Raw genomic sequence first — 288,358 nt, forward strand, 5'->3', positions numbered from 1 at the left:
ACATAATGTCTAGAAATATTTGAAAAGACAAATCTATAACATTTAGAAATTAAAATCTAATAATTGAAATCAAATTTTGATTGATTTTTCCAGATAAGGACAATTTGATGTAAACAGACCTTTACTAAAAGAAATTCTGAAGAATGTACCTCAGGCCAGGTGCAGTAGTGCGTGCCTATAATCCCAGTGGCTTGGGAGGCGGAGGCAGGAGGATTGTGAGTTCAAACACAGCCTCAGCAACTTAGAAGCCCTAAGCAACTCAGTGAGTTGAAATAAAATACAAAATAGGGCTGGGGATGTGGCTCAGTGGTTGAGTACCCCTGAGTTCAATCCCCGGTACCAAGAAAAAAAATGTACCTCAGGAAAAAAGGGGAGATTCCTGGTGGAAAGTATGAGATGAAAGAAAATATGAACAAAACTAAAGGCAAATGTATTGGTAAATTGAAATTAAGGTTAACTGTTGGAGAAATTATGTTGACAAGGTTAAAAATAACAGTATAAAGTTGGGAGGGGATAAATTAAGTTTGTTGAAATATAAATACTTTTTCCTCTTTTCCCCACACCAATGCTGAATTATTTTCTTTATATTCTGATTAAAATTTTTGATATAAACTTCTCTTTCATATGTGGTCTGTTTGGGTTTTGTTTTGTACATTTTGATATAGGGAAGGAAAAAAGAAAGTATCCTGTAGGTCTTTGTATGTTGTCCTCATACTTCAGAGACCTTAACTTTGTAAATAATGAAGACAGAGCTTTCTGCAGTTTTCCACAATAAGAATGACATTTACAGGCTTGGAATGTAGCTCAAGTGGTAGCGTGCTCGCCTGGCATGTGTGAGGCATTGGGTTCGATCCTCAGCACCACATAAACAAAAATAAAATAAAGATATTGTGTCCATCTAAAACTAAAAAATAAATATTAAAAAAAAAGAGGTTGGGGTTGTAGCTCAGTGGCAGAGCACTTGTCTAGCATGTGTGAGGCACTGGGTTCGATTCTCAGCATACATATAAGTAAAAAATAAAATAAAGGTCCATTGACATTGAAAAAAATATTGAAAAAAAAAAAAAAGAATGACATTCATGATGTTGGTTGGACCTGCCTGTCAGTTTATTCCTTTCAGAACCGTGGACAGATCCACACATGCTGAGAGGTAGGGAGCTAGAGTTCTTAGCTGGATACAATGGGACACCATGGTCCAAGGTTTAAAATAAACCCTAATAGTCTTGGAATTGTGATTTCAAATGTAGTAAATAATTAGTCTCAAATACTGCATTCTCTCCACCACACTGCTACCCCACAAACTCCTTGGCTATTGATTTCATGATCACAAAAATAGAAGGATCTTTTTTTTTTTTTTTAAGACAAAGAAGGCAGCTTCAAGCTAGTCTTGGCATGATTATAGTGAACTAAGAGGAAGAGATCTAGAAAAAAAAAAAAAAACTGGAACCTAGTTCTGTGGCCTAACTCTTAATAACTGTGTTACTTTGGTCAAGTTACATAATCTCCATTAACCTCATTTCCTCATTTTCTTGAACAAGTTACTTTCATTTTCTAGATTTCATTTATTTATTATGGATAATATCATCCTTTTTGCAGGGGATACCAGGGATTGAATTTAGAGGTACTCGACCCCTGAGCCACATCCCTAGCCCTATTTTGTATTTTTATTTAGAGACAGGATCTCACTGAGTTGCTTAGCACCTTGCTTTTGCTGAGGCTAGCTTTGAACTCGTGATCCTCCTGCCTCGGTCTCCTGAGCCACTAGGATTAAAGGCGTGCGCCACCGCACCTGTCCAAAAAAATCATTCTTCTTTAATGATTGTGGTCAATATTGAACCAAAAAATAACTCAAGTATTTAACTCAAGTATTCAGTGCCTGGAATGTAGCAAGTATCCTTTTAGTGCAGCCATTATGATTATTATCCTTGTTGCTTTGTTATTTTCCATGTAATACCATCAGAAAATTTCCTTTTTATAGATTGCATACAGAATCTCTAAGACTTGAAGTACCAGCACTTCTTTTCTATGATTTGCTGCGATTGTGAAATTTCTCTGGCAAGCCCAGCCAAACTTTCACACAAGTTTCCAGTATCTTACCCACAGGTTTCCTTTGATTCCAAATACTAGTCCTGTTTGGGACATCACTTCTGGAGTCCTGATATGTTTATACTTAGTGTTTTAGGAAAAATTATTTCAAAATAAAGTTTATTTTATTGAGGATGAGAGTTTAGAAAATTCCAGTTCAGGAAGCAAGGCAGAACAATTACTTTCTTAGCAGGAAGAGAATAATATGCTAACTGCAACAGTTAAAATGTTTGCTTTTTGCCATTGATTATAACTGTGTTTTTATTAGTCAAAGGCCTTATGTAGTACCGCCTTCCCCAAAAAAATTTCTTTAAAAGCCTCTGCAATATAATACCTCTAGATAATGCCATCCTTCCAGTCAAATGAAAGCAGAGCAGAGCAGACAGAAATTCATTCATGAAAAGCTCAAGTTTCCCAGCTGCTTTGAGAGGCTGAAGCAGGAGGATCACAAGTTCAGACCCAATCTCATCAAGTTGTCGAAATCCTGTCTAAAAATTAAAAAACAAAAAGGGCTGGCTAGGGATGTGGCTCAATGGTTAAGCGTTCCTGGGTTCAATCCCTGGTATGAAACAACAACAATAAAACCCAAACAAACAAACAAATAAAACCCTTCAAATTTCAAGCGCTATATGATTAAATTTAACTGTGAGAAGATAATTAGACAGAATGCAACATATATCTTGCATGCAAACCCTGACATTTTCGCTTAACGTTTATAGGTCCCAGAGAATTTTTATAAGAGATGTGATGAACATATATTTGGTCTGTTAGATACTATTGCCAAAGATCTCATAGATGCCCATAGGTACTCTGAAAGAGTCTGTAAGAAAGTTAATAAAGTTATTTCCAGAAACTAAGTTCAAAATTTAGTAGCATAAACAACTAAGCATTTGATAGAAATCCTGGCTACCTTTTGCCATTTAGTGTAAGTATTGGGTGAGTGTATCTAGGCATCTTCAATTTTAGGACTGGAAGGAATCTTAGAACTCACCATAACCAACTACACTCATTCACAAATAAAATTTAAAAATGAGTACCTTGAACTTTCTAACACCCTGCACTGATGTTTTCAGTATATGTTGCTATCAGTTATTTCAAAACATTATTTCTAATTCTACATCTAGTCTATTGCAATAACATTTGGTATATGTAATTTTTGTGACACTTTCATACATGTGAACTCACTTGATCCTTATGAGCCTGTATAGTTGTCAGACAGGAATTTATTATGTTTTTACTAATAAATAAATAAAGACTAAAAATGTTAAACAAAATGTCCAAGGTGAGAGTAGTGAACTCCTGGACACATAAATCTCTGACCTTTCTATTGGCCTCTCTCCCCCTCTGTTAAACATATGAAAAAACATCAAGTTGATGGTATTTTTATATTCTGGCAATGAACCAACTAAATTGAAGGACAATATTTAGACAATCTTATGTCAGAATTTTAAAACTTTATTCTGTACTGTTGGTACCCTAAGTATGGATGTATGTATGTATTTGTTTGTTTTGGTAGAGGCATGAAAGACAATGCTTTGAGAGATTAAATAATAATACCTACTATAATTCCTCCAATTAATAAGCTGCCAACACTTATTAAAAATGTATATATTGAGGTTATATATGGAAGGGGTGGAGGAATGCCTAAAGGGAGAAAATAAGTAGGAAGTCTTTTTTTTTTTTTTTTTAAAGAGAGAGTGAGAGGGCTGGGGATGTGGCTCAAGCGGTAGCGCGCTCGCCTGGCATGCGTGCGGCCCGGGTTCTATCCTCAGCACCACATACCAACAAAGATGTTGTGTCCGCCGAGAACTAAAAAATAAAAAATATTAAAAATTCTCTCTCTCTCTCTCTCTCTCTCTCTCTCTCTCTCCTCTCTCACTCTCTCTTTAAAAAAAAAAAGAGAGAATTTTTAATATTTATTTTTTAGTATTTGGCGGACACAACATCTTGGTTTGTATGTGGTGCTGAGGATCGAACCTGGGCCGCACGCATGCCAGGCAGGCGCGCTACCGCTTGAGTCACATCCCCAGCCCCAAGAAGTCTTTATCCTTGAGATAAAATGATAAAAAGGTCCATTAGAGGAAAAGGACAAGTGGGCTGGGAATATACAGGAACATCTGGGAAAACTGCCAGGATGTGGTGCCTGACTTTCATAGAGGAGAAGGAGAGAAGAAAGGAAACTCAGAGGTTAACTGACTGAAGGAAGCAGATATTTAAAGGTACTGAAGTATGGTATGGGGAATATGAGTCACAGGTCCATTGACTAGTTTCTCAGGATTCCCTAGAGTTTTTATTTATTTATTTTTTTTAAATGACCAAAATTTTCTGCTTCTGGAGATTTGATTCAGTAGACCTGGAAGGGACCCTGGGTACTGGTGCTTATCAAAGTCTTCCATGGGATTTGGCATGAATCTGGATTCTGGTTTCTAGAATCTAGAATGCAATATAATGTAGGCCAAATTAGTTACGTTGAAGAGGAAAACTGTATCTGGAAAATGCCCTAGAGAATGCCCTAGTTAAGAGAAATAAATAATGTCCATTCTATTTGAAAGTAGAGATTGCTGCTAACCCTTGAGAAATGGTAAGAGGGTGAGAAAGAGCAAAGGTGCAGAAGTGGAAAGAACCAGGGCATGACCAAAGGACAGTGAGGAGTGTGGCCTGGCAAGAGCATGTTCCTGGGAAGGTGGATTGGATCTGAAGAGGGTGAGGAGCCCAGGAATAAATTATTTCTGGGCAATAGTCACTTAAATCTTTGAATAAGGCCAAGTTATGAAAAAAATATCTATCAAGATGTTTACAGTGACTGAAAGACTAAATACCAGAATATTTAACTCAGCCCACCTGGAAATTTCTTAACTTAAGTATGAGCAAATGGAGATAAACACCTCACTTACTTACCTTCTCCTGATGACACCATCTACCAGTTAGGAAGTGGTAAAACCAGGACTACAGGGCTAGAACAGCTCTTGAAACTACAAACATAGTTTCAGGGACAGAGAAATTCAGAGGCTGTGACTTTGAGACTGGGAAAGATTAAGTATCTGGGTCTGGAGAATCAGCATTCCTTAGTATTATATATAAAATAATATTTAAAATGTGAAATCGATGACAGGTCCATGATATGATTTACCAAATAAAACACAAAATAACACTGAGAATAGGATAGTTTTAAGAAAACTAGAATAGAGGCTGGAGTTGTAGCTCAGTGGTTGAGTGCTGCTTAGCACGTGTGAGATTCTGAGTTCAATTCCCAACACGCACACACACACACACACACACACACACGCCTATATTAAGCAAGAAAATGAATTAAAAGGCAAGCAAATTGAGAAGGAAGAAGTTAACTATCTATTGAAGATGATATGGATACATAGCTATACAAAAGAATTCACTAAAATTACAACTAATAAGCAGGTTTAGCAAATTGGGAGGATATAAGATCAAAATACAAAAATTGATTGCATTTCTTTTTAAAAATATAAATATTTTAGTTGTTGATGGACCTTTATTTTATATATATATGGTGTTGAGAAATGAACGCAGTGGCTCACACATGCTAGACAAGCGCTCTACCACTGAGCCACAACCCCAGCCCCCCCAAATTGATTGTATTTATATACTATCAATGAATGAACCAAAATGTTATTTTAAAAGGTCAATTTGTAAAAGTATCAAAATGAAAGAAGTTGAGAGTCCAGAAATAACCCTCATTAAAAATACACACACACATTGGGGCTGGGAATGTGGCTCAAGTGGTAGCCTGCTCGCCTGGCATGCGTGCGGCTCGGGTTCGATCCTCAGCACCACATACAAACAAAGATGTTGTGTCCGCCGATAACTAAAAAATAAATATTAAAATTCTCTCTTTAAAAAAAATACACACACACACATACATACATATATATTAGTTGTAGTTGGACATAATGCCTTTATTTTATTCAATAATTTTTATGTGGTTCTGGGGATCGAACCTAGTACCTTGCATATACTAGGCGAGTTGAGCCACAACCCCAGCCCCAATCACCCTCATTTTTATGGCTACTTTTCCTTTTTCATAGAGATGAAACCCAGGGGCCCTTTGCCACTGAGCTACATCCCCAGCCATTTTTATTTTCATTTTGAGACAGGGTCTTGCTAAGTTTTTTAAGCTGGCCTCAATTTCCAATCCTCCTGCCTTAGCCTCCTGGGTTGCTGGGATTACAGGGTTGCATCACCTCTGCTATCAAAAGCACAAATGAAAAAAAAAAAAAAAAAAAAGAAAGAAAGAAAGAAAAGAAAAGAAAAGAAGGAAAAATTGAACAATATAAAAATTAAAAACTACACTACAGTGAGATTCCACTTCCTACCCACTAAAATGGCCATAATAGAAAAGATAAGAAGGAGGATTCCTGAGGATGTGGAAGAATGCAAACACTCTTCACTGCTGCTGGGAATGGACAGTGGTGTAACCTACAGCTCTTGGTATGTCTTCAAGTGAGTTGGTCCTGTGGGAGGGATCTATAGCTTGAAGTCCAAGAGGGCCAGTCACCATGGACAGGGACAGAATCAAAAGGGCCTTCTTTCTATTCTTTTTTCTTTCCCTCCACCATCCCAGCAGTCATTGCCTAATTTATAGCTACTGTTATTGATAAATCTGTCATTTGGAGACTTTGAGATAATAGAAAATTTTTTTAAAAACTGTTCTGAGGTAGGGAACTGTATCATTGTAGGCTTTTTTTTTTTTTTACTTATTTATATTTATTTATTTGTTTATTTATTTATTTATTTTAGGGAAATAAACTCACATTCTAGTATTCTTAGATTAAAGTATCACAATTATTAATATTTGAAAATCTGGGAGTGGAGGAGCAAATATCAGTGAAGTCATGTGATAGGTAGAATAACAGTTTCTGAAAGATGCCCATGTCCTAATCTCTGAAAATGTCACCAATATGGCAAAAAGGAATTTTGAGATATGATTAAACTAAAGTTTTTGAGATGGGAATATTATCCTGGACCATATAAACACGTCCAATGTAATCACAATGGTCCTTATAAATGAAATAAGTAGGCAGAAGTGTCAGAGAAAGTGATGTGACAGCAAAATAAGAGGTGAACGTGATGTGATTGCTAATGTGGAAGACAGAGGAAGGCGCGACAAGCCAAGGAGTGCAGATGGCCTTTAGAAGTTGGCAAAGATGAGGAAATGGATTTTCCTTTACAGCCTCATAAAGAACGTTGACCTGCTGATACTGTAATGTTAGCTCAGAGACATCCATTTCATAATTCTGACCTTCAGAAATGTAAAATAATAACTGTGTGTATTTTAAATCTCTTCTTTTGGTAGTTTGTTATAGCAGCAGTAGCAGATGACTACCAGTTATGACTGGAGCTCTTGGAAGCTTCAATTGGAAGGTCAGGGGAGCATATGCTGAAGACCTCAGCCTATAGCACCATTGGGGGGTTCTCAACAGCATGTTGGGAGATTGCTATCATTCCCTAGAACCTCTGAGAAAGCTCTTAGTGTTCATCTCAGTCTGCAAAGGAAAGCAGGTAATTCCAAAGCCTAGTAGAGAAGCTACTAAGAATCTCACATCTGCCTACTCTTCTACCTGTAACCACCAGGTAGATAGAGATCTTTTCCCCTTTCTCTGCTCTATATCTCATGCAAATACCTTTCATTGGAAAACTTGAACAGGGAAGGGGAGGAGCTATATTTTGTGTCTTTTTTTTCTGCAGAGAAGAAGGCTACCAATTGATAAGATAAAATTCTGCAATATTGGTTAATATTATGAAGTATAGGTGAACTGACTGACCCTTGATTGAAAAGCAAAGGTTTCAAAAGCTGATATAAGCCAGTGATATATTTAAAAGATTCATTTAAATCTAGCAAATGTTTTGGTAGCTTTGATATGTCAATGATTGTGAAAAGAGGAAGTCCATGGTTTGTGCAATTTTTTAAAATTCATTTTATTTATCTATTTATTCATTTATTGGTACCAGAGATTGAACTCAGGGGCACTGGCCCACTGAGCCACATCCCCAGCCCTATTTTGTATTTTTATTTATTTATTTAGAGACAGAGTCTCAATGAGTTTCTTAGCACTTTGCTTTTGCTAAGGCTGGCTTTGAAGTTGCAATCCTCCTGCCTCAGACTCCCAAGCCGCTGGGATTACAGGCATGAGCCACTGTGACCGGCTGGTTTGTGCAATTTATCTCAGTATTAATGAAGACTACTAGAAGCCCACTAATACAGCCAGAACTACCCATATGAATTGGAAAAAGCTGTGTTGTGCTATTTTCTAGAGACTTACAGAATGCAGTTTATAGTGACCTGGTATAACAATTTCTAGTTAAGCCAGAAGATTGAAGTGATTTCAGAGTTTAGGGATAAAACTTCAGTGAGATATAGAAAAATAGACAGTGTTTTACCATGTTAATTAACCAATCCCATAAGTAGTTTTTAATCTAAGTTATTTCTTTTCTTGTTTGCCTCTCTCTTTCTGAGGATTGAATCCAGAGGTGCTCTAATAATGAACTATGTCCCCAGCCCCAACTTTTAAACTTTTATTTAGTTGTAGATGGACACAATACCTTTATTTTATTTATGTATTTTTGTATGGTGCTGAGGATTGAACCTAGTGCCTCACACGTGATAGGCAAATGCTCTACTGCTGACCTACAACTGCAGCCCCTTTTTTAAATTTTATTTTTATTTTTATGTTTTTAGTTGTTGATGGACCTTTATTTTATTTGCTTGTTTATATGTGCTGCTGGGGATCAAACGGTGCCTCACACATATGAAGCAAGCACTCTATTGTTGAGCTACAACTCCAACCTCCAACTGAGACAGGGTCTTGCTAAATTGCCAGCTGGCCTTAAACTTGCAATCATTCTGCCTCAGCTTCCCAAGACACTGGGATTATAAGCATGGGCCACCATGCCTAACCTGTAAGTAATTTCTTAGAAGTGCTCAAAGAGAGATGAATATGATTTCAAAATTGAATTTTGTAAACACAGAGGTGGCTGCAAAGGGAAACAACAAACCCCAGCATCCCAGAGTCATCAAGTTACCCTCAGCCAAGAAACTCAGCAACAATTGCATTCAAAGGGAAAAGAGGCCATCTGAGGGGGGCAATCAGAGCTGTATCACAGAATGAATATAGATAATATCCCAAACACAGTCCCTGAGGTTAACGGAGAAACAGGATAAGAAGTTTGGTTGCAGACATTAACCACAAAGATCCAAAGGTATTTCAAAGTTTACTTTTGGCCTGGAGGGATTGGAGATGGGGAAGTGCTGAAGCTCTGTAGAGGGCAACATAGCCATCCTGTTCCTCTGGAGAAAACAGAAGTCTCAGATCAGACATCACAGGTCTGATATTTTCCAACACATACTTCAGGCTTCTGAAGGAGAAAATTCTCATCAGAAAATTCTCATCTGAAATTAGCTTTCAAAGATGGAGCAACTACATAAGCTTGAGTAGGAAAGAACACCAATCCAGAGACTAGGACCGCAAAGCTGAGTACTAAGCACGAGCTAAGAGCATTTAGAGGTTCAGGGGAAAAGGAGACGTGGATCTCCTGGGTTGGCATACTGTAGCGCAAACCAGGTTTGCAGGGATTAAATGTTAAATATTTATGGACGAGGAATGAGCGCGAGCAAACGAGGAGAGCAAGGCCAGCTCAGTCAGAGCGGAGGACCGGAACCTCTACTCAGCCCGGAGACAGCGGCCACAGAGCGGCGCCAATGCAGGGGCTGTGGGCGAGCGGTGGGATCGTGGCAAATGCGACAGTCCAGGAACTTGAGGAAAACTACTTTTCCTACGCTGATTGCATCATATTTGGGTTCTCATCAACTGTTTTCTAGCACTAGAATCCATTGACCTCTCTTCTTCCTTTAGATCCTTTCTTGAATTTGTCTGTCTGCCCCCCACCCCCGCCCCGCGCCTCTTTTTGAGGGAATGTCCTCCTATTGAGAAGTGGCAATCTCCAGTAAATTAAATCGCGAACGCTGTCTCTCGAATTTCCCCTGATTTCTCAGTGACCAGTGTCCTACTCTTCGCATACTCAGCAGGAAGAAGAAGGGCCTAGTCAAATACCTTCTTCTCCTTCTCTTAGGAAGGCAAGGAAGGATTCTGACACTTCCAGAACCTAGGAAGAAACATCTCAGCCCGGAGAATGCAGACTTCTGGAAGAGTCTCGAGTCCATGTTTGTCGGGAGGTGGGGTAGGGGTGCTCTGCAAAGGGAGGGGCCACCAGGTGGGAGTTAGAGTAGGAGGTCCTAGGGATACCGGAAAGTGGAAAGAAAGGAGGAGAGAAACATCTCAGCAGCCGCAAAGAGCAAGATCTGGAAGTGGCGTTGGTTTCTTCCATGCATAGCGCAGACCGCAGTGCTTAATCGAATTTCGTTCAACTGATAGGCATTTAATATTCTCTACTTGCCAGCCACTATGCTGCACTGCGCAGATACAGAGCTCAGGGAACTCTCTTCCTCAGAGTGACTGATCTGTCAACACCCAGTTGGGACCGCAACCTTTGGAAGCGCCTTGGCCCTTTGCGGGCGGGGTCAGTCCCTCGCTGCCGAGCCAGAGAGCAGCTGCGGTGCCTTCAGACTTCAGCAATCGCCTGCTCCCTCACTGCTGGCCTGGGGCAAGGCCACAATGCTAAGAGCAGGCAAGGGTCCCTGCTCCCCATTATCCCCCAGCTCTGTCTTGCTTGGGCACAAGCGTCTGCCACAGCCAAGTCCCAAGATCCAACAACCCGTGAAATCTCAAGGTAGATTTGATTTTCTATGTCAGAGACAAACTGAACTGTCCAGGAAAATACATTTGTAAATGCTTCACAGCTCGTAATGAGGATCATTCTCAGGGTGGAAAACGAGCAAAGTCAGTGTGGAATCCATTTTGATAACCATCATCATCAAACCCCCCAAACCCCAGAATCATTCATTTTAGCAAAAAACATCTGGAAATGTATGTTGCCACACCTCCAGCTCCTTAAATTATCTTTCTCAAATGAACTGGGTTGGAGGAAGATCAATGCTGTGGTTTCTATGACTTTGGAGCACTTGGAAAAGTTTAAGAGGCTTGGATTATAAGCACCTAACTTATATGCACCTAAACCTAAATCCAGATGCTGCAGCCATTTATATTTAATTCTAAAATGATGGGAAAATCCTTTATTGAGGAAATGCTTCCAGATTCTTAAGTAATAAAACAAGAAGAAAGGGCAGAATTCAAATGCAGCAGCTGAGACAGAAAAATCCAAGAAACAGTCACATGCATAACAATCTAGATATGACACAAATGCTAGAACATGCCAAGAAAACAGCAGCAATGCAAGAAATGATTCAAAAAATAAAGCAGAATTTTGATAACAGGTTGAATGTTTCCTATGTGGACAAATGCTTTAGAGGCCTGAACAATGAACATGATGTTGATTCCTCTCCTTCCTTGCTGAGCCTTGACTCCTCTGGTGAAGGTGATCTGCCTTCCCACACAGAACCTAGAAGCACATTAAACAACCCATGTCCCACAACAGTTCCTCAGTTCCCTAAAGCTCAGCAACTAACAGCAACAGGGTAGGATCCCTCCACCCCTGGCACCCCTCACTAAAGTTTCACTGCACCAAATAAAGGACCTGGGATGGGGGGAATAAAGAACATATTGCAACAGATAATTGAAAACTCACAGGTAATATACAATGTGTAGGCTCTTCTTTTCTACAAGAGCCACAGCACACTGAGAATAGAGAATCCTGAATTTGTGGCACAGTGGCAGAATTTAGATGTTTTTTTCTGCCCTGGCACACTTCAGTGAAGTCCATTTTCCTTAGTTACAGGAGCCACCAGGCTCATCTCAGTGTTATGACTGTCCTGGATTGGGAAACACTGATGGCTCTACAGAGTGACACATCTAGCTGTGCAATTACCAATAGCACAAGACCGCAGCAGGCATCATAGTAATCATTTTTCCAACAAATTCTGCAAACCTCTGTCAGATGGAGCAAATCCACAGCAGCAACCAACTCACAGATCAATTACAGTAGCAAATGAACATTTTCCAAAATGGGCCCTTGAACTCTGAGGCAACTAGAAGTTCTAAGAGCAAGAGGAGTTGGTGATTAATATTTAGTTAGTGATTAATATTTAGGAACACTTTTTGTTCTTGAAAAAATTAATTTTTTTTATTATAGCTCCTTAAGATGTCTGCTGCATTTTGAGTTTTGAAACATTTCCTGCTAAAAACAAACCCAACAATATATTCTAAGGTGAGGTGCAACTAGTGGAGTGTTTATTTGGTTTTGTTTACGGTGAGAAGAAACAGTTTTTACTCAAGGTGGTTATTTCCTTTTCTTTTTTGATGGTGCTAGGGATTGAACCCAGGGCTTTGTGCATTTGAGGTAAGCACTTGGTCAACTGAACTGTATCCCCAGCCCAAAGTGGTTATTTTCATCAAGCACTTCCCTTCTGCATTTGTTTTTTTGTTTTGTTTTGTACCAGGGATTGAACTCAGGGGCACTCAACCACTGAGCCACATCCCCAGCCCTATTTTGTATTTTATTTAGAGATAGGGTCTCACTGACTTGGTTAGCACCTCAAAGTTGCTGAGGCTGGCTTTGAACTTGTGATCCTCCTGCCTCAGCCTCCAGAACCACTGGGATTCCAGGTGTGCACCACAGCACCTGACTCTTCCACATTGGTTGAAAAAAAATTACAAATACTAAATTTCACATTTTGATAAACAGAATTTCTTCTACAGCTCACCAGTTTGTTTACTCTCAATTACAACCTTATCAGTAATTTATTAAACTCTAATTTATTAGAGTAAATTTGAATAATTCATTAGAAGCAAATTATTTACATTCTGCCTGTACTACAATGTTGCATATTAGGACATTGGAAATATTTTTGGTAAGCAATGTTTTTATATTTATACCCCACATTGGCAGGTTCTGCTTTATTTGTATTCTGCATAGCATGTGTTTTTGTGACTGTGCTTTCTAGAAATACACATTTCAAGAAGATATCTCTTGCTGATTTTATAGTTTCTTACTTTTTAAAATTTTTTTATTAGTTATTGATGGATCTTTTTAAATTTATTTGTTTATATGTAGTGCTGAGAATTGAACCCAGTGCCTCACCCATGCTAGGCAATCACTCTACCACTGAGCCACAACCACATCCCCAGTTTCTTACATATTTGATAAATGTCACGCAGTAAACATCCTGCTTAAGTATTGTCCTTGACAATATAGTAAAAAATCTGTTGGTTATTATTTTTTCTATTATACAGAAAACCAACATTGCACTGTCTCTACATTTATGGATTGATTGGTTCTCCCTAAAGGAGGTTTATATCCTGCAAGGAAAGTGCATTTGGCAAGACTTTTTCTCTTCTCCAGTAGAGCATCTGAGATGTAGTTTGATTTGTAATTTAGCAATGTCACTTTCATGGAAAGTGTCATATGATGCTCCACTTCCTTTTATATTTTATGCATAGATACAACTGTATCCTGAATGTATCAACTTATTTTCCATACACAGACAATATATTAATTTTAAATTGGAAAAAAATTAAAAATGCGGCTGGAATGGAGCTTGAAAGCTTGGACACTCCCAGTGTAGAGGGTATGTGTGGGAGGTGAAAGTGACCACAACACTCTGATGGACCAGGAGATCTTTATTGCAGCAGTGCAAAAGAGGAGAAAAAAGAGAGAAAGAGAGAAAGAACAGGGAAAGAGGGAAGAAATGGGGGTGGAGGTGGGGGAGAGCAAAGAGAGAGAGGAGAGGAGAGAGGGAGAGGAAGAGTGAAAGCAAGAGAGGGCCCCCCCCTCGCAAGAGGGAATTTTTATAACCAAAATCTAATGGGGTCTCTGGGTCTGCAAGCTGCCTTGTTGGCAGACAATGATTGGACCATACAGTAGTTGCTAAGGGTGTCATCTTCTGCCTTCAGGCAGACAGGGCAGGGGTCAGATGTGGGTTTCCTTGCACAAGATGAGTGGGGGTCGAGTGTTCAGCCTTGAGTGGAGTGTTCAGCCTTGAGGCAAACAGGTGATAAAGGACCAGACAGAGGGGGGTTGGGGTGCGTGGGTCATCCTGCAGCTAACATTTGTTCAGCCTGCCCTGCAGACAACATAATTCAGCCTGTCCTGCACCTAACAGGAGGGGTCACTTTTGGTCCCCAGTCACTTCACTAAGGAGTGGCGCCAAGGGACAGAAGACTGATCAGAGGTCGAAGGTTGGTGGAAGGAAAGGTCCAGTGGTGGGGAAAGGGCGCAGCGGATTTCAAAGTCCCTGGGATTTAAGCTCTCCCGGAAGAGCCTGAAGTGCCTACACGAGGAGTGCGGGAGGTCAGCGCTTCTGTCGTGGTATATGACTCCGCAACTTGGGGAGACTCTTTGACCCTGGACCATGCTATTTGCAGGATTTGGTGGGTAACCTCAGTGAAGGGCGGAGTCTTCCAAAACAGGATGACAGGTGGGAGGGGGAGCAGACGTAGTTGTGAAGATTCTTTTTTCAGGTGTTTCTATTTTAGCAGGTTGATCAGTTTTCTCTACTACTACAGCCCCTCTATCAGCTGGGACTCTCCGCCTTCTTTCATAGACCAGAAAGTTTCATTTGTTTTCCATATTTTTCCACTTGTGGGAATTTCTCATCATTGGGATTCATCCATCTCCCTTAGGATTTGGATTTCAGCTCCCCTGACAGTAAGGATTTAACAATATCTCAAGATGCCCAGTTAGTCATCTTGAATTCACAGAGTTCTGAGAACTCTCCCCCTCCCCGCTCAGACGGGGGTCTCCTTACTTTGCCCTGGAACCCCTGGGCTGGCTTCAGCTTCCAGAGTGGCTGGGACTACAGGCAGTGGGTTCTCATTGCCTTGGATCAGAAGTATGTCAGGGGCAATCTGCATAGTAAAAACAGAACTAGAATGGTGAAGTCAGATAAATTGAACAAAAGTCTCAACTGGTCCTCCCTTCAGTCATTAAGTCTTGGACATGTCAAGATGTAAATTAGATGCTTAGATGTAAATTATCTAAGCATGGGGCCGGGGATGTGGCTCAAGCGGTAGCGCGCTCGCCTGGCATGCGTGCTGCCTGGGTTCGATCCTGATCCTCAGCACCACATACAAACAAAGATGTTGTGTCCGCGGAAAACTAAAAAATATATATATAAATAAATAAATAAATAAATAAATAAATAATCTAAGCATTAATTGTGGTATGCATAAAATGAATGTAATCAAGTTACCATCTACATTGGAGTTTTTAGGAAAACTCAGTTTGACACTTTACGTTTAATAACCTTCTTTTCACCTCATCAATCATTGTTAACTTCTGTTGCTTCCTAAGAATCTCAAAACCGAATTTATTCTTCTGCCAGTCATTTATGAAGTAAGTATGTGCCAGGTGATGTTCAAGTTTTAAGAAAAAAAAATGTGAATGAGGCATGAAACACATAATTTCAAAACAGAGACGTCAGATAGAGGCACCTTCTCCAGGAGCTCATAGTATTAGTGAGACAAGCAACATAAAAAATAGCCTTGCAGTGTGATGAGGGTCACAGCCATGTTTAGGTGGTATAGGTGTGTTGGGGAGGAAGCCAGCCTAGAGCCTCAGGCTCAGAGGAACTATGCATAGCAAGGTTCTCAGCGTTGGCACTAAAAGGTACTTGAGGGGCTGGGAATGCAGCTCAAGTAGTAGCGCACTCACCTGGCAAGCATGAGGCACTGGGTTCATCCTCAGCACCACATAATAATAAAATAAAGATATTATGTCCACCTAAAGCTAAAAAAAGACACTTGGTGTTTTGGGCCTCATGATTTTTTTTTTTTTTTTAAATGAAGGTTGTCTGGTGAATTGTAGCATGTGTAGCAATATCCCTGGGCTCTGCCCACTAGATCCCCATAATACCACCACCTGCCCAATTGTGAGAAACAGACCAGATATTGCCACACATCCTGGTTGGAGGTGCTATGTATTTGAGAGGACTGTGCAGAGATTAGCTGAGAGATCATGCAGAGTCAAAGTCAAATTCCCACAGAGGAAGGTGAGTCTCACTGAGAGGATGGAAGGCATCTTAATGTCATGTCCCACAGTGATAAATTCACCTTTAATGTAGTTTTTTTTTTTGTATCTTAATTTTATTATTTATTTTAATGTGTGTTAGAAAAATATCAGTACTTAATTCAGAATGAATTACATAATTTTTTCCTTTTAGATATTCATTTGGGAAAAGTGGGATTTGCAGAAGATAGTGAATGAAAGAAACTAAAAATAAATGCAACTCATTGTATATACAATTCCTGGTAATTTTGTAACCATCATGTTGATTCACTCTATACCTCAAACTCTGTTTCTATTTGTTTAGACCAAGCCTGGAGAAGGGCAGATTTGGGGTGGGGTGCAGATGTAGAGCAAGTCAAGTCCCCTCCTAATGGGCAGAGCCTCCATTCCTGCTGTGGAATACCTAATGCTTCAAAGAAGGGGTTCTTTCTAGTCCCTTTTTCTCCCCAGTCTCAGCCCCTTTTTAGACTTCACCAGACTTCAAAACTGAGGAATTGTTAGAAAATGTTCTTAGCCATGGGAAGCTGGAGAACACAGGATGAAAGTGCAGGGAAGAGGTGTGTGCAGATGAGTTTACCAGAGAGTGGGTGCCCAGATCCTGGAGATGGCAGCTGCCTGCAGGAGCTTTAATTTTCCTAAACACTGGTTTGCTCATGTACTGGATAACTTTTCATTCCATCTTCCTACTTCCTGTCCTTGCTATGGGCACCTTGGAAGCATTGCAAAGTCAATGTGGGTGAGAAACATTAATCCTCTTTCATTTTAGGGGATAAGAAAGGGTAGACATAACAGGAAGGGTCAACCTATTCGTTGGTACGAGTAAGTATGAGACACAACTTAGGATACGTTACCCACAAGTCACATTTTCATAGACACTGGTTTCCCATCTATTAGAGGCTAAACATTTGAAAGAGTTATTTCTATACATAATTTTCACAAATAAAGTTATTAGGGTCCTACAAAAACATAGATTAACACAAAAGTTAAACAACATTTATCAAGTGGGCAAAGACCAAAGGATGCCTTATTGTGTTGGTTAAAGTGAGGTAATCAGACACCATTGTGGGTACTGGTAGGGGAGTAAACTGATATAACATCGACTAGAAGTAATTGGGTACCAGGTGAAATTGGGCACATCTGTAATCTCAGTTACTGGGGAGAAAGGAGGTAGAAGGATCACAGTTCCAGGTCTCTGAAACTTAGCAAGGAAACCCTGCCTCAAAAAAAAAAAAAAAAAAAGAAAGGCTGGGGATGTGGCTTAGTGGTAAAAGTACTCTGAGTTCAATCCCCAGTACTGGAGGAGAATAAAATATAATAAAATAAAAAAACAGAAAAAGCAATTGGGCATTTTTCATAAAAATTTAAATGCAAAAGTATTTAATTCAGCGATTTAACTCTTAGGAGTATACCATGCAGATATAGATTCTGAACAAAAATACTAGCTGTGGCATTTTTTTCAGTTTTAAAAAGATTTTATTGTGAAAATAACATTAAAACATAAATGTGAAAGAGCACAACTTAGTTAAGTGTACATACAAGTAACGACTTTAATTGAGAAATTAACATTGCTGGCAGCCCAGCTGTCTCTACCCTAGTAATCTCATCCCTCCCAATTAACTACTACCCTGATCTTTTTTTTTTTTTTTTGGTACTGGAAATTGAACTCAGAGTACATTCAACCACTGAGTCACATCCCCAGTCCTATTTTGTATTTTATTTAGAGACAGGGTCTCACTGAGTTGCTTAGTGCCTTGCTAAATTGCTGAGGCAGATTTTGAAATCACAATTCTTCTGTCTCTGCTCCCAAGCCACTAGGATTATAGGCCTGCGCCACTGCTCCTGGCTCACTACCCTGAATTTTAAGGTCATATTCTCTTACTGGATTTTTGTTTTTTTCACCTGAATTTAGACAACCCTAAACAGTAAAACAATGTGTGTATGTGTACATAAACTTTTTATTGTTTCTGAATAGTACACAGAAGGAATCACACTGTGTGCATTCTTTTGAATCTGGCTTTTTTGCTGAAAGATATATTTTAAAGATATATCCATGATGGAGGTATAATTATAGATCAACTGTATATATTATTTAAGAACAAAAATTTCAAAAAGTATAAATACTTGGACTGGGTTGTGGCTCAGTGGTAGAGCACTCGCCTGACACGTGTGAAACACTGGGTTCAATCCTCAGCACCACAAAAAGATAAATAAATAAAATAAAGGTATTGTTTCCATCTACAACTAAAAATTTTTTAAAAAAAATATATAAATACTTACCCACAGGATCAGGTTAAATAAATTATGACACATTTACATAATGGAATATTATATAACAGTGGAAAATGATGCCAATACTTAGGTACTAAACTGGTAAGAGCCTCAAATTCTGTTGCTAAATAAAAAGTAATACATGAAGGCTGGGGTTGTGGCTTAGTGGCAGAGCACTTGCCTTGCACATGTTAGGGACTGGGTTCGGTCCTCAGCACCACATAAAAATAAACAAAATTATTGTGTCTATGTAAAACTAAAAAAAAATTTTTTAAAGAGAGAATTTTTTTTTAATAATTATTTTTTAGCTATTGGCGGACACAACATCTTTGTATGTGGTGCTGAGGATCGAACCCGGGCCACACGCATGCAGGCGAGCGCGCTACCACTTGAGCCACATCCCCAGCCCCTAAAAAAATTTTTTAAGAGTAGTGCATGAACTGTATATTATACTCTATCATTTATATGAAAGGAAACATCTAATCAATATAAATTTATTTGTTTATATATGTTTGTAATAATACCAGAATATTTTTACAAAATACTCAGAGTACTTGCTTTTTGGAGCGGAAATGGCAGCTAGAGAATGAGAGTAGGAAGAAAATTTACTCCTCATTGTATCTATTTACATTTTTTAAAATTTGCATATGAACTATTACAGATTCAAAATGAGGCCAGTGAACTGACTTGCCCACAGTGGCACAGCTAACCAAAAAATAAAAAAAAAAAAACCCAGTTACTAGGATTTTAAGCTGCAGATATTTATGCAACTGCAAAGTCAAGGACAGAGCCAGTGAATGGTCTCATACTCCTTAACCTAGTAAAGCCTTATGAGCACACTCCTAGGACTCTGAATATTGGTCTCTTCTTTCTTTCTTCCCACTACTTCTTTCCATCTGTGATAGAAGATTTCTGCTGGGCTGAGACCTGGATGTGTTTTCAGCATGACCCACCATACATTCCCACTAGAACCCTATATCATAAGCTTTGGTTGACAATTATACAGTAATTTTACATTTGGACAAAGTTCTTCTGCACCAAAGATACAACAATGATAGGAAAAAAATATAAAGAGTAAACTCAGGGGCTGGAGTTGTGGCTCAGTGGTAGAGTGCTCTCCCAAGTGTTACTGCTATTTTACCGGTGACGAGTCCTTGCTTCCCCAATGTTGAAGCATAACACCAGAGAAGCACGCCGAGGCAAGGTCAGAGTGGAAAGTAGAGGCTTTACTAAAGGACAGCAGAAAAGACTTCTCTGGGAGGAGGAAGGGGACCCAAGAGGTGGAATCCATGGAAGGGCAGTGTTTCCCCTTTTTATAGCTAAGATCTTCATTCAGCTTTCCCACATTCCTGTCCTTTGTTCTGTTATCTTTCAGTGATGGAATGTAGGTGGGAAGGCCCAAAGGGTGGGGCACAGGTGGGCCAAAGGGGTAATCTGGGCAGGAAGGACTTTTGGATTAGCACCTCCATCTTTGCTGGGAGCTGTTTCATTAACTTTTCTTTGGGAGGGGCTCTGGGCCTTGGAGACAGTAACATTCCAAGAGTTGTTCAGCTTTTCCTGGACTCCATTCTCAACATGGCCTTCATTTTCGATTTTATTCAATATTAGACCCGATTACCTAACTACACTAATGACCTATCTTTAAATATGGCTTCACTGGCACATGTGAGGCACTGAGTTCCATCCTCAGCACCACAAAAAAGAAAATAAATAAAATAAAGGTATCATGTCCATCTCCAACTAAATATATGTATGTATATATAAATAATATGTATAAAATATATGTGTGTGTGAGAGTGTATATATATATATATATATATATATTTATATATATATATATATATATATATATATATATATAAAATTTAAAAAATGTAAAAGAGTAAACTCATAGATGAGTTCAGGGATAAAATAATCACCAAGATTATTAATTTGGATGTGCCAAGATCCAGACAGTGAAGAAAGCTGTGAGAGGAGCTGACACTTCTGTGGGCTGCACTTCAGGCGCTGTCTTGAAGCCAGGCCCTACCCTGAAAGAAATTGCCACTAACCACTTCCTGGGGCTGTGGCTTTGGCTTCCTGAGAAGCTCCAGGATAAGGCAGATGAGAGAATTCAAGAAAGGCTTGTAGATAAGGGAACTCACTCAAGCCTAGTAACTAGCAGATCATCTAGGTCACCTGCAGAAATCAACATCAAATGGATTAAAAACACAAATGTACCAAGTGAAACTCCAACAGAATTATTTTCCATTGTTGGAGAAACAAACAAACAATGACAAAACAATCCTGAGTCTTAACTCAGGTTGCTTTGAAAAGTACCATAGACTGGGTGGCTTAAAAAACAGTCATTTATTTATTTCAGTTCTGAAGGTAGGAAGTCCAAGATTAAGGTGTCAGCAGATGCAGGTCCTTGTGAGGGCCCCTTCCTAGGTGCCCTCTTGGTTGTTCTCCTGTGGCAGAGGGTGCGGGGAAGAAGTGCTCTGCTCCCTCTTCCTCTTCTTATAAGAACACAAATCTCATCATGCCTCCCCATGACCACATCCTAACTCCAATTACCTCCAAAGGTCCACCTCTAAAGATCATCACATGGTGGGTTACGGGTTTAGCATATGAATTTTGGGAGAACATAAACATCCAGTCTATACACCCTACAAATAAATAAAAAATAATACATGAAATCAGTGGAAAACTAGAAAAGCATCTGAACAAGCAAGTGAAAGAGGAAGAAAATGAATGCTAGATTATCTGAATTGTTGCATGGCATCACGGGTAATCAGAGAAATACAAGTTAACACAGCCAAGGGAAACAATTGACAGTTGAAAGATCCTGTCAAAAATTAAACAACTGGTGAAAAACCAGCCTCTACCTCAGAGTAAAGCCTGTCCAAGGAAGGGGATGTGACCCTTGTCCTTGGAAAGACCCACAGAGCACTCCTAGGCACATTCCCACCCTGCTGAGTTGTTTATCTACAAATAACAGGAGAGATCTGCTGCACCAGGTGTCCCTGACTCAGTCAGGCTAGGTGAGGACCCATAGCAACCCCCTAACAACCACCACTCAGCATGAGACAGGGAAAATACCTGGGATGCCAGATGACCCTCCCAGTAGTTTATGGTGGTTGATAACATGTTGGGAAACCATGTAGTTCAGCAGTACTCCCTTTGTGGCTTAAAACAATCAGTTCAAAGGAACCTCCCTCTTGTACTAACCAATCACCCTTACCCAACTTGTTCCTGCCAGTGAATGTGCTAATCATGTTTTAGAGTTGTTTTATGATTTTCCCACAGTGTGTGATGATTTGCTAAAAGATGATATGATGTATGTGAAGTCCCTGCCTTCCCCAAGAGTGTATAAAACTGCTGCAAACCCTGGGCTTGGGGCTTCTCTTCCTCACCAGTTGCTGTGTGCACGTGGAGGACCGAGCTAGCTCTCAATAAACACCTCTTTGCTGCTTACATCGATCTTGGTCTCTGGTGGTCTTTTGGGGGTCCCGAATTCGAGCATAACACTGGTGAGCACAAGGGCAAATGTAGAACCCTGGTGTATTCCTGGGGAGTATAGAGAAGTGCAGGTAATGTTAGTGTTATATATTTGTGCAGCTGCTGTACAGGTCAGATTGAAGCCAGATTTAAAGTCAGGTAGTCAGTGTTGTTAGGTCGGGTCTAATATTGAGTGAAATCTAAAATGGAGGCCATGCTGAGAATGACTCAGGGAAAACACCGGACAACTCATGGAATGTTAATGAAGTCCCGAAGAGGCCCTAAGCCAAAGTCCACCTCAAAGAAGTGTTAATGAACAGCCCCCAGCAAACTTAAAGATAGCCCATCACAAAGAAGTGTCCCACCCCTCAGGCCTTCCAACCTACATTCCATCACCAAAACTATAAAAAGGGGAGACAATAGCCCTTCCACGGATTCCACCTCTTGGGTCCCCTTCTTCCTCCAGGAGAAGTCTTTTCTTCTGTCCTTTAATAAATTTCTAATCTCTACTCTGACCTTGCCTCTGCGTGCTTCTTTGGTGTTATTCTTCAACATCGGGGAAGCAAGAACTTGTCACTGGTCAACAGCGGTAACAAGATCCGGTAGACAAGAGACATTTTTTTTTCTTGGTAAGAGACAGCATTTATTTAGTAGTAATATGAAAACAAAAGCAATAACAAAAATGATAGTTGAGATGTAAAGAACAGAAAAATACGTCACTGGATCAGGGGAAACAGCTGAAGTCATATAACTGGGGAAACCCAGGGAAGCTTTTCAGGGTCCTAACTGGGAAGTCCCAGGAGGACAGAACACCTTCTTCAAGGGTGATACTCCAAAGTCTTATACCCAGTGGGGTTCCTTAAATACAAGTTAAAACAAAGAAAGCTTCTTTCTATAACCTGCAGGACCTACATATTCTCTTAAGGATACGTCATTCTCCCAAGGACTAGCCAGATCCCTGAGGGATGGAGTGTCAGCCTTGAGATAAGTGAATGACTCAAAGTTCTCTGGAATAAGCCCAACCCAGGGAGAAGTCAGCATCATTTAATTGTACCATCCAAATGTGCAAAGGTCATCGCAGGCACGTGGACAGGGAGGATCTTTAATATTTAACCCTTTAAACTGAAGGAAGTTCGGCTTTCCTAAGGGAATTTCCACACACAAAAACCTACAACCCACTTTGTTCTCGTGGTCACATAGTTTAGAGGCCCACTCTAATAGGTCCATTTTTTTTTTTTTTTTTTTTTTTAGAGAGAGAGAGAGACAGAGAGAATTTTTAATATTTATTTTTTAGTTTTTGGCGGACACAACATCTTTGTATGTGGAGGGCCCATTGAAAACTAAAAAAAATATTTTTAAAAAATATATCTATATCTTTGTAAAACAAGAACAAAGGTCAGGCAATTGGGGTAGATAGATGAATCATGTCAGGTCTGGAAGACTGAAGCTTGTTCAAAGAGAAATAGAATGTCGATACCTTCAGGACACATCCCCCTCACTCAAGGCCAAAGTCACCCACTTCTGGGGTATTGGAATGTTAATACCTTCCAGACAGTTCCCCCACCCCTAACCAACAACCAAAAAGTCACCTGCCTCTGGGGAGATTGTTCCTTCCAGCAGGGAATTATTAATGGGTGTTCCCTGGGTGGCTTCCCCTGAATTGCCCCTCTCTCACTTCCTGCCCCGCCCCCTGAATGGCATGGGCAGGATAAAAGGAGGGGCCTTTAGAAGTAGGAAACCTGGAAATTATAAAAAGGACAAGATTCACCCCCCTCCCATGAGCACCCAGCTCTGGCCCCCCCTTCTCTGTGAACTCTATGTTACTACATATTAAATAAATAAAACTTCAGCCTTTCCTGGGTGTTCAATCTTCACATCTGGGGAAGGGAACTCATTGTCACGGGTAACCAGTGGTAACATGTGTTTGGGGGGGTAGTAGAAAAGCATCCCCTTTACTGGGTCCTGTTCACTGGTACTTCTTGTTCCACAGGGTTAAGGAAGACTTTAAGGAAAGAGAGGTTGTTAGGAAAAATCCAGGTGTAGTTGCTTTGCATGTTTCGGTGGGTAGAAGGGATGAAGTGAAGTGTGAAGGCCACTCACAACCTCCATTTTTGCCTCAAACTATGTCCTGGAACCCTGGGGTGGAGAAAGTGATACTGCCAGTTCTGCTCCCTCACATATTGAAGTTTGAACATTAGAGAAGCATGCCAAGGCAAGCATATAAAGCAAAATTATTAAAAAAGGGGTAATATAGACTTCTCCTGGGAGGGAGAAGGGGGCCATAGCTGGTATCCTGGTAATCCAGGAAGCAAGGTGTTCTGCCCTTTTTATATGTCCTAGGCTTCTTTTGTTCTCCAGCTTTCCTCTCCTTTTCTCTCTCTTTCCTAGGAATGCTCAGTGGGATGACCAAAAGTTGGGAAACAGGAAGGTTGGAGCTGGGGCAGGTTCCATAAGGGTGGAGGAAGGGCTGTGAAGGAATTAACATTTCAATCCCTTAGGGGACAGTCTTCAAATTCCCGGACTCACTCAAAATTGGCCTCCTTAATCTGACCTGACTCGATTTACCTACTTATACTGACTGCCTGTCTAATTCTGCCTTCAAAAGTGCCACTTTCATTGCTTCTTTTTGGGATTATTGACAGCTACATAGTGATAGAGAACCACAAACAAGAAGAGCAACACATGGACTGGGGATGTGGCTCAAGTGGTAACGCGCTTGCCTGGCATGCGCGGGGCGCTGGGTTTGATCCTCAGCACCACATACAAACAAAGATGTTGTGTCCGCCGATAACTGAAAAATAAATATTAAAAAAAAAAAGAGCAACACACCCAGTATGTTGGCCAAGATGGCGAGCTGTATATCTGTGATCATCCTGAGGAGAAAGGGAGGGACTGAGCCTGCAGCCAGCATACTCCTGGTACTCTCTAGGACAGGTCCTGGCCCCCGTGAGGGGATTCTATTTTAGAGTTTTATGGTTGGGGCTGTGTGATGTGGTGCAAATTTATAATCCTAGTGATTTAGGAGGCTGAGGCAGAAGAATCACAAGTTTGAGGCCAGTCTCAGCAACTTAGTGAGACCCTCAGCAATTGTGTGAGACCTATCTCAAAATGAAAAATAAAAAGGGGGGCTGGGGATGTGGCTCAAGCGGTAGTGCACTCGCCTGGCATGCGTGAGGCCCGGGTTCGATCCTCAGTTCCACATACAAACAAAGATGTTGTGTCCGCCGAAAACTAAAAAATAAATATTAAACAAAAAATTCTCTCTCTCACACACACACACTCTCTCTCTTTAAAAAAAAAAAAAAAAAAGAAAAGAAAAATAAAAAGGGCTGGGAATGCAGCTCAGTGGTAAAGCACCCATTTCCCAGTACCAAAAAGAAAAAAGAAAATCCCAAACCAAAACAAACTGAAAAACCAGTCTCTATCTCAGAGCAAAGCCTGTCCAAGGAAGGGGGCGTGGCCCCTGTCCTTGGAAAGACCCACAGAGCACTCCTAGGCACATACCCTTGTTTATCTACAAATAACAGGAGAGATCTGCTGCGCCAGGTGTCCCTGACTCAGTCAGGCTAGGTGGGAACCCTTAGCAACCCCCTAGCAGCCACCAATCAGCATGAGACAGGGAAATACCTGGGATGCCAGATGACCCTCCCAGTAGTTTATGGTGGTTGATAACATGTTGGGAAACCGTGTAGTTCAGCACTACTGCCCTCATGGCTTAAACCAATCAGTTCAAAGGAATCCCCCTCTTGTACTAACCAATCACTCCTACCCAACTTGTTCCTGCCAGTGAATGTGTTATTCATGTTTTAGAGTTGTTTTATGATTTTCCCGAGGTGTATGATGATTTCCTAAGAGATGCTATGATGTATGTGAAGTCCCTGCCTACCCCAAAGAGTAAATAAAACTGCTGCAAACTTTGGGCTTGGGACCTCTCAGTGTCACTGAAAAACCAGCCTCTACCTCAGAGCAAAGCCTGTCCAAGGAAGGGACATGACCTTTGTCCTTGGAAAGACCCACAGAGCACTCCTAGGCAAATTCCCACCCTGCTAAGTTGTTTATCTACAAATAACAGGAGAGATCTGCAGGCCAGGTGTCCCTGACTCAGTCAGGCTAGGTGGAGACCCATAGCAATCCCCTAGCAGCCACCAATCAGCATCAGACAGGGAAATACCTGGGATGCCAGATGACCCTCCCAGTAGATTATGGTGGTTGATAACATGTTGGGAAACCTTGTAGTTCAGCACTACTGCCCTCTTGATTTAAGCCAGTCAGTTCAAAGGAATCCCCCTCTTGTAGTAACCAATCACCCCTACCCAACTTGTTCCTGCCAGTGAATGTGCTAATCATGTTTTAGAATTGTTATTTGATTTTCTCGCTGTGTATGATGATTTGCTAAGAGATGCTATGATGTATGTGAAGTCCCTGCCTTCTCCAAAGAATGTATAAAACTGCTGCAAACCCTGGGCTCGGGGGCTCTCAGTTGCTGTGTGCACGTGGAGTACTGTGAAAGCTCGAAATAAACACCTCTTTGCTGTTTATGTGGATCTTGGTCTCTGGTGGTCTTTTGGGGGTCCTGAATTCCAGCATAACATCACCAGTTGCTGTGTGCACGTGGAGTACCGAGAAAGCTCGAAATAAACACCTCTTTGCTGCTTACATTGATCTTGGTCTCTGGTGGTCTTTTGGGTGTGCTGAATTGGAGCATAACAAAACAAAAGCCCCAAATAAATATATAACAAACAAAAATCCCAAAGTATTACAGTTGGATAAGTATCCCCTGCAAGGCTCATATATTAAAGGTCCCTCAGGCAGGGTTATTGGTAGGTGGTAAACTTTTAGGGCATGGGGCCTAGTGGAAAATCTTTAGCTCACTGGGGAACATGTCCCCTCCTCTGCATCTCTCTTTGCTCCCTGGTCATGAGGAAAGTGAGTAGTTTTGCTATGTCATGTGTTCCTACCATTCATTATGTACTGCCTCACCACAGGACCAAAGGCAATGAGTCCCAATGATCATGGACTAGAACCTACAAAACAGAGTCAAAATAAACCTTCTCTCTCTCTCTTTACATTCTCTTTTTATAGGTTAATAATCGTGAGTATTTGTTATAGTGATGGAAAGATGATTAACACAGATATACATGGTAATATATTGTAGAAACAAACTAGTGAAGCCAGATTTAAAAATAGGTAGTCAGTGTAGTTAGGTAAATCAGGTCTAATATCCAGTAAGATCCAAAATGGAGGCCATGTTGAGAATGAAGTCCGGGAAAAGCAGGACAATTCATGTTAATGTCCCCAAGGCCCAGAGCCCATCCCAAAGAAGTGTTAATGAAACAGCTCCCAGCAAACTTGAAGATGCTGACCCAAAAGTCCTTCCTGCCCAGGTTATTCCTTTGGTCCACCTGTGCCCCACCCTTGACAGAACAAAGGACAGGAATGTGACAGGAATGCGGGAAGGCTAAAGAAGGCCTTAGCTATAAAAAGGGGAGACAACCGCCCTTTCCACGGATTCCACCTCTTGGGTCCCCTTCTTCTCTGGGAGAAGTCTTTTCTGCTGTCCTTTAATAAACTTCTACTTTTCACTCTGACCTTGCCTCCTCACGCTTCTCTGGTGTTATACTTCAACATTGGGGAAGCAAGGACTCATCACGGGTAAAGAGCGGTAACACTAAGTGATGATAAATAAGAAAATGGTAAATAAGATGTTTTATGAGAATAATCTATGGCAATCTGAAGCCCTGAATTAGACTTACACATAGTTTACAGATAGATCCTAAAAACATTGTCAAAGAGATGAAATAGTCCAGTGTCACAAAGTTAATAAGTAATGGAGTTGGGTCTAGAACAAGGTTAGCCATCCTAGTTCTGCTTGTCATAGCAAAATGTTGTCAACAGCCCAAGTGAATGTCAGTTGGGATCAGGTGAAATAAACCAAGAAGCATCCATGCAATGCAATATTATTCCCAAGAAACAATAAATCTAATCTTTATGCTGATTGCAAAAATATGGCTATTTTTAAAACGTATGGAAAAAGATGGAAAGAACTACCTTAGAAAATTAATCTAGGCCTGAGTCAGGACCGGCTATACCTGGTCCCACCCTCAGTGCTGAGGTTCTAGAGACAGGATCAACCCCAAATCAGCCTCTGATCATGTATCCTCATGGGACAAGGCCCTTCTGCAGGGGTAAGCACAATGAAGTCGTAGAGATGACATGGCTGGGTAATGGCCAAGCCCAAATCAATATTTTTGAGCACTGGCTGCCAAGCATCTTTTAAACTGCCCCTTTACCTCTACCCAGGTTTCCAGCTGCGCTCACCTTTCAAATATTAAGGAAATTTTTTCCATCCTGTAAACCAGTAACATCAACTACAAAGATTTAGGAAAAATACTACTTTTAAGTATACATTTATTTATTATTTCAGGAAATAAATTGCAACTTTAAAGTCACAAAAGTCAATGCAGTGCAGAGCAATGGCAGAAGGTAGACTTTCCAGCTCCTTCTCCCATTGACAAGGAATGTTTGTATAAAGGGAAGAGACCATAAGCTTGGGGTATGAGCAGTGAGGTTAGGTGGTAATGGGCAGGACCAATATCTATTCTTATGCAGATATGGGAGGTGTGTGTCTGAGGAAGATACTTCTGGATTCATGGAGTTTATGTTTCAGAGCACAACTGCAGGAACCAAATGTTCAAGGAGAATCACATCAATGATGATTGCTATGGTGGGGATGGTGAGCTAAGGAGACAGCTCTGGGAAGGTCAATGAGGGGGCTTGACGCCCCTCCAAACTCTGACCCTGCTGATGGTCTCCAGAATGCCTCTTTCTTTCCCTGACAATAGGCTCTGTGACCTCATCCGCTTTACCCCATTAGGGTGAGGGGCTCAGATATATGTGCTGCACATGGCACATGTATATCTGTACCACCACAACCGCCCATTACTGGAAGGTTCCATCTCCTGCAGGCCTGATCTCCACAAGCTCCATGTCCTATAACTGATTCTCCCCAAGCCACTGATAGGTCAGGTAATCTCTGCAAGGTGGAGATCAGAGAGGTGGTGGATCATGCATATTTAGGGGGTCTGAAAAGGGTAAGAGAAAATTTAGGGAGTTTGGTTTCCTTCCTGTAGACCATTTGTGCAGGAATCATGTGGCCACCCTGGGACTGGATAGGAGAATTTGGTAGCAGGGATGGAGCACAAAACCTAGACACCGGCTTGGATGCAGGGATCTGGGATAATCTACTCCAGTTCTGGTTCTGGGCAGAGGTGAGATGCTCCAGGTCTGAGAGGAGGAAAGGCAGCTTCTGATTCTGACCCAGAGTCAGGCTCCTAAAAGGTTGTGAGGTGGAGCTAGAGAATGGGGAAGGAGAAAGTCTTCCCTGCACAGCCTGGTTTTCAAGGCCATGCTGAGGTCAAGGCCAACTCCCCTTCCAGATAGGCCTTCTGGTGTTCCATCACGTCATTCACCAGCTTCCTGCTACTGCGCTTGCGCTAGGATCTGTCTGTAGCACAGATCCTCATTCTCGAAGTTGAAGGCGCCATTCAGGTCCCAATTCTCCGCCTGAAATCACCTGAAGAGGGTGAGAACCAGGTAGTCCCAGGTCAACCCTATTTACCCTCCTGCCCAAGACAGCCTGTGATTGGCCAAAGGCGATGTCAGTTACAACTCGGATTGGAAATAAAACCCACCGAATAAAATAAAAATCCTGCAGGCTCATCCCAGGTGTGAGGTGTCTTGTGGGTGACTGCCTCCCCAGAGAGTCCTACCAGTCGGTGGGGGCATGGGTAGATGTGCCTATCCCCCTCGTTGGCCGAGCTTTCTGGTTGTGGGAGCCGCGCTGAGTCCGCAGGTTCCCTCCGTACTTCTACGTGGCTCTTGAAGCGTGGTGTGTTTCTGACCCAGTACTCCTGCTCCTATTATACTGGGCATCCTGGAGGGACCACCAAGACGCCGAGGTTTTGAAATAACTTATGGAGTGGGAGCTGAGGGATCCGCAGCTGCTGAAACCCCGCAGGGGGAAAGTATTCAGCTTTTCAACATTAAATGTGATTTTTAAAAAATATATATTTTAGTTGTAGATGGACACAATACCTTTATTTTATTTTTCTATAGTGCTGAGGATGGAACCCAGTACCCTCTGCATGCGAGGCAAGCATTCTATCACTGAGCTACAACCCCAGAGCATTAAATGTGATGTTAATCAAGTTTTTCATACAGGCCTTTCTCCCCTCCCCCAACAGTTCTGTGTGCCCACCTTCCCCCCACTCCCACCCCCATGCTGGGGATTGAACCCAGGGCCTTGTGCATGCGTGGCAAGCACTCTACCAAATGAATTACATCCCCAGCCCTCCCCACAGTTTTTAGTGCATTATAATTATAATGGTGGGATTTGTTGTCACTTATTCATACATGCATGTGATATTAACAACATAATTAGTTCAATATAATTCCTGGTATTTCCCCTTTCCCTCTGCTCCCTCTCCCTGCTCCCTTTCCTCTATTCTATTGATCTCCCTTCCATTTTCATGAAATTCTCCTGTCTCACCTTTATTTTCCTTTTTCCTCTCCAACTTCTACATGAGAGAAAAACCTATGTTAATAGTTGGGAGTTTGCTTTATTTTGTTTAACATTGTTCTCAAGTTCCATCCATTTCCATGCAAATGACATAATTTCACTCTTCTTTATGGCTGAATAAAAATCCATTGTGTATACATACCACATTTTCTTTATCCATTCATCCATTGACAGATACTCAGGCTGGTTCCATAGTTGGGCTATTGTGAACTCTGCTATTAAACATGGGTATGCGTGTATCACTGTAGTAAGATTATTTTAATTCTTTAGGATAAATACTGAGGAGTGGTACAGCTGGGTTATATGAAAGTTCCATTCCTTGTCTTTGGAGGAACTTCCATACTGATTTCTATAGTGGTTGTACTAATTTACAACCCTACCAACAGTATAAAAGTGTTCCTTTTTCTCTATATTCTCTCCAGCAGTAATTGTTGTTCATATTCTTTTCTTAAAAATTTTTATTTCTAGTTGTAGACAGACACAATACCACATTTTATTTATTTTCATGTGGGGCTGATGTTTGAATCCAGTGCCTTACACACACTAGGCGCTAGGTGAGCGTTCTACCACTGAGCCACCACCCCAGCCTATAATTTTATTCTTGATGACTGCCATTCCAATTAGAGTGAAATGAAATCTCAGTGTAGTTTTGGTTTGCATTTTCCATAAGTCCTAACAATATATTCATATATTTGTTGGCCATTTGTCATATAGGCCTTTCTGAAGTTGTCATTTATTCCTCATCTGCTAAGAGATTTTTGTCAAGAATGGATGTTAGATTTTATCAAATTTTTTTCCACCTTTATTGAGATTATTATATGTCTTTTCCATGTTAGGTTGCTAATATGATGAATTATTGCCCTGGTTCCTTTGAAACAGAACAATTTCCTTCTGATTTACAACACAAGTCTCCAAAAGGCTCAGAATGGACAGTGTCAGGTACTTTCAGAAGAAAAAAAGTCACCATAATAAGGATTGTTTGGAAGATTTAATAAACAGCTTGATTCTTAGTCCCTATTCCCACTCTAAGCCAATGGGTGGGTAACAGTCCTTTCTTCCCTACAGCACAAGGAATCAAATCTGAAGATATTAAGAAAACAAAAAAAGTCCATAAATTGGGAACACCCAGCACTATTTGAGGCATGAATACCATACAGGGAAATTATAGTTACCATATGCATATTGGGTTCTGAATACCCTAATCCCAATGTTGAAATCCTGAAGGATAAAAATTCTTGTCTAAAATCCAGAAAGATCAAAATCTCAAAAATATAATTCTGAAAAAATAATAAAAAATTTGACTTTTTTTATACTTTGAAAGAACATTTGAGAAACAAAAACAATAGATTCCTTTAAGACTACCTTTCATATTAAAATAAGCAATATCATACATCAATACTCAGAGAAAAAATAGTTATATGGATGTAACATTTATTAGCCCCAAACTGTACTCATAAACAAATAGATCAAAAAGTGAGATATAAATATGTATCATTATCATTGGTAAGCACGTGAAACCAGCTTTATAGCTGTGGTCATCTGAAATACAATGGGTGATGGACGACCTAAGTCTTCTGAGGAAATAAATCAAAACCTGCTGAGTCAACACCATAACACATGCAATCACACAGAACTGAGATCTTGAGAAATTTTATCTTTCACAAATGCAGTTGTAAAAAAAAAAAAAAAAAAAAAAAGACAACTCTTCATTTACTGAGGTACTGAGGAAGTTTCAAAGTTTGTAGTACACACAAAACATTTAAAAGCCAAAATATTGATACTGTATTTTCCTGGCATCAAATTTGCAAAAACTTCATAAGGCAAATTAGAATTCTCTAAAGTCTTTTTTTCCTAAAAATCTTACTACAATTTATACCTCCAGTATTTGAAATCATGTTATGATGAAATATATATTACAAATTATAATATAATGCTGACAATTAAAAAAAAAATGAGAAAACACTTAACAAATTCCCCAAACTAAGCTAAAAGGAAAATAGTTGGAAAACACCAAAACAAACACACAAATAAAAGACTCTAAAACTAAATTTAAAAGAAAATTCAGCACATGAAAAAAGTATATTACAGGGAGAAATTATGAGCAACTGCATACAAGTTATTGTAAAAGTTAGCTAACTTTCATGATCATTAACTTATTAACTATATTTTAAAGTCTTATATAGTGATAAATAGCTGCTTTTTCTTTTCAAATTTGTTTTGCAGTTCTGGGTTAAATTCCCAGGGCCTTGTATAGGCTAGGTAACACACATGCTCTACTACTGAGTTACATTCCCAGCTCTGATTCCCCATCACCCCACTTTTTACTTGTAGGGCATGACTCACCTTAGACAAGGCTCACATTCATTTCCTACATGGCATTACTCTTTTTGGAATTCTTTCATGATTCAATTACATCAACATGAGTGTTCCTTATTAAATGTTCCCATCTGCTGTGCCATGCTTCTACATTGTTTTGGGTACATGATAATTCATACCCCATTCACTCACATACAGATCATTAATTTGGAGGAAACAATCATGGTGATCGAACAGCAGAACCACTGTATCAAATGTCTTCTTATTCTTCCTTGTACATAAATCATTTTCAAACCAGTCATTAAGTTCACAGACTTCTTAGGGGAAATACAATTTTAGTTCATTAGAATCTTCTGGAATTTCATCAGCTGGAAGGAACACCAGCAGACAAATGATCCATTTGTGTGTGTGTGTGGCTGGGAATTGAACCCAGGGCCTTGTGCATGTGAGGCGAACATTCTACCAACTGAGCTATATCTCTAGTCCATGATACTTTTTCTGTTTTTGGTGGTGCTGGGGATTGAAGCCAGGGCCTGTGCATGCAAGAAAAGTACTCTACTGACTGAGCTATATCCTCAGCCCCTGTGATACATTTTTAAATTGAATTTTTTTATTAGCTACACATTTAAATTGAATTTTTGTCATTGCCCATATCGAATGACCAATCTACATACTCCAATTTTCCAACAAATGGGTTGGGTTGATTGAAAAAAAACAAACTTTATCTATACTACTTTAAAATCTGCTTTTAGAAGCCTTGATTGCCTCTCATTCCAAATCTGTCATTATGGCTTATGCATTCAATTGAAATTTAGTTTCTTTTGCAAAGTCCATTAAGTCATCAAGTAAGATTATAAAGTACCTCTCTTTTCCTAGCCATTAATACATAAATGTGCCAAAAAGTTCTAGAATTTTTGGATTCAATAGGGGTATAAAAATATTTATTTAATAAAACAAAAACAAAACCAAAAAAGCAGACAGGAGCCAGGCACTGAGGTGCATGCCTATAATCCATCACTAGGGAGGATGAAGCTGAAGGATCACAAGTTCTAGGCCGGTCTGGGCAACTTAGTGATACCCTGTTTCAAAACAAAAAATAAAAAGGGCTGAGGATGTAACTCAGTGATAGAGTGTCCCTAGGTTTAATCCCCAGTGCCTAAACAAAAACAAAAATGAAAATAAAAGGAAAAAAACAATGGGGACAGTTTTCAGAGCGCCATCCGTATGTCAAAGTGAAGGAACTTCTATATCACCAAAGTCTGGTTCAGACAGAGGTCACTGAACTTGTTTTTTTTTTTTTAGTGGTATTGGGTATTGAACCCAGGAGTGCTTTACCACTGAGCTACATTCTTACTCCCCCCTTTTAGCCCCAAGAAGGGCTTTCAGGCTAGGCATGATGGTGTATACCTGTATCCGTAGCTACTTGGGAGGCTTAGGAAAAAGGATTACATATTTGAGGCCAGCCTCTGTAATTTAGTGAGGCCCTGATTCAAAATTAAAAAAAATAAGATGTAGCTCAGTGGTAGAGCCCCATTGGATTCAATCCTCAAAATGAAACAAACAAAATGAAAAGCCTCTCAAAGTTCTCCCTGCTTACCTACTCTGGATATGTTTCATCATCTGACATCAGAAAACACTCAAAACAATCTTGAGCTCAGAACTGAAATGAGACTCACTTGGGGAGCCAGGGAAGGTGAGACAAAGATGCCAAGGGTCCAGATATGCAGGTCATGTACTTTCAGGCTACATGTTTTTGTTGGCTGTCATAACTGATTCAAGTAGTCACAATTCCAGAAATGAACTGTCAAATAATAACTCAGAAACATTTCATTACTTGTATACTGTTTAGAATATTGTATGTAAATAATTCTCAGACACATGAAGGAGTCAGTGGAGAAACAAAGTCAGGGGCAAAGGCAAGTGGTAGATTATATTTGTGGTCCCCAGGGAATGAATGAACCTCCCAGTATTCATATTCTGACACAGCCCCTTCCATGTTGAATTGGCCACATGGCTTGCTTTGGCCAAGGGGATATTAGATTATTGGGTCTTCCAGGTTACCTACCAGCCACTAGCTAAATGCAGCCATGACTCTAGCTGATTCCATCCATATGGAACAGAATTACTGTTAAGATCTTTCAGAATTCCTAATGAAGATTCATTGCTATATTAGGCCATGATATTATGAAGTGATTTTTTGAAAAAAATTTTTTAGTTGTAATTGGACACAATACCTTTATTTATTTTTATGTGGTGAAGATTGAATCCAGCGCCTCGCACATGCTAGGCGAGCACTCTACCGCTGAGCCACAACTCCAGCCCCTGAAGTGATTTTTCATGCAACAATAGAGAGGTGCAACAAAGGGTTTATAAGAGAAAGGGAAGAAACAAAACTGCATTCTAGGAATAGTAAATTTGTGTATTTGGGGGGTAACATGACTACCTGGAAGCTATTAAAGAGGTTAGTCTGGGAATTCTGTCTTGAGTAGGCTCTCTAGGGTTCTCTTAGAAAGCATTTTAGTTTTTTACCAATTCTCAAGAAAAATTTGAGAGTTTACCTATGGGTATACTTGTGTACTATCTGCTAGTATCCTTCTGTTAGTACCCTTGGCCTTATTATTTCAAGTTTGTACCATTTCCCTGATCAGAATTTTGTAGATTACTCAGAGATAAGGAAAAGACCAACCCTGAGTAGGCAAGAAAGACATGAATACTCCCTCACTGCTATCTTTTCACCCTTGCTTAAATAAAAACAGCAGCAGCAACATAGATATTCTGTCTACCTCTTTAGTCAACAGTCAGGGCCATCTAAATATGGAATGCTCCAAGGAATTCAGATTCTTGCAGGAAACTGTGAAACACAAGTCCCAAACACAGTATTGCCCTGAGCAAGGAGTGATGGGGCAATGGAGTCAAGGCTCTGGAAAGGAGAACTGCTTAATGGGATTAAGTGGTCTATAGAATTTGGGATCTCCCTACAGTATGCTGGGAGTACAAACATTGGAAGGATAAAGGAGAGGTCAGATGTTGATCAAGAAATACAGACAGAAATAGAGGAAAATGGAACTGGGAATTAAAATACCCAGAGAACAGAATCATTCAAAGTGAAAAAGAATTAAACTTTATTTATCTGGAAGATGGGATGAATCCGTCGCTGGTTATTGGAACCTGAGGTTGAGCTTGCTCTTTAGGAAGGTGGGTTGGAATGGGATGAGCTGTGTTTTGCAAGGGCTGTGGTGGTCTAGAATCTGGGGAGATCAGCAGAATTAGTTTTCTAAGACTGGCACCCCTTACATCAACCCGTACCACCTATGTGTCCTCTATATCCTCCATTTTTTTTGGTGGTGCTGGGGATTGAATCCAGGGCCTTGTGCTTGCGAGGCAAGTACTCTACCAACTAAGCTATATCCCTAGCCCCATAGCCCCTATTTTTGTGTACCACCTCTCACCTGCCTGGTTCCCCAGCTGAGCCTCAGGCCGGTCTCCCCAGAGCAGATGCTTGGGGTCATTGAGGAACCTCTGGCTGCGCTGGCATGTCAGGCAGGTCTGTATTGTCCAACGTTGTCCCCTGCGGCCTGGGGTAAAGGTGGGAAAAAGGAAAAGTGCCCAGGTTCCTCCTTTTGCCTCCAAGTTTTTCCAGTAGGAATCCTATTCCCTACTCCCACTTTTTTTTATTTATTTATTTATTTATTTATTTATTTATTTTTTTTTATTGGTCGTTCATAACATTACATAGTTCTTAATACATCATATTACACGGTTTGATTCAAGTGGATTATGAACTCCCGCTTTTACCCCGTATACAAATTGCTGTATCACATCAGTTACCCTTCCATTGATTGACATATTGCCTTTCTAGTGTCTGATGTATTCTGCTGTCTGTCCTATTGTCTACTATCCCCCCTCCCCTCCCCTCCCCTCCCCTCCCCTACTCCCACTTTGAATGTAAATTTCATGGCATCAGGCCTCAGCACCAATCAATTTCTTGGAATTTTAAGACAAAAACTAAATTCCTTAACAGGATAAAGATATGGATTGTTTCCCTCAACTCTTGCTCCTGTGAACTCAAATTCCAGCCTCCCCAACTCTGATTTCCTTGACAGTACCACAAATTCTCAAGTCTGGAAATTCTCATCCATGCTTAGAATTTCTCTCTCTAGCTCCCTTTATTTATCATGTACCTCATCACCACTGGCATAAATAATTCAGCATTCTACTTTACCCTCCTCTCAATTAAAGCATTTTTCTCCCCTACATTCTTTTGTTTCTATTTTAGTCTATCTCTCCAGGGTGTAATTTGAATATAGTACTTGACATATTTTAGCAAATAAGGTCTTTTTTTTTTTTTGGCAGGGGTGGGGGGTGGAGTACCAGGGGTTGAATTCAGGAGCACTCAACCACTGAGTCACATCTCCAGCTCTTTTTGTATTTTATTTAGAGACAAGGTATCACTGAGTTGCTTAGGGCTTCTAAGTTGCTGAGACGACTTTGAATTTGCGATCCTCCTGCCTCAGCCTCCCCCAGCAGCGGGGATTACAGGCCTGCGCCACTGCGATTGGCAGAAAAGAAATATTTCTTGAGTGAACGAATGAAAGGTGCTACCACACAGTATCTGTTATTGTGCCTCGGTGAGATTGCCTCTTAAGGCATAATTTTTCTTCTACCCAAATAGGAATAAAAGCCAAGCCCAGACTTTAGTTTGTCCCAGGGATATTAGAAATTTAATCTATACGGGGCGCAGTGGTGCACAGCTGTAATCCCAGCGGCTCCGGAGGCGGAGGCAGAGGCTGCAGGATAGCGAGTTCAAAGCCAGCCTCAGCAATTTAGAGAGGCGCTAAGCAACTCAGTGAGACCTTGTCTCTAAATAAAATACAAAAATAGGGCTGGGGATGTGACTCAGTGACCGAGTGTCCCCGAGGTCAATCCTCGGTACAAAAAGCAAACAAAGAAAAAACCTTTATTTCAGACCTAGAGAAAGCTGGCTCCAGCATATCCAAAGCCCTACCCATCTAAGGTGAGGATGGAGCGGTTTGGCCCCGCCCTCCCCTCTTCCCGTGCTCCGCAACCACCCCATTTTGCCAGGAGCACTCACGTCTCTGGCGCTGGGTGCTGGTGAGGCCAGGGATGAGGAGGGAGGAGCAGCCGCGACATAGGGTCCTTTTCACCGAGGGGTCCCTGGGGGCGGAGGGGGAAAGGTCGTCTGAATGCCCGCGCTCCCTCGCCTTTCCTTCTCGGTCCCGCCCACCGCCCAGACCCGCGCCGTCTCACTGTCGCAGGACTAGTCGCTTCGCAATGGTCTTTTCCGTGTGGCAGTAAAACCTCGCCAGCGCCTGGTTCTCGGGGTCCTGCGCAAGGACACAGTGGGCGGCCTGGGGGAAGGCAGCGGTCACTCCAGGGCCCGGCGCACCAGAATCCCTTCCCCACGCGGCACTTGCTCACTCACCTGGTACAAGAAGCTGAGTCTCTGGAAGGCCTCGCGGTCCTTCACTGGTCCCGCCATCCGGGCGCCCCAGCAACAAGCGGACCGCTCGCAGGCCCCGCCCCTTGCGCCCGCGCAAGGCCTTCTGGGAGGTGTAGTGCCCAGGCCCGCAGCCTTAGGTTTGGGAACCTGTTCTCTGCCAATCCAGCACAGGATCCATTTATGACTTTTGAGTTCCTTTCAATGTTCCTTAAAACGATCTACTTAGTAGAGACTGGAGCGGCAAATGGGCAGGAGAGGATCTTTTTATTATTTTAGTTGTAGATGGACACAATACCTTTATTTTTATGTGGTGCTGATGATAGAACCCAGTGCCTCACACGGGCTATGCAAGTGCTCGACCACTGAGCTACAACCCTAGCCCAGGAGAGGTTCTTAAAAGTGGGAAATATTTTCAGGAGATAAATCTGGTTTCCTCATGCAGACAGATTGGGGAAATGGTTATGTGCAACTTATACCTTCTGCTCTACTAAGTCAAAGGCAGTTTCCTGGAAAATCTACAGAGTGAAGGAATAGAGGCTTACATTAAAAACAACAAAAAATTGGTGTCCTCAGAGGTCAAAGTGGAAAGGGTCATGAGGGTGGCAGGATAAGGAAGGAGGGCTCCTGGCCCTCAGCACAGCCTGGTTCCACTTTTACACTTACCAATGAAACACTTGTTACAGTGCTGGACATGTAGCAGGTGATCCCTACTTGCTCAGTGAATAGTTTTAAATTCCTTGTTGTATGTACAGCAAACTGCCAACAGTATCCTCTGCCCAGACTGCAGCCTACTTTCTCCACAGAGACATCAACTTCACACTCCTCTGACCTCTTTCTGCCTCCCATTTGTTGTCTGGCATCCTGTGTTTATCACCGATACCCAGTTAATGACAACTAGTTTCTGAGGTCAAAAGCAGAGGAATTAAAACTGGAGGTACAAAACATGATTGAACACTAAGATAGAGAGGGCAGTATAAGTCAGGAGAGGGTGATATCCTGCTCCCTTCTCAGAAAAAGGAAATTGGCTAAAACCTCCTCTAGGTGAAGTTTAGCAAGGGTCCTCAGATTTGAATGAGGAATGTATTTAAAATGTTGAGATCCCCAGGTCCAACCAGACATTGATCAAACACTGCAGGCAAGACCCAGGAACATGCATTGTTCACACCCAGTGATTTTACAATAAACATAAGGCCATGCCCAAATTAGCACTCGACACAGAGATCACTTCAGTGGATCCTTTGTTCCATATTATTTTTACCAACCAAAGTATCTTGCCACAAAGAACCACAGTCAAGGCACAAAGGTAAGAGGAGGAAAGTGGACAGAGTCCTGTTGAGGTGGTAAGAGGAACTGAAATGCCCTCAGTAAAATGCAGCTTCTTGTGTCAGTCTTCTGTGAAGATTACCCAAGCAGCAGATATCCAAGATGTTTTAGTTTGGTTTGGCATGCATCTCTTTACCTTTTTTTGACAACATATATACCCTATAGGTTGTTTATTTTGGCCTAACATTAAAATGATTTACATTCAAAAAGGGGAATGGCAAAGGGTGAAGGATGGCAACAAACAAGCAAAAGGCTGTTGTGAACACTAGTTCCAGGCCAATGCACAGGCAAAAAGGAAGCTGCCTATCCAGCCCTTTCCTAAATGTACCCTGTCTTCAGGGTGAGAAAGACTCCCTTATCTTTCTTCCTTTCTGGCTTGGACACCTGAGCCAGGTGACAAGGCTAACGACTTGGGAATAGTTATTCAGTAACATTCTTTAAGGCCAGGGCTTTGGATAGATATACTTTTCTCTTTTCTCTAATACCTGACTCTCTGCTCTCCAAGTTCTTTTGGGAAAAGTGTAAGTGTAGCTGTGTCTTACACAATCTCTTCCCCTTGCCTCTGAAGAGGAACAGGCAGTGCAACTTCTTGGAGACCACCGACTGTGAGGAGGCAGGCAAACAGCCAGCAGAAGGCCAAGGTAGGGACAAAGGTTCTCCTTTATTCCCATCCTTTCCTTTTCTCCACATTCCTACCTCTGGCCAATCCTACTCACAATGGCAACCTTACCCTGGGAATAGAACACCGAAGAAACTTCCCTCTCCTTCATTGGTTTCTAGGAATCTGTTGCTTTAGTCCTCTTACCTGATCTTCTTTGTAATCTACTTTGATGTCCAAACTCTGCCTTCAGAAAAATTCAACTTCTAGACCCATGACAGCAATGGTCATTCATCTTTTTTCAATCTAGACGTACACCAACCCCTGTGATTTTCCTCAAAAAACAAGTCTATTCTGGGTCAAAGAAGTCCCTAAGGGTTTCTGTTTTCTCCTCCTACTTAAGCAAGTTAGACTCTCCCATAGACTTTTTGTTTCTGGAAGTCTCTCCTTCCTTCCCAACCTTTCCTTGTGCAATAGAAAACCTGATGGATGTCAGGGAGACATTCTCCTGGCAACCAGCTCCCCACGGTGAGGAGGGAGACATACCCGTGCTCCATCATGCAGCCCAGTCCTACCTACTCCTCCACACAAACCATCCCGGAGGCCAGAATGTTTCTCCAAGATGACTCAGGACTGGAACCAGGTAGACACCAAGACGTTCCAGCAGGACACAAGAAGGAAGGCCCATAGCTTTTGACCCTGCCTCACCCCAGTTAATCCCACATCTCAACCTGTCACTCCCAATCTGTTGGGGGCCTTATGGTAAGTGGTGCAGCATTCTTCCGACCAGCCCGGATGCCTGGGTAGAAGAGGGGCCAAAGTTTCTCAGTAAACGTATCAGTAAAGGTGTAGATATGAGAGCGGTCTGTGACGTTGTAAAATGATAGCGTGCCAGCCTCGTAGTCTAGGAATATGCCTACCCGCTTGGGTTTTACCTTGATGTGCAAAGGGGTAAAAGGTGTGGTGGTGGCTGCATACTTGTCCCCATTCCACAGCCGCACACGCCAGTAGCCAGTCTCAGGGAGTGGAGTCAGCTCGCCCTTTCGGCTCACAGAGTCCCGGCACACACCCACTGCCCAGTGGGTCTTGTCCCCCACCTCCACCTCCCAGTAGTGTCGACCTGAGGTGAAACCTTCAGTAGCCAGGACGCAAGGGTAGAAGGTGAAACGCTGTGGCGTGTCAGGGAGATCTCGGAGTCTTGTCTCCACAAACTTGACGCTTTTACGATCTTCTGACAGGACTAGGTTAGGATGAGCAGTCTCAGGGTCCAGGGTCACATCCGCTGGCGGGAGAAGCCAGAGTGGGGAGCTAGATGAGGATGGGAATAGCTAAACACCCCTGCCTCACTTTTTCAGCCTGCCTGTATATACAGAGCCTGGTCCCTTAAAGGTTCTCAGAACACCATGAGTTGGTTAACATTCTCAATTCATAGTGTCACCAAAGGAAAAGGAGGCAACAAAGGCTTCACTTTTCACCCTTATCCTAAAATAAACAGATAATGATCTCTTGACTCTGAAAGAAAAGTCTCTATGGGGATAGGTTCCTGTCCTTGTCTTTTCCTCATCTGATTTCTTCATTTGTCTCACTATATGGAAAAGTGCAAGGTGTGGTATGAGGGCCAGAATAGAAAGTGGAAGAAGAATCCAGAGCAAGTCAGCAGTATGGTCTAGGTTAGCATGTATCTGTTTTCTTGGAATGGTTCTGCTTTATGACTATTTTTCCTGCATAAATATTATGCTATTCCTGTTCATGCTCAGCATTGCCCCAGCTGAGACGGTAAATTCTATGGCCACTTCATCTGATGTCTTGGGTAAATTATTTAACCTTTCTGGGTCCCTATTTAGAAAAATGTAGATTTAGAAGTAGACGACATCTATGGCTTCCTTTCACTCAGAGTTCTGTGACTCAGGGTGAGACCGAAAGCCAACTAAAGGGGTGGAGGTAGGAGTGGGCACGAAATAATTGAAGCCCATATAAGGTAGGATTTAAAGACTTTTCTCTTGGGCTGGGGATGTGGCTCAAGCAGTAGCGCGCTCGCCTGGCATGCGTGCGGCCTGGGTTCGATCCTCAGCACCACATACAAAGATGTTGTTTCCACTGAGAACTAAAAAATAAATATTAAAAAAATTCTCTCTCTCTAAAAAAAAAAAAAAAAATTCTCTCTTTAAAAAAAAAAAAAAAAAGATTGGGAGCAACTCACCAATTAGCTGTTTAAGGATTTTCCTTAGGGCAAAGTATTGTCGGGGGAAATTGCTGAAGTTCTTTTCCAGCTCTATGGATACTGAAGTCACCTCCATGGTCTTCACCTTCTCACATCTAGGACAGATAGAAAGATAGGGGGAGAAAGGGCAGGGTCAGGGGATACCAGTCAAGTGAATATTCAGATGTCTTTAGGGAGAAACTAAAATTCTCCATCTTCCCACTTTCTATCTTCTCCCTGAAAACAACTGCTTTCTTGTGTTATCGGTGGAGAGCCATCTGCTCTCCTACACTGATACTTATCTTGAGAATAAACCTCTAAACTTACTTTTCTCTCTCTCTCTCTCTGTACTTGGAATCCAACCCAGGGCCTTAGGCACTCTACCACTATTTAACATCCCCAGCCCTTTTTGTATTTTATTTTGAGACTAAAGTTACTCAGGTTGGCCTTGAATTTACAATCCTCCTGCTTCAAGTAGCTGGGATTAATAGGCATGCCTCATGGTGCCCAGCATGGGGTATTCTTAGTATAAGATGATTATCATGCAAATGATAATCATCCTTCTTGCTTTCCCATCCCCTTTCTCCTGCCCTCTTGTTTTGACACAATTCCATCCACAGGTACAAGCAGAATATGGTTCTACATTATCATTGTCCTTACCAACCAAGTCCTGATGTTTAAAGGGGAAAAAGTAAGGAATTATTACTTTTAATGATTTGTTCTCTACCTGGCTTCATGGCTGCAATGAACCTCTCCCATGTCCTATCCAGATACTGCATGATTTTTCCCATCCTTACTACCCCAAATCATTATAATACCTTTAGTCTCTAAGCCAAGACCTAACTTACTCAGAAAGATATAAGAATCACTTACTTTTCCAGGGTACTTTTGACATCCTAGAGGAAATGAGAAAAGAAAGCAAGATTGGTCCTGGCATTCAAGCGTCCTGAAGGCAAAAGGTCCCCCCCCCCTTATCCCCAAAGTTCTAGATCTATAGAATAGGCACAGTGCAAACTGATAGTTATAATGCAAGGGTTAGAGTTCCAGAGGGATCTGAATACATCTCTCTTAAAATAATCTCCACTTTCAATTGTTGGTCATCCGGAAGCTTGGTAATTTATATCACTTCCAAATGGTTTCTTGTATGTTTGTCTTTACTCCTCAAGGACACTGGGAGCTCCCTGCAAGGTATACATATTGTGTCTCTCTTTACTCTGTTCCCCAAGTACCAATCACATACCTCAGTCTCCTCGAGAATCAGTACAGATAGTTCCAGATTGGTGGCATAGAACAAATCACACTTTCCCATTGTGGTTTGGTATTCCCTATCTGGCACGGGTTAATAAACAATAAGTGTGTGCCAACCCTGATTTGAGAATACTTGGGGTCCAGAAGACAAAGAAGACAAATTTCTGCCCTACAAGGATTTCCCAATTTAATGCAGAACATACATACATGAAAGGACGGCAATCAATACCAAGCAATACATAACATGCAGATAAACAACATACAATGAAGCTTCACTGATTCAAATGCTGGTATCCTGGTCTCTTAAGAAATATGTACCCTATAGCCTTACTAACATTATGCATCTTTTGAAGAGAACAAAACTATTTCAAACATTTAGAGGCATCATTAACATATCAAAAGCATTGTTATTATTTATACATATTTTCAAGTATCCTTTAAACTAACTTTCTTTTTAGCACTAGGTAAATCAAGTATTAGGATGAAAAAAGTAATGGAAACTATATTTACAAAATTTTTAATGCATAGTTTTTTACTACGTAGACTAGACTCCTCTCAAGGGTGATTTTTTTTTTCCTCTGGGACAAATTAAACACAAGGGCTGAGGATATAGCTCAGTTGGTAGAGTGCTTGCCTCTCACGCACAAGGCCCTGGGTTTAATGCCCAGCACCACAAAAATCAAAACAAAAACAAAAACAAAACAAAAAAAAATAAAAACAAAAACAAAACAAAACAAAAAAATAAAACAAAAACAAAAACAAAACAAAAAAATAAAAACAAAAACAAAAAACCCAAAAACAAATTAAGCACATAATTGTTGATGAGACATAAGAACACAAAAATGATTAGAAGGGGATGAGAAAAATCAGAGAAGCTTGCTGTAGAAAAAGATCCTCTGTGTAAGTCTGGAAGAAAGAATTGGACTTGGGGAAGTAGAGCAAGGGAGTGAGCACCCTTGGCTGACAGACTGGCCTGTGCAAAACTATACTGTGTTCCACCTGAGGGGCTATGCAGGGGCAAAGGTCGAACCTTAAGCATCTCGAAGCCTGACTGTAAGCACTTGCCCTCCACCTCCGCAGCCAAATGGGCCAGGTCCCGGCGCATGTCCCCAAGGTGAGCAGCATTTTCTCGAAGTCTTTGTAGAATGTCCTGTTCCTCCTCCTCTAGTCTTGAAAGCAATACCTGCTGTTCTTCATCCAGCCGCCTATGAAGCTCTTCAAACTCCTTTAAGATCTGCTGTCGACGACTCTCCACTAGTCTCTGAGGAAAGAGGATATTGTATTAGCAGGATCAGTGGGCTTGGGGGTAGCTTCTCCATGATCCACCAGGTACATGAATTTACAAAGAGTTCCAGTGTCATTGGAAATAAGTTAACAGGACACATTTTCTCTCTACTGAAATCTATAAAGAATGGTGCCATCACCCACTGATGACTTGATAGTGGAGTCCAGTGGGAAACTGATTTAATTATTTTTGCAGAACTGAGATTGAGCCCAGGGCACTTTGCTACTGAGCTACATCCCAGCCTTTTTACTTATTTATTTATTTATTTTTTTTAAAGAGAGAGGGAGAGAGAGGGAGAGAGGGAGAGAGGGAGAGAGGGAGAGAGAGAATTTTTAAAAATATCTATTTATTTTTTCTTAGTTCTTGGCAGACACAACATCTTTGTTTGTATGTGGTGCTGAGGATCGAACCCGGGCCGCACGCACGACAGGCGAGCGCGCTACCGCTTGAGCCACATCCCCAGCCCCTCAGCCTTTTTATTTTTAGACAACTCTTGCTAGTTGTCTAGGCTGACCTTGAATTTGCCAATCCTCTTGCCTCAGCCTCCTTAGTCACTGGGATTACAGGCATGCCATTACCATACCCAGCCTATTGAGAGATTACTAACTCTCCTTCCCATTATCTAAGAAAATTAAGTTTGTCAGTAAATAAACTTCTCAAAAGTTAATTTTCATGTTTTAATAAAATATATTGAAGATATAAGAAATCAATAATATAACATCTACTATTTATGAATACTAGAGATATTTCTGCTATTCCCAACTCTGAAGTTTATATAATCTGTTAACAAAGAGAAAGTAAAAATACTAGAAAATTAAGATAAGACTGTCATCATGTGTATATGGTAAGATATCTACTTGATAAAAAACAGAGAACTGGAAAACTATCACAAACTGTATGAGTTTAGTGGGTTGTTACAAAGCATATATGCAGATTTTAGAACTGAACCTGTTAAATAGTTTCAAGTTATTTCTGAGAATTGGTAGTTTTCATCCCAGAAACAGGTTATGGATGTTTTTTAGTAAATCAGTTGCTTGAAATTTGGAATATGCCTTCTGTTTGCCACCACATACATTTAAACCTCTAACACTCTTAGATTTGATAATGTAAGACTCCAACATCAGCCTTATCACTAAGGATTTCAGTGCATCCTCTCTCTTGTTCCTCCCTGAAATAAGAAATGATCTCCCCAATGGAGGATTCATGTGACCGATGAGGAGGCATCAACCCAAGAGGGAAAAGTAGAAGTAAGGCAGTGGATAAGGACTGAATGGCAGGACTAAGGGCAAAGACAGGGTGAGAATGTAAAGCTTAGGCTGGCCTTACGAGCCTGGCATTTCTGCACTGCAAGCTAGTTCCCAATGGAGGCTGACTAGTTCTAGTTCCAGGGCCACTTGCCGCTTCACTCTCTACTGCTGCATTCTCAAGTGCACACTAGAACAGAATATATTCTCATGTTTGCCATGGAGTAAGATACAGCCTGTGTGCCAGCATGTTTAGGGGTGCTATATAGGCAAAAGTTTAAAATTCCTAACAGTGGTAAATAGGAAGAAAGAAAAGATCCCCCGGCTCTTTAGATGGACAGAATGCCTTTATTTTATTTGTTTATTTATATGTGGTGCCGAGTATCGAACCCAGTGTCTCATACATGCTAGGCTAACACTCTACCACTGAGCCTCAGCCCCAGTCCCAGATTTCCCCTCTTTAAAACCCACCATCCCTTCTCTTTTTTCACTCTGTATTTGTAGGACAGTGGTTCTTAACAAGGGTGTCATGTCCCTCTAAGGATATTATTCCTCCAATGTGTGACAGACAATCCTACATGGTAAACTGTCTTGCATCATTTTTCTTTTTGGTACTGGGGATTGAACCCAAGGCCACTTAATCACTGAGTCACATCCCCAACCCTTATTATTCTGAGATAGGGTCTTGCTAAGTTGCTAAGGGCCTCACTAAGTTGCTGAGGCTGGCCTTGAACTTGCAATCCTCCTGATTTAGCCTTCCAAATCACTGGGATTATACGTGTGTGCCACCACACCCAGCTTCCTTCATCATTTTCTATGTTCTGCTGGATATTAAACATGTAGGTATGGACTTGAATGTCATTTTATGTAAACACACAGAGGAATTCTTACATGGTTTAAATATACCAGAATTTCCTGGGAATAACTAAACAAACTCATTAGGACTAGATCTTATTTTCTTAGAGCAATAACTAAACAAACTCATTAGGACTAGATCTTATTAGAGCTTTAGCAAAAGTCATTCTTTTGAAAAATCATGTCACCAAGAGCTGTTTGTGGAATGTGAGTCACATTACCACACATCTGCCTCAGTTTGAACAAGTATTTATTGTATTGTTTATGTCGCATGTAGGTGCAAGCTGACAACTATGCTATAGTGTCTTTCAGAGTTGTCATACCCAAATGTTATACATCATATTTTATTATAAATATGTCTATGGTATATCATATTACATTAGGATATAATAGTCTCTTTAAAATTATGTAGATAGATTAGTTCATCTATACTTTTCATTTTAGCATAGTTAATTACAAACTTGTTTTTTGCTGTACTGGGGATTCCTATACTCTCAACCTCTACCAACTATTTTTTTTTTTAATATTTATTTTTTTAGCTGTAGTTGTACTCACTCCCTCCCTCCCTTCCTCCCTTCATTTTTATGTGGTGGAGATGAGGGAAAGGGAAGAACACGAATTCTAATGGTCACAAAAAGAATATTTTCTGTGGTAGTTTAAGTGTTGACGAGGATATGGGGAAAAAGGCACACTCATACACTGCTGGTGGAACTGCAAATTGGTGCAGCCAATCTGGAAAGCACTATGGAGATTTCTTGGAAAACTTGGAATGGAACCACCATTTGACCCAGCTATCCCATTCCTTGTTCTAAACCCAAAGGACTTAAAAACACATACTACAGGGACCCAGCCATATTAATGTTTATAGTGGCACAATTCACAATAAGTAAATTGTGGAACCAACCCAGATGCCCTTCAGTAGATGAATGGATAGGAAACTTTGATATATCTATATATGTACACAATGAAACATTACTCAGCATTAAAAGAGAATAAAATTATGGCATTTGCAGATAAATGGATGAAGTTGGAGAATATAATGCTAAGTGAAATAAGCCAGTCCCCCCTAAAAAAGGCCAAATGTTTTCTTTGATATGAAGATGCTGACTCATAATGGTGATTGGTGGGAGGGAGCATGAGAGAAATGGAGGAACTTTAGATAGGGCAAAGGGGAGGGAGGGGAAGGGAGGGGACAAGAGGGTAGGAATAATGGTGGAATGAGCTAGACATCATTACTCTAAGTACATGTATGAAGTCACGAATGTTGTGAAAATACTTTGTGAGTAATCAGTGACTTAAAAAGAGTTTTATTTTTGTGATAAAAATTTGTTCAAGTTTTTAAAAACCTGAATGTTTGTTTTGGTAAAATATATGAAGCACTAAATAATAATAATTGCTTTCTGTTGAAATATTATCATTCATTATTAAATAATTAGTGTTTTTACTTTAAAACCCATGTTTAATTTCTGGTGATCCCTGAATTTCCACTCTAAATACTTATTACTTCTTCAGGAAACCTTTAACAAAGTTAGATTTCTATGCTGTCTTCCTCCCCTCCCCACCCATGTTCTGGTACTGAGGTTGATTGAGCTCAAGGGTGCTCTACAACTGAATTACATTCTAGCCCCTTTTATTTTGAGACAGGGTCTTAAGACCTAGGCTGGCCTTGAACTTGTGATCCTTCTGCCTTAGCCTCTCTAGTAGCTGAGATTATAAGGTGTGTGCCACTGTGCCTTACCTATATTATTGTCTTATGAACTTGCAGCTGTGCTTTTTGTGCTATGTCATTATTTATTTTCTCCACCTGACTTTAAACTCAGGAGGACAGGGACTGTGTTTTTGTTCATCATTATTTTATAATGTCAAATATAGGCCTTGGCCTATACCAGGAGCTAAATAAATACTTACTGATTTACAAAGAACTAGTGTCCCTGATTTTGCCACTTAATGGATACATGATGTTGGACTAGAAAAAGCCTCTTTTTCTCTAGTGTAAACTGGGGGTAATAATCTTTACCTTACAGAGTATCTAAAATTACCCATGTTAAAAATGGCCTTAGGATCTTCTTCTTCTATTTGTCATCTAACTTTTCTATATCCCAATGTCTCAAGTGTGGCCTGAACTCTTAGACTTCCAACTTGGGAAGAACCCTAAGATTTTTTTAAAAAAGTATTTATTTCTTAGTTGTAGTTGGACACAATACCTTTTATGTAGTGCTGAGGGCCTTGCACGTGCTAGGCAAGCACTTTACCGTTGAGCCATAACCCCAGCCCAGAACCCTAAGATTTAGTATGACCTTATAAATTTGGAAAGCCATGGACTTCCAATGAATTAATGCACAGAACTAATATTAGTTACATTTGTTACTACTCATTATTTACCATCCAATAGAAGAAATAACTTAGACATCAAAATGCCATTCTACAAATAAGATAATGCTATGAAAAAGATGCAAAATTGTATAAAATTTAATAAAACTAATTTCTGAAGAGCCATGAAAGTCCTAATAGGAAGTAGCTTTTATTCTAACTGAAGGATGGACAGGATTCTTCTATAGGTGAAGGATGGGGAGGGGAAGGACATTCTAGGAATAAACCTGCATTTTCTACCTTACTTGAGTTACTTGAATGTGGTCCAGATGTCACCAGGCAGTTTTAGGAGCTGTTAGTCAGCTCCTTTTAACCTTCTCCCTTGTGAATCTTCCAAATTCTTCTCTCCTCAAAGAAAGTCCTATCCCTACCTTCTTAGCAATCTCTTTCGCTTAATGAAAAAAAGGAGATAAACAGACAAGAACTCCCTCAATTTACCAGATTAGATATCTTGTTTTATCCTTCATTGCTTACATTCTTTTCCTCAATTCTTAATTCATGACAAGTAATTTAAGTACAGTATTTAGTGACAATAAAGTGTAATAAATTATCATCATTTTTGAGAGAACAGCATTTTTCTAATATACTGGAACCAGTGGATTAAACAATGTGTAGTTAATTCCCTCATTTACAAATACTTTGTAAAACAACATGAATGGGATTGCCTGTCTTTACCTTGAGTTCTCCAGGCTTCTTCTCCTCAGAGGACTTGCATCGAGTGATCTCCTGTAGCTTCTGCTCCAGGGGCTCTAGGCACTTCTGTAGTTTTTCCTGAGGGTTAGGGAGGAAGTGGGAGAGATAACATTTGGGGTTGGTTGGTATATCCACTGCTCAAGAGGTTAACCCATTTTTTAAAAAATTTCTTCTTCTTCTTTTTTTTGTATGTGCTGGGGATCAAACTCAAGTTCTTGCACACACTAGGTAAGTGCTCTACCACTGGGCCATATCCCCAGCTCCAACATTTGTTTTAAACCATTTGTTTGCTTTCTATCAGTTTTACCATCTCTTGATCCAACTCTCTTTGTAGACAACAATTTGAGATGTCAACTTCTTGGAGATCCCTCCTCCTGCTACAGCTTAGCCCTAATTCATCCTGCTTACCCAACTTCCTCCCACTGAATCAGATATAGTTGTCTAGCTCTCATCAATTCTGTGTCCTTCCCTATCCATTTTCTTATGGACAACTAACTGCCTATTATTGCTGGGGATCAAAAGTAGGGCCTTGTGCATATTAAACACACACTCTACCACTGAACTACATCCCCAGCCCCAAGCAATCTCCAGATTGCTGAGAATGTAGGTTTGTTCCTGGGATGTCCTTTTCCACCCCATCTTTTGTACCCTGATACCCTTCTTTAAATCTATCCTCCTATCTAAATCTACCCACTTAATTATTATTATTACTTGATTATTATACATATACATATATAGTAATATATTATAAATTACCTTAATTCTCTTGCTTCCAGATTTCATTAATATAATTAAGTATGTGATGAAGACACTAAAATCTTTAGTTTCTATTTCTCAAACATTTACCCTGTGTCCCAGCAGTAAGTCTGACAAGGCGCCACGTTACCCATTATCTGGGGAAGATGCAAACAACACACTAGAGTTCAACTTTGTATCAGTCTAAAGTAATGTTACCTATTCCCAATACCGATGGGAAAACAAGTATCCCGAGCAGCGAGGCAGAATGAAGAAACCAGAATACTTTTCAGTTCTTCCCAATCTGATCTTTGCCACAGGTTTCACTCACTTATGAAAAATATGATATACTCCAAGGACACACATACCAAATATTCATCCATGACTCTTCATGCAGAGGACAACTGATCAGATGTACTGTGTACCCCCATTTATGTAGCTACGAGAGGAACTACATAATGAGGACCAGATGTAGTCTTGTCCTCAGGAACTTAAGTTCCTCTACCCAAAGAGTATGCCATTCTCTGCTGCTCCTCCCTTCTTTCCCACATTGGTATCAGGTGTCTGGTGGCCCACCTTATATTCCTGTGTAGCATCGTCCAATGGCACGACAGTGTGGGCCCGGTGGGTATGGGAAATTGCACATATCAAACATACGGCCTCCTGGTCCTCATAGCAGAAGAGGCTGAGGGCCTCGTGGTGCTGGGGGCAGAGGCTCTCATCCCGGATCTTCCGCTTGACAGCTTGGAGCTGCTTGGCAATTTCCACCATACTGCCTAGTTGGCGATTAGGCCGAAGACTGCGGTAACGGGATGTCTTCCGACAGACAGGACAAGGGAAGTCCCTCTCTAGGTCCTCCCACCAGCGGGTGATGCAAGCTTTGCAGAAGTTATGCCCACATTCAATGATGACAGGCTCCTTCAGATACTCCAGGCACACAGAGCAGCTTGCCTCAACTTGTAAGTTCTCCAGAGCTGCAGCTGTGGAGGCTGCAGAGGCCCCGGCCTCTAACAGGCTTGTCTCTGCCATTATTTAACTTGGGGATGGGTACGGAGACAGAGAAAGGAAAAATATTAGTTGGAGGATGAATTTTTTTTTTTTTGCATCTCTGGATTGATATTTATCCCCAGGTTAAACCTTAACTCTAGATTTAACCCCAACTTGGTATTTTCCATCTTCTCTTCCACTATATACAATCTCTTTTTCTCCATTTCTCAATTTGATGACTCTCAGTCTTTGACCTAAGTTTTACTTTTTCCCCCTCTTCAGCAAACTGACACACAACTCCCATCTCTCTTCTCTTTTATTTCTGTTTCCTCTTGTTAGAAACATGAGTTTCCTTGAACTCTAGCCCAGCATACTTCTGGTCCAGTCTCACCCTACTTGTGTCTTAGAAACAGTAGTTCCAGATCATTGCATCTTAGTTTGAGATTTTATCCTAACAAACAGAAGAGGAGCATAGGAATGAAAAAGTGCCACATAAGTCGAGATATTAAGATTTCTTAAATTAGGTATATTCTAAAGTTTAGTGTCACATAAGAGTTAAGAGTTCACTGGAGCTTTAGCTTGATTCTCTGTCATTCCTGTTTCAAAGGGTAATAAACTGAATGCGTTAGGCAAAGGTAACAATCTCCTCTTTTAAGGAATGTTTGAAATTATTCTTCCTTTTACCAGGACTAGCCTAGAGGAAGAAGTGTGTCCTCTTCTTGGAATGAAATCTTTCATTTCTACTTGTGTGTATTTGAATATCTGGAACTGCTGAAAAGTGATAAATGTATAGCAACTCTATTAAAGAACACACCACTGAGCCTAGGGCAATAACTTCTTTGAAGAAAGAACTTTGGAGTCTATTCAAAATATTCAGTGGTGACTTCAAAATAGCTACTGATAACTAATTCCTTGGACATACTGTATCTGCAACTAATAGCCTTTGGAGCGTTGGAATTAAAAGAAAAGTAACGAGACAATCAAATCGCCTTCAGGTGAAGTCTCAGTGTTGGAAATGCATCAGGATAATTTATAAAACAGAAAACTAGTCCCCCACTCCATCTCTAAAACATCAACACTTTTATACATGGAGTAAGCTGATTTCTCTAGTCCTGTAACCCCTCTGCCCTCCACACCACACCCAAGAGACCCACCAAAGGAAAGAAATTTGGTAGGTTTATGCACAGACAGAGAAGTGACTACGTAATGAGTTGGATTAACAATTATTGTTTCTGTATAATGACGTGGGAAGTGTTTAATTTGGAGTTGGAGCTGGTAAATTATTTGGGCCATAATTTCTGCCCTCAATATCAAGAGAGAAGTTGGGCTGGATGATTTTTCTCCACTCATTAGAATCCAACTTTGACTAGTCTGCTCCTTCCCCAGTCTTCTTGACATTAGGTGGCCTCCTGACCTGGATGAATTGATTCTATGCACATTTAGAGACCAGGATGGATCCAGACTGGCAAAGTGGTGGGAAAGAGAAATAAGGAATGCATTAGGGAAGAATAGACGACTTGGAACTGGGGGAATACAGTGGAGAGGACAGCGAGTGTTAGGCCCTGGGTGCCTCTGGGTTGGTCTTTCCTATTCCTCATGTCTCAGGAGAAGGACAAACTTCAGGGACGTCCTCATTTTGTTTCTATTACTGTTCAGGTTCCACCTTGTGACCCTCACATGAGGGTGGTCCACAACTCTGTCCCACCCCCATCTCCGTGGTCTCCGGCCATATCTGGGGCGGGGAAATTGGAGAGGTGAAAGAGGAAACGTCGTGGTTGTCGGGGAGGGAGGGGTGCGTGTCCAGGTGAGAAAGAGGTGTGACGTGAAGGTGGGATGCCAGCCGCTCTGACGCAGCCGAGACCCGCGGTGACGGCGTCAGTTTCACCCGGGGAGACTAGCGGCAACGGGACGGGGGAACAGCGGGGTAGCCAAGCAACGCCGGACGCGCTGACGTCGCCGGGGCGGCAAAACGTCCGCCCGGGCCCTAGGCGGGCGGAGGCAGCTGTGGTTACGTGCGGGGGGCCGGTGACGCAGTTGCCGGGCGCTGGGACGCGGCGTGCAGAGCCGGCAGGTGTGGGCAGGCACCCGGCCTAAGCGCGGCAACGGGACAGCACCTACCTTCCCGGCTTCGGGTCCGGGAGTACGGGGCGCGGAGCCGCCGGAGAGCTGCCTCCCTCCTTCCTCCTCCCCTCGCCCCCGCCCCGCGGCGCGACACACAATACTCGCCGGAAGCGGAAGCGGCGCTGCGCGGAGACTCGTGTCAGTGGAAGCCCGGGTATCTGCGGGCTAACGCGCGAGGGCCTAGCAGTGCCTGCGGAAGAGGAAGGAGCGGGGCCGGAGTTGAGGGCCAGCAGGAGTCGTCAAGGGTGAGAAGGTACCCGGAGCTGCAGGTAGCTGAAATGCCGGCGTCCAGATGACCTGAGGACTCCTCCGGAGATAGAGGACCGCGCATGCGCGTGATGGAAAGCTGAAGCCCATTGCTCGCTGGGCGCCGTACCGCCCAGGTTGGCGGAGCTGTTCTGTCCAGGTTGCGGGCCTGGACTCTGGCCAAGCGATGCTGATCCTGGTGAGGCTGGAAGTCGTCGAGGCCCAGATTGTGGGCTTTCGGCCACACTTTTCCTCTCTTCGGGTCAGTCTGGGGAAAGGATGGTTATTTAAGGCGGTGGCCAATTGCGTGGCGGACCTGCGGTCTCAGCTGGCACGTCACTTCCGACTAGTTGAGATTTAGCCTTTTAATGTTTAAGGAGCAGGTAGGCTCTTCCCATGGCAGGCTTCCGATGCCCCTTGTTGCCCCTTCTTGGCGAGCTTTATCGAAATTGACTGCCTCTTCTGGGATGGAAGCTACTAGAGCGGATATCGCGACTCTGCTGCTCACCTTTATATCCTTAGCTTCTCGCTCGGTGTCCAACCGCCCCAGGCGCTCAGTAAAACTTAACCGGGTGAGCGCCAAGGCCCATTCTTTCCAATTTTAGGGCTAAGTTCTTCCATAATAGCAGACGATACTTGCGAGGGAGACACAAGACTTTTGCATCATGGTTTCTCTGCTTTGCTCTCCCGCGGCTGGATCTTCGAAGATCTGATTTTGGAAGAAGTGAGGCAAGGGGAAGTCTGCTGGTTGAGGTAGGTGGAGTTGGGGAGGAGTTAATGCTGGGAGGGGTGTGACAATGCTGGTAGCAAAGGTAGTTTGCCTCTTCTGCCTTCCATAGCAGCAAGCAGAATGTTTGAAAGAGATAAGCAAATGTTAGTGTTTAGGGAAAAAGTGGTTCTATTTGTTCCTGTGTAAGTTTTGTGATTCTGCTTTCATCAAACACCGTGTTGTTTTTAACCTCCTGTCAGAAACTGTTATTGCAGAAAACATCATCACATTTCCAAGGTGTAAAGATTTTAGCATCACACATGCTAATTACAACAGGCCTATTTTTTTCTGACCTTTTCTTCTTCTTGCTCTCCCTTGGCTTCTGTCTCTGTGTCTGTCTCTGGTAGCTAACAACTTGAAGATTAAACTCGAGAAAAATACATTTATTAACTTTTTTTCTGCGTTGCTAGTTTGGCTACTAGGGATTATAACAGCAGTACATAAACACCTGAATTCATAGGTAAGGCAGTTTGAAAGACATTAATTGGGCAGTCAGTCTTGACTTAGGTTTGACTTGGAGGGGTTGTGAGGCAGCTGAGATTTGAGTTCTGGTTTTGATATGTTAATTTGTAACATTTAAATTTGTAAGCCCTTCTTTCTGGCTTCCTGTTCATAGGGGACCAGGAATGTTTAAGGAAATTACCAGAGGTTGTGCATTCCTAAAGACTATTAAGAATGTGCTTGACTGGAGACAGATTATTAAAGGAATTTTATACTGAATATGGAAGGAAAAAGGGGAGAATGTTTTGGTAAAATTAAAAAAATTATGAAGATTATGTAGTATGATATAGAACAGAGGTTGGCAAATTTTTCCTATAAAGAGAATGTCTTTTTTGTCCTTTCATCCCATACTCAACTATCTTTATAATGTAAAAACATCATTAGATAATATGAATAAAATATAATATGATGAAATGAATGAGCTTGGCTGTGTTTCAATAAAACTTTGTAGATGCTGAAATTTGAATTTTATATAATTTTCATGTGTCACAAGACATTTTCTTTTTCACTCCTTAAAAATATAAAAATGATTTTTAGCTTCCAGGCCATACAAAGGCAGATAGTGGACCATAGTGATCCACTGAATAATAGTGAAGAATTCTATATTTTTCAAGAGAGAATAATTGGGAAAGAAGGTAAACATGGTGCTGTGATCTGTTATTTCCATCTGTCTCTTTACTTACATACAAAATAATAAAAGAATTTTGAGATTCTACCACGAATTTGTTTTGTCCTTTGGATTTGTAACAGTACCAAGATACAAGTATATTCTTTCAATAAAGAAGGGTATTCCTTCTTTAAAAAGGGATTTTAGTTCAGGAAAACTGGAATAACACACTGAGTCTTAATGCTGATTTATACCAAGAGATTTCTAACACAGGAATAGACAAAAATGAACTATATTAATGAGATGAAAGGTAACTTTTAAAAATTAAATATATGGTGTAAATATTGTTTTTATATCAGGAAAGGACAACAGAAGAGATGAAGCCATTGGATTTTTTTATAGAAAGATACATGAGTTGTGAGGGTAAATAACTGGCTAAGGTGGAAAAGGTGAGGTGGAAAAGGTGAGATGGAGGTGGGTAGGGTTTAACTATCCAGACTTTGAGATTCTTATTCAGGAAAAGGCAAAGCATCTCATGTCCCCCTACCATTTTGTTCTGTTATGCTCGAATTTGGGACCCCCTAAAGACCACCAGAGACCAAGATCGATGTAAGCAGCAAAGAGGTGTTTATTGGGAACTAGCTCCATCCTCCGTGCATACAGCAACGGGTGACGCTGAGAGGCCCCAGCCCAGGGTTTGCAGCAGTTTTATACACTCTTTGGGGGAAAGCAGGGACTTCACATACATCATAGCATCTCTTAGGAAATCATCACACACTGCGGGAAAACCATAAAACAACTCTAAAACATGATTAGTACATTCACTGGTGGGAACAAGGTGGGTAAGGGTGATTGGTAAGTACAAGAGGGGGATTCCTTTGAATTGATTGGTTTAAGCCATGAGGGGAGTACTGCTGAACTACGTGGTTTCCCAACATGTTATCAACCACCATAATCTACTGGGAGGGTCATCTGGCATCCCAGGTATTTTCCCTGTTTCATGCTGATTGGTGGCTGCTAGGGGGTTGCTATGGGTCCCCACCTAGCCTGAGTCAAGGCTACCTGCCACAGGCAGATCTCTCCTGTATATATGTGCCTAGGAGTGCTCTGTGGATCTTTCCAAGGACAAGGGTCACGCCCCCTTCCTTGGACAGGCTTTGCTCATCATTCAGTTTTGTGTATGCATCTATTTATATATAAACCAGTATATTATGAGACAGATTAATCCCCTCTTGTCTGTGGTTTCACTTTCTGTTTTTCATTTATCTGTGGGCAAATGTGGTCTGAAATTATTACATGGAAAATTCTAGAAATAATGTTTCAAATTGTGTACCATTCTGAATAGTGTGATGAAATTTCATGTTGTCTTGTTCCCAGGGAATGTGAATTATCCATATGACATGTATACTGCATGGACTACCCACCCCATTAGTCACTTACTATCACCTCAGTTATCAGATTAACAGAGGAGTGTGACATTGTAAAAGTTATATGTAAGTAATCCTTGCTTTACTTAATAATGGCCACAAAGTGCTTCATTTAAATGAAAATGGAAGTTCTCAACTTACTAAGAAACAAAAGAAGCAAGATCCAATGCTTAGGTTGCTAACATTCATAGTAAGATGGAATCCTCTGAATTTTTTTTTTTTATAAATTTGTTGTTGTTGTTGGAGATGGACACAATACCTTTGCTTTATTTATTTATTTTTACGTGGTGTTGAGGATTAAACCCAGTGCTTCACAGTTGCCAGGCAAGCGCTTTACCACTGAGCCATAATCCCAGCCCCTCCTGAACTTTTTTTTTAATATTTATTTTTTAGTTTTAAGTGGACACAATATCTTTATTTTACATTTATGTGGTGTTGAGGATTGAACCCAGTGCCCCACACTTGCCAGGCAAGCGCTTTACCACGGAGCCACAACCCTAGCCCCTCCTGAACTTTTGAAGAAGCAAAATTCTTGCTAGTTTTACTTTTGCATCTCAATCTGTAAAATTTCAGCCACATCGTGTGTTTAGTGCTTAATTACCGTGGAAAAGGCATTAGATTTGTGATGGAAGACATGAATGGGAAACGTGATTAAAGGCAATGTGTTCAGTCAGAGCACTGATCTTATATGAACTTGAGCAAGGGGATCCCCTGAAAGGAGTGATATCATGGGGTTTTATCCACTGGGGGTCTTGGAGCATATGGAATATATCCCGTCCCCTAATAAGGAGAGGGCAACTGTCATCTGTTTACCTGCAGGGGAGCTAGTGATGATATTGATGATATTTTCATATTAAAATGTATTCATTTATTATTTTTTCAAACTTTTCTTGGTAGATAAGAATTTACTTAGTTTCCTATTGATTGTTACTTCATTTTCATTTCTGCTTTAGTTTTTTTTTTCTATTTTCTTTTTGTTGCTACAGCAGTGTTACAATAAAAATTCCCCTGAACATATGTCCTTAATGTGTGTTGGATTTATTTCTGTGAGAAAGATTCTTATTGGAATGTATTACATATTTCTAGTTGTACATGTTGCCATATTGCTTTTTCAGAAGGCTGTTCACTTTTACATTTCCTGACAGTAGTGTATGAGCCTGGCCCCTTCCCACCTCCCCAGCCAAGATAGGTATTATCTGTATTTTGTTGTTGTTGTTTGCTTGTTTGATATTGATGTCTATGTTTTTATTTTTTCTACAGCTAGTAAAGAGAAGTCTTAGTTGCTTGAATTGCATTTTCTCTTTAGTAATTAAAAATTTAATTTTTAGTTGTAGATGGACACAACAATACTTTTATTTTATTTATTTATGTGGTGCTGAGGATCGAACCCAGTGCCCCACGCATGCCAGGCAAGAGCTCTACCACTGTGAGGATGGCCTTAGGCCTGAGCCTAAGCAACTCCATTCTAAAATTTATTTTTAAAAACTCCAGTTTGAAACCTCTAGTCTTACTAGGCATGCCTAATGGAGTCCTCCAGTGTGGCCTTCTGGCACAAACAAGTCACTTTTCACCCTGATAAACTCAATAGTGAAGCCTCTGGTAGGCTGTCTAAGAGGGAAATGTGAAAAGATCAGGGTGGGGATGACAAGACCAGATGTTTTAACCCCAGGGTAAATGATATCACTGAGAAATCCCATGGCATCTGATAAAGGATTGAAAGGAGGGGGTCAAATGCCCCCAAATTTGGTATAAATAATAGAGCAAATGAACAGACATTTAGCCAGCTGATAATGATGCCCTCATGCTGAGAGCCTGACTAGGACCTGGACTGACATCCCAACACTTTTCATCATTTGCTGATCCTCTGCGTTTTCCTCACCGCTCTCAAACTCTACAGCCACATCTTGACCCTGGTGAGAGCAGTCAGCTCCACCCCAGGAGAAGCCTACCTTAATTCCTGATCTAGTCACCATGGTCTAAGTGAGTGTGTATCTTCTGGACTTAAAGCCTAAGGCTTAAGACTTTTGTTCTGACACTTGAACTTAGCATGCAGAGGGAAAGTCTGTCATTAGCCTGTCATGATTAAGTGTGTTTGCAGTGCTTAAAATTAATCTAGAATTGTTTGCTGTGAATTAATTAATCTAGAATTGTTTGCTATGAATTGATTATGTCTGTTGCAGTGCCTAGCATTAAGGATTGTCGTTTTCTTTTTTTTTTTTAAAGGAAGAAAGCAACTTTGACATTCTCACTTTAAAAAATCTCCATGTGATTCCTAGGTGCAGCAAAGTTGAAAACAGCTGCCTTTGGAGTTCTAGAGCAAGAACATTAAAGTCAATATTGCTGACAGCATACCAGCCCAGACCTTCCTATTATAAAACCATCACAGGTCAGAGAGTAGCCTGTTATTTGGAATTAAGTTATAACAACTGAACCTATGTAGCAGCTAATAAACATGGGTCATGATAACTCTATTTTACAGAGTAATCTTGTTGCCATGTTTTGCTTATTTTCCACATATTCACATGTGGAATTTTTTTGGAGATACCTTGGTCATACTACCTTAGTATAATACATCTGAGGTTAATCCATATAGTGGCATGCATCATTAGTTCATTCCTTCTTTTTGCTAGTATAGTGTTTATCCATTTACCAGTTGAAGGGCATTTGAGTGGCTTCCAGTTTGGGACTTGCTTTGGTTTGGGTATGGTGTGAGTGTCCTTCAGGGTATATCGTGATTGAAACCTTGGTCCCTTGGGTGGTGTTTTTGGGAAGTGATACAACCTTTGGGAGGTAGAGCCTAGTGGGCAGGCCTTAGGTTATAGCCAGGAGGTGGCTGGATAGGTAGTTCTTGTGGGACTTTGAGAGGATTGGAAAAGCCTGAATTTGGCTCTCCCACCTTCTGCTTCCTGGCTCAAGATATAACCTTGCTCCTGCTGGTGCTTCTGTTGTTGCTCTTTGCCATAATGTGGCACAGCCAAGGGATGGCCTTTGCCACAGAGCCTGTGCTGTTTTTTTTTTTTTTTTTTTAATTTTGACATTAAACCTCTGTAATTGTGAACTAAATAAACCTTTCTTCACAAGTAGCTTGTATTAGGTATTTCAGTATAGTGTTGAAAGGCTGACTAATACAGGGCTGTTTTGAATAAAGCCATTAATACTGACTTAGGTTTTTGGGTGAATGTTAATTTTTAAAAAGTTATCTTAAATGCCTAGGTGTGGGATTACTGAGTTTGATAAGCTTCATAAGAAATTGCTGTACTGTCACTGTGCCTGTAATGTTTTGCATTCCTACCAGCAACATATAACAGTATATCTGTGCCACAGTTTGGGATAGTCATTTTCTTGCCTTTTTTTCTGCTTTAATACGTGATTATTTAGCATTCATATATCTTTTTTGATGAATGCTGAGGTATTTTGTCTTTAAAATTTTTTTGTTTTTGTTTTTGAGTTTTGAGAGTGCTTTATAGATTCTAGGTATGAGTCCTTTATTGGACAGATGTTTTGCAGATACTTTGTCCAAGGTGTAGTATGCTTTTTTTTTTTTTTTTTTGGTACCAGGGATTGAACCCAAGGGCATGCTGCCACTGAGCCCCATCTGCAGCTCTGTTTTGTATTTATTTAGAGACACAATCTCACTAAGTTGCTTAGTGCCTCGCCATTACTGAAGCTGGCTTTGAACTTGTGATCTCTTGTGATCGTCTCAGCCTATGGGGCTGCTGGGATTATAGTTGTGTGCCCAGCTTTATTCTTTTTATAGTATCTTTTGAAGAGGCAGACATTTTTAATTATGATGAACTGCAGCTTATTTTTTCCTTCTAATATTTAACAAATCTTTAATCCTGAATTATAAACAATTTCTCATGAATTTTGTAGTTTTAGGTTTACATTTAGGTCTATAATGCATTCTGAGCTATCTGTTTACCTGGCATATTGCAGAAGGGCTCTGTTGAGGTTCATTTTATTTTTATTTTTTGCATACCTACAGTTGCTTTAGCACCATGTGATAAAGACTATCCTTTCTCCATATGTGGGTTAAAAAAAAAAAAAAATCTCTGTTCCATCAATGCTTTTGCTACTAGCACAATGTCTAGAATACTGCAGATTTAAAATAAATGTTTAAATTAATATATGTCCCCCAACTTTTTATATTTTCAATGATGTTTCCCCTATTTTATTTTTTAAAAAATATTTATCTTTTTTTAGGTGTAGTTGGACACAATGCCTTCATTTTATTTATATATTTTTATGTGGTGCTGAGGATCAAACCCAGGGCCTCACACATGCTAGGCCTATAGCTGAGCTACAACCCAGCCCTTGTTTCTCCTATTTTAATTCCTTTACCTTTCCATAGAAATTGTGAAATCTGCTTATTAATTTCTAAAAGAAATCCTAAGGGACTTATGTGTATCTATAAAAAATGCTGGGAACCTGTAAATCAATTTAGAGAGAATTGTCAGCTAAATAATTAAGCCTTCCAATATATGAACATAGTATACCTCATCATTTATGTAGGCTTTCCTTGAAATTTTTCCCATGATTTTTTTTAATATTGTTAGTCTATGGATGCTACCCATATTTTATTTATTTATAAGTATTTTGTGAAAAAGTGGTATATTTTTGATGCTATTGTAAATCGTTCTTTAAATATTTTAAATTGTTCATTGCCAGGATGTAGAAATGCAGTTGCATCTTGTAAATTGACCTTAGTTCTGTAATCTTGCTTATTCCAGTAGCTTTTTGAATAGTTTCTTTGAGATTGCTAGGTAGGTACTCATGTTTCCTGCAAATAGGAACCAGTCTTATTTTTTCTTTTCTTATCTGGATGCTGTTTTTTTTTCCTTGCCTTTTTGCACTAACTTTTTCCTTCAATACAACATAAATGGTATGAGCAGGCACCCTTGCCTTATTCCTGACCTTGAGAGGAAACTTTAGACTTGTAGTGTTAAGTGTGATATAAGCTATTGATTTTTTGTAGATGTCTTTCTATCAATTTTAGCAAGTTTTTTTCTGTTTCTAGTTTGCTCAGAGTTTTATCATGAGTAAATATTGAATTTCATCAAATTTTCATAATGCATCAATTGATATGATAATTTTTCTTTTGATTTATTAATTGTGAATTATATTGATTGAACTGCTTTGATTTTGAAGGATAAATCCTACTGAAGTATGAGGAATTGTTTTCATAATTTCTGGGCTCTGCTCGATAGGTTTTTGTTGAGAATCCTTGGCTTCTGTGGTTTATTTTTAATTTTTTTTGTGATGTCTTGCATCAGAATAATGCTGACCTCATGAAATTAGTTGGGAAATATTCCCTTGCCCTCATCCCCATTCTGTTTTCTGGAAGAGATTGTGTAGAATTGGTATTATTTTTTGTTTAAATGTTAGAATTCTTGGAAAGCCTTTTATCTTTTGTTTCTTAGATGAGAAATAGCTATGTGGTACTCTCCCTTTTTTGCTCTGACAGCATTTCCCCTCCTTCAGTTCTGTATCTTCTGTGACCTCCTTTCCTGTCTCCCATCTTTCTCCTGAGTACCCTCTGGAGGTTTGTGGAGGAAAACCTGCAAGCGGGTATGAACTACCATTTTACCTATTGCTCCTAGGAGTTCTTTTTTTCATGTTATCCTTTAGCAGTTCATAAAGAATTTTAGCTAAATACTTCTGATCCACTTGTATGGTGGCCCCATTTTCCATTGTGCTCTGCCTCCTGTGAGTGGATACTCACATCCTGTCTCTTTTAGGTTTGAGGCTACTTGGGTAGCTTTCTGAGATTTTAAGAAAAATTTTTATTATTATTTTTTTCAATTGTTTGGCTTTTTATTGTCATCAGGACAGTTAGCAGTGTTACCAGCTTTCTACATCTGCAGTGGAAGCCAGAAATGAAAACCAATTTGTTTTGGTGTCCTATCATAGATAGTTGTGATGTTTCTCAGTACAGGGCTTAAATTTCATAGAAATGAGTATTTCCTGAGCTTGATAAGTGTCTTCACATTCAAGACATGGTATCAGTGTAGAGTTCTTTAATAGTGCTGCCAGCCTTCTTTTTTATTATTCCTTGTAGTACCTGGATTGAACCCAGGGCACTGTCCCACTGAGCTACACTGCCATCCCTTTTATTTTTTTATTTTGAGACAGGGTCTTGCTAAGTTGCTGAGGCTGGCCTCAATTGTGCAATTCTTCTGGCTCAGCCTCCTGAGTAGCCGGAATTACAGATGTGGGCCACTGTGCCCAGTGCTGCCAGCTTCTTGACTGATATGTATTATGTGTTTTATTTATGTACCCTGAAACTTTACTCATGAGTCATAAATTGCTTGGATAAGGCAGTTCTTTTAAGATTTCTTGCAAGATCTTTGCCTCATTTTTACTGCTAAATTCTGTAGTCTTTGGCTAGATAATTCTTATTCCTAAATAGTCATGTGGCTGAACTGAACTAGACAGTCTCCAGATGAAGGGATTTTCAGATATGGTTTGCCAACTTTTCCTAAACCTTGGGTAGAGATGTGCCTGCCTGTTGCTACTTATACCATTGTAATGACATCTTGTCTCTAAATTTTGTTTTCTAATCCCAAAGAGTCAACTGAGACACATTTCCAAGCTAGTCTTTTCTTTCTACCACATCAGTGTTGTGGTATGATCTCTAAATTGCTGAGAAGTTGTATGGTTTAGTTTTTAGTAGCCCTGGGATTATGGTATCATGTTTGAAACATGAGTTTTTATGTTAAATTCACTAAGAATTCCTTGGCGAAAATCAGTGGTGGGTTGGAGCAACATTGGCAGTACTTTAAACTATTCTAGAGAGAAAAGGCACTGCAGAGCCAGAGATCTGGGACAGAAGGCAGTGAGATAGTTGTGGGAAAAAATAGAGATGGGTTGTACCTGGTTTAGCATACCTACCAAAAAAAAAAAAAAGCCTCAGTTCCCAGTTCTCAAAATTGGTCCCAGTTAAATCAGGGGTTTGATGATTAGCTGCCTTCAGTATTTGCAGTCCTTTATATGATTAATTTATCCTTGACAACTTAGTTTGTATCTTTCCTGTTTTAGCTAATGAATGATTCTGGGATGTGGGAGTCATCCAGGGAGGTATACTATCCCATTTACTAATTACTAGCTTTTTGTATTCTAATTGATTTTCCTACCTTAGTCTTGCCAGCCCTTATTCCATCTTCTGTATTGCTTAAAAAAAAAAAAAAAAGTACTAAAACAGAAATAAGACTCTGTAATTGCTGCTTAAATCAAGGTCCTTCATCATTTAGTTTAAGAGATGCTGCTTCCTTTGCCATGGTGAAGGCCCAATATTACCATATTATATTCATTCCTGTTGAATCCAGATTCACCCTTAGATTTTTTTCATTATACTGTGTTCTAAGCAATCACTGTTAATTAGAGTGGGCTTGTGAAATGGAACCCTGGCTTGGGTTTCTAAGGGGGCAGAAAATACATTTAAAGGTGAATTAAGACCCCTGCCCATCCTGGACATTCTTTGATCACTGATCTTAGTGGTTCTGATCTGGTTGAATATCAGAATTGCTGGTGGGTTACAAAACACTCAGGCATCTCCATAGACCTGCACTCATACATGTTAGGCATTTCAATCCAAGAATTGCTTATTTAGCAAGTCTTACCAGAGATGCTCACAAACATCCTGGGATTTCTTGTCTCTATTTTTTTTTTGGTAGAGGGGCACTCAACCACTGAGGCACATCCCCAGCCCTATTTGTATTTTATTTAGAGACAGGGTCTCACTGAGTTGCTTAGCACCTAGTTTTTTGCTGAGGCTGGCTTTGAACTCGTGATCCTCCTGCCTCAGCCTCCTGAGCCACTGGGATTATAGGCATGCATCACAGTGCCTGGCCTCATCTCTGATCTTATTATTAAAAGTGTAATCAGCAGATCAGCAGCAGCAGCACCAGCCTTGTCATATAGAATTTTAGGCTTGACTTAAAACTGTCTGCAGGTTATGGTAACATCCAGGTCATTCTTGTGCACAGGAAGATCTGGGACTCCCTGGTCTGTGTGTCTTCTAGATGCAGAGCCAGAACTGTGCATTGTGCTCTTGGAATGTGGTTTGATCAGATCACTTACACTGGGTCTCAAGGTCTCAGTCCTTGTGCCCTTTCTCTCAAGTAACCATCATTCCCTTGGTGATCTCATCATATAATTTCTATGATGTCATCTCCCAATCTATTTTTTCTGCCCATACAGTTCTCCTAAATGTGTCTAGACTCATTTATCCCATTATCAACCTGCATTTTTTTTTTAATGGTACTGGAAACTGAATCCAGTGGTACTTTGCCAATAAGCTACATCTCAAGTCCTTTTAATTTTTATTTTGAGACAAGGTCTTTCTAAATTGCCCAGGCTGGCTTTGAACTTGGGATCTTACTGCCTTAGCAGGAGTTACAGGTATGCACCACTGTGCCTGGCTCTCACTTGGATTTCTTGTGCACATCTCAGGTCACATCCCCTGCACTAAGTGTCTGCCATGTCCCCTATTCTTTTTTTTTTTTTTTTTTTAAAGAGAGAGTGAGAGAGGAGAGAGAGGGGAGAGAGAGAGAGAGAGAATTTTTAATATTTATTTTTTAGTTCTCGGCGGACACAACATCTTTGTTGGTATGTGGTGCTGAGGATCGAACCCGGGCCGCACGCATGCCAGGCGAGCGCGCTACCGCTTGAGCCACATCCCCAGCCCATGTCCCCTATTCTTATATGTCACTTCCAGAGTCTTTCTCTTATCATTGGCAGCTCCATCTCTTTATATATTCTGATATTGTGGGTGTTCTCCTTGACTCCCTTTTTCTCTTACTCCAGATTTAATCCATTAGGAAATTCCATAAAGTCCATCTCCAGGGTGGATCCAGAATCCAGTCACTATTCCCATTGTTCACACTCCACGTAAAGGGACCCATATAGCCATCCTGGAGCATAGCACCAGTTCCTACATTTTTCCCTATAGCCTTGCTAGCATTTGTTTCAATTTCTATACTCAGCTTAACTTCCAGAGTGAATCTTTGAAAAGAGAAGATGCACCCTGTTCATCTTTACTCAAAACTGCCTCATTCAAAAGTAGGAATTCTGACATCCCTCAGATCTGTAGCATCTGGCCATATCTCTGCCCTCTCAATGACTTTTCTCAGAATGTCCCAGATTCCTTGCTATCCCCACAACACAGAGAGGATCCTACCCTAGTACATTTGCATTAAAAATATCCCTAAAAAACTTACTCTGGACATCCTCATCACAAATTCTTTCATGTCTTTTAAATCTTCCAAAGTTCTATTCCATAAGGCCCACACCGACTGATCTGGTAAAACCCTCATTGTATCTGTCCCTACATACCCACACTCTGGATCACTTTCCTGTAGTACTTACCACCTCCTATATGAACATTGTTGCTGAGGGCCATTGCCAAGTAGGAATGACACATCGAAATTTCCTTGCCAGCATACCCCATGTTAAATGGACTTGCCTTGGAAATCCGCTGTGACCTTGCATGTGTGTTTGAGAAAGGTGACCCTGCTCAAGGACGAGGGTGGATCCAAGTTTAAGGTGTATCCTGCAGGTTTGAGGAAGTATCCCGCTCCTTGGGTTTAGGGTGTTCCCGGTTTAAGATAATCTGGGTTTAAGGAAGTTCCAGGTTTAAGGTTATTGCTGCTGGGAATAGGGCGTTCCTGCTGCCTGAGTTCCCGTTGAGTTCTCCTGGAATTAAGAAAGTATTTTTGGGACGTGAATTGTGCGGCAGAACAGGGATTTCCCGAGAACGTGTTTGTGTAGAGGCCGGTGTGAGTTCGGGAATAAAGAATTGCTGTTTGAATCTACAAAGGTGTGGTGGCTTGTGATTTTGTGCCCAGCCAAGACATTGCTACATTGTACTTCATTACTCTGCTTGGAGGGTATCAGCTACCTCTTCCTATTAGAAGATATATTTTATCAGGTGGGAGTTTTAGCCTGTTTTTCATTCACTGATATATACTAGATGCAAACATTGTGTATCATGTAGCCAATGCTCAAATATAGTCATACTTTGGAGATACTGTGGGTTCTGTTCCAGACCATTGTGGTAAGGAGAATATTGTAATAAAGCAAATTTTTTTGGTTTCTTAGTACATTTAAAAGTTGTGTTTACATTATGATCTAGTAAGTGTGCAATACCATTATATCTGAAAAAACAAGGTATGTATTTTTAAAATACTTCAACACTAAAAATGGCTAACAATCACCTGAGCCCTTGTTGAGTTGTAATCTTTTCCTGGTGGAGAGTCTTGCCTTGATATTGATGGCTGCTGTCTGGGTTGGTGGTTGCTAAAGATTGGGATATCTTGGGCCATTAAAAAAATCAATGAAGTTTTCTGTATCAGTTGATTTTTTTTTTTTTTAAAGAGAAAGAGAATTTTTTAACATTTATTTTTTAGTTTTCAGCAGACACAACATCTTTTTTTGGTATGTGGTGCTGAGGTTCGAACCTGCGCCGCACGGCATGCCAGGCGAGCGCGCTACCGCTTGAGCCACATCCCCAGCCCTCAGTTGATTCTTTTATAAAACATTTTCCTGGCATGCGTGCGGCCCCGGTTTGATCCTCAGCACCACATACCAACAAAGATGTTGTGTCCGCCGAGAACTAAAAAATAAATATATAAAAAAAAAACAAAACATTTTCCTGTAGCATGTGATGCCGTTTGATGGCATTTACCCATAGTAGAACTTCTTTAAAAATTGAAGTCTGTTCTCTCAAACCTTGCCATTGCTTTATCAACTCAGTTTTTGCAGTATTCTAAATTCTTTGTGACATTTCAACAATATTCACAATATCTTCACGGGGACTAGATCTAGCAATCATTCTTTGCTTATTCATGAGAAAGAAAGAGTGTGGTGGTGCATACCTATAATCCAGCTACACAGTGGACTGGGACAGAAGCCTCAACAACTTAGTGATAGTCTCAAAATAAAAAATAATCTGGGCACAGTGGCACATGTCTATAATTCCAGTGAGTGGGGAGACTGAGGAAGAAGAATTGCAAGTTTGAGGTCAGCTTCAGCAACTTAGTGGGACCCTGTCTCAAAACAAGAAATAAAATGGGCTGGGGATGTAGCTCAGTGGCAGGGCACCCCTGGGTTCATTCTCCAGTATTGGGGGAGGAGTGTGGTGGGAGGAAGGAACTCCTAATCTATTCAGATTTTATCATGAAATTTCAGTAGTTTAGTAATGTCTCCAGGCCCTGCTTCTAATTCTTGCCATTTCTACCACATCTGCAGTTGCTTCCTCCATTTAGGTGTTTAACCCCACAAAATCTTCCAGCAGGGTCAGAATCAGCTTCTTCCAAACCCCTTCCAAACTCCTGTTGCTACCTTCCCCTATAACTCACCATTGTTCTTAATGACATCTGCTATGGTGAATCCTTTCCAGAAAATTTTCAATTTTCAGATACATCAGAGGAATTGCTGTCTTTGGCAGCTATATCCTTATTAAATGTACTTAATAAATAATAAGACTGAAAGTCAAAATGACTCCTTGATCCATGGGCTACAGAATGGATATTGAGCTAGTAGGCCTGAAAACAAGTCTCATTGTGTCCCGTCCGGCAGGACACATCAACGTGGGCAGCGAACCTAGATGGGGAGGAATGAAGGGACAAGAGACACGAAAGGTGACAGCAAGACAAAAGTTCTGATCAAGCTGCAAACTTTTATTGTTCACACAGGGGTATTTATATGCTGGGGATGGGGAAGCTCTCTAATCAGCAATTGCTGGGTGGGTATTCATATGCTGGGGATGGGGAAGGTCTCCGCAATTGCTAGATGTGGGTGGGTATTCATATGCTGGAGATGGGGAAGGTCTCCGCAATTGCTGGATGTGGGTGGTAAAACTGCCAGTTGCAAGATGTCTGATGATCCTGATAACCGCAGGATGTTCCAGGGAGATAGGTAGCTGCAGGATGCCTTCCGGGCAGGATGTCTCCCAGGGGGCTGTCAGGCTAATCTTTGAAGGAGAATGTCCTTCTAGTTAGTCCCCTACATCATTGTACATTCCCACCAGAGTTCTAAGGTGACCAGGTACATTGCTAATGAGCAGTAATATTTTAAAAGGAATCTTTCCTGAACAAATAAGTCTGAACAGTGAGCTCAAAATATTAAGTAAACCATGTTGTAAACAGGCTTATTTCCATTTATAAAGTACGTGCAAAATAGACTAGTGTAATTCTTAAGGGCCCTAGAATATCCAGAATGGCAAATAAACATTGCGTTCAAAGTCCCCGGCTGTTTTAGCCCTTAACAAGAGAGTTGTCCTATTCTTTGAAGCTAGAATTGACTTCTGTAGCTATCTATCAAAAGTTCTAGATGGCATCTTTCAGGGCTGTTTTGTCTACACTTAAAATCTGTTGTAATATAGCTGCCTTCATTAATCCTCTTAGATCTTCTGGATAACTTCAGATTTCTGCAGCACTCTCTCAGCCATCAGATTTTTTTTTTTTTTTTTTTGAAAGCAGGGATTGAACCCATGTTGTGTTTAACTTCTGAGCCACATCACCAGCCCATTTTATTTTTAAAGACAGGGTCTCTAAGTTGCTTAGGGCCTCACTGAGTTGCTGTCTTTAAACTTGAGATCTTCCTGTTTCAGTCTCCAGAACCACTGGGATTACAGGCGTAGGCCACCACGCCCTGCTTCAGACTCAGAATTGAAGAGAATTAGGGCCTTGCTCTGCATTAGGCTTTGGCTCAAGGGAATGTATTGGCTAATTTTGATCTTCTGTCTGGACCATGAGAACTTTCTCCATCTCAGCAGTAAGGCTGTTTCACTTCTCTTACCATTTGTGTTCAGTGGAGTAGCACTTTTAATTTCCTTCAAGAACTTTTCTTTTTTACTCACAACATAGCTAAAACCCAGATTTTGGCTTCACTCATTGTTCCATGTGTGTTCCTCATTAAGTTTTTTGATTTCTAGCTTTTGATTTAAGTGAGAGGCCTAGCAACTCTTCCTTTCACTTGAACACTTAGAAAGTATTGTAGGGATTATTAATTTGCTTAATTTCAATATTGTTATATCCCAGGGAATAGGAAGGCCCTGAGAGAGGAAGACAGGGGGAATGATGAGCCAGTGGAGCAGTCAGAACACAACATGTGTTAAGTTTGCCATCTTGTGGTGGTGGTTTGTGGTACTCCCAAACAAAATAATAACAGCAATGATCACTGATCGCAGGTCACTGTAAGAAGAGAGAGGATAAAAAAAGGTTGAAATATTGCCAAATTACCAAAATGTGACAGACATGAAATGAGCACATACTGTTAAAAAAAAATGTCCCCAGTAGACTTGTTATTCACAGGGTTATGGCAAGCTTTCAGTTTGTAAATACTCAATATTTGCAGAGGGCAGAGCAAAGCACAATAAAGTGAGACATGCCTGTATTGGTGAAACGAGTGATCAGTGTACAGTACCTCCATTTTCTAGTAACTTTATTAATTGCCCCTCAGACCCAGTGTTATCCTATGACAGCTGCAGTACAACATTCTCTCATAATGATGTTCTCAGTGACATCAGGGCTGCCTACCCTTTCTCCCATACCATACCTTCTGCATTCTACAGCACACAAGTATATTTCTCTAAGATAATCCTTGACTTAATGGGTCTTGTTTTCCAATCAAAAATCAAAATTAGATTCTGCTTTATAAATCCATGTATTAGTATTTGAGCCAGCATTAGGACTTTTTTTTTTTTTATTTTTTTTAGAGAGAGAATTTTAAATATTTATTTTCTAGTTTTCGGTGGACACAACACCTTTGTTTGTATGTGGTGCAGAGGATCGAGCCCGGGCCGCACGCATGCCAGGCGAGCACGCTACCGCTTGAGCCACATCCCCAGCCCAGCATTAGGATTATTAGAGCAAAGGACAGGGAGAGGGATGGGAGAATAAAGCAGAAGAATTACAAGAGGAATCTAACAAGAAACTATCTCTGGTAGTTCCAGAATCTGGTTCTTTAAAAAAGATTGGGGAAAACAGCCTTGGAAAGAGGGCAAAGAGCTGGACAGGCCCGAAAATTGGTTTCCTAAGACTGTAGAGACTTCTGTGTATAGTGACAGACAAAACACCTCGTACTGTCAAGGTTGGGGGCACCCAGGGGAAATGAGGCCAGGACTTGTACACAAGAATAAGAATAATCTATAGAAACTAAGAAACAAGCACATAAAAAAGTTTGGGGCTAAGAGACTCAGATCTGAGCCTAAGTTGACCTGGCCACACAAAACCCTCACTACCTGTTGTCTTAGATATAGGACAATACCTGGGCTGTACCTGTGATCAAGATCCTTGTGTGACCAAGTTCTACTGAATGGACAAGGGCAACCAAGAAGTGAAGATGACTCAGCTGAAAAGTGAATACACCCAAACCCACAGTGGGCTGAGCACCAACTGGGCACCAGCCCCATCCATACTGGGCTCCTCACAGCTTTTTTTTTTTTTTTTTTTTTAATCTATCTGCAATAGACTTAGTACAGTAAATGTGGATTCTGGAAGGTTTTTAGGTTTTATTCCCTTACCCAAGTTTTTGAAGACAAATTTTATGTCCAGATTCTTATTTTCAGTAGGGAAGTAAGAAATTGCAGTTAAGTGCTACAAAACATTAAGACAGGATGGGACATCTTGCCTTCTCTCTGCTGAAATAGAAAAGTTGGTCAGGAAAGACAACACAAGTCAGTGTGGGGAAGGGGTTTGGGTCTTCTTATTTTCTCACATTTTGCTGATAAGAACAAAGACCCCATAGACATATGCACATGCCAGTTGCAGAAGAAGAAGTCAGGAGCTCTTGAAGTCACATTGGTATATATCTGTTGAACCAATCTTGGATCCCTAAGTCCCACACAAGGCAGCTGTCTCATACTGTATAAGAAAATAATGAACAAATTCAGATCAGTCACTGTACTTGATGACATTCTGAACTGCCCACTATACATAATATGTTCAAATCCAGAGTTCCATACATAGTACTGTTCCCTCTGGCCTACCCTCTCTTCAATTTCAGGCCCTTTGGTGTTTCACTATTAGAAACCTTAAGAGATATATCAGAGTCCTAAGCATTGTCCCTTCCAGAGACAGTGACTCATGACTGACACACAGCCCACAGGACACATGACTCAAGGAGGAATTATGGGGTGGGCAAGCTCCTCCATGGATTCCTGTCTATACTGTCACAAGGTCTCAGGGATCACTCACCTGCATAATTAAAAGGCAGTTGTGTGTAGCTTCCTTTCCTTCCACCTGTGAGAAGACATCCTGGGAGAGGCCAGGAAGAGGCAGGGCCATGAGGCCACAGAGGAACCCTCTAATTCTGGGCCCAGGGAAGTTTGTAGAACTGTGTCTTCCGATGCAGGGTAAGATCAAGAAACACAAAAGAAGGAGGACCAACTGCACTCTTGGAAGTCTGTCTTATAGGCCCTTCACCTCTGATCTGCAACTGCTGGGCATCAAGTTCCCTTGGCCACAGTCACCATGGTGATAAATTGGTCCTTGATTTTTCACATGTAATTTACAGAGTGTTCTGCAAACAGAACGCCAAGCCTGGTAAGCATGTGTGTGGATGGTTCTTCCCATTAATGAGGCAGGGTAAACTTCCATCTGGGGATTAGAATCCCCCAGTGGGACAAAAAAATTTAGACAACTACTTGTACCCCATCCTGACCTGTTAACTTCCTCCACATCAAAACAGGGATCACAGCTCCAGTGACCACAGATCCTAGGCGAACCAGGCCAACAAAATTCCCATGATAGAGATGATGGACTGAGGGGGTGGCTTTGGGAATAGAATGGAAGGGAAGGTGAAGGACCCTGAATGGATCCTGCTTTCACTGACAACAGATTCTGTTCCCTTCCTAATTCCATCTCAGCGTGGGGGTTAGGGCAGTCCCTTATGCTGCACATGGCAGGTGTATCTCTGCTCCTTCCAGATGGCATCACCACAGCTACCCACTTCTATCCCCCTGCAGGCCAGTCTCTGCAATCTTCATGTCCTTGGTCTGCTTCTCCCTATTCAGCCAGGTGAGGGTGATTTCCTTAGGGTAGGTCAGAGCCCAGCATCTCAGGGTGACATCATGGTCAGAAATTGAGTGATGGGTCATATGTGCTTTTGAGGGAGGTCTGAGAAGAATCCAGAAATTCAGACACTTTGCATTTCTTCCCATTGATTACTGAAGCAGTACTCGCCTGACCACCCTGGGGTGGGAGAAGGAGTACAAAACAGTCACCAGTTTGTACTTAAGGTTTTTAGATGTTTTATTCCATGGAAAGTTCAACATTTCAGTTGGGACAACCCAAGGTAAGAGGTTTCAGGTCTTTGAGAGGGACTTTTGGTGACTTGGATAAAGGTGGAGTGACTCAGAAAAGCTGGAGTCAGAGTTCCAAAAACATTCAGGGTTAGTGGGTGTAGTGGTGCACACCTGTAATCCCAGTGGTTTGGGAGGCTGAGATAGGATTTCGAGTTCAAAGCCAGCCTTAGCAACTATGAGGCGCCAAGCAACTCAGTGGAGACCCTGTCTCTAAATAAAATACAAAATAGGGCTGGGGATGTGGCTCAGTGGTTGAGTGTCCCTGAGTTCAATCCCTGGTACAAAACAAAAGCATTTGGGATTGCCTCCGCCCCATGATCCTGTTTGCTGCCAGAATTAAAGGGAACTGCTGATGAGTTATCTCAGGGATTGTGTTCCCCTCCAACCCTAAAAAGGGAGACTGCCTCCGTTAATTCTCAGAGAAAGTTGGGCCCTCAGAGTAGCTCTCTGATATAGCATTCGGAAACTCAGGCGAACTCCTCTAGTGTGAACCAGAGGGTGGGCGGTATAGTAGCATAGGTTCCATTTTCCACTCCTTGTGAGAGGTCAGCAAAGAGATCCAGGAGGTGACCTGCTGCCCCTAGTACCTGTACACATAGCATCTCCTTCCTGTCGTTTAGGTAGAGCCCCTCCATGCCTGTAACTTCTAGATAGGCCCTTTATCTTTGTGCTGGGTGATCAGAGCCACATTGTTTGCTGCAGTCCAGGAGCGCAGGTCCTTGTTCAGGGAGATATAATCTGTGCCATTGTAGGCAGTCTTGTAAGTACCGCTGGGGTGTAGCAGCCAAGCATAGACCGGATGGTGTGGAACCCTAGCCAGGATCTAGCAATCAGCTGCACTGGTCTGGGGGGGGGGGTCCCTCACACTTAGCCCCGTCCCCTGGAAGAAAGATGGGAGATGACTGGTTAGGGCCTTTCGCGCCAAACCCACTGGAAATCTCAGACAAATCTCACAGACTTGGGTCGTTCCTAAGATTGGGAGGTCCAGGAGGATGGAGGCAGGTTGTGACTTACGATCTGGGTCCGGGATCACTCACCGGCCTCATTCCGATCATAGTAGCCCAGAAAGTCCCGCAAATTCACTCACAAAATTTGTGCATTGGGTCTGCCGGTCCCAATATTCTGGCCCTTCCGCTTGGTCCGAGGGCACCTCTCTGGGACTCGCGAGTCATTGTGGGTCATCCAAGTAGCCGAAAGCCCTGAAATCGGGCTCCCTGTGACCAGGTGGGGTCATGGCAGTGCAGAAATACCTCAGCGGGCGGGAGCTTGGGGGCGGGGAGGGGCTGAGACCTGTCACCATGGTCCCGATGGTCCTCCGTCCTCCCCTAGGTAGCGGGACTCCGAGTCCCAGGTTGATGGGAGAGCAGGAGGAGGCATGGACGCTCATGAGACCGAAAGGGGCAATGAGATCAGAAAGGCCAGACTCTGAGACTGGAGAAGAGGAGGCGGGGCTGGGCTCAGAACAAGGAGTTGACGAGGTAGAGGAGAGGACTGGGCTGGAGGTGGCTGAGACACTGCCCTACTCTGCAGAGTGGTCCTTTCATTCCTCCTGAGAAGAGATCATTTCCCTCCTGACTCCGCACTCTACTCTCTAGGTCCTGGTCAGAACCAGCATCCCCGAGGGCAGCAGGAAGAAGGTTCCGGGCTTCATGGCCTCATTAGAGACTTTGTAACCTGGAGCCGCGGCAAAACCGATTGACTTCTCCAGGTTGCCATAACAAAACTCAGTAGAATGAATGGTTTAGATAACAAAAATTCTTTTTTTTTTTTAAATTTTTATTTATTTATTTTTTATCACACTTCTGGAAATTCATGGCCCTAGATCAAGGGGCAGGATGATTTGCTTCTCAGTGATACTCTTTTTTCTTGGCTTGCAGAATTTATTGTAAGGATCCCTTCTGCTCCAGTTACAATAAAATATTCCACATGTTCATCTGAGACCTTATCACAATGGTCTGTGATGTCCGTTTTTAAATCGATCTTTTGCTCATGATTACATATGATGATAGAGGCTTTGCCTATAGCTTTCCTCTTGTCTTTTTGGACCTTCACCAGAACTGTCTTAAACATCTATATTACTACCAACAACACCTTCAAGCCAATCATGTACTGCAAATTCTTCCAGCCTCAACCCAGTTCCAAAGTCTCATCTACAATTTTTGGCATGTGGTAAAATAACATTCCACACTGGTTCCAAAATCCATCTTAGTTTACCTAGACTGCTATAACAAAAGACCACAGACTGGGTAGCTCAAACAACAAAAAAATATTTTTTTCAGAGTTCTGGAGAAGGAAAGTCCAAGATCAAGGTTCTGGCTGGTTTGCTTTCTGGCCAGGGCTTTCTTCCTCAACAAGTAGATGGCCACCTTCTCACTATGTTTTTGTCTAGTCTTGTGTCAATGGAAGGGGAGGGGGAAAGAGAGAGGATAAAGGGGAGGAAGAGAGGAGAGGAAGATCTCTTTTTTTTCCCTACTCTTATAAAGCACCTGTCTTATTGGTTTAGGGCTCCACCATTTTTTGTTGTTGTTGTTGTTGTCTGTTCTTCCTTTCCCCTCACCAGCCTCCTTATTGTGGGTTAGCTTCCACATATCAGAGAAAACATTTGACGTTTGGTTTTTTTGGGACTGGTTTACTTCACTTAGCATGAGAGTCTCCAGTTTCATCCACTTGCCGGCTAATGTCATAAGATCATTATTCTTATGGCTGAGTAATACTATATTGTGTATATATACATTATCCATTCATCTATTGAAGGCCACCTAGGTTTGTTTCATAGCTTAGTTATTGTGAGTGGTGCTATAAACATTGATGTGGTTCCATTCCAAGTTTTCTGAGGAATCTCAGAAAATTCCAGAGTGGCTGCATCACCCTTCTGTCCCACCAGCAATGCATGAGTGTACCTTTCCCCCCACATCCTCGCCAACATTTATCATTACTTGAATTCCTTATAGTTGCCATTCTGACTGGAATGAGGTAGATTCTCAGTGTAATTTTAATTTGCATTTCTCTAATTGCTAGAGAAGTTGAACATTTTTTTTCATATATTTTTTGACCATTCATATTTCTTCTGTGAAGTGTCTGTTCAGTTCCTTTGCCCATTTGTTTATTGAATTTTTTTTATGTTGTTTGACTTCTTTATATATCCTGGAAATTAATGCTTATCTGAGATGCAGGTGACAATGATGTTCTCCCATTCAATAGGCTTTTTCTTCATGCTGTTGATTTTTTTTCTTTGCTGTGAAGATGGATTTTAGTTTGATGCCATCCCATTTATTGACTTTTTTTTTTTTAAGTTGTAGTTGGACACAATATCTTTATTTTATTTATTTATTTTTATGTGGTGCTGAGGATCAAGCACTCTACTGCTAAGCTACAACCCAGCCTCTGATTCTTGATTTTACTTCTTGGGCTTTAGGAGTCTTATTAAGGAAGTCAGTTCATGAGCTGGAATGCTAGAGGGTCATGACTACCTTTTCTTCTGGTATGTGCATGGTTTCTGGTCTAATACCTAGGTCTATGATCCATTTTAAGCTTGATTTTGGAAACAGGAGTATTTTAGATGTCTCTTATCCTATTAAGCTACTCCCTACATGCTGGAGAATGATCAGACAAAAACCATTCTTATTAGTAGAAGTCATGATGATATTTGCATAATTAACACTTTATGCTTCTACCTTTCCTAGAAGCAATTTGTTGTAATAATTCCTCCTTCAAATTGGGTGTCACTCTACTTTATATACAAACAGAGATATGAAAAATTGTGCTCTATATGTGTAATAAGAATTGTAATACATTCTGCTGTCATGTATTTAAAAAAATAAAATCAATTAAAAAAACCAACAATTTCTTTTATCCCAAATCCTCACTTAATATTGTAGGCACAGAGTATAAGAAAATTTGGGATGTTCTGCAGTAGATAAGCGATAACAGTAATGTTATTCTCGAATATACTATCTAGATATTCTTTCCTGTACACTGAAATGTTCAGTGGTCATACTGCATTAGTTGACATTAAATGCATATATTGTGCTATAAGTCCATCTAAATTTTCTTTTAGATATTTTTAAATATTCTCAGAGAAAACACCTGTTATACATTGATTTAGGGGTACTGACCTAAAAGAACATTAACTCCATTTTTAAGTTTAGATTATTAAGCTTACCAAAGGAAAAGAATAGGAGGAAAAAAATCACAACACATTTATTTCCTTTTTTCTTTTGTGGTGCTGGGGATTGAACCCAGGAACTTATGCATGCAGGGCAAGCACTCTACCAACTGATCTATATCCTCAGTCCTAAAAGTCTCTGAAAGTATTAAAACTTCTGTTGGAAAGAAAAGAAAGGGAAAAACAAGAACAAGGAGAAATGAAAGCTTAGGAAGGGGGGTGTGGGCAGGGCATCAATGGATCTCTTTTATTTGGCAGCAAAAAAGTTCATTTGTAATTTGTTAAGTTTTTTTGTGCATCTGCATTCTGACCAGAAGGTTTGAAGTTTTTCTGAAGCACACGAGCATCTGCATGTTCTATCCTCTTATAGAATTTCTTCTGTCTCAATAATCTCAAAGCCAAACTTCCCCCTGGAGTCAATTTCTGACTCATTGCTCATCTGGATGTGCAGATAGATGTTGTCAAAAATGCCTTTTTTCCACAGATGTTTAAGACATGGTTTAATATTCCCAGTCTTTAATAAGGTGCAAGACATTCTAGTGTTATGATGTTAAGTCCCTTCTGATTCTGAGAATGATCCACCCTGCAGCATACTGCACCTACAGCAATATCATTGAAACAGGCAAGTTTTGCTAGTTCCTCGACCTCCAGCTCATCCTTGTAGAACTTGTCATTGTAGCTAACTGGAAAAATGACCTGGTTTTTTTTTTTTTTTTTTTTTTTTTTAAAGATAGAGAGAGAGAGAGAGAGAGAGAGAGAGAGAGAGAGAGAGAGAGAGAGAGAGGGAGAATTTTAATATTTATTTTTTAGTTTTTGGCAGACACAACATCTTTGTTTGTATGTGGTGCTGAGGATCAAACCGGGGCCGCACGCATGCCAGGCGAGCGCGCTACCACTTGAGCCACATCCCCAGCCCTGGTTCAATCTCTTCAGCTGTTCAAAATGGCGTGGTGTTCAATCCCCTAGCTCCATCCCATTACTTTTCATCTTCCCGCATCTGCTAACGCTGGTTACTAGGGTTATCAAAGCCGGTGGTTTAGGGATCTCCCTTGAGTTTTTGTTTTTATTTATTTTTTCTGTGCTGGGGATTGAATCTGGGTCCTCATGAACCTTAGAGAAATGCTCTACCACTGAGCTACATCTCCAGTCCTCCCTTGTAGCCTTTATGTCTCATATTTCTCTAAATGGAGCCTCCGCCTATTTGTTAATTATGTTTCAGGTTTTTGTAGCCATACCTGTCACTGATTCCTTCTGTTTTCTGTGCTGGTAAGTTGTGATTCTGTCTACCTGTTTCTCTAATTCTGGGGATAACCATTCCCCCTGTGACCTTTCTTGTCTAGGAAGAGTTGTTGATTCCAGTTTGTTTAGCTTTTTATTCATTGGTAGAATAGAGTATTGACTGGAGGATCTGTACTCGTACCAGAGATTGGCAGACTTTTAGGATGGTCTGAGGACTGAGCCTAAACAACTCCATTTTAAAAACTCCAGTTTGACCTGCAGTCTCACCAGGCAACACCCACAGATCCCTCCAGTATGGCCTCAAACAAGTTACTTCCCCTCACCCTGATAAAGAGAGTGAAGCCTCTGGCAGGCTGTGCTCACCTGATGATAAGATGGAATGGCTAGAAGATCAGGGTGGAGACCACCAGACCAGATGTTTCTGACCCTAGGGTAAATGATGTCACTGAGAAATCTGGTGGTAGCTGATAAGGATTGAAAGGGGGGTCAAAAGCCCCCAAATTTAGTATAAATGATAGAGCAAATGAACAGAGATTCAGCCAGCCAAAACAAGGATGCACTTGAGCTGGAGAGCCTGATGAGGACCTGTCATCCATCACTTGTTCCTGAGCCTCTGCGTGATCCTCACAGCTCTCAAACTCTGTGGCCTTGTCTGGACCTTGGTGAGAGTTGCAACTCCTCCTTACGACCACCTCCTCAACTGGTCATCCACTCCACGCCAGGAAAAGCCTGCCTTGGTTCTGGATCTGGTCACCTCGGTCTGAGTGAGTGTGCATCTGCTGGACTTAAAGCCTAAGGCTTAAGACTTTTGAACTTAGCATGCAGAAGAAATGTGTGTCATTAGCCTATCATGATTAAGTGTGCTTTGCAGTGCTTAGAATTAATCTAGAATTGTTTGCTGTGAATTCATTATGTCTATTGCAGTGCCTAGCATTAAGGATTGTCATTTTCTTGATTAAGAACCTATAGAGTGGGCTGGGGATGTGGCTCAGCGGTAGCGCGCTCGCCTGGCATGCGTGTGGCCCAGGTTCGATCCTCAGCACCACATACAAACAAAGATGTTGTGTCCGCTGAAAACTAAAAAATAAAATATTTAAAAAAAAAAAAAAAAGAACCTATAGAGTGAAATTGTATTGAGTAATTTGAGTGAATAAAGCAATGGAAGGAGCAGAAGCATGTGGACATTCTTTATTTCTCCCCTTGACTGCATACATCACAATTTTGCCCCCTCGTGAAACAGATGAAGTTTCCTTTTGATCTATTTGGTCTTGTATCAGGGTGATATTAACCCCATTAAATTATTTGGGAACTATTTTTTCCTCCTCTATTTTTTTGAGGAGTTTGTGTAAGATTGGTGTTTATTCTTAGAGCAGTGATTGAATTTACCAGTGAGCCATCTGAGCCTGGAATTTTCTTTGTGGAATATTTTTACATTATGTTTTTTGTTTGTTGTTTGTTTATGTATGTGTGTGTGTGCTGGAGACTAAACTTAGGGCTTTTCACATGCTAGGCAAGCATTCTACTTCAGTGCTATGTCCCTAGCCCCTGGTATGGATGCATGTGTCACGCACACACACTATAGATATCCTTATGTATATACATATAAATAAATATATACATGTATATACATATATATTATATGTATTTGGTACTGGGAATTGGACCTAGGGCCACTTAACCACTGAGTGACATCCCCAGTTCTTTTTTTTATTTGAAGACAGGGTTTCTCCAAGTTACTTAGGGCCATGCTAAGTTGCTGAGGCTGGCCTTGAATTTACAATCCTCCTGGTTTAGCCTCCCAAGTAGCTGGGATTACAAGTGTGCACCATTGTGCCTGGCCCCCTGGAATATTTGAAATTATGAATTTAATTTACATGTATGGGTTCACATTTCTTATTTTGTCTTGATTCAATTTGTCCAGTTGTGCCTTTAAAAGTATTTATTCATTTTGTGTCATTATCAAATTGACTTCTTGGCATAACTTGTGTATTGTAGTTTCATCATTATTTGTATAAATTTCCCTCAAAAGACTGCTTCAGTTGCATCTCTCACATTTGGTTACATTTTTTTTTAGAGAAAGAGAGAGAGAGAGAGAGAGAGAGAGAGAGAGAGAATTTTTTTAATATTTATTTTTTAGTTTTTGGCAGACACAACATCTTTGTTATGTGGTGCTGAGGATCGAACTCCAGCCGCAAGCATGCCAGGCGAGCGCGCTACCGCTTGAGCCACATCCCCAGCCCTAGATTACATTTTTAAAAATATTTTTTAATTATAGTTGGACACAATACTTTTATTTATTTATTTTTAATTTTTTTTTGAGAGAGATAATTTTTCAATATTTATTTTTTAGTTATCAGCGGACACAACATCTTTGTTGGTATGTGGTGCTGAGCATCGAACCCGGGCGCACGCATGCCAGGGGAGCGTGCTACCGCTTGAGCCACATCCCCAGCCCTTATTTATTTATTTACTTGTATGTGATGCTCAGGATCAAACCCAGTGCCTCACACGTGCTAGGTAAGTGCTCTACCACTGAGCTGCAACCCTAGCCTCTTGGATTACGTTTTAAGTTAAAAATTCTGATTTCTGTTGTGATTTCTTCTTTAACTCATGGATGTTTTAGAAGTACACTGATTGATTTCCAAATATTTGAGGATTTTCCAGCTATCTTAATGTTATAGATTCTTAACTGTGTTTAGAGAATATACTCTATAAATTCAATTTCTTTAAATTTACTGAGACTTGTCTTAAAGTCAGGAAATGGTTGGTTTTGGAGAATGCTCCATATACACTTAAGAGAATGTCTGTGCTAATCTTGTATGTGGTTACTTAAAAAATGTCAAGTCCAATCAGCCTACAGTGGGGTTTCAATATTCTATATATTTATTTACTATTAATTTTTACTTGTTCTGTTAATGAGAGAGAAGTATTGATCATCAAATATAATTGTGACTATTCCCATTTCCTTTTTATATCTTCTAAATTATGCTTCATCTATTTTCTGTAATATATTTATAGTCATTTCTCCCTTCTGAGACAGGTATTTTTAGGCATTTTCATCATGCTGTGAATACACAGTGTACTTATGCAGGACTAGGTGGTATGGCTTACCACATACCTGGCCGGATGGCATAGCCTTCTACTCCTAGGCTACAAACCTTTGCAACATGTGACTATACTTAATATTGTAGGCAATTGTAACACAATGTAATCATTTGTATATCTAAATGTATCTAAATAAAGTAAAAACGGGTATTCCTGTATAGGGCACTTATGATGAATGGAACTTACAAAATTGGAAATTGTTCTGGGTGAGTCAATGAGTGAGCAATGAGTGAATGTGGAGCCCTAGGACTTTATGTACACCACTGCAGACTTCATGAATACTCTATGCTTATGGTACAATAAATTCATTTACATTATTTTCTTCAATTATAAATTAACATTAGCATACTTTTTTCTCTATAAACTTTCTAATTAAAAAAAAATTTTCCTCTTGAAATAAAAGCTTGTTTATCTTAAAACACACATTGTGTTGTAACTATACAAAAATATTTTTTTCTATTTTTAATAATTTTTTTACTTATTAAGCTTGTTTATGTATTTATTTATTTATTTATTTATTTATTTATTAGTGCTAGGGATTGAACCCAGGGCCTTGTGCATGGGAGGCAAGCACTCTACCAACTGAGCTATATCCCCAGCCTACTTATTAAGTTTTGTTGTTGTTGTTAAAACTAAGACATAGCCTACCATGGTGGTGCATGCCTGTAATCCTAGTGGCTCAGGAGGCTGAGACGGGAGGATTGAGAGTTCAAAGCTAGCCTCAGCAACTTAGTGAGGGACTAAGCAACTCAGTGAGTGAGACCCTGTCTCTAAATAAAATACGAAATAGGGCTGGGATGTAGCTCAGTGGTTGAGTGCCCCTTAGTTCAATTCCCAGTAACAAAACAAAACAAAACAAACAAACTAAAAAACCCACCACCAACAGCAAAAACACCTAAGACACAAACATACACATTTATCATGGGTCAACACTGAGGATCATAAATATCGTTGTCTTCTGCCTCCACATTTTGTCCCACTGGAAGATCTGCAGGGGCATAAAGCTGTCATATCCTATAATAGTGCCTTCTTCTGGAATCTTTTCTGAAGGACCAATCAGAGGGTATTTTTATAGTTAGTTTTTTTTTTTTTTTAAATAAGCTTAAGGAGTATACCCTAAAGTAAGGCTAAAAATTATAGTAAGTACATAAACAAGTAACAGTTGTTTATTATCATTATCAAGTAGCATGTACTGTACATAACTGCATGTGCTATATTCTTATACTATGGGTATGTTTACACCAGCATCACCACAAACCTGAAAGTAAAATGTTGCATGATATTACAAGGGCTTCCTGTCAGTAGGCCATAGGAATTTTTCAGTTTCATTATAATCTGAGGGATCTACCATGGTACATAAAACATCTTTATGTGGTGAATGAATGCATTTTAAACACTTTATTATTGTACAGTAAATAATATGCCTACTTTTTATTTTGTGATGCTAGTATTGGAGTTTTAAATTTTTTATTTTGTAATATTTTCGTGAATCCTCTGATAAGTTGCCCATTTGGTTCATCTTTTTGAAGAATCATTGGGTTTCATTGATGCTCTGTATCATTTCTTTATTCTCTATTTCACTTACTTTCACGGCAACACCCCTCCTCATTTAGTTTGCTTGCTTCCTTTTTTTGCATCTCTCTCTTCTTTTGAATTGAACCCAGGAGCTATACCCCCAGCCCTTTTCATTTTTTTATTTTGAGATAGTGTCTGGCTAGATTGTTGAGATTGGCCCTGAATTTGGCCTCCTCCTATCTCTGCTTTCCAAGTTGCTAATTTGCTGAATTAACCACCAGTATGCTTGGTTACTTTGCTCTTTTTTCCTTCTTTTGGAGTTAAACCCAGGGGCACTCAGATCACTAAGTCACATCCCCAGCCCTGTTTTGTATTTTATTTAGAGACAGGGTCTCACTGAGTTGCTTGGTGCCTCACTTTTTGCTGAGACTGGCTTTGAACTTGCAATCCTCCTGCCTCAGCCTCCCGAGCTGCTGGGATGGCAGGTGCGGGTCATCAATGGCATTCTTTTTTTTCTTCTTAATGGAAAATTAGATTATTAACTTGAGATCTTTATTTTTTTCTTTTTTTAAAAATATTTATTTTTTATTTATTTATTTATTTTTTTTCAGGTTTCTAAAATAATTTTTATTTTTTAAAAGTAAATTGTACATTACAGGGGGAAAAAAAAACACAAGCAAAGAACAAAGTCATCCAGTCGTAGTTGGACACAATACCTTTATTTTTGTTTATTTATTTTTATGTGGTGCTGAGGATCGAACCCAGGGCCTTGTATGTGCTAGGTGAGTACTCTGCCCTTGAGCCAACCCCAGCCCTCTTTATTTCTTTTTAACATAGGTATTACAGTTATATATTTCCCTCTAAGTGCTCCTTCATTTGCATCTCTGTAGTTTTGGTGTGTTGTCTCTCCATTTTCACTAATCTGAAAGTGTTTTCTAATTTTGATTTTATTTTTCTTTGATTCAGTAATTATCCTGTAATGTTTTGTTTCCATTAATGTGTTGAGTTTCTCAAATTTCCTTCAGTTAGTAATTGATTCCTAAAATTTTATTCCATTTTGGTCAGAGGACATAATTGAAACATTTTAAAAAAATTATTTTATTTATTTATTTTTTTATGCGGTGCTGAGGATTGAACCCAGTGCCTCACATGTGCTAGGCAAGTGCTCTACCACTGAGTTACAATACCAGCCATTGAAACTTTCTGTTCCTTTAAACTTATTAGTATTTGTCTTGTGGCCTGACATTTGGTGTGTATCCTGAAGAATGTTCCATATGCATTTGAGAAAAAAAAGTGTATTTTGCTCTTGAGAGGAATGTTTATGGATATCCATTTGATTGGGATAGTTTATGGTGGTGTTCAGATATTCTTTGTTGATCACTTGCTTAACATATTCGTTAGTGAAAGTGGAGTCCTGAAGTCTTCAACTAAGATTATTGTGTGTATATTTCTTTGTTTTTTTAAGTTTCATCTTTATGTCATTTGGTGTTTGGGTGTTAGATGTATATATGCTTCTAATTATTGTTTATGATGGACTGACACTTTTATTACTGATTAATCTAATTAATAAAATAAAGTCTATTTTGTTGATCATTAGTGTAGCCACTCCAGATTTCTTATGGTTGCTATTAATATATATCTCTTTTTCACTGTTTTTTTTTTTTTTCCCTTTAGTACTCAGGATTGAACCCCCAGGGGTGATTTACCACTGAGCAAAAAGCCCTTTTTAAATTTAATTTGAGACAGGGTCTCAATAAGTTGCTGAGGATGGCCTCAAACTCCTGCTTCTGCTTCCAGAGTTGCTGGATCACAAGAGGGCACCATAGCCATTACTTTCCATCTTTTTTTATCTATGTATACCTGTGAATCGTAAGTGTGTCTACTGTAGACAGTGTGTAGTTTAATCTTATTTATCTAGTGTGACAATCTCTGTCTTTTGATTTGCTTATTTATTCCATTTCCATTTAATGTTAATGAACTTTGTCTGTAATTTACTTTGTCTCATGTCTTTTCTCCCTCTTCCTTTACTGATTCTGCATGTATTAAGTGGATATTTGCTACTATAATATGTTAATTCTAATTATTTTTCATTATAGTTTTCTTCATGGTTACTCTTGGACTTACTCTATACAATTTGTCTACCAAAAACTACTTCAAAATTCATACTTAATTTCAGTGAGATATGAAGATGTTATTCTCTATTTCTTCTTTGTTGTGCTGATATTTTTAAACATCATATCAAATTACGTCATAAAACTGACAATATATTGTAAGAATTGCTTTATGCAAATTTTGGAAAGTTTCTATTTCTTTGTCTCCAAGGTCATTGATCTTTTATTCTTCAGTACAGTCTACCATGAATCTCACCTCACATTTTGTACATTTGACATCTCAGATGCTTTTATCTTTGGAATTTTGATTGTGATCTTTTATGTGTCTCATGAACATTTGGAATAAATTTATGAACACTGTCTTAATGTCATTGTCTGCTTATTCTAATATCTGTGTGAAGCCCAGTGTTTTCCTGGCAGCTGGATGTCAGGGCTGCCCTCTCTTCCCCCACTCTACTTCCCACACCCTGCACTCCACAACACATGAGTACATTTGTCTCTTCACTAAACAAGATGCTAGGATCATAGGCCCTATATTTCAAGCAATAAATGTCTAAATTAGATTCTGCTTTATAAATCCACAAGTTTGGATTGGAGCAATCACTAGGATTACTAGAACTAAGGGCAGGGAAAAGGGACAGGTGATTAGAAAAAACAAAAACTTAACAGGAATCTATCTATGATGAGAAATTATAAAGTCCCTCTTTTCTGCTAATCCCCAAAATCTGGTTCATTTAAGAAGGTTAGGAAGTGGATGGGAAGTACAATACAAGGAACACTTCTAAAAGGAGGGCAAGAGCTGTATAAATCTGAAAATTCATCTCTTGATGTCACAAATTTCCTGTGTGCAAGGGCTGGCTGAACCTTGTAAGGGTAACATTATAGTTTGGATCTGAAATTTCCTTCAAAAGTTCATGTTAAAGCCTGGTTCCCAGCATGTGGTTCTATTGGAAGATGGTGGGAAAAATATGAGGTGGAGCCTTGTGCGAGGTTTCAGTTATTGGGGTTGTGCCCTCAAAGGATGTCATGTGGCCATGGTTTCTTCTCTCTTTTGTTCCTCTGCTAGGTGCTGCCACCATGACATGCTGCTTTGCCAAAGGTCTAAAAGCAATGGGGACAATTGATCATGGACTGAAATCTCAAACTATTAGCCAAAAATCCTTTCCTCTTGTAAGGTGATTATCTTGGGTATTTTTTTTTTTTTTTTTACAGTAATGGAAAACTGACTTAGACAATGAGAGGACAAACAAGAGGGACTAGATGCTTAGGGATAGGCTGGTATCCACATTTTCTCACATTATACTCCTTGGGACACAGACATGTAAGTTTTTAGGGGCCAGTTGCAGAAAGAGAATTTAGGAGCTTCCCGAAATCTCAATGTTGGGGGCACTTGAACAAATCTTGTATTTCTCAGTCCCATACAAGGCAGCTATCTCACACTAAAAAAAAAAAAAAAAAAAAAAAAAAAAAAATCAAAACCAAATTCATATCATTCACCGTAAGTGGTGACACTCTGAATAGCCCACCATATACTAAAAATGTACAAATCCAGAGAATCCCCATAAACTAGGAGTCTTCCCTTGCCCTCCCTCCTCTTCCACTTCAAGCCCTCCATGGTCTCACCTTTCAAGCCAGGAGAAATACATCAGAAGCGTGGGAACTGTCACTGCCTGGGGCAGTGCAAAAAGGGCCCATAACAGTTGTGGCTAAAACAGGAATTATGGGGTTGGGTGATCTTCCCCATGGGCTCCTGTCTACACTGTCCCCAACGGTCTCAGAGATCAATTCCCTGCATACTTAACAGGCGGCCTGAGTGTAGCTACCTCCTTCTCCACCTGGGGGAAGAAAACATCCTGTGAGAAGCCAGGGTTGATCATGAGTCATGAGGTTCTAAAGGAATTAGCAAATCCTGAACCCTGGGGCAATTTCTAGAATTATGACTTCAGATCAGGAGCAGGATCAGGAGCCATGAGGAAAGACGAGGTAAAGAGATGAGGAAACTGTCTTCCTGGAAGGTACCTCATCAGGGACCTTCCTCTGTTACCTGCTACTGCTGGGAATCAGATTCCCATCATCACCATCACCAGGGTGATAAACTTTTCTTTTACATTCATATGCTTTAATAAGAGGCTCCAGGGGCTGGGGTTGTGGCTCAGGGGTAGGGCACTTGCCTTGCATGCAGGAGGCACTGAGTTCAATCCCCAACACCACATAAAAAAACTAAATAAACAAAATAAAGGTATTGTGTCCATCTACAACTAAAAATAGAGAAAAAAAAAGAGGCCTCAGGCAAACAAGGCCTCAGGGTGGATAAGAACATGTGTGTGGATGGTACTTCCTATTAACACAGGACACCTTTCTACCTACATTTGAAATCCCCTCATGGGACAAGAACTCTGACCCCACTCCTTCCCTACCTGCATTCTTTTTCTTCCACATAATAGTACTGACCACAGTTTCAGTGACCACAACTCCAAGGAGAACTGGGCCAGTGATGATTCCCATGGTGGGGATGATGGACTGGGCAGACTGCTCTGGGAAAGGAAGGAAAGCTGAGGGGCCCTATTATGGTTTGGATAGTGTTTGTCCTCCTGGGTTCATTGGAAGTTTGGTTCCCAGTATGGTAGTGTTGTGGTGGTGGGATCTTTAGGAAGTAGTGCCTATTGGGAGGTCCTTAGGTCACTGAGGGTCTGCTCTCATAGGACCTTTAGTTCTCTAGAGGACAAATTACTAAAAGAATCTCTCTCCTTTCTATGGCTTCTAGTCTTGCCATGTGATTTCTCTCTCTTGTACTAACTCCTACCATTCTGGTGCCATCTGCTATGAGGTTGTCACCAGAACCCAACTTATGCTGGTGCCATGCCTGTGAATCTCCAGAATAAACTTCTTTACTTTATTAAATACCCATCTTCAGGTATTTCACTGTAGGAAAATTGACCTATTCATGCCCTGATGTCTAGCTGTCATCCCTGATTCTGCTGAGGGTCTCCAGAATGGCTCCTGTTTGCCCCAATGACAGATCTGTGCCCTCATCCCCCTCCTTACCCCATCTCAGAGTGAGGGCTCAGACAGCCCATGATAGTGCACATGGCATGTGTATCTCTGCTCCTCTCCAGCAGGTACCTTCACAGCTGCCCACTTCTGGAAGTTTCCATCCCCTGCAGGTCCCCACAAGCTCCATGTCTTGCATCTGGTCCTCCCCACTGCAGCCAGGTCAGGGTGATCTTCCTAGGATAGAAGCCAAGGGCCCATACCTCAGGATGACTTCATTGTCAGAGATGGGGTGGTAGGTCACATGTGTCTTTGGGGGCATTGTAGAAATATCAGGAAATTAAAACATTTTGCATTATCTCCCTTGGGCTACTGAAGAAGAATTCTTCTGATCATCCTAATAAGTGATGGGACAATTAAGATGGGAAAGAGTGTAAAACCTAGCCACTAGCCAGTCCTCAGTTATCTGGGATAATATTCCCATTCTTTGGACAGTTCTAGAAGCAGGGTGAGACAGCCCAGGATGAGGTGCCAAGTTTGTGAGAGGGACCTAGAGTTGTGACCTGAGTGAAGTTCCAGGGATTGGAAAAACTGGAGTCAGACCTCCAAAGACACTGCTTTGGGGGCAGAGAACAAAGCATGAGAGAAGTCCCTCTGTAATGCCTAAGGTTGCTGCCAGAGTCAAAGGGAACTGCTGGTCAGTTATTTCTGGGACTGTCCAATCCAGGAGAGTGTGAAGGAAAGGTAGAAGGGCCTAGGCAGCCAGAGCAAGATGACAAGTGAGGAAGGAGATCAGGGTAGGGCCAAAACAAAGGAGCATGGAGAGGGTCTTCTGATGAGGTCAACTTCCTGGTTAAGGAAAGTGGACACAAGCAGGGGACCCAATTAGACAGATACTTCCTTACTCCTCCTTCCAAGTGGGGGGTCCAATAGAAAACCTAAAACAGACACGAGGACAGAGGGGGCATCAATCAATAATATTGAGGAGAACGTGGACAGGGAAGGAGATAAGGACAGGAGGAAATTTCAGAGACCATAAAAAGATCAGACCCCCCCCCCCCAAACACACACCTGGTTCCCAGCTCTGAGGCCCTTTCGCTTTGAGAAGTCTCTGTAGCTTTTGTAATAAACTCGCTGCTTGCTTGCTATCTCTGTGTTCTGTTCGTCAATTCTTTGCTGAATTAGACAACGAACCCAGCACCCCTAGATGGTAACAACTGGACCCTTAAGTCATCTCCGAGAGTAATACTCTCTAGTACAGTATTCGGAAACCCAGGCGGATTCCATCCTTTCTGGATTCAGGGGAGAGCGATATTCTAGCATTGGCCCAATTTTACTCCCCTTCTGGGGGGAAGGCAGGCAGTGACATCGGCAGATCATGGAGATACCCTCAGCCCCATGGTACCTGCGCACTGTAGCTTCTCCTTACCGTACTGCAGGTATCTGCGGAGCCACTCCACGCACTCCTCCTAGAGGTAGGCCCTACAGCGATAATCCTCACTGGATGCCTCCCATTAGCGCTGGGTAATCTGAGCCGCTGTGTCCGCGCAGTCCAGGAGCGCAGGTCCTCTTTCAGCTCATTGTAATCCACCAAAGTAGGCGTCCTGACAGTACCCGCGGAGGAGGCGCAGGTGCCGCCCCAGGATGCAGCCACGGAGAGTCTGGTAGGTATGAGCTCCTGGCACCGCCACTCTTGTCGGTCCGGCCCCACGGACTTTCCCCGCGTGACACTGAGGGGCGGTGATTGATCAGAGCCTTTTCCCAACGAAATCGAAAACCCAACTGGAGTGAATCCCTGGGGCTTTCCCCAGGTCTACGTGACCCGCGAGTCCCGCAGCCTTAGGGTGAAGCTGGGCCATTCCGACCCGTTCATGGAGAATGAGGGTGTCTCGTGTCCTTCGCTCTGGGCCCGGGTCACTTACCTGTGTCGCTCTGGTCTAGCCGAGCAGGTTGTTTAGAATCACTCAGAAAGGCTTGTGCACTGCGCTTGACGATCCATGTGTTCCGGTCCCAGTACTCAGGTCCCACCTGCTCCATCCACGGCACCCGCGGCTCTGCCCTGGGATTCACCACGTCGCTAGCGAAGTGGCCAAATATTTAAGTCATCCACGTAGTGGATGGAGATGTACCAGGCCTCCCCGCCGCAGGGCCAGGACACAGCCACGGGAAGTGGAGTGGGAGAAGAAGGGAGTGGTGGGAGCCTGAAGACAGGCAGCAGCTGAGATGCTCCTCCCGGCACTGGACCCGGGGATCCCACGTTAGTCGGATAGGAAGGGCGGGCGCTGGAGCCCGTGGGACTAAAAAGGGGGCGGAAGGATAAGGCGACCAGGCAGCAGGGAATGAGGTGGGAGGATCAAGACAAGGAGCGGTGCGGGTGGGGAGGGTCTGGATCTCCGTGCAACCGCTACCAAGGCAAGATTTCCCCGGGTCAAGTGTCCCGGCTGGACTGTGCCCTCGCCCCTCCCCTAACAGAGGCCATTTCCCTTTAGACCTTGAACTCACCAGGTCTCGGTTAAGGCCAGGGTCTGAGAGAGCAGCAGGAGGAGGGTTTGCAGAGCCGGGACCCCCATCCTTGGGGTCTGGAGGATCTGAGTCTCTGCGGGTCTGTGGGAACTCTATAACCCAGAACCGCAGCGATGCCGATTGGCTTCTCTGGAAACCCAACACGCAATGGGAGCGAGAACTGGGACCGCGTCATGCGTGTCCAGGCAGAGGGACTAGAAACGGGTTTGGGAAAGGAGAAGTGAAACTCCTGGAGGTCGGGAATCCCCAGTGTATGGCTTCTCTAACCCCGCCACCGTTCTAGGATTAGAGAGTGGTTAGAAATTAGTGTGGATTCCCAAAATAATTGTTTACGTGGACATATTAAAGGTTAAAATCACTCTTAAAAATGTGACTCATTTAGAATATTACTAATAGCATGTTAACATATAATATTTTTAAGGAGAAATAACTATTTCCCAAAAGAAAACAACCACAGTGAGAAAAGTGACCTTTTTGCATTTTACAGTTTTGCAATTCTTTTTTTTTTTTTTTTGTATTTATCTCATTGGAAAATTCTAGACTTTCATATCTTTGGCATTTAACCTGTTATTTTGGTTGAAAAATAGAAAAAATGCAGCCTCACACAAATATGTAGGAGGAATGTTTTTTCATAGCGTTTTAGATAACTGGATATTTACCATTAATACTACACTGAAATGACACAGTGTTAGCTTCTTAAAAGTTCTATGAAACAATATCATTGAATAGTTCCTATTGTGTTGCTTTATAGTACATGGGTTTTTCTTGCATGTTGAATGAACCTTGTGCCCATAATGCATCATATTCTTTAAATTCATGCATGGTTTGATTCAGTGTTGATACATTAAAGTACAATTTATAAAAAAACACATGTTAATATTATTGCAGATTTCAACAGAAAAATGTTTTAAGTATTGGGAAGCTGCCAAGTTTATGGTTGTGGATTCAGGTTCTCCAAGATTCTAATTTCTTCTTGAGAGCTTACATTTTATCACTGGCAAAAAAAAATACTATCAATGGATTATTTTAGAGGGAACTGCTTAGGTTATTTTTAACAATGTTGGCCAAATATTTAAGTCTAAGTAATCATAATTTGTCATGCACTTTTTTAAAAGTAGGAATGTTATTCTGTAAAAAAGGGGGCTACTACAGCTTAAAAAAAATCCTCTTGTCACTGGGTGTGGTGGCATAAGCCTGTAATCCCAGCGGATCCTGAGGCTGAGGTGCCTCAGCAACTTAGCCAGGACCTAAGCAACTCAGCAAGAACTTGTTTCAAAATAAAATATATTAAAACAATTGTTGACCAAACACCTTACTTTGGAATGCAGTATTTATGTGTATTTCCCATTTAATCACATAAGATATTGTAAAAATATAAACTCTGGAATGGAGACTTAATAAGATCAATAATTTTTTTTTTAAAGAGAGAGTGAGAGAGGAGAGAGAGAGAGAGAGAGAGAGAGAGAGAGAGAGAGAGAGAGAATTTTTAATATTTATTTTTTAGTTCTCAGTGGAAACAACATCTTTGTTGGTATGTGGTGCTGAGGATCGAACCCGGGCCGCACGCATGCCAGGCGAGCGCGCTACCGCTTGAGCCACATCCCCAGCCCCAAGATAAATAATTTTTAATACTCCAACCAGGACATGTTCAAGTGAAAACTTCTTTTTTTCTTCTGTAACTAAGAGGTGGTAAAGAATATAATAACTACTATTGATGTTTGGTACCATAGCTTCCATTCTTGCTATGTTCTTTTTTCATGAAAATAATGTCTTAGTAATGCTGTAAAAATAGTTTTGACTTTCCAGGTCCTGTGAAAGGATCTGAGCACCTCTGAGGATTTCACACATCACATGTTGAGAACCAGGGTTTTGAGTAAACCTTGGAGAGTTTGCAGCTGACTCTATCCTCTTTGCCTCTTCTTCATTTCCAGAATTCCTCTCCCTGACCTTGACTCCCTGCCTTCCAAAACTTAGCTAGTACTGTGCTCTGGACTCTTCTACAAGAGAACAGCTCCCTGGAAATGTCATGCTAAAGAGCATGACAGTGTAGGAACAGGACTGGAGGGACATGTGAGTTTCCTCTTTGGAATTATGAACGGTTTGTATGTGAAAGTATCAAGTAGATGATTCAGTCATGGTGCATTTTGGTTTTGGGTATCCATGTACACCCCTAGTTCTTGGCTCTTTCATTTTAAATGGATCCATGTAGCACCAAGAACAGTGACATTCACTCATCAGACTGTTATAATAAAAATGGTATGGACAGGGTGACTTATAAATGACAGAAATTTCTTTCTCACTGTTCTGGAACCTGGAATTCCAGTTCAAGGGTTGGCCAACTCCATGTTTAGTGAGGGCAACTTCCTCATAGAAAACCATCTCCTCATTGTGTCCTCATATGGCAAAAAGGGGCACAAAAGCTTTCTGGGGTCTGCTTAATGAATGTCCTAATCTCTTTGTGACCTAATTACCTCCCAAACACCCAATTTCCAAATACTTTCTCATTTGGTATTAGATTTCAACATATGAAACTGGAGGTACATAAACATGGGGTCTATAATGCTGATACTGTCAATGGAACATTTTTGATTTTTTTTTAGCTAGCTTTTGTGTTGCTGTGACCGATACCCAACAAGAACAACTTAGAAGAGAAAAATTTATTTGGAATTTATGGTTTCAGATGGCTCTAGATGGCTGATAGCATTGCTCTGGGCCCAAGATGAGGCAGCATATCATGATATAAGTGCCCGGTGGAGGGAAGCTGCTCAGCGCATGGTGGGGGTCAGGAAGCAGAAAGAGTGATGGATGAAGGGACCCTTGGGAAGTAGCACCCTTCCAGGGCACACCCCCAGTGACCCACCTCCTCCAGTTGTGCCCCACCTGCCTACAGTTACTGCCTAGCCATTTAAACTAGGGTGAACTGATGGTTACTGCTCTCATAATCTAATAATGTTACCTTTGAATATTCTTACATTACCATAAACTTTTGGGGGATACCTCATATCCAAACCATAACAGTGATGGCAAAATAATTTTATATCTGCACTGTTCAACATAGTAGCCACTAGTTATATGTGGCTTTTGAATTCTTGGGATGTGGCTACTGCCCCAAACAGATGAATTTTTAATTTCATGCAATTAATTCTCTAAATAAATAATTCCCCTTTGGAATGGGAACAGTTTGTATGTGAAAGTATCAGGAAGATGATTTAGTCATGGTGCATTTTGGTTTTGGGTATCCATGTACTAAATTTGATGCAATTTATATGAGAAATAATATTGACCCCCACTCCACAGTGTAGCTAGCAGTTACCATTTTGAGTTCAGTGTCTAGAGTATATATAGAATATGGAAACCATGGATTTTTCTGTGTGACTATGAGATATCTCTAAAATACACCATGCCTAAGAAAGTTGAATGTGTATTTTAAAAATTAGAAAGTACAGACTATCTATAACATAATTTATCACCCCCAGTCATAAATTTTCAAATATGCCCATCTCTAGAACGTAATTCTTGTCTGATTTCATTGGTATGCTCAGCATCATTGTTATTTTTAATGGACATAAGGAGGCATATAAGTTTACTCTTAGGCAGAAGAAAATAGGTATTGAAGGCAACATATATAAAGTATCCTGCAGTTCCTGTAGGCATATTTAAAAAAAAAAATGTCAACAGAAGATCTAGACCTTGGAACAGCACCTTAGAATTTGCTGTGGTTTAGATACGACTTGACTGTGTCCCCCAAGGGTTTATGTATTGAAATTCAATCCCTGTTGAGAGGTCTTGAGAAGGTGAGAGCTTTGGGTGGAGTCTCCAGGATTAAATACAGGTGGGTACAGAGAGAGAGGGGGAGAGAGAGAGGGAGGGAGGGGGAGATAAAGAGATAAAGATGGGGCTGGATATTGCAGGAAGGACACACACACATGTGCTTCCTGTCTTTCCTCTTGTCAAGCTCTGCTCCACCTTGGCATCCGGTTGATAGAAGAGCAATTTCTAGATGGGCCCCTTGGCATTGGCACCTCCGGAACTGTGAGTCCAAGGCTCTCCAGAAGTGTCTTTATCTCAACCTTGATGTACATTCTCCGGAACGGCCCTCTCTGCCCCACTCATTTCACAGCTCTGTTTTCTTCAGAGCTGTTCCAAAAGGTTCTGAGGGCAGAACAGCGGCTGGCTTCCGGGTGCAGCCACAGGGCTGAGCACTGAAGACTAGAGCTACTTTTTTCTAGTCTCACCTGGGTCTGCGTAGGGTCTTTTTGGGCTCCCAGCAGCTATACAGGGCTCTCCACACCAGAGGGCGCTGCCACCCAGTGTCTGATTCTGAAGTCCCAATTGCTATCCAAAATACAAAGTATGTTTACTTCCCGTAAAGTGACCTCTACCTCAGGGCACATCTGTGCCTTCAAGACCATAAAGGACAGTTTCCCAGAACTGGAGTGGATCCCACGAATGTACCGGGTGCCCTCAGTCTCCTGGAAAAACCCTGGACTATTGAGTCCTTGTTCTCTTGCTGCTTCCAGGATGAAGGGGTCCCATTCAGGTAATCAGCCCTGGATTCTCCAACCCTAGGATGGAGCAGAGGTCAGAAAGGACCCTGGAGTTTTAGCTTAAAGAGGAGGGAGGCTCCTGGAGAAGGGAAAACAGAAGAATCTGTATATTAAAGAAATGGTGGCCAAAGGGGAAGGAAAGGAATCTAATCGAAAAGGGACATGGGAAAGGCTCGTCTAGTGAACGGCTGTGTGGGAGGGATAGATGCATTTGATATGAGGTTAAGGGGCTTCTGGCTGAGGCTGGAGGACATCCTCGTTTTTTAAAACCAGGATGATGATTACACAGATGTTAGTTCTATCAATCAGTAGGTAGATTTCTGTACTTGCAGGTGTAGTATAATTCAAACACACATGAGAGAAATGGGTAAGGAAAAGTGACTAAGGGAGGGAAAGTGACTAAGGGAATTCTCCCTCTTCTAGAACCAGCCTCCTCCCCCACCCCCCACCCCCACAAAATATGGTAGTGGCAGGCAGAATCAAGGAGGTGAGGGGACAGCCAGGTCTGTGCCCCATGGCAAAGTGTCCAGACCTGATCTCTGATTCTGGGATTGCCAGGGTCCCACTCATTTTGCTACAATGTCATGGGCTTTCCAAGTCCAGCCCCAGGTAACCTGAATAAGCCTTGGTTACCTGGATATCTTAAGTCAGTGGGAGCTGCCATAGAAACCTGGGGCTGTGGGCTGAGAGTTGGCAACACTTCTGGTGGCCACAGAGATGGTATCCCTGAGGGTAAAGAGTAGGTGTGGTAGAAGCTGAAGATGATATTGAGGTACAACGAGATCTGTGATTGGTGGAAGCCCAGGCATCTGCCCAACATCTCCTCTGGAACCCGAGGGTTTTCTATCAACCTCCCCAGACATCCAGTGCCCAGGTCTCCAACCACCAACCCCATGGACATCAATGGTGGACCCTTCTTCAAGTCTATAGCCCTGAGACTCCAGGACACAGAAGTCCTGCCTCTTTTCCCTTTTGGGACCTAAGCAGATGGTCTGTTACATTCCTCACACCCTTGCCACCTCCATTTTTCTAAATGAATGGTCCTGTGGTTCTGATTTTTAGTTCCTGCCTTGTGGCTTCAGAGTTTTTTTTTTTTTTTTTGCCTGGGGAAGCCCCCAAGGTCTCCATTGGCTGCAGCTGGGACAGTGCTGGGAGATTGTCGCGACCCCTTGCCCGCAAGGAAGACGCAACTCGGGAATCTTCTCTCAGCAGTTTATTCAGGTCCTTGATACTTTTTCTTCTTTCAGCAGTTTATTCAGGCCTTTGTATTGACATGTCTTTTAGCTTCTACTGCTACTCCTACTACTACTTCTACTGCTACTCCTACTGCCACTACTTCTACTGCTACTCCTACTGCCACTACTACTACTGCTACTACTACTGCCACTACTTCTACTGCTACTCCTACTGCCACTACTACTACTCCCGTGTGCCCCAGCCTTAATAAAGCAGATAAAGCCCCAATGCACAACTGCCACGTGGACTTTTCCCATAGGGTGCCAAGTCACAGCATGCCAACTCATTCTGATAAGGAGTTGTTTGTCACAGACTACAGGGGAAACCAGCGCCATCTTGTAATGGCGGCCACAGTTCACAGAAACGGCTCACCACAGGAGATTGAAAGTAGCAGTGAATTCTGGAGTTGCAGCTGGGGTGAGGAGGACCTCAGTGTGTCAGCATCCCGTGACCTGGCCAGCAGCCCCCTTAACCCTCCTGATTACAAATCCAAGAATTCCCTTACCTTTTCTCTCCTAAGATTCAAGGAGTTTTGGTCCTTGGATTTATTCATCCTTATCAAGTGTCTGAATATTTATTATGTGCCTGGCACTATATCAGGCTCCTGGGATATATCAAACCAAACTCCAGCAACGATGGCTACCCTTATGGGGCTTACATTCTGATGGAGAACACAAACCATAAATAATAATAACTGAAGTGAAATATAGGAGTATCAGAAAGTAGAATGATTTAGAGAAAAAGAACAAGGTAGGGAAGATGAAAGAGATGGCTGTAATTTTTATTGCTTATTCTCATTGTAGGCTTTACTGAGAGGAGACATTTGAGCTCAGTTCTGAAGTGGGAGGGTCAGGGAGCTTGTCATTTTGGGGACAAAGAATGTTCTAGGATCACTGTCTGTACATCCTGGCCTACTGGGGAATGCATTGAGCTTGAAACATGAATGGAGGTCGGTAGACTTAGGGAAGGACTTTCTGTTGGTGATTCTGGGCACAGAATTTGTGGATCTCAAAACTAATTTCTATTTGTACACCATGAAGGCTTTCTAAAGTCCTGGAATTTGGGGAGGATCAAGTAACTGGTGTGTGTGGGAAGGTTGAAAGTGGAGGGAACAAGCTGAGGTGGATTCCTGCTCCCAACTCTATTTATGTGCTCTTCTTCTCTTGTACCAAAAATTTGAGGTGTGAGCCTGACATGTTCAGCAAATTGTAGAGACCCTGGATCTAGAAGACAGTCACCACCTGTCAGGATCTAAAATTAAGGACTTTCTAACCCTTAGATACTCAAAGCAACCATATCCAGGAAAACAAGTATGGATACAATGTAAAATATTTATCATTAATCAAGTATGTAATATTTATGTAGCTAGTTATTCTTTTTTTATATAAAGGAGTTACCATCTACCATAATTTCCTTCAAGACAGTTAGTTTTATTTTTTTGGTATCGGGGATTGAACTCAGTGGCACTCAACCACTGAGTCACAACCTCAACCCTATTTTGTATTTTATTTAGAGACAGGGTCTCACTGAGTTGCTTAGCACCTTGCCATTGCTGAGTCTGACCTTGAACTCTGTCTTAGCCTCTTGAGCCATTGGGATTACAGGCATTCACCACTGTGCCTGGCTTGCCTATTTTTTGATTAGGTTATTTGACTTTTTTGGTGTTAAGTTTTTTTGAATAATATATATATATATATAAAATTCTATTCTATTCTAATTCTATGTATTTATATATAATTATATTCTATATAATTATATATATTCTGGCTATTAATCTCCTGTCAGAAGAGTAGGTGGCAAAGGTTTTCTGCCATTCTTTAGGCTCTCTGTGCATGCTCTTGTTGTTTCTTTTGTTGGGTAGAAGCTTTTTAAATTTGAAACCATCCAACTTATTGATTCTTAGTTTTATTACTTGAGCTTTAGGAGTCTTATTAAGGAATTCAATGACTGTGCCAATATGTTGGAGAATTGACCCTATGTTTTCTTCTAGCAGTTGCAGTGTTTCTGTTTGCTGAAGGCAATGGGTCTTCATCAAAAGACTTCTAGAACTGATAAATAAATTCAGCAAAGTAGCAGTATACAAGATCAAATACAAAAATTAATAGCTTTTCTATATTCCAATAATGAATCTGCTGAGAAAGAAATCTAGAAAACAATTCTATTCACAATAACATTAAACAAACAAATAAACAAAAACTTGGGAATAACTCTAACCAATGAGGTGAAAAACCTGTACAGTGAAAATTATAGAACACTGGGATAAGGTAGTATGTAGCCCACCTCCATGTGCACATGCACAAAGAGGACCCCCAAACATCCAGGAAACTCCTACCTTTCCTCTCCCAGACTGGGTTAAAGGGGGTCTGATCCATCAATTTCTTTATCCTTAACAAATGTTTGAGTATCTATTATGTGCCTGGCACTATTCCAGGCTCCTGGGATACCTCAAACCAAACCCAGGTAAAAATTGCTGTCCTCAAGGAGTTTACCATCAAATGGAAGAAGACACAAATCATAAACAACAAACTAACTGAAGTACAAGAAGGAGTGCCAGAAACTAGAATTTTACAGAGAAAAGGAACAAGGTAGGGAAGAGAGGGAGATGATTGTAATTTTTCATAATTATCCTCAGCACAGGCCTTACTGAGCCATGACATCTGAACTCAGCCCTGAAAAGGGAGGATTAGGAAGACTGTGGATTTGGGGAAGCAGAGTGTTCTAAAATTATGAGCTGGATATCCTGAGCTCTACTGGAGGAATATACTCAGGCTGCAACAGAAATAGAGGTGGGTAGACTTCAGGAAGGACTTCTTGTTGGTGCTTATGGGCACAAAGTTTGTGGAGCTCATGATTACTTCTCTTAATTGCCTCATGAAGACTTCCTGAAGTCCTGGAGTTTGTGAGAGACTGAAGTCTCTGGTGTGAGGAGGAATGTTGGGAGAGGAAGGAGCAAGTTGAAGTAGGGTCCCACCCCTAACTCTGTCTCTGTGCTCATTCTCTCTTGTGTCCAGAGTTTGAGATGTGAGTCTGAGCTGTTCAGCATGTTCCAGAGTCTGTGGCCCTAGAGGAGATTAGCCACCTGGCTAAAATTAAGGACTTTCTACCTCCTGCCCCCAATTCTTAAAACAATAGTATCCAGAAAGGATAAGTATGAGAACAATGTAAAATATTTCCTCAATAACTAAATATGTAGTATTCGTGTTGCTATTCCTTTCTGTATGAATGAATTACCATATAGTATCATTCCCTTACAGGACTTCATTCCAAATTACTCATGGTGAAGGACTGCTAACAAGGAATTCTGTCAGCTTTTACTTATCTTAAAGAGAATATATTTCTCCCTTCTTTCCCCCTTTTTGTTTATTATGATATTTTTGTGAAATGTGCTAATTTGGATATAAAATTACATGAATATTGGTAATTGTTTAGAATCATGGAACTGTCACCACAACCAAGATGTTCACTTCTTTACCCTTGCCATAGAAAGTTTCCTCATGCCCCTGTGCTTGATCCTTCCTTCACCCTAGTCTTGTGTGACCACTGATCTCCTTTTGATTATTTTAGAATTTTATATGCATACAATCATATGCAATGTAGTCTTTTTAATAACAATTATTTTTAAGCTTCATCCATGTTATTTGTATTAATATTTCATTTTTGTTACTAAATATTACTGAAATCCTAGTTTATCAATTGGTATATATACTGAAAAGTTGGTAAACAGGTGTGTCATTACCAGTTTGGGTCTATTATAAATAAAGCCACTATGAATATTTGAGTACAAGTCTGTGCAGACATGCTTTCTTTTTGGATAACACCTAAGAATGGGATTGCTGGGCCATAGGCAAGTGTATATATATTTAATTATATCAGTAATTATGATAATAATTTTGTTTTATAAATGGGGTGTAATATTTTTTCCATTTCTTTCAGTAACACATGAGATTTCCAACTGCTGCACAGCCTCTTAATATGTGGTATTATTATAAGTATTTTTTTTTGTGTGTTTTCATACATGTACTTAGGGAATGATGTCCATCTCATTCCACCATATTTCCTACCCCCATACCCCGTCCTTTCCCTGCCTCCTTTTTTCCCTATCTGAAGTTCATCTATTCTTCCCCCCACCCCCGTCCCCATTATGAATCAGCATCCTTATATCAGAGAAGGTATTTGGCATTTAGTTTTTTGGGATTGGCTTACTTCACTTAGCATTATATTCTAAAACTCCATCCATTTACCTGCAAATGCCATGATTTTATTTTCTTTTAATGCTGAGTAATATTTCATATATCCCATATATACTATATTTTCTTTATTCATTCATCTACTGAAGGGCATCTAGGTTGGATCCACAATTTAGCTAATGCGAATTGTGCTGCTATGAACATTAATGTGGCTGTGTCCCTGTAGTATGCTGTTTTTAAGTCCTTATAAACTGAGGAGTGGGATAGCTGGGTCAAATGATGGTTTCATTTCCAGTTTTCTAAGGAATCTCCACACTGCTTTCCAGATTGGTTGCACCAATTTGCAACCCCACCTGTAATGTATGAATGTGCCTTTTTCCCCACATCCTCGTCAACACTTATTGTTTGTATTCCTAATAGCTACCATTTTGACTGGAGTGAGATGAAATCTTAGAGTAGTTTTGATTTGCATTTCTCTTTTTTTTAATATGTCTTTTTTAAGAGAGAGTGAGAGAGAGAGGGAGAGAGAGAGAGAATTTTTTTAATATTTATTTTTTAGTATTTGGCGGACACAACATCTTTGTATGTGGTGCTGAGGATTGAACCCGGGCCACACGCATGCCAGGCGAGCACGCTACCGCTTGAGCCACATCCCCAGCCCTGATTTGCATTTCTCTAGTTGCTAAAGATTTTTTTCATATATCATCTTCTGAGAAATGTTGGTTCAGTTCTTTGGCCCATTTATTGATTGGATTATTTGTTTTTTTGTGTGATGTTAAGATTTTTGAATTCTTTATATATCCTAGAGATTAGTGCTCTATCTGATGTGCATGTGGTAAAAATTTGCTCCCATTCTGTAGTCCTTCTATTCACTTCACTGATTGTTTCTTTTGCTGAGAAGAAGCTTTTTAGTTTGAATCCATCCCATTTATTGATACTTGATTTTAATTCTTGCGCTATAGAAATCTTATTAAGGAAGTTGGGGCCTAATCTGACATAATGAAGATTGGGGTCTACTTTTTCTTCTAATAGGTCCTTGATCCACTTACAGTTGAGTTTTGTGCATGGTGAGAGATAGGGGTTTAATTTCATTTTGTTGTATATGGATTTCCAGTTTTCCCAGCACCATTTGTTGAAGAGGTTATCTTTTCTCCAGTATATGTCTTTTGGTGCTTTTGTCTAATATAAGATAATGGTATTTTTGTGGATTTATCTCTGAGTCCTCTATTCTGTACCATTCGTTTACCAGTCTATTTTTGTGCCAATACTATGTAGTTTTTGTTATTATAGCTCTGTAGTATAGTTTAAGGTCTGGTATAGTGATGCCACCTGCTTCACTCTTCTTGCTAAAGATTGCTTTAGCTATTCTGGGTCTTTTATTTTTCTAGATGAATTTCTTGACTGACAAGCATTTTTAGTGTTGTCCTTTCTAGTTGATGTGAGGTGGTATCTCATTGTAGTTTTAATATGCATTTCTTTGATGACAAGTGAGGATGAGCATCTTTTCAAGTACTTATTAGTGACTTCTCCTGGGAACTGTTCTTCACATATTGTGTCCAGGAAGGAAAGTGTTGTTTGTCTTGTCATTAAGTTGTAAATCTTCATCTCCTCCTTCTCCTCCTACTTCTCTATGTCGTCATCATTGTCTTCTTCTTCTCCTTCTCCTCCTCCTCCTCCTCCTCCTTCTTTACTGGGGACTGAACACTGGAGCACTCTATCACTGAGTTACATTCCTAGTCCTTTTTGAGATGGGTTCTTGCTAAATTGCCCTGGGTGACCTGGAAACTGATATCCTCTTAACATTGTACATAGGAAAGTCTGGGAGTCTCTGGTCTATGTTTTTCTAGGCATACTGGGACTTCAGGGCTCAGTCCTTGTACCCTCTCTTTTCTATAGCCATTGCTCCCTGGGTGCCCTCATCAGTTCTCAAGGTTTTAAATATCATTATAAGATGTGACTTCCCAAATTTATCTCTCCAGTCCCCAAATTTCTCTAAATGTCTCCAGTCTTGTCTTTCCCATTGTCAACCTGGCCATCGTACCTGAATTTTTAGTGGAAATCTCACCTTAACATATCCTGAGTATCTGTCACATCCCCTCCTCAGGTATGCCTTTATAAGCATCTACACCATTTCCACTGATTGCAATTACATCTTTCTAATTACACAGTCATATATTTTTGATGTTATTCTTTACTTTTCTTTCTCATACCCAAGATTTAATGCATTAGGAAATATGTAAAGTCCATCTTCAAAAATGTGTGTAGAGTCCAATCACTACCATTTCCTCTGGTCACTTCCAAGGTGACATAACTGACATGTCCATTATGGAGGACTGTAGGAGTTCCCTGCACTTTACCCCACTGCCTTGTTAACCTATTTTAATTCTTTTCTCAGCATAGCAGCCAGAGTAATTCTTTGAAAACAGAAGTTGTACTATTTTCTCTTTTTGCTCAAAACTGCCCCACTCAAAGAACCTTTCCAACAACCTCTACAACCTCCAGACTTACTGGAACTGGCTGGGGCTCTGAGCTCCTCTTAATGACTCTGCTCAGGAGATCACAGATTCCTTGGTCCCCAGAACACACAGACAGGATCCTGCCTTGTGCATTTGCACTGAAGGTTCCTTCTGACTAGAATACACTTCCTCCAAACATCCTCATGACAAATTTCTTCATGTTCTTCAAATCTTTATTCAGAGGTCATCTTCCCAATGAGGCACATGCTGACCATCCTAGAAAAACAGCCATTTTGCCTGCCCCCAACTCTCACACTCTGGATCACCTTCCTCATAATACTTGCCACCTCCTAACATGAACCATGTTGTTATTATTATTATTATTATTATTATTTGCTATTTAGAGTGTGTCCTCTGCCTCTTTCTCCTAGAACACTTGCCCTATAAAGCTGGCAATTTTGACCTTTTAGACTTCTCTGATGTATCCTAGAAGCAAAAATTGTGTATTCTATTGATAGTACTCAATAGATGTCAGTGAGTGATCACTGTAGAGTACCTCTCTCTTCTAGAAACACTATCTTTTTTTTGTTTTCATTCACATATTTATTCCATAGTCAAAATAAACCATAATTTAAAGCCATAAGAGATAAAGTAGAATTTGTGGCACAGATGCATTAACAAGACAGATACCAGTCTAAAGTGCAACACTAAACAAGTGTTCTCTGTTCCCGTGATGGAGTACACAACAATTACACATAAAATTTCACTAAAGATCTGGGATGAGGCATATAACCATTTGAAATAAACTGTTAAAGGAATACAGGCAGGCTGCAAATAATTGCTATTAACATTTTGCTGTAAGATGGAAATATTCCCAAGGTGACTACTGACTCAAACCCCTCATTTCATGCACCTGGCCTTAGAGTCTGTCTTCCATTCTCAGTCACGCCTAAATCCAGAATGGTTTTTGCGTTCCATGCATAAGAAATGCAATCCCAAATCCCAGAGGATCTCAGCACAGATTTATGTTAATGAGCCTGTGTGCAACCTTCATCCAGAACCTCCAGGGAAATCAGGAGTTCCAAAACACAGTGCAGTGTGTGTCTTTAAATAATAGTTTTAACTGTCAGATGAGCCTGACATCTGACAGGCCATATGCATTTCATAAGCAAACCAAAATACTGTCTTCATATCTTTCTCGTTTTTATTTTTTGAAAAAATATTAAGTAAATCATTCAAGTCAGAAGGTGGTGGTGGTGGGGGGAAGAAACAATGAAATTTCAAAGGGTTTATGCCAAAACAAAACAAAACAAAACAAAACAAAAAAACCCAAAAAACAAAAAACCAATCATCTGTAGCCTAACTTCTTTGTTTTTTGGGCTGTGAAGCCATATAGAGGGCAATCAGGCAGTAGATGGTCCCTCCCACAGTCAGGCCCATGGTGGTTTGGTAAAGCATTTGGTCAGGAAGGCCTTGTTTAAGGTGAATGGGCACACCATCAGATTTCTGGAAAAACTTCTGTAGCTCTGGAACCTTGTTTTTCCTCACATAATCATAACCAGTGGGACTAGAGGTCAGTTTAGTCGGTGTGGCAAATATGATAGGTGGTGCTTCTGTGGAAACCACTGGCCTTAATCCCTGTGGGCTATAGGCTTCCGAAGCCCATGCTCCAGTTGATTTCTGTGTGAATCCACTAAATTTGTAATACATGATGCTTGGTGTCTAGCTTCCTGTAGCTGCTGCCTGCGCGACTGTCCCAGAGAAAGCTAGAGACGCTACCTTTATTAATGTAAATGCAGGACAAATGATGCTCTGAAGCATCTGCAGCACAAAGTCCTTTCACACTCAGGTCATGGTCACTTGGGCTTAGAAATTCTGCACTCTCTGACCTGACTTATGGTTCCTATTTGCCAAGCAAATAAAAATCTATATTAGACTCTACTATATAAATCCAGGAGTAATAATTTGAACCAGAGATTTATATAGTAAAAATAAAAATCTATATTAGACTTTACTATATAAATCCAGGAGTATTAATTTGATTCATAGAGCTAAGGGCAGGGAGAGGACATAGGTGAGTAGAGGAGACAAAAACCTAACAGGAATTTATCTAATATTAGAAATCATGGGATCCTTCCTCTCCACTATTCTCTAAATCTGGCTCCTTTAACAATATTGGAGAAGCCGGGCTTGATGGTGCATGCCTGTAATCCAAGCGACTTGGGAGCCTGAAGTGGGAGGATCATAAATTTGAGAGCAGCCTCAGTAACTCAGCAAAGCTCTAAGCAACTTAGGGAGACCCTGTCTTAAAATAAAAAATAAAAAGGGCTAAGGATGTAACTCAGGGATTAAGCACCCCTGGGTTCAATTCTTGGTACCAAATATATTGGAGAAATGCTTAAAAATACAATCCAAGAAATAACCTTAGCATGAGGACAAGAGCTGGACATGTCTGAAAATTAATTGCTGGATACCACAGAGAACCCTGTGTGCAGGGACTAGCCTAGGCATTGTGTGACGATGACAGGAAAATAGTTCCTGCTGCTGTCAGAGACAGGGACACAGAGAGGAGGATGAGGCCAGAACTCATATACAAGAATAAGAACAGATATGTTCTATAAATGAATTAAGAAACTAAAAAGGATATGGACTGAAGTTTGGACTCAGGCCAGAGCCTAGGCTCGTACAGCCTCAGAATTCTCCTGTTGCCCATGATCTTGGAGAAAGGACAAAGTCTTTTCAACGTCTGAGTCCTTGTGATCACAGGTTCTGGTGGGGCATGGTTCCTCTAAATGTACAAAGATATAAAGCAGGTAAGATGACCCAGATGAAGAGTGACCACATCCAAGCACAGGATGAATTGCCCACAGACTGATCACTGCCCTGTCCACACTTGGCTATTCACAGCCTTCTCTTGTTCCCACCTGCAACACACTCAGCACAGCAACAACAGATTCTGGAAGGTTTCAGTTTATATTTTCTCTTTCAAATTTTAGAAATCTTCCTTTAATTTATTAACTCAGTAATAACATATGTTAGCAAGAATTTGAAATATAAATCCATAACCAGATTCTTATTTTTATTAGGAAAGTAAGAAGTTGAAGCTCAGTGTAGCATAAAGTTAAGACAGCCCTGTTTTTGCTGGAACAGGAAGGTTGATAAGGAAGAGACCACATGTCAGTGTGAAAAGGGGTCTCAGTGTTCAAGAATGGGCTGGTCTCCCCATTTCTTCACACTATGCTTAGAGGAACACAGACTTACGGACATAGTCTGATGTCAGTTGAGAAAGAGAAGCCAGGAGCCATCTCTCCCAGTAGAGATGGCGGGGAGACCTGAACAAATCTTATATTATTGGGTTCCACACAAGGTGACTGTCTCACACTATTAAAGAAAATAATCATGAACAAATTCAGATTAGTCATTGTAAGTGGTGAGTACTTTGAACATCCTCCCACCCCCAACATTCAACGTGTTTAAATCCTGAGTCCCTCACTCCTCTCCTGACTTCAGGCCTTCCAGGATCTCACCTTTATAAGCTGAGAGGGATTTGTCAGAATGCTGGGAACTGTGCCTGTCTGGAGTAGGATAAAACAGGACCTGGTCAGAGTCAATAGGAGATGTGGCTACAGGAGGAATTATGGGGTGCTTGAGCTCCCACATTAGCTCCCCTTTATTCTTCCAAGTGTCTCAGGGATCACCCTTCTCCATACTTACAGGTGGCCTTAGAGTAGCTCCCTCCTTTTCTACCTCTGAGAAGAAAACATCCTGTGAGAAGGAAGGACCAGAACTAGAGGAATCTTCTAATTCTGGACCCCACCCCAGAGAAATTTCCAGAAGTATGACTATAGACCTAGGGAAGGATCAGAAGACATGAAGAAAGGAGACATTCAGGGAGAAGATCAAATGCCTTCCTGGAAGTCTGTCCTCATCAGGGAACTTCTCCTCTGACCTCTATCACCAAATCATCAGGGTGATAAATCTGTCCTTTATTTTCCATGTGCTTTATAACAGAATATCAGCAAATAGGGCTCCAGGCTGGGAAAGCATGGGTGTGTGGATTCTACTTCCCATTAACCTCCCAGTGGAACAAGGACTCAGACCATAACCTTCCCCACCTGAGCTCTTCTTCCACATCTTGATAGTTACCACAGCTCCAATGACCATAGCTCCAAGAAAAACCAGGCCAACAATTCCCATGATGAAGATGGTGGGCTGAGGATGTGGCTTTAGGAAGGTAAGAGACTGGAAGATGTGGTGCCCTGATCCCCACTTCTCAGTCCTGACCCTGCTGAGAAACTACAGAACAGCTCCTGGTTTCCTGACGACAGGCGGGATATTGAGAGCCACAGCCGAAGGGGCCCCAGCAAACTTCCAGCTGATTGGCTCACCGTGGCCCCAGCAAACTTCCAGCTGCCAGCTGATTGGCCCCTCTGCGGTGATGCTCATTGGGCTGTTTCCCCGCCCTTTCAGACCATGGAGCTGCTCATTAGGGGACTCTTGGCTCTGCCCACGTGACCCAGCCAATCGGCCTCAAGAGCAGGAGGTGTGGGGGTTGAGAGGCTCGCTGAAAGCCGGTGGTGGCAGTTGGGCTCTGAGGGAATTCCTGAGGAGCTCCTGTGGTGCAGGATGTGTTCTAAAAATAAAGTTCGTTTCTGCTTGACAAGTGGCTGGTGAATTATGCCCAGCCAGACTGCAGCATTCATTAGCCCAATGTCTCCCCCTATGGCATCATGGGCAAATACCTGGTATTCTACTCCTTTGATACCTAGTTTTGTTAAACCCTCCTCCTATGGGGCAATTCCTTTTAAAATGTCCTGTTTGTTCACAATTGTAGCTTCTTCTAGTGTAGAGAAAATATGTATGTCATGTGTAGTTTTATCTGCTAAATCATTGCCCAAACTAAGGGCTCCAGGCAATCCTGTATGTGCCCTGATATGTCCTATAAAGAATGGATCTTTTCTGTCCCAGATTAGACTTTGTATAGTGGAAAGCAAAGAGAAAACAGTAGAGGAAGGGGAAATCCTACCAGTATCTTCAAGGGATACTATAGCATTAACTATATACTGAGTATTGGAAAATAAATTAAATAAAGAATCTTTAAACATCACAAAAGCTTGTAATACTGCATTAAGCTCTACCTTTTGAGCTGATTATTTGGGTACTAAAAATGTACACGTTTGACCAGGTGTAACTACACCAATGAGCATCACTGCAGAGGAGCCAATCAGCTGGCAGCTGGAAGTTTCCTGAGGCCACTTCGGCTGTGGCTCTCAACAGCCCAGCACCCTCATCCCCTTACTCCATCTCAGGGTGAGGGGCTCATGATGCACAAGGCACATGTATCTGTTCTCCTCTCCAGAAGGCTTTACCACAGCTGCCCACTTCTGAAACTTTTCATCCCCTGTAGGCCTGGGCTCCACAAGCTCCATGTCCTGAGTTTGTCCTCCCTATCCCACTGCCAGATCAGGGTGATCTCTTTAGGGTAGAAGACCAGGGCCCAGGACCTCAGGGTGACATCTCCTTCATGGGTAGGGTGGTGAGTCACCTGTGTCTTTGTGGGGGAGTCTGAGAGGAAGAAGAGGAAAATTCAGACAAATCTGTATTACCTCTCCTGGGCCACTGAAGCAGCCCTAAAACCTAGAACCAGCCTGGACCCATGCTTCTGGAGTAATCTGTTCCTTGGAAAATTCTATAATGAATTTGGGACAGTCCACAGCAAGATGCTCTAAGCACCTGAGAGCTTAGGAGTTCCGACCTCGATGGATTAAGAGAGAATAATAAAAACTTGAGTCAAACCTCCAAAGACACCAGCTTGGGGCAGAGAACCAAGCCCAACAGGAAGACTGTGAAGCCCTGTGAAGCCCTGTGAAGCCCAAGGCTGAGGCCAGAGTCAAAGAGAACTGTTGGTTATAGTTATTTCAGGGTCCTGTTTCCCCTCCAACCACGAAGAGCCTATCTTAGTTTTCTTGAGAGAAGGGCAGGCCTCAGAATCACTGTTTAGCACAGCATCTGGAAAACTAAGAGGGCTCCTTCCTCCAGAAAGTGGGAAGTGTCTATTCGTGGGTGCTATTTTCTTGCAGAGAGATCTAGAAACAGTTGAGGCCACACCCCGCAGCTCTTAGTACCTGCTCATTGCAGCTTGTTCTTCCCAAACTTTCTGCTGTGCCATCCACACACGGGGTCTCCAGGAAAGCCTTGCGCGTTTGGCCACATCTGCCGCTTCCCACTTGGGCCAGGTGGTTTGAGCAGGGGTGTCTGCTGCAACCCAGGAGCTCAGGGCGATGTAATCTGTGCCATCCTAGGCGTCCTGATCATACCGGGCGGAAGAGGCGCTCGTCTGACCAAAGAGCACAGCCTGACCTTCTCTGAAGGTTTTGAGAGCCTGGCCCCGCCCCCTCAGTCAGTTCTGCCCACTTAACCCCACCCCACCAGGCCCAACTGCAGGGATTTCTACCTAAACTGAAAATGAAACTGGCTAAGAGTCCTCAGAGGCCTTTTCCGGGTCTAGGGTCACTTCGAGGTGTTCCTCGGACCTGGGCATTCGGGATGACTCAGGCCCGCGGTCACTTAGCACCCTCGCTGTGGTTGTAGTATCTGAGCGTGGCGCGCAGGTCCACTCGGAAATTCTGTTTTGTCCTTGGCGATCCGTGTCTCCCGATCCCAGTACCCCGGCCCCGTGTGATCCCCCCAAGGCGCCCGTGGCTCCTTCCTCCCACTAACGGTGTCGCTGTAGAAGCGTACTAACTGCATGTAGTCCACGGGAGACGAAGCGGGGCTCCCCGCGGCCAGGCCGGGACACCACGGGCGTAGAAATACCTCAGGGAGTGGGAGCCTGGGGAAGGGAAGCCACTGAGGCGCGGCGCGGCAACCCGGGATGCAGGTTGATGGCTCAGGGAGAGTAGGAAGGGGTGAAGGGGTTCGTGCGACAGAAAAAGGGGCCAGGGGACGCGAGTCAGGGGAGGGACCAGGGCGGGGCCGAAGTGTGGAGCGACAGGCTTAGAATAAGCGAGGAAAGGACTGGAGCGGAGGTGGGGATTGTCACCTGCGGAGGCTGAAACGCGGCTTCCCGAGTCCTGCGCCTCGGCTGGGCGGTCCCCTCACTCCTGCGTAAAGGTTGTTTCCCTCCTGATCCCGCATTCACCTGCCCAGGTCTCAGTCAGGCCCCCAGCCCCGGAGAGTAGCAGGAACACGGTACTGGACCCCAACCTCCGGATTTGGGGACTATCTTAATCCAGCCTGGAGGGTGAGGATTTCAGAACTGAGAGCCACGGAGATGCTGATTGGCTTCTCTTGGAACAATACATCTGGGGAGTGAGAACTGGAGCCGCGCCCAGAGTGTCCAGGCAGAAGAACCTGACTCAGGTTGGGACAGGGAAAAGTGAAACTCCGGCAAGATGAGAATGAGAACCAGAGACTTTGCCCTGATTGCTCTCCTATTGCACCGAGAGCTGTTTGTCATATCATTTCCTGGATTCCTAGCCCAGGGAGTAAATCAGTGGTTTTCAAATATTTTGGTTTCTGGATCTCTGTACACTCTTAGAAATTAGTTGTAGGGAAAAAAAAAAAAAAAAAAAAGAAAGAAAAAGAAATTACTTGTAGACCTCAAAGATGATTATGTTTATGTGAATTATACCTATTGATATTTGACATTAAAATTACAATCATTTAAAAAGATATTTGATTCATTTTGAATATCAATAACTAATTTCATATTAACAAAATAATAGTTTTAAAGAGAAATAGTTATTCTTCAAAATAAAAGGATATAATAAGAGAAGTGGATCTTTTAACTTTTACAATTAAAATTGTTTTTATCAGTGCATTTTAGTTATACATAATATTGGGTTCATTTTGACACAATCATACATGCTTAGAATACAGTTTGGTCCATTTTAGTCACCGGTATTTACTCTTTTTCTCTCCTCTCCTTCTGTTCCCCTTCCTCTACTGCTCTTCCTTATATTCATTTAATGTTTTTTTAAATTGGTGCTTTATACATACACATAAAGCTGAAATTCAGTGTGGTATATTCATATATGGTAAAAGCATAATTTGGTCAATTTCATTCCACACTTTCTCTTTTTTTCATCCCTTCCCCTGTAGCACCTTCCTCTACTCCATTAAATTCATTTCTATATTCATGGTATCTCCCCTCTTAAAAAAAACATTTTTAATTGGTGCATTATAGCTGCACATAGTGGTGGGGCTTGTTGTTATATATAAATATATGCAAACAATATAACAAAATAATTTGGCCAATATAATTCCCCAGTGTTTCTCCTTTCCCTTCCCTCCTCTTTCCCTTTGGTCCTTTTCCTTTATTCTACTGATCCCCCTTTGATTTTCATGAGACCCACTTCTTTTCTTTTTCCTCTCTAGCTTCCACGTGAGAGAAAACTTGTGATTCTTGACCTTCTGAGTTTGCCTTTTTCACCTAACATAGTGATCTCCAGTTCCATCCATTTTCCTGCAAATGACATAATTCCATGTTTCTTTGTGGCTGAATAAAAGTCCACTGGGTGTATATGCCATATTTTCTTTATCCATTCTTCTGTTGACGGTTAACTAGGCTGGTTTCATAGTTTGATTATTGTGAATTGTGCTTCCATAAACATGGGTATGCATGTATTGGTATAGTATGATGACTTCAATTCTTTAGAAATGGTATAGATGGGTCATATATGGTGTCTCCATTCCTAGTCTTTTGAGGAAATTCTGTACTGATTTTCATGGTGGTTGTACTAATTTGCAATCCCACCAACAGCGTTAAAGTGTTTCCCCTTCATCCTCTCCAGCATTTATTATTGTTTGTATTCTTTTTTTTTTTTGAGAGAGTGAGAGAGGAGAGAGAGAGAATTTTTAATATTTATTTTTTAGTTCTCGGCGGACACATCTTTGTTGGTATGTGCTGCTGAGGATCGAACCCGGGCCGCACGCATTCCAGGTGAATGTGCTACCGCTTGAGCCACATCCCCAGGCCCTTGTTTGTATTCTTGATGGCTGCCATTCTAACAACTGAGATGAAATCTCAGTGTAGGTTTGATTTGCATTTCCCTAATTGCTAATTATGTTGAACATTTTAGGGGCCTTATTAAGAAAGTTGTTGCCTGTGCATTTTTTGGAGTGTTGATCCTGTTTTCTTCTATGGGTTGCAGAGTTTCTGGTCTAATTCCAAGGGTTCTAATTGATTTTGCCAATATTTGCTGTTTTTGTTACTATAGCTCTGTAGTATAATCTGAAGTCAAGTATTATGATGCCTCTAGCATTACTTATTTGGCTTAGAATTACATTGGCTATTCTGGGTCTTTTATGCTTCCAAATGAATTTTAGGACTTTTTTTTTTCTAGTTCTGTGATGCCATTGGTATTTTGATGGGGGTAGCATTGAATCTATATATTGCTTTTTGTAGCATGCCCATTTTAACAATATGAATTCTGCCTATCTGTGGGAGGCCAACCTTACAGGTGACTGAGTTACACTCCCCAGTCACAGAAATGGGTATGTCTTGCTACAGCCCCATGGGTGAAGCTATGCTCACCTGTTCCTTTGTAATATAACCCCTTGCCCTGTTTAGGATAGAATCTTCCATGGAAGTGCTTTGGGTGTGTCCCCTCCTCTTACTGTCCTTGGGTGTGGCCTACCCAGGTGTCAGTCAACCTGCTGACAGTGGACATCATGAAGATAGACTCAGCCCCTGAAACCTGATCCCTTGCCTCATTTGAATAGCTTCTCCTCAATAAAAGGGGTCAGCGCGTGCTCTCGCTCTCTCTCTCTTTCTGAAGACCCTTAAGGTCAGAGGAGCTGTCACAGCCACCCCAAAGAAAAAGGTATTTGTGTCTCTTGTGTGGTTATTTCGTGCAGCCCAGTTAGCCCCGTTTAACTAGAGTGACCCCTGAGCCTTTTAGTCATGAGAACAGAAACCTGGCACCTATCCATGAACATGGGAGGTCTCTCCATATTCTGAGGTCTTCTTCAATTTCTTTCTTCAGTGTTCTGTAGTATTCATTGTAGAGGTCTTTCACTTTCTTGGTTAGACTATTCCTATGTATGTATGTATGTATATATCTATTTTTGAGTTCATGAGATTGTTTTCCTGATTTCTTTCTCAGAAGATTTATTGTTGGGGCTGGGGATGTGGCTCAAGCGGTAGCGCACTCGCCTGGCATGCGTGCGGCCCGGGTTCGATCCTCAGCACCACATACAAACAAAGATGTTGTGTCTGCCGATAACTAAAAAATAAATATTAAAATAATTCTCTCTCTCTCACTCTCTCTTAAAAAAAAAGATTTATTGTTTCTACATAGAAAAACTATTGATTTTTGTATGTTGATTTTGTGTGTTGATTTCGTTTGTTTTGTTACTGGAGATTGAATTCAAGGGCACTTAGCCATTGAGCCACATCCCCAGCCCTTCTTTATTTTTTATTTTGAGACAGGGTTTCACTAAATTTTATAGGGTCTCACTAAAAAAACCTATGAAACTTAGTGAGGCTGAGCTGAACTCAACTAAGCTGAGGCTGGTGTTGATTCTTCTACCTCAGCCTCACAAGTCACTGGGATTATAGGCATGTGCCACAATACCTGGCTGTATGTTGATCTTGTAAACTGATACTTTGCTGAATTTATTAGGTCTAGAAGTCTTTTTGTGCAGCTTTTTGTAACTTCTAAGTACAGGATCATATCTTTTGTAGTGACAATATGACTTCTTTTTTCCCTATTTTTACCCCTTGTATATCTTTCTCTTGCCTAATTGCTCTGGTTAGAATTTCTAGCACTATATTAAAGAGGAGTTATGAGAGTAGACATACTTGTCTTGTTCCAGATTTTAAAGGAAATGCTTTCAGTTTTCCTCCATTTACTATCTTGTTGGCTTTAGTTTTCTGTATATTGCCTTTATGATGTAGAGGTAGGTTTATGCCTAGCTTCTCAGTGTTTTAATCATGAATGGGTGCTGAATTTTGTCAAAGGCTTCCTCTGTATCTGTTGAGATTACTGTGATTTTTGTCCTTAATTCTAGTTATCTAGTCAACAACATTTATTGATTTGTGTGTGTTAAACTTTGCTTGCATCTCAGATAAACCAACTTGGTCTTGATGTACAATATTTTAAATATGTTGTTGAATAAGATTTACTAATATTTTATTAAAAAATTTTACAGCTGAGAGTGGTAGCCCATGCCTGTAATCCCAGCAGTGCAAGGAGGCTGAGACAGGAGGATCATGAGTTCAAAGCCAGCCTCAGTGAAAACGAGGTGCTAAGCAACTCAGTGAGATCCTGTACTGAAATAAAATAGGGCTGGGGGTGTGGCTCAGTGGTTGAGTGTCCCTGAGTTCAGTCCTCAGTACCAAAAAGAAAAGAAATTTTACATCTGAATTCATCAAGGATATTGGTTTGTAATTTTCTTTTCTGTGTCCTTTTTGGTTTTGGTATGTGTGATACTGGCTTCAATTTGGAAGTGTTCCATCCCTTTCTATTTCATGGAATAATTTAAGAAGCATTGACATTAGTTCTTCTTTAAGAGTCTGGGCCTTTTTAGGGCACAGCTGAGAATACATCTGGTCCTGAGTGTTTCTTTTCTTTTTTCTTTTTTTGTACCTGGGATTGAACTCAGAGGCACTTGACCACTGAGGCCTATTTTGTATTTTATTTAGAGACAGGGCCTCACTGAATTGCTTGGTACCTTGTTTTGCTGAGACTGGCTTTGAACTTGCCTGTTTCAGCCTCTGAGCTGCTGGGGTTAAAGGCATTTGCCATTGCGCCTGGCCTGGGTTTTTCTTTAGTGGTAGACTTTTTATTATGGCTTCTATCTCATTGCTAGTTTTTGGTCCACTTAGGGTTTCTATATCTTCTTAATTCAATTTTGGCAGGTCATAGGTGTCTAGAAATGTATCCATTTCTTCTAGGCTTCTGTGGTGTTTGTGAGAATTTCTCCTTTTTCATCTCTAATTTTATGAATTTGTGTCCTCTTTGTTTTTCTTTTGGTTAATTTGGCTAAGGGCTTATCAATATGGTTTATCTTTTCAAAGAACCGACTCTTTTTTAATTGGTCCTTTGTACTGTATTTTATTCTCAATTTCATTGATTTCAATCCAGAACTGGTTTTGGAATTGGCTTGTTCTTCTTTTTCAAGAGCAATTAGATACATTAGATTATGTATATGGAATCTTTTTGGTTTTCTTATGTATGCATTCATAGTTATAAAATTTCCTCTTAGAACTGCCTTCATAGTGTCTCAGAGGTTCTGGTATGCTTTTTTTTTCTTTATAATTGCTTGCTATGTTATATCATTATTTTTATTTGATTTATAATTTCTCCCCTAATTTCTTCTATTTCCTATCCATCATTCAAAAGTATATTATTCAATTTCCATGTATTTATATGGTTTCTATAGGTTTTTTGTTGTTGATTTCTAATTTCATTTCATTATGATCTGATAAATTATCAGAAATTATATTATTTTTTTATATTTGCTAAGAGTTGCTTTGTGGCCTACAATATTTTGTAGATGGTTCCATGAGCTGCTGAGAAGAAAGTGTATTCAGTAGTTGTTAAATGAAATATTCTATAGATTTCTGTTAAGTTCATTTGATTTATAACATTTTTCAAGTCAAGAGTCTTTACTGAGTTTGTGTCTGATGACCTGTCTCTTGGTGAGAGAGCTGTGTTGAAATCGCCCATGTTACTGTACTGGAGTCTATTTGAGGCTTTGATTTGAGTAATGTCTCTTTTTTTTTTTGTAATTAGTTGCACCAACATTTGTGCAAGAGATAGATAGATATTTACTATCATTATATCTTCTTGTTAGGGTTTTCCCTTTATCAGTATGAAGCAATCTGCTTTTTCTCTTCTGATTGATTGTGGCTTGAATTTTGCTTTGTTGGATATAAGAGTAGCTACTCCTGCTTTGTTTGTTTTGGTTCCATTCACATAGTTTATCAGTTTCCAACCTTTCATTTTCATCCTGTGATTATATTTGCCTATAAAGTGAATCTTTTGAAAACAACATATAGTTGGGTCTTTTTTAAAAAATTCATTCTGCCAGCCTATGTCTTTTTTTTTGGTATGGGGGATTGAACCCAGGGGCACTTAACCACTGAACCACATCCCCAGCCCTTTTTTGTATATTATTTAGAGACAGGGCCTTGCCGAGTTGCTTCAGACCTTGCTAAATTGCTGAGGCTAGCTTTGAATTTGATAATTTTTATAATAATTATTTTTAATTCTTAATCTGATAATTTATCCACTTAAATATTTTGGGGATAAGTTCCTACGAACTATCAGAGGTGTTGTGTTACCTTATTTTTTCATATTTCTTGTATTTCTGTATTGGGTTTTATGCACCCATTGGGATAGATTTCTCTTCTCTTCTTATATGTGGGCCTTTTTAGAGCATAGCCTTCTCTTACCAAAATGTCTTATGTGTGGGCCTTTTTAGGGCATAGCCTTCTCTTACCAAAATGTCCTAGTTTGAGTCCTCCTCATAGGTGCGGTATCTGCAACATTTGTATTAATTATCTGTTTTTGTTGTTACAGTGAAGGTCATGAGTGGAACCTGAGGTGCTAGCCCATCCTTAGCCCTTCCTCCTTGGGGTCTGGTTGTTAGTTTGGGTTTTTATCTTTTCTAGTTTTTGTATTAATATATGGCTTAAGTTTTAGTGCCATTAGTTTATATATGGAGCGAAGCATACTGTTTTTTGGCTGTTTTGTTCAACAGCAGAGTCTCTACATTGCAAACTTGTAGTGTCCCTGAAGGTTCCCAGCATTTAACAAAATAGGAGGAAACAAACACTAGCAAAAACTGATGCATACAATATAAGCATTAATATAAATAACTGGTTCTTAATATGACACCTGCAATGTTAATTACCATAAAAAATAGGAATCATGGAGCCTAAAATTGCCACTAGCAAAATCAATAGGTAACCATGAACTAGATCTGGCATTAAAGCAAACAGTAGGTACCAGCTATGTTTTCCTCAGCAGTAATAATTGCAGTAGCATGAATAGTGGGGACAGGAGTTATATAAACCAATTAGTTCTAAAATATGGGTAAAAATATAGTTCATTAAGGAGAAAGAAAATGTGATAGGAAGGTAGAAGAGAGTTTATAATTTCAAAAGAGTGTGCAGAGAGACTAGAGGAGATGCAGTGGGTGATGGTTATAAGGAAGGAGGAGAAAAATAGGAAAGACAATAAAAGACAAAAGTAATAGGAGAGAGAAAGAGAGAATAAGAGAATTTCACCATTAGCAGAAGAGGCAAAATGAGAAACAAACAAAACCAAAACCAAAATAAACAAAGCCCGAACCCTAACCCTCAAAAGACAAGGCAAGGAAAAATAACTATATTAAAAATGCTAAAAATGAGTAAAGAAACAAATATGTATATATGCCCATGAACCAATCTGCACTGCAAGAAAACACACACACACACACACACACACACACACACAGAAAGAGAGAGAGAGAAAGAGAGAGAGAGAGAGAGAGAGAGAGAGAGAGAGAGAGAGAGAGAGAGAGAGAAAGGGAGAGAAAGAAGATTCTTAATGAAAAATGAAGGAATCATCTCTTCTGAAGTGGTCAAGATTGGAATGGATGATGATTGCCTATGCCTAACTGTCCTTCTTTATGTACAAAGAGAGGAGTGGGAGAGAGACAGAGAAGGAGCAAGAGTGAATGCCAGTGAGGGCTAGGAGTTTTTAACCCCTTCCTCATTTTGTATTGCTCACCAAGCTGCCAGTTGGAATGACCTAAAACTCAAGCTGGTTGAAACAGCTGTCAGGTTTCCCTTCTCACCAGTATAAGGCAACATGAAATGAAAAGTTTTGTGGATTCAAGTCTTGTCTAAAAGACCAGATCAATGCACTCCCAGGATGGGGATGTGCAAAGTTCTGTGAGGGAAGTTTTGGTGACTGGGGCTTAAGTCTAATCAGGCCTTAAGGGCTTTGTTGGTAATGTTTGTTCTGGAGAGATTAGATCAACCCACCCTTAAGACCTGGCAGTTACCAACCTCTGTCTGGAGTCTGGATCTTAGGAGCTCCCCATAAATTCTACTCATGGGGCAGGGGAACCAATCCTTTACACACTATGCTGCCCATGGAGACAGCCTTCCCAGGGTTAGCCCCTGAATGTATTCACCACTGCCTGTTCAGATTCCTAACCTGCTTCAGTGGGTCATGTGAGCTGCCAGACTCAAAGGAAAAGTGAATTGGCTCCCCTTTATTTTTCTGACTTGAATCTCCCTGGTTACAATCTTCTTTGTGACTGTTTCACTCGTGTTCTTCTAGATATGCCCTGGGCCACATGGTAAGCATAGGCAATGTTTGCTAAGATCTCCCAGGCTCTTCAGCAGAACTGCAGTATGGCCACCTCAATATGACTCCTGCCTCAGGTCTCCACTGCCATTGAGAAATACAGAGCACTTTTCAAACACCAGTTCACAGTGCAGGCTCTGGATCAACTGAGTTCAAATTGCTTTTTTTGAGCTCAGGTTTTTCCATGCCAAATCTATTTGTTATATTTCTCTCTGTGTTCTCCCTCCCTTCTGTGGTGAACCAGCGCTGCTACTGCTGCCTCTGCCAGAACCAGTTTGGCTGCAATGTACTCTTTCTCCTTTGTTCAATATACCCAAAGTTCTGAGTCTTTAAGACTCTCTGACTGTCCAATATTAAATTTTAGTGAAATCCCTCTTCCACCCACCTCACTGAGAAGCAGTATTCCTCTGGTTGAATCCCAAGTCATAGAGCAGGTAGGAATGCAGTTTTCCTGTAAGCCACCATCTTGAATACATCTTTGATTTAGTCTCTTAATGTTATTCTAGATTTCTTGAATATTCTAGTCATGATCTCTTAACAACTTTTTTTAAATTGTTGGCTTTATTTTCAAGATCATGTACTTGGGAAGAATGAAATCATGTCCACTGAAGAAAATGGATGGAACTTGAGAACATTGTGTTAAATAAAATAAGCCAAACTGAGAAAATCAAGGGTTATGTGTTTGCTCTTGTATGTGGAAGCTAGAGAAGAAGAAGGAAAAGGTAGGTGGTGGGGGAGAATCTCATGAAAATCAAATGGCTCTAATGTCAATTTTGATCTTATAGGTAATATTTTTCACACTGAATCAATAGATGTTGTTATTATTATTCATTATTATAATGAAATTACACCTTAGAGTGCCACACCCTATACACAATGTATAACCTCTGCTGTTCCCAGTATCAGTATAGTAAAGAAAAAGGGCCAGGGGAGGAGAAGTGGGGATGGAATGGGGAAGTACTGGGGAATTATGTTATAGTATTGAGTGTATAGTAGTCAAATTATGTTATACTATTGTGTGTATGTAAGAATATATAACAATGAATCTCACTGTTATGTACAATTCTAATGCACAATAAAAATATGTAAAAATTAAAAAGGCAAAAAAAAGATTATGTATTTTTTCTTTGAGGTCTGAAAATCTGTCTTCTATTGTTGTAGGGACAAACAAGGCAAGGCACCAAAGACAGCAGGAAACAGTTTTATTGGGCTGCAGCCAGGTTCAGAGGGTACAGCCTTTGCTGTAATCAATCTATCCCCTGAACCCTGAGTTCAGTGTTTTATACCCATCATATAAGGGGAGGGGCTCAAAAGTTCACAGTCTGCAGAAGTTCACATAAAAGCAGCTTTTTCTTTCACTGTTCTGGGCAAGTTAACTCTTCAAGGACAACACCTGAGAAGGGGAGAGCCTCTTTTCCCCTTTCTTTCCTCCCCCTGCCAGCTATTACCATGGAGCCCATTTGTAACTTATCTTAAAAATGTAGGCATCCCTGTGAAGCTCAGCTCAAGGCCAGAGGCCTTGTTTGCACATTTCTTCAAAGTACTATACTGGATAAGTTTGTGAAAAACTAGTAAGGGGGTGTTCAGCACCTGGAGTGCTGGTATCTTCTCGGCCAGTGGCCAAGTAAACAGGGCGACATGAAAATAGGAAGTTTATCTACATTGTACTCTTTTGCTGACAGTCCTAAAATCAGCCATGGTGAAGAGGGCTTTTCTGTGGAGAAAGGGGGTGCCACTTCACTATTATCTAGCCTATCAATGATGCTTTCAACTGAATTTTTAATTTGATTTATTGAGCATTTCATTTTGAGGATTTCTGTTTGGTTCTTTTTCAGAATCTCTCTCTTAATTGAAATGAACTTTTGCTTCCTGTAGTTTCTTAGTTCATTCCTTACGTGCTGTTTTAGCTCTTTGAACATTTTAACTATGAGCTTTCTGAATTCTTTCTCCAATATTTCCTCCATTGTGTTGTCAATGTGATCAGTTGTTGAAGTGTTGTGGGCTGTTTGGGGTGGGTTTGTTTCTTTGATTTTTTGCTTGTCTATCCATCTAATGGGATGATTATCTCTTCTTCTTTTATGAAAGGGACTATTTAGTGAGCTACTTTGTTTTAAGTTACTCAGACTGGGTGACTATCCAACTTTTGATACTCCCTTTAAGATTCTAAACTCTTCTAACTGCAATCACTTCAAAGCAAAGTATTGTAATAATAAACTTTAGGGAAAAAAAAAGTTGTTGAAAATGTTCTCCGAAGTTCCTCTAATCAGGGTATAAGATTGCAGTAATGTTCTGGAATAAGTTGAGAAATTAGTTATTAAAGATAGTAAAATTTACTATTACTCTATATCAGGATTTTAAAGGGGAGAGAGAAAAATTGGGCAAAGGAAAAAAAAAGAGAAAAGAAAATAATACAAGCCAAGATAAAAAGAAGAAAAGGATGTCGTGTGTGTGTGGGGGGGATTAAGGCAAAAGCAGGTAATACAAGAAGAAAAAAGAGAGACTAAGGGGAACAAGTTTAATCTTGAACTAGGAAAACAGAAGATAGAATGATTCTAGTTAATGATTTAAAACATTAGAAGAAATACAATCAAATGGGTTTTGAACTGCAAAATTGAATAATAATAATATCTATTGATTCAGTATGAAAAGTATTATCTATAAGATCAAAATTGACATTAGAGCTATTTATGATTATCCTTGTGAAGGGGGGGAGCTTTCTAATTGAGTCTTTCTGATTTGATTTCATTAGAATGTGGGAACTTTAGAAGATGGCCACTACTCCTTAGCTTTACCTCTACATTTCCCTGGGTATGGAGGTAGAACATACCAGTTCCCCTCTGGTACAATTTTCAGAGGCACCTTCTGATCTTTGGTGTGTCTGAGTACCTAGTAGCTTACACAGATGGTCCCTTTAGTGGGTGCAGTCTTGTGTACCCTCTTGAAGAAAAGCTCCACGTATCTAGTGTTGTTAAATCCAGTATTAGCTTTCCCATGTGTATTTTGGAGTGTGTGGGGTGTGGCACTCTAAGGTAGAATTATTGTAGTCTGGTTGATGTGGTGCTGAGTATTCCATGTGGGGGGTGTATGTCTGCTATCCCACCTGGAGTGCACAGATCACAAGTGAGTGGACTTGTGGGTGGTGTACATCCCTTTGTGGGGTGCACTGTCCTTGTGCATGCATGAGGTTCACTGCTGGGTGCATGGAGTCATCCTCAGGAATTGTCTTCTGTGGGTCCATGTGTCTGAATGAGAATTGAGTTAACTGGCAACTCTGAGACTCATAGCTGTGGATTTTCCTAGAGGTGATTGGGCATAGAAACTACTTCTCTGGTTGCTATGATTTTCTCACCGACCAATTCTTGTTTGGCAGCCAGGGGTCCTGAGTCTGCATGCTTGTGGCTGCTGTGCTACATCTGCTAGCTGTTTCTGTTGGGTGCAGGGGCACAGGATGAAGGGCTTAGAGCTATCACTGACTGCCGTGAGATGCTGAGCCCTTGCTTCCCCCGACAGGGTCTTCTTGAAAGTAGCATGAAGCTTGGTGGCTGTCTGCAACTGTAGGGCCTATGAATTCAGGCTCTCTATGGCACAGAAGCCTCCACTCTGGCTGCTGCATATCACTGGGGTTTTACCTGTCACTGTGTTCACCTGAGCTCTTGCAGAGGCTATGAGCAGCAGTAGGTTGGGGTTAGCACCCTCCAGGAGTGATTTACTCTTGGGTCACTTATCCCACTCTTCTTGTCCATGAAGAGGAGGAGAGGGTTTCAGTAACCTTCAGCTAGCAGTGATCCCTCTACAAGTTCCTCCTAGAGGGATTACTGAGGAAACCCATTTTAGATGCATTCCCTCTGGTTTTATTATTTTATTTTATTTTTTTACTTTTGGAAGGTAGGAAAAAAAATGTATTGATTTAATTTCTTCTAGGGTGACGGCTAGCTGTGAACTCTCCCTGGGCTGAACTGTGTGATCTCCTTCTCTGTCTTTTCTGTTTCTGCCTAGTTTTAACTTGGTGTCTCTCTCTCTCTTTCTCTCTCTCTTTTTCCAGCTGCTGTTACAGATGTTAGCTCATAGGCTTTTCCTCTTTCTTTTCATTACCCCTCCCCCATGACATCATTTGGTTAGAGTTCAGGGTCAAGGAATTTTGTCCTTATTTTCTTCTCAGTAACCAAATTCCAAGTCCCTCCAAGTCTCAAGCTGTTCAATATTGAGCTTTAGATAGCCTGCTCTGTCACCTATCTCTCTAGTCAGCTGTTCTTTCTTTGCTTTGTTTCTGGGCTATGATGGTCCAGCGTTGCTACCTAGGTTTGCTTCACTATCTTCCTCCTTCTTTCACCAGTATGTACAGTTTCTCTTTTATAATTTTGAATGTCTTTTTTGTTAAACCCATTTCATTAGAAAACTGATAAATTTTCATATCTGCAGTATGTAGCCTGTTATTTTGTTTGAATAAAGAAAACTGCAGCCTCTCACAAATGTGGAAGGAATACTTTTAAGAATGTTTTTAGATAATTGTGGTTATTTATCATGGATACAACACTAAATGACACAAGTATTAGCTTCTTAAAGGTTCTTTGCAATGTGAAACCTAGAACAATATCATTGAGTAGTTCACATTCTGTCACATTAAAATCAACAGTTATATCTTGCACATTGACTGGATTTTGTGCTCATATATATTTTTTAAAGTTATAAGTTCTTTGATCAAGTTAAATAGATCTTCCAGTGTTGACACAAATAATCACCAATTGTCAAAGCAAGCAAACGAACAACCCCCCTCCCCCAACATTTGTGTTGATATTGCCATAGATTCCAGCAAAAAAGGTTGTATTGGGAAACTGTCAAGTTTATGGTAGTGGATTTAAGTTCTTCAAATTCAAATTTTATCTTAAGAACTTAAATTTTATCGTAGGTGAGTGGTGCATTATCTCAAAGGAATGACTCAGGTCACTTTTGAGAATGTTAGTCAAATATTTAAGTGTAAGTAATTATAGTTTTCCATATTATTTTATGTAGGAATGATATTCCATAAAAATGGGACTTGGGGAATTGGGGAGATAGCTCAGTGGTAAAGCACTTGCCTAGTATGGATGAGGCTCTGGGTTCAATCCCCATCACCACATTAAAAAGAAAAAAAAAGATTAAAAAAATGGGACTAGTTCTGCTCAAAAGTTTGAGTATTCTACTTTGGAATGTAGTAGAGTGTTTTATGTATAATTTCCATTTAATCACATATGTTAAAAATGTAGACTTTGAGATGTAGATTTAATAAAGTTAATAATTTTAATGCCTTATCCTGGACATGCTTAATTTAACTGGCTTTATTTTCTTTCTGCAGTTATGATGTGGTAAAGAATAAAATAACTGATGGGATAGGGATATAGGTCAGTTGGTAGAGTGCTTGCCTTGCATGCACAAGGCCCTGGGTCCCTAGCACCACAAAAAAAACAAAAACAAAAACAAAACAAAACAAAACAAAACCCCCCAAAACAAAACAAGAACTACTATTGTGGTTTGGTACCATAGCTTCCATTCTTGCTAATTTTTACTTTAGTGCAAACAATATCTTGTAATATTATAAAAATACTTTGGATGTTATGGGCCATATAAAAGGATCTGAGTACTTGCAAGGATTCCATAGACCACACTTTGAGAACCGGTATTCTGAGGAGGACTTGGAGAGTTCCCCATTCCTTTTGTCTCTTCATTTCCATAATTTCTCCCCTCGAATTTGATTTTCTCCCTCCCCAAACTGCTAATAGTTTGCCCTGGGCTCTTGTAGAAGAGAACCAACTCCTGAAAATTTGATGTCACAGTATCTTTAGTCTGGGAACAGCTGGAGTGACATGTGTTTTCCCCTTGGAATTAGGAACAATTTGCACCTAAAGGCATTAGGTAGACTTTCACTTATGGTTCATTTTTGTTTTAAATGTCTGCATATCAGGCAAAATCTATTGCAATATGTGGACAAAATAATATTGGTTCTTTCATATTAAATGGTCCTAGTGCACTTGACTTGAGGCCTACCATAGCATTAGAGGAGGGATGTTAGTCCATCAGGAACTTTTGACACAATTATGTTTCTTCCATCTTCCTGCAAAGCTGGCTTTGAATAAAAACAATTTCTTTACCCATTCTGAATCAGAGTAAATTTTGGGGCCACACCCTGACTGAAATGGGAATACATTTCTTCTGCTGAGAGAAGGAAGCTGGCAGTCTCCACAGAAGGTGGGAACAGAGATGCCCACTCAGGCCTGTGTATCTATAGGATCACTAAATCTGAACAGGCACATTTACTGCCTGTGTCACTTCCCTGCCACTTTCTTTAAAAATTAGGCTAATTTTCAGGGATTTGGGGGATAGAACTTTTGAAACAATTTTCTTCCATCTTCCTTCCAGGTTGACTTTGAATAAAACCTATTTTCTACCAATTTGACTTCTAATGTTCCTGGAGCGGAGAACATTATGATGTAGCCTCTTTATTCCTAGTTGGTATTAGAGCTGTCCAATAACAACTTGACTCTTATATTTCTGGAACAGCAAGCATTATGGTCTAACAACCTCTTCCTCCCCAGGTGGGATTTTTTGCTGCCTAGTAACTGCCTGGTATGTGTGTGTGTGTGTGTGTGTGTGTGTGTGTGTGTTAATGGAGATAAAATTAGAGATAGAAATAGAGATGGAGATAGGGAAGGAGAGAGCAATAAAGGGGAAGGAGATATATTTCTGTCTTACTACTTTATAGAGCACTAATTTTATTTGATCAAGGCGCCATCATTTTTTATTTCCTTTCTCCCTCCCTCCCTTTTTCCTTCCCTCCCTCCCTCTCCACTCTTAAGACCATATTTAGCTGCAATCATCTCTCAAAGACACTATCTCCAAACGCAGTTACATTGAGGGTTAGAACTTCAACATACAAATTTCCCATGACCTGGGGGGAGGGATGGGTTATACAAGGATTTGGCCTGGCCCCCCAAAGTTGCTCTTGTGGCATGCAAAATACATTTACCAATCTAATAACCTTCGGTATTTGAGTTCTCTAGAGCAACAGAATCAACAGGAAGTATAATTATAAAAGGGTATTTACTAGATTGGATTATACAACCAGAAGCTGTATTGTTCCCAATGACCATCTATAGGGTGGAGAGCTGGGAGATTCAGTAGCTACACAGTCTGAGAGGCTGAAGCCCCAGAACAAGAGGGATCAATGGTGCTACCCTAGTGATTTCTGGAGAATCACTGTCAGAGTCCACTTTGGAAGAGTGAAGAAGTGAGAATCCGATATCCTCAGATGACTGCAGCAGCAATCAAGAACTCGTTCAAGAAGTATAGAGCTTGCATTTGCTGTTGCTTCTTTGTTCTTCCAAATTTTATTCCATCCAAGACATCATTCTATTGGTCAGTGCAGACCCACACTTAGGGAGGGTCTTCATTTTAGTTGGCTATCCCACATGCCAATCATTCCTAGACACACCCTCATGTCACACACATAATCCCCTTAATTCTCAGCATCCTTAGTCCAATTAATTTGACAATTCAAATTAATCATGACACCTCCCATCTTATCTTATTCTAGCATTTTTTGTATATTTTCTCTCTTTGAACATTATTCTAATGTTCATGTCCATAATCTCATCTAAATGTTATTTAAATTACACATGGGTCAGATACACAGCACAATTCATCCCAAAACAAATCCCTCTCAAACTATGATCCTATAAAACAAGACAAGTTATATGTGTTATAGTTAAAGCTTCGTTCCAGGGTTTCATAAACTGACTTCCAGACCACTCATGTATAATTGAATCAAGCCTTTATTGAAGCACACTGGTGGTGGCTGACCAGAACATAAAACTGTTCCCCTGATCAGCATCGAACAATCGCAAGGGCACTCCTTATAAGCCTGAAAACCACAAAAAGGATGTTGGGGGGGGGGTCTAGCCAATGCAAACAAGCCAGGTTACAGAAGTGGGACAGTGCAGTCAAGCAGCGGGAAGCCTAACCAATCACAGTTAGCCCAGTCACCCCAGTTATAGAAACAGAGCCCCGTTCCCTAGTTACAGAAACAATACCCCATTAGGTAGTTTTGTGTTCTTAAAGGTTTCTATAGCAAAAGGAAAAGAACATCTTACCCCAGTCATGACTCTTCTACTTGGCATGGTTGTTTTACAGGATGAAGTCATAAAACAAAATGGAGTCACATTTGCTCCTACTGTCACATATGCTTTCAAAGTACAGTGGTGAATTGGACACAGGATGGACATTCCAAAAGGAAGAAGCTCCAAGGAAAAGAGGAGTGATGAGACTAGTGGTTGCTCTAGGTCTTATTGTCTCAGAAACGACTTCAAATTTATAGTAACACTTTTAGTGAGATATGGTGTTTTATCAATTAGAGGATGAAAATTTGAGAGCTCACCGTTTCAAAGGTCTCAGTCCATAGATGGCTGACTACATTCCTTGGGGCCTTAGGTGAAGCAGAACATCATGGTGGAAGGATGTGGTGGAGAAAAGCAGATCAGCACATAGCCACCAAGAAGGAGGGAGAGAGAGAGAGAGAGACACCTAGGCAGAGATAGCACTTCACTCAACCAGGTCAAAATATATACCCCAAAATTATGTCCCCAGGGATCTTCCTCCTCCAGCCACACCCTACCTGCTTACATTTACCACCCAGTTAACCCCTACCAGGGGATTAATGCACTGATAATGTTAAGGTTCACATAACCTAATCATTTCACCTGTAAATTCTCATGTATTTTCTCACACATGAGCCTTTGAGGGACACCTTAATAACTAAACTATAATATATGGAATTCTATTCTTTATAGCTGTATTTTTTCATGCTGTTGATGTTATATATAAACGTATATCTGAATATGTTATAAACTTAAAAATATAGTGTTAGAATTTCTTTGTGTAATTTTGAAAGGTTTCTATTTCTTTGTCTTTAAATTCACTGATTTTTTATTCTCCAGGCAGCATCTACCATTAATCCCACCTCACATCCAGTGTATTTTACATCTCAGACACTTTCATCTTTGGAAGTTTGTGATCTTTTATGCTTCCCCTCCTCCTCCTCCTCCTCCTCCTCCTCCTTCCTCCTCCTCTTCCTTCTTCCTCCTCATCCTCCTTCTTCTTCCTCCCCTGCCCCCCCCAGTAGGGATCAACCCAGGCCCTTGAGCATGCTAGGCAAGCACTGTAACCTAGATGATCTTATTTTATTTTGAGACAGGGTCTTGCTAAGTTTCTCAGGCTGCATTTGAACTTGCAATCCTTTTCCCTCAGGCTTCTCGGTAACTGGGATTACAATCATGTGCTCCATGCCTTTTTTTTTGTTGTTGTTGTTCTTTTTTGTCTCTTATGTAACCTTCAGAACATAAGTAATTCATTTTAAATAACTGTCTTAATCTTAAGTTAGTCTGGATTGTTTTCTCTGCTGTATGCATTGCATATTCTTGTTTTCATTGCATACGTGGTAATTTTTTAGTTGATGCCACCATGTTATTTACTGATAGTGTCACAGACCTTTTTGAATACTCTGTCCAATGTCCAGAAAACTACGAGGCTTTCCAGCATGGACAGTGGAAATAGACACACATTTTCTTGTCCAGTGTATCCCTTGGTGCCATTGTTTCCTCTGGCGCTTCTGGCTAATCTTTTCCCATCCAAGGGGATGGTGTTCTTATGAGTGGGTGCTGAAGAACTGAGGACGTAAGAGGTGCCCTCTAGACCTCCCTACGTTCTCTATGTGCCTTCATCTTGCATATTCTGCTCTTGTAGCCTGTGCAAATACAGGTATCTGTCCCCTTAACTCTCTGAGGATTATGGGCTGTGTAGGGCTCCTCCTCCCAGTACTGTGTCCTGGGAACTTCATCCAGGAAGGAAGATGGACAACTGAAGGCCTCGCCTCTTTCATTCCTTTTCTCTCAGAGATTGCAATCTCTGTCATACTTGTCCAATGTCTTAATGTCTTTCTATATTTCATGTGTTTTTTTGAATTTCTAGTTTTTCTTAGTCCATTATGACTCAAAGCAAATGTTGATGAATTGAATTTTTAAAACAACTGTTATGATTTTTACTTTCTAATAACTGAATTTTGTGTCTTTGAAAAACAGAATGGCATGGGTGCTTTCCTACTTCTGCAGGCATTTTGGAGGTTGTTATTTTTTTTTATTCATAATACTGGTTATGATGTGTTATTTTCGGTTTCTTAATTCACATATGGACGTCTATGAGCCTCTTTCTACTGATTTTCAATCCTGTTGTCATTTTTTACTTGTACTTACACTTTTCTGCTCCTGGCTTCTCATTTCCTTTTGTAATGAATTGTGTAAATTTTTTGACACATTGGTTACATTTGGATTCCTATAGAAATCTTTATTCCCTTCCTCAAATTTTGAGTCAATACCAACCCAGGAACACTTATAAAACAAAATTATGGTTTAAAGTTATTTGACCCCAAATGGTAAGGCCAATGAGGACAACAAACTGATAGGAGTTCGGTATGGCAATTATAAATTTTCAAAAACAGATGTATTTCTTCCTTTCTTTTTATTTTTTATTTTTTGACTTAAGGAAAATTTCCTAAGAATACTCTTGTTTGGGGGAAAGAAACAGATTTACTTTATTTTATTTATTTTTTTAGTTGTTGATAGACCTTTATTTTATTTATTTATATAGGGTGCTGAGAATTGAACCCAGTGCCTCACACATGCCAGGCAAGTGCGCTACTGCTAAGCCCCAGCCCCAGCCCCCAGATTTTCATTTCTTGCTCAGAGGACATAATCTTTTGTTTCTCAGACTTAATGAAATGCAAGAGTGTCTCCTATCATACTGCCTATTCAAACTATCTCTGAGGATGATTACCTGTGTGCTTGTTAAAATTGAACGTTGAGTGTTTCCAAAGCCCATGTGTTAAAGGACTGGTCTCTGGGTGATGCTACAGGGAGATGGTACATGCCTTGAGAGGTGGGGCTGAGCAGGAGGACCTTAAGACATTGGGGGTGGGAGGGTGCCCTTGAAGGACATTGTTGAACACCTGCCCCCTTCTTATTCTTCCTTATCTCCTGGGGAGGAGGTGAGTGGTTTGGGTCTGTCAGGTTGTTGTCTCACTACAGGTGTGAAGTGGCAGGGCCAATTATGGACTTCATCCTCCAAAACTGAGCCATAATAAACCTTTATTCTTCTTCTCCTTTTTTCCCCTTTCCTTTTGGGTACTGGGGATTGAACCAGGGCACTCGACCACTGAACCATATTCCCAGCCTTATTTTGTATTTTATTTAGAGCCAGGGTCTCACTGAATGGCTTAAGTGCCTTGCTTTTGCTGAGGCTGAATTTGAATTCATGATCCTCCTGCCTCAGGCTCTTGAGCCACTGGGATTACAGGTGTGTGCCACTGTGCCCAGCTAAACCTTTCTTCTTTATAAGAGAATTACCTCAGGTGTTTGGTTACAGTGAAAGAAACAAACATAATAATATGCCTTGAGTCTAAGAAAAAAGCTAATTTTTTTCCAGATTTGATAAATGCCTTCAGGAAAATAGAAATTTTTCTCCATGAATTCCTGCCCACATCTATATTTTTGAGCTACAGAATTGCCATCTAACTTAAACTTCTCTACTTTTGGATGCTTCTTAATTTTTAAGTCTTCTTTTTAGCTGATTTTAGTGGAACAGGCAACCTTTAAACCACATTAGTGAAAATGGAATCATCAAACTACTGATTCCTTCTTGCTATTGGTCTGACACCAGGGCAAATGCTGGAACACTATTCTGTCTACAGCAATGCTACTCAAATGTGTACTAAGTGCACTAGCTCTGGTCTGTGAAATATTTGTTACCAATCCACAACAAGACACAAACAGGAAGTGAGGATGAGCAAGGACACCTCTAACCTCACCTTGTCCCAGACTGATACCTGTCAAGCAAAAGATGCATATTTGCATCAAGCCCTTGGGTCTGCTGAAATCAGTTTGATCATCAGCTATTGGTATAGCAGTTTGAACGTCTCAGCTCAACTCTCCACTAAGGGTCTGACTCTTCTCAACACATGTGACTCTGATTATAGTGTCACAAATATTTGGTTTTCTTATTTCCTCTTTCTCATTAGGAAGTGCTGTAAAGTCTATCTTCAAAATGTGTGTACCATCTGAACAATTCCACTATTTCTCCTGCTCATACTCCAGGTGAAGCGACTGACATCTCCAACATAGGACTGACTAATTCCCCACAGTTTCCTGCTGCCTCGATAGTCCTCCTGTCTCAATTCTGTTTCCCCTTTGAAAAGATGCACCATGTCTGTCTTTGCTCAAAACTACCTCACTCAATGCAAAATTTCTTCTGTCAATCTCAGGTCTTTGGTGACTGGCCATGAATCAGAGCTCCTTTCAGTGACCCTGCTCAGGAAATCCCAGATTATTACTCTCCACAGAACACACCCACAGGACCCTTCCCTGGTACATTTACACTGGAGCTTCCTCCTGCCTAGTAAGATCTTCCTCCAAACATCCTCATGACAAGGAATTCATGACAAATTCCTTCATACCCTGCAAATATTTCCTCAAAGGTCACTTGCTAAAAATCCCATGCTGAGCACCCTGTTAAAATAGCCATCTTCCATGTCCCCACACACCCACTCTGACACCTTCCCTGCAGCACTTACCACTTAATGTGAACCCTACCTTTATTTACTGTGCTTAAAGTGCATCTCTTTCCTCTTTCCTATAGAACACAGGCTCCAAAAGTTTGTCTTGTTTTCACTTCCCTGATGTATCCTAGGTGCAAACTCTGTGTCATCTATTCAGTATTCAACAAATCAGAGCTGAATGAATGATCAGTGTCAGCCCCTCCCTCTTCTAGAGACACTGTCTTTATTAATGGAGCCTCAGATCAAATGCTGCTGTGGCATCTGCAGCACAAGGGCTTCTCACACTGAGATCAGTACTATTTGGACTTTTCTCACAAATGCTGCCCTTCCTCCCTCCACACCAGCCCTCCTGCACTCCACAGCTGTTAAGGATATTTGGATCTTCAGAAAAGATGATCCTTCACTAAAGGGTCATATTTTCCAACTAACCATCAATTAGTCTCTGTTTTATCAGTTCAAGAATCTGTAATGGATCAAGTGCTAGGATTAGTAGAGCTAAGGTCAGTGAACCTGCTGACTAGAGAAGAGGGAATTTATCTAAGATGAGAAATCATGAGATCCTTCCTCTCTGCGATTCCACAATCTGGTTCCTTTAAAAATACTGGAGAAATGATGGAAAATATATTCCAGGAAACTGCCCTTGGTTTTGTGGGACAACGACAGGAAAGAGGACTCCTGCTGCTGTCAAAGATGATACACCCAGAGGAGAACAAGACCAGAACTAATACTTAATAACAAGAACAGGGATAATTCTCTGTAGAAACCAAGAAACAAAAAAAGGTGGGAGCAGAAGGTCAGACTCAGTTCTCAATCTATGTTAACCTGGGCACGTGATGCCCATGGTCCTGGAGACACGACCAGCCCTGGTGATGCTTGAATCCCTGTCATTGCAGGTCCTGGTGGGATGAGGTTTAACTGAAGGACAGTACTAAGGATCAGGGAAGATGATCCAGCTGACGAGGGACCACACCAGAGACCAGGATGGACTGAGCACAGACAGAGTGACACCTTGTCTATCCTCAGCTCCTTTTATTCTTCTTCTATCCCCACCTGCAGCAGACTCAGCATAGCAAACATGTGCTTTCTGGAAAGTTTCAGATTTTATTTTCTTTAAGAAAGTTTAGGAATCTTCCTTTCATTTTGCCGGGGTCCTGCCCTAGCGGGGTCCAGGGAGTCCTGAAGGAGGAGTGGCGTCGGCGAAAAGATGAGACAGGAGTCATTCCGTTGGAGCAATCTCCAGAGAGAGAGCTAATGCAGCTTTCTCTGGGTCATCTTTTATTACAATTTTTCTCATCATTATAGATTCAGAATACGTCATTGATTATATAATTTAAAACTTTGCCAAGACATGACATTTCCTTAACCATGATTGGGGATACAAAAATGTAACATTAATTTACATTTTTCCAGGATATGTCCTTCAGTTATATAATTATTAAAAGTACAGAATCATTAATAAAATACGTCACTAATTTACATTTTTCAGATTTTCCCAAGATTTACTATTTTCCCCAAGATATGCTATTTTCTTATTAACTAATGCCAAACTACGTAACCAGACTCTAAGTTTCCTAACCAATCATAAGCCTAAAGTACACTTGTACTTTATTTCTAATCTAAAATTCCCATCTAAGAAAGTCCCCTTAAATCTTTTTTTTTTTTAATATTTATTTTTAGTTTTTGGCGGACACAACATCTTTGTTTGCATGTGGTGCTGAGGATCGAACCCGGGCCGCACACATGCCAGGCGAGCCCGCTACCGCTTGAGCCACATCCCCAGCCCCCCCTTAAATCTTATATTTAAAACATCCTAAAGTTTATAAATCATTCTTAAAACATATCAGAAACCTATACAACTAAAAACTTAAGAATTTCTAAACTTATGAATCTAAATAAAATAATATTTCTAACATTATTCTAAAACTGTGTCTTATAAAGCTATTTTAACTAATTCCTAAATTTATTCTCATAAAACTGGTTGAGCTGCTTTCTCAAAGAGTTTCTTTGTTTCTCAGTCAAGGTGCACTAGTTCTCATATCTTTATAATCTTTCTCAATAGAAAGTAAGTTCTAAACATCAATCCACTTTCCACCAATATTAACTATGCTCATCATATATCCCTATGTAAAGTAAGAAAGGGTTTATAAAAAGAGAAGAATATATCTTTATTTGTTTTAACTTTCCTAAGTGTATAATATAACTTTCCTTAATCAAAAATGAGACTGCATGTGGTGAACTTTGTAAAATAAGCATACTGATTAGGTTTTCTAAGAGGCCGGAAATATGGGCTTGGGTTCTAGTTGATATAATCAATGTGGTGCCTAAAATTCTCATGACCTTTCAAAGGATGATTGTTGTCCATTATCAGGTTTGTCCACAATGTACTGAGATAGAAGAACAGCCTTCTACTTTGTCCTTGATATGCTGAGGGGTAGTAGAACAGCCTCCAAGGCATGAACTACCTGTTATGTTCTAGCCATCTGAAATTTAATTTGTTTGGCATTTAACATACACATGCCTCCTGTCAGAAACATAAGCATGAAAATGCAAAGTCCCAATTACATAAAAAAGGGTCTCATGGTTTCGGTTTCCCACCAACCAGCGTGGCTTTGCCAGCATTCATTCTCACTGTGACCCTGTCAAGACAGTGGGAGAGCAGCTTTGCCAGCACTTTTTCTCACTGTGACCCTGTCAAGACAATGAGTGGGATCGCCTTCACCATCATTTAATTAACATCTCATCACAAATTTCCAATACAAATCAATATCCAGATTCTGTTTTTTCAACAGGGAAGGAAGAAGCTACAGCCCAGGGAAATATAAAGCTAAATCAAGAATGGAGGCTTGCCGGGTCCGATGGTGTATACCTGTAATCCCAGTGGCTTGGGATGCTGAGGCAGGAGGATCACCTGTTCAAAGCCAGCCTCAGCAAAAGTAATGCAGAAGTAACTCAGTGAGACCCTGTCTCTAAATAGAATTAGGGCCTGTGGATGTGGCTCAGTGGTCAAGTGCCCCTGAGTTCAATTTAGAACCTTGCCCTCCAAAAAAAAAAAAAAAAAAAAAAAAAAAAAGGAATGAGATGTCCCAGCCCCACTGTGTGGGGAGGGGTCTTGGTGCTTAGGGATGGGTTCTTCTTTCCATTTCCTCACATTATGATGATAGAAACACAGACACATAGACACAATTAGATGCCAGCTACACAAAGAGAAGTGGGGACCTCTTGAGCAGTAGGGGCCAAGACTAAACTGAAGAAATCAGTCCCACAGAAGGCAGCTCACACTGTAAAAAAAAAGTATCATGAATGGATTCAGATCACTCATTGTAATGCAGACGCTCTGAACAACCCATTAAACACTCAAAACGTCAAAAATTCCCAGGAGAGTCCTTGTAACCCAGGAATCTCCCAATTCCCCAACCTCTGTCTCTTCAGGCCCTCCAGGGTCTCACCTTTTTGAGCAGTAAGAGGCATTTCAGAGATCTGGGCACTGTCACTACCTGAGCAGAACAAAAATAGAACCCGGTCAGAGCCCATAGGACATGGGATAATGGAGGAATTATGGGATGGATCAGCTCCCCCCTCATTTACCTCTACACTACCCCCAAGGTCTCAGGGATCACTGTTCTTCATACTTACAGGCAGCTGGAACATAGATTCTTTTTATTTCTCCTGGGGGAAGAAAACGTACTGTGAGGGAACAGGTTGAAGACTCATCTTAGAGGAATCCCCTAGTCCTAGACTCCAGAAAAGTGTTCATAACTGTGACTACAGATGTAGGGAAGGATCAGGAAAGGATGTGTGTAGGGATTGAACCAATTGCTCTCCTGCAGATCTGCCCTTGGCAAGGAAATTCCTCTCTTGCCTTTAAATGCTAGGAATCAGGTCCCCATCACCAGAAAAAACCAAGAGGGTAAATTTGTTCTTTATTTTTTATGTGCTTTACAAAGGGTAAACAGGGTCCAGGCTGGATGAGCATGTGTGTAGATATTACTTCCCATTAACAAGTCAGGGCACACTGCTCCCAGATACTTGAAACCACCAATGGGACAAAAATTCAAACTCTGCATTTTCCCTACCTATGATTTTCTTCTTCCACAGGAAAAAAGTGACCACAGCTCCAGTGACAGCAACTCCAAGGAGGACCAGGCCAGCAACAATTCCCATGCTAGGGATAGTGGGCTGAAGGGGTGGCTCTGGGAAGGGAAGGGAAGTTAGTTGAGGGGCCCTGATCCCCAGCTCTCAGCCCTGACCCTGCTGAGAGTCTCCAGAAAGCCTCCTGCTTTCCTGACAACAGGTTCTGTGCCCTCATCCCCTTCTTACCCCATCTCAGGGTGAGGGGCTCAGGCAGCCCCTCATGGTGCACATGGCATGTGTATCTCTGCTCCTCTCCAGCAGGCACCACCACAGCTGCCCATTTCTGGAAGTTTCCATCCCCTGTAGGCCTGGTCTCCACAAGTTCCATATCCTGGGTCTGGTCCTCTCCATCTCGCTGCCAAGTTAGGGTGATCTCCTTCGGGTAGAAGCCCATTGCCCAGCACCTCAGAGTGATGTCTCCTTCAGAGCTAGTGTGGTGAGTCACATGTGTCTTTGGGGGGTCTGAGAAGAACAGGGAAATTCAGACATTTTTGCATTATCTCTCCTGGGCCACCAGCCAGAGAATGAAAGACACAATTGGGTGGGGGAGGGAGTACAAAACCTATACACAAGTCTGGATTCAGGCTTCTGGCATAATCTTCTATTCCTTGCAACTAGTTCTAGAAAGTTCTAGAATCAGGTTGAAACAACCTAGTGTAAGAGGCTACAGATCCCTGAGAAAGAATTCGTATTCTGATCTGGATGTTGCTCAGAGATGTGGAAAAGCTGGAGTCAGACCTTCAAGGACACTGGGCTGGAGTGGACCTGACAGTCTGTCCTTGATGGCAAGACTGCTACCAGAGAACTGTGGTCAGTTATTTGCTGTCTTTCTCACCAGCCAGGGAGAGACAGACTGGATTCCTTATTTGTCCTCAGAGAAAGCCGCCTTCAGTTCCTCTGTAGTGCAGCACCTGGGAATCCAAGCCCACTCAGTTCCCTCTGGAGGAGGAGCTGGGAAGTGTTCTAGCATGGGTGCCATTCTCCCCACCTTGTGGGAAGTGGGCCAACAGATCTGCAGGAGCTCACGCAGGTAACCTACTGCCCCTCATACCTAAGCGCTGCAGAGTGTCCTTCCCGTTCTCCAGATATCTGAGGAGCCACTCCACACAGGTGCCCTCCAGGTAGGCCCTGCGGCGCTCTGCAGCACCTGTGGCCTCCCACTTTTGCTGGGTGATCTGAGCCGCAGCATCTGCAGCGGTCCAGGAGCTCAGGTCGTCATTCAGGGTGATGTAATCCGCGCCGTCGTAGGCGTACTGAAGGAACCCTCGGAGGAGGCGCCCGTCTGTCCCCACCTCGCAGCCATAGATCCTCTGGAGTGTGTGAGAGCCTGTCCCCGCCGGGCGGTCAGCCGCGTCCCCGCCCCGCCCACCCCGTGGGATTTTCCCTCTAAACTGAAACCGAAATCAAGTCACAGTCCCCGAAGGAGCTTTCTCGGTCGAGGGTCTTCCGGTCCCTCAGACTTGGGGGCAACCTCGGACGAGGGAATCATTGACGACTGGGAACCAGCCTTGAGGGACAGGAGGGGTGTGATATCCGTTAAGGGCCCCGGGTCACTCACCGCTGTCGCTCTGGTTGTAGTAGCCGCGCAGGGTGTTCAAGCACATTCGGTGATTCTGTGCAGAGTTCTCGGAAATCCGTGTGTTTTGCTCCCAATACTCCGGACCCTCCAGCCCCATCCACGGCGCCCGCGGCTCCTGTCTGGGATTCTTCGCGTCGCTGTCAAAGCGCATGAACTGGGTGTCGTCCACGTAGCCCACGGAGATGAAGCGGGACTCCCCGCGGCCCGGCCGGGACTCGAGGGTTTCCATATACCTCAAGGAGTGGGAGCCTGGAGGCGAGAGCGGCTGAGACCCGGTCCACCTTCCTCCAGGCGCCAGACCCAGGTCCCAGGTTGACAACACCTGGAGGAGAGGAGGGAGCTCCAAAGACGCAAAGGGGGTGGTGTGATGCGGAAGGGCAGGACTTAGGGGCCAGAGTGGGGGGTCAGGACGTGCCTCACTAAGGCGGGGAAGGTCTGGGCTGGGAGCAGTGGGGACGCAGTTTCCCCAGCTCCTGCTCGCTCACCGGAGGGTCCTCTGCCCCCCCCCCCCCCCCCGTGCAGAGGCCATTTCCTTCCCCCTCTCCCCCACACCCATCCCCCTCCCCCCACCCGCGCACTCACTCGCCCAGGTCTCGGTCAGTACCAAGGCCCCCAAGAGCAGAAGAAGCCGCTTTGGGAGCACTACCACCCCCATCCTGCAGTTTGGAAATTCTGCGTCCTGGCTGCTGGATGGGGGACTTTAAAACCGAATCGCCGTTATGAGGTTGCCTTCTCTAGGAGGAAGACACGCCAAGGGAGTGAGAACGGTGTCCAGGCAGAATCACCTGACTCAAGTTGGGAGAGCAAGAAGTCAAACTCCAAGGAGACGGGGAATCAATCCCCAGGACTCTGCGCCCACACCCCAGACACCGCTCTAGATCCTGAGAGCCACACCCACCTGGACTTTGCCCTGAACGCACTTCTGTACCTGTTGCTCTTTGTCACAGTGTCCCTTTGATTTCTGCCTCAGGGCGTAAATACACAGTTCTCAAATGTTTGGTTCCAGGGTCTTCATAGGCTCTTAGAAAGACATGTGCATTCCAGAGGTAATCATGTTTATGTGGATTATGTCTACCAATATTTGCTATATTAGAAATTAATTCCAATTTAAAGATATTTTAAGCTAACAGAAAAAAATAGTTTCCAAAATAAAAAGATTTACTAGGAAGACTGGATCATTTTACTTTTTACAGTTTTGAAAGTCATTTTTTTTGTCATTAGAAAACTGGTAGATATTCGTATCGTCTGTATTTTACCTGTTATTTTTGTTGAAACAAAAAATGCAGCCTCATACAAATATGTAGGAGGAATATTTTCAGTGATGCAATATATGCTCTCAAGAGAAATTCAGAAGTTGATAATGGTGGATTCAAGTTCTCCCAGATTCTGAATTTCTCTTGAGAGCATATATTTTATTATTGAAAATATTGCTGTTTTCAATAACCATAGCTGTTCATCTTTGATATTACACTAAAATGATATAAGTGTTAGCTTAAAGGTTCTTTGCCATTTGGACCCTGAAACATTATCATTGAATATTTCATATTTTCTTGCATTAAAGTCTGTGGGTGAGTCTTGCACATTGAATGGATCTTGCACTAATGCATGATGTTTTTAAAAGTCATGCATTGTTGGGTCAAGTTGTGTAGACCTTCTAGTGTTAATATATTTAAGTGCAAATGAACAAGAGGTCATATGTTGTTATTCCCACAGATTTCACCAGAAAGTGATGTAGGTACTTGGGAGTCTGTCAAGTTGATAGTGGTGAATTCAAGTTCTCCCAGATTCTGAATTTCTCTTGAGAGCATATATTTTATCATTGAAAATATTGCTGTCTTTGGATTATCTGGAAGGGACAGGCTCAGTTCATTTTTTAGAATGTTGGCCAAATACTAACGTCTGAAGAATAGTTTTTGTGTCATTCATTGTTTTAAGGAGCAATCGTATTCCAAATAATGGGGCTGATACAACTCACCAAATGGCTTTGGTTGATACAAACACCCTACTTTCAAATGTACCAGAAGTGTCTTATGTGTACTTCCCATTTTATCAATTAGGTGTTTTTATAATGTGGATTCTGGGATGGAAATTTAATAAAGTTAATAATTTTTAATACTTTAACCAGGACATGTTTAAGTGAACTGGCATTCTTTTTTCTTCTGTAGTTAAAAGGTGCTCAAGAAAACAATAAATAGTTTTGTAGTTTGGTATCATAGCTTCACTCTTGCCAAGGTTTACTCTAGTGTAAATAATTTTTTTTTTTTTTTGTGGTGCTGGGGATTCAACCCAGGGCCTTATGCATGCCAGGCAAGCGCTCTGCCAACTGAGCTGTATCCCCAGGCCCATAAATAATATTTTAGTGATATAATAAAAATGTTTTTTGATCATAGAGATCTTGTGCAATACTCTGAGCACCTTCAGGGGTTCCATAGATCACAGTTTGAGAACTGCTGCTCTGAGACAACAGTAAAGAGCTCCCAATTGGTCTCAACTTCTTTTTTTTTTAAATTAATTTTATTTATTTTTATGTGGTGCTGAGAATCAAACCCAGTGCCTCATACATGCTAGGCAAGTGCTATACTACTGAGCCATAACCCCAGCCCTGGTCTCATCTTCTTTGCTTGATCCTCTGCTACTGTTCTCAATAATTGCTAAAACATGTAAAAAAGAATGGGTATTAGTGAACAAGTAATTATGCACAATTATATACAGAAAGAAAGAAATAGTTCTTACGTATTAAAAAGTGATCATATAAATGAAAAATTCTATAGATTATTTGGACAATTAAAGTAGTACCAGAAAAGAAGTAGTAACACTGGAAAAGTAGTGGTAAGAAAGAAGAACTCTAAAAGCACACAGTTATTAATAAAGGATTTCAAGCAATTGAATCAGAGGAATTCCAAAAATAATTGAGAATATGAACTTATTTTAAAATCTCAAGAAATATCTCAGCCTTTTCAGCACTCCAAAATTACATGTGAATTGCTCCCAAACAAATGAAAACAGATCCAGAAAGTAGGTAGAAAAAAAGAGACTCTGAACATTTCAAGCAGGAAATACAACTTTAGAAGCTAGATAATGTTGAAACAATATCATGCATACTCCAAGTAAAAATATTTTCAACACAGAATTCTGTACTAAGTTAAAGTTAAAGACTAAGTTAAAGACTAAGAGGTAGAGTATCCTAGACATTTCAGATGTTTAGGGCTTCAGTATTTTCTGTTCATGTTCCCATAGGATATGGCTAAATATATGAGAAACAAAAATGATGGAGAAAACCAAGAAAAGGGGACACATGGGATGTACCTAAGAGAGGAGCCAGCACAAGACAGGGAGGCCGTGTTCCCCCATGAGGTGAAGCAGATCCAGGGAGTCAGCCTCGTTCCAGTTGTGAAGGCATCCAGTCCAGGTCTGGCAGGACTGAGAGTTCTGGGACAGGTGTCTTCACAAAGACCAAGATGGTGAATTCTGGATATGCTTGAATATACTCAAGGAGACTGCCTTTGTCTGTTTTGCAGCTCTAATGGAACACCACATATTGAGTAAATTATGAAGATCAGACATGTATTTCTTTACCGTTATTAAGGTTGGGAAGTCCAGGGTCAAGGCACTGGCATCTGACTAGGACCCTTCTGCTGTTTCCTCTTGTGGTGGAAGGTTAAGGGCAGGAGGGGGCAACCCACTCCCAAGATAACAGCACTAATCTATTTATGAGAACAGGACCCTCATGACTCACCCACAGGACCCTCATGACTCACCCACCTCCCATTAATTCCATCTCCCCACACCACCACATTGAAGATCAAGTTTGTAACACATGAACTTTGGGACACACATTCAAACCACAGCAGAGACCCTAGGAGAAAGTTTGGGAAAGTTCCAGAATAACAGAACAATAGAAACTAAGCAAATGAAGGAAGAATAATTTTATTAATTCCAGGGAAGTTACAAATCAGTTCAAGAAAACAAAGTGATGAAAGTTACAAGCCTAGCTGTGAATAACATTTGCATAGTCAGTGTAATGTAAACAACATTGTTCTAATCAAAAGTATAAATTGGCTATTGAGAGAATAGGGGCTATTGAGAGAATAGGGAAGCTTTCAACTAAAAGTACAACATGAAACTGAAAAACCAAGAAGGAGCCCTATCAGCCTTCTATTTAGTGGCACAGAGGTAATAATAAAAGTATCAGGCAAAAGAAGTAAAGCAGGGATCAGGAAATGGGGCTGCATGGAAGATTGGGGCCATTTGTCTTTTTACTGAGTCTTGTAGAAGCATTTATCCTTTCAAATGCTGTCTGTGGTTCCACTCAAAAAATAAAATGCAATGTTTAAAAAGACAACATGAGAAAAAGGACTCAGACATCACTCTATAAGGTGTATCAGAGATTTGGGGCAGTAATGGAAAGGAGACAAAGCATCAGGTGGTGAATTTGTTTTATTTATTTATTTATTCATTTTTCTTTTTTTTATTGGTTGTTCAAAACATTACATAGTTCTTGATATATCATATTTCACACTTTGATTCAAGTGGGTTATGAACTCCCATTTTTACCCCGTATACAGATTGCAGAATCACATCAGTTACACTTCCATTGATTTACATATTGACATACTCATGTCTGTTGTATTCTGCTGCCTTTCCTATCCTCTACTATCCCCCCTCCCCTCCCCTCCCCTCCCCTCTTCTCTCTCTACCCCCTCTACTGTAATTCATTTCTCCCCCTTGTATTATTTTTCCCTTTCCCCTCACTTCCTCTTGTATGTAATTTTGTATAACCCTGAGGGTCTCCTTCCATTTCCATGCAATTTCCCTTCTCTCTCCCTTTCCCTCCCACTTCTCATCCCTGTTTAATGTTAGTCTTCTTCTCATGCTCTTCTTCCCTACTCTGTTCTTAGTTACTCTCCTTATATCAAAGAAGACATTTGGCATTTGTTTTTTAGGGATCCGCTAGCTTCACTTAGCATAATCTGCTCTAATGCCATCCATTTCCCTCCAAATTCTATGATTTTGTTATTTTTTAATGCAGAGTAATACTCCATTGTGTATAAATGCCATATTTTTTTTTATCCATTCGTCTATTGAAGGGCATCTAGGTTGGTTCCACAGTCTTGCTATTGTGAATTGTGCTGCTATGAACATCGATGTAGCAGTGTCCCTGTAGCATGCTCTTTTTAGGTCTTTAGGGAATAGACCCAGAAGAGGAATAGCTGGGTCAAATGGTAGTTCCATTTCCAGCTTTCCAAATTGGCTGCACCAATTTGCAGTCAGGTGGTGAATTTGTAAGAAGGGATTTTGTTTTATTTATTGAGTTAACTTGTGTTGTTTTAGAGGGAAATATTGCAGTATGATTGAATGCAGAAATGAAGGAGCCACAGAGAGTAGAATGCGATGATACAGGGGATGGAGGGGCCAGTCTTATTATTCCCAGGTGTGGAGGTGGCCTCAGACAGCAACAGATCATCCATCATCACTGGTGGGAAGACGGGGGAGACAGTTTTGGCTGTGGGGCCTCTGATGGGATTATGATGCAGTTCTTACCTGAGTCCTATTTTTTGTCCAAGTGAAAAGAGAAAGAATTTTGTCTTCTGGGAGTGAGGAGTGGGGAGTTAGTACTGGGGTGTAAGAAGGGAGGAGAAAGTTAGAAATTGCCCACTCAGGAAACCAGAGAGCCAACTGACCTGGGAAATGGCCTTTGCAGAGAGCAGTACTGGGGCCCACTAAACTCTGTATTCATCATCTGAGGGAATGAGAGGGAAAGGAAGAGAAATATGCAGAATTTAGGCTGTAGGAGGAGGAGGAGAACAGGGTAGAAGGAAATGCAATAGAATTTTTCTGTCTAGGCATATGGATTATTTTTAACTTGTGATTGATCTTTGTCAACATTTTATAAATTTTCTACCTCAAATATATCATATATCACCTAATGACAAGAATACTTTCTATGAAATGTGTTCTTATTCTATGAAGCTAGTATCACCCTGATACCAAAGCAAATGAAGACACATCAAAGAAACAAAACTATATATCAGTATGCCTGATGAACATAGATGCAAAAATCCTTAATAAAATATTAGCAATCTACATTCAAAAACACATTAAGAAGTGGGGGAAGGTGGTAGAATGACATGGACATTATTACTCCTATATATGGGTATGGATTGCATGAATGGTATGACTCTACGTATGTACAACCAGAGAAATGAAAAGTTGTGCTCCATTTGTGTAAAAAAATAAAATTAGTTAAAAAAAACATATTAAGAAAACTGTACACTATGATCAAGTGTGTTTCACCCAGAAATGAAAGTTTGGCTCAATATATGAAAATCAATAAATGTAATATATACATAAATAGAATTAAAGACGAACATCACATGACCATCTTAGTGAATTCAGAAAAACCCTTCAACAATGTTCAGTGCCCATTCTTGTTTTTTTTTTTAAAAACACTTAAAAAACTAGCAATGAAAGGAACTTGTGCTGGCATTGCAAATGCTCTATGTATCAATCCAAGCCAACATCACACTAAATTGGGAAAAACTGAAAGTATTTTCTCTAAAAACTGGAATAAGACATGGATGTTCACTCCACTAGTCCTATTCAATATAGTAGTTGAAAATCTAGCCAGAGCAATTATGCAAGAGATGGAAATTAAAGAGCTATAAATAAAAAAGTCACATTATCTTTATTTGCTGATGATATGATTCTATACTTAGAAGACCCCAAGAAAAATCTGTAGGGAGCCACTCTGAATGATTCACACTCTCCATCCTGGAGCAGAGAGGCTTTGACATCTTGTAGTGACCTGGACATTGCCCCAGTCCAAGAAGTTTGAGGGCACATCTTCAGATGTAGGTGTGTCACCCCATGGATTGAGCTATGCTCACCTGTTGCTTTGTGCTATTACCCCTTTGCCCTGTTTGGGATAGAATGGAAACACTTTGTGTGTCCCCTTCTCTTGCTCTGCCTTTGGGTGTGGCCTTCCTAGATGTCAGTCAACCTGCTGACAGAAGCATCTGGAAGCTAAGCTAGACTCAACCTCTTGAAACCTGACCCCTTGTCGCATGTCTCATTTGAATGGCTTCTCCTTAATAAAAGGGTTCAGCTCGGCTCTCTCTCTCTCTCTCTCTCTCTCTCTCTCTCTCTCTCTCTCTCTTCCTCCCTCCCTCCCTTCCCACCCTTAAGGTCAGAGGTGCTGTCACAGGACCCCAAAGAAAAAGGTATCTCTGTCTCCTGTGTGATTATTTTGTGCAGCCCAGTTCCCCTGGAGTGATCCTGAGTGTTTTAGTCCTGAGGAACTTGACAAAAAAAATCACACTTTTGGAGCTGATAAATTCAGCAAAGTAGCAGGATACAAATCAACATACAAAAATCAGTACTAGTAATGATCCTGCTGAGAAAGAAATCAGGAAAACAATTCCATTCATAATAGCCTGAAAAAAAACAAAAACCTGAGAATATATCAAAACAAGGAGGGGAGAGACATGTACAGTGAAAATTATTAAAAAAAAAAAAAAACTGAAGAAAGAAATTGAAGAAGGCACTAGGAGTTGGAAAGACCTTCCAATTTCCTGGATAGGCAGAACGAATATGGCCTGTACTACCAAAAATGGCCATACTACCAAAAGTGATCTACAGATTCTCTGCAGCCCCCATCAAAATTCCCTTGACTTTCTTCATAGAAATAGATAAAGCTCTCATGAAATTCATTTGGAAAGATAAAAGGCCCAGAATATCCAAAGTATCCTTAGTAAGAAAAGTAAAGCAGGAGGCATCAAAATACCAGACCTAAGTTACACTACCAGGCTATAGTAACAAAAATAGAATGGTATTTGCACCAAAACAGACATGAAAACTGATAGGACAAAATAGAAGACAGAGATAAACCCACATAAGTACAATAATCTCATATTTGACAAAGATGCCATAAACATGCACTGGAGAAAAGATATGCTTTTCAACAAATGGTGCTGGGAAAACTGGAAATCCATATGTAGTAGAATGAAATTCTGTCCCTATCTCTCACCATGCACAAAACTCAACTGAATCAAAGACATAGGAATTAGATCAGAAACCCTGCACCTGCTAGAAAAGAAATGTAGTCCAATACCCCAACATATTGGCCCAGGAATTGAATTCCTTAACAAGACTCCTAAAGAACAACAAGTAAAATAAAAATCAATGAATAAGATGGCATCAAATTAAAAAGTTTTTCACAGCAAAGGAAACAACTAAGAGCTTGAAGAGAGATCCTATAGAATGGGAGCAAATCTTTGCCAAATGCTCCTCAGATAAGGTATTAATGTCCAAGATATAAAGGACTCAAAATACTTAACACCAAAAAAACAAATAACCCAATCAATAAATGGGCAAAGGTACTGGACTGGCACTTCACAGAATAAGAAATAAGATGAGTCAACAAATATATGAAAAAATGTTCAACATCTCTAGCAATTAGAGAAATGAAAATTAAAACTACCCTGAGATTTCATCTCACTCCAGTCAGAATGACAACTATGAAGAATACAAGTAACAATAAGCATTGGTGAGGTTGTGGGGAAAAGTGTACACTCATACATAGGTAGTGGGACTGCATATTGGACAATAATAGCTAAACTATGGCGTTAAGCTATGTGCCCTTTAAAGATGAATGGATAAAGAAAATATGGTATATATATACACTATGGAGTATTACTTGGCCATAAAGAAGAATGAAATTATGGAACTTGCAGATAAATGGATGAAACTGGAGACTGTCATGCTAAGTGAAATAAGCCAATCCCCCCAAAACCAAGATCAGCTGTTTTCCCTGATATTTGGAAGTTAACCCACAATAAAGGTGGGGGTAGGAAAATACAAGAATAGATGTTCAGTGAAGTAGACAAAAGGAAATAAAGAGAAAGGAGGGAGGATGGGAAAAGGAAAGACAGTAGAATGAATCTGACATATTTTTCCTATGAATATATATGAGTAGACCACAGTGAATCTCACCATCATGTACACACACTAGAAATTCATTTAAAATAATAATTCTGGGTAAATGGCAGAAAGATTTGTAGAGAGAAGGGAGCAGGTGTTGGGGGACGGATGAGGAGGGAGAGATACTGGAGATGGAATTAGAACAAGATATATTCCATGAATTTATAATTATGTCAAAATGTAATTCATGTATAACTAAAAAGAACCAATAAAATAAGAAGAAAAGAAAAAAAATTATCATGTTCTAATTCCTTATTACTAGAATACTGGAATAAAATTGGTTTTGGCAAAGTAAGCTTTTTACTGTGGCCTTGCTAAATGGAGCTATTAATTCTACTAATTAGGGAGTTTCTTAGCATTTTCCACATAAATTCTCATGCTTCCTGCAGATAAGGATAAAGTTTTATTTTTTTCCTTTTTAATTTGTAAGATTTTATTTTATTTTATTTGACTCTTGAATTGACTAGGGTATCCAGAATAAAGTTAAATAAAAATGGTGAGAGCATGTATCTTTTTTTTTTTCTCTTTCACATACTGATTTTATTTTCTCTGGATATATACCCAGAAATAGGATTGCTAAACCAAATGGTAGTTCTTTTTTTTTGAGAGATTATACTTTATTTTATTTTTTATTGGTTGTTCAAAACATTACATAGCTCTTGACATATCATATTTCATACTTTAGATTCAAGTGGGTTATGAACTCCCATTTTTACCCCATATACAGATCGCAGAATCACATCGGTTACACATCCACGTTTTTACATAATGCCATACTAGTGACTGTTGTATTCTGCTACCTTTCCTATCCCCTACTATCCCCCCTCCCCTCCCCTCCCATCTTCTCTCTCTATCCCAGAGAGCAGGTATCTTGCTTGGTTGCTGATCCCAGGAAAAAAATGGTGAGGATTTTATCTCTTGGGCTGATGCTTGCAGTAAGCCTTTAATTAAGGCATGGTCCTTAATCATGTTGAAAGTTCCTTTCAATTCCTAATATGCTACAGATTTTATCATGGAATGAAGTTAAATTCAGATGAATGCTTCTTCTGGATCCCTTGTAATGAACATGTGGCTGTTGATCTCCATTCATTAATTTTCCAAATCAGCCTGAAGAGGTGTACATTGCTTTCTGTGTTTTTGCATGTGATTTCCTGGCATTCTGTGTAGATTTTTTTTAATATTTATTTTTCAGTTTTTGGCGGACACTACATCTTTCTTTGTATGTGGTGCTGAGGATCGAACCCGGGCCGCACGCATGCCAGGTGAGTGCTTAAGCCACATCCCCAGCCCTGTGTAGATTTTTGAATCTAGGTTCATGATGGATTTTGCCTGTTGTTCTCTTTCTTGTGATGTCTTTGTCTAGTTTTGGAAGAAGCAAAGTGGGAAAAGCAAACAGAAAGTGGGACAAAATTTTAAAGACTCTCAACAAACAAAAGATCAATCCCTGTTTTAGTCAGCATTTTCACTGCTGTGACTACAAGACTCACTCAGAACACATTTAGGGGAGGAAAAATTTATTTGAGGGTTCATGGTTTCAGAAGTCTCAGTCTATAGACAACTGGCTGCATTCCTCTGGGCTCTGGATGAGCAGAAGAGTGCTGTGGAGGGAAGCAGCTCACATGATGATCAGAAAGAAGAGAGGGAGACTCTACTCTCTAGATACAAATATATATCCCAGAGTCATGCCTCCAGTGACCCACCTCCTCTGGCCACACCCTACCCACCTTCAGTGCCCACTCAGTTAATCCCATCAGGGGACTAATTCACTGATTAGGTTAAGGCTCTCATAACCCAATTATTTCTCCTGTAAAACTTCTTGCATTGTCTCATACATGAGCTTTTGGGGGACACCTCACATCCAAACCACAGCAATCCCTAAGCATATGTCAATAAAAAAATGTCCTTCAAAAATGAATAGAAGGCTGGTGTTGTGGCTGAGCACTTGCCTCACACAGTTGAGCCACTGGATTGGATCCACAACATCACATAAAAATAAATAAATAAAATAAAGGTATTGTGTCCATCTATTACTAAAAAAATTTTAAAAAAATGAATAGAAAATAAACATATTTTCAGATTAGAGAAAAGTAAAAGAATCAGTTACTAAATTACTAAATGAAATTTGTAAATGAATTCTTTGATTTGAAGGCAAATGATGCCAAATCAAACTCAAATATTCAGAAAAGGCAAAATGCAGCAGATGTGTCATATATCTGGCTAAATGCAAAGGACTATCTCATTTTTTTACCCTTTTCCACTTACTTAAGAAACATGTATGACTGTAATAAACTAAAATCATAGCATTTTTTGTGGACATTGAAACCTGCCTAAGTATATTAAATATAAATCTATAACATTAAAGGTGAGTACAAAGGGAAGTTTCAAGAGTTGCAAGATTTCTATATTTATATGAATTAATACATTGTTAACCAGTAGACTGAAATGTTAAGATAAACACTGTAATCCTAAGTAAAACTTGTATGAATATAATGCAAAGCAAAATGCTGATAATTAAAATGGACTTTAAAAAAATTGAAATAATTTAAGAAATAATTTTTATTTTGAATGACAGTATTTGTGGTTAGGTAGCTCTTATTTAGCAACCTTTTCCTATTATTGAGGTATGACCTCCCAATTTTTCTGTACTACATTGTTTCTAATAAGAATTATGCATTGTTTCTGTGCATTTGTTACAGATTTTGGTTTGTAAAAATCACTCCCAAACATAGCAACTTAAACTTTTAAGGATTTACTAATTCACTGCTTTTATGATTGTAATGTTCAAGAATTGGCTTAGGTGGGTGTGTCTACCTCTGTTATCTCACGAAATTGCAATTGGCCAGAACTGGAAGGTTTGATTGGCATAGAAGGACCTCCTTCTCAGCTCATACCTCCTGGCTGTATAGGTATCTCCTGAGATGATTAGCTACTAGGAGGGCAGGTACTTACCCAAGAATGATTGATCTAAGGTGAGCAGGGCAAGCAGGAAAGCCCAATTCTTTCTCTGTGTGGCTGTATACTGTCACTCCTGGCTTATTCTCTCTACTAAAGTTGAGTTTAGTAAGTCCAGCCTCATTCATAGGAGGGGAATTATCTCCTGCCATTGGGTATCAAGAAATTTGTGGACAGTTTTTGAAAACCATAATAGTCATCCTTCTGACCACAAATATTTTATATTCCTTCCACATGGGCAGTAAGCTGTCTTCTACCAAAAGCTTCCCCAAATCTCATTCCATCATATATTCAGTATAAAGCCCAGATTCATTATCTGAATGAGGGTCAGGTACAGATGCAGCTCTTTGAATGAATTGATGTGAATTCAGCTCTTCACCTATGGTTCATGAAAGTTCACCCTATGCACCTTGACAAACACAAACACAATATATAATGGGTGTCATAAAAGATCATTCTGGATATTCTAATTGAGGCCAAGTGAGAGGCACAAAAGAGCCCCAGGTCTGCAGCATTGTTCAAACACAACCAGGCAAATGTTGGTTTCTTTATGAGGACTCTATCTTATTTATTCCTGAGAATAAATAGTTCCTGGTTCTTGATTTTACACTGAGATCTGTCTTGTGCTATTGGTGATTCACTGTTTTTGTTTTTAAATGGAATGTAACTGTGCTTGCAGTTGCATAATTTCTTCACTGCTTCTTGCTAATAGAACTTGAGGGCTCTATAAGTTTCTTTTCATTTCATACTGTCTCTGTCCCTTGAAAAAAAATTAGTTTTTCTTCTACTCAAGTTCTCCTAAACAGTTCCTTCAAAGTCCTTCCAAGTTTACTGATTGCCCAGTTCCAAAGCTACTCCATCCTTTTAAAGTTTTGTTATGGCAGCACCCCATTTCAAGTGCTAGTGTCTGTTGCAGGTATTCGTTGCTGTGGGGATAAATTGTAACAAAATATTTGTTCAGTCTTTTTAAGAAAGAAAACTTCTCATTGGTAATAACATGGATGAATTAGGAGACATTATACTAAATGAAACAAGTCAGGTCCAGAAAGACTGCATATCCTACCATATGTGAAATCTGGTGTGGGGCAAGGTATGAATCAAAGAGAACTACCTCTAAGATATGGGAGATGAAGAAGTACTGGAGATGTAACCTATGAACATAGAGCATGTTGACTATAGTTAATAATACTCCATTGTTTACTTGAAATATGTGAAGAGGGCAGATCTTAAGTTTTCTAACCACACAGACAAACAGGAAAAGAAGGAAGGAAAATTTGTTAATATTTATTCAGTTGAATTGACCATTTTACTCATTTTATATGTGTCTCACCTTTTTGTTCCTCAATTCTTCCTGTATTTATATTCCATGTATCAAATAGATATTTTATAGGTGTTAATTCCCTCAATAGTTTTTCCCTGGAGTTTTCTTTATGGTTGTATAAAGGATTTACCATATCCATCTGGTGTTACTTGAAACCACTTTGGAAACTACCTATATAAAAATATAAGGCTGGGGATGTGGCTCAGTGGTTGAGTGCCCTTGAGTTCAATCCCTGGTACAAAAAAAAAAAAAAAAAACCCAAACCAAAACCAAACAAAACAAAAATACAGTAATGCTATCTCTATACCTCTGCTTTCTCTTCTTTTTTCTGTGATTATTATTAAACATATCTAATCCAAATATGTAAGACACCTCATTTATGTTGTAAAAATCATACCTTTATATAATTAAGGAAAGTTTTTGTTTATATGCCTTCAAAGACTCTGATATTTTCTATCATTAATCTCATCTCATATTTAGTATATTTTATATCTCAGACATTTTATTCCTGAGAAGTTTCACTTTGATTTTTTATATATCTTTCATGTCTCTTACTTACCTTATTGAACATATGTCATATACTAACAATAAGCATTTTAAAATCATCAGCTTCTAGTTTCAACCTTAATGTCAGCTCTAGGTTAGTTCTGATTGATGCTTTTCTCTGTCTTCTGAATTGCATTTTCTTATTTTTATTGTATTCTTTGTGACTTTTTATTTGATGCCAGACATTCTGACTTAGTCAAGCTAGGTGCTAGATATTTCTGCATCCCATAAACATTTTTCAGCAAATTGAGTCATTTAGAACCTGTTTCATCTTTTGTTCTGTATTTTAGCATTTTTCAGGTAAATCAGAAAGTGTTGAGGCCAGGATAATTATTCACCACTACAGACATGAGACTCCTCTGAGTATTCTGTCCAATGCCCAGGAAATTATGAGCCTTTCCAATATTGCTAGTGGAAGCAGACACTGTCATTGGCCCTGTGTATTCCTAGGTACCATTGTGCCCTCTCGTCATTTTTGGTCATTCTTTCCCTCTCCTTGGATAATTTTCTAATGTGCCTTTACTGAGCTGAATACTGAGGGGAGCCTCCTTCAGACCTCCATTATTTTTATTTTTAGTGACTTTCTCTAGGGGCCTTCATTTTTCATAATGGCTCCCTTGCACTCTCCAAATTCACAACTCTCCAATCTCTACTCACTGAGACAGCTGGGCTGTGTAGGGAGGTGTGGGGAGCCATTCTCACACGTGATCGGGTGCCTCCCGTTGAGGGTCTGAGGCACTTTGGCAAAAGTCGAAGTTTTTCCCGGCCCTTTCCTGATGAGAGAGCCCATCCGTGTGGGGGTGTGCCTGACCACTGACCCTGGGGACCCAATCACTGACCCTGACCTTGGAGTGCAGCCCCCCCTCAACCTTCATTGGATGGAATTCTCCCCTGAATCTCTTGTTCCCTAATAAAAGGCTAGTCCCTGGCGTGCTCGCTCTCTCTCTCCTGCTAGCCCTGAGTAATCCTTGCTGCCCTGCTGGGCGGCTAGAGGAGCGAACCAGAGAGGGGAGCCGTCTCGGACCTAGCAATAGAATTAAGGTAATTGAGTCTTGTGTTTTTATTTCGATCTCGTCTAACTAACTTTATGCCTAGAACCTCATTAATGAAACTACTGCGCAGGCCACGTGGTAGAGGGAGGGCTCCTTCTCCCTGCACTGTGTCCTGGAAATTCTTCAGGAAGGAAGATGGACAATATCAGGCCTCACCTCCTTCATTCCCTTAGTCTCAGAGATGGCAGTCTCTGGGGTGCTTGTTGTGCAATCTGAATACCTTTACATATATTTTTTTTCTGAATTGTTGTGTTTAAGGTGAGAATAAATCTGGTTTCATAGCTTGCCTATTGCAAATTGAGCTGCTATAAACATTGATGTGGCTGCATCACTATAGTATGCTGATTTTAAGTCCTTTGAATATAAGCTGAGGTGTGGGATAACCTCATGATGGTTCCTTTCCAAGTTTTCAATTCAGAATAGCCAAGCTATGGAACCAACCTAGGTGACCTTCAACAGATGAATGGATAAAGAAAATGTGGTATATATACATAATGGAATATTACTTACTATAAGAAGAATGAAATTATGGCATTTGCCAGTAAATGAATGGAACTGATGAATATTATGCTAAGTGAAAGAGCCAGTCCCACAAAACCACAGGTTGAATGTTCTCTCTGATATGTGGATGCTAACCAGTAACAAGGGAGGGTATGAAGGAGAAGTATAGAAGTTCATTGGATTAAGACAAAGGAGAAGGAAGAGAAGGGTGGGGGAGAAGGGAATAAGAAAGACAGAATCAATCAGACATAACTTTTCTATGCTCATAGATGAATACACGATCAATGTAATTCCACATCGTGTTCAGCCACAAAAATGGGATCAAACTGTAATGGGTTACACCCCATGTATGTATAATATGTCAAAATACACCCTACTGTCATGTATATCTAAAAACAATAAATAAAAAAATGACAAATCTGTCATTGGCTTTTGAATGATTGTATTACTAAGATGAATTCCAGGAAAGGAAACGTCAGGGTCAATTATAAAAATAGGTAATTATATAAACAAGGGCTTTCAGGAGTATTGCCTTTAATTTTAACAAAAGCAGAAAAAGAAATTTCACATTCACTGACTAAGCAGCATCTAACTGTAGTCCCCATCACCCTTGGCATAAGGCATTTGTAATAAGATGTGGAGAACACAGTGGCCTCTGGGCTCAGGCAAGCTGGATTCAAATCTTGGCTTTATTATTGACAAACCATACCACCTTGTTCAAATCTCTAAACTCTATTTATCTTTAAAATGAGTATGATGATAACACTTGTCTCATCAGGTTGTTAAGATGAAGATATTCTGTCTGTGCAAAGTGTTTATCACAGGTTGGTCATCATTGCAAAGGAAGGTGTTGTGTCACATGACTAAACTGGTCAGGATCACCCCAAGTGAATTTGGGGACTAAATAAAGACACAGACACAGAAAGTACCTTTCCTTTGGGTTCAGTGACCACTTCTCAGCCACAGTTCCCACAAGGGGGGCAAGGCAGGCAAGAAAGAGAGCGAGGAGCACCATTGAACCCTTTTATTGGGGAGAAGCCATTTAAATGAGGCAAGGGGTCAGGTTTCAGGAGTTGAGTTTAGCTTTGTGATGTCTTGCTGTTGGCAGGTTGGCTGACATCTAGGAAGGCCACATCCATCTCATGTGCTATATGGGGATCATAGGCAGAGCTAGCAAAAAGACAGTTATGTCACCTGCCCAAACAGAGGGGCAATGTCAGTTCAGTCCATCCTGTGCACTCAATGCTCATATTTCACACACACACAGCCCATGGCTGGCTTGCCACATCTCGACTCTCTCATAGCTCAAAGTTAAGGGGCACTCGGTTCCCATGGGGCAACTCCCGACAGGAAGGGACAGTGACTGAAATGCTAGAGAGAGAGGCAGGACCACTGATTGTAATAGGGTATGGTGAGTAGGAACCACATGCTAGTCCTTATACTTTCTTTTTGTTCTGACCCCCAAATCCCACCTCAAGCCTGATCCTTCTCTCTAGGTTTCCAGAGAACATGGGATTTTGCAACACATAGAAAAACCAGCAGCATATTTCCCAGGAAACCTGGCTCAGGACAGAAACCAAAGGTATGATCAACTTGCTTCCTCTTGGTCTCTTCTTGATGAGGTCCACAGATCTAGATCCAGTAGCATAGATAGGGTCCCACTTGTAACCATATGAGCTGAGCCCCTCTGTGTACCTGGATCGGGGTTTTAACCTGGTGTAAACTTTGGTACTCTTAGACAATAACAGGAAGTATGAGTCAATCTGGGGGAAGTTTCGAAGAAATGCATGATTGTGAAACATTTTATACAAGTGAAATCCTATAAATATGATAAATAATAAATGTTCATATTCTGAAAAAAATCTGGGTTTTCTTCCTCCATCATGGTGTTAGCTGTGGGAGGCCATTACATCATGTGACTAGAGTTTTCCTCTCCTGATCGGTTTAGGCACTGTGGGTCACTCCCTGTGATCTGGCCGCTTTTAAGTAGCTGAAGATGGTAGCCCAATCTTGAGAGTAGTAAAAATGCAACCAAATGTGCCTTCATGCGTAGGGCGTGCCTTCCTGCAGCCCCATGGGTCGAGCTACGCTCACCTTTCCTTTGTGATATTACCCCTTACCCTGTTTGGGGTAGAATGTTCCATGGAAATGCCCTTTGTGTGTCCCCTTTTCTTACTGTGCCCTTGGGTGTGGCCTACCCAGGTGTCAGCGTGCTGACAGCAGACATCGTGAAGCTAGACTCAGCCCCCTGAAACCTGACCCCCTGCCTCATTTGAATGGCTTCTCCTCAATCAAAGGTGTCAGCACGTACTTGATCTCTCTCTTTCTGAGGACCATTAAGGTAAGAGGAGCCATCACAGGAACCCCAAAGAAAAAGGTATTTCTGTCTCTTGTGTGGTTATTTCACACAGCTCAGTTCCCCTGGAGTGACCATGAATGTTTTAGTAGCGTGGAACGTGACAGTTAGCTGCTAGGGAGGCTCTTTTACTTTCACGGAAGAAACTGCTGCCCCTTCAAATGCCAACATCCATTCATGTTTTTTTTTTCCTATTCTTCTCCTTCTTCTTCTTTTGTTTCTTTATTTCCAATAAGGCCTTCCAGATTAAACCACAAGGAGTCTATTAAACCCAGCCCCTCTTCTACATGACTTAGAATAAACCTTACTCCTTATAATGCTAAATTCTCTATCTTCTTTCTTATCAGGCCACAACAAGATACATACAGAAATGGTGAGAGTAAGCAAGTAAGCTTCTACTTTACCTTGTCCACATGGTAACAGTCAAGCAAAGGTATGCACATATATCGAGACTTTGTGTCTGCTAGGAACAGTTCAGACATCAGCTGTCAATACACCAGTTTGGGTAACAAGACAGCTGCACCAGCAAAGTGCTTAGAATATTTTGGGCTGTCAAAGAAAAACAACTGATGAATATTATGGACACTTTCCCTATGTGAATGTACAACAAAATATCCTTAGCTGTCTTTCCAGACCTGGGTTTCTTAATCCTAGCAACAAACAAAGACAGACTGCCTCACTCACAGTCAGAATCCTTCTAACACCTCCAGGTCCACACATTCTATCTGTATTGACCACCTCCTCTTGATGACTCTGCTCCAGTCACACAATCCTCCTTGTTCTTCCAGAATGTTTAGACCTGACCTTGCTCCAGTGCATTAGCACTGACCGTTCCCCCTGCCTAGGAAACAATTCCCCAGAATCCTCATGACAGATTTCTTTATGTTCCTCAAATCTGTCACTTTCCCAACAGGTTTACACTAACCCTAGAGAAATAGTCACCTTCCCTGTCCCCACACACTCACACTCTGGATCACATTCCCTGTAACACTGACCACCTCCTCACATGAATTCTTTCCTTACTCTGCTTAGGGTATATCATCTACCTGTTCCTTCTAAAACACATGCTCCACAAAACTAGAAATTTTGCTTTTATAATTCCAACATAGGTTCTAAATGCAAAATATATTTGTCATAGACAGTGCTCGAAAAACATCTGTAGAATAAATGGTCATTGTAGAGCACCTCCATAACCTAGAGACAGTATCTTCATCAATGGAAACTCAGAACAAAACTTCTCTGTGGCAATTGTAGGACAAGGTCCTCTCATACCAATATCAGGGCTGCCTGGGCCTTTTTTCTCCTGATGCTTGCCCTCCCCTTTAATCCTAGGCTCATGGGTCCTGTTTTCCAATCAAATGAAAATCTCAATTAGACTTTGGCTTCATCTACCTATGGATTTGGATAGAAGCTAGTACTAGGAATACTAGGACTCTCTCAAGTGTTAAGAGTTGTCCTCTATTTTTAACAAACCCATCAACCACATCTCTTATTTTCAGTAGAAATGTTAGAAGTTACAGCTCAGTGCACCATGAAGTTGAGACAGAAATGGAGACAACCCAGCCACACCTCTGCTGGAACAGGAAGGTTGACAGGGAAAAAGGGCAGGGATCAGTGAGGGCAGTGGGTCATATTGCTCTGGGACAGACCATTTCCCCATTTCCTTACATTATGTGAACAGAAACACACACACACATACACACACACACAAAAAAAAAAACAAACAAACAAACAAAAACACAGATACCAGTTGCAAAAGAATTCAGGAGCTCTTCATGTCACAGTAGGGATGGGGGATAGACTACAACAAATCTTGTGTTGTCCAGTCCCCCACAAGGCAGATGTCTCACACTATATAGGAAAATAATTATGAATGAATTCAGATCAGTTTATGTAAGAGGTGACACCATGAACAACCCATCACACAATCAAATGTCTATACCCAGAGTCCCCATGATCCAGTTGTATTCCTGTTGCCCCACCTGCTCTCCCCTTCAGGACTCCAAGGACTCACATTTACAAGTGATGAGAGAGGCTTTGGGGTTGAGGCAGATAATCACTATCTAGGTAGAAGAGAACAGGAACTGATCAAGCCCACAGAAGATGTTACTAAAAGAGGAATTGCATGGTAGGTGAGCTCCCCCAGGGGCTCCCATCTAACTCACCCAGAGGATCAGGGATCAACTCTACTCACATGTACATGTAGCCTGAGCATAGCTCTCTCTTTCCATCTGTAAGAAGAAAACAACTTGGGAGAAGCCAAGGAGGAGGCAGGGCCAGGAGGGCCTAGAGGAACCAGAAAATCCTGAACCTCAAGGAGTTTTACAGAACTGTGATGGCAGACCCACAAAAACAGAAAACAAGAGGAAAGAAATGTGAAGGGACTGGGACCAATTTCCCTCCTGGAGATTCCCCTCTGACCTCTGACTGCAGGGAATCAGGTCCAATCACTCCCCATCAAGGTCATCAATCTGTCCTTTACTTTTCCTCAGGATACACTATAATCTCTGAAAAGAAAGTTAGAATTTTGAGGAACTTGTATCCATCAGCGATAATGTTAGCAAATGTGGACTTTTGATAATTTGCTGTTAAGTATGTCAACAGTGGAAAAAATATTTTGAGCAAACAATGCATTGCTTTTTAAAAACCCATACTTTAGCAAGAGATCCATTCCATGTGCAAGATAGAAATACGGATTTTAACATGACAGAATATGAACTATTTGGTGATAGTGTTCTGATTTCCATATTGCAATGAACTTGTAAGTTAACACTTGTGTCATTATAGTTATCTCAAAAAGTTATTAAAACATTCCTCCTACACAATTGTGTGAGGTCAGATTTTTTTTTCACTTGCTTCAGTCAAAAATAACAGGATAAGTGCAGGTATAGGTATAAAAATCCAGGAAACATCTAATGAGACAGACCAAAAAAAAAAAAAAAAAAGATTTGCAAAATGTGTAAAGAGCCACTTTCCTCACTCTACTGTTTTACTCTGGAAAATAGTTATTTCTCAAAAATAAACAAATAAATCCATTGGAAAGCAATGCATTATCATTCTAAATGAATTAAAATCTTTTAAATGGTTCTAATTTCAAATATTATAAACATAAATGTAGAATTTACATAATCAAAATTACCTTGCAGTTTATACCAATTTTGAGGAAATTCTGGGGTGGGAACCCTAGCGTTGGAAAGTGAAAGGGATGGGGACATCCCCTCAAAATTTCACTTTCACTCTCCCAAACTTAGTCAGATCCTTCTGCCTGGATGCTCAGGATGAGGCCCCATTTCTCGTTCTTTTGGGTGCTGGGGTTTTAGAGAGGCCGATCAGCATCACTGTGGTTCCCCTTGTTAAAGTCCTCACACACCCACCTGGACTCAGATTCTCTTCAGACCTGGGGGATGGAAGTCCCCTCCTGCTGCTCTTGAGGGTCCTGGCCTTGACAGAGAGCTATACAGGTGAGTGCTGGGTCTGCTGGGGAAATGTCCCTGCTGGAGAGGAGATTGGGGTCCACCTGGCCTCCAGACCCAGGGGGTGTGGAATCTGTGCATCCCTGGTACAGACCTCGTACCGCACCTTGGCCTCTCCTTGTCTTTTCCTCTTGCTAATCCTCAACTCCCTATTTTCCCAGCCACTCCCCACCCCACCTCTGTCTGGCTCTTCCTCCTCCTTTCACCACTTTTCTCTCTTGAAAACCAGATGCTCCACCTCTACTTCAAGTGGCCCCAGCCACCTGCTACCTGGGGTCTCAAAATCCTTGATGTGGATTTGGAAGGGAACTAAAGTTAGTCTGGCAGCAGTGCTGTTGGAGAAAACACTCTGTGGTGATGAAATTGTTCTATCTCTGTACCTTCCAGTAGGGTAGCCTCTAGTTTCCTGTGGCTATTAAGCACTCAGATGTGGCTGGCCCACTAGAGAATTAAGTTTTAAGATTCTTTTGTTAACTGAAATGTCAATAAATATGTGAGGCTCACAGTTACTCTTTCTGACAGTGCGCATCTAGTATATTGTTAATATTCAGTCTCCCACCCACAAAGACACACTGGGACTCCTAGATGGAAGTCTGTTAAAGTTATCTTCATATGAAAACCATGGTCTGTCTTAGGAAAAAGGGGTTTGAAAGGATGTGATGTGGGATTGGGACTTTGGTTGGATGATATGGGGGATGGCTAAGGAAGTAGGGGTTCACTCTAGATTGGGTGTTGTCGAGAAGCAGGAGCAATTGTAGGATGGAGTGTCTTAGTAAATCTTAGTCATAATAAGTACAGACCAGAGCAAAGACAAAACTAATTTGTAAAAAACCTACTATCACTCATATCAACCAACCTAGGGAACTGGCTAGTGTTTTGTGACTGGCACAGTTCCTTATTTTGCATGTGCTTAGAAGAAGTTATGAACTGCTGTTGCTTTGTCTTACTTGGTGTGGTTGTAGAATGAACATGTCTGACATTGCTTCTTAATATGCCTTTTGTCCAGCAGGGAATAGCATGGCCTCACTGTGAGCACTAGGACAGCTCCTAACTACTCTGATGTCTAGCTCTGAGTGTCAGACCAGTTCCCAGATGTCAGGATCTTCTTTTCTTTCTTCATTTCAGAATTTTTTAGTGCCTACATCCCTACTCAAAAAGAATAAAGAATATTCTTGGGCAATTTGGAAAAGAAGAAAGGCACATGTTGAAAAAGTTTGTCAGCAATAATCCATCTTACCTGCACTGTAATGAGGGAAATACACATTCAGCAGAAATTACAAAGATAAATTTAACATCACTCCTGAGCCATACAGTGTGAGAAAAGTTTATGGGTTCATGGGGGCAGATAAGCAGAAGACCTCACAGGACCACTGCCACTATTCTCAATAAAATATAAAAGATGCAAAAACCTCTGTAGAATTTATGAAATAAATGTGGAGAAAAGAAAATATGACATAACAGAGTATATTACAAATAGATATACTCCAAGAACAAAAGAGCTTGCAAGTTAAAAATTGATCATACAAATGAGTAATTCAATACATGATCTGTTTGGGGACAAGTGCATGGAGTACTGCAATGAGGCATATGTTAAGGGCACCTGAGTGGCAGGCCACTCCCCTTGTGCTAGGTGTGTGAGTGACCACCCTGTAGACACAGCCCTGGGTGTGAAGCCACGTGTTGCAATCCCTGCGCTTGCTCCAAGGCCTGCTCATGGATTAGTTGCCACAAGGACAGTTGGCCAGAAATTGCATTGGTGGCTGCCTGTAATCTGCTTAGCTACTGCCTGAGTATACGTACATGGTAACTGCACAATAAAATCAGACTTGCTTCCAGTTTAGTCTCCGGAGGTCTTGATTCGTGACTCCACAGCCACACTCTCCTCTACCCATTTCTGTGGATCTCTTCACTGGACAAGAGACAGCCCATACAGATCTGGAAGATTAAAGTTGGGGGAACACAAAGTATTACAAATGAAGAATCAAAGGTAGGTAGGACAGAAGTACTGCAAGGATAGAAGCTTAGCAATCAAGAATCTCTAATACCTCCATAATATAAGTTCCAAAAGAATGGAGAGAAAGAAATGATTTTCAAATGTGTGGAGAATGAATGAGCCCCGGTCATTAGCTGAACTTGCAGTTTCAGCAAAAGTCAGTCTGGGAGACATTCCTAGCCAAAGGCAGGATATGTGAACAGCCTTGACAGTTGGCTCTGATGCTAATAGTTGTCAGACATTGCAGTACAATGGGTTTCCTGGGTACAGCAGGATAGTCAAAGATGTTTCTAACACTGAAACATTTTAGTGCACAAAGAAACCCTTTGACAACTCAAAGGCCTTGAACAATTTGCAGAGCTTCTGTAGATGATGAGAACCTATATAATAAAAATGCTGAGCTAGTTCTGGGTCACTGTTCCTCTATCAGAGGACATTATCCCACCTGGCCTCAGCTTTCCTTAAAAAATATCTCTTCTTTTTTCTTAATCTCCTGTTGCCCCTCCTGGAGATTTTTTGTTGTTGCTGTGCAAGTCTCAGCACAAATGTCAGCAAATATTTCCAGAGTTTATAGACAAAGGTTTTCACTTTGAATGGTTGCAATCAAGTGCTTACTGCAACGAGGAAAGCAGACCCCCACTAGGATATATCACATTGAAATTTCAGAAAGCCAGGGGAAAGAAGTGAGCTTAAAAACTTTGAGAGGCAAGAAAAACAACTTGACAAAGCTAGAAAAAGTTGATGTGATGTCATACAAGTTCCAAAGGAAAGTATTCTGAACACAGAACTCTGTACTAAGTCAAAGTTGGAATAAGTTCTGGGGTGTCCTAAAGACATCATCAGATGCTTAAGGTTTCAATATTGTATAGCTCATAAGATCCTGCTAGACAAAGCGGGGAACAAGGGGCTGGGGATGTGGCTCAAGCGGTAGCGCGCTTGCCTGGCATATGTGCGGCCCGGGTTGGATCCTCAGCACCACATACAAACAAAGATGTTGTTTCCGCCGAAAACTAAAAAATAAATATTAAAAAATTCTCTCTCTCTCTCTCCCCTCTCTCTCTCACTCTCTCTTTAAAAAAAAAGTGGGGAACAAATAATGAAGAAAACCTAAAAGGGACACATGGGATCCCAGCAACAGAGGAACCAGCACAAAAGTCAGGCAAAGACTGCCCAGGATGAAGTGAAGGAGATGGGAGATGTCAGCCCTGCCCCAGGTGTGCAGGCATCCTGTCCAGATGTGTCAGGACTGAGGCCTCAGCACAGGCATCTTCTCAAAGATGAAGCTGGTGGAATCCTGGATGTGTTTGCTGGTGTCTGTCTTGGCCCATCTGTGCTATCATAAGATGGTAATACACATTGAATAAATTATAAAGAACATAAATTGATTTCCCCACAGTTGTTAAGTTTGACGAGTCCAGATCAAGGCATGAGTATCTGCCAAAATCCTTCTTGCTGTGTCTTCACAAGGGGGAAGGTGGAAAGTGGAAGATACAAGGACAAGAGAGAGGGATGGAGAGGCAAGAGGGGCCAGCGTACTCCCAAGAACATATTCTTAGGGATCATCATCCTATATGTGCTCTGTCATTGATCAACATCCTCATGTGATCTGTGTTTACATGACTTATGTGTTTTTTTGGGGGGGGCAGGGCATACTTGCTGTCTGAGTTCGTTTTTCATTGCTAATAATAAACCACAGGCTGGATAATTATAAAGGATGGAGGTGTAATTTGGTTCACAGTGAAGGTCCAAGGTTGATCAGATGCATCTGTCCATGATTTTATGCTGGCAGAATCCTGAGGCAGAACACCACAACACACTGTGATAGACAGGGGGTGTGGGTGTCCATGCTCTGGTCTCTCTCTCCCTCCCTCTCTCTTTCTCTCTGTCTTTTCTTTTAAAGTCACCAGTATCCAATCATGAAGCCTGAAGTATCCACTCTGAAGACCTGGTCTAATCCTACACCCCTCCACTGCCCCACTTTTAAACACCACCAGTTGAACTCAGTTTCCAACATCTTTATAGCTCACGATGGGGATTAAACTCCCACATGAGCCTCTGAAGGGACAAACTATATTCAAACCACTGTAGCTGCCTGTTTTCATTATTGAAAGTTCTTCTCTGTCTCCAGCAGTCCTCCTTGTCTTGAAGTCTATTTTGTCTTATAATATAAAAAGTCTGCTTTAACTATGCTTACTCTCTTATAAGACCTTTTCCTTATCTTTTAACTTTCAATTAATTTTCATTTTGAACTTAAACTTTCTATTATACATAGTATATTTTCTGTATTGATTCTTATCCAGTGATAAGCTTAGGCTTTGATTTGAATTTTAGTACCCATGTATTTTAATGTGATTATTAATACCACTGTATTTCGTCAACCATTTGGCTGTTTGTGTTTGAAGTGTCTTATTTCTTGGTCATCCTACTGTTCCTCATCTACCTTTCTTTGTTTTGAGTAAATATAATTTAGTTTGTGATTTTAATGCCTTTACTAGCTATTAGTTGAATCTATTTGCATTCATTTCTTATCATTTTTGAGGAAATTGAAACCTGTGCCTTTAGCTTTTCACAATCTATTTAAGGTAATGTTGAACTATATCCAGTAAAATACAGGAAATTTATAGCCTCATGTTTCCAGTTAACCACCTTTCTGGTATTATCACCATGTATACTACATCAGTGTTCATTGTAAACCTAACCAGACAATGTAAAACATTATGCTACAAAAAGTCATATGTCTTTTTAAAAAATTAACAAAAATATATGTAATATTCTATTGTTAGTTATTTCTTCCTGTATAAATTAGTTACCATCTAACATCATTACACTTTAGGCTGTTCTTCATTTCAAATTACTTGTGTATCTATTTGTAAGTGAAGAATTGCTAGCAAGGAATTGCCCATTTTTGTCTATTAACAGATTTATGTGAAATAAAATTCATTATTTGGGGTGTAAATATTGGCTGTTGTTTAGAATCATTAACCACCACTGTGACCAGGATATGCTTTCCCTACCCTTGCCCTAAAAAGTGTCACCATGTTCCTTTCTATTTGATCTTCTTCTAACCCCAGCTCTGGGTGACCACTAATCTCCATTTTGACTATAATTTTTGAATAGTCTAAAATTTCTTGTATGTGCAATCATATATTGTCTTTTTATAACAATCATTTCTAAGCACTGTTGTACTATTGTATGTGTATTAGTATTTTGTCACTTTCCACGACTAAACACTCAAGGTCACTCCAGGTGAACTGGGCTAGCATGAAATAATTACAAAAGACAGAGAATTACCTTTTTCTTTGGGTTCTGTGATGGCTCCTCTGACCTTAGGGGTCTGTGGAAAGAGAGGAGCACATGCTGAACCATTTTATTGGGAAGAAGCCATTCAAATGAGGCAAGGTGTAGGATTACAAAGGAATAGGTGAGTATAGCTCAACCCCCATGGGAGACACCTATCCTGAAGGCATATCTTGCTTTCTGAGCTGGGACAATGCCTAAGTCAGCAGGAAATGTAGTGATTAGTCAGAGCCTTGTGCTTCAGGACTGGAAGGCGTGGTCATTCAGAGTGGCTCCCCACAATATTTTATTCATTTTTGTTAGTGAATGTTACTGAAATACTCGTATCTATTAGATTTTCTACTGAAAATTTGTTAAACAGGTGGGTAACTCCCAGTGTGGATCTGTTATAAATAAAGGCAACTATGAATGCTTGAGTATAGTCAGCTGGTATAGGTATACTTTTCTGCCTTTTGGTTAAAGCCCAAGACAGGGGTTTCTGGGTCATAAGGTCAGGGTGTTTAATGATATTAGGATTTTTGATATTGTTTTACAAATGTGTTGTAATATTTTTTTTTATTTCTAGCAGTGACATATCTGATTTCCAGTTGCCCACATCCTGTTGATATGTGGTATTGTCACAAGTGTTTTTAATACTATCTATTCTAGTTGAGGTGAAGTGGTCTCTCATTGTGGTTTTAATTTGTATGTCTTTGGTGACAAGTGGTGGTGAGCATCTTTTTAATACTTATTAGGACTTTCAGGGTTATCCCTACCCTTGTCTCTTGTCCATGGAGCTAAGGGGTGTCTGCCTTATTATTTTTAAAGGACCCATATTATGGGAATAGCAGAGAGGAAGGAGCTCATGATTTCTCATCCTAAATAAATTTCTCTTAGGGTTCTATCTTCTCTATTCTGTAGTTTCACTGTCCTTAACACTACTAATCCTAGAACTTGCTCCATTACAGATTCCTTGATCCATAAAACAGAGTCTGATAGAGATTTCTGTTTAGCTGCAAAATATGACCCATTAGTCAAGGATCATCTTTCTTGAAGATCAAAACGTACTTGGGTGGAATGCAGGAGGGCTGGTGTGGAGGGAGGGAGAGCAGCACTTGTGAGAAAAGCCCAGATGGCTTTGACCTCAGATTGAGAAGCCCTTGCTCAGCAGATGCCCAGCAGCATTTGTTCTGAGGCTCCATTAATAAAGACAGAGTTCCTAGAAGAGGAAACACTGACCATTCATTCAGCTCTTACTTGTTGAGTACTGAAGAGATGACACACAGTTTGCACCAAGCATACATCAGGGAACTGAAAACAAACCAAAAGTGCCCCCCTTGTGGAGCCTGTGTTCTATAGGAAAGAGGAAGAAGACACACTCTAAGCACAGTAAATGAGGACAGTGTTCATGTGAGGTGATAAGTGTTCCAGGACAGGTCTCAGAGTGGGTATGTGGGGACAGGGAAGATGACTGTTTTCCTAGGGTGCTCAGCATGGGACTTAGTAGCAAGGCGACCTTTAGGGATAGATTTGAGGGACATGAAGGAATTTGTCAGGATGTTTGGAGGAAGATCTTTCTAGGCAGGAGGAAGCTGCAGTGCAAATGCACCAGGGCAGGATCCTGTGTGTCTTCTGGGGAGAGCAAGGATCTGAGATGTCCTGAGTGGAGTCAGAGAGGAGCTCAGAGGCACAGCCAGTCGCTGAAGATATGGATGTTAACAAAAGGAATCGTGCATCGAGTGAAGCAGTTTTGAGCAAAGACCAACATGTTACATTTTTCAAAGTGTCATACTAACTACTGATCTGAGAATACAATTGAGATGGGAGGACTCCCAAGGTAGCAGGGAGTGTTCCAGCATCTGCTTGGTGTCATATTAAAAGCAGGAAGGAATCAGTAGTTCATGGTGATTCCATTTATAGTAATGTGATTTTAAGGTTGCCCCTTCCCCTAAAATCAGCTAAGTAACAAAAACAGCATGGTATTGTCACCAGAGTAGACATGTAGACCAATGGTACAGGGAAACCATCCTATGCTGGAGATGTTGGTCACTTTACCTGGTGTGTGAGCAGGGGAAATAGTGGAAGTGTTTGGATGCTGCACACATTTTGAAGTGGGACTTGACAGCACTTCCCAAGGAACTTAACTGGAGTATGAGAAAGAGGAAGTAAGGGGATCACCAAAAATTTGTGAAAAAAAAAAAGACTTCTGCTTCTATCAATGATGAGAGACATCCAGAAGAGAAAGAGCCCAGACATCATATTTAGTAATAAGAACAGGGATAATTTTCTATAGAAGCTGAGAAACAAAAAAAGATGGTAGCAGAAGGTCAGACTCAGGTCTCATCCTTTACTGACCCCACAACATGGTGCCCTCCCTGCCCATGATACTGGAGACAGGATGAGCCCTGGTGATGCTTTAGTCCCTGTCATCACAGGTCCTGGTGGGATGAGGTTCAACTGGAGGGACAAGACTAAGGAGCAGAAAGACGATCCAGCTGAGGAGTGACCATATCAGAGATCAGGATGCACAGAGCAGAGATTGGGTGTCTCCTTGTCCACCCTCAGCTGCTTTCAGTCTTCTCCTGTTCCCACCTGCAGCAGACTCAGCACAGCAAACATGGATTCTAGGAGATTTCAGGCTTTATTTTCTCTTTGAAATTTAGGAATCTTCATTTAATTAACCCATCAACTGTTACAGTTAAAGCAACATCCTGGGGCTTCATAAATTGGCTTCCAGACTATTCACGTATAATGGAATCAAGCCTTTATTGAAGCTCACCAGTGGTGACTGACCAGAACATAAAGTGTTCCCCTGATCAGCCCCAAACAATTGCAAGGGCGCTCCTTATAAGCTTGAAAACCGCAAAAGAGATATTTTGGGGTCTAGCCAATGCAAGCAAGTCAGGAGAGTGCAGTCAGGCGGCAGGTAGCTTACCAATCACAATTAGCCCAATCATCCCAATTACAGAAACATAGCCCCAATATGCTAGTTACAGAAACAATGCTCCATTAGATAGTTCCATGTTCTTAAGGGTTTCTATAGCAAAAAGAAAAGAACAACTTGCCCCAGTCATGGGACCTTTCTATTTGGCATGGTTGTTTTACAAAATGGAGTTACTAAACAAAATGGAATCACTTTGGCTTGGCTATCACCCAATCATATTTTGTGGCATAAATTTGAAATACAAATCAATATTCAGATTCTGCTTTTTAGCAGAGAAGGAAGAAGCTACAGTCCAGGGCAACATGAAACTACAACAAAAATGGAGACATCCCAGCCCCACATCTGCTACATAGGAAAGTTGATTGAGGAAGAGAACAGGACAGTGTGGGGAGGGATCTTGGTGGTCAGGGATGTGCTCTTCTCTGCATTTCCTCAGTGATGATGATAGGAACACAGACACATAGACACAGTTAGATGCCAGCTACACAGAGAAGTTAGAACCTCTTGAAATCTCAGTAGGGAGCAGGAATGAACTAAAGAAATCCTGTGTTGCTCAGTCCCACAGAAGGCAGCTGTCTCACACTGTAAAAGAAAGTATTATGAACAGATTCAGATCACTCATTGTAATGGAGGCCCTCTGAACAACCCATTAAACACTCAAAATGTCACAAATCCCTGAGAAAGTCCCTGTAACCCAGGGGTCTCTCCATTCCCCAACCCCTCTCCCTCTTCAGAGTCTCACCTTTCTCAGCAGTGAGAGACACATCAGAGCCCTGGGCACTGTCATTACCTGAGCAGGAAAAACAAAACACAAAAAACAAAAAACCCAAACCTGGTCAGAGTCCACAGGAGATGTGGGTAATAGAGGAATTATGGGTGGATCAGCTCCCCCATGGCTCCCCACTAGACTATTCCTAGGGTCTCAGGGATCAGTGTTCTTCATACTTACAGGCAGCTGGAGCATAGGGCCCTTTTTTTACACCTGAGGGAAGAAAGCATTCGGTGAGGGAACAGTTTAAAGACAAGTCTTAGAGGTGCCCCCTAGTGCTGGACACTGGGACAGTCTCCAGTACTGTGGCTGCAGACATAGGGAAGCATCAGGAGACAGGAAGAAAGTAGATATGTAGGGATGGAGCCAATCGCTCTCCTGGGGGTCTGTTCTCATCAGGCAGATTCCCCTCTGGCCTCTAAATGCTGGGAATCAGGTCCCATCACCACAAAAATCAAGAATTGTCCTTTAGATTCTATGCACAAAATGTAAACAGGGTCCAGGTTGGGTAAGGACACATGTAGATTTTACTTCCCATTAACAGGGCAGGGCACACTTCTACCAGGTACTTGAAACCATCAGTGGGTCAAAAATTCAGACCCTGCACTTTCCCTACCTGTGTTTCTCTTCTTCCACAAGTCAAAACAGACCACAGCTACAATGAAAAGGATAATCACTGCAGCAACAATTCCCAGGATGGCAAGGGTGGACTGAGGGGGTGGCTCTAGGAGAGAAAGGGAAGTCAGGTGAGGGGCCCTGATCCCAGCTCTCAGTCCCTACCCTGATGAGGGTCTCCAGAAAGCCTCCTGCTTTCCTGACAACACGCTCTGTGCCCTCACTCCCTCCTTACCCCATCTCAGGGTGAGGGGCTCAGGCAGCCCCTCATGATGCACATGACATGTGTATCTCTGCTCCTCTCCAGCAGGCACCACCACAGCTGCCCATTTCTGGAAGTTTCCATCCCCTGCAGGCCTGGTCTCTACAAGCTCTATGTCCTGTGTCTGGTCCTTCCCATCTCGTTGCCAGTTCAGGGTGATCTCCTTAGGGTAGAAGCCCATCGCCCAGCACCTCAAGGCGACATCCCCTTCAGGGCTAGGGTGGTGAGTCACATGTGTCTTCGGGGGATCTGAGGGAAAGAACAGGGAAATTCAGACATTTTGGCATTTCCTCTTGGGGGGAGTTGGAGGTCAGGTGCCTTTACCTTTCCCCATGCCTCTATTCACGCTCACTCTGTTAATCATGCCCCTGGAGAGCCTAGAAGATATTTTATGTGATTTCCCTACTGTATGGGAGATGTGCTAAATGCCACACACCTGTTCTATCGCTGAACATGCTGCAATCTATTGAAAACTGGCGATGGTGATATCAGCTCTCCAAGATGGTGGCCGCTGGCTTCCTCAGTGGGCTGTCCGGTGTGGAGGACAGAACTGGACCGCTTCCTTCCCCATCTCAGGATCTTCTCGCTTTCAATGTCTGTGATGAAAAATCAGCCATTAACCTAATTGGTTTACCCCTGAATGTAATCTTCCTCCTTTCTCTTGTAGCTTTTAATATTCTCTCCTTGTTCTGTATGTTGGATATCTTCATAATTATGTGTCTTGGAGTTGGTCTATTATGGTTTTGTATGTTTGGGGTCCTGTAGGCTTCCAGGATTTGGCCATCCATTCCATCTTTCATATCTGGGAAGTTTTCTAAGATTATTTCATTCAACAGATTGTTCATTCCTTTGGTTTGAACCTCTACACCTTCTTCTATCCCAATGATCTCAAGTTTGGTTTTTTTATGACATCCCATATCTCTTGGATGGATTGCTCGTGATTTCTTAGTATCCTTTCTGTGTTGACTATATTCAAGTTGCAAAGTTTGTCTTCATTATCTGATGTTCTGACTTCTATTTGATCTAGTCTATTTGTAATATTCTCATTTGAGTTTTTATTTGGTTTATGGTTTCCTGCATTTCTAGGATTACTGTTTGATTTTTTTAAATCTCTATCTCCTGGTAGAGCTCATTCTTTGCCATTTGAATTTGCTTATGTAATTCGTTTTCAAAGTATACTTTCATTGTTTGGATTTGCTTTCTAATGTCTTCTCTAAGATTCTGTTCCATCTGCGTTAGGTATGCCTTGAGTTCTTTCTCTGTCCATTTTTCTGATGCATCTAGGTTCTCCTGTGAATTTAATTTGTCCTGCATTGTTTGTAATCCTATTTTCCCTTGTTTTTTCATTGTGCTCATGTTACTTTCCAACTTTATTTGACTGCTGTGTTTCTGTTTTCTCCTTTAAATTTGTTTTGGTTTTTATAGTTCCAATATCTCTCCTTTGTGTTGGGAGACAATGTTTAGAGATGTTGGATTTAATTGTGATTTAAGGCAAATTCATTAGTTTCATTAAAGGCCTACAGATTTTGATGGCATATAGAGAATTGAGGTTTGAACTTAGGATTTTATGTTGAGGTCAGGCGATTTGATGGTATGGAGGTAAGTATATGTTAGCTTCTTTGGGGGGTTGCTCAAATGTAGGCGGATATTAACAAAAGAATAGACAGGAGTACTTGGGGGTAGTTAAGGGCTTATGTGGACTATAGACCGATTCGTGATTCGTAGTATTCATCTATTTGCATTTAGTAAGTTGTACATAATCTGGGTGGTCATGCTTAAGAGGAAAGATGGGGAAAATGTAAGGAAGCAAACCCAGAAAGAGAGAGGGAGAGAAGAAAGAGAAAAGAATAGAAAAGAAAAAGAAATGATGAAAAAAATAATAAAATGCAGTAAAATAAAAATTACAATTAAAAATAATAATTAAAAAAATTAAAATTAAAAAAATTAAAAAATTAAAAAATTAAAAAAAGAAAAAAAGGCACTATTTTCTCCACTTCCAGTAGGTGGTGCTGTGCCTTCCAGGCCAAGATTTTGCCCTCCAGCTGTAAGAAACAATCCTGTGAGGTTAGCTTAGGTTTATTCCTGGTCTCTAGTCACCTCGCTTCTCCTGCCAGCCAGGCCTTTCCCAGTGTGATACCTCTCTGCAGTTCAAGATACACTCTGGGCCTGCAGTTTCCTGGATGTGGAGCTCAGCTTTTGGGAACCAGCCCCTATTGTTTTGATTCTCTTTACTAGCCCCTCCTCTGAGAGCTGGCGAGACAGGTTTCGTTTTCACCGCTGGTGGGAGGGGGGAGTTGGAGGTCAGGTGCCTTTACCTTTCCCCATGCCTCTATTCACGCTCACTCTGTTAATCATGCCCCTGGAGAGCCTAGAAGATATTTTATGTGATTTCCCTACTGTATGGGAGATGTGCTAAATGCCACACACCTGTTCTATCGCTGAACATGCTGCAATCTATTGAAAACTGGCGATGGTGATATCAGCTCTCCAAGATGGTGGCCGCTGGCTTCCTCAGTGGGCTGTCCGGTGTGGAGGACAGAACTGGACCGCTTCCTTCCCCATCTCAAACCCAGAACTCAGCCTGGAGCACAGTGAGGGCACAGCCGGCAGGACCCCACAGAATCTGCAGCACCATTCCTCTGCGTTGTGGCATGCCATTTCCCGGTGCACCACAGTTTCTAGCAGCAGTTGCTTAGGGCCTCACTAATTTGCTGAGGCTGGTTTGGCACTTGTGATCCTCCTGGCTCAACCTCCTGAGCCACTGGGATTACAGACATGCGACCCTCGTCCTGCAGCCAGATACCAGGTCTCAGGTTGAGGATGCCAGGGGGAGAAGAGGGGACTCTAGAGACGCTAAGGGGGTGAAGGCACGCATGAGGGCAGGACTTAGGGGCCTGAGTGGAGGGATCAGGATGAGCATCTGCAAGCTGGGGAGGATCTGGACTAAATTAGAGAGGACGCTAATTCCCAGAGTCCTGTGTGCTTAGGGGACTGTACCCTCGCTCCTCTCTTGGAGTCTGGTTCCCTCCTGACCCCGCACTCACCTGCCCAGGTCTCGGTCAGTGACAGGGCCAGCAATAGTAGGAGGAGCAGGGTTTGGGGGGCGCCATCACCCTCATTCTCCACTTCTGTGGAGATTCTTCATCTTGGCAGATGAGTGGGGACGTTGAAACCTGAACTACAGTTATGCCGATTGGCTTCTCTGGGAGTTAGACACGCAGTGGGAGTGAGACTTTGGGCCACTTCAGGAGTGTCCAGGCAGAACCACCTGGCCCAGGTTGGGAGAGGGAGAAGTTAAATGCTGGAGAGAAGGGAAATCCCCAGTGCTCTATGTCCACACCCCAGACACAGCTCTAGATCCTGAGAGCCACGCCCAGGGACCTGGGATTTTGCCCTGACCACTCTTCTCCTGCAAAGAGTGCTCTTTATCACAAAGTCCACTGATGCTTGCTTCAGGGAATTCTGGAAGGGTTTGGTTACAGGATCTTTTTGTTCCCCAGAGGTAAACATGTTTATGTGGAGTATGTTTATCAATTAGAAATTAATTCCATTTTAAAGATGATATTTTATTCACTCAGAGAATTAATAAACAATTGCATGTCAACAGAAATAATGGTTTCAAAGAGAAATTACTGTTTTCCAAAATAAAGATTTAATCAGAAGAGTGGACCTTTTTATTTTTCACAGTTTTGAAAGTCATTTTAATTTGTCCTTTTAGAAAACTGCTACATATTCATAACTTCTGCATTTAACTATTAATTTTGTTTGAAACAAAAAATGCAGCCTCACACTAACACGTGAGAGGAATCTTTTAAAATAATGTTTTAGGTTACTCTGGCTATTCATCTTTGATAGCACACTACATTCACACAGTATTAGCTTCTTAAAAGTTCTTTGACATATGGACCCTGAAACATCATTGTTGAATAGTTCATATTCTGTTACATGAAAGGCTGTCTTGCACATTGATTGCTCTTGTGCTAATGCATGATATTTTTTAAAATCATGCATCATTCTATAAAGTTATATAGATATTCTAGTGTACATACATTACAATGCAAGTAATCAAGAGGCCACATGTTGATAATACCACAGATTTCACCAGAAAGGGTTTAAACATTGGGGAGTCCATTAAGTTCATGGTGGTGGATTCATATTTTCCCAGACTGATTTTCTTCTAAGAGTGTACATTTTATCATTAATAATATTGCTGTTTGTGTACAATCTAGAAGGGACAGGTTCAGGTCATTAAAAAAAATGTTGGTCAAATATTGAAGCCTAAGGAATGGTTTCTCTGTCATTCATTCTATGTAGCAGAAATGGTATCCCATTAAAAATGGGGCTAGTCCAACTCACCACATGGCTTTTGTTGACACAGACACCCTACTTTGCAATGTAGCAGAAGTGTTTTATTTGTACTTCTCACTCTATCAAATAAGTTTTTCATAATGTGGATTTGAATGAAGATTTAATAAAGTCAATAATTTTTATTACTTCTAACAGGACATGTTTATGTGAACTGGCATTTTCTCTTGTGCAGTTAAAACATGCTCAGAAATACAATAACTACTGTTGTAGTTTGGTACCTTGGTTCCATCTTGCCAAGTTTTAGTTCAGTGTAAGTAATGTTTTAGTGACATTATAAAAATAGTTTTTGGTCATATAAATCCTGTGCAAAAATCTGAATAGCTCAAGGACTCCACAGATCACACTTTGAGAATTGGTGTTCTGAGTAAACTGTGAAGAGATCCCAACTGGTCCCAAGTTCTTTGCTTGATCCTCTACAACTATTCTCAATAATTGCTGTAACATGTAAAATATATGATATTTTTGAACAAGTAATGGATTTATGCACAATTATATACAAAACAAAAGAAGTTCTTAGAAATTAAAAACCGATCATATACATGATAAATCTATAGAAGATTTGGATGATTAAAAGTTATACCAGAAAAGAAGTTATACAGTTAGAAAAATAATGGTAAGGAAAACAGAAGAACTCTAAGAGCATGAGGCTATCAATGAAGGATTTCTGGGCTGGAGATGTGGCTCAGCGGTAGCGCGCTCGCCTGGCATGCGTGCGGCCCGGGTTCGATCCTCAGCACCACATACCAACAAAGATGTTGTGTCCACCGAGAACTAAAAAATAAATATTAAAAAAAAAATTCTCTCTCTAAAAAAAAAATGAAGGATTTCTAAAAACTGAATGATAGGAGTTCCACAATCATTGAGAATAAGGAAAGATTTTTAAATCTCAAGAAATTCTCTCAGCAATTACCCCCCCCATTACATTTGAAAGGTCTCAAAACAAATGAACACAGATCCATGCAAAGATGCATCAAATAAAATTTCAGAAAATCCATAGAAAATAAGAGATCCTGAACATCTCAAGAGGTAGGAACAAATGCTTTGGTAGCTAAACAATGTTGAAGTAATATCATGTGCATTCCAACAAAAATACTTTCAACAACACAGAATTCCATAAAGTTGAAGTTGAATTAAGAGCTAACGTATCCTAAAGGCATTTCATATGTTTTGGGTTTCAATATTTTCTGTTCCATGTTTCTCTAGGATATGGTTAAATGCAGTAAGAAACAAAAATGATGGAGAAAATGATGGAAAGGGGAAACATGATATGTAGGTAAGAAGGGAGACAGCACCAGAGAGGGAAGCCAAGGTTCTCTGATGAAATAAAGGAGACTCTGGTGTCAGCACCCCCTCCCCAGATGCAAAGGAATCCAGTCCAGGTGTGGCAGGACTAAGGGCTCTAGGATAAGTGTCTTCACCAATTTGGTGGAATTCTGGATATCACCAGCTAGCCGGGATGATGACCTGTGCTGGGTTCACAAGAGCTGGCCTCAACCTCAAGCCTAGGAAACAGTGAAGAAAGCACACGACACACAGAAATACCTTTTGCTTGTGAGAATTAGGGACAGCTCTCCACCTTAAAGTTCATTGGAAAGAAAGTGAATCACCTGAAAACCCTGTATTTATTGGGGAGGAGACATTAGAATATTGTGGGAGGACATCCTCGCACATGATTTGAGTTACCTCCCTGGCTGGGTGAGAGGCACTTAGACACAGCTGTGTTAGAGCCTTCCCCACCCTTTTCCAGGTCTGAGGGCTTGTCCGTGCAGAGGCGTGCCTGGCCACTGCCCTGAAGACTCAATTGTCGCCCCTGACCTTGGGATGCTGCCCCCCTTAACCTTCATTGGATTGGATTTTCCATGGAAGTTTTTGCTCCCCAATACTCTCTCTTAATAGTCTCTTCTTTAAACCTCACCACCACATTAGGTGGCTGGAGGTGGGAGCTAGGAGAAGCCATCTTGGAGCCAGTATTATGGGTAATGAGAGTCTTGTCTATTTTATTTAAAACTCCCTAGCAATTACTTATGAATTGAACCTTCTTTCATGAAGCCAGCGCTGGTCGTGTGGCAGAGAATATTTCACCCAAATAAGGCAAGGGGTCTGGTGTCAGGGGGTTGAGTTCAGCCTTTTGATGTCTTGAGGTCAGAAGATTGATTGGCGTCTTGTGAAGTCACACCCATCTCAGTTCCCTGTGGGAACACAGGCAGAGTGAGAGAAAAGAGCACAAGTGTGTGGAACAGTCCAAACAGCATGCAATGCCAGGCCAGTCCTCCCATACAATCAAAATGCACATAGCTCACACACACAGCCCATGGATGGCCTGCGACACCTGCATATGCTTGAATATACTCAAGGAGACTGTCTTAGTCTGCTTGGCTGCTCTAACAGAACACCACATATTAAGTAAATTATGAAGATCAGAAATGTATTTTCTCACCATTTTTAAGGCTGAGAAATTCAAGTTCAATGCACTGCCATCTAACTAGGGCCCTCCTGCTGTTTTCTCATATGTTACAAGGTGTAAAGGCAAGAGACAGTGCAAGAGAGGCAGGAGGGGCCAACCCATTCCTAAGATAACAGTACTGATTTGTTTAGGAGGGCACAACCCTCATGACACACCCACCTCTCCTTAGGCCCCATCTCCTCACACCACCACATTAAATATCAAGTCCCCAACACATGAACTTTGGAGCAAACATTCATACCATAGCAAAGACCCTGTGAGAGAGTTTGGAAAACTTCCAGTAATAAGTACCAAAACAGCAACAACAATAACAAAAGAAACTAAGCAAATGAAGGAACAACTCTGTAGGGAACTTAAAAATCAGTTAAAGGAAAGAAAAGGAATCATGGCTACAAGCCTGGTTATGAATAGCATTTGCACAGTCAAAACAATATAAACAACATCAGCCTAAACAAAATTATAAAATGACTATTGAGAGGATAGGGGCACGGGAATTGATGCTGTCTACTAAAAGTGCAACATGAAACTGAGAAAGAAAGAAGGAGCCCTTAGCATTCTATTTAGGGGCACAGAGGTAACAATAAAAACATCAGATATAAAAGTAAAGCAGGCTGCCTCTGAGGATCAAGAAATGGGGCTATATGGAAGATTTGGATAATTTGTTTTTTTGACCAACCCTTGTAGAAGTATTTGGAATCTCAAATGCATCCATGGTTCCACTAGAAAAATTAAAATTCAGTGTTTAAAAAGACAACATGAGAGAATAGACTCAGATATCACTCTGTAAGGTACATCAGAGAAATGAACAGTGCTTGGCATTGTGCTGCATGCCCATAATCTCAGTGGATTGGGAGGCTGAGGCAAGAGAATCTCAATTTCAAGGCCAGAATCAGCAACTTACCAAGTCCCTAAACAAGTTAGTGAGATGCTGTCTCAAAATAAAAAATAAAAAAGGGCTGTGGATGTGGTTCAGTGGTTTACTGCCCTTGGGTTCAATCTCTGATACCAAAAATTACAAATAAAAATAAAAATAAATGAAGTAGTAATCAGGGAGACATATGATTAGGTAATAGATCTTTATGAAGGGATTTTGTTTTAGAGAGAGAGAGAGAATTTTTTAATATTTATTTTCAGTTTTCAGCGAACACAACATCTTTGTTGGTATGTGGTGCTGAGGATCGAACCCGGGCCGCACGCATGCCAGGCGAGTGCGCTACTGCTTGAGCCACATCCCCAGCCCCGGGATTTTGTTTTATTTCCTGAGTTTATCTGTGTTTCTTTTAATGGGAGATATTCCATTATGATTGAATGCAAGAATTAATGGGCCCAGAGGGAAGAAGGTGATGATGCAGGAGAGGAAGGAGCCAATCTTATTCCCAAGTGCAGGGGTGGCCTCAGACAGCAACAGACCATCTACCAACACTGGTGTGAAGATGGCGGAGCAGTTTCAGCTGTAGTGGGATTATGAAGCAATTCTTACCTGAGTCCTATTTTTTTCCTCAAGTGAAAAGAGAAAGTTCATCCTTTAGGATTAAGAAGGAGGGAAGTAGTAGTGGGGTGTGAGAAGGGAGGAGAAAGTGAGAAATTGCCCACTCAGTGGGCCAGAGAGCCAACTGATGGGAAATGGCATTTGGAGAAGGCAGTGCAGGGGCCCACTAAAGCCTGTGTTCATAATCAGAATGAAAGAGAGGGAGAGAAACAGAAATTTGCAGTATTCAGGCTGTGGGAAGAGGAGGCTAACAGACTGAAAGGAAATGCAACAAAAATGTTCTGGTCTAAGCATATGGATTATTTTTAACTTGTCATTTATTTTTGTCAGCATTTCATAATTTTTCTATACTGAATACACATTATAATCATATATCACCTAATTACAGGAATAAATTTGAAGAAATGTGTTCTTATTCTATGAAGTCAGTATCATCCTGATACCAAAACAGACAGACATATTAAAAAAACTATACATTAATATGCCTGATGAACATAGATGCAAAAATCTTTAATAAAATATTAACAATCTGTATTCAAAAGCACATTGAGAAAATTGTACACAAGGTTTCCATCAAGGGATGCAGGTTTGGTTCAACATATGCAAATCAATAAATGCAATACTTGACATAAAGAAAACTAATGACCAAGATCACATGATCATCTCAGTAGATTCAGAAAAAAAAACTTCAACAGAACCCAGTGTCTATTCATGTTAAAAACACCGAGGGAACTAAGGATAGAGGAAGTTAAAGGAACTTGCTTAGGTAAGTTTCTTGTATATAAGTTAAACCCAAAGCCATCATCATAGCAAATGGTGACAAATTGGAAGTATTTCCTCTAAAATCAGGAATAAGATAAGGATGTTCATTCTCAATATTCCTATTTAATGTAGTACTTAAAACTCTAGCCAGAGCAATTAGGCAAGAGACAACATTTAAAGGGACACAAAAAGGATAAAAAGTCAAATTATCTCTATTTGCTGATGACTTGATTCTATACTTAGAAGACCCACAAAACACCACACATCTACATCTGATAACTTTAGAAAATTATCAAGATAAACGATCAACATACAAAAATCAATAGCTTTCCTATATATCATTAATAAACCTGTAGTGAAAGAAATCAGGAAAACAATTCCCTTAAAATAGTCTAAAAAACAAAGGGGGGAAAAAAGAAAAAAACAATGGGCATATATCTATCTAAACAAGGATGTGAGGGATGTCTTGAAATACTAGTGCTGTGAAGTCTTTGGAGGGCTAAGGATGTGGCTCAGTGGTAGTGTGCTGACATAGCATGCAAGAGGCCCAGGGTTCCATCCTCAACATGGCTTCTCCCCAAAAAACAATGTCTTTGTAGCATAGTCTGAGCTTCATGTTAACAGCATATTTAGTTGCTTTAACTATGCCAATATAACAGCTATACTGGTTCACTTCTAATAGAAAATGTTTAAAATAGCAGCACCTCTGGCCTTTGCAGTTCCACAGCCAGCCATTTATAATTAAACTTGTTACTTAAATTTTTTGTTAACAATGACATTTTGTGTCGGGGATTTTAGCCCTCCTCCCCACCCCTCATTTCCTCCTGACCTGTGGGACAGATGGGGAAACCATGCCCCGACCAGGACCAGCCACCTGTATCTAGCCCTCCCTCGCTGGAGGAAAATCGGAGATGCCAGGGACACCAGTCAAAGCAGGATCTCAGTTTATTGAGAAAACACACATAGCTAATATAATGTACAGGAGCCAATCAGGATAAAGGTCAGCAGGGTGGGGAGAGTTCACGTGTACACCCATCCTACAGGCCATAACGGGAGACACAAGCTGTCCATGAGAGTGGAAGGGTTCTGAGCCTATCTTAGAGGTTGTCTGATTTTTCATCACCACCCATAGCACCGCCTCCTGGCTGATTGCCAGGCACCATCTTAGCCACACGTGGCCCCAGGACTGGGAAGTGTGTATCAAGTTGGGTTTTCCTCTTTTCTGATGTAACATGCCCCACATGTTACATCATGCCCTACAATTTTGTATCAAATTTTATAATTAAATGTTTTGCCCCCTTTAAATTAATTATTATATTATGAGCATTTATACATATGCAACAATTCAAGGGCAATCCAATAGCATCATTCCAACATTTGACTGATTCCCCAAGACAAGTCAAGGTTAGAAGGAAACTAAGAACCAAGTCATCCTCCATCATTGCATATGGCCTTCCTCTAGAACCCATGGAGCCCATGAATTCAGTTTTGGTTCAGTTCTAGGTTCCATAAGTGAAATAACAGAGAAACCAGGAGAGCAGTTGTGCTCTTCAAAGCAATGGCAATCAATGGGAGTCCTCAAAAGACTGCAGAAGGAAGGGGGTGAGGATAAAGAAGGTTTGAAGGAAGGAAAAGTGATGAAAAAGCACAGCTGGTAACACAATATAAAATATCTAGAGACATATGGCCTATCCAAACTGAACCAGGAAGACAAACCCAATTTTATTTATTTATTTATTTATTTATTTATTTATTTTTTTTTAAAGAGAGAGTGAGAGAGAGGAGAGAGAGAGAGAGAGAGAGAGAGAGAGAGAGAGAGAGAGAATTTTTAATATTTATTTTTTAGTTCTCGGCGGACACAACATGCTTGTTGGTATGTGGTGCTGAGGATCGAACCCGGGCCGCACGCATGCCAGGCGAGCGCGCTACCGCTGAGCCACATCCCCAGCCCAACAAACCCAATTTTAATAGATCAATATGACCTATCCAAACTGAACCAGGAAGACAAACCCAATTTTAATAGATCAATTTTAAGCAATGAAATAGAAGGCACCATCAAAAGCCTACCAACTAAGAAAAGCCCAGGACCAGATGGTTTCTCAGCCGAGTTCTACAAGACCACAAAGAAGAATTAATATGTATACTTCTCAAATTACACCATGAAATAGAAAAGTAGGGAACCCGTCCAAACTCATTCTATGAAGCTAGTATCAGTATGATATCAACACCAGAGAAAGACATACCAAGGAAAGAAAACTTCAGACCAATATCCCTGATTAATATAGATGCAAAACTGTCAATAAAATTCTGACAAATTTTATACAAAAACATATTTAAAAGATAGTATTGTGTTCATCCTACCAAAGCAAGGTTGGTTCAACATATGGAACACAATTTATTGCATCAATAGATTTAAGACAGAAATCATATGATTATCTCAATGGGTGTAGAGAAAGCATTTGACAAAATACAGCACCTCTTCATGTTCAAAACACTATAAAAACTAGGAAAATAGGAAAGTATCTCAACATTGCAAAAGCTATGTATGCTAAATCCAAGGTCAACATAATTTTAAATGCAGACAAACTGAAAGAATTCCCTCTAAAAACTGGAAGAAGATGGGGATGCCCTCTTTTACTACTTTTATTCAACATTGTCCTTGAAATTATAGCCAGAGAAATTAGACAGACATAAGAAATTAAGGGAATATGAACAGGAAAAGAAGAACTCAAATTATCACTGTTTGCTGATGACATGATTCTATATTTAGAAGATTCAAAAAATTTCACCAGAAATATTCTAGAACTAATAAATGAATAAAAGTAGCAGGATATAAAATTAATACCTACAAACCAAATGCATTCTTATACATCAGTATGGAAATTTCTAAGAAAACTTGGAATGGAACCACCATTTGACTCAGTCATTCCAATCTTGGTTTATAGCCAAGGTATTGAAACCAGCATACTACAGAGACACAGGCACATCAATGTCTATAGAAGCTCAATTCACAGTAGCTATACTACGGAACCAAACTAGATGCCCTTCAATAGATGAATGGATAAAGAAACTGTGGTGTATATATACACAATAAAATATTACTCAGCCATGAAGAAGAATGAAATTATGGTGTTTTCCATTAAACAGATAAAACTGGAGAATATTATCCTAAGTAAAATAAGCCAAGAATCAAAGGCCCAAGGTATTAGGGTCTGTAAACAAGTCAGGATGGTGCCTGGCAAATGTTAGAGTCTGTAAACAAGTCTGGATGGCGCCTGGCATATTGCCAGAGGGAGTGGTTTGTGAAGTAATGCCAGCGAGCCATTAAGTGTGGAGATTCCTTATTGGTTGACTGCTGTATCTAGTTTATGCTAATTAAGATAAGCTGTGTGGAATGTATAAATACCACTCCTGTCCTACAATAAATGGCTTCCACTCCTGCTGTGTCAATCTACACAAGTTGCTTGTCACCCCCCCCCCCCGTTATTTTGCTGCAGCTGGACTGTGGCACCAAGGTTTTCTCTTATGTGTGTATGAAAATTCATCATGAGGCGGGCCCAAGATGGCCACGAATAGAGTGCATCACACCCCGTGTACCGCGCCACTGCGTGGGTGAATAACGAGTTAGAATGACAAAAAACTATCTTGTTAGGAACTTACAGCAAAATGGGGGTGCACCGAAACCTAGAGGAAGGATTTCCAGCACTGGGGTCCGGTAATTGAGTCTCATACATGAGCCAACTGTGCGACTGGAGATCCGGGCTGACTGATCCGCGTGGCCCGCCCCGTGGCTACAAACGGCGGGGAGCTGCCAAGAAGCCACCAGCAAGCAGGGAGATTGCTGCAGATTCTGTGGAATCCTGCCGCCTGAGCACTCATGGAGCCCTGGGCTGAGTTCGGAATTTCAGACAGAGAAGGGAGCAGGACAGTTCTATCCCCCACAATGGAAACTCCACAAAGGAAACCAGTGGCCACCATCTTGGAGAGCTAAAGTAACCACCGCCACTCTCTGACAGATTGCAACAATAAAACAGGTGCGTGTTACTCAGCTCATCTCCCATACAGCGGGGAATTCGAATAAAATCTCTCCTAGGCTCTCCAGGGGAGGGATTATCAGAGCAAGCCTGCATAAAGACGCAGCGAAAACTAGAGACACCCGACCTTCAACTCCCCCTCCCATCAGCGGGGAAAACGAAACCTGTATTGCCAGCGCAGGGAGAGGGGCAAGCGGGAAAAAATCAAAGCAATAGAGTGTGAGGGGGTTCTTAATAGCCACCCTCCAAGCCCAACAAACAGCAGGCCCAGAGTACAGTTTGAACTGCAGAGAGGCATCACTCAGGGGAAATCTGGTCTAGCAGGAGAAACCAGGACTAGCAGGAGAAATCAGGGGACTAGAGGCCAGGCCCTCATGATTGGGCGGCTAGAGAACGCACACCCGCCGGCAAAACTCCACCCGCTGCCCGAGTGACTGGGTGGCTGGAGTCCACCCCCTGCCGGCGACCAACTGCGCGACTGGGCAGCTAGAGATTGCCTGCCCACCAGCAACAGCCGGCCCATTGCCCCTGCGACTGAGCAGCTGGAAACCGCACGCCCACCGGTGACCAATCGCCCGCCAGCTGCCCGTGTGACTGGGCAGCTGGGGACCGCCTGCCTGCCTGTGACAGCTGGCCCATTGCTGCTGTGACTGGGCGGCTGGAGACCGCATGCTTGCCGGCGACTGATCGCCCTCAGGCTGCCGCTCGACTGGGCAGCTGGAGACCGCCAGGCCGCCGGCGTCCGGGAGCTGAAACCAACCAGAGACAGTCCAGTTCCACCCCTCCATTTGGACACCCCAGTAAGGAGCCTGGAGCCCGCCATAGAAGAGAGGTGACGTCACTGGAGCTCGGCCATCGGAATTCCTTCCCAGTGGAATCCACTTTAGCAAGCATAGTCTACCAACACAAAGGAGAGATAACAGAGATATAAAAAACCAAAACAAATTTATAGAAGAGAGCAGAAACACAGCAATCAAATAGAGCTGGAAAGTAGTGTGAACATCATGAAAAAACAAGGGAAAAAAGCAGTACAAACAATGCAGGACAACTTAAATCTACAGGAGGACCTAGAAGCATCAGAAACAGGGATAGGGAAAGAACTCAAGGCATACCTAATTCAGATGGAAAGGAATATTAGAGAAGACATGAGACAGCAAGTCCAAGCAATAAAAGTATATTTTGAAAATGAATTAAACAAACAAATTCAAATGGCAAAGAATGAGCTTTACCAGGAGACAGAGATCTTAAAAAAAATCAAACAGTAATCCTAGAAATGCAGGAAACTATAAACCAAATTAAAAACTCAAACGAGAATATTACAAATAGACTATATCAAGTAGAAGTCAGAACATCAGATAATGAAGACAAAGTTTATCAACTTGAAAAGAATATAGTCAACACAGAAAAGATGCTTAAATCCCATGAGCAATCTATTCAAGAGATATGGGATGTCATAAAAAAAAACAAATCTGAGAGTCATCGGGATAGAAGAAGGCTCAGAGAATCAAACCAAAGGAATGGACAACCTATTAAATGAAATAATTCTAGAAAACTTCCCAAAGATGAAAGATGGAATGGATTGCCAAATCCTGGAAGCCTACAGGACCCCAAACATTCAAAACCGTAATAGACCCACTCCAAGACATATAATTATGAAGACAGCCAACATCCAGAACAAGGAGAGAATATTAAAAGCTACGAGAGAAAGGAAGCAGATTACATTCAGGGGTAAAGCAATTAGGTTAATGGCTGATTTTTCATCACAGACATTGAAAGCGAGAAGATCCTGGAACAATGTATTTCAAACGCTGAAAAACAATGGATTCCAACGAAGAATACTGTATCCAGCAAAATTAAGCTTCAGATTTGACAATGAAATTAAAATCTTTCACGATAAACAAAAGCTAAAAGAATTCGCAGCCAGAAAACCAGCACTGCAAAGCATTTTTAGCAAAATACTATAAGAAGAGGAAATGAAAAATAGTGCCCAAAACTAACAGCAGGAGGTATCTCAGTAAAGGGGGAGGAAAATAACCAAAAAGTAAAAACTAGCCAAACTAAAATAAATAAATAAATAAATAAACATGACTGGAAGTACAAATCATATTTCAATTGTAACCATAAATGTTAATGGCCTAAACTCACCAATCAAGAGACATAGGCTAGTAACCTGGATCAAAAAAACAAATCCAACAATATGCTGCCTTCAGGAGACTCATATGATAGGAAAAGACATACATAGGCTGAAGGTAAAAGGTTGGCAAAAATCATATCACTCACATGGCCCTCGGAAGCAAGCAGGAGTGGCCATACTCACATTGAATAAAATCAACTTCAAACCTAAGTTAATCAAAAGGGATGAAGAAGGACACTATATACTGTTAAAAGGAACCATCCACCAACAAGACATAACAATTATCAATTTGTATGCACCAAACAATGGAGCTGCAACGTTCATAAAACAAACTCTCCTCAAGTTCAAGAGTCAAATATACTACAACACAATAATTATGGGTGATTTCAACACGCCGCTCTCACCATTACCATTAGACAGATCCTCTAGACAAAAGCTGAATAAAGAAACTATTGAACTCAATAAAACAATCAATAACCTAGACTTAACCGACACATATAGAATATATCAACCATCATCAAGTGGATACACGTTCTTCTCAGCAGCACATGGATCCTACTCAAAGATAAACCATATATTATGCCATAGGGCAACTCTTAGTAAATATAAAGGCATGGAGATAATACCATGCACCATATCTGATCATAATGGAATGAAACTGGAAATCAATGATAAAAGAAGGAAGGAAAAATCCTACATCACATGGAAAATGAACAATATGTTACTGAATAATCAATGGGTTACAGAAGATAAAGGAGGTGATAAAAAATTCATAGAGACAAATGACAATACAGACACAACATATAGGAATCTATGGGACACAATGAAAGCAGTTTTAAGAGGAAAATTCATTTCTTGGAGTTCTTTCCTCAAAAAAAGGAAAAACCAACAAATAAATGAACTCACACTACACCTCAAAAACCTAGAAAAGGAAGAGCAAAATAACAGCAAAAGAAGTAGAAGACAAGAAATAATTAAAATTAGTGCAGAAATCAATGAAATTGAAACAAAAAAACCATTGAAAAATTGATAAAACTAAAAGTTGGTTCTTTGAAAAAATAAATAAGATTGACAGGCCCTTAGCCACGCTAACAAAGAGAAGAAGAGAGAGAACTCAAATTACTAACATTCGGGATGAAAAAGGCAATATCACAACAAACACTACAGAAATACAGAAGAGAATTAGAAAGTATTTTGAAACCATATATTCCAATAAAATAGAAGATAGTGAAGAAATTGATAAATTTCTTAAGTCATACAATCTGCCCAGATTGAGTCAGGAAGACACACACAATTTAAACAGACCAATAACAAAGGAAGAAATTGAAGAAGCCATCAACAGACTACCAAACAAAAAAAGCCCTGGACCGGATGGGTATACAGCGGAGTTCTACAAAACCTTCAAAGAAGAGTTAATACCAATACTTTTCAAGTTATTTCAAGAAATAATAAAAGAAGGAGTTCTTCCAAATTCATTCTATGAGGCCAACATCACTCTGCTCCCGAAACCAGACAAAGACACTTCAAAGAAAGAAAACTACAGACCAATATCTCTAATGAACTTGGATGCAAAAATTCTCAATAAAATCCTGGCAAATCGAATACAAAAGCATGTCAAAAAAATTGTGCACCATGATCAAGTAGGATTCATCCCTGGGATGCAAGGCTGGTTCAATATACGGAAATCAATAAATGTTATTCACCACATCAATAGACTTAAAGATAAGAACCATATGATCATCTCCACAGATGCAGAAAAAGCATTCGAAAAAGTACAGCATCCCTTTATGTTCAAAACACTAGAAAAACTAGGGAGAACAGGAACTTACCTCAACATTGTAAAAGCTATATATGCTAAACCTCAGGCTAGCATCATCCTGAATGGAGAAAAAATGAAGGCATTACCGCTAAAATCTGGAACAAGACAGGGATGCCCTCTCTCACCACTTCTATTCAATTTAGTTCTTGAAATACTAGCCAGAGCAATTAGACAGACAAAAGAAATTAAAGGCATAAAAATAGGAAAAGAAGAACTTAAATTATCGCTATTTGCGGATGACATGATAATATATTTAACAGACCCAAAAGGGTCTACAAAGAAACTGCTAGAGTTATTAAATGAATTCAGCAAAGTGGCAGGATATAAAATCAACACACATAAATCAAGGCATTCCTGTATATCAGCAACAAAACTTCTGAAATGGAAATAAGGAAAACCACTCCATTCACAATATCCTCAAAGAAAATAAAATACTTGGGAATCAACCTAACAAAAGAGGTGAAAGATTTATACAATGAAAACTACAGAACCCTAAAGAGAGAAATAGAAGAAGACCTTAGAAGATGGAAAATATACCCTGCCATGGATAGGAAGAACTAACATCATCAAAATGGTGATATTACCCAAAGTTCTCTACAGGTTTAATGTGATGCCAATTAAAATCCCAATGACATTTCTTGTAGAAATAGATAAAGCAATCATGAAATTCATATGGAAAAACAAAAGACCCAGAATAGCAAAAGCAATTCTAAGCAGGAAGTGTGAATCTGGAGGTATAGCGATACCAGAGTTCAAACTGTACTACAAAGCAATAGTAACAAAACCAGAGTGGTACTGGTACCAAAACAGACAGGTGGACCAATGGTACAGAATAGAGGACACAGAAACCAATCCACAAAATTACAACTTTCTTATATTTGATAAAGGGGCTAAAACCATGCAATGGAGGAAGGATAGCATCTTCAACAAATGGTGCTGGGAAAATTGGAAACCCATTTGCAACAAAATGAAACTGAATCCCTTTCTCTCGCCATGCACAAAAGTTAACTCAAAATGGATCAAGGAGCTTGATATCAAATCAGAGACACTGCGTCTGATAGAAGAAAAAGTTGGCTACGATTTACATACTGTGGGGTGGGGCTCCAAATTCCTTAATAGGACACCCATAGCCCAAGAGATAATAACAAGAATAAATAAATGGGACTTACTTAAACTAAAAAGTTTTTTTCTCAGCAAGAGAAACAATAAGAGAGGTAAATAGAGAGCCTACATCATGGGAAAAAATTTTTACCCCTCACACTTCAGATAGAGGCCTAATATCCAGAATATACAAAGAACTCAAAAAATTAAACAATAAGATAACAAATAACCCAATCAACAAATGGGCCAAGGACCTGAACTGACACTTCACAGAGGAGGACATACCATCAATCAACAAGTACATGAAAAAATGCTCACCATCTCTAGCAGTCAGAGAAATGCAAATCAAAACCACCCTAAGATGCCATCTCACTCCAGTAAGATTGACAGCCATTATGAAGTCAAACAACAATAAGTGTTGGCGAGGATGTGGGGAAAAGGGTACACTTGTACACTGCTGGTGGGACTGCAATTTGGTAAGGCCAATTTGGAAAGCAGTATGGAGATACCTGGGAAAGCTGGGAATGGATCCACCATTTGACCCAGCTATCACACTCCTCGGACTATTCCCTGAGAATCTTAAAAGAGTGTACTACAGGGATACTGCCACATCAATGATCATAGCGGCACAATTCACAATAGCTAGACTGTGGAACCAACCTAGATGCCCTTCAATAGATGAATGGATAAAAAAGTGGCATCTATACACAATGGAGTACTACGCAGCAATAAAAAATGACAAAATCATAGAATTTGCGGGGAAATGGATGACATTAGAGCAGATTATGCTAAGCGAAGCTAGCCAATCCTTAAAAAACAAATGCCAAATGTCTTCTTTGATATAAAGAGAGCAACTAAGAACAGAACAGGGAGGAAGAGCATGAGGAAAAGATTAACATTATACAAAGACGAGTAGGGGGAGAGAAAGGGAGAGGGAAGGGAAAGCATATGGAAATGGTAGGAGACCTTCAATGTTACACAAAATTACATAGAAGAGGATGTGAGGGGAAAGGGGGGGAACAAGGGAGAGAACTGAACAACAGCAGATGAGGTAGAGAGGGATGATGGGAGGGGAGTGGAGGGGGGATAGTAGGGGATAGGAAAGGTAGCAGAATACAACAGTCACTAATATGCCATTATGTAAAAATGTGAGTGTGTAACCGATGTGATTCTGCAATTTGTATTTGGGGTAAAAATGGGAGTTCATAACCCAATTGAGTCAAATGTATGAAAGATGATATATGATGAGCTTTGTAGTGTTTTGAACAACCAATAAAAAAATATATAAAAAAAGAAAATTCATCATGACAGGAGAAGGAAAAGTAGAGGTATTTTGGACCAGACTGAGGGTAGTAAATGGTGGGGAGAGTGCCTGAGACTAGAAATGACAGTAGAATAAATTGGACATTATTACCCTATGTGCACATATGATTACATACCTGTGTAACTCTACATCATATACAACCAGAAAAATGAGAAGTTATACTTCATTTATGTATGATGAGTCAAAAATACATTCTGCTGTAAGGTATAACTAATTAGAACAAATAAAAACTACTAAAAATATTGGTGCCTGCTGGAACTTACCTTCAGATGGAAGACAAAACAACTAACCTGAATTAAAAATCAGGAGTGTTGGAAAATACGATGATTTAGAGGAAAACTAGGAGGTAGGAGAGATGAGGGAGTTGGTTGTAATTTTCTTTATTATCCACAACATAGACTTTACTGAGAGGTGAGCACAGTTCTGAAGGAGAAGGGATGGGAAGTCCTGCAGTTATGATACTGGAGATGAGAATGTCTGAATCATTGGGGACAGCTCCAATATTAAGTCCAGAGAGCAGGGTTATGGAGGCCAAGTTCAATTGAGACTTCAGATAATGGTATGACTGGGGCTTCAGCTAAGGGGAGGCATTGCTAACTGAGGCACCAAGTGCTCACTGAGCAAAGGGAGATGGAAACTTTTCTTCAAATTATTGATTTAATTAATTAATTTATGTATTCATGACAGCAGAATGCATTTTGATTATTGATTTAATTAATTAATTTATGTATTCATGACAGCAGAATGCATTTTGATTATTGTACACAAATGCAGCACAAATTTTCATTTCTCTAGTTGTCCAATGCAGTGTCACACCCTATGAGCAATCATAAATGTACCTAGGGTAATGATATCCATCTAATTTTACCATCTATCCTGCTCCCATGCACCATCCTTACCTTCCCTCCCCTTTGCCCAAAGTTCCTCAATTTTCCCATGACTTTTCCCTCCCCAATTATGGATCAACATCCACTTATTAGAGAGAACATTTGGCCTTTGGTTATTGGAGTGACTTACTTAGCATGATATTCTCCAACTCCATCCATTTACTTGAAAATGCCATGATTTTATTCTCATTTAATCCTAAGCAATATTCCATTGTGTATATATGCCACAGTTTCTTTACCCATTCATCTATTAAAGGGCATCTAGGTTGCTTCCATGGTTTAGCTATTGTGAATTGTGCTGCTATGGACATTGATGTGGCTGCTTTACTAAGTATGCTGATTTTAAGTCCTTTGGGTATAAAGTGAGGAGTGGATAGCTTGGTCAAATGGTGGTTCCAGTCCATGTTTTCTAAGGAATCTCCATACCGTATTCCAGAGTGGTTGCACCAATTTGCATTTCCACCAGCAATGTATGAGTGTATCTTTTGAACTACATCCTCACCAACATTTATTGTTCTCTGTATTCTTGATAACTGCCATTATGACTAGAATGAGATGAAATCTTAGAGTAGTTTTGATTTGAATCCCTCTAATCACTAGAGATGTTGAACACTTTTTCATATTCTTGTTGATCAAATGTATATCTTCTTCTGAGAAGTGTCTCTCAGCTCTTTAGCCCATTAGTGATTGGGTTATTTATTGCTTTGGTGGAGATTAGTGCTCTCTCTGACATGCTTGTGGCAAAAAAATGTATCCCCAAATGCAGGCTCTCTGTTCACCTCAATGATTTTTTCTTTTGCTGAGAAGAAGCCTTTTAGTTTGGTTCTATCCCATTTATTAAATTTTTATTTTATTTCTTGTTCTTTAGGAATCCCTTTAAGGAAGTCAGGGCCTAATCCAACATCATGAAGTTTTGAGCCTACACTTCCTCTAATAGGCACAGGGTCTCTGGACTAATTTCCAGGTTCTTGATCCACTTTGAGTTGAGTTTTGTGCATGTGAGAGAGAGGGATTTAACTTTATTTTGCTGCATATGTATTTCCAGTTTTCCCAGCACCATTTGTTAAAGAGGCTATCTTTTATCCAATGTATGTTTTTGGCACCTTTGTCTAGGTTGAGATAATTTCATTTATGTGTTTTTTTATGTGTCTTCTATTCTGTACCATTGGTATACATGTCTATTTTGTTGTGAATACCATGCCATTTTTGATACTATAGATTTGTAGTATAGTTTAAATTCTGGTATTGTGATTCTTCCTACTTCACTCTTCATGCTAAGGATTGCTTTGACTAGTCGGGTTCTCTTATTTTTCTGAATAAATTCCATGATTGCCTTTTCTATTTTCTATAATGAATGATGTTGGGATTTTAATTGTAATTGAATTGAATCTGTATAGTATTTTGGGTAGTACAGTCATTTTGACAATATTAACTTTGTCTATTCAAGAGTATGGGGATCTTTCCATCTTCTAAGGTCTTCTTCAATTACTTTCTTCTTCAATTTGTTGGTATCTTTGTCTGTAGATTTCATTGTAGAGTTCTTTCACCTCTTTCTTTAAGTTGATTCCCAAGTATTTTATTTTATTTTATTTTTTGAGCTATTGGTAATAGAGTAGTTTTCCTAATTTCTATTTCAGAAGATTCATCACTGATGTATATAAATGCATTTTATTTATGAGTATTGATTTCATATCCTGCTACTTTACTGAATTCATTAATTAATTCTAAAGTTTTTTTGGTGTAGTTTTGGATCCTCTAAGTATCGATTCATGTCATCAGCAAATAATGATATTTGAGTTCTTCTTATCCTATTTGTATCCCTTTAATTTGTTATGTTTGTCTAATTACTCTGGCTAGAGTTTCAAGGACTATGTTGAATAAAAGAGATGAAAGAGGGCATCTCTGTCTTTTTCCAGTTTTGAGAGGAATGCTTTCAAATTTTCTCTATTTAGAAAGGTGTTGGCCAAAGACCTGAACAGACACTTCTCAGAGGAGGACATACAATCAATCAACAAGTACATGAAAAAATGCTCACCATCGCTAGCAGTCAGAGAAATGCAAATCAAAACCACCCTAAGATACCATCTCACTCCAGTAAGATTGGCAGCCATTAGGAAGTCAAACAACAACAAGTGCTGGCGAGGATATGGGGAAAAGGGTACTCTTGTACATTGCTGGTGGGACTGCAAACTAGTGCGGCCAATTTGGAAAGCAGTTTGGAGATTCCTGGGAAAGCTGGGAATGGATCCACCATTTGATCCAGCCATTGCCCTTCTCAGACTATTCCCTGAAGACCTTAAAAGAGCTTACTACAGGGATACTGCCACATTGATGTTCATAGCGGCACAATTCACAATTGCTAGACTGTGGAACCAACCCAGATGCCCTTCAATAGATGAATGGATAAAAAAAATGTGGCATTTTACACCATGGAATATTACGCAGCACTAAAAAATGACAAAATCATGGATTTTGCAGGGAAATGGATGGCACTAGAGCAGATTATGCTTAGTGAAGCTAGCCAATCCCTAAAAAACAAATACCAAATGTCTTCTTTGATATAATGAGAACAACCAAGAACAGAGCAGGGAGGAAGAGCAGGAAGATAAGATCAGCATTAAACAGATACACTAGGTGGGAGGGAAAGGGAGAGAAAAGGGAAATTGCATGTTAATGGAGGGAGACCCTCGTTGTTATATAAAATCACACATAAGAGGTTGCGAGGGGAACGGGTAAATAAATAAGGAGAGAAATGAAATACAGTAGATGGGGTAGAGAGAGAAGATGGGAGGGGAGGGGAGGGAGGATAGTAGAGGATAGGAAAGATAGCAGAATACAACAGTTACTAATAGGGCATTATGTAAAAATGTGGTTGTGTAACAGATGAGATTCTGCAATCTGTATTTGGGGTAAAAATGGGAGTTCATAACCAACTTGAATCTAATGTATGAAACATATGTCAAGAGCTTTGTAATGTTTTGAACAACCAATAAAAAAAAATAGAAAGTTGTTGGCATTGGGTTTAGTATAGATGGCTTTTACACTGATGAAGTATGTTCTTACTATCCCTAGTTTTTCTAGTTTTTTGAACAACATGAAAATGTGTTGTGTTTTGTCAAATGCTTTCTCTTCATCAATTGATATAATCATATAATTCTTATCTTTAAGTCTATTGATGTGATGAATTATATTTATTGATTTAATTATTTTAAAACAAACTTACATCCTTAGAATAAACCCCATTTGATCATGGTGCACTATTTTTTAAAATATGTTTTTGTATTTAATTTGCCAGAATTTTACTGAGAATTTTTGCCTCAATGTTCATCATGGATATTGGTCTGAAATTTTCTTTCCTTGATGTGTCTCTGCCTGGTTTCTGTATCAGGATGATAGTAGCTTCATAGAATGAGTTTAGAAGGTTTTCTTTCTTTTGTATTTTATGGAACAATTTGAGGAGTGCTGATCTTAATTCTTCTTTTTAGATTTTGTAGAACTCAGTTGTGAATACGTCTGGTCCCCAGCTTTTTTTTTTGGTTGGTAGGCTTTTGATGGTGTCTTCTATTTTCTTGCTTGAAATTTATCTGTTTAAATTGTGTATTTCCACTTGACTCTCTTTGGATTGATCATATGCCTCTAGGAATTTGTTGGTGTCTTTGAGGTTTTCTATTTTATTGGAGTATAAATTTTCCAAATAGTTTTTGTCTTCTGTATTTAAATAGTGTCCATCATTATATTTCCTTTTCATCATAAATTTTAGTAATTTGAGTTTTCTCCCTCCTCCTTTTCATTAGAGTGGCAAAGGGCTCTTCAATTTTATGTAGTTTTTCAAAGAACCAGCTTTTAGTTTTGTCAGTTTTTGAATTCTTTCTTTAGTTCAAATTTCATCAATTTCTGCCTTGATTTTAATTATTTCCCATCTTCTACTACTTTTGGTGTTGTTTTGTTCTTCTTTTTCTAGGTCTATGAGCTGTAATTTCATGTTGTTTATTTGTTGACTTCTTTTAATGAATGAACTCCATGCAATGCTTTTCTTTTATTACTGCCTTCATAGTGTCCCAGAGATTTTGATATGTTGTGTCAGTGTTCTCATTTACTTCTAGTAATTTTTAAATCTCTTCTTTGATGCACTTTGAAACCCATTGATCATTCAATATCATATTATTTAGTCTCCAGGTGGTGGAGTAGCTTTTATTTTATTTTATCATTGATTTCTAATCTCATTCCATTATGATCTAATAGAATGCAGGGTAGTATCTCTCCTTTTTTATATTTGCTAAGACTTGCTTTGTTGCATAATATAAGGTCAATTTTAGAGAAGGATCCATGTTCTGCTGAGAAGAAAGTGTATTCGCTAGTTGAAGGATGAATTATTCTATATATGTCAGTTCAGTCTAAGTTATTGATTGTATTATTGAGTTTTATAACTTCATTGTTTAGTTTTTGTTTGTAAGATCTATCCAGTGATGAGAGCAGTGTATAAAAGTCACCCTGTATTATTGTGTTACAGTCTATTTGGTTTTTGTATTTGAGGAGAGTTTATTTGGCATACATAGATGCCCCATTGTTTGGGGCATAGATATTTATGATTGTTATGTCTTGTTGATGTATGAATCCCTTAAGCAGTGTGAAATGTTCTTTTTTATCCCTTTTCACTAGCTTTGGTTTGAAGTTCCCTTTATCTGATATAAGAATGAAAACCCCTGCTTGTTTATAAGGTCCATGTGAATGGTACATTTTTTTTTCCACCCTTTCACCTTCAGTCTGTGGATGTCTTTTCCTGTGAGATGAGTCTCTTCAAGGCAACATATAGTTGGGTATTTTTTTAAAAATCTAATCTATCAGTCTATGTCCTTTAATTGATAAGTTTAGGCTAGTCACCTTTAGGGTTATTATTATTTTTAAATTTTATTTTTTAGCTTTAGGTGGACACAATATCTTTATTTTATTTTTATGTGGTGCTGAGAATCGAACCCAGTGCCTCACACCTACCAGGAGAGCATGCTACTACTTGAGCCACATCCCCAGCTCCAGGGTTATTATTGATATATGATTTGTATTTTCAGACATTTTGGTTTATTTTTTTTATTTATTTATTTTTTTTTACTTAACTTGCTTTCTCCTTTGATTGGCCTTTCCTTTAGTAGAGTTGATTTATTTGCTGATTTTCAATGCTGTTTTTAATTTATTCCTCCTGGAATATTTTGCTGAGGATGCTCTATAGAGCAGGCTTTCTCACTGTAAATGCTTTAAACTTTTGTTTATCATGAAAGATTTTTATTTCATCATCAAACCTGAAGCTTAGTTTGCTGCATATAAGATTCTTGGTTAGCATACATTTTCTTTCAGAGCTTGGTATATGTTGTTCCATGATCTCCTGGCTTTGAGGGTCTGGGTTGAAAAATATGCTGAGATACAAATTGGTATCCCCTATACGTGAACTGATTTCTCTCTTGTGGCCTTTAAGATTCTATCCTTATTTTGTATACTAGGCATTTTTGTTATAATGTGCTATGGTGTAGATCCATTGTAATTTTGTACATTTGGCATTCTGTAAACCTCTTGTATTTGACTTTACAATCCATTCTTCATGTTTGGGAAATTTTCTGATATTATCTCATTGAAGAAATTGTGCATTCCTTTGGTTTGTATTTCTGTGCCTTCCTCTATGTTAATAACTTTTAGATTGGGTCTTTTGATGGTATCCTACAATTCTTGGATGTTCTGTTCATGGTTTCTTAGCATCTTCACTGTGTGGCCAACTTTATATTCCAGATTGTATTTATTGTCTGATGTTCTGACTTCCAAGTGATCTAGTCTGTTGGTAATGCTTTCTATTGAGTTTTTATTTTTATTTTTATTTGTTGATGGACCTTTTTTGAAAAAATTTATTTTGAATATGGTGCTGAGAATTGAACCCAGTGCCTTATGCATGCTAGGCAAGCACTCTACCACTGAGCCACAAACCTATATTGAGTTTTTAATTTGGTTTATTGTTTCCTTCAAGGATTTATGATTTTCTTTTTTTCAGAATCTTCATCTGTTTCTTGAAGCAATCTTTTGCTGCCTGTATTTGTTTCCTTATTTCTTTGTTGGTATGATCAAAGATTGCCTGTATTTGCTTCTTTATCTCTTTGTTGGAGTGATCAATTTTTGCCTTTGTTTGCTCATTTAATTCATTCTTTAATTTACATATCATTTTAATTAAGTAAATTCTAAACTCCTTCTGTGACATTGGATCAACTGTACTGTCCATGGGTTCTGTTACTATAGTATCCTGGTTTGTATGGAGCACATTTTCCCTTTGTTTTTTCATGTTGTCTATGTGTCTTTCTTTCTTGCAGTGCAGATATGAGGTATTAAAGTTTCTACCCTATAATCTTGTAGTATATGAGCAGATTATCTATACCTCACCTTAGTGTTGGGCTTCCAGACCATGCCAGTAACCCATGATGGATGCTACTGCAACTATAGGTGGTGATGGCTATAGAAAAGGTAACTCAAGATAGCAGTGGGGTTGTCCCAAAATGGATGCAACTTCTTACAGAGATGGAGCTGAAAGTATGGGCCTTACAGTGGCTTTGGGATGACTGTTCAGAGATCCAGCTGCTTCTAGGACCTGTCTGTTGTCACAAGATGGAGGATACTGCATGGGTAGGTCTATGACAATGTCTGCACTGTCCCAAGATGGAAGTGGGTTAGGTCTGGACTCCCAGGTGCGGGGCATCAGACCTGGGCCTACCTCAGTCCTGGGCAACTGCTGAGCTTTTGTGTGGATCTGCCAGTTTGTGGGGGCAGACCAGGGTCTGCCATGGAGATGGAAACTTTTATTGATATAGTGGGGTGAACTAGATTCTGGTAATTTCCACAGACCAGGGACACAGTTCCAAATGATGTTTCTTCTTGCATGAAATTCAGAATGCAGGTGGTCATGGTCATCTTGTACTTCTGTAGCCATTAATGTGTGGCAACATCCTGGTCTTATTGCTCAGTCTGGGCCTTCTGATAGGGATGAAGGGCTTTAGGTGTTGGGACTGCTACAGTAGCTGAAAAAGCACAAGAGTCAGGGAGAAGAAAACCCATCCTAGCTCCAATGGCAGTCATTTCTACATGCAGAGCTGAGTAGAATCTGACCCAAATGTTAAGGCAGCAATGGGGGATAGATACAGTATGAAGACAAACAGCCAGGACTTTTTATCCTACCCTAGCCACCAAACTAACACTTTCAGGCTAGAGTAAAAGTTGGTGTTTTTAAAGAAAAGTGGCTTTAAGATCCTGAAAAGAATGTAGGGATCCATTATCATAGTCCACACTTGAGATGTGTTATCAAGAGCAAACTTGTGGAAAACTAATATTATACTGACCAGCTGTGTGACTGCCAAAATTAGTAAATTTTAACTTCACTAAGAACAAGTAAAGCTACAGAGTTTATATGGGCTTCTTACCAGTAACAATTTTATTTGGTGCAAACACTCTGTTACTGTTGTTTTTATCAGCGTCTCACATTGGATCAGTTGGAAGAACACAAGAGAAGCAACACAACATGTGACAAAGGGTGGTAAGTTATTGCACCCAGGGGTTTATTTTATGTCCCCTCCTTTGGTCCCACTATGATGTGTTAGGAGCCACAGCAAAAATATTGATACAGGCACCTTTGGATTTAGTGACTGCCAACCAGCAATTCACATTCATATGGTAATTGGACTCATGCTGTTTAGCTGGGCCCATTTCAGGACTCAGGTTACTCATGTCACTCTTGTAATGGGAGAGTTCCCATTGGTTGGGAAAGGATGGTAGGAGGGTGTTCCGGGGGAAGTGGAGGCCCCCCCGGCTCAGGTAGAACACACACGTGTGGTGGACCCACTTGTTAGGGGACGCACATGGCCTCTCTCTAAATAAAACTTTGTCTCAGTTTGACTGGCTTGTGTTTTTGTGCCCAACCGGGTTGTAAGATTGCAAGCCCGCGTGCACTGACAGCTCAGCAGGGAATCGCTCAGCAGGGGTGCGGCAGGCAGTGCTCGGCGATAGCAGCGGCAGGAGCAGAACTCAGCCGGCCCGGGGCCGGGCAGCCTGCGGCAATGATGATTCTTGGCTGTCTCACTTACTGATGGAAGAGTGTTCTAAGACCACTCTGCATATCAAAGCTTCTACTGGGGAGCACACTCGGGCTACATCAGGAGAATGGGTGGGCTGACATCAAGGAGGACATTCTGGACATCTGTATTTATAGATCTCAAGACTGCTTCCCATTGGTGCCTCATGGAGACTTTCTGAGGTGCTAGAACTTGGGGGAGGACAAAGTCCCTGTGGGAGAGGAAGCTGAGGTGTATTCAGCAAATCCCAATGTTTGGCTCTGTGAAGGGCAGTTAGGCCATTGAGGATGTGAGCTTAAAGGGTATATTGGGAGTTGATCTTTCTTTGCCTTCTGACTGCCTTGAGATGAGCATTTTATTCATCTGAAACTCCCTGCATGATGTCCTGCCTCACCACAGGCCCAAAATCCATGGAGCCAATCAACCATGGACAGAAGTCTTTGAAATCATGAATCAAAATAAAACTTTCCTCTAAGTTGTTTTATCTCAGGCATTTTGTCAAAGTGATGGGAAGACAACTACCACTCATGTCTTATATCTTTCCCTATAAATTTTTGAATTAACAGTTCAACTAAAAATTAGCCTCTAATAATTTTGTTTGCATTCTATTAAATCTATTAAATCAATTTGTGAGGATGTTCACTTTAATAATACTGAGTTTTCCAATCTTCAGCACACTATATTGCTTCCTTTCTTTTTGTCTTCTGTTATTTGCCTTTGCAATATTTTGTAATTTTGAGAGTAAATCGCTTACATCATTTGAATTGAATTTATATCAGAATTCTATTTTCCTCTTAAATTTATATTTTTTGATTTATTTTAGATTTACAGGGAGATGCAAAGAGAACATTGAATTACCTTTAGTCTTCATCCAGTTTTCTGTCCTGTTACTATGTTCCATCATTATTGTGTATTTGTCCTAATTTAGAAGTTATCTTTACTTTGTTTATCTAAAGAAATTATGGAATGTATTCATAATTCCTTGTGGGGAGCACTGCATACATGGCATATGTTAAGGGGGCCCTGCAACAGACCCTTGTCATATAATTATGGCCCTGAGAAAAGATGAGGTTGTCAGAGACAGTCAATGGCATTGCTTCCTTATGACCCAATTCCAAAGCCACTAAGGGACTATGACAGCTTAGAAAGGACCAGGCTGCCAGACAGGCCCAAGCCATGATCTTCCATAAACCCATTCCAAGAGGTCAACGATCCTTTTGAAAATATATGTAAGATAAGAGGTGAAAAATGGGGTAAGGCAATACAAGACTTCCCAGTCAACATGACCCCCACACCACAGTGTCCTGCCACTTGGTATCCACATACCTTGAGTAACCTGAAGGAGTTAAAGAAGGCAGTGAAAAAGGATGGGCCCCTGGGGCCATTTGCTGCACAAATGCTAGAATCACTCAGTCTTGAACTTAATTGCCCTTAAGACTGGAAAGACCTAGCCAGAGGAGCTCTTGAGCCTGCATTTTTGAAGTAGAAGGCGTTCTTTTATGACAAATATGAAGAGTAGGAAGATCATAACCACACCACAAATATTAGCCTCCCAGCTGAATGCTTGCAGGGAGAGGGAATCTACAGTTCCCCTGCAGTACAAGCACAGGCCCACTGAATTTTTTTGATCTTTATTATTATTGTGCTGTGAGAGCCTGGAGGAAGTTACCAGATGGGGTGGGGGTGGGTACAGTTTCTATACAGGGCTTAAGGCAGAAAGATACTAAAGCCTTGCTTTAGTTTATTGACAGATTAAACAAGGTGGTAGAAGGGAAGGTGTCTCATGAAGGAGCCAGGGTGGCCTTAACTAAGGAATTGATGTGGGATGGACTAAATAAGGAACATAGAACAGCAGTGGTGCTGGAATGCAATGGCATACTGGGTGTCTGGATTTTATTTATTTATTTATTTTCATGATTATTTATTTATTTATTTTTTTCATTACGATCTTTATTACACATATAAACACTATTTTTTGTATCTCTGTACATACAGTATGTTCATACCAACTTATGCCATTATACATGTACTTTTTTTGCATTACAATTCTTAATACATATATATACCATAATTTTTCATATCTCTGTATATAAGGTATGTTGGCCCAAAATTCAAATATTCATACATGTATTTTGTATAAGGTTGACCATTACATTTTACCTTCCTTGTTAATCCCCTTACTCCTCCCTTTCCCTCCAACCACTCTTTTCTATCTAGAATTAATCTAATCCTTTCATGCTCTCCCTCCCTACCCCACTATGAGCCACCTGCCTTGTATCAGAGACAATATTCAGCATTTGTTTTTTGGGATTGGCTGACTTCACTTAGCATTATCTTTCCCAATGCCATCCTGCAAATACCATAATTTTGTTTTTTTTTAATGCTGAGTAATATTCCATTGTGTATAAATGCCACATTTTTTTTATCCATTCATCCACTAAGGGACATCTAGGTTGGCTCCACAGTTTAGCTATTGTGAATTGTGCTGCTACAAACATTGATGTGGCTGTGTCTCTGTAGTAAGCTGCTTTTAAGTCCTTTGGGTATAGTCTGAGAAGAGAAATAGCTGGGTCAAATGGTGGTTCCATTCCCAGCTTTCCAAAGAATCTCCATACTGCTTTCCAAATTGGCTGCACCAATTTGCAGTCTGACCAACAATGTGTGAGTGTACCTTTTCCCCCACATCCTCGCCAACACTTGTTGTTGCTTGTTTTCATAATAGCTTCCATTCTGACTGGAGTGAGATGACATCTTAGAGTAATTTTGATTTGCATTTCTCTGATTGCTGGAGATGATGAACATTTTTTGTGTATTTGTGATTGATTGTATATCCTCTTCTGAGAAGTGTCTGTTCAGATCCTTGGCCCATTTATTGATTGGATTATTTGTTTTGTTTTGTTTGTTTTTTTTTGGGTGCTTAGCTTATTGAGTTCTTTGTATACCCTAGAGATTAGTGCTCTATCTGATGTGTGAGGGGTAAAGATTTGCTCCCAGGATGTAGGCTCCTTGTTCATCTCACAGATTGTTTCTTTTGCTGAGAAAAAACCTTTTTAGTTTGAGTCCATCCTATTCTGGATGACTGGATTTTAGCCACCCAGGATATAGGGACACAAGCAGCTCAAGCCTCTCTGCTAGCCTTAGTCATAGCAGCTGCACAAAAGTAGGACTAAGGAGATTTGAAAATAGCTAGTCAGAGACTGCAAAATTGTGCACACTTTCTCCCCATTGGCCCTTTACAACCTACTGGAGTGAATCCCCAAAAGATAAAATCTAATACTGTTAGAGTCTGTAAACAAGTCAGGATGGCACCTGGCATTTTGCCAGAGAAATGTTAGAGTCTGTAAACAAGTCTGGATGGTGTCTGGCAAAATGCCAGAGGGAGTGGTTTGAGAAGTAACAAAAGCGAGCCATTAAGTGTGGAGATTCCTTATTGGTTAACTGATGTATCTAATTTATGCTAACTAAGATAAGCTGTGTGGAATGTATAAATATCTCTCAGGTCCTACAATAAAGGGCTTCCACTCCTGCTGTATCAAAGTACACAAGTTGTTCATCACCCCCCCGGTTATTTTGCCCAGCCAGCCGGGCTGCGGCATAATACTTTATGGCAAATGGATGCCACTCATTATTTATTCAACTTTTGGAAATTAAAATATATTCATGTAGTCACTGATATATATTCAGGCTATGTAAAGGCCACAGTCTCCACAGGAGAAACCACAAAAAAGGCCATCTCCCATCTACTTAAATGTTTGGAATTATGAATGTTCCCATGTCTATTAAAACTGACAAAGGGCCAGTCTATACTAGCAAGACATTTCAGGTGGTTTGCAATGATTAGCATATACATCACTTAACTGGGATCTCCTATAACCCTCAGACTCAAGGCATCATAGAAAGAACACACAAGTAATTAAAGACCATGCCACAAAACAGAGGGGAATACTATACCAAGACCCCTCATGTTACCTCAAACAAAACTTTATTTAATTTAAATTTTCTTTCAATTTCAAAATTCTCTATGGAAACAGCAGCCCATAAGCATGAGGCCTCCCTCACAGGGCCCTCCTATCTCCCAATGTTCTCAAGGGAGAATTCCATAACAAATGCATTGGATGGTCCATGGCCCCTCTTAACCATAGGTCAAGGGTTTGTATATATTAACAGGAGCCTCACCCCATCTGGGTGCATGCCAGAAAGTCAAGCCCTGTACCCAAAGAGCCACCAACCAAGAAGATGAAGAAACTCTGGAGGAAAAACTCCACAAGCAAAGAACTAAACAATGCAAATGGACCTCATGTAAAGTAACCTGGGGTGATACAAAAGATGTTGTTGACCAAGCCACCAGTTTGGCTCCTATGCCTGGTGGCTACCTCATCCCTGGGCCTGTGATGCTGCTGCTATTGTGTGCAGTGCTCACTGCTAACAGTGAAGCCTCCCATCAGGTAAATTGGGCTTCAGTCATGAGGCCATCAGTTTTAGCTGTTGCTAATTGGGAAGGGGCTTTGCCTAAGCTCTTCTTTAATAATTCCAACTGTATTGATCCTGAGTTATCCATCCAAGAGGTAACTGTACCCTGGAATACCAGCATTTCCATACCTACCCTGCCCATTTTTTTCTTCATAGTTGATGATAATCTGGACAGTCCTCTCTGTTTTGGCCTTGCTAATGAAACTATTGTAGATAACTATAATATGTCATATGTTGGGTTTCTCTCACTGACTTTAGAGTTATAGTTAATACTGCCTATATGTGGGGAGCCACTCTGAATGATTTGTGCCTTCCATCCTGGAATGGTGAGGCTTTGACTGTCACTACATCTCATGGTGACCTAGACATGGCCCCCATCCCGGAAGTTTGAGAGTGCACCTCCAGACATAGGCATGTCACCCCTTGGTTCCTTGGGTCGAATTACACTCACCTGTGCTTTGTAACCCTGCCCCTTCTAACCTTTTTTGGATGAAACTTTCTAAGAATAAGGGTCCTTCCAATAAAATCCCACTTCTGAACTTGCTCGGTCTCTCTCGCCAGTCTCTTGTGACTTTCTCTTGCTCTCCTGTTTGGGGAGCCTGAGGCCAAGAGTGAAGAAGCTGGCTTGAAGCTTGTTTAAAGGTAAAGCATGTATCTGTGTTTTATTTGGTGTCCCTGGAAATTCACCCGAGTGACCTTAATTTCAGCTGCCTGCATGGGTTAGGGGTAGCAGGTGGTGCCCAGAATCAGGGACCACTCAGGGTGAATTTCCAGGTTGACTGAGAGAGTGTGCTATAGAAATTTAGTGAACTGTGTTTTTTTGGGGGTGTGGGTGAGGTCATAGAAGAAGCAGACAGTTTCAGAGCCAGGGACATTAAAGAATTATCATAAGCAGTTCCATGTCTTCAGATAAAGAAATGTATTTATTTATTCTGGAGACGATAATCAACCAGAGAGGAAAACAAGTCAGGGGTCTGTCATTGCCATTCCTGACTGGATCTGCCCCACTGACTCCCAGTAAGAGCTGGGGCATGGTGTTCCAGTTCCTCAACATCAATTCCCATTTCCATCCTGCAGCCCTTGCCTGCCCAGATTTCCCATCCTCTGCATCAGGGTTCTCAAACCTGAGTGTGCACAAAAACTGAGAGCACTTGCTGAAAATCAGTTACCTGTCTTCACCCCAGGGACCCTCTGTCATAAAGATGGAGAATTTTCTTTTTAAGAAGAACTCCAGGGCTGTTTTAAGATTGAACTTAGAGAAAGATGGTCCTACAGCAGTGCTTCTGAAACTCTAATAAATAAACAAATTGTCTGGGCAGTTTGTTCAAGTGCAGATGCAGACTCTGTTGTGGGACCCTGGGCCATTCTATACTCATTCACTTATGTACACAAGTCATTCATTCATACCATGTCTCTGATGAATTTGGTGCTGCTGATCACACTTTGAGTAGCTATGACCCAAAGATTTCCAACCTTGCCTGGTCCCCAGAGAGCAAAAATGCCAAGAACAAATTTGTATTATTCTCTATTTTTCACCCTCACTCAAACAGGTCCCCATACAGGAGAAGGCATTGCTCTGGCTTGCCAGGTGCTGTGCTTTTAGTTCAGCAGATTCTCACTGAGGAGACACACACACATTGGGCCACTGAGGCCTCTGGCAAACTGTCAAGTGCTTGAACTTGAGCACAACTCCTCAGCCCTAGCCAAACCTGCATATTATTGTCATTCCAGCCAGAGTCTTGCTTGCAACCCAATGAGAAAATTTTAGTCAAAACTACCCAGTGTACTTGCTCTTAGAGTCATGTTCTCACTAATTGTTTGTTGTTCACAGCTGCCAAAATATTTACAGCTTTATTGAGGTATCACTATCAAATAGAATTTGTGTATTAGTAGCATGCACAACTTGATGTTGTGCTATGTGCATACATTGTGAAATGGTCCTCCAGCCCTCACTTCAAACTAGTTGGCATATCTATTACCTCACATAGTTCCCATTTTCTTTTCTTGTTTCTTCTCATGTATTTGTGTGTGCTGTTAGAAAGTTTAAAATCTGCCTTTTTAGCATATTGCATATATACAATGCCATGTTACTAGCCATAGTCACCTCATTGTATATTAATACATTACATTTTCAGTACTTCTTCATCTTGCATACCTTAAAAGTAGTACTCTTTGATCAGTACATTGGGTCACACCAGACACCACATAGGGTGAGATCAGACAGTCTTTTTGTACCTAACTTATTTCATGAGCATAATGTCCTCCTGATTAATTCATGTTATTTCAAATGATAAGATATCTTTTGTAAAGGCTGAAAAATATTTTGATGAAATTTGTTCTAAGCAATATGTAACTACAGCAGACCAACATTAAAAACTTTAAAAGGAGTATATTTGGAGCTAGGAAATGAGAAATAGGGCAGTACTTTTGAAAATTTTAGTATGCAAACAAACTATGTGGACAGTTTGTTCAAGTGCATCCAGAACAAATAGGAAAAAGAAAGAAATTACAGGGATACAAATAGGAAAAAAAGAGCTCAAGCTATCCCAATTTGCCAACATCAAGATCCTATATTTAGAAGATCCAAAAAATGGCACCAGAAAACTTCTAAAACTCATAAATAATTCAGCAAAGTAGGAGGATACAAAATTAATATAAACCATAAATTAATATACACTCATTTTGAATCAGCTGAAAGAGAAATTAGGGAAAAATTCTTTCACAATAGCCTCAATATATATATTGGAGTCACTCTAACAAAGAGATGAAGGACCTCTACAATGAAAACCACAGAACATTAAAGAAAGAAATTGAAGACAACCTTAGAAGACAGAAAGATTTCCCATGTTCTTGGATAGGCAGGATTAACATTATCAAAATGGCCACACTACCAAAAGTGCTGTACAGGTTTAATACAATTCCAATTAAAATTCCAATGATTTTCCTCATAGGAATAGAAAAAGCAGTCATGAAATTCATTTGGAAAAATAAGAGGCCCAGAATAGCCAAAGCAATCCTTAGTGATAAAAGCAAGGCAGGAGGCATCATAATATCAAACCTGAAATCATATTACAGATTTATAGTAACAAAAATGACTTGGTATTTGCAAAATAAACATGAAGGCCAATGGGCCAGTATAGAATACATAGAGACAGACCACATAAATACAGTTATCTCACACTAGACAAAGGCACCAAAATAAAAATGGAGAAAAAAAATTCTCTTCAACAAATGGTGCTGGGAAAATTGAAAATGGGTATACAGCAAAATGAAATTGAAACCCTATCTCTCACCTTGTACAAAACTCAACTCAAAGCTGATCAAGTACCTCAGCATTAGACCAGAGACCCTTCGCCTACTAGAAAAAAAAACTCTCCCTCATGTCAGCTTAGGAACCAACTTCCTCAACAAGACTCCTAAAGCCCAAGAAATAAAATTGAGAATCAATAAATGGGACAGTATCCAACTAAAAAGCTTCTTCAATTCAAAGGAAACAAGAATATGAAGGAAGAGCCTGAAGAATTGGAGAAAAATCTTAACACATGACTCTCAGATATAGCATTAATTTCCAGTACATAAAAGAAGTAAAAAAATTTAACATGCCAAAACCAATAACCCAATCAATAAATGGGCAAAGGAACTGAACAGACACAGAAGAAGAAATATGATCAGTCAACAAATATATACAAAAATTAGCATTGCTAGCCATTAGAGAAATGCAAATTAAAACTACACTGAGATTTCATCTCATCCAGTCAGAATGGCAATTGTCAAGAATACAAGACAATTGTGATAATTTGGGGAGAAGGTACACCCATACATTGCTGTTTGGAATGCAAATTTGTGCAACCACTCTGGAAAGCAGTATGGATATTCCTCACAAATCTAGGGATGAAACTACCATTTGACCAAGTTATCTCTCTCTTGGGTATATACCCCAAAGACTTACAATCAATATACTACAGTCTTGCACCACATCAATGTTTATAGCAGCACAATAGGTAAGCTATGGAACCAACCTAGGTGCCATTCAAAGATGAATTTATAATGAAAATGTGGTATATATACACAATGAAATACTTTTAGCTATAGAAAAGAATGACTTTATAAAATTGCTGGTATATTGATGGATAGTAAATGGATGGTCTCCAGATTATCATGCTATGTGAAATAAGACTATCCCAGAAAACCAATGGTTGAATATTCTATCCAATACATGGATACTAACACAAAAGAAGTTGGGGAGAGTGTAAGAATAACAGTTCAGTGGATTAGACAAAGGACAACAAAGAGAAGGTAGAGGGGGATAGGAATAGGAAAGAGAGTGAAATTATTCTGACAAAACTTTTCTATGTTCATATATGAATATACACCACAGTGACTGTGTATATCATGTACCACCCCAAGGCTGGCATCCTAATTAAAATATGATATACTTCATGTGTATATAAATATACCCCACTGTCATGTATATCTAAAAAGAGCAAATTTTAAAAAAGGTAAAAATTAATAAAATCCAGATGGGGTCCTTCAATTTTAAGAATTGTCTATTTCACATTTGTCTTTATTTCCTTCCTTCTAGTTGCATTGGGTATACAGTGTTTTAAGGCTGAAGTTATTAATTGGAGATATTCCACATGTTTTAATGTGCTGCATTTCCTTATCATTCAGTTTTAAATCATTCTTATTTTTTGATCCAATAGTTATTTAGAATATTATTAATTTCCAAATATTTATGACTTGTCATCTTATTGAAACTTGCTTCTAACTAAATTCTTACAGTCACAAAATATACTCTGTACCATTACAGTATTTTCAGATTTGTTGAGAATTGTTTTATGGTTCCAAAAAATGATCTAACAGATGTACTATTTGTACTTGAAATAATATGTATACTCTTGTTGACATTTATATACATTTTATTAATGTTAATGTTGTTGAAGTTTTAATTGATTTTAATGTTTTTTCCATCTTTGTCTGCTTTCTTTTTCTCTAGTTGTATTTTAAATTGCTGAGAAGAGCATGAAAATCTCTGATGGGGTTTCTGGAGTAGTGTATTTCTCTGTATAATTCTATTTTGCCTCATGTATTTTAAAACAGTGTTGCTGGGACCCTGCACATTTCTGAGTGCTATGTTGTCCTGTTGACACTTTTCTCATCATGAGGTGTGCTTCTTTGCCTCTAGGAATACATTTTATTGAAAACATGTTTTTTAAATAGTATTATAGCCACTCCAGCCTTCTCAGGCTTGCTATTGGCATAATGTATCTTTTCCCATGAATTTATTTTCACTTAAGTATTTAAGCTACAAGTGGATATCTTGCCAACAGCATATCATTTGCCACTCAACCTATCAGCCTTTTAATTGGAGGGGTGACTCCTAAGGTTTATTGTAGCTGTTAACATCAAAGGTTTGGGCCTACCCAGTTACTTTTCCTGTTTCTTATTCACAGGAACCTCATTTTTTTTTTTTTTGCCTGAGGACTTATCAGAAACCACAGAATAAGAAGAAAGCGAGGCAACACCTTTAAGACTCTGAGCAAAACATTGTCAATCCAGAAGTATTTCTAGCAAAAGTATCCTGCACGAATGAAAAGCAAATAAACAAATACTCCAATGAATGGTAAAGAATTTTATCTTCAGTTTGGAAGCAAATAATACCAGTGAAAACTCAGACTCCTAGAAAATGTAAGAGCATTCAGAAATGGCAGACATCTGGCTCACTGCAAAATACTATCTTTCCCTTTCTCTTTATGACTTTTTTTTTTTTGTACTGGGGTTAGAACCCAGGGGTGCTGAATCACATCCTCAAAATAAAAACATATTTTATTTTGAGACAAGGTCTCACTACATTGTTTAGGATCTTTCTAAGTAGCTGAGGCTGGCTTTGATCTTATAATCCTACTTCCTCAGCCTCCTGAGAGTCTGGGATTACAGGTGTGCCCCACCATGCCTGGCTCTCTTTGACATTTTATATTTACTTAATAAATACAAACAGAGGTTTTTCTTGTGGACTTTGTATGCTGAGTAGACATATTCAATATGATACTTACAATGCAACAATGGGGACAGTTTAGAAGGCTAAAGATTTCTATGTTTTTGTGAGGTAAGACAATGTTAAGTGGTGATAGACTGAAAAGTTAATAAGAACTCTGAAATACTGAGGAAACCTTTATGAAAATAGTGTGAAAATTAAAACTAGCAAGAAAATTACAATGGGATTCTAAAAACAATTGAAATCATTCAAGAGGTCACTGTTGAAGGATGATTTCAGTGGATATAGTCATTTGGCAGTCTTTTTATACCAATTATTTGCATTCATCACTCCAATTTCTTCTGAACTCCTTTTTTTTTCTAAAGAGGAAAAAATTTTTTGATTTTATAGTTGTTCCCTGTGCATTTGTTACTTACTGATTTGTATCAATCACTCCAAAACAGAGCAGCTTAAAATTACCAGGTTTTATTATCCTGCCCCTTTCCTATGGGCAATGTTTAAGGCCAGAACTACAAGGCTTATAGGCAGGGAAGGACCTCATTCCTGCAGCTCTTGTCCATATCCCTCAGTCCCTGGCCATTGGGGACCCTTTTATCTTAGTAAAAGAGCAATTCCTCCTTCTCCTGTTTTTTATAGAAAAAACCTGTAAAATTTCTTTGGGCCACAATGACTCCTTTTTCGTAACTGTCCACTCAAATATCACTTAGCCAGAAATGAATGATGTAAGAGTGAGCAAAGCAAGCAGGTAACTCCTATGTCTTTTTGTTTTGTGGCTGCACACCATTGATTCTTCCTTGACTCTTCCCCAGAGTTAAATTTAATAATTCTAGCCACATTCATGGGGAGGTAAACTAGTTTCCCTTCTTGAGTATGAAGGAACATGTGGTCAGTTAAAAACACCAGAGTCATCCTTCTGACCACAAATTATTCATATTCCTTCCACATGCACAATAAGCAGCTTTCCATTCAAGGTCTCCAAAAGGCTCATTTAATCACCTAACCAGTGTCAATCCCAGAGTCTCATCATCTGAATCAGATCCAGCTACAGACTAGGCTCCTTGAATGAACTGAAGTCAGTGCAGCTCTCCACATAGAGTTCACAAAACTCACTCTGTGGACTAAAGAGAAGAGCTAGCTGCACCCTGACAATCCTAATACACCATGGTGAGACTTAAATGCTGGCCCCAGGATCCTGGCTCCTCTGGAAGTGATAAGAAGTCTCCAGAGATTCAGAAATAGAGGAAACCTGTAAAATTTATTTGGGCCACATTTACTCCTGAGGAGGTAAAACCTGTGAAATTTCGTTTTCTTCCTAATGCACTCCTCCCACTTTTAAAAGCTTTCCTTGTCCCAGGGCTTCTCTGACATGAAATTTTTGACACAATTTATGTTTTGTCCATATTCCTTCAAAGTTTGTTTTGAATTAAACCAATTTTTCTACCAATTCAATTTCAAAATATTCTGGAGCAGAGAGCATTGTGGCCTGGCTTCCTTCCTCCCAGGTAGTATTACAGCTGCTCAATAGTAATTGAGTCTAACCCTCTTCTTCCCAGACTGGGATATTATACTGCTTGGTAGCAACCTGGTCTTTTTGTGTGGGTTAATGGAGAGAGAGAGGAGAAATAGAAGTAGAAGGAGAACAAGAACTCTTTTATTCATCTTATGTGGCACCAGTTTTGTTGGTTTGGGGCTGCACCATTTTCTTCCTTCCCTTCCCTTTCCTTCTCCTCCCTCCCTCCCTCCCTTCCTTCCTTCCTTCCTTCCTTCCTTCCTTCCTTCCTTCCTTCCTTCCTTCCTTCCTTCCTTTGGTCTCTCCTTCTCTCGTCTCTAATCTTATGATCATATTTAACCTCAATTATATCTTAAAGACCATATGTCTAAACACAGTTACATGGGGATTAGAAATTCAACAAATGAATTTTTTGTGGGTAGGGGGACAAGTTGTACAAGCACTACCCCAAGCCATTGTTGAATGCAGAACATTTATCAATCTAATAACTGTCCAAATCTTAGCTCAATCCAGCATCATTTCTAATATTTTATGTTCCCAGTGTCATCTAAATGTTATTTAAATTAGTTGTGGGTCATACTGACACATGGTACAATTTATCTTGAAGCAAACATCTCTCCAGCTGTGACCCTATGAAACCAGACATTACCAGGGCTCAACTGGGCAGCCCTGACTCCCAGGCTCCAGGCAGCAACAGCCTGGCCTGTTGAAACTGCACTGGGATCTATCCATTTGAGTCTAGTTGGAGTCAGTCTTGTCCCTAGGCCTGTGCACTCTGATGGGGTGGTGGCCTGTGGTGAGGGTGGCAGCCTTGATTTTCTACTGTACTGGAAATTCTCTTAAAAATTTTTCCTATATTTTTTTATTAATATTTGCTCTAGGTTTTACCAAGAAACTACTTCACATGTATATTAATATGGATATGGAAATTCTTTTTTATTGATCCTTTTTAATATTTTATTGATTTTATTTTTTAAAATATATGATAGCAGTGGAATGCATTACAATTCTTATTACACATATAGAGCACAATTTTTTTTGTATCTCTGTATATAAAGTATGTTCACACCAATTTATGTCTTTATACATGTACTTTTTTGCATTATAATTCTTAATACACATATATAAGACAATTTTTCATATCTCTATTTATATATAAATTATGTTGACATCAATTGTGTCTTTATACATGTACTTTGGATAATGATGTCCATCATATTCCACCATCCTTGCTAATCCCCTGCCCTCTCCTTTTCCCTCCCACCCCTCTTCCCTATCTAGAATTAATCTAATCTTCCCATGTTCTCCCTCCCTACCCCACTATGAGTCAACTGCCTTATATCAGAGAAAATATTTAGTATGTTTTTTGGGGGGGATTGTCTAACTTCACTTAGAATTGTCTTCTCCAATGCTATCCATTTACCTGTAAATGCCATGTTTTGTTCTTTTTAATGCTGAGTAAAAATCCATTGTGTATATATGCCAAATTTTAAAAAATCCATCAATCCACTGAAGGACATGTAGGTTGGCTCCACAGTTTAGCTATTGTGAATTGTGGTGCTATAAAGGTTGATGTCACTGTGTCCCTGTAGTATGCTGTTTTTAAGTCCTTTGGGTATAGTCTGAGGAGAGGAATAGCTGGGTCAATTGCTGGTTCCATTCACAGATTTCCAAGAAATCTCCTTACTGCTTTTCACATTGGCTGCACCAATTTGCAGCCCCACCAAGAATGTATGAGTTTAACTTTTTCCCCTCATCCTCGCCAGCACTTGTTGTTGTTTGTCTTCCATAATAGCTGCCATTCTGACTGGAGTGAGATAATATCTTAGAGTAGTTTTGATTTGCATTTCTCTGATTGCTAGAGATGATGAGCATTTTTAAATGTATTTGCATTTCTGAGAATGTCTGTTCAGGTCCTTGGCCCATTTGTTGATTGGATTATTTGTTTTTTATGTTGCTTATGTTGTTAAGCTCTTTATATACCCTAGATACTAGTGTTCTATCTGATGTGTGAGGGGTAAAGATTTGCTCCCAGGATGTACACTCTCTGTTTACCTCACAAATTCTTTCTTTCGCTGAGAGAAAACTTTTTAGTTTGATTCCATCCCATTTATTGATTTTTGGATTTAATTCTTGCACAACAGGAATCATATTAAGGAAGTTGGGGCCTAATTCCACATGATGAAGATTAGGGCCTACTTTTTCTTCTATGAGATGCAGAGTCTGTGCTTTAATCCCTAGTTCCTTGATCCATTTTGAGTTAAGTTTTGTGCATGGTGAGAGATAGGGATTTAATTTCATTTTTTTGCATATGGATTTCCAGTTTTCCCAGCACCATTTGTTGAAAATGCTATCTTTTCTCCAGTGCATGTTTTGGGATCTTTGTCTAATATGACATAATTGTAATTTTGTGGGTTAGTTTCTGTGTCCTCTATTCTGTACCATTGGTCTAATGTCTGTTTTGGTGCCAATACATGCTGTTTTTGTTACTATTGCTCTATAGTATAGTTTAAGATCTGGTATAGTGATGCCGCCTGCTTCACTTTTCTTGCTAGGGATTGCTTTAGCTTTAGCTGGGTCTCTTATTTTTCCAGATAAATTTCATGATGGCTTTTTCTATTTCTATGAGGAATTCCATTGGGATTTTGAACAGAATTGCAATAAATCTATATAGTGCTTTTGGTAGTATGGTCATTTTGATAAAATTAATCCTGCCTATGCAAGAGCAAGGTAGATCTTTCCATCTTTAAGGTCTTCATTGATTTTTCTCTTTAGGGTTCTGTAGTTTTCATTGTATAGATCTTTCACCTCTTTTGATAAGTTGATTCCCAAGTATCTTACTTTTTTGAGGTTATTGTGAATGGGGTAGTTTTCCTCATTTCCTTCTCAGAGGCCTTGTCACTGATATACAGAAATGTCTTTGATTTATGGGTGTTGATTTTATATCCTGCTACTTTCTGGATTCATTTGATATTTCTAGAAGTTTTCTGGTGGAGATTTTTGGGTCTTCTAGGTATAGAATCATACTGTCAGCAAATAGTGCTAATTTAAGTTCTTCTTTTCCTATACATATCCCTTTGATTTCTTTCATCTGTCTAACTACTCTGGCCAGTGCTTCAAGAACTATGTTGAATAGAAGTGGTGAAAGAGGCCATTCCTGTTTGTTCCAGTTTATAGAGGGAATGCCCTCAATTTTTCTCCATTTAGAATGATTTTGGCTTCAGGCTTAGCGTAGGTAGACTTTTTGATGTTGAGATATGTCCCTGTTATTCCTAGTTTTTCTAGTGGTTTGAACATAAAGGGGTGCTGTATTTTGTCAAATGCTTTTTCTGTGTCTGTTGAGATGATCATATGATTCTTATCTTTAAGTCTATCAATGTGATGAATTCCATTTATTGATTTCCAAATGTTGAACCAACCTTGCATCCCAGGGATGAATCCCAGTTGATCATGGTGCACAATCTTTTTGATATGTTTTTGTATTCAATTTGGCAAAATTTAATTGAGAATTTTTGCATCTATGTTCATTAGAGATATTGGTCTGAAGTTTTCTTTCTTTAAAGTGTCTTTGTCTGGTTTTGGAATCAGGGTGATAATGGCCTCATAGAATGAGTTTGGAATTACTGCCTCTTTTTCTATTTCCTGAAATAAATTGAAGAGTACTGATATTTGTTCTTTTTTAAAGGTCTTGTAGAACTTGGTTGTGTATCCATTCGGTTCTGGGCTTTTCTTGTTTAGTAGTCTTTTGATGGCTTCTTCTATTTCTTCACTTGATATTGGTCTGTTTAAGTTGTGTATATCTTCCTGACTCAATCTGGGCAAATTGTATGATGTAAGAAATTTGTCAATGCCTTCAATGTCTTCTATTTAATTGGAGTATAAGTTCTCAAAATAATTTTTAATTATCCTATATAATTCTGTAGTCTCTTTTGTGATATTACCTTTTTCATTTTTTTACTTATGCTGGTAATTTGAGTTCTTTCACTCCTCTTTGTTAGCATGGCTAAGGGTCTGTCAATTTTATTTTTTTTTTCAAAAAACTCTTAGTTTTGCCAATTTTTTCAACTGTTTCTTTTGTTTTGATTTCATTGAATTCAGCTCTAATTTTAATTATTTCTTACCTTCTACTGCTTTTGCTGCTGATTTGTTCTTTTTTCCCTAGGGCTTTGAGATGTTGTGTGAGGTCATTTATTTGTTGGCTTTTTCTTCTTTTAAGAAATGAACTCCATGCAATGAATTTTTCTCTTAGTCCTGCTTTCATAGTGTCTCAGAAATTTTGATATGTTGTGTCTGTGTTCTCATTTATGTCTAAGAATTTTTTTAATATCCTCCTTGGTGTCTTCCATAACCCATTGTTCATTCAGTAGCATATTGTTTAGTCTCCATGTAATGCAAAAATTTAATCCTTTATTTTGTCATTTATTTCTAATTTCATTCTATTACAATCTGACAAAATGCATGGTAGTATCTCTACTCTTTTATATTTGCAAAGAGTTGCCCTGGAACATAGTAATATGGTCTATTTTAGAGACTGATCCATGTGCTGCTGAGAAGAAATTGTATCTGCTTGTTGATGGTTGAAATATTTTATATATATCAGTTAAGTCTAAGTTATTAATTGTGTTATTGAGCTCTATAATTTCTTTATTCAACTTTTGTTTGAAAGATCTATCCAGTGGTGAGACAGGTGTGTTAAAGTCCCCCAAGATTATTGTGTTGAGGTCAATTCGACTCTTGAATTTGAGAAGAGTTTGTTTGATGAACATAGCTGCACCATTGTTTGGAGCATATATATTTATGATTGTTATGTCTTTTGGGTGTATGGTTTCCTTGACCAGTATGTAATATCTTTATCCATTTTGATTAACTGGGCTTGAAGTCTACTTTATTTGATATGAGAATGGAAACCCCTGCTTGCTTCCGCAGTCCATGTGAGTAGTATGATTTTTCCCAACCTTTTACCTTTGGTCTGTGTATATCTTTTCCTAACAGATGAGTCTCCTCTATGCAGCATATTGTTGGATCTTTTTTGTAAATCCAATCTGCTACCCTATGTCTTTTGATTAGTGAGTTTAAGCCATTAATATTTATGGTTATTATTGAACATGGTTTGTATTTCCAGCCATATTTCTTTATTTTTGTTATTTAACTTGACTTGGTTTTCCTTTTTGATTTGTTTTTCTTTTTAGTGTACTACCTCCCTCTGCTGGTTTTCATTGTTGTTTTTCCTTTCCTTTTTATGAAATATTTTGCCAAGGATGTTTTGTAGTGCTAGTTTTATAGCTATAAATTCTTTTAACTTTTGTTTATCATGGAAGGTTTTTAGTTCAACTTCAAATCTGAAGCTTAATTTTGCTGGATACAAGATTCTTGGTTGGCACACATTATCTTTCAGAGTTTGAAATATATTTTTCCAGTATCTTCTAGCTTTCAGGGTCTGTGTTGAAAAATCTGCCATTATCCTAATTGGTTTACAACTATATTTAATCTGATTCCTTTCTCTTGTGGCTTTTAAAATTCTCTCCTTATTCTGTATGATGGGCATTTTCATTATAATTTGTCTTGGTTTGGATCTGTTGTGATTTTGCACATTCAGCATCTTGTAAACTTCTTGGATTTGGATTTCCATCTCATTCTTCATGTCTGGAAAGTTTACTGATATTTCACTTAACAGATTGCTCATTCCTTTGGTTTTGGACCTCTATGCCTTACTCTATCCCAACAACTCTAAATTTGGTCTTTTTATACTATCCCATACTTCTTGGATGTTCTGCTCATGGTTTCTTATAATTCTCACTGTGCTGTCTATGGTCTTTTCAAGATGATATACTTTATCTTCATTGTCTGATGTCCTATTTTCTAAGTGGTCTACTCTGTTGGTGATGCTTTCATTTGAGTTTTTAATTTGGTTTTTTATTTCTTTCATTTAAAGTCTTTCTGTTTTTTTTTTTTATAACCTCTATCTCCCTGTTGAGGTGATCTTTTGCTTCTTGGATTTGTTTATGTAGCTTATTGTCAAAGTGATATTTCACTGCCAGTATTTGTTCTCTAATGTCTTCTTTGAGATCCCAATACATTTTATTCATGTATATCCTGAAAACTTTTCTGTCATTATTTCTGCTCTAGCTGTCAATTCTTCTAATGTGTTGTCTTGAATTGTTTGTGGTACTTTCTTTCCTTGTCTTTTCATGTTGCTCATGTTTCTTTCTTTCCAACTCTGTGGGGCTGATGTGTTATTGTTTTTATCCTATAGATTTGTAGTGCTCTTGTGTGGTTCCAAGATCCCTCCTTTGTGGGGAAAGACAATGTTAACAGATCCCAATATCAAGAATACACTACCTATGAACAAATTATTGTTATTTAGACATTTATAATTAGTCTCAATGTCAAGAAATGTTGGATTCAATTATTATTTAAAATATAATCAGTAGTTTTATAAGTGTACAGTTTCTGGTGATGGACAGAGAACTGGGGTCAGGAGTAGGACAATATGCTGAGGGGGAAAGATGTGAGGGTATGGGGTTAATATAACTTAGGAAATTTGGAGGAAAACTCTAAAGAAGAGGGTTAGTAGCAGGGGAATTGACCAGCAGGTAATTTAAGGTAGACAAGTATGCGGGAGGACAGGAGAGTACAAAAAAAACCACATATGTATTTTAAAAATTACAGGATGTAAAAATAGTAAAATTTGGAGGTTGAAAGAAGAAAAACAGAGAAAAAGGAAAAAAAAGGAAAAGAAAGAGAAAAAGAGAGAGGAAAAAGAGAAGAAAGGGGGGCCTTATGCAATTCCCCTATATTTTATTATTCTGGTGACTCAGTTCTCAAAGTTCTATTTCATGCAAAGTTCTTGGTATCATATATGTCTGGGTTGTGAGGGACAGAGAACAGAAGGGTAGAGGAGAAAGAAAAAAATAAGAAGGAAAAAAAACAGTGTACTACCTCCCTCTGCTGGGACTTGTTCATGCTGGGCAAGAACTGTAACCCTAGATCTTCTTATTTTATTTTGAGACACAGTCTTGCTAAATTTTCTAGACTGCACTTGAACTTGCAATCCTCCTGCCTCAATCTCCTGAGTAGCTGTAATTACATTGTGTTACCATAAATGACTTTTTTTGTCTGTATTTTATATACTTATGAAACCTTCTGAGCATGAGGAATTCATCTGCAATAACTTTCTTAATGTTAAGTTGTCTGGATTTTTTTTCTGATGTGTGTGTGTGTGTTGCATTTTCTTGTTTTTATTGCATACTTGGTAATTTTTTGTTTGATGTTACACATTTCTCACTGATAGCATCACAGACCCTTCTGCATAGTCTTTTCAATGTTCAGCAAAGTATTAGTCTTTCTAGTTTTCTTTTTTTTGGTGGGGAGGGGATGGAGATCTGCTTATTAAGAAAGTCACTATAAATTAACTCTATACTGAACACAGAAGCTAGGTAGACAGAGAATAGGCTTTTGTAGGACATTTATTCCAGCTTACCCATACCTAAAGAGCTTCATAGTTTTTCCTTAACCTTCATACAGAGATACTATGCAGAGAGAAATCATTCCTTTCTTGTGAGTTCTGATATCAGTTACTCAATGTCTTTCCCCACAAATTTTAAACTTGAATGTGCTTATTAGGAGTTTTACAAAGTGCTCTTTGCTGACATTGCTTCTGATACATCCTCTCAAAACTCTTCATTTTCCCTCTAGTAAAATAGGGGAAACTTTCTAAGGAGAATAGTAAAATATATAAATACTTGGAGTCAGATTTCCAGTCAATTAAAGCTTTCTGTTTACAGTGGGGACAGAAAATTTTCTAGCCCTGTGTATCCCTATGTACCATTGTGCCCTCTGGTGCTTTTGGACTATCTTTCCCTGTCCTTGGATGGTGTTCTTATGAAAAAATGAGGACACAAGAAGTTCCCCTTAGACCTCCAGTGCTGTTATTTTTAGCAGCCTTTCCTATGTGCCATAAACTTACATATTCTGTGGTTGTGGCCTGTCCAGATACATGTGTTTGTCCCTTCAAGGATTCTGGGCTCCTCCTCATTCACTGTGTCCTGGGAGTTTCATCCAGGAAGGAAGATGGACAACTGAAGGCTTCACCTCTTTCATTTCTTTTCTCTCAGAGATTGCAATCTCTGCCATACTTGTCCAATGTCTGAATGGTTTTCTATCTTTTCACATGTTTTTATGAATTTCTATTGTTTCTTACTCCATTATGGCTCAGAGAAGAAGTCAATGAGCTGAATTTTTAAAATGATTCATTTTACTTTCTAATGATTAAATTTAGTGCCTTTGAAAAACAGCTAGGTCGTGGTTAGTTTTCTACTTCTGCAGGCATTTTGAAACTTGTCATATTTTTTTTTGTACATAACACTGGTTCTTATATGTAATTTTATGTTTCTTAATTCAAATATACACATCTTATGAACCTCTTTATACTATTTATTGCTTCTACTAATTTTTGATATTGTCATTTTCAATGTGTACTTACACATTTCTGCTCCTAGTTTCTCATTTTCTTTTGTGAAGAATTATGTCAATCAGTTGACACATTGGTTACATATGGATTCTTATAGAAATTGTTATTCCCTCTTCAAATTTTGAGTCAGTACCAACCCAGGACAACTATAAAAAAAATCAAGTTTCAAAGTTTTCGTCCAAAATATAAAGACAATTCAGGCAACAAATTTGTGAGAGTACAGGGTGATGATTACAAATTCTCAAAATCACTTGTTTTTCTTCTCTTCTTTTTCTTTTTTTTTTTCCTGACTTAAGGTAAATTTTTTAAGAATAATTTTGCATGGGAAAAGAAAAAATTCTGGGTGCAGTGGTACATGACTATCATCCCAGTGGCTCAGGAGGCTGAAGCAGGAGGATCATGAGTTCAAAGCCAACCTCAACAACAGTGAAGCACTAAGCAACTCAGTGAGACCCTGTTTCTAAATAAATACAAAATAGGGATGGGGATGTGGCTCAGTAGTTGAGTGCCCTTAGTTCAATCCCTAGATTTTCACTTCTTGCTCATAGGGTATAAATTTTTTCTTTCTCAGATTTACCAGAAAGCCAGAATGTCTCCCATTATACTCATGCTCAAAGTATCTCTGAGAATCATCACCTGTGTGCTTGTTATGATTTAATGATGAATGTTTCCAAAGCCCCTGTGCTAGAGGCTTGGTCCCTGGATGGTGCTACAGGGAGATGGTGAAATCTTTGAGAATTATGGCCTAGTGGAGGAGGGTCCTTAGGGTGTTGTGGGCTGTGACCTTGAAGGACATTGTTGGATACCCACCCTTTCTTTTCCTTCTTTGCCTCCTGGTGAGAAGGTGAATGGTTTTGGTCTGCCCAATGCTCCCAATATGATGTGCTGCCTCACTACATGTGTGAAGTACCAGGACTTCATGGAATCACCCTCTAAAACTGTGAGCCATAACAAATCTTTCTCTCTCTACTTTTTAAAAAAATTGTTCTAATTAGTTATACATGACAGTGGAATGCATTTTGACTCACTGTACACAAATGGAAGACAACTTCTCATTTCTCTGGTTGTACACGATGCAGAGTCACACCATTTGTGCAATCATACATGTACATAGGGTAATAATGTCCATCTCATTTCACCATATTTCCTACCCCCACACCCTCTCCACTCCCCTCACACCCATCTTCCCAGTTGTAAATTCCTTTATTCTTCCCTACTGCCCCACCACCACTGTTATGGATCAGCATCTGCATATCAGATAAAACATTTGGCCTTTGGTTTTTTGGGGGATTGGCACATTTTTCTTAGCATGATATTCTCCAACTTCATCCATTTACCTGCAATGGTGTGACTTCATTCTTCTTTAAGGCTAAGTAATATTCAATTGTGTATATATACCACAGCTTCTTTACCCATTCATCTGTTGAAGGACATCAAGTTTGGTTCCATAGTTTGGCTATTGTGAATTGAGCTGCTATAAACATTGATGTGGCTGTGTCATGGTAATATGCTGTTTTAAAGTCCTTTGGGTATAAATCAAGGAGTGGGATAGCTGGGTCAAATGATGGTTCCATTTCCAGTTTTGTTAGGAATCTCCATGCTGCTTTCCATAGTGGTTGCACCAATTTGCAGTCCCACCAGCAATGTATGAGTGTACCTGATCCCCCACATCCTTGCCAACATTTACTGTTACTTGTGTTCTTGATAATTGCCATACTGACTGGAGTGAGATGAATCTTAGAGTAGTTTTGATTTGTATTTCTCTAATTACTAGAGATGTTGAACATTTTTTCCCATATATTTGTTGATCAATTGTATATATTTTTCTTTGAAGTGTCTGTTCAGTTTCTTAGCCCATTTATTGATTTTATTGATTTTTTTAGTTCCTTATATATCCTGAAGATTTGTTCCCTATCTGATTTGCATGTGGTAAAGATTTCTCCCATTCTGTAGGCTATCTCTTTGTGTTATTGCCTTTTTTTTTTTTTTGCTGAGAAGAAGCTTTTTAGTTTGAACCCATTCAATTTATTATTGTTGATTTTATTTCTTGTGCTTTAGAAGTCATGTTAAGGAAGTAAGGTCCCAAGTTGACATGATAAAGATTTGAGCCTACTTTTTCTTCTTTTAGCCGCAGGGTCTCTATTCTAGTGCCTAAATCTTTAATCCACTTTGAGTTTTGTGCAGGGTGAGAGGGCTTAAATTTCATTTTGAAACATATGGATTTCCAGTTTTCCCAGCACCATTTGTTGAAAAGGCTATCTTTTCTCTATAGTATGTTTGTCTAGTATGAAATAAATGTATTTATGTGGATTTGTCTATGTGTGTTCTATTTTGTACCATTGGTCTACATGTCTACTCTGGTGATAATACCATGTTGTTTTTGTTACTATAGCTCTATAGTATAGTTTAGGATCTGTTATTGTGATGCCTTCAGCTTCACTCTTCTTGCTAAGATTGCTTTGGCTATTCTGAGTCTTTTATTTTCCAAATGAATTTTTTCTATTTCTGTGAAGAATGACATTGGAATTTTCATAGGAATTGTATTATATCTGTATCATATCTTGGGTAGTTGGCCATTTTGCACAATATTAATTCTGCCTATCGAAGAACATGATAGATCTTTCAATCTTCTAAGTTCTTCAATTTCTCTCTTTAGCATTCTGCTACTATGCTGCATTCATACATTAGTTCTAGAACATTTCAGGTGAATTTTTTTTTATTTTTAAAATATAGAATCATGTCATCAGTAAATGGTGATAGTTTGAGTTCTTCTTTTCCAATTTTTATTCCTTTAATTTCTTTTCTGTAATTGCTCTGGCTAGTTTCTAGGAGTATTAAAACTTTCCTCTTTATAAGTTAATTATCTCCGGTATGGTGGTTCCTCTGATTGGAATCTATCACAGTAATATATTTTGAGTCTAAGAAAAATCAAAGCTAAGCTTTCTCTAGTTTGGGCCAATGCCTTGGGCCAAGTATAATTTTCTTCCATAAATTTCAGCCTAACTTTATACTTTGAGCTAAAGAATTGTTCTCTTACTTCTCTACTTTCTGATGCTTCTTCTATTTTATGTCTTCTTAGCTGATTTTAGGGGAAGAAGCAACCTTAAAATCACATTACTATAAATGGAATCACCATGAACTACTGATTCCTTCCTGCTTTTAATCTGACACCAGGGTAGATGCTGGAACACTATTCTGTCTACAGCAGTGCTACTCAAATGGGTATTAAGTGCACTAGCACTGGACTGTAAATGTTTGTTACCAACCCACAATAAGACACAGACAGAAAGTGAGAGTGATAAAGAACACATCTACCATATCTTGTTCCAGAATGACACCAGTCAAGCAAAAGATACATATTTACATCAAGCCCTTGTCTGCTGAGAGCAGTTTGATTATCAGCTGTTGGTATGGAAGTTTGAAACCTCTGCTCAACATCTCCACTGAGTGCCTGCAAAGTCCTGTCCTCACACAAGCCCTCTGACAGGCTTCCCTTCTTCATTGATGCAACTCTTATCTTTCTAATTGGAGTGTCACAAATTTTTGGTGATCTACTTACTTCCTCTTTCTCATACTCTAGCTAAGTTCCTTAGGAAATGCTGTCAAGTCCCAATTCAAAATGTGTGCAGCATCCAAACACTTTCACTATTTCCCCTGCTCATACACCAGGTGAAGTGACTGACATCTCCAGCATAGGACTGTTTCCCCTGCAGTTTCTCTCCTACCTTGCGAGTCCTCCCATATCAATTGTATTCTCAGCTCAGCAGTTAGTATGATGCTTTGAAAAGATGCATCATGTCTGTCTTTGCCCAAAACTGCTTCACTCAATGCAAGATTCCTTTTGTTAACTTCCAGATCTTCATTGACTGACTGTGCCTCTGAGCTCCTCTCTGACTCCCCTCAGGGCATCCCAGATCCTTGCTCTCCCCAAACACACAGGATCTGCCCTGGTGCATTTGCACTGCAGCTTCCTCCTGCCTAGAAAGATCTTCCTCCAAACATCCTGACAAATTCCTTCATGTCCTTCAAATCTATCCCCCAAAGTCACCTTGCTAATAAGTCCCATGCTGAGCACCCTAGGAAAACAGTCATCTTCCTTATCCTGACACACCCACTCTGACACCCGTCCTGTAAAAATTTCCACCTAACATGAACACTCTCTTTATTTACTATGCTTAGAGTGCATCTTCTTCCTCTTTCCTATAGAACACAGGCTCCACAAGGGTGGCACTTTTGGTTTGTTTTCAGTTCCCTGATGTATGCTCGGTTGCAACTGTGTGTCATCTCTTCAGTACTCAACAAATACGAGCTGAATGAATGATCAGTGTCAGCCCCTCCCTCTTCTAGAAACACTGTCTTTATTAATGGAGCCTCAGACTAAAAGCTGCTGGGCATCTGAAGAGCATGGGCTTCTCAGTCTGAGGTCAAAGCCATCTGGGCTTTTCTCACAAGTGCTGCTCTCCCTCCCTCCAGAGCACCCAAGTATGTTTTGATCTTCAGGAAAGATGATCCTTGACAAATGGGTCATATTTTCCAGCTAAACAGAAATCTCTATTAGACTTTGTTTTATTGATGAAGGAATCTGTAATGGAGCAAGTTCTAGAATTAGTATAGCTAAGGAAGTGAAACTGCAGAATAGAGAAGATAGAATCCTAAGAGGAATTTATTAAGGATGAGAAATTATGAGATCCTTCCTCTCTGTTATTCCCATAATCTGGGAATATTGGGGGAATGATGGAAAATACAATCCAGGAAACTGCTCTGGGTTTTTTGGGACAATGACAGAAAAAAAAAAAGAGTTCTGCTGCTATCAATGATGAGAGACACCCAGAGGAGAAAGAGCCCAGACGTCATATTTACTAATAAGAACAGGGATAATTCTCTATAGAAGCTGAGAAACTAAAAAAGATGGGAGAATAAAGTGAGACTCTGGTCTCATCCTGTACTGACCCAGCAAGGTGATGCCCTCCGTGCCTATGGTCTTGGAGACAGGAGCTCTGGTGATGCTTAAGTCCCTGTCATGACAGGACTTGGTGGGATGATGTTCAACTGGAGGGACAAAACTAAGGAGAAGGGAAGAGGATCTAGGTGAGGAGTGGACCACATCAGAGACCAGGATGCACTGAGCAGGGACTGAGTGCCAACTTGTCCACCCTCAGCTGCTTTCAGTCTTCTCCTGTCACCACCTGCAGCAGACTCAGCACAGCAAACATATGGATTCTAGGTTTCAGGCTTTATTTTTTTTCAAATTTGGGAATCTTCATTTAGTTTACCCATCAACCATATTTTGTGGCATAAATTTGAAATACAAATCAATATTCAGATTCTGTTTTTCAACAGGGAAGGAAGAAGCTATAGCCCAGGGCAACATGAAGCTACATAAAAAATAGAGACACCTCAGCCTCACATCTGCTACATAGGAAAGTTGATTGAGGAAGAGAACACAACAGTGTGGGGAGGGATCTTGGTGATCAGGGATGTGCTCTTCTCTGCATTTCCTCAGTGATGATGATAGAAACACAGACACATAGACACAGTTAGATGCCAGCTACACAGAGAAGTTAGAAACTCTTGAAATCTTAGTAGGGAGCATGAATGAACTAAAGAAATCCTGTATTATTCAGTCCCACAAAAGGCAGCTGTCTCACACTGTAAAAGAAAGTATTATGAACAGATTCAGATCACTCATTGTAATGGAGACACTCTGAACAACTCATTAAACACTCAAAATGTCAAAAATCCCCATGAGAGTCCCTGTAACCCAAGAGTGTCTCCATTCCCCAACCCCTCTCCCTCTTTAGGCCCTCCAGGGTCTCACATTTTTAAGCAGTGAGAGACACATAAGAGTCCTGGGCACTGTCATTGCCTGAGCAGAACAAAAACAGAACCTGGTCAGAGCCCACAGGAGATGGGAGTAGTGAAGAAATTAAGGGATAGACCAGCTCCCCCATTGCTTCCCATTAGACTATTTCTAAGGTCTCAAGGATCAGTGTTCTTCATACTTACCCTTTGCTGGAGCATAGGGCCCTTTTTTTACACCTGTGGGAAGAAAGCATCCTGTGAGAGAACAGTTTAGAGATAGGTCTTAGAGGTACCCTGTAGTGCTAGACACTGGGACAGTCTCCATATCTGTGACTGCAGACTTAGGGAAGCATCAGGAGACCAGAAGAATGTAGATATGTAGGGATGGAGCCAATTGCTCTCATGGAGGTCTGTTCTCAACAGGAAGATTCCCCTCTGGCCTCTAAATGCTGGGAATCAGGACCCATCACCACAAAAATCAAGAGGATATTACATTCTATGCACTTTACAAAAAGTAAACAGGGTCCAGGTTGGGTAAGGACATGTGTAGATGTTATTTCCCATTAACAAGGCAGGACACACTTCTAGTAAGCACTTGAAACCACCAGGGGGCAAAAATTTAGACCCTGCACTTTCCCTACCTGTGTTTTTCTTCTTCCATAAGACAAAAGCTACCACAGCTCCAGTGACAGCAACTCCAAGGAGAATCACACCAGCAACAATTCCCACCATGGGGATGGTGGGCTGAGAGGGTGGCTCTGGGAGGGGAAGGGAAGTCAGGTGAGGGACCCTGATCCCCAGCTCTCAGTCTCTACTCTGCTGAGGGTCTCCAGAAAGCCTCCTGCTTTCCTGACAACAGGCTCTGGGCCCTCACCCCCTCCTTACTCCATCTCAGGGTGAGGGGCTCAGGCAGCCCCTCATGGTGCACATGGCATGTGTATCTCTGCTCCTCTCCAGCAGGCACCTCCACAGAGGCCCATTTCTGGAAGTTTCCATCCCCTGAAGGCCTGGTTTCCACAAGTTCCATGTCCTGGGTCTGGTCCTCCCCATCCCTCTGCCAAGTCAGGGTGATCTCCTTAGGGTAGAAGTCCAGGGCCCAGCACCTCAGGGTGATGTCTCCTTCAGGGCTAGGGTGGTGAGTCACATGCATCTTTGGGGGGTCTGAGGGTAAGAACACAGAAATTCAAACATTTTGGCATTTCCTCTCATGGGCCACTTAAGCAGAGCTCACTTGACCATCCTGAGAGTGGACAATATGACCGGAGTGTGGAGGGAGCACAAAACCTAGACACAAGCCAGGACGGATTCTTCTGGCATAATCTATACCTTGGAAAGTTCTATAATCAGATTGAGATGGCCCAATGGAGGAGGTTTCAGGTTCCTAAGAGGGACTTCAGATTCTGATTTGGTACAGGCTGAGACATATGGAAAAGCTGGAGTCAGACCTCCAAGGATACTAGGCTGGAGTGGACCTAACAATGTGTCCTTGAAGCAAAGGCTGCTGCCAGGAACCTGTGGTCAGGTTTTAATGTCTTTCCCAGCAGCCAGGGAGAGAGAGACAGGATCCCTCACTTGTCCTGAGACCAGTGGCCTTCAGTTCCTCTGTAGTGCAGCACCTGGGGGTCCAGGTCCACTCCTTCCCCACGAACAAGGAGCAGGTGGTGTGTAGTGGGGGCGCCATTCTCATCCCCTCCTTGTGGGAAGCTGGAGGAGAGACCTACGGGGAACAGGCAGGTGTCCTGCTGCCCCTCACACCTACCTGTGCGCAGCAGCGTCTCCTTCCCGTTCTCCAGGTATCTGGTGAGTGACTCCACACACTCCCCCTCCAGGTAGGCCCTGTGGTGCTCCGCGTCACCGGCCGCCTCCCACTTCCTCCGGGTGATCTGAGCCGCCAAGTCCGCCGCGGTCCAGGAGCGCAGGTCCTCGTTCAGCGCCAGGTAGTCCTTGCCGTCATAGGCACGCTGCTCGTACCCGCGGAGGAGGCGCCCGTCTGTCCCCAGGTCGCAGCCAGACATCCTCTGGAGTGTGTGAGAGCCTGTCCCCGCACCGCCATCAGCCCCGTCCCCGCCCCGCCCACTCTGGGTTTTCCCTAAACCGAAAGTGAAACCTGGTCACGGTCCCCAGGGCGCTTTCTGAGTCGAGGGTCCCCAGGGGTCCCTCAGCTTTGAGGTGAAGCTTGGCCTGGGATCTCTAACGATTCGGGGCCGTCCTTGAGGGAAGTAAGGGGTCGCGACCTCCGACTGGGGCCTGGGGCCCGGGTCACTCACCGTCTGCGCTCTGGTTGTAGTAGCCACGCAGGTTGTTCAGGCTCATTAGGTCAATTTGTGAGTGGCCCTTGGCTTTCTGTGTCTCCCTTTCCCAGTACTCTGGCCCCTCTTGCTCTATCCAAGGCGCCAGTGGCTCCATCCTTGGTGTCGCGGTGTCGCTGTCGAAGCGCACGAACTGCGTGTCGTCCACGTAGCCCACGGTGATGAAGCGGGACTCCCCGCCAGGCCGGGACACGGCAGTGATGAAATACCTCATGGAGTGGGAGCCTGGGGGACGGAGCCGCTGTGACCCTGCTATCCCTTCCAGGCATCCAACCAAGGTCCCAGGTTGCTGAAGCCAGGAAGAGAGGAGCGGGGTCTAGAGGCGCTAAGGGGGCAGTGGGACGCGGAAGGGCAGGACTTAGTGGCTAGAATGGAAGGTCAGGACAAGTCACTCCAGGTTGGGGAGGGTCTGGGCCAGGGCGACTGGAACGCGGCTTCCCTGGGTCCTGCGCAGACTGGAGGGTCCCCTGGCTCCTCCCTTGCAGAGGCCATTTCCCTCCCCACCCGGAACTCACCCTCCCAGGTCTCAGTCAGGGCCAGGGCCCCGGACAGCATAAGGAACAGCATCCGGGGCGCCATCACCCCCATCATCCAGCTCTGTGGAGATCTGGGACTTGGCCAGCCATGGACGCTTTAAAACCGGAACCGTGGTAATGCTGTTTGGCTTCTCTAGGAGCAAGACATGCAGTGGGCGTGAGAACCTGGCCGCGTCAAGAGTGTCCAGGCAGAAGGACCTGACACGGGTTGGGAGAAGAAGAAGTGAAACTCCAGAGAGTGCTAGGTGTCCACACCATGTCCCATGTAGACCCTGAGAGCCACACCCAGGGCTGGGACTTTGTCCTGAACACTCCTCTGTACTAAACATTCTTTGTCACACCATCCCCTGATTCCTGCCTCAGGGTGTAAAGTCAGTAGCTCTCAAATGTTTTGGATTCAGGATGTACTTGGTCTTAGAAAGTAGTGGGCAGTCTAGAGGTGATCCAGTTTATGTGAATTATATCTGTCAATATTCACCATATTAGAAATTAATTCCATGTTAAAGATATGTTATTCCTTCTGAGTATTTATAACGAATTGCATGTTATCAAACAGCAGTTTCAAAAAGAAATAACTCTTTTCCAAAATCAAAACATTTAGTCTGATGACTGGATCATTTTTTCTTTTTACAAGTTGAAAGTCCTTTTTATTTGTCATAGAGAATGCTAGATGTTATATGTTCTGCATTTACCCTGTGACTTTGGTTGAAACAACAACAAGAAATGCAGTCTCAGAGAAGTATCAGGAAGAATGTTTTTAATAACATTTTCAGTAACTGTGGCTATTGTCTTTGATACAGACACTAACTTGATACAAGTGTTAGCCTAAAGTTTCTTTACCATATGAACCCTGAAACATTACCATGGAATAGTTCATATTCTGTTGTATTAAAGTCTGTGAGTGTGTCTTGCATATTGAATGGATCTTGTGCTAATGAATGATATTTTTTGAAGTCATGCACTGTTTGTCCACGTTATATATGTAGACCTTCTAGTGTTAACATATTTAAATGCAAATAATCATTCTAGTGTTGACATATTTAAATGCAAATAATCAAAATGTTATATGTTGATATTTCTACAGATTTCACCAGAAAATATTGTAGGTACTTGGGAGTCTGTCAGGTTGATAGTGGTGAATGCGGGTTGTCCTAGATTCTGAAATTCTCTTGAGAGCATACATTTTATCATTGAAAATATTGTTGTCTGTGATTATCTTGAAGGGACAGACTCAGTTCATATTTTAGCATGTTGGCCAAATATTGAAGTCTAAGGAATGGTTTCTCTGTCATTCATTTTTGAAGCAGGAATGATATTAAAAAACAATGGGACTGTTACAACTCACCACAGTCTTTTGTTGACACAAACACCCTACTTTCAAATATAGCAGATGTGCTTTAAGTGTACTTCCAATTCTATCAAATAAGGGTATTTATGATGTTAATTATGGAGTGGCAATTTAATAAAGTTAATGATTTTTTAACACCTGAATCAGGACATGTTTAGGTGAACTTGCATGTTTTTCCTTCTATTGTTAAAAGGTGCTCAAGAATATAGTAACTACTATTGCAGTTTGGTACCATAGCTTCCACTTTAGCAAGTTTTACTTTGGTCTAAATAATATTTTAGTGATATTATAAAAATATTTTGATCATATGGATCATGTGCAATAATCTGAACACATCTAAGGGTTCCATAGATCACACATTGAGAACTGCTGCTCTGTGTAAACTGTGGAGAGATCCCAAATGGTCCCAATTTCTTTGCTTGATTGTATGTCACTACTTTCAGTAATTGCAAAAACTTGTAAAAAGATATGGTACATGTGAATAAGTAATTAGAAATTATGCACAATTAGGTGTAGAAAAAAAACAAAAATAAGTTCTTAGAAATTAAAAACTGGTCACAGGAATGAATAATTTTATAGATGATTTGGACAATTAAAATAGTATCAGAAAAGAATTAGCATGGTACTCTGTTTGAGGAGGCTCCTGGGAGCCTGTGTGCCTTTCACCTGCAACAGCCACACTTCTGGATGTCTGCCACATCTGCACTTCTCACCAGCACTACAAAATAAGAATCCTTGTCCCATAGGAAGCTAATTCTTTTTTCTTTGGTTCCTGGGATTAAACACAGGGGGTCTAACCACTGAGAAACATCCCTAACCCTTTAGAGGTGGGTCTGGCTAAGTTTTCCAGGCTGGCGTGGAATTGTTGCAGTCCTCCCTTGGTCTCTCCTGAGTCTCTGGGGATTACAAGCGTGAGCACCATGCCCAACCTGGCCTAAGCTAATTCTTCAGATCAAAATAAGACTAGCATGTTGAATGAGAGGGTCAGGAGTAGGGGTAGAGAAAAATCCTGGTCTCATGGACCTTACTTTGCTGCCCTCTGCAAACAGGACAAACAGGGGTGAAAAGTGAATCCAGTTTCACCTAGAGGATTATTCCTGGGTCCTCAGCTGTGATCCCAACTCCAGCCTATTTTCCATATGCCGAATTACTAATGGCCAATGGTTTTGACATTAATGTTCCAATTTGGGAAGTTTCCAATCCTAATGCTTCAGCTACAAAGGGAATTCAGGGTTTTTACAGCCTTTCTCTTTGTTCCCATTTTCTTTGATCCCTGTTTCCATTGGGCCCCAAAGGTGACTGGGAATGTGGGGGTCTGCCAGAGCCTTAGCAGTTGCTGAGATGTGGATGAGAAGATGACTCTCTTCACTCAAAATCCTCCAACCTCATCCAAGTAGTTGGCCTTACAGACATGTGGTACTATCCAGCTGAACATTATCTTTAATAAACTGTTTTCCCGGGGAAAAAAGAATTAGTATATGGTAAGAAAGAGAGAAGAACTGTAAGAGCACAAGGCTATCAATAAAAGATTTTCAACAACTGAACAATATGAATTGCAAAATAATTGAGAGTAAGGAATGATTTTAAAATCTCAAGACATTTTATTAGCACTTACCCTCCCCCCCAAATTACATTGAATTGACTCAAAATAAATGAAAATAGACCTATGTGAATTTAGATTACATTGAAATTTCAAAGAGCAGGTAGAAAAGAAGAGATCCTGAACATTTCAAGAAGCAGGAAAAACAGCTTTGGGAGCTAGAAAATGTTGAAACAATATCATGCACACTCCAAGTAAACATATTTTCAACACAGAATTCTACTAAATTAGAGTTGGACTGAGAGCTGGGGTGTCTGAAAGACATTTTAGATGTTTTCGGTTCCAATATTTTCTGTTCCACATTCCTGTAGGATATGGCTAAATGAAGTGAGAAACAAAAATGATGGAGAAAAAGCAAGAAAAGGGAATATGGGAAATGTAGTCAACAGGGAGCCAGCATGAGACAGGGAGGCCGTGCTCCCCCCATGAGGTGAAGCAGATCCAGGGGGTCAGCCTCGCTCCAGTTGTGAAGGCATCCAGTTCAGATGTGGCAGGATTGAGAGCTCTGGTGGAATCATGGATATGCTTATACTCATAGAGACTGTCTTAGTCTGTTTGGCTGTTTTAATAGAACACAACATGTTAAGTGAATTGTGAAGAACAGATATTTATTTTCTCACAGTTATTAAGGTTGGGAAGTGTCACAAGCCATCCAGAGGCTGTGAGTGTGAGCTATGAGTATTTGAGCGATAAGACTGGTTTGGCTTTATGCACTGACTGGGCTGTGCGACATCAGTGTGCCTTCCTCTTGCTCTGCTTGTGATCCCACACAGCACCTGAAATGAGTGTGAGTGGCCAAGATGTCAATTAATCTGCTGACCACAGATATCACAAAGCAAGACTCCACCTTCAGAACCCTATCCAGCCCTTCTTTGGTGAAGAACATTCCATGGAACCTCCTTTGTGTGTGCCCCCCACCCCCATAAAATAAAAGGAATGCAGGTGCATGCTGTCTTTCCAGCGTGGAGCTGACACTTGGATTTGCTGAGTAGTCCCATCCTTGACTTGAGAAACTCATGTTCATGTGATGCTAGTTTCTTTTTTTTATTAGTTGCTCAAAACTTTACAATGATCTTGATATATCATATATCATACATTTGATTCAAATGGGGTATGAATTCTAATTTTTACCACATGTACAAATTGCAGGATCACATTGGTTATACTTCCATGTTTATACTACTGTCATACTAGTGTCTGTTGTATTCTATTGCCTTTCCTATCCCCTTCCTATCCCCTCTCCCCTCCTCTCCCCTCCCATCATCACTCTCTACCCCATCTACTGTAACTCATTTCTCTTTTTCCCCTTTACCCTCAAATCCTCTCATATGTAATTTTGTATACCTTTAAGGTCTCCTTCCATCTTCCGTGCAATTCCCCTTCTCTTTCCCATTCCCTCCTACCTCTAATCCCTGCTTAATGGTAATCTTCTTCTCATGCTCTTCCTCCCTGCTCTGTTTTGAATTTCCCTTCTTATATCAAAGAAGACATTTGGCATTTGTTTTTTAGGGATTGGCTAACTTCACTTAGCACAATCTGCTCTAATGCCATTCATTTCCCTGCAACTGCCATGATTTTGTTGTTTTTTAGTGCTGAGTAATATTCCATTGTGTATAAATACCACTTTTTTTTTATCTATTCATCTATTGATGAGCCTCTAGGTTGGTTCCACGGTCTAGCTATTGTGAATTGTGCTGCTATGAACATTGATGTAGCTGTAGCCCTGTAGTATGCTCTTTTTAGGTCTTTGGGGAATAGTCCGAGAAGGGGAATAGCTGGGTCAAATGGTGGTTCCATTCCCAGATTTCCAAGGAATCTCCATACTGCTTTCCAAATTGGCCGCATCAATTTGCAGTCCCACCAGCAATGTACAAGTGTACCCTTCTCCCCACATCATCACCAGCACTTGTTGTTTGACTTCATAATGGCTGCCATTCTTACTGGAGTAGACAGTATCTTAGAGTGGTTTTGATTTGCATTTCTCTGATTGCTAGAGATGGTGAGCCTTTTTTGTGTATTTGTTGATTGATTGTATATCCTTCTCTGAGAAGTGTCTGTTCAGGTCCTTGGCCCATTTGTTGATTGGGTTATTTGTTTTCTTATTGTTTAATTTTTTGAGTTCTTTGTATACTCTGGATATTAGGGCTCTATCTGAAGTGTGAGGGGTAAAAATTTGTTCCCAGGATGTAGGCTCCCTATTTACCTCTCTTATTGTTTCTCTTGCTAAGAAAAAACTTTTTAGTTTGAGTATGTCCCATTTGTTGGTTCTTGATTTTAACTCTTGTGCTATAGATGTCCTATTAAGGAATTTGGAGCCCTACTCCACGAGATGGAGATTAGAGCCAACTTTTTCTTCTATCAGACACAAAGTTTCTGGTTTGATCCCTAGCTCCTTGATCCATTTTGAGTTAACTTTTGTGCATGGAGAGAGAAAGGGAATCAGTTTCATTTTTTTGCTGATGGATTTTCAGTTCTCCCAGCACCATTTGTTGAAGATGCTATCCTTTCTCCATTGCATGCTTTTAGCACCTTTGTCTAATATAAGGTAGTTGTAATTTTGTGGATTGGTCTCTGTTTCTACTATTCTGTACCATTGGTCAACCAGCCTGTTTTGGTACCAGTACCATGCTGTTTGTTACTATTTCTCTGTAGTATAGTTTAAAGTCTGGTATCGCTATACCACCTGTTTCACTCTTCCTGCTTAGAATTGCTTTTGCTATTCTGGGTCTTTTATTTTTCCAGATGAATTTAATGATTGCTTTTTCTATTTCTGTGAGAAATGCCAGAGCAATTAGATAGATGAAAGAAATTAAAGGCATAAAGATAGGAAAAGAAGAACTTAAATTAGCACTATTTGAGGGTGACATGATCCCATACCTAGCAAACCGAAAAGGTTCTATGAAGAAACTTCTAGATCTAGTAAATGAATTCAGCAAAGTGGCAGGACATAAAAATCAACACACATAAATCAAAGGCATTCCTGTATATCAATGACAAATCCTCTGAAATGGAAATGAGGACAACCACCCCATTCACAATATCCTCAAAAAAAAAAAAAAGTTGGGAATCAACCTAACAAAAGAGGTGAAAGACCTATACAATGAAAACTTTAGAACCCTAAAGAGAGAAATAGAAGAAGACCTTAGAAGATGGAAAGATATACCCTGTTCATGGATAGGCAGAATTAACATCATTAAAATGGTGATATTACCAAAAGTACTCTATAGGTTTAATGCAATGCTGCTAGTTTCTTTGCCATTTTTTTTTTTTTTTTTTTTTTTTTTTTTTTTTGCTATTACTGCATTCAGCTCCTTTAAACCTGGCTTATCTCTTCAGCTTGGCCAGCTGGTGACAGGGATGTCTAAGGTTAAGTCACTGGCATCTGATTATGGCCCTCCTGCTGTTTCCTTATATGGTAGAAGGTATAAGGGTAAGCTAGCCGGCAAGAGAGGCAGGAGGGTCCAACCCATTCCCAAGATAACAGTACTGGTCTGTTTATGAGAGAGCGACTCTCATGAATCACCCACCTCCCATTTGGCCCCAACTCCCCACACCACTGCATTGAATATCAAGATTCCAACATGTGAACTTTGGAGCACAAGTTCAAATCATAGCAGAGACCCTGAAGAAGAGTTTGTTGTTCTCAGTAATGAGAACAACAGAAATTAACCAATGAAGGAAGAACGCTTGTATCAACTGCAGGGAAGTTACAAATCAGTTAAAGGAAACAAAGTAATGAAAGCTACAAGCCTAATTGTAAATAATATTTCCATATTTTTCTATGTCAGATATACATTAGACTCATTTATCATCTAATGACAAGAAATGTGTTCTGATTCTATGAAGCCAGTATCAGCCGGATCCCAAAGCTGATTAAAGACAATCAAGGAAAGAAAACTATATATCAATATCCATGGTGAGCATAGAGGTGTAAACAACATTGATCTAACCAAAATTATAAAATGACTAATGAGAGGATAAGGCTTGTGAATGGCAGCTCTCCACTAAGAGTGCAACATGAAATGGACAAAGAAGGAGCCCTGTTAGCATTCTGTGTGGGGACACAGAGGAAACAGGTAGCAATAAAAGCAGCCCAGGCCAAAGAAGTAAAGCAGGCTGCCTCTGGGGATCAAGAAATGGGGCTGCATGGAAGATGGGGTCATTTGTATTTTTACCAAGGCTTGTAGCAGTATTTTTCCTTTCAAATGCTGCCATGATTCCACCAGAAAGACAAAAATTCAATGTTTAAAAAGACAACATTAAGAAGGGACTCAGACATTAATTTATAAAGTGTATCAGAGAAAAGAGTCAGCAATAGGAGGGAGACATAGGATCAGGTGGTGGATTTTTACGGAGGGATTTTGTTTTATTTACTGAGGTTATTTGTGGGTTTTAATGGGAGATATCACAGTATTTTGAATGTAGGAATGAATGAGCCACGGAGAGTGGGAGGTGAGGATGTAGGAAAGAGAGGGGCCAACCTTGTTCCCAAGTGCAGAGGTGGCCTCAGCCAGCAACAAATGATCCATCACATCACTGGTGGGAAGGGGGAGACAGTCTCAGGTGAGGGGCTTGTGATGGGATTATGAGGCATTTCATCTTCTATGAATGAGGAGTGGGGATGTAGTACTGGGATTTGAGAAGAGAGGAGAAAATAAGAAATTGTCCCCTAAGGGGATCAGAGAGTCAACTGATCTGGGATATGGCATTTGTAGAGGGCAGTGCTGGGAGCCACTGAAACCTGTGTTCATGATGTGAGGGAAAGAGAGGGAGAGAGAGAAATATGCAGCATTCAGACTTTAGGAAGAAGTGGTTAATAGACTAGAAGGAAATGCAACAGAATTAACTTGTCATTTACCCTTGTCAGCATTTAATAATTTTATAATTATTAAATGAGGCATCTATCATCTAATGACAAGAAATGTATTCTAATTCTATGAAGCCAGTATCAACCTGATACCAAAGCAGATTAAAGACAGTCAAGGAAATAAAACTATACATCAATATCCATAAGAAGTATAGAGATGTGAAAATCCTTAATCAAATATTAGCAATCTGTGTTCAAAAACACATTATGAAGAGTATACACCATGATCAAGTGGGTTTTATCCTGGGAGGCAAGATTGGCTCAGCATATGAAAATCAATAAATGCAAAATATCACATAAATAAAATGAAAGAATAATATCACATAATCATCTCAGTAAATGCAGAAAATCTCAGCAACTTAAGAGGCTGAGGCTGGAATTAGGAAGTGTCAAGCCAGCCTCAGCAAATTAGGGAGACCTTACGCAACTTAGTGAGTACTTCTCTCAAATCCAAAAAGTGCTGGGGGTGTGGCTCAATGGTTAAGTGCCCTTGGTTTAATCTCTAGTAACAAAACAAATACCTAATGAATAAATGAGTAACTCATAGGAAAACAACAGGTCTACTAAACCTGAGCCTAAACAGGGGGAAACAAAGGGACTCAATTAAGAAAACATCTAGAACTAAGTATCTTTGGGGCTAACTCCTGCTCTGATCTACTGAGATCATTGTAAAGTTAGGATTTATAGCCATGGGTTTCCTCAATGTATGTCTCAAGGGAAATTTCATTTATAGCACAGTTGCACTAAGATAAAGTTTGCCTGGTATTAACCCAGCACCTGTATTAACACAGGACTGATTTGTGGAGGAAGTACCCCTGAGTGGAATAGTCACCATGACAGTAACTGAAGGAACCAACTAGGGTCAAAAACTACACTGCTCAACATGAAGGAGGAGTTCAGTATCAAATTGGTGAAGATTGCAGAAGATGGAACCCCCTTTTCCTGTCAAACATCAAACAATAAATTTGGTAGTAGTATTCAGTTTCCTTTGTCCTTCTCTGCTGGGGGATGGATGACCCACTCTCTTTCTCTCTTGAGAGCATTCTTTGCTTGAGCCTTACTTTCACTTATAATAAAATTCTCTTGCTTGGGTTTTTGTGTCTGATTCTAAATTTTCTTTCACGGGGCACAAGAACCGAGTCCTGGCGCTTCGGATCCCCATTTACCTGTGACACTGATGGGGCAGGAGTGAGAGGAGCCACTGAAGTGTTGGCCTAGGGTGTTGAGGGAGCCTCCTTAAGAGGTGGAAATGGGGAGGAAATAGGGACACTAAGGAAATGGAGGCTGAAGAGGGGTAGGGAAGGAATAAGACAAAAAAAAAAAAAGGCATGGGAAAGGTCAACCTACTGAACACCTGTGGTGGGGGATGAGTCTGTTTGGGGAGAGGTTTAGGGTCTTCTGGCTGGAAGAGGCCTCCCTTTTCACTAGGATGGTAATGACACAGGTATTATCTGTCCTTTATCAGTAGGCCATAGGATGTTTTGGATAGTTTTTTGTCTTACATGCATAATGTAATTCAAACACACAGAAGAAATGTAAAAAGAAGTAGGTGCAAAAGAATTGACTAGGAAGATCCTCCTTTTCCAGAGGCACACATACTAATCCTGGGGTGGGAGGCAGAATCAAGGAGAGGAGGGAAGAGTAAGCCCTGTGCCTCATGGTGAATGGTCCAGCTCTGGTCCCTGATTTCAGGGTTCCCAGGGTCCCACTTATTGTGCTAAAATGTCATGGTCTTTTCTAAGCCAACTCCAGGTATCTTGCAACAAGCCTTGTCCACCTTGATGTCTTAATTCAGCAGAAGTCACTGCAGCAACATAGGGCTCTGGACTGGGAGTTGGCTACACAGATGGAAGCCAGGGAGACAGTGCTCTTAGAGGGTCAAGAATAGATGTGGCAGTAGCTGAAGACCATAGAGGGCTACAACCAGACCTGTGATGAATGGGAGCCCAGGCATCTTCCCAAATGCTGAGGTGATCCCTCTACATCTCTTTAGACCTCCAAGTGCAGATGTCCAACCACCATCTCGCTGGATGCTAAGGGTGGACCTTCTTCAACAAATCAGATCCTGTACCTTCTTGGAGCCTGGAGGGCCACCTATCCACAACCCCAAGAGTCCAGGACACAGTGTTCTGCCTCTTCTCTTCTTTTTTGGGACCTATGCACACAATATTGCTACAATCATCATCATCTGTCATCTCCAGTTCAGAAAATTAATGGTCCTGTTATTTAGAGTTTATTTTGATCCCCAAAGTTTGGGAGTTGTGGCTGGGGGAGGCTCCTGAGGGATCCATAGTCTGCAGCTAGGGCAGGACTCTGAGATAGGAAACTGCAGTGAATTATTGAGCTTTGGCTGCTGGGATCATCCTGCACCTGGCCAGGATCCCCCTCCTGAATCCAGGGAGCTCTGAATGTAGTTTAGTGGTCAGAATTCCTCTCTTGGTCATGACCTTTGTGCTGTGTCCAAGTGTAGAGGACACTGTAGGGCTTCCTGAGTGAGGGGTTCCAGTTGGGAATAAATCCATAAGTAGCCCCTACCATACACACATGTGCAAAGAGGACCCCAATTGCTTCCAAGAAAACTACTTGCCTTTTCTGTCCTGCCTGGGCTTCAGGGAGATCTGGTTCTTGGATTTAGTGACTCCTTAACAAATCTTTATCTGTTATGTGCCTGACACTTGCAAAACAACCAACCAAAAGCAGGCAGAATTCACAGCCCTTAAGGAGCTTACCTTCAGTGGGGGACTTAATAAATAATGAGATAACTGCAGTAAATAAATAATTAAGTGTCAGAAAGTAGAGTGATTTAGAGAAAATGAACAAAGTAGAGATAAAGAAGACAGTTGTAATTTTTAGTCATTTTAATTATTATTTTCGGAGTAGGATTTACTTAGAAGAGACACTGATCACTGCAATGCACATTCTGGGTTGTACTGGGAACAACAGACTACAGCACAAATGGGAGTGGGCAGACTTCAGGAAAGACTTCCTGTCTGTGATTCTGGACACAAGGTTTGTGGACCATTGATGGCTTATCTTTTGTGCCTCATGGAGGCTTCCTAAAGTCCTGAAGTTTGAGGACACTGAAGTTCCTGGTATTTGGAGGAAGGTTGGGAAAGGAGGGAGTAAGCTGAGATGGGGTTCTACTCTAACTCCATTGGTGAAGGTGCTCCTCCTCTCACTGTCTTGACAAGGTCACAGTGAAGATAATTGCTGGCAAAACCACTCTCCCACTGTCTTGACAAGGTCACAGTGAGGATAAATGCTGGCAAAGCCACGCTGGTTGGTGGGAAACCAAAACCATAAGACAATTTTTTATGTGATTGGGACTTTTCATTTTCATGCTCATGTTTCTACAGGAGGCATGAGTATGTTAAAGGTCAAACCAAATTAAATTCATATGGCTAGAACATAATAGGTAATTCATGCCTTGAAGGCTGTTCTACTACCCCTCAGCATATTGAGGATAAAATAGAAGGCTGCTCCTCTATCTCAGTACATTGAGGACAAAACTGATAATGGACAACAATCGTTCTCTGAAAGGTCATGAGAATTTTAGGCACCACATTGATTATATCAACTAAGAACCCAAGCCCATATTTCTGGCCTCTTAGAAAGCCTAATCATTATGCTATTGTACAAAGCCCACCATATGTAGTTTTATTTTTTAAGGAAAGTTATATACTTAGGAAAGTTAAGACATATAAAGATACATTCTCCTCTTTTCTATAGACCCTCTTTTACTTCACATAGGGACTTATGATGAGCATAGTTAATATTGGCAGTAAGTGGACTGATGTTTAGAACTTGCTTTTTACTGAGAGAGATTATAAAGATATAAGAACTAGTGCACCTTGACTAAGAAACAAAGAAACTCTTTGAGAAAGCAGTTCAACCAGTTTTATGAGAATAAATGTAGGAATTAATTAAAGCAGATTTATAAGACATATTTTTTAGAATAATGGTTGAAATATTATTTTATTTAGATTATTGGGTTTAGAATTTTTAAGTTTGTAGTTGCATGGGTTTCTGACATGCTTTAAGAATAGTTTATAAACCTTAGGATATTTTAAGTATAAGATTTTGAGAAACTGATGTGACTCCATTTTAAAAAATAAATAAATAACAGTAGCTTCTACCTCAAGGACTGTCCTAAGGAAGGGGGCATGACCCTTGTCTTTGGAAAAACCCACAGAGCACTCCTAAGCGTATACCCACCCTGCTGAGTTGTTTGTCTGCAAATAACAGGAGAGGTCTGAGGTGCCAGGTGTCCCTGACTCAGTTAGGCTAGGTGAGGACCCATAGCAACCCCCCTAGAAACCTCCAATCAGCCTGAGACAGGGAAAATACCTGGAATGTCAGAAGACCTCCAAGTAGTTTATGGTGGTTGATAACATGTTGGGAAACCATGTAGTTTAGCACATGCACCCCTATATGGCCTAAACCAATAAGTTCAAATGAATCCCCCTCTTGTACTAACCAATCACCCCTACCCAACTTGTTCCCACCATTGAATGTGCTAATCAATGTTAAGATTTGTTTGATTTTCCCATGGTATGAATGATTTGCTCTGTGATGTTGTGATGCATACAGTATCCCCCCAAAACCTATAAAATCTCACTGAACAAAGGACCAGGACTCACTCCCTGGGATCGCTGCATCGGGAATGGTTGTGAGTCCAGGCTCGAGCTTGCAATAAAGACTCTTGTGTGATTACATCGGATTTGGCTCCTGGAGGTCTACTGGGGTCCCATGAATCTGGCATAACAATTTAAGGGGACTTTTTTAGATAGGAATTTTAGATTAGAAATAAAGTGCAGGTATACTTTAAAAGGTTAATGATAAGCTAGGAGACTTAGTGTCTGGTACGTAGTTTGACATTTGTTAATAAGAAAATAGCATATCTAAGGGAAAATAGTACATCTTGGGAAAGTCTGAAAAATGTAAACTAGTGACACACTTTATTAATGATTATGTATCCTTAATAATTGATAACTAAAAGTCACATCCTGGAAAAGTGTAAATTGATGTTATATTTTTCTATACCCCTAATGATGGTTAAGGAAAGGTGCTGCCTTGGCAAAGTTTTGAAATTGTATAATCCATGACCTATTCTGAATCCATAATGATGAGAAAAATTGCAATAAAAGATGACCTAGAGAAAGCTGCATTAGAGCTCTCTCTGGAGATTGCTCCAATGAAACGAGTCTTGTCTCATCCTTTTTGCTGATGCCACTCATCCTTCAGGATTCCCTGGACCCCACTAGGGCAGGATCCTGGCACTCCATCTCTGTGCTCTTCTCTTGCCTCCAGAGTTTGAGGTGAATCTGGCATGTTCATCAAATGCCAGAGCTGTAGGACAGTCAACACCTCGAAGGATCTAAACTAGAGGACTTTCTAGACCTCAGATTCTCCAAAAAGTAATAGGAGAAAGGGTAAGTATAAGAACAGTGCAGAATGTCTTATCAACACTCTTTTTTATTGTTTTCATGCAGAAATTATATTTTGAAGGTACTAAGTTTAATAAAATACTAATTAATTTAATCCATTATGTGGGAGGCTGACATAGCATGTGACCAGCTTTTGCTTCCCCTCCTGGTCAGCTGAGGCACTGTCAATCACCCTGTGATCTGGTTGCTTTTAAGTAACCAAAGACAGTAGCCCCAATCTTGAGCATAGAGAAAATGCAAATGTGTCTTTGTGCATGGGCGTGCCTTCCTACATCCTCATGGGTCAAGCTACACTTACCTGTTCCTTTGTGATATTACCCCTTGCCCTGTTGGGGATAGAATGTTTCATGGAAACACCCTTTGTGTGTCCCCTTCTCTTGCTCTGCCCTTGAGTGTGGCCTTCCTAGATGTCAGTCAACCTGCTGGCAATAGACATCATGAAGCTAGACTCAGCCCCTTGAAACCTGACCCCTTGCCTCATTTGAATGGCTTCTCTTCAATAAAAGGAGTCAGCATGTGCTCTCTCTCTCTCTCTCTCTCTCTCTCTCTCTCTCTCTCTCTCTCTCTTTCTGTGGACCCTTAAGGTCAGAGGAGCCATCATAGCACCCCCAAAGAAAAAGATACTTTTGTTTTTTGTGTGGTTATTTCACCCACCCCAGTTCCCCTAGAGTGACCCCTGAGTGTTGAAGTCTCGGGGAACATGACAAATGGTGGCCCATATGGAGAATTCCAGGATAAATATTAAAAGTTTAGTGAGTTTGGAATTTCCCTCCAGAAGTTAAGCATGCTTAGGATTGCAGAATATTGTGCGCTGAATTGTAGAAAGTAAGTGAATTAGAAGGAACATCTGTGACTTTAAACTTTTTAATATTGGGGAATAATTTGTCTTTAGAAAGAAAAAAATTATAATTCTAGAAACTCTAAGTAAATGTAAGAGTTATTAAGACAATTAATGGGCTATGTTGTTGAGTTGAGTCCTCTCCCATGGAAAAGAGTGCTTTCGTGGACCTTTTTGGATTGTTTTGTGAATCTTTATAAAGATTTTTGGGTTTTATGTTCTAGAAGTCTGCATTTGGAGAGTGAGAAAAAGGAAAAGAAAATGTTGTGATGTTTACCTGGAGAGAAGTAAATTTAAATTTTCTATTGTTTTGGTAAATACTCAGAAAGTTTGTACTGAACCTCTTTGCTACCTTCTCATCTACAGATCAGAATGGCTGTAATTCAGCTTCTGGGGACAAAAGATTTTAGCCACTGCTCCCTATGAGGTCTGTAAATAGACCTGCAGCCTGCAGTACATTTAACTCTTAAATGACCTGACCTAGATGCCCAAAGCAGACTGCCTTAAGATCTGATAGTTACATTCACATCTACCACTAAAATTCACTTTTAAAGCACCCACATGCTACAAGGAAAAGTACAAAATACCAGAGAATACAAGTTGCAAGCTTAGGTTGCAGAGACAAAGCAAGCTGCTTCCTGGTCCTGCCTCATGCATTTTTGCAGCCTTCCCATTGGTCCTCCTACTGTCATTCAGACTGGACTTCTAGTCCCGCCTTCCAGCCACTAACCTATACTTCCTGTTTCAGGCCTGCTACCAGAGCTGCTCAGAGCCTGCATTTTTTAAGAATGCTCACCTGTAAATGCTAACAAAAGATATCTTTTTTCAGGCAAAATCTTAATCCCACAGTTTTCTACATTGCAGCCCTAAATTTAAGTTAGTTTTGAGTTAAATAACCTGACTTTTCTCTATGGTTGTGTTACTAAATAATCCTCTGTTGATGAGAGATTCAAACATGCTTCTTTATACTTTACTTTAAAAATTTTGGGGGGTTATGGGATACATTTGCTCACCATAGGAATAAAAGCTGGCAATATACCTGTGATAAACAACAACAAAAAATTTATTCTCATTCCTGACTATATAATTCCAATCAATAAATATGTATACATAAGGATCTTATTTCAGTTACATCAACTGATGTCATATATAAGAGTGCACTCCTAGTTAAAAATAAATTGAAATAGATCCAAATATTTTAAAAAACACATGGTTATATAAAGTTAATACAATTATAAGTTATGCTCTTATTCTTAATATATATTTTTCTAAGTATTTAAATAATCTATAGTTGTTAATCCATAAAATAACCAATGTATGTCTAATTGTTTAATTAATATATATTTGTCTAATTATTTTCTTTAACAGAAAACCTATAACTTATACATTTAATACATGCATTTATCTGATACTCTGCCTTTTAGTTACAGATATTTGAGACAAATGTATCTTACTATTAATTTGCTTTTAAGAAAAAATACAATCTTCAAGTAATTTCTAATTCTCAAAGTTATTGTACAAACTTTTATATGATAAACAAATATAATTCTGTCTACAGAAATACCCAAGAACTTTAACTATTTTCATTAATATTTCTTCTTATCAAAGTACAATAATTTGTTTAGATTCTAAGGTTTTCAAAAATTGGTTCAAAGTATAACCAGGAAAAATTCTAGAAGAAAAGATGCTACAACAGAGAGAAAGCATACATTGGAGGCTAAAAAGAGAAAAAAAATCATCTTTGGGTAAAACAATGTATTTTTATTCTAGATTTTAATGATAAAAGATATTTCATAAATAAAAAAGATTTTTTTTCAAATTTCTTTTTTATTTATTTTAGTTTTTAAATACATGACCACAAAGTTTATTCAATTATTATTGCACATATAGAGCACAATTTTTCATATCTTTGTATAAAGTACATTCACACCAATTCACGTCTTTATACATGTACTTGTTTTTTTTCTTTGCATTAAAATTCTTAATACACACATATAGCACAATTTTTGACAACTCTGTTTGCATTTAAAGTAGGTTGCACCCAATTTGAGTCTTCATACATGTACTTTGGATAATGATGTCCATCACATTCCACCATCCTTGCTAATTCCCTTGTCTCCTCCCCTTCCCTCCCTCTCCTCTTCCCTATCTAGAATTCATCTATTTGTCCCATGTTCTCCCTCCCTACCCCACTATGAGTCAGCCTCCTTATATCAGAGAAAACAGTCAGCATTTATTTTTTTGAGATTGACTAACTTCACTTAGAATTATCTTCTCCGTTTACTGGGAAATGCCATGATTTTATTCTTCTTATTGCTGAGTAAAATTCCATTGTGTATATATGCCACATTTTTTTTTTATCCATTCATCCACTGAAGGACATCTAGGTAGGCTCCACAATTTAACTATTGTGAATTGTGCTGCTATAAACATTGATGTCACTGTGTCCCGGTAGTATGCTGTTTTTAAGTCCTTTGGGTATAGTCTGAGGAGAGGAATATCTGGGTCAAATGGTGGTTCCATTCCCAGCTTTCCAAGGTATCTCCATACTGCTTTCCACATTGACTGCACCAATATGCAGTCCCACCAATAATGTATGAGTCTAACTTTTTCCCCATATCCTCGCCAACACTACTTTAGTTTTTCTTCATAGTAGCTGTCATCCTGCCTGGAATGAGATGATATCTTAGAGTAGTTTTGATTTGCATTTCTCTGATTGCTAGAGATGATGAGCATTTTTAAATGTATTTGTTGATTGATTGTATATCCTCTTCTGAGAAGTGTCTGTTCAGGTCTTTGGCCCATTTATTGATTGGATTATTCGGGTTTTTTTGTGCTTATGTCGTTAAGCTCTTTATATACCCTAGATAATAGTGCTCTATCTGATGTGTAAGGGGTAAAAATTTGCTCCCAGGATGTAAGTTCTCTGTTTACCTCACAGATTGTTTCTTTTGCTGAGAGAAAACTTTTTAGTTTGACTCCATCCCATTTATTGATTTTGGATTTAATTCTTGCACTTTAGGGGTCTTATTAAGAAAGTTTGGGCCTAATCCCACATGATGACGACTAGGGCCTACTTTTCTTCTATTAGATGCAGAGTCTAATTTCAAGTTTTCCCAGCATCATTTGTTGAATATGCTATCTTTTCTCCAGTGCATGTTTTGGGCACCTTTGTCTAATATGAGATAATTGTAATTTTGTGGGTTAGTTTCTGTGTCCTCTATTCTGTACCATTGGTCTAATGTCTGTTTTGGTGCCAATACCATGCTGTTTTTGTTTTTGTTTTTGTTACTATTGCTTTGTAGTATAGTTTAAGATCTGGTATAGTGATGCCACCTACTTCACTTTTCTTGTTAGGAATTGCTTTAGCTATTCTGGGTCTCTCATTTTTCCAGATAAATTCCATGATTGCTATTTCTTTTTCTATGAGGAATTCCATTGGGATTTTGAACAGAATTGCAATAAATCTATACAGTGCTTTTGATAGTATGGTCATTTTGATAAAATTAATCCTGCCTATCCAAGAGCAAGGTAGATCTTTCCATCTTTAAGGTCTTCTTTGATTTTTCTCTTTAGGGTTCTGTAGTTTTCATTGTATAGATCTTTCACCTCTTTTGATAAGTTGATTCCCAAGTATCTTACTTTTATTGAGGTTATTGTAGTTTTCCTCATTTCCTTCTCAGAGGCCTGGTCACTGATATACAGAAATGTCTTTGATTTATGGGTGTTGATTTTATGTCCTGCTACTTTCTGGATTCATTTGATATTTCTAGAAGTTTTCTGGTGGAGATTTTTGGGTCTTCTAGGTATAGAATCATACTGTCAGCAAATAGTGCTAATTTAAGTTCTTCTTTTCTATACATATCCCTTTGATTTCTTTCATCTGTCTAATTACTCTGGCCAGTGTTTCAAGAACTATCTTCAATAGAAGTGGTGAAAGAGGGCATCCCTGTTTTGTTCCAGTTTATAAAGGAAATGCCCTCAATTTTTCTCCATTTAGAATGATGTTGGCCTGAGGCTTAGCGTAGGTAAACTTTTTGATGTTGGGATGTATTCCTGTTATTCCTAGTTTTTCTAGTGGTTTGAACATAAAGGGGTGCTGTATTTTGTCAAATGTTTTTTCTGTGTCTGTTGGGATGATCATATGATATTTATCTTTAAGTCTATTAATGTGATGAATTCCATTTATTGATTTCCAAATGTTGAACAAACCTTGCATCCCAGGGATGAATCCCAGTTGATCATGGTGAACAATCTTTTTGATATGTTTTTGTATTCAATTTGGCAAAATTTAATTGAGATTTTTTGCATCTATGTTCATTAGAGATATTGGTCTGAGGTTTTCTTTCTTTAAAATGTCTTTGTCTGGTTTTGGAATCAGGGTGATAATGGCCTGATTGAATGATTTTGGAATTATTGCTTCTTTTTCGATTTCCTGAAATAAATTGAAGAGTATTGGTATTAGTTCTTCCTTAAAGGTCTTGTAGAACTTAGCTGTGTATCCATTTGGTCCTGGGATTTTCTTGGTTTGTAGTCTTTTGAAGGCTTCTTCTATTTCCTCACTTGATATTGTTCTGTTTAAATTGTATAAATCTTCCTGACTCAATCTGGGCAAATTGTATGATGTAAGAAATTTGTCAATGCCTTCAATGTCTTCTATTTTATTGGAGTATAAGTTCTCAAAATAATTTTTAATTATCTTATATAATTCTGCAGTCTCTTTTGTGATATTACCTTTTCATTACTTATGCTGGTAATTTAAGTTCTCTCTCCTTCTCTTCATTAGCATGACTAAAACTTTTAATTTTGTCAATTTTTTTCAATTGATTCTTTTGTTTTGATTTTGTTGCTTTCAACTCTAATTTTAATTATTTCTTGCCTTCTACTGCTTTTGCTGCTTGTTTGTTCTCTTTTTCTAGGGCTTTGAGATGTAGTGTGATGTCATTTATTTGTTCACCTTTTCTTCTTTTAAGGAATGAATTCCATGCAATGAATTTTCCTCTTAATACTGCTTTTATGGTGTCCCAGATATTTTGATTTGTTGTGTGTATGTTCTCATTTACCTCTAGGAATTTTTAAATCTCCTCCTTGATATCTTCTGTGACCAAATTTTCATTCAGTAACATATTGTTTAGTCTCCATGTGATGGAGAAATATTTATTTTTTAACCTTACTTATTTATTTTTGCAATATGATTCTTAATACACCTTTATACCACAATTTATCATCTCTGATTATATATAAGGTATGGTGACACCAAATTCACATCTTCATACATGTATTTTGTATAATGATGAGGGTCTCCTTTCACCATCCATGCTATTCCCCTTCTCCCTCCCTTTCTCTCCCACTCCTATTCCCTAACTAGAGGTAATCTTCCTCCATGCTCTTCCTCCCAACTCCATTTTGAGTCACCCCCCTTATATCAGACAAGACATTTGGCATTTGTTTTTTTGGGATTGATTAACTTCACTTAGCATAATCTGCTCTAATACCATCCATTTCCCTGCAAATACCATGATCTTATTATTTTTTAGTGCTGAGTAATATTCCATTGTGTATATATGCCACATATTTTTATCCATCCATCCAGTGAGGGGCATCTAGGTTGGCTCCACAGTCTACATATTGTAAATTGTGCTGTTATAAACATTGATGTGGCTGTGTCTCTGTAGTATGCTGTTTTTAGGTCCTTTGGGTATAGTCCGAGTAGAGGAATAGCTGGGTCAAATGGTGGTTCCATTCCTAGCTTTCCAAGGAATCTCCATACTGCTTTCCAAATTGGCTGCACCAATTTGCAGTCCCACCAGCAGTGTATGAGTGTACCTTTTTCTCATCCTTGCCAGCACTTGCTGTTGTTTGTCTTCATCATGGCTGCCATTCTTACTGGAGTGAGTTGATATCTTAGAATAGTTTTAATTTGCATTTTTCTGATTGCTAGAGATGATGAGCATTTTTTTCATGTATTTGTTGATTGATTCTGAGAAGTGTCTGTTCAGGTCCTTGGCCCATTTATTGATTGGATTATTTGTTTTTTTGGTGTTTATCTTGTTGAGCTCTTTATATACCCTAGAGATTAGAGCTCTATCTGATGTGTGAGGGGTAAAACTTTCTTCCCAGGATGTAGGCTCCCTATTCACCTCACATATCATTTCTTTTGCTGAGAAAAAAGTTTTTAGTTTTAATCCATCCCATTTGTTGATTCTTGGTTTTAATTCTTGTTAAGAAAGTTAGGGACTAGCCCCACATGATGGAGATTAGGGCCTACTTTTTCTTCTATTAGATGCAGAGTCCCTGGTTTAATCCCTTGATCCTTGATCCATTTTTAGTTAACTTTTGTAAGAGATAGAGATTCAATTTCATTTTGAGAGATAGGGATTCAATTTCATTTTGTTACATATGGATTTCCAGTATTCCCAGCACCATTTGTTGAAGATGCTATCCTTTCTCCAGTGCATGCTTTTGCACCTTTGTCTAATATAAGGTAGTTATAATTGTGTGGGTTAGTCTCTGTGTCCTCTATTCTGTACCATTGGTGTACTAGCCTGTTTTGGTTCTAGTACCAGGCTGTTTTTGTTACTATTTCTCTGTAATATAGTTTAAGGTCTGGTATAGCAATACCACTTGTTTCACTCTTCCTGCTTAGAATTTCTTTAGCTATTCTGGGTCTATTATTTTTGCAGATGAATTTCATGATTGTTTTTTCTATTTCTATGAGGAATGCCATTGGAATTTGATCGAAATTGCATTAAATCTTTATAGTGCTTTTGGTATGGTCATTTTAATAATATTAATTCTGCCTATTCATGAACAAGGTAGATCTTTCCATCTTCTAAGGTATTCTTCTATTTCTCTCTTGAGGTTCTGTAGTTTTCATTTTATAGATCTTTCACTTCTTTTGTTAGGTTGATTCCCAATTATTTTATTTTATTTTTCTGAGGATATTTTGAAAGAGGTAGTTTTTCTCATTTCCTTTTCAGAGGATTTGTCACTGATATACAGAAATGCCTTTGATTTATGGGTGTTGACTTTATATCCTGCCACTTTGCTGAATTCATTTACTAGTTCTAGAAGTTTCTTGGTAGAGTTTTTTTTTTTTTTTGGGGGGGGGGTCTTCTAGGTATAGAATCATATCATCAGCAAAAAGTGCTAGTTTAAGTTCTTCTTTTCCTATAGTTATTCCTTTAATTTCTTTCATCTTTCTAATTGCTCTGACCAGTGTTTCAAGAACTATGTTGAATAGAAGTGGTGAGAGAGGCAACCGTGTCTTGTTCCATATATTAGAGGGAATGCCTTCAATTTTTCTCCATTTAGAATGATGCTGACCTGAGGCTTAGAATAGATAGCTTTTACAATGTTGAGGTAAGTTCCTGTTATTCCTAGTTTTTCCAATGTTTTGAACATAAATCGGTGCTGTATTTTATCAAATGCTTTTTCTTCATCTATCAAGATGATCATATGGTTCTTATCTTTAAGTCTATTGATGTGATGAATTATATTTATTGATTTCTCTATGTTGAGCCAACCTTGCATCCCAGGGATGAATCCCACTTGATCATGGTGCACAATCTTTTTGATATGTTTTTGTATCCGATTTGCCAGAATTTTATTGAGGATTTTTCTAACTATGTTCATTAGAGATATTGGTTCAAAGTTTTGTTTCTTTAAGGTGTCTTTGTCTGGTTTTGGAATCAGGGTGATATTGGCCTCATAGAATGAATTTGGAAGTACTCCCTCTTTTTCTATTTCCTGAAATAGATTAAAGAGTATTGGTATTAGTTCTTTAAAGGTCTTGTAAAACTCAGCTGTATATCCGTCTGGTCCCTGGCTTTTCCTGGTTGGCAATCTTTTGATAGCTTCTTCTATTTTCTCACTTGATATTGGTCTGTTTAAGTTGTGTGTGTGTATATATATATATATATATATATATATATATATATATATATCTTCCTGATTCAATCAGGGAAGATCATATAACTTAAGGAATTTATCAATGCCTTTATTATCTTCTATTTTATTAGAGTATAAGGTTTCAGTATAATTTCTAATTATCTTCTGTATGTCTGTAGTGTTTGTTGTGATATTGCCTTTTTCATCCCGTAAACTAGTAATTTGGGTTCTCTCTTTTCTTCTCTTTGTTAGCATGGCTATGGGTCTGTCAATATTATTTATTTTTTCAAAGAACCAACTTTTAGTTTTGTAAATTTTCTCAATTGTTTCTTTTATTTCAATTTCATTTTTCAGCTCTGATTTTAATTATTTCTTGCCTTCAACTGCATTTGCTGCTGATTTGTTATTCTTTTTCTAGGGCTTTGAGATTTACTGTGAGGTCATTTATTAGTTGGCTTTTTCTTCTTTTAAGGAATGAACTCCCTGCAATGAATGCAATGAATTTTCCTCGTAGTACTGCTTTCATACTGTCCCAGAGATTTCAATATGTTTTGTCTGTGTTTTCATTTACCTCTGAGAATTTATTAATTTCCTCCTTGATGTCTTATGTAACCCATTGTTTATTCAATGGCATATTATTCATTCTCCATATGATGTAGGAATTTTTCTTCCTTATTTTATGATTGATTTCCAATTTCATTCCATTATGATCAGATAAAATGCATGGTAGTATCTCTAATCCTTTGTATTTGCTAAGAGTTGCCCTGTAGCATAACATATGGTCTATTTTTGAGAAGGATCCATGTGCTGCTGAGAAAAAGTGTATCCACTTGATGTTGGTTGATATATTCTATGTATGTCAATTAAGTCTAAGTTATTAATTATGTTATTGAGTTCTATAGTATCTTTAATCAACTTTTGTTTGAAAGATATTTCCAGTTGTGAGATAGGTGTGTTAAAATCACCCATGGTTATTGTGTTGTGGTCTATTTTACTCTTGAACTTGAGAAGAGTTTGTTTGATGAACATAGCTGCACCATTGTTTGGGGCATATATATTAATGATTGTTATGTCTTGTTGGTGAGTGGTTCCCTTGAGCAGTATGTAGTGTCTTTCTTTTTACCTTTTGATTAACTTTGGCTTGAAGTCTATTTTATTTGATATGAGTATGGCCACCCCTGCTTGTCTCTGAGGTCCATGTGAGTGGTATGATTTTTCCCAACCTTTCACCTTCAGTCTGTGTATGTCTTTTCCTATCAGATGAGTCTCCTGTAGGCAGCATATTGTTGGATCTTTTTTTTTTTTTAAATCCAGTCTACCAGCCTATGTCTTTTGATTGGTGAGTTTAAGCCATTAACATTTAGGGTTACTATTGAGTATGGTCTTTATTTACAGCCATATTTGTTTATCTTTTCTATTTAACTTGATTTTATTTTCCTCTTTGATTAGTTTTTCCTTTACTGTACTACCTCCCACTGCTTGTGTTCATTGTTATTTTTCATTTTCTCTTCATGTAATGTTTTGCCAAGGATGTTTTGAAGTGCCAGTTTTCTAGCTGCAAATTCTTTTAACATTTGTTTATTGTGGAAGGTTTTCATTTCATCTTCAAACCTGAAGCTTAATTTTGCTGGATACAAGATTGTTGGTTGGAACCCATTAACTTTCAGCATTTGAAATATATTGTTCTAAGATCTTCTAGCTTTCAGAGTCTGGGTTGAAAGATCAGCCATTAACTTAATTGGTTTACCCCTAAATATAATCTGCTTCCTTTCTCTTGTGGCTTTTAAAATTCTCTCCTTGTTTTGTATGTGGGACATCTTCATTTTAAGGTTTCTTGGTGTGGATCTCTTGTGATTTTGCACATTCGCTGTCCTGTAGGCTTCTAGGATTTGGATTTCTGTTTTATTCTTCATGTCTGGAAAGTTTTCTAATATTAGTTCATTGAACAGATTGCTCATTCCTTTGGTTTGGACCTCTATGCCTTCCTGTATCCCAATAACTCTTAAATTTGGTCTCTTTATGCTATCCCATATTTCCTCAATGTTCTGCTCATGGTTTCTTATCAGTCTTGCTGTGCTGTGTACACCCTTTTTGATATGATATACTTTGTCTTAATTGTCTGATGTTCTATCTTCTAAATGTTCTACTCTGCTGGTGATATTCTCATTTGAGTTTTTAATTTGGTTTATTATTAACTTTATTTCCAGGATTTCTGTTTTTTTTTTTTTTTATATAACCTCTATCTCCCTATAGAGTTGATCTTTTGCTTCTTTCATTTGTTTATGTAATTCATAGTCAAAGTGATCTTTCATTGTTTGCATTTGCTGTCTAATGTCTTCCTTGAGACTCCAGATCATCTGACCATGTATATCATAAAATCTTTATCTGACATTCCTTCTTCTGAAGATGTTACCTCTTCTAATGTTGAATTGTCCTGCATTGTTTGTGTTCCTTTCTTTCCTTGTCTTTTCATGCTACTCACATTTCTTTTTAGCTCTGTGTGATTGTTGTGTTAATGTTTTTCCCCTATATATTTATATTGCTCTTATATAGTTCCAAAATCTCTCTTTTGTGGAGAAAGACAATGTTAACAGTTCTCAATATTAATAATACATCATCTATGAGCAGGTGTTCATTATTAATACTTTTATAGTTAGATTCTATGTCTATAGATGTTGGCTTCAATTATTATTTAGAATATAGTCATTAGTTTCATAAAAGGCATTCCATTTCTGGTGGTGTATAGAGAACTGAGGGTCAGGTGTAGGACGTTATGCTAAGGGGGAAAGGAGTGAGGGTATGGGGTAAATATAAATTAGCAACTTTGGAGGAGAACTCTAGTAAATAGACAGGGGTAAATTATGGGAGAATGTATAAATTAAAACTCCTATCTGTATTTTAAAAATGACCGTACATATAAATAGTAAAAGTTAGGAGGTTAAAAGGGGGATAGAGGAAGGAAGAAAAAAGAAAAAAACAAGAAAGAAAAGAAAGAGAGAGAGAAAGAAAATAAGAAAAAAGGGGTGAAGGAGGTGAGGCATATGCAATTCCTCTATATTATATTATTCTGGTGATTCAGTTCTTAAAGTCCTATTTCATATGAAGTTCTTTATTTCACATATGTTGAGGTTGTGAGGACCAGAGGGGGAAGGGTAGAGGAGAATGGATTAGAAGAGAGGAAAAAGAAAAGAAACAAAAAATCTCTCAGAACTCTGTTTTCTTTTCTCCAGTAGGTGGCATTATCTATTCCTAGCTTGAGTCTCTGCCCTCAGGGTGGTTGGAGGTAGTCAGAGTGAGAGGGCTTGAGCTTCTACCTGCAGCCTCCCTACTCTTAGTCTCTGAATTGGAAACCAGTTGCCTGTAAAATTGCTGTTCTGTGTTGATAGCTACACCCCCCAAAAGCTTGTGAGAAAAATTTTGAGTCATCACATCTGAGGGTGGGGGAGTTGGAAACCAGATACCTGATCAGCCGCAGAACCGTGCTGGTAGCCACACCCACCGATAGATGGCAAATAAGGTTTTCCAAGATGGATTCCATCTATTTCCCGAATGGGTGTTTGGTGAGGTGGGGGTGCTGGGGTGACCTTGTTCAATGTCCAGAGCTCGGTCTGGTAACCTGCAAGCAAAGCATCTGCATTCTTTTCCACCTCCCCCTGTGGGCCTGCCTTCCATCCGCACCGAGCGCCTCACGGATCAGAAATTTTTATTTTTTATTTTGTCATTGATTTCTAATTCCATTCCATTATGACCTGATAAAATGCATGGTAGTATCTCTACTTTTTTGTATTTGCTAAGAGTAAAATGATCTTTATATCATTATCTAGACAGATGATATGGAAAGTTAAAACAATTAAGAAAAAAAATTATATGTACTGGACTAATTATAAAATTTTTAACTGATTAATTTAAAGATATTTCAGGCTATTTTCCTAATTTTACTACACTGATATAAGCTAAGATTTTTCCATATTTTGACATGATAACGACCTATTAATATTAAATTTTTCTTTAAGGAAGGTCTTTATTGCCTAATGATTCTTACTGTTTAAGAGAAAGATTAATTTTGGTGAATAAATTCACATCCTTGTTTAAACACTAAATATATTGAACTACTGACTTACATCTCAATTTTGATCATTCTCCTTGGACACTAAATTTGATTGATCCAAAGACCTTATTGATTCTTACATATTTTGTTTGTTAAATAATTATGAGATTTAGGAGGTCATTTTATTAGGCCTGAGGTTCTCCAAATTAAATTTGTATGTTTTAGACAATAAAGGTTATAAATTTTGAAAATTTATTGATACTATATATGTTCTCTGGCTGGACCTATTATTCATAAAAAATGGTAATATTTATATACTGCTCCCTACACTGGGAAATAACCTCAATCATATTTTTTAAAGACAATTAAGAGGCACCTATTTAAAGGATAATTTTCTAACATATTTTAAGACCTCAAAAAAAAGATTGAGGGTTTTTTTTTTTCTAAATTGTTAGGATGGATCAACTAGTCTACATTAAAAAATTACAATAATCAATAAAAGGTAAATCTATTTTTATCATTTAAATACTTGTAATATTATCTATAAATTAAACTAATGATACTATGGCTTACACCAAGCCTTTACTCAATTTGATTACATAAAGAAAAGGGAGAAAATAGGACCCCAGAGACACACACTAGATCTTACAAATATTTTTAAATTTTTTCTTAAATTGTAATTTGAGAGTCTTATTGTTACTGAACATGATTCAGTAAATAAAATCAGATTTCAAAGGAGAATCTAAACCAGTCATCATGATAATGACTGAGAAACCTGGCTCAGGAAGGTAAAGTTCCAGCTACAGAGCTTACAACCATGTAGCTTCATGAGCTTGTCAGGTAAGTAAAAATTGTGAAAAGGCCTATATGGTACCATTTCCCAGGTCTACCTTTAATGTACATTACAGTGTGGACTAGAAAATCCACACATATAACTAGAATAATTGTCCTGACTGTAATGGCCAGTTATATATTGATCCTATTATAAACAGACTGTCTGAAAGTATCTTTTGAGAAAAAGACAGCATATGAGAAACCTAAACCAGCCAATTTTGCTGGTCTTTAGTGATTAAGACTATATATGGACAATTGTCAGAAAGATTATTAAAATATATTTTCCCAAGAGTATTTACATTACTGATAGGCCTAATTGATTCCTTAAATGTGAGAATTAAGAGAAAGGATGATAAATATCCTGTAGCCTATAAGAATACAACTTATTGTATCATTAGTTATTACCAGCTTATATTTCAGAACTATAATATGCTGATGTTAATATTCAGGCTTTAAAACAGGTACATGCCAATTAACCAGACATAGGCAAGCTGCTGGTCTCATGTTCCCTAAAGTAACTACTTTAAATATTATTCCTTGCTTCTTCAATTGCAGCTTTTGTGGCTGTATTTTAAAACTTACAACATATGGATTTTCTTAATGTTTGACTTAAATTACTTCCAAGATCCTTCATAGTCAGATAAGTGCTGATAGAAGGTTGAGATCTTGATTATAATGCTCTAGAAGTCAATGTAATAAATAACGTGAATTAGCCCTAAGCTCTATGGTTTATGGAAAGGCTTAAATACCATGCCAATGAAAATGTCTGTTACTATGGTAAAATGCAGTGCTTCCCAATAAAATTGGGAAAAGATTAAGAATCTTCTGCTGATTGTATGACAGAGTAGTAATAATAACCTGGATCTTCCAAGTTAATTTCGTTATTAAAATGATATGTTTTCTACTAATTCCTTTTGGTTTCAATAGCAGATCATGATAACCTTGAACCAAGAATCCAGTGACTAAAAGATATAATTCCTCAGTTACTATTTTTTTATATTAAGAAAGGGGGAATATGTGGCAGGTCAACATAGCATGTGACCAGCATTTGCTTCCCCTCCTGGTCAGCTGAGGCACTGTTGGTCACCCCATGATCTGGTTGCTTTTAAGTAACCAAAGACAGTAGCCCTTATCTTGAGCATAGAGAAAATGCAAATGTGTCCTTGTGCATGGGTGTGCCTTCCTACATCCCCATGCATTGAGCTACACTCACCTGTTCAGTGAGTGGAGTCAGTGGTCTTTTCTTTGCATCCTGGTCTAACATTTTGGAGGCCCCAGTGAGATGAATCTGCCAGACCAGACCACAAGACCAGACTATAAGAAATTCTAAATCTGGACCTTCACTCCAGGGCTCTGGGCTGGAGAGCCACTCTAGGGGGTGTGCACCTTGAGACTTTCCAAGGCCTCAGAGTGAGTCTTCAGTCCCAGGAGCACTGCAGTGAACTGATGTCCTAAAACAATTAGTAAGCATCTGGTGGAGGAGGCCTCCATAGGTAAGTGGCGCCTTTGTAACATCTGGAATTCGGTTAAGGGAGATCTCTTCTGAAGACAGAGAGGTGGCCTGGCAAGGCTCACATATACTCCTGTTCGGAACAGTAATGAGATATAATTCTTTCCTCTGTACTGTTTTGTAGGGAATTCCTCTGAAAGGGTAAAGAGGTGCCAATGAGCACATATGTGCTCCTACCTGGGAGCTTTAGCAAGACATTGCATTGCTCCTCAGTTTTTCAGTTTTGGTGCTATGTTTCTGTTTTCTTGTGTTTTGTTCTGTGTTCTATATGTTTTTTTCCTGCCTTTTGTTGTGTGACTTCTGTGGTAAAAACTTAAGGAACTTGGACATAAAAATGGGTAATAAAGCAAATAAGCCTAACAACACTTTGAACTGTGTTTTAAGGAACTGCAATAAATTTTATCCCCCTTTGTTAAGCAGGATTAGGGAAGCAATGTTTTCTTTTTGTCCCCTAATTGGCTGCCTGGAGCACACCCACTGCAGAGGGAAATGCCTGCTGGGGATCTAAGAACTGAATGTCTCCCAGATTAACAAGTGAAACTCCTTTAAAACCCTTGTTACTCCAGATCAAGAGAGTCACAACCTTTGGGGCAGAATCCTCTGTGTTTCTCACTTGTTAGCAAAGCAAAAAACTTCCCTTTTTATTTTTTTTTTAATTTGCTAAATGTTTAAAACCCATCCTCATTATTAAATTAGCATTAATTGTCTTCAAGGTCAGGAACTGAACTTTCAGTTACAAATTTGACACCCCAGGGGGAACTGTAAAGGACACTCTCTTCTTGGAGAAGCCTAGCACTCCAAACAACTGCATCCCGAATATGTAAGATGAACTTTTTGAGAGCTGACTACTGAAAAGTTAGGAGATATGTGAGCATGCCTTGGTGGAACTGAACCAGAGGAGCTATTCTTGTAAATAAAAGGAGAGACTGAGGGACTCCCAGCAGCTGCCAAAACTCCTTTTGCTTCAGGGAAGGATGCTTCCCGCCATCCTTCCCTGCACTGTACGGATTATGCCACTTCTCTCTACTTATAAAAGAAAAAAAAGGGGGGACACTAAATGCAGTAAAGTTACCACCAAGACGCTTGATTTTACATTTCTGGTTGCCCCTCTGTGAAAACATCTGGTCCCCTCATGGAGACATCTATGGTGCCACTGGTGTAAGTCATAATTAAATGGGAGTTGGAAACCTGGAAAAATTTTTCTTTTATCTAGTCTTCTGTTTTAAAGGTTCCTATCTGTTGGCAGTAGTCTGGAACTCCTTTCTACCTGTCTGTCATTGTGTCTTTGTTTGTATTTGTTTCTGGCCCTTTAAGACATGGGCAATAATATGTTAATATTATAAATGGTGTCTTGGAAATGATCTTAAATAAATGGGCTACCTATAGATGTAAATGTGTCTAAAAAAATGGTATTTTATGCTTCTTCTGCTTCCCTGTAAGGGGCTAAAAGTCAATTTTCCATTGACTAAAAACACCAGCTTTTCTGTTCTCACCTCTTGCTTTAGACCTCTTAAAATTATCTAAACAGCCTATTACCAAAAGATTTACTCCCTCTGAGTTATGAGCAGATTTTAGAGCAAGATTTATCCTGTTTGTCATTGAAAAAAAAAAAGTAAAAACGTCTTTTACCTGAACTCAAACTAAACTAAACCAAAAAGCAAATTGTATGGTATATAGTAATTACTGGCCAGTCATTTTTTCTAGGACTCTTGCTTTTTCTTAAATTTTGTATTTTTGAGCTCATAATTTTGATCCTATAGGCCTAGGTTAATGTTTTTCTGATCAGTTCTATTTTTATTCAACTATGAAGTTTTTAAACATTGCAATAGAGATTTCACCTGCAAAAAGCTAAAAGGCCTTTACTATTGTGTTATGTGTGCACACTTGTGTTATGTGTTGTATGTCTATATGTGCATATGTTCATATATCATATATGTGATATACAACTAAAGAAAATTTGATATAGGATTACTCATTCATGAGTACTTTTGTTAGATATCTGATTGATTTACTAAGTTCTGTATAAGTATGTTTTTACAATCAGTCATGTGTTAAAAAGACAAAGATTTCTTAAAACATATGTTTATCCATAACATTGTGTTTATTAAGTTTTATTTATTTTTTTCTAGAGCAAGTAACCATAAAAATTAAATAACTGGTTAAATAAGAACGGTTATTTTAGAGCATTGTATTGCCATTTCTTTAAAAGCTAAATTTGGTTAATATAAAAACATCAATGTAATTGTGATGCTATTAATGTACTCATATCTTCCAGGTATACAAGTCTGTAAGCTAGAAGCTTCAAAAGAGCATTATATCAAGCTGGTGTTCTAAAGTTGTATGGTAATTTTAAGCTTAAAAGAAAAACATACTGGGGATTTATTTATCTGTTATCAATAAGATATGTAAAGTTTTATGTTAGTTTTTACATTGGGGAACAATTTAACTGTATTTAGGTTAATGAGAGCCTAATCTATGTAAAGGCTAATATTGTAAAGCACAAAGTGTTTTGCTATTTTTCCACAAAATGTTAAAAACTTTCAGCCTTTCTTTAATTCATGTTTTAAATGTGATATCATGTGGTGTTAGCTAATATTCATGTGACCTCAAACAATTTATGTAAACTTTGTAAAATGATTTTAAAAAGCAAAGATCAGCTCCAGAACTAGAACAGTTTACTTAAGTTTTATGTAGAGCCCTGCCTTACCTGAGAATAGGCTCTGTGTCCCATCTTACTACATTTGAGAATGACTACAAAAGCAGTAGGCCAGATTTTAGTTCATTTAAAGTTATGTTCAAAAGTGTTTTTTTTTTTCTGTCAAGATTACTAGGATCTCAAACAGGCATATAATGTATAACTTAGCCAAAATTCAAGGTAGCTATTACATGAACTAAATATGCTTTTACTCTTGTTAATTTTATTTTATAATTTCCTTATAAGTGATCTAAAGATTCCCTATTAGTGTTTTGCAGAGGTGTTGCTTTAAGAACACAGCCTGAGTTAACTTAAGATAATAAGCCATCACCTACAAGACAGATAGGATAATACAGACCCCAATTAATAAAAAAGGTAAATAATTGTAAAGTTATAGACATTAAAGCCCAGTACATTTAATTTAAGACTAATGAGGTTAATTTGCTAAATGTTTAAGATCAAGACTTAAAGATTAAAATTAAATTAAAATGGCTAAGAAAACCAATATTTGGCTCTTGCCCTTCGAGTCAGTCTGAATCCAGGAAACAGGGGACTTCTCTAAAGAGCTTTGCAACTCTGGGCCACATAATCTCCCAATCAGGGAGATTGATGAGACGCCTGGAGAACAAAACACCAATCAGTGCATTTGCTAAAGAGGAGGGTGATTGAAAAAGGAAGAGATCCCTGATGATTCCAAGGGAAGCCACATGGTCAAGCAAGACCTGGACCTATCCTAGTGCAAATGGCATTAGCAGAGGAGCTGCTCTCAAATTTCCCCAGGAATGACTCCCATAAAAACTCAGCTGACTGTTAACAATAGATAGAAGCAAAAGTCAGTTTGACTACTTCATCTTAAACACCTAGGAAAAACAGTTAAAACCAAAACAGCCATTCCTGGGCATTTTAGATGATAATAATAATAATAATAATAATAATAATAATAATAATTATTATTATTATTATTATTTAAGGTATACACCTTATGTTAGTCCCCCAAAATAAGTAAGACTAGAGACTACAAAGAAGGCTTCTCAGGCAGAAATGCTTGATAACTATCAAAAGAGACTATCAAGAGGAACTGCCAGAGACAGAAGTTTTTAGTTAATTTAAGGCCTACAGATATTCCTAACCTATACAGGTAGGATTGGGGTTTGCTAGTATAATTATCTAGCCCTAAGTAACAGAATTAAAGGTTTCTCTATTAGACATAGAGGTCATACTAGTAAAAGGATTTTACAAGATCAGATGACATTAAATTATTTAACTATATCTTATAGGAAAGGACATCTACAACATTAAAAGTTAAATGTTGAGTTTACATTCCTGATAACTTTAAAAATGTTAAAGATTTACATTACTATATAAAGGCCTTGTCCACTCTGGCCTTATTATGAAGACAGCTTCTCCTGGTTATATATATATATACTTCTCAGCCCTCACACGCCTGGTGAGAGGACTTCTAGTATACAGTGACATGTTCCAGCTGTTGCAACATTTATTCAGTACTCATGTTTTTTGTTTCTCTCATAGAAGCACTCATCCCCAGATGACTTTACAACCTGTTCTTCCCCAACCAGACTTCAAATCAAACTGACTTCTGGAAGGAAACTCACATCCCTCATGCTGTGCTCCCTCACATCCCCTCTCAGCTCAGAAGAAGCCAAAACAAGCGCCGCCCCTCTTCATACTACAATGGAGCCAAAAATAGACAGTCAATATAAATAATTAAGTCAGGTTGAATCAGGGAGACTGGTTTTGGGTGAGTTAAAAAAAAGTTGGAGACTGTTACCTGAGGGATTAAAATTCCCTCAGCACTCTTCCCTTACCCTATCAAAGATTTGAAAGGGACACATAATAAAAGGGGGGAATGATAGACCCAGCCTGATTTCCTCTTAAAATTGGGAGTCATCTCACTACAAAGACATGAAAAGCTAATTTTGGCTTTACTGTAAATTATTGCAGATTCTGATCTTGCTTGGAATGCCTGCCCATGCCTTGGACTCACCCATGCCTGGCTCTCTGTGACCAGATAGCAGCCCTCTCTGAAACTTTAGTGACACCTCATAAGTCTTGGCCTTCCCTGGCCAGATAACAACCCTCTCTGAGGCTCTAATGACCTTTATAAATTCTGATATTGGGGCCAGCAAAAATATAAACTAGTATTTGTGTTATGTTCCTCAGAGTTTTGTTATCTGTAACCCACCCCCACTACTTTGTATAACTTTCTGGGCTATAAAGCTGGGCTGCAAGAAAGATGCAGGGCTGTCTTGTTCCTGCAGTTTTTGTTGGGAGAGGCAGCCTGGCAGGTCAAAATAATAAGATTGCTTTAATTTGATTTTAATTAATCTTTTCTTTGTGTCCTGGTCTAACAATCACATTTCATCTTCCTTGCTAATCCCCTACCTCCACTCTTCCCCTCCTGCCCCTTTGCCTTATCTAGAGTTTATCTATTCCTCCCATGGTCCCTTTTTCTACCCCACTATGAGTCAGAGAAAACATTCAGCATTTGTTTTTTTATTTTTGGATTGGCTAACTTCACTTAGTATTATCTTCTCCAACTACATCTATTTACCTGTAAATGCCATGATTTTATTCTCTTTTACTGCTGAGTAAAATTCCATTGTGTATATATGCTTAATCCATTACTTTTTACTTTAAAAAATACACTGAAGGGGCTAGTGTTTTGGCTCAGTGGTAGAGCACTTGCCTAGTATGTGTGAGGTTTCAATTCTCAGCGCTGCATATAAATAAAATAAAGGTCCATCAACATCTAAAAATATTTAAAAACAAACAAAACAAACAAAAATGTACTGGAAAACTTATGATTGCATCCATGGCTCACGTTTGTGGTTCAAATTGTACTTTTACTGGCTAGCACAGGTGAAGAAACTTGATAATTTTATCTTCTATATTCAGATCTGTGATGGTTTTTGAACATGGCATTTGTTTTTCTTTCCATGTATAATTGTTTACCTCTGTTTATGGAAAAGACAATCCTCTCCTCATTGGATTTCTTAAGCTCCTTTCCATCAGCACGGATGTGTGGTGCTAGTTGTTCATCATTATTCTGTCTTAGCAGGGTAGAATGTCCTGCCCCAGGGCCTCTTTATTTTCACTACTAGCATAAGGTAGTAAATGTTGAAATCAGATAGTGTGCATCTTCCAAGTAAAAAATTATTTTGACTATTCAAGTTTTTGTCACTTTCATATTAGTTATAGAATTTGACTTGTTAGATTTAAAAAAAATATAGCCTCTTTGATTTTGATTGGAGTTGTATTTAATTAATAGATCAATTTAGAGAGAACTGGTATTTTTTCAATATGAGCTATTCCAATTCTTGACTGTAGTGTTTCTATTTAGTTTTTCTTTACTTTCTCTTGATTATGGTTTATAGATTTTAGTGTAAATATCCCTGTTGTGACTTAAATATTAGGTGTCCCCTACAAGCTCATGCAAGAAGGTTTAGAAGTAAAATGATTGGGTTATTAGAGTCTTATCCTATTGAGTGAATCAATTACCTGATAGAATTAACTGAACAGTAACTCTGGGCAGATGGGGTGTGGCTGGAGGAGGTGGGTCCCTGGGGGCATGGCTTTGGGGAACACACTTTGTCATTGTTGAACACAACTCTCTTTCTGCTGCCTTATATGAAGTTCTGAATTGACTTCTTCTGCCACACCCTTCAGCTCAGCTGTGCTGTGCTGCCTCACCTGGAATAGAGTCAGCCATCTATGGACAGAGATCACTGAAAATGTGAGCCCCTAGAAGAACTTGTTCTTGTCAGTTTCTTTATCCAGGAGCAAAAGTCCTGACTAAATCAGTTACCTAGATTCTAATAATGGATAAAATACAATGTGATTATAAATAGAATTTAATTATTTTTATTTTCCAAATACCAGATTGCTGGTGTATGGAAATATAATTGACTTTGTATCTTGTGGTGTTCTACATTTATCTATTCTAGGAATTTTCTTTGCTTAAGGATTTTCTATGTAATCAATCATGTCACCTGCAACCTAACACAATTCATAATCTATAAATTTAAATATAATCTTTATAATCTTTATCCCATTGTAGGGAAGACCTCAAATGACTCTAGTTAAGCCCCCTTCTAAGGTCTTCTGGTGGGCTATGTTTTTAGTGTGTTGTCAAGGTCATAAACAGTCTGATTCAGCCTATGTGCTCATTTGCTTGTGAGCATGCACCCACTGATGTAATCTGTGCCTTCTTTGTCTGTCCTGTATATTTTAAATTGTCTGTGGAGAAGACCCAGGGAGCTGAAGCTACAGGTGGGGGCTGGCTAAAGGCTGCTGCCACCTCTGAAAAAAGCATATCTACCACCTGTGTCTTCTTCCAACTGTCAGGATCTTGAAATTGTTACCTAAGTCTGAGCCCAGGCTCAACACCCTTTTATTTCATTTCTTGCCTCAAGATTCTGGCCAAAATGTTGAGTTACAGTGTGTAATAGAGGAGGTGACTCAATGTACTTGTCTGTCTCTTATGATTTGTATCCTGAATGTCCCTCAAAGGTCTAATATGCCAAAGGCTTGGTCACCAGTTTAATGGGAGATGGCAGAACCTTTAGTAAGTGGGCCATAGTGTAAAGAGGTTAGTTTATCAGGGGTGTGCCTTGGAGAAGATAATGAGACCTCAGTCCCCTCCTCTTTGCCGCGACCCCCCGCCGGCAAAGGAAGACGCGACACAGGATTCTTCCTTCAGCAGTTTATTCAGGCCTTTATTTTGACATGTCTTCTAGCTTCTACTACTACTACCACTACTACTACTACTACTACTACTACTACTACTACTACTACTACTTCACCCGAGCGCCCCAGCCTTGATAAAGCACATCAAGCCCCAATGCACAACTACCACGTGGACTTTCTCATAGGGTGCCAAGTCACAGCGCGCCAACTCATTCTGATAAGGAGTTGTTTGTCACAGACTACAGTGTAAACCAGCGCCATCTTGTAATGGCGGCCACAGTTCACAGAAACGGCTCACCACACTCTTTCTCTTTTTTTCCTGGCATTAAGAAGTGAATAGTTGTCATCTGCTCCATGCTAATGCTGTGATGGACTCTACTGTGTCCCCACAGGCCCAAAGCAATAGGGTGAAGTAGCTGAAATAGTGATCCAAAATGAACCTGTCCTCATTTAATTTGATTTATCTTAAATAAATTGATTTAAGTTGATTTATCTCATGTTGATGGTTACAGCAATACAAATCTGACTAACACAATATCTTAAGTAAAAAGCACCCTCACCATAAAATACATTATTAGCTGTAGATTTTTCAGAAATGCCTGTTATCAGATTGAAGAGGTTTGCTAAAAGATTTGGTCAAGAATATGTTCTGAATTTTTATAATGCCTTTTCTTCAAGGAGATGATCTTGTTTTTATTCTCCCTTATTACATGAAAAACTAGGATTTATTTTAAATATTCATCCTAATTCATAGTTTAGGATAAAACTAACTTCATCATAGTGTTATGGACTTGAATTATTGATATTTTATCAATGATTTATTAGAAAAGTTGGTCCAAAATTTCATACTTTTTAAAAAGTTATTTATGCTAATTTGTTATACATGAAAGCAGAATGCATTTCTATTCATAGTACACATATAGAACACAATTTTTCAAGTCTCTGGTTTCACACAAAGTAGAGTCACACCATTTGTGTCTTCATATATGTACTTAAGGAAATGATGTCAATCTTATTGCACCATATTTTCTACCTCCTACTCCCTCCATTCCCCTCCCTCCCCTATTGCCCTATCTGAAGTTTCTACATTTTTTCCATGCTCCACTCCCATCCCCATTATGGATCATCATCCACATATCAGAAGAAAACATTTCAGCATTTAGTTTTTTGAGATTGGCTTACTTCACTTAGCATAATATCCTTCAACTCTATCTATTTACCTGCAAATGCTATGATTTTATTCTCTTTTAATGCTGAGTATTATTCCATTGTGTATATATATCACAATTTATTTATCCATTCATCTACTGAAGGGCATCTAGGTTGGTTCCACAATTTAGCAATTATGAATTGTGCTGTTATAAGCATTGATGTGGCTGTATCCCTGCAGTATGCTGTTTTTAAATTCCTGGATATAGACCGAGGAAAGAAATAGTTGGGTCTAAGGTGGTTCCATTCCCAGTTTTCCGAGGAATATCCATACTGCTTTCCAGATTGGCTGCACCAATTTGCAGTCCCACCAGCCATATAAGAGTGTTCCCCTTTCCCCCACATCCTCTCCAGCACTTATTGTTTGTATTCTTAATAGCTGCCATTCTGACTGTAGTGAGATAAAATCTTAGAGTTGTTTTGATTTGCATTTCTCTAATTGCTACAGATGATGAAGCATTTTTTCATATATTTGTTGATTGATTGTATATCATCTTCTAAAAAGTGTGTTCATTTTCTTGGGTGATTTATTGGTTGGGTTATTTGTGGGTTTTTTAGTGGTGTTACATTTTTTGTGCTATTTTTATATCTTAGAGATGAGTGCTCTATTTAATGTGCATGTGATAAAAATTTGCTCCCATTCTATAGGCTCTCTCTTAACCTCACTGATGCTTCTTTTGCTAAGAAAAGGCTTTTTAGTTTGAATTCATCCTATTTATTGATTCATTTTATTTCTTGCACTATAGGAGTCTTGTTAGGGAAGTCAGGGCCTAATTCAACATGATAGAAATTAGGGCCTACTTTTTCTTCAATTAGGTCCAGGGTCTCTGGTATAATTCCTAGGTCTTTGATCCACTTTGAGTTGAGTTTTGTGCATGGTGAGATATAGAGGTTTAATTTCATTTTGTTACATGTGGATTTCCAGCACCATTTGGTGAAGAGGCTATCTTTTCTCCAATATATGTTTTTGGCATTGCTGTTTAATATGAGATAACTGTATTTGTATTGGTTTGTTTCTGTGTCCTCTATTCTATACCATTGGTCTACCAATCTGTTTTGGTGTCAATACCATGCTGTTTTTGTTACTATTGCTTTGTATTATAGTTTAAGGTCTGGTATAGTGATGCCATATGCTTCACTCTTCTTGGAAAAATTGCTTTAGGGATTCTGGGTCTTTTATTTTTCCAGATGAATTTCCTATCTGCTTTCTCTATTTCTATGAGGAATTACATTGAGGTTTTAATTAGCATTGCACTAAATATGTATAGTGCTTTTGGAGGTATGGTCATTTTGACAATATTAATTCTGCCTATCCAAGAACATGAGAGATATTTTCATCTTCTAAGGTCTTCATTAATTTCTTTTTTAAGTGTTCTGTAGTTTTCATTGTAGAGGTCTTTCACCTCTTTCATTAAGTTGATTCCCAAGTATTTTATTTTATTTTCTTGAGGCTATTGTAAATGGGGCATTTTTCCTAGTTTCTCTTTCAGAGGATTTGTCACTGATGTACAGAAATTCCTTTGATTTATGGGTGTGGATTTTATATCCTGCTACTTTGCTGAATTCATTTATTAGTAGTAGAAGTTTTCTGGTGGAATTTTTTGGATTCTCTAAGTAGATAATCATTTTTGTCAGCAAATAGTGATAGGTTGAGTTCTTCTTTTCCTATCTGTATCCCTTTAATTTGTTTTATCTGTCTATTTGCTCTGGATAAAGTTTCAAGATCTGTGTTATCTAGAAGTGGTGAAAGAGGGTATCCCTGTGTTGTTCCAGTTTTTAGAGGGAATGCTTCCAATTTTTCTCCAATTAGAATGATGTTGGCATGGCGCTTAGCATAAATAGTTTTTACAATGTTGAGATATGTTCCTGCTATCCCTGGGTTTTCTAGTGTTTTGAACATGAAGGGTGCTGTATTTGTCAAATACTTTTTCTGCATCTATTGAGATGATCTTGTGATTCTTATCTTTAAGTCTGTTGTTGTGATGAATTACAATTATTAATTTCCATATGTTGAACCAATCTTGTATTCCTTGGATAAACTCCACTTGATTGTGGTGCACTATCTTTTTTTTTTTAAAGAGAGAGAGAGAGAGAGAGAGAGAGAGAGAGAGAGAGAGAAATTTTAATGTTTATTGTTTAGTTTTCAGCAGACACAACATCTTTGTTTGTATGTGGTGCTGAGGATCGAACCCAGGCTGCAAGCATGCCAGGCGAGCGTGCTACCGCTTGAGCCACATCCCCAGCCCTGGTGCACTATCTTTTAAATATGTTTTGTATTTGATTTGCCAGAATTTTATTGAGTTTTTTTTATCTATGTTCATTAGAGATATTGTTTTGAAGTTTTCTTTCTTTAATGTGTCTTTGTCTGGCTTTGGAATCAGGGTGATATTGGCCTCATAGAATGAGTTTGGATGTGTTCCTTCTTTTTCTCTTTCATGAAATAATTTGAGGAGTATTGGTATTAATTCTTCTTTGAAGGTCTCATAGCTCAGCTGTGTATCAATCTGGTCCTGAGCTTTTCTTGTTTTTTAGGCTTCTGATGGTGTCTTCGATTTCTTCACTTGAAATTGATCTGTTTCACTTGTGTTTCACTTGTGATTCAGTTTGGGCAAATCATATGACTCTGGAAATTTGTTGATGCCTTTGATGTTTTCTATTTTACTGAAGTACAAGTTTTCAAAATAATTTCTAATTATTTTCTATATTTCTGTAGTGTCTGTCATGATATTTTCTTTTTCATCATGGATGTTAGTAATTTGAATATTCTCTCTCTTTGGTAGCATGGCTAAGGATTTTTCAATTTTATTTATTTTTTTCAAAGAACCAATTTTTTGTTATGTCAATCTTTCAATTGTTTCTTTTGTTTCCATTTCATCTCCAATTTTAGTTATTTCCTGTCTTCTACTGTTTTTTGTGTTGACTTTTTTTTTTCCTTTTAAGGGATGAACTATATGCAATGTACTTTCCTCTTAGTACTGCCTTCATAGTGTCCCAGAGATTTTTTTATGTGGTATAAGTGTTTTCATTTACCTAAAGTGATTATTTAATCTCCTCTTTGATGTCTTTTGCAAACCATTGATCATTCAGTAGCAGGTGGTGAAGTAGCTTTTATTTTATTTTATCACTGATTTCTAATCTCATTCCATTATGATCTGATAGAATTCAGATCATAATGGAATGAGATTAGAAATCAATGATTTGCTGGATAAAAGTATCCCAACTTTTTTGTATTTGCTAAGAGTTGCTTCATGTCATAATATATGGTCTACTTTAGAGAAGGATCCATGTGCTGCTGAAAAGAAAGTGTATTCACTGGTTGAAGGATGAAATATTCTATATATGCCAGTTGAGTCTATGTTATTGATTGTATTATTGAGTTCCATAGCTTTGTTCAGCTTTAGTTTGGAAGATCAATCCAGTGGCAAAAGGTGTGTGTTAAAGTGTCCCTAAATTATTGTGTTGTGGTTGATTTGACTCTTGAACTTGAGAAGAGTTTGTTTGATGAATGTATATGCTCCATTATTTGGGTTATATATATTTATAATTGTTATGTTTTATTAATGCATGTTTCCCTTAAGCAGTAGGAAATGTCCTTCTTTATCCCTTCTGATTAACTTTGGCTTGAAGTCTACTTTATTTGATATGAGAATGGAAACCCCTGCTTGTTTCCACAATTCATGTGCATGGTATGGTTTTTTATAACCTTTCACCTTCAGTCTGTGGATGTCTTTTCCTATGAGATGAGTCTCTTGAAGGCAGCATATTGTTGAGTCTTTTTTTTAATACAATCTGCCACTCTATGTCTTTTAATTGGTGAGTTTAGGCCATTAATATTCAGGGTTATTATTGAGGCATGATTTATTTCCCAGTCTTTTTTTTTTTCTTTTGGTATTTAACTTGACTTAAGTTTTTCCTTTAGTGTAATACATCCCTCTACTGATTTTCATTGTTGTTTTTCATTTCCTCTTCTTGGAATATTTTGACAAGAATGTTCTGTAGTGCAGGCTTTCTATTTGTATATTCTTTTAACTTTGTTTATCATGGAAGGTTTTGTTTTTGTCATCAATTCTATAGCTTAATTTTGCTGGATATAAGATTCTTGGTTTGTATCCATTTTCTTTCAGAGCTTGGTATATATTGTTCCAGGATCTTCTTGTTTTCCATGTCTGGGTTGAGAAATCTGCAGAGATCCTAACTGGTTTCCGCCTGCATGAAATCTGGGTCCTTTCTCTTGTGGCTTTTAAAATTCTCTCCTTATTCTGTATACTAGACATTTTTATTATAATGTACCTTGGTGTAGGTCTGTTGTGATTTTGTACATTTGGTTTCCTGTAAGCCTTTTGTATTTGGCTTTCCAATTCATTCTTTATGTTTGGAAAATTTTATGATATTATTTCATTGAATAGATTGTTCATCCCTTTGGTTTATAGGCCTGTGACTTCCTCTATCCCAATAATTCTTAAATTTGGTCTTTTTATGTTATCTCATAATTTTTGAATGTTATGTTCTTGATTTCTTACCATCTTCACTGTGTGGTCAACATTCTTTACAAGATTATATATTTTGTCTTCATTGTCTTAGGTTTTGTCTTCCAAGTGATCTAATCTGTTGGTGATACTTTCTATTGAGTTTTTAATTTAGTTTATTGTATCTTTCATTTTAAGGATGGTTTTGTTTCAGAACTTTTTTCTCCTTATTTATCTTTTGCTTCCTGTATTTGCTTATTTATCTCTTTATCAAAATGATTTTTTGCTGCCTGTATTTGCTCTCTTTTGTTATCCTTTAATTTAGAGAACATTTTATTTATGTATATCCTGAACTCCTTCTCTGCCATTTTTCTGTTGTGCTGGCCATGGATTAAAACAATGTAGTATCTTGGTTTGTTTGGGGCACTTATTTACCTTGTTTTTTCATGTTGTTTGTGTGTCTTTCCTTCTATCACTGTGGATCCCAGGCATTAGAGTTTGTACCATATAGGCTTATCATGTCCCTCCAAAATTTTACTACCTCTCTTTTAAGAGGGATAACAATAATAAGAGGTCCCAATACAAACAATGTCCAGCCTTAAACCAAATAACTGCTATTAAGATGTTTATGATCTTGTAACAATATACAGAAATGGTGAGTTCAATTATTATCTACAATATAAACAGTAGGTTTGCAAAAGGGTTTACAGTTTCTGATGATGGACACCGAACTGGGGATGAGATGTAGAATGAGATGTTGCAGAGGTAGAAGATTAGGCTATGGAGTTATTAGATTTAAAGGAGCATGAAAGAGGAATCTAAAATTCTTGGTTAGTAGTAGGAGAAGAGAGAGAAAGTGATTTGGGGGAGAGAAGTAAGTGGGAAGACAATAGAAAGAGTACAACAAACAAGCAAACATAAATATTAAGAAAAATAAAGAATGTAAAAATAGGAGGTAAGAGAATATACATCACAACTGTAATATTCTAGTCACACATCCCAGTCCTCAGTAGACTAATACATGAAAAGTATTTGGTTTACAAATATTGGGGAGGTGAGGGCAGGAAAAGAGAGAGAGAGAGAAAAGAGAGAGAAAAAATCTTGAAGGAATATACAAGGATTGCTTTTGTTGGAGTTCAATATCTTTCCTGCTTCTCTTCTCATCCAATAGGTGGAGTTATCTGTTGTTTACTGGAATCTCCTCCCTCAGGATGTTGAAGGTTATTAGGGTGGGAGGGTTGATCTTAGAGGCAGTGTTCCTGGAGGTAATGTATAGCATTTGCCAGTGTCCGAGGGAGACTGCACCCTAAGGTCCTTTGGGGCCCGCTAGTGTGATGTGGGCACCTTATCTCCTTATATCACATGTAGACCTCACTATTCCTGGTCTCTGAATTGTATCTCAATCCTTCCTCCCTTTCTACTTCCCATTCAGGAACCTTTCTCTCTGGAGGTTGTGGGCTGTGCTCTGGGGGCTGCACATCAGTCTTGGAGAGCTGTTTTGTACTGGGCAGCTCAGTACCATTTTTTTTTGAGCTACAGACCATTGGTATAGCCTCAAGCAGTGTGCTAGGGTTAGTGGCTGCTAGGGAAAGGGAGGATTTGCGTACTATAGGTATCTGATATTGCTTCTAAGCCCTAGCCATTGTCCCAACCTGTGAGTTCCTCCAGTTAAAGATGGTGATGAAGGTGTCCCTAGATGGAGGTGGCTGCTTTCATAGATGGGGTATAGGGTCAGGTGGGGCTGATTGGTGGCAATGGGCAGTGTGTTCAGAGATGCAGCTCTGTGGCATATGGTGCAGTGGCTAGCACCTGTCTCCAGACTCTGTGCAACGTCCCCAGGTGCAGGCTCTTTCGTGTAATGAACTAGGGCAGTGGGGATGTGCTGTGTCCCAAGATGAAGGCAACCCAGGGAGCCCCACATTGGTAGAGTGGGGTCCAAATGGGAGTGGCGGCCCGAGGTCCCATGCATGGGCAGTGGCCAGGTATCCTGGGGCCAGTGGCAGCCAGAATTCCTGCTCTAGTGGATGGTCAGAAGTCCTGCCTGGTGTTTATGCCAGTGGCCCTGCTTGGGCATCTGGAGGTCCTGCGTGGGTGAGTGTCCAGGAGTCCTGTGCTGATGCTGAGGCCTGGAGACCTGCATGGGCAAGGTGGCCATGATTCCTGCACAGGAGCAGTTGTCAGGGGCCCTCTATACCTCACAGAGAAACAGTATTCCCACTACTAGAATCCCAGGTCATGGAGCAACACAGAATGCAGCTTCTCTCTAACCCATCATCTTGGATCACCCAAAATAAATGTTTATGTCAGTAATTGAGGTACTGTTTTACAAATGAGTTGTGACATTTTAACATGTTTACATTACTTACATTTCTGTGACATTTTTACATTGGAAATGATGTTTCCAATTGCTTCATATTCTCTTAAGATGTGTTTTATCTCATGTGTTTTTAATGTTATCCATTCTAGTTGATGCGTGTAGATAGGTCATTGAGGTTTTAATCTGCATTTCTTTGATGACTACTGATGGTGAGCATCTTTCATGCAGTGACTAGCATATCTTGTTGTGAAATGTTTTTCAATGTTTTATAAAGCATTATCTGTCCCATTGTTTAGTTGTAAGCATTTTGGGTATTTCCTTGTACATATATATATTTTTCTTTCTATGGCTTGCATTTTTATTTCCTTAACTATGTGTTAGTCTATTTATGCAGCTTAAAAACCAGACCAGGTAATTTAAAAAAAAAAACAATATTATTTATTTCTTACAGTTCTGCAGGCTGGAAAGCATAAGATCAAAGGGTCAGTAATTATAGCTCTTGCACTGAAGATCAAATATCATTTCCATTTTAGAAACAAAGCTGCCAGTGGCTTGACTTGGCACAGAATCACGGGCCACCACACACCTTGTAGATTCAAACAGCAATCCTTTATTCCCGAACTCACACCAGCCTCTACAAACACGTTCTGGTGCAATCTCCAATAAGCCGCCGCCCCCAATCACCTACTCCACGAGGCTTTTTCCAAATCCCATATTGAATCTCACGAGAACTCAATGGGAACAGGCAGCAGGAACACTCTAATCCCAGCAGCAATAATCTTCAACCTCCAACTTCCCTAAAACCCCTATTGTCTTAAACCGGGAACGCCCTAAACCCAAATTATCTTAAACCTGGATACTTCCTCAAACCTGCAGGATACTTCCTCAAACCTGGATCCACCCTCGATCACCTTGAGCAGGGTCACCTTTCTCAAACACACATGTAAGGTCACAGCGGATTTCAAAGGCAAGTCCATTTAACATGGGGTAGGCTGGCAAGGATTTCGAATCGTCATTCCTACTTGGCAATAGCCCTCAGCACAAAGCAGAGGGGGCAGAAGACTCCTGACACTACCATGCTGCTTCAGTCAACCAAAGGGATTCAGAAACCCAGCAGGTCAGTCTAGCCAAGGTAGAGAGTTGGGAATGATGTTAAGAAAAAAGGATAAATGAAGAAACCAAGGACTGTGCCCAGGAGGTTTCCTCTCAGGGTCTCAATCTCACACAATTAAGTCACAAAGGAGAAATTCTCCCAGTGAAAAAAGATGAGAATTCATGGATAAACTCTTGGGTTCTAGCATGGGCAAAGGTTACCTTACTTCCCTCATAAAATGTGTCATCTTTACTATTCCTAAGTGCATGGTTCAGTAGTGTTAAGTATATTTACATTGTCATGTAACCAACTCCAAGACCCAACTTGCAAAACTGAAATTCTTTGACTGTTAAATAACAACTTCTCATTTTCTTCCCCACCCCCCTCCCCAGTTCCTGGCAACAACCATTCCACTTTCTGTTTCTATGAATTTGACTATATTAGACATCTCATATGAGTGTAATTACATAGTATTTGTCCTCTATGTGACTGATTTTTTCCACTTAAGTTTCATTCACGTGTCTTAATTTCTTCCCATTTGGTTTAATAATATTCCAATGGATGTACACACACTTTTTCCTCATCCATTCCTCCACGGATGGATATTTAGGTTGCTTCACATCTTGGCTACTCAATATAAACATGGATATGCAATTGTCTACTTGGAATACTGCTTTCTATTCTTTTGGTTATTTATTAAGAGGTAAGATTAATGGATCATACGGCAATTATTTTTTTAGGGAGAAACTGCTATGCCGTTTTTCTTAGCTTACCAATATCTTTATATGTTTTAGATATTGTCTGTTTTTAATAAACTCTCAGACCTATTAACTATTATTCTACTTTATTCTATGCAACATTGTTAGAGTGTTATGGGGAAAGATACCCTGGTTTGAACTTAAATTCCCTCTCCAATGTCCCTGCCTTATCTGAGTGACTTTCATGAGAACAAGCAATGTTAGAAAGGTAATACCAGAACTAAAACGCAAGAAAACACATCAAGAATATGTTTTCTAGGCTCAGAACTTCTTCCTTCACTCATTCCATAAACTAACAACAAAATGAAAGAAATCTTAGGTCTTGGTGTTATTATTAGATCAAATTGAAACCAAGGCAAAAAAAATTAAATAAGACAACAAAAGGTAGCTTACATTACCTAAACATTGTAATCCACAATGAAGATGTAATGCTTCAATGCTTCTTCAAGATTGTAGAGAAAAATATCCAAATGTAAAAATCAATGGTGATGCACACCCAATCCAAATTACTCAAGAGGCTGAGGCACGAGGTCACGGTTTGAGACCAGCTTGGGTAATTTAGCAATACTCTGTCTTAAAATTTAAAAAAAATAATGAAAAAGGGCTGAGGATGTAGCTCAGAGTACAGTACCCCTGGGTTCATTTTCCATTACTGCAATAAAGAGGAAAAGAAAGAAAAACAAATTCTATGTTGCAAGTAAAAAATACAGAAAGTGAAAAATTTTACTAGTAACAAACAACAAACTTCAAGGCAAGAAGTAGTACCCATTTTGGGTCACCCTAATTTTCTGCATAATTACTTGTCTTTAATATTTCTGTCCAGCTTCCCCAGCCAGGATCTGGTAACGTATCTCATCACCCTCCTTTCTCCCCAGCATCTGGTCCACAGTACATGCTCAGTATGTGCAAATAGTCCAGGATGTCTCTGGAAATGCACTGAATATTATCAAAATGCCTGACTGAATCTGTCCAAAGCTTCTGTGTACTATGTGTGTGTAATTGTGAAAGCTGTCAAAAGTATTCAGTTGGCCCCATCTTACCCACATTTTCTCCCCTTTAATTTCTTCCTCACTTAAACTGACTCCTCCAGAAATGTGGCTCCCTCACTCTTTCCCCTTCCTGTCTTCTTATATATCTCCTTATTTTCCTCAGCACCTGCACCCACTTCCCACATGCAGCTGTTTGCTGAGGGCCATTGCCAAGTAGGAATGACGCATGGAAATTTCCTTGCCAGCGTACCCCATGTTGCTTAGAGGACATTCGCTGGGACATTGCATGTATGCTTTAGTAAGGTGACCTTGCTCAAGGACCAGGGCGAATCCGCTCCTTGGGTTTAAGGCGTTCCCCGTTTAAGACAAGTTTAGGGCGTTCCCGGTTTAAGACAATATGGGTTTTAGGGAAATTCGAGGTTTAAGTTTATTGCTGCTGGGAATAGGGCGTTCCTGCTGTCTGAGTTCCCACTGAGTTCTCGTGGAATCGGGAAAGTATTTGGGACGTGAATTGTGCGGGCAGATTTTGGATTTCCCCAGAACGTGTGCAGAGTGCCGGTGTGAGTTCGGGAATAAAGAATTGCTGTTTGAATCTACAAAGCTGTGAGTGGCTCGTGATCTTGTGCCCAGCCAAGACATTGGCAGCTGTTTATTATGACATTCATTTCTCTATGGAGAACCAGTGCACCTCCACATGTTGCCACCAGAGAGGAGAAGGTACAGTCTCCTGCAATTTAGAGCTTAAAACCCATTGGCTGGCAGATTAACTTGTTAATCAGAGCTCAATAAATTAGAATAAACCCTTGTCTCTCCTCATTCCTGCTCCAAATCTCTTTCTAAGGAGAGGTCACACTGCAGTTTCGAGCAAAAAAATTTAGGTACAATTTATGTGATCCCTCACCTGCAAAACTTCCAGTGCTGGCTGCCGAACCTTCTTCTCTAACTCAGAAATCAGAGTCCCAAGCCTTATAACCTCCTTAGGGCCTTTAGTGATGTGGCTGCTCTTCCCTTCTGTGAGCTCTTGCTCCATCCTCACCAGCAAGTCCAACAGGAACTGCTCCCTTTCTCTCCAGAGCTGATGGCCCTGTTCAAACACTGTTACAATATCTTGCCTGTGGCCCTGAGATTTTGTCTACAGTGAGTTCAGAAAGAGAATGATGACTTCTTCTGGGAGATCAGAAAACACTAGAACATGTGTGAGACCTTTGGGAATGAGGTCAGAACAGGAATCCTTAAATCACTACTCCTGTGATCCCCTCCAAAATCACACACCCTCTCTCCCCTAGAACATTCTCCTTCTGTGTACACAGAACATTTCCTGGAAATTTCTCTTACAAGCAGGGCCTGAATCTCAACTTCTCTTGTAGACTGAAAATTCTGAATTCTATTCCTATCTCCCTTCAGAATCTTCAGATGGTTTTAAATTTTACCCTATGGAAATAAACATGAATAATCTCAAGAGTAAGAAGAAATTGACATATTGCAGGGCCCTGGGTTCAATTTCCAGCATTGGGGGTTGGGTGGGGGGAGAAAGAAAATAGAAAATGACCTCAAAAAAAGAGTAAAATGCAAAGTGATTCCACATGAAATACAATAGCATTTGATTCTATATCCTATAATAATAGACATTTGGAAGAGTTTCATTCTAGTTAATGGGGAAGAAATGCAGTGAAAACATATGGCTTAGAGCAATTTCTTAAAAGGTAAACAAAAGAATAATCAATTATCATTACAAATATTAAAACTTACGGTATAGTTTTTTATTTATATTTACCTGGACTTTTTCCACCAAAAATTCAGACAATTTTAATGAAAATTAATTAATAATATAAAAAATAGAAGAATAAAATCAAGTCAAAATTGAAGGAAAGTATCCATGCTGTTTCAGTCTATTTTCTATTACCATAACAAAATACCTAAGGCTGATTTAATTTATAAATAAAAAAGTTTATTTAGCTCACCCTGAAACTTCAGGGGCAGGGCATTGGCATCAGCCCAGCTCTGGTAAGGATCTCATGGTGATGACATCACAATGGCAGCAGCACACGTGAGACATCAAATCACCAGACAAAAAGCCAGAATGCAGTAAAAGGCTAGTAACAACCTCCCTCTAATCTCTACCTTTTAAAGGAGCACCATCTCCCAACATTACCACACTTGAGGACCAAGCTCCCAACAAACCACATCTATACTATAACATATCCTAGATCTAAATTATGCAAAGAATTACTAAATTGGTTTTATGATTCCTGTCAGCCAAGAAGAAAAGGAAAACAATGAATTGCATCATATTTTTAACAGACAAGAGAAATGCTAGCCTGTCAGTGAAAATTGGTGAAGGTGTTCCCTGTCCCGCTGGTCACTGTGAGGATGAAAGTGTTTGGCAAGGCCACACTTTTGGGAAACTGAAACCATGAGACCCTTTTTAATGTAATTTGTACTTTTTATTTTATACTCATAAACCTAATAGAAGGCATGTGTATACTTATTGCTAAATCAAACTAAGTTTTAGAGGGCCAAGAATATAACAGATGGTTCATGACTGTTTTACTATCTCTCAGGACATTGAAGATGAAACAGAAAAATATCAACAATCATTCTGGGAAATGTTACAGCAACTCTAGGCACCACAACTGATTATATCAACTAAGAATCCAATTCATATCCTCAGTCTCTCAAAAAGCCTAAGTAGATACAATACAATACAATAGTACATGCCTATTGTACGAAGCCTATACCATGTGTACCTATTGGATTAAGGATAGGTTATGGTATTCATCCAGGGGAGAAAAGGCTAATAAAAATATATTTCCCTTCTAATAGACCCTCCTTTATTTTCCACAGGGATTTATGATGAGCATAGTTGATGTTAGCAGAAAGGGACTGACATACAGGGCCTGCCCTTTAGTTAAAGATGACTAAGATTTAAGAACGGCTGTACTTTGACTAAGGAACATTAAACACTCTCTGAGAAAGTAGCTCAACCAGTTTCATGAGAATAAATGTAGGCATTTTTAGATGCTTTTAGGATATATTATAAGATTGTTATAAGGGGACTTTTAGATGGGATCCTAGATTAGAAACAAAGTACAGGAGTGCTTTAAACTTAAAGATTAATGACAGGTTAGGAGACATAGAGTCTGGTTATGTAGTTTAGCATCTGTTAAACAAGGAAATGCTACATCCTGGGAAAATCTGGAATTATAAATTGAAGATGCATTTTACTAGTGATTCCGTACCCATAATGATGAGAAAAAAGTAGACTAAAAAGAGACCCAGAGAAAGCAGTTTTTCAAGCTCTCTCTCTCTGAAGATTGCTCCAATGGAATGACTCCTTGTCTCATCCATGAGCTGATGCCACTCATCCTTCAGGACTCCCTGGATCCCGCTGGGGCAGGACCCCGGCAGAAAAGAATATTTTCCCTGAGATTAAATCCTGAGTGAAAACTTATACAGGAGATTTTATACTGGAAACACTTGTGGTGAGCCGTTTCTGTGTACTGTGGCCGCCATTACAAGATGGCGCTGATAAGTGCCGTGGCCTGTGATAAACAACTCCTTATTTTGGGAGAGTTGGCACGTAGCTGTAAATCACCCTATGAGAAAGATCTACGTGGCAGTTGTGCATTGGGGCTTTATCTGCTTTATTAAGGCTGGGGCACGTAGGAGTAGTAGTAGGAGTAGCAGTAGCAGTAGTAGTAGTAGTAGGAGGAGGAGGAGTAGCAGTAGGAGTAGTAGGAGTAGTAGCAGTAGCAGTAGAAGTAGTAGTAGTAGTAGAGAGAAACAAGCTAAAAGACATGTCTAAACAAAGGCCTGAATAAACTGCTGAAGGAAGAATCCTGTGTCGTGTTTCCTTTGCTGGCGAGGGGACACGGCAGTTGGTGGCCCGGACTGGGAAACCTCCTCAAACCCAGGATCCAGAACCTTCAGCAGTCAGGGGTGGTGCACCGGTAAATTCCCAGGTAAGTGGGAATCCGCAAATGAAAGCGGGGCGCTCCTCGGTAAATAAAGAGAGAGCGGGAATAAATCCCAGGTAAATGGGATCCGCAATTAAAGCGGGGCAGCTCCTCTGTAGATAAAGAGAGAGCGGGAATAAGTCCCAGGTGAATGGGATCCGTGATTAAAGCGGGGCAGCTCCTTGGTAGATAAAGAGAGAGCGGGGGAAAAAATAATAAATTCCCGGGTAAATGGGAATCCGCAAATGAAAGCGGGACGCTCCTCTGTAGATAAAGAGAGAGCGGGGCTTTGTACTTTCACTTTCTTCATAGTTTTGAAAACATTATGGGTGTTAACTCCTCAAGCCCAATTTTGCTGGCCTTGGATGGGCTGCTGCGTTCTAAGGAACTTAAAGTTAAACAGAGCACATTGCAGATGTTTTTAAGAGAGGCTGATATCGCAGCTCTTTGGTTTGCTTTTTCAGGCAGTCTGACGATTCCCAGGTGGGACAAATTAGGGAAGGACCTGGATTTCGCTCGTGAGCAGGGTATCTTGAAGGATGGTGTTATACTACTTTGGAAGTTAATTAGAGGATGTGTAACAGATGGTAAATGCCAAGAAGCTGTGAGTGAAGCTCAGGCAGTCCTTGAACAGCTACATGAGGAAAAATCTGAAGGGTCACGTAGTGAAGTGGCAGAGAGTGTTGAGAGTAAGAATAAAAATAGAAGCAGGCTCTATCCAGACTTGACTGAATTCAAAACATCTGAGAACACAAGCGGCTCAGAGAGTTCTGAGGACTTTGATATATTGTTGCAACAACTACGTAAGATAAAAATGAAAAAGAAGAAAAGGGAGACACAGGGCACACTAGCTTACTATAAGAAGGGGGAGGGATCTACTCTCGGTCAACAGAATTCTGAGGAGGAGGAGGTTGAAAATCTAGTAGAAAATATGATGCCTGTTGCCCCACCCCCGTATGTGGGGGGGAGCCAAAGTTCCGGGAGATCTTTTCATACGCAAGTTTGGAGGTGCCTGGCCGGAAGAGTAGCTTCCTGGTCCCACCTCCCACACCTTTTCGGGCTTCTGATTGGTTCTTCCACAGTCACTCAGACAGGACTTCTAGTCCCGCTTTCCAGCCACTAACCTGTACTGCTGTGTTTCAGATTTCTACCGGAGCTGCTCAGAGCCTGTATTTTTAAAAAATGCCTACCTGTAAATGCTAATGAAAGATATCTTTTTCAGACAAAATTTAATTCCACAGGTTTCTATGTTACAGTCCTAAATTTAAGCTAGTTCTAAGTTAAATAACCTGACTTTTTCTCTATAGTTGTGTTAATAAATAATGTTCTATTGATGAGAGATATCAAATATGCTTCTTTATATTTTACTTTTAATTTTGAAGGTTATGAGGATGCATTTCCTCACCACAGGAACAAGCCGGCAAAGTTCCTGTGATGACCAAAAAATCCTTATTTTCATTGCTAACTATAAAAATAAAAATGTATACTCAAGGATCTTATTTCAGTTCCATCAAGTGACATCACATAGAAGAGTGCACTCCTAGTTAAAAATAAATTTAAATGGATCCAAATATTTTAAGACCACGTGGTTACATAAAGTTAATACAATTATAAGTTATGTTCTTATTCTTAATATATATATATATTTTAGATATTTAGATAACCTATATTTGTTAATCTATAAATTAATTAGCACATGCCTAATTGATTAGTTAATATATATTTGCCTAATTGTTTTCTTCAACAGAAAACCCATAATTTATGTTTTATATTTACATTTATCAGATACTCTGCCTTTTCAGTTACAGATATTTGAGATAAATGTATTTACTATAAATTTGCTTTTAAGTAAAAATACAATCAAGTAATTTCTAATTCTCAAGGTTATTGTTCAAACTCATAAAATGATAAATTATTATAATTATTTCTCCAAAATATCTAAAGGTTTTAACTTTATTTTCATTGATATTTCTTATCAAAATATAATAATTTGTTTATAGATTCTAAGGTTTTCAAAAATTGTTCCAAAGTATAAAAAGAAAATTAAAAAAAAAAAAAAGAAAAAAAAGGAGCAGCTTGCTGAATGCAAACAGGCTCTTAATCAGGTCCAAACTGCTGCCACTATTAATCAGGTTATTCAACAAACTTCCACCATACTCGAATCTCAAAATAAAGTTAACCAACATCTTTTGTCAGGGATTTTAGCTGCTAACCAAAGAATAGACCTACTTCAAGCTCAGGTAGAAGAATTGTCTGACATGGTGCTTTTGGGTTGTGTTGACCAACGTACGCATTTGTGCATAACTTCTGTCAGATTTAATGATTTCAGAAATGCTTCCCGCATCATCGGAGAGTACTTGGCCGGAAATTGGTCCATGGTGGCAGAAAATTTGATCCAGTCTCAACTGACTCAGATAGCTGTTTTGAACAACACCCGTGTCGTACCAGTGACTTTGGGACAATTCACCCATTGGATTTCTTCTGCTTTTTCCTTTTTTAAGGAGTGGGTGGGAGTAGGCATTTTTGGTGCAATGTGTTGCTTTGGTATGTTTCTCTGCTTGTGGTTTCTCTGTCGCCTCAAGGCCCGCAGTGCTCACGATAAGGCTATGATCATACAAGCTCTTGCTGCTTTAGAAAATGGCAACTCACCTCAAGTCTGGCTTGCGCATCTTAAACAGTAAACCTTTGACATGGTCGTTGCACCCCAAGTTATTATAACATTGCACTGGGATCGACATGTCCTTCTTTTGTCACTCTTCTAATGCTGGAACTTCTACTATATCTTTCCTCTGTGCATACCTCTCCTCCCTGCCTTTCTGCACTAGGATCTTTACTAACTAATCTTACGGTTCAACTACACCTGCCATTTGATGGTGATGGTCATGGGTCCTGTTTATGGAGGCGGTTACCATAACAATGTCCTGTTGGCCACAACACGCTGAGCTGATCTTGTAGTACCCAGTGACGGGCAACTTCCACGCTTGCACTGCAACCTAAGACAGGGGAATGGGGCCTCCCCAGAGACGGGTAAGCAGTGCAGGGGCGGTGGACGACCTAAGACAGGGGCTACTTGATTCCCTTTGACATGCAAAAAACAAAAGAGGGGAACTTGCTGGTAGCAGGCCTTCCCTGGCCCCCGGGGGCCCAGCCCCCAATTCTTTGTTCTGCATGTCGAAGTGGCCAGCTCACTAGGCCTCCTGTTTTTCCGCCTGAGACACATGTATTCCACGGGAATGTCTTGGCCTTTATCTAACAATGGCAGATGTCACGACCGAATTTCTCCCCCTTTCTGCTGTCCGTGCCTTTCTTTCAGGGTGCTGCCAACTTGTTTGTCGTCGTATTTCTAAACAGCCACAGTTCAGCCTCAGCTGTCCCCCTTCGTCCACCATCATCACGATACAGGATGCGAGGCAAGGCACTGCACTTGAGTGATCCACTTGAGTGGACCTCAAGGGGAGCATGTCCTATTGCATGCGGGTTGGACGTCCACGCCCCGCCCCACGAAAAAAGGCGTCGGCTGATATGGCCTCAGGTTTGGGGAAGGGCCCTCCTTAAGGCTGGACCATATGCAGTCACTTCTGCACAGTGGGATAGGACCTCTACTCTCACCTGTATTGTCTTAGTAAAACAAAAAAGGGGGAACTGTGGTGAGCCGTTTCTGTGTACTGTGGCCGCCATTACAAGATGGCGCTGATAAGCGCCGTGGCCTGTGATAAACAACTCCTTATTTTGGGAGAGTTGGCACGTAGCTGTAAATCACCCTATGAGAAAGATCCACGTGGCAGTTGTGCATTGGGGCTTTATCTGCTTTATTAAGGCTGGGGCACGTAGGAGTAGTAGTAGGAGTAGCAGTAGGAGTAGTAGGAGTAGTAGCAGTAGCAGTAGGAGGAGTAGTAGTAGTAGAGAGAAACAAGCTAAAAGACATGTCTAAACAAAGGCCTGAATAAACTGCTGAAGGAAGAATCCTGTGTCGTGTTTCCTTTGCTGGCGAGGGGACGCGGCAAACACTATCTTCAAAAATATTTTTATAAGATTACATGCTGAAGAACATGCCCTACCAGCAAGTCCAATATGAAGCTATATACTAAGAGGGCTGGTGTTCTACGTTGCTCATTGAGACCCAATACAAATGCCTCAAAACCCAACACACCCAGGCATTGGGCTAGACTTATTATTATAAAAGCTATGGAAACTGGCAAGTGTGAATGTGTCCCCCAAAGTTCATGTGTTGGAAACAATCCTGCAGTAGTGTAGAGAGGTGGCATTTGAAGAGGTGATTAGGTCTTGAGGGCTCTGCCCTCTTGAAAGTATTAATGACATTACTGTGGGAGTAGGTTTTCTATCACTGGAATAAGTTCCTTACTTGGGTTGGTCTCCCCACCCCCTCTCCCCCTTGTGATACTCATGCCTTCATGGTGTTTTAACGCAGTAAGAAGACCCACACTAGATACTGGCTCCTGGATCTTGGATTTCTCAGCCTCCTACACCATGAGCCAATAAACTTCAGTTTATTATAAGCTACCTAGTCTGTGTTATTCTGTTATAGCAGCACAAAGCTGATCAAGACAGAAACAACCAGTTTTATCATCCAAATTCAAGAAGAGAGTTTCCCAAACTTTCCATTCTAAAGCATCTTTTGGACCATGATACCTGTTATAAGGGCTGCTATTTTTTTAAAAGGCAATAAGTACGGCAAAACTGTGGAGAAAAGGGAATCTTCATGCATTGTTGGTCAGAATGTAAATTGATACAGCCATTATTTTTTAAAAGTATAAAGGTTTCTCAAGAAAATAAAGAAGAAAAGAAAATTAATACACGATCTTGTAGCTCCACTTATGGGTGTTTATCCAAAGGAAGTATAAGTATGATCTCCAAGGGGTTATCTTCATTTCCGTATTCCCTGTGGCATTATTCACCAGAGGTAAGATATGGAATCAACCTAAGTGTCTACTGATGGATGAGTGGATAAAGAAAATGCACCATCTACATACAAGGGAATATTATTTAGCCTTAATGAAAAAGAAAATTCTGCATTTGTGATGACATGGATGTACCTGGAGGACTTTATACCCAGTGAAATGAGAAAGATACAAAATGGCAAATTTATCTCAGGGTCCCACTTGTATATGGAATCTAAAGTAGTCCAACTCATAAACAGAGCAGAATGGTAGTTGCCAGGGGCTGGGTGAAGTAAAGGATGGGAAATCAAAGGGAACAAAGATTTTTTACTTTTTTTTTTTTTAGTTGTAGTTGGACACAATACCTTTATTTTATTTATTTATTTTTATATGGTGCCAAGGATCCATCCCAGCATGTCGCACGTACTAGACGAGCACTCTATCACTGACCCATAATCCCAGCCCCTGACCCCCAGAACAAAGTTTTATAACAAGATAAATAACTTCTGAAGTTTTGTTATGTATCATAACATCTAACGCTAACAAAAGGAGCATCACAGGGAGAAATCTGGAAGCTCCACCTTGGCCAGGTAAAGAAGGTTCACAGCATCAGGGATGAGTCAAGAGGGCAGTGCATGTCCTGGACATTCTGTGTTGAGTGGCATTTCATCTCTGTGGTCTCTCCAAACCCACAGCCCAGCCAACCAAAATCAAATCAAGGATCATTCTGAGCAGCAATCCTCAAAAACATGAAGGTCATCAAAAGGAAGGACAATGTGAGAAACTGTCACAGGCAGAGGAGCCTTAAGGAGACATGATTGGAACTAAATGCAGTGTGGTATCCTGGATGGTGTCCAGGAACAGAAAAGGGACATCACTACAAACCAATGAAATCCAAACAAAACATGCTGCTAAATGTATGATCTAGTGTAAGAAGTTAACAGCAGGGGAAACAGTGTGCGAGCTACTGGAACTCTGTCCCACCTTTACCTTTCTGTAAATCTAAGAGAATATAAAGATAATAAGGATTTTATTCACTTATTTGGACTTATTTTGTCAGCACTGGTGATTGCAGCCAAGGGCCCTCTACCACTGAGCTACATCCCTGGGGGTTTTGTTTAAATTAATTTACTTTGAGACAGGACTTTGCTAATCTTCCCAGACTGGGCTTGGACTCCCTAGCCACTGCCTCCTGAGTAGCTGGGATTACTCACGTGTGACATCATGCCTGTCTAAATCTATGTTTAAAAGTTGCTTTTGGGAAAAGAATAGTTTTCTTTTCCCAAAATACATCCACTCTACTTTTAGTTTTCCAGGCTATTATCAAGAAATTGGAGAAAGAATTTACAGGAAGAATTGAGGAGCTTTCAGGATTTCTTGTGGGAGCATCCTCTAACTCCTGTTCAGTCCCAGGACTGCTTAGGAGCATCTTCCTCCCCTTATTGTTGCACCCTCTATTTATCAGCCATCCCTGAGAGACTCCTTTCATAGTCTTGTCCTCTCCAGAGCCGCTAAGGCAGCTTCCAAAGTGCAGCGGCGCCCCCTTGTGGAAATAGGGCAGAGCACAGAAGACTTGAGGGAGCTTTTCCTGTGTCACCTGGGAAAACCCCTGGTCTACCTGGGGTCCCAGCTGCTTTACCTGAGGAGCCAGTTCATATTGTGTGGGCTTACAGAGTCCCAATTGTTACTCAAAACACAAGAAAAAGTATATGTCCTCTCCATTCAGTGATCCTGGACTCTAGTTTCCAGGATGATGTTGGAGTCCACATAGTGGGTGTCCTGTCTCCTAGATAGGGCCATGGAGCATCAAGCCCCTGACACTTGTTTCTGCTGATGCTCCTGGGACAAAAGTGGCACCAGTTAGGGAATTAATATTGGACTTTTAAACACTAGGATGGCAGGAATGATAGGGGTTTCTAGAATGTTGGCCAAGGAGGGTTAGAGACCCCCCTGAAGATGTGTAAACAGGGAGGAAATTGGGATATTAAGGGAATAGAGGAAAAAGAGCGATGTGTAGGAATCAGGCTGCAATGGTCCATGGGAAGGGACAGCCTTAGTGGACACTTGTTGGGGGAGTGTTGGGTTCTGTTTGGGGACAGACTCAGCGGTTTTGGGCTGGGTGCTGGAGGAGGGCTCTGGTCATCCCTAGGGTGGTACTTGCACATCAATCAGCTCTGCCATTCAGCATTAGGCTATAGTAGGTTTTAGGCAGTGTTCTGTATTTATAGGTATCATCCAAACACACACAGAAGAAATGGGAAAAGAAGATGAGAGAGGGGAATTAGTTTTGGGGATTCTCCCATTTCCATAACTTGGGCCCCCTAATGCTGTGTTGGTAGGTAAAATGAAGAAGGGGAGGAAAGAGCAAAAAACTGTACCACATTATGAAGTGTCCAGCCCTGATGCCTCATTCTGGAGTTCCTAGAGTCCCACTCAATGTGCTACAATGTCATGGCCCTTTCAAAGTCCATCCCCAGGCAACCTGCATCAAGCCTTGGCTTTCTGGATCTCTGAGGTCCCAGGAACTTCTATAGGAATCTGGGGCTTGTGTGGAGAGTTCCCCATTCTCCTGGTGGCCACAGAAACAGAGTTCCTGGAGAGTCCAGAGTAGAAGTGGAAGGAACTGAAATACTGTCTACAACCAAGCAGACTGTGATGAATATGAACTCAGGCCTCTGCCCAGCCTCTGCCTGGAACTCAATGATGTTCTGCTCCACCTTCCCATTCCTCCAGTAACCAGATATCCAACCATATGTCCACCATATCTCTGAGCCCCAAGGATGCACCCTTCTCCAGGATGCTAATCACTCACCCTCTCTGCATATTGGAGAGTGCCCCAACACAGCCCTGAGAGTCCAGGACACAGGAATTCTGCCTCTTCTTTTTCCTTTGGAACCTACTTAGACAAGGCCTGTTGTCTGCATTCCTCAGCCCTCATACCCTTGCAACCTGCCTTCCCCCAGATCAGTCATCTTGTGATCCTGAACCCAGACCTTATTTTGAACTCTGCCATGTGGCCCCAGAGTTTGGGAATTATATAAATTATGGTTCTCTAGAGGAAAAGAACCAACAGGAAGTGTGTATATGTGTGCATGTGTGTGTGTGTGTGTGTGTGTGTGTGTGTGTGTGTAATTTTCAAAAGGGGATTTATTAAATTTTCTTACAGAATCAGAAGCCTGATAGTCTCACAATGGCCTGCAGGTTGGGGAGCTAGAGGAACTATAGGCAATCAATCTAAGAACATGGAACCTCAGAACAAAAGATATCAGTGATGCAGCCCTAGTCTGGTACCAAAGACCTGGAATCTCCTTGGAGAGTCATTTGGCAGAGTCTGCTTTGGAAACATGAAGGAGGTAGAGTCTAATGTTGTTAAGTGATTGTAGCAGCAATCAAGAACCTGCTCAATAGTAAGCAAATGTATGAAAAATGTTCGAGATCTTTAGCATTTATAGAAACAAATTAAAACTACTCTGAGATTTAGTCTCACTTCAAACAGAATGGCAATTATCAAGAATACAAGTAACAATAAATGTTGGCAAGGATGTGGCAAAAAGTACACTCATACATCACTGGTGGGACTGCAGAATAGAGCAACTCCTCTGGAAAGCAGTATGGAGATTTCTCAAAAAACTAGGAAATGAAGCACCATTTAACCCAGTTGTCTCACTCCTTGGCATATATAGAGAGAGGATTTAAAATAAGCATATGACAATTGCACAGCCACATATGTTGTGAGCTGCCACATAGGAGTGAGCACCGACCCTTAGCCTTGAGAGACAGGGGTGTTGGACTGGCTTCTGCTCACAGCATGAGAGCAGGTGGGCCTCACCTCTGCTCGGCAGGGGAATGAAGCTCTGGGAGTGGGTATCACCCAATGAGACTGGGCTACACCCCCTGGAACTCAATCCATTGCCTCATTTGTGTAGAACTTTCTCAGGTGTCTTCTCTTCAATAAATAGGGCTTCAGGCGTGGTCTCTCTCTTTTGCTTCCCTCTCTGGCCTCCCTTTTGGGAGTTGAGGTTGAGGAGCCATCACTGAGTCCCAAGAAAACGGTACTTTTGGTGTCTATGTGATTATTCAGTGCCAGCCCAATTCACCTGAAGCGACCCTTACAGATTTAGTCACATCAATGCACATTCAGAATGGCTACACTGTGAAGCCAAACTAGATGTCCATCAACAGATGAATGTATAAAGTAATTGTGGAGTATTCTTCAGTCATAAAGAAGAATGACTTTATGACATTTGCCAGTAAATGTATGTATCTGGAGACTACCCCACTAAGTGAAATAAACCACCCCCCCCAAAAAAAAAAAAGGTCAAATGTTTTCTCTGATATGTGGAAGCTAACCCACCAAAAGGGGGTTATAGGAATAATAGAAGTCAAAAGTTTTATTCAAAGCTCAATGAAGGGAATTAGGGGGGGGTGGGATAGGAAAAACTGTGGAAAAAATCTGAAATAACTTTCCTATGAATGTAGATGAATAGACCACAGTTCATCATCATGTACATCCACAGGATTTAGTTACAATAAAACACATTCCATGCATGTATAGTTATATCAAAATGAACTCTACTGCCATGTATAAATTAAAAGAATCAATAAAAAACAACATTAAAAAAGAACCCATTCAAGAAGAAGCAGGCTGCATCTGCTGCTGCTTCCTTGTTCTTCCACCTTTTTACAAGCAAGTCTCCAACCTATTACAAAGTCCTGTCCACATTTAGGGTGGGTATCTGCTTTAGCTCACTGTCATACCACTGATTCCTAGAAACACCTTCACTGACAGCCCCTTAATCTTAGACATTTGTTAATCTGATCAAGCTGACAATTCAGATTAACCATCACAAAGGGCCTTGTGTCCTGGGGAGCCTCCTGATGTCTCCACAGTCTGCAGCTGGAGCACAGCTGTGATAGGAAGAGTGAGGTCTAGGACTAAGTCTGGGATGAGGAGGACTTCGCTGCTCAGCTTCCTGCCACCTGGTTGGGATTCCTCTTCTTGAGTCCAGGAGGCTGTGGTCCCAACTGGTGGTTGGCATTATTCTCTTGGCCTTGGGCTTGGTACTGGATCCAGAAAGTTGAGGATGCTGTAGGGCTTGCTGAGTGAGGGGCTCCTGGGCAGGGATTAAGTAGTAAGTAGCCACTCATACATGCAGAAAGAGGACCCCCATCACATCCAGGGGCTTCCTTACCTTTCCTATCTCAGAATCATCTTTGAGGCCTTCTGGTTCTTGGTTTATTCTTCTCTATCTAGTGGCTGAGTATCTATTATATGCCTGGCACTATTCCAGCTACCTGGGAATCATCAAACCAAGCAGTGGAAAAAATTGCTGCTCTGGTAGAACTTACCTTCAATGGAAGACACAACTGCTACATAACATCATATCTTAAGTGAAAATTAAGAGCGTTGGAAAATGGGATGGTTTAGAGAAAAAATAGAAGGCAGGGAAGATGAGGGAGGTACTTGTAATTTTCTTCATTATCCTGAGCATAGACTTTACTGATAGGGACATTTGAGTCTAGTCTTAAAGGAAGAGGATCTCTAGCTCTCTAGTTATAAGAATGGAGATGGGAACTTTTGACTCATCAAAAGTTCAAAATCAAATCAAGTGAGCAGAGGTAGGGAGGCAAGGCTTCAAGTAGGGCTTCAGCCAAAGGAATGACAGGGCTTCAGCTGAAGGGAGGCATCATGGATTGAAGGACCAGCTGCTCTCTGAGCAAAGGGAGATGGAAACTTTTATTGATTTGCTGGGGTGGGCCACAGTCTGGTAGTTTCCTCAGGCCAGGGCAACATCCCAAAAGATGTTTGTTCTTATATGAGGCTCAGAGCACCAGGTAGTCATCATCATCCTGTACTCTGTAGCTGGTGCCATTATCCAGTGACATGGTCTTGTGGCTCAGGATAATATTTTTAAAAATGTAAAATGTATCCTGTGCCATCTCTGGTCTCTTCCTCTCTGCTCCAGAGTTTCAGGTGTTAGTCTGATCTGTCCAGCAAATCCCAGTGTCCTGGATCTATCGGATATTTGCCACCTGGCAGTAGGTAAAATGAAGGCGTTTTTAGCCCCAGTTTCTCAAAACAATAATATCTGGGAAAGGTAAGCATGAAAAAAATGTAAAACATTTAATCAAAATCAAATGTGTCATATTTCTATTGTTATTTCTTTCTGTATAAATGAATTGCCACTTAGCACTCTTTTCCTTCAGGTGAAGAACTTCATTTCAAATTATTTGTGGTAAAGGATTGTTAGTGTGGATTCTGTTCATTTTCAGTTATCAGAAAGTGAGTTCATTGTGCCTTTTCCCCCTTCTTTGTTTATTAAAATATTTATGAGAAATACAAATCACTAATTTGGAAGTAAATTTACATGAATATTGATGATTGTTTAGAATCATGTTCTGTGACCCCCACCAAGAAGTGCTCTTACCCACCCTGGCCCTAAAAGCTTCCTCACACCCTTTATGTTTGATCCTCTCCTCCAACTCCCATCCAAGGTCATCACTAATCTCCTTTCTGACTATAGTTTTGAATTTAGAATTTCATATACACATAACCATGTAGTATGTATTTTTTTGTATAGCAAAAAAATGTTAAGCTTCATTTATGTTTTGTGTATATTAATTTTCTAATTGTATAACTATGACTGAAACCTAGTTTATCCATTGGTTTCTCCACTGAAAAGTTGCTAAAGAGATGGTTTATTACCAGTTTGGGTCTGGTATAAATATAAATATATAAATAAAACCACTATGAACATTTGAGTGTAAGTCTTTTTAGACATCTTTCACTTTCTTTGGAT

At 40.0% G+C, this 288,358-nt stretch overlaps 6 protein-coding genes, 2 long non-coding RNA genes and 2 pseudogenes across 15 annotated transcripts; 1 reads left to right on the top strand and 9 right to left on the bottom strand.

Moving 5' to 3' along the window:
- Positions 1 to 24,495: 24,495 nt before the first annotated feature.
- LOC113200753 (dolichyl-diphosphooligosaccharide--protein glycosyltransferase subunit 4-like) lies at positions 24,496 to 24,754 on the bottom strand. The gene is made up of 2 exons (XM_077801828.1): positions 24,712 to 24,754; positions 24,496 to 24,581 (listed from the first exon to the last, which is right to left on the bottom strand). Exons 1-2 carry the CDS (start codon positions 24,752 to 24,754, stop codon positions 24,496 to 24,498), a joined length of 129 nt encoding a protein of 42 aa, XP_077657954.1.
- Positions 24,755 to 35,902: 11,148 nt separating this feature from the next.
- Positions 35,903 to 38,310, bottom strand: Rpp21 (ribonuclease P subunit p21). The gene is made up of 5 exons (XM_026414342.2): positions 38,220 to 38,310; positions 38,045 to 38,145; positions 37,869 to 37,951; positions 36,226 to 36,351; positions 35,903 to 36,024 (listed from the first exon to the last, which is right to left on the bottom strand). The coding sequence occupies exons 1-5, from the start codon at positions 38,274 to 38,276 to the stop codon at positions 35,903 to 35,905; spliced, it is 489 nt and encodes a 162-aa protein (XP_026270127.1). The 5' UTR covers positions 38,277 to 38,310.
- A 1,148-nt stretch (positions 38,311 to 39,458) lies between these two features.
- Trim39 (tripartite motif containing 39) lies at positions 39,459 to 55,740 on the bottom strand. 2 transcript variants are annotated; one of them, XM_026414344.2, is made up of 8 exons: positions 54,651 to 55,740; positions 53,894 to 54,410; positions 51,365 to 51,824; positions 50,036 to 50,131; positions 44,637 to 44,867; positions 43,232 to 43,254; positions 42,359 to 42,474; positions 39,459 to 41,440 (listed from the first exon to the last, which is right to left on the bottom strand). In XM_026414344.2, exons 3-8 carry the CDS (start codon positions 51,815 to 51,817, stop codon positions 40,893 to 40,895), a joined length of 1,467 nt encoding a protein of 488 aa, XP_026270129.1. In that variant the 5' UTR covers positions 51,818 to 51,824; positions 53,894 to 54,410; positions 54,651 to 55,740; the 3' UTR covers positions 39,459 to 40,892. The 2 variants fall into 2 exon arrangements, with proteins under 2 accessions (XP_026270129.1, XP_026270131.1); XM_026414346.2 differs by lacking the exon at positions 54,651 to 55,740 and having other exon boundaries at positions 41,348 to 41,466; positions 53,894 to 53,999.
- On the top strand, positions 54,809 to 82,006 carry LOC144256644 (uncharacterized). The gene is made up of 3 exons (XR_013344178.1): positions 54,809 to 54,895; positions 79,787 to 79,920; positions 81,507 to 82,006. It is a non-coding gene; the product is annotated as an uncharacterized LOC144256644 (long non-coding RNA).
- LOC144256634 (N-alpha-acetyltransferase 50 pseudogene) lies at positions 78,185 to 78,904 on the bottom strand (annotated as a pseudogene).
- Positions 82,007 to 87,479: 5,473 nt separating the features above from the next.
- LOC113200798 (uncharacterized) lies at positions 87,480 to 91,475 on the bottom strand. Its single transcript, XM_077802007.1, has 4 exons — positions 91,381 to 91,475; positions 90,801 to 90,955; positions 90,308 to 90,608; positions 87,480 to 89,115 (listed from the first exon to the last, which is right to left on the bottom strand). Exons 1-3 carry the CDS (start codon positions 91,446 to 91,448, stop codon positions 90,451 to 90,453), a joined length of 381 nt encoding a protein of 126 aa, XP_077658133.1. The 5' UTR covers positions 91,449 to 91,475; the 3' UTR covers positions 87,480 to 89,115; positions 90,308 to 90,450.
- A 13,758-nt stretch (positions 91,476 to 105,233) lies between these two features.
- On the bottom strand, positions 105,234 to 105,537 carry LOC113200794 (cytochrome c oxidase subunit 7A2-like, mitochondrial pseudogene; annotated as a pseudogene).
- Positions 105,538 to 107,478: 1,941 nt separating this feature from the next.
- Positions 107,479 to 111,188, bottom strand: LOC113200795 (uncharacterized). The gene is made up of 3 exons (XR_013344179.1): positions 110,870 to 111,188; positions 109,953 to 110,134; positions 107,479 to 107,677 (listed from the first exon to the last, which is right to left on the bottom strand). It is a non-coding gene; the product is annotated as an uncharacterized LOC113200795 (long non-coding RNA).
- Positions 111,189 to 134,862: 23,674 nt separating this feature from the next.
- Positions 134,863 to 137,787, bottom strand: LOC113200796 (class I histocompatibility antigen, Gogo-OKO alpha chain-like). Its single transcript, XM_026414343.2, has 7 exons — positions 137,462 to 137,787; positions 136,955 to 137,230; positions 136,090 to 136,365; positions 135,846 to 135,962; positions 135,406 to 135,438; positions 135,219 to 135,266; positions 134,863 to 135,050 (listed from the first exon to the last, which is right to left on the bottom strand). Exons 1-7 carry the CDS (start codon positions 137,709 to 137,711, stop codon positions 135,046 to 135,048), a joined length of 1,005 nt encoding a protein of 334 aa, XP_026270128.2. The 5' UTR covers positions 137,712 to 137,787; the 3' UTR covers positions 134,863 to 135,045.
- Positions 137,788 to 166,678: 28,891 nt separating this feature from the next.
- Positions 166,679 to 226,171, bottom strand: LOC113177827 (popy Class I histocompatibility antigen, A-1 alpha chain-like). 7 transcript variants are annotated; one of them, XM_077801888.1, is made up of 8 exons: positions 226,068 to 226,171; positions 225,511 to 225,777; positions 225,003 to 225,278; positions 224,347 to 224,404; positions 223,885 to 224,001; positions 167,825 to 167,857; positions 167,618 to 167,665; positions 166,679 to 167,457 (listed from the first exon to the last, which is right to left on the bottom strand). In XM_077801888.1, the coding sequence occupies exons 1-7, from the start codon at positions 226,141 to 226,143 to the stop codon at positions 167,662 to 167,664; spliced, it is 831 nt and encodes a 276-aa protein (XP_077658014.1). In that variant the 5' UTR covers positions 226,144 to 226,171; the 3' UTR covers positions 166,679 to 167,457; positions 167,618 to 167,661. The 7 variants fall into 7 exon arrangements, with proteins under 7 accessions (XP_077658014.1, XP_077658010.1, XP_077658015.1 ...); XM_077801884.1 differs by having other exon boundaries at positions 224,129 to 224,404; XM_077801889.1 differs by lacking the exon at positions 224,347 to 224,404.
- Positions 226,172 to 288,358: the final 62,187 nt, after the last annotated feature.

The sequence above is a fragment of the Urocitellus parryii genome, chromosome 8, assembly GCF_045843805.1.
Source record: "Urocitellus parryii isolate mUroPar1 chromosome 8, mUroPar1.hap1, whole genome shotgun sequence".
NCBI lineage: Eukaryota > Metazoa > Chordata > Mammalia > Rodentia > Sciuridae > Urocitellus > Urocitellus parryii.

Bases quoted from the DNA above. Each gene is read 5' to 3' on its own strand.
- Rpp21 (XM_026414342.2), bottom strand. From the start codon at position 38,276: ATGGCGGGACCAGTGAAGGACCGCGAGGCCTTCCAGAGACTCAGCTTC. The intron at 38,146-38,219 runs GTGAGTGAGCAA...GCCTTCCCCCAG, and splicing joins GACTCAGCTTCTTGTACCAG to GCCGCCCACTGTGTCCTTGC. The intron at 36,352-37,868 runs GTGAGTGCTCCT...CCTTTACCCCAG, and splicing joins CAGCACCCAGCGCCAGAGAC to GCCGCAGGGGACAACGTTGG.
- Trim39 (XM_026414344.2), bottom strand. From the start codon at position 51,817: ATGGCAGAGACAAGCCTGTTAGAGGCCGGGGCCTCTGCAGCCTCCACA. The intron at 43,255-44,636 runs GTTCGACCTTTG...CATTTCCTCTAG, and splicing joins CAGGCTTCGAGATGCTTAAG to GATGTCAAAAGTACCCTGGA. The intron at 41,441-42,358 runs GTGAGTTGCTCC...TTCTCCCGCCAG, and splicing joins AATCCTTAAACAGCTAATTG to CGGATGTGACCCTGGACCCT.
- LOC113200753 (XM_077801828.1), bottom strand. From the start codon at position 24,754: ATGATCACAGATATACAGCTCGCCATCTTGGCCAACATACTGG. The intron at 24,582-24,711 runs GTGTGTTGCTCT...TTACCACTTGAG, and splicing joins CATCTTGGCCAACATACTGG to CCACATCCCCAGTCCATGTG.
- LOC113177827 (XM_077801884.1), bottom strand. From the start codon at position 226,143: ATGATGGGGGTGATGGCGCCCCGGATGCTGTTCCTTATGCTGTCCGGG. The intron at 225,279-225,510 runs GTGAGTGACCCG...GTGCGGGGACAG, and splicing joins CTACAACCAGAGCGCAGACG to GCTCTCACACACTCCAGAGG. The intron at 224,405-225,002 runs GTAGGTGTGAGG...TCTTACCCTCAG, and splicing joins GGAGACGCTGCTGCGCACAG to ACCCCCCAAAGATGCATGTG.
- LOC113200796 (XM_026414343.2), bottom strand. From the start codon at position 137,711: ATGGAAACCCTCGAGTCCCGGCCGGGCCGCGGGGAGTCCCGCTTCATC. The intron at 137,231-137,461 runs GTGAGTGACCCG...CGGCGGGGACAG, and splicing joins CTACAACCAGAGCGACAGCG to GCTCTCACACACTCCAGAGG. The intron at 135,267-135,405 runs GTAAGTATGAAG...TGTTCTGCTCAG, and splicing joins AATCTATGTTCCAGCTGCCT to GTAGTGACAGTGCCCAGATC.
- LOC113200798 (XM_077802007.1), bottom strand. From the start codon at position 91,448: ATGGGGGTCCCGGCTCTGCAAACCCTCCTCCTGCTGCTCTCTCAGACC. The intron at 90,956-91,380 runs GTGAGTTCAAGG...CCACTTCGCTAG, and splicing joins CTGGCCTTAACCGAGACCTG to CGACGTGGTGAATCCCAGGG. The intron at 90,609-90,800 runs GTAAGTGACCCG...ACCGCCCCTCAG, and splicing joins GCTAGACCAGAGCGACACAG to TGTCACGCGGGGAAAGTCCG.